General features: G+C 35.6%; 2 protein-coding genes across 7 annotated transcripts; one reads left to right on the top strand and one right to left on the bottom strand.

Annotated features, from left to right (window-relative positions):
• Positions 1–66,068: 66,068 nt before the first annotated feature.
• Positions 66,069–214,278, bottom strand: METTL15 (methyltransferase 15, mitochondrial 12S rRNA N4-cytidine). 4 transcript variants are annotated; one of them, XM_084893629.1, is made up of 7 exons: positions 212,005–212,249; positions 211,465–211,750; positions 206,963–207,249; positions 145,741–145,877; positions 95,776–95,967; positions 91,643–91,821; positions 66,069–68,788 (listed from the first exon to the last, which is right to left on the bottom strand). In XM_084893629.1, exons 3-7 carry the CDS (start codon positions 207,230–207,232, stop codon positions 68,343–68,345), a joined length of 1,224 nt encoding a protein of 407 aa, XP_084749755.1. In that variant the 5' UTR covers positions 207,233–207,249; positions 211,465–211,750; positions 212,005–212,249; the 3' UTR covers positions 66,069–68,342. The 4 variants fall into 4 exon arrangements, with proteins under 4 accessions (XP_084749755.1, XP_084749754.1, XP_084749753.1 ...); XM_084893628.1 differs by lacking the exons at positions 211,465–211,750; positions 212,005–212,249 and adding an exon at positions 214,179–214,278; XM_084893627.1 differs by lacking the exons at positions 211,465–211,750; positions 212,005–212,249 and adding an exon at positions 214,152–214,267.
• A 107-nt stretch (positions 214,279–214,385) lies between these two features.
• Positions 214,386–286,268, top strand: KIF18A (kinesin family member 18A). Of its 3 annotated transcripts, none has more exons than XM_084893625.1 (18): positions 214,386–214,566; positions 214,985–215,083; positions 224,337–224,705; positions 226,945–227,102; positions 229,628–229,732; positions 230,175–230,285; positions 232,604–232,801; positions 235,056–235,232; positions 237,161–237,235; positions 237,445–237,557; positions 241,662–241,824; positions 245,060–245,224; positions 250,399–250,520; positions 253,763–253,998; positions 277,022–277,463; positions 278,111–278,218; positions 283,325–283,431; positions 284,875–286,268. In XM_084893625.1, the coding sequence occupies exons 3-18, from the start codon at positions 224,381–224,383 to the stop codon at positions 284,955–284,957; spliced, it is 2,688 nt and encodes an 895-aa protein (XP_084749751.1). In that variant the 5' UTR covers positions 214,386–214,566; positions 214,985–215,083; positions 224,337–224,380; the 3' UTR covers positions 284,958–286,268. The 3 variants fall into 3 exon arrangements, with proteins under 3 accessions (XP_084749751.1, XP_084749749.1, XP_084749750.1); XM_084893623.1 differs by having other exon boundaries at positions 214,976–215,083; XM_084893624.1 differs by lacking the exon at positions 214,985–215,083.
• The last annotated feature ends 2,090 nt before the right edge of the window (positions 286,269–288,358 follow it).

Below are 288,358 nucleotides of genomic sequence, written 5' to 3'. Positions count from 1 at the left end.
CCTCCTCAGCTCCCTCCCACCTCCCCCCCTGCCAATACCACATGAGCCCATCATATTCAGAGGAAGAACTCTGGAAAGGTAACACGAGTCCAGCCATATTTCAGCTTCTCCATGGTGCCTCCGCCATCTGCATGAAATAACCAATAAACAACTGGTGCTAACAATCATTAAAAAAAAAAAAAAACATATATATATATAATTGAATTTTTACAGAGAGGAAGAGAGATAGAAAGCTAGAAACATCGATGAGAGAGAAACATCCATCAGCTGCCTCTTGCACACCCCCTACTGGGGATGTACCCGCAACCAAGGTACATGCCGTTGCCTGGAATCGAACCCGGAACCTTTCAGTCCACAGGCCGACGCTCTATCCACTGAGTCAAACCAGTTTCGGCAAGATGCTAACAATCATTTAGAGTTATCTAGGGAGATCCTTTAAGGCAGCATACCAGAGTCTGTGAAAGGGACATTTTAGCCCAGGCCACCAGGAAAGAAATTCACACATAATTTTCCCCAAAAAAAGGACTTAAATTTTATAAACCTCCCTAAGGCAGGAAGTATGTTTGTTATGGTTGTTTTCTGCACCCTGTCCTCCCCAGCAGGTTAAAGGCTCCCTGTATCTTGCCTAAACATAAGCCTCAACGTTGTCAGTACTCAAATGCCTAAGCTCAGAAACTTCTGTGTTACTACCTCTAACTGCAGGCAGTCTTTACACCAGCTCCTAAAAAAATAAACCAAACCTGTAGCAGAACAGAAGCAACAATTTACAAATAGCAGTGGGCAAATGAGGTTCTGGAATTGTTGCAAATATCTAGAAACTGTACAAATTTACAGAGCGAACCACATCACCTTAGCCAAATAGAAAGAGTGAGAATGGAATTGAGACTGGCTTAGGAACACAAAATAACCTAGTTACTGGGAAGAGGGAGGTAACCACCCTTTAAGACTTTCTTTCCTATTCTGGGAATCACACTAATATACCCCACACATTGGAGGAAACAGGCTAAAGTCAAGCATAAAGCAACCCCCAAATTAAACTGGTTTATATAACACCAAATTGGCTGGAGTTCTGCTCTAAGTCTTCTCAGTCAGGGACCTAGACTAACAGAGTCTCTGACCACCTGGAGTATGACAGTTGCCTTGAGAGACAGAAGGGTATGGCACAACACACCACAGCTCTTAAGGGTTTCTGCATAGATGTGACACAATACTCTGCTCATTTTTCATTGGTCAAAATAAGTCACATGATCACAACATACTTCATGATGGTGGGAATGTGCAATCCAACCACGTTTGCAAATGATGGAGAATGAAAGCATTTGTGAATAGCCTTCGTAATACCCATTAGCCACCTAAGTTAACACTACAGGAACTTCTTTTAGGAAGTAATATTCTAGCTGAAAGCTCTGAGTAAAATAGGAATTAACCAGGTGCAGAATGGGAGGGGGTAATTCCAGGCATAGTGTTGAGAAAACTGGCAAGCCAGAGTCTAAAAGTGAGGTGGCAAGAGATTAGGTTGAGAGGTTGTCTGGCCAGATTGTGGAAGAGCTAGCTCATATCTGCCATAAAATTGTATATTAAATTTGCCTTTTAGAAGATGATTTCGGTTGTAGGATGAATTAAGATGACAAGACAGGAGGTGGGATACCAATGAGAACCTTGTTGTGATACAGGATGAACCAGGGGAGAATGATGTGAGACAAGAAAGGCACTCTCAGTGGTGCCAGAGATAACAAGGACACTTGCCAGGTTTTCTGATTTGAAAACCAGTCAATGATAGTGCCATTCACTAAAGGAAAAATATAGGGTGGAAGGAAAGATGAAGGGTTTAGCTTCAGAGAGATTAAATATGGGGGATTTGAAGTTATCCAAGTGGAGATATGTTGTAAGAAGTTCATTTATAGGTGTGGCATTCAGAGGAAAGGCTTGAGTAAGAGAAATAGATTTGGGAGTCACCAGGATACCAAAGTTAACTGAAGATAGAGATAATAATGTTGTTCAGAAGTATGTACAAAGGAGAGAGAGAGAGAGAGAGAGGAGAGAGAGAGAGAGAGAGAGAGAGAGAGAGAGAGAGAGAGAGAGAGAGAGAGAGAGAGAGAGAGAGAATATGTAGGACAGCTTAAATCACACTAATATTTAAAGGGCAAGAAGAAGAAGAGGATCTCAGCAAGGAAACTGAGGAAGATGACTAGAATAAAGAAGAAAACACAGGAAAGTGTGGTATCAAGGAAGTAAAAGGAAGAGAGTCTATCAGAAGGGAGTGGTCATTAGTGTCAATGCTGCTGAAGGACTTTGATAAGAAAATAGCAAAAAAGGCATTTCTGATAAGAACATGCCAACTGGAAATTGGCAAGAAAGAGTTCCCTGGCAATGATGTCAAGAGCAGCGTTAGTGTAATGTTGAAGGTGGGAGGCAGATGACATTAAGAAGATGAATAAGCGGGAAGAAGGAAAGCATGCCAGTGTGGCCAGATCTTTTCTAGAAGTGTGGCTGTGATTAGAAAGAAGGTTAAAAAGCATCTATTTTGTATAAGGTAGTGAAATGCAATGCAGGATATTGTGCTTGCCTCTGAGGAACTTAAAATTCAATAGGAAATAGAGGAGACAGCTACAGAGAAGAACACTAAGGCAAAGAGACACTGAGCTGGACAGTTTAGAGTTCAGAGTTCTTATTGATGATCAAATCCTTAAGGGAAAACCTCAAAGAGGTGGTAGAATTTGATCTGGTCTCCAAAAAGGGAGTTGAAATGGACTTAGAAGAAGAGGACATTCCTAGGAGGGGAAATCCTATATAATCAAAGGGTAATATGTAAATTGACTCTAACAGTGGAATGAGCAGAACGACCACCCGACCAAGCACTATGAGGCACACTGACCACCTCTTGGCCCCTTCACCCAGCCGGCAAACCCCAATTGCCTGATGGCAAATGGGGAACCAGGGGTGGGTGGTGGAGGATGATGAGAGTGGCACCAGGCTGGTCATGCCACACAGAGAGATCTCCTGCAGTGGGGGCAGGGCCAGCAAGCAGATAGAATGGCTGACCTCTGGGCCCCTCCTCCACAGCCACAGGCTTCGATCTCCTGATGGTGAATGGGGAACTGGGGGTGGGTGGTGGCAGGGGTGGGCCAGTTGCTGGCAGCCAGAGAAGATGGCCCTGATCACAGGCCAGGCCTAGGGACCTTACCTGCACATGAATTTCATGCACCAGGGCTCTAGTAATGTAGATAAAAGCACAGGCAAGCAACAGCCAAACCTTTTGAGGAATATAAAATAGTCCAATCTGGCTGGAGTATGATCAATATAGAAATAATCCACATTTTATACTTTTCAAAGGGTTCCCTGCAGAACCCTAGCATTTCCACAGAGATCCACAGTAAATTTTCTAGATTACAGGATGATAAACTATGGCTTGTGGGTTAAATCCAGCCTGCCAACTATTTTCATAAGTTACATTTTATTGGAACCCACCCATTTGTTCATAGATTGTCTACAGCTGTTCTCACATGGCAAGGGCAGAATGGAGTAGCGGAGACAGAGACTGTAGGAGTGTCCCACAAAGCTATAAACATTTACTATCTGGCCCTTTTGAGAAAAACATTTGCCAATTTCTGCACTAGGTAAAGAAAGTCTTTCATTTTCATCATGAGTGTAGAAACCTTTGTAAAATACTTTAAATGATCTTGCACAGATAAATGATGACATTCTTACATGAACTGAGTCGTTCTGCTCCTTTGCAGAAATGAAATATTGACTTATATTCTTTGTTTTCTTCTGAAGTAAAATATAGTCAAGCATGATTGAATTTTGCTGAGATAACTCCAGCATTGTTGTAAACTTAAATGATCACACTAGGTGATAGTACAGGAATGATTGTGGGAAATCTCTCTAGGCTCACTCATATCTGGTTTCTCTCTCCTTCTGGTATGAGGGAGGATTACACTCGCCTGCTCCCTTTGCCCTTTGACATGTGTTTAGTTCAACCCAGTGGTAGATGTGTGTGTGTGTGTCACTTTCGGGCAAAGCAGTGTATGGCCAGGAGGGAGGTCCTCCAGGACAATTTTCCCCTGCCGTGTTAGTCAGGGATAAGTATGTGGCAAGTGGGGTATTGTGTGGGCAGTAGCCTAAATTAATGAGACACCATGTGGAGATTAGCAGCGGGAGAGCCACCCAGACAGGAAGTAGTCTTTGTGAAGGAATCATCTTTTGTGGTACTCAGTCCTGGAGTTTTGTTAGTGTTGTATAACCTATCCTATACTGACTAATACAATGGAAATGGATTATTTACCAGCATCAAAATGCTTTCCTCCATGCTATATAGTCTTAGATTCATTTTTTCAGAGCATTTCAATATTTGAAACTTTGTATTTCCTCTTTCTTCAATATCAGACTATCTTTCAAGCAGTTATCAGTATTTCTCATGTTCACATTCACTTTTAATTTGTTGCTCATAATCTCCTATTGACTAAGAAGGCAGATACTTAGAATCATTATAATAATTTCTAATGTGAGATTAATTATCTCTGAGAGAAGTCCCTAAGGGAATTTATCATTAAAATGTTTTAGTAGCATTGGTATTATAACATCTATTTTGACTATTCAAAATTCTTTTAAAAATTATTTCCTTGTTTTGGATGGTTTTCTAGATCAGTGAGACCAACAGTCAGTAATTATTGGAAAAGACATGAATGGAATACCACATGTTTAATAAAACTGTATGCAATTGTTCTGGAAAATTTTCAAATTTATCATACATAGGTCTGACATATAAATTTTAAAATTATTTTTCCACATTCATGGTATGGCTCCAACTTATGTTCTGTCAGTCATATAAAAATAAATTTTTCAACTCCTTTAAGACCTATTTCAATAACAGTTTTAATTCTCCATGAATTCATCTGAGGCAAAACTCTGCTGTCTTCTTTGATTCCTCCCTTTTCAAGTCCCCAAAAGACAATGGTCTATGAATCCTCATTGACTCTATCTCTAAAATATGCTTCAGAAGTCTCAGCTGACATTCAAGACCCTTCCAAAATTGGGCCAATCTTACAATTAATGAACATTTGTCATTAATGAACATGTTTCAATCCATTTGGGTAAAAGCAACCAAATAGATTAGAGAATCTACTTTCCCCCATTAGTACAGCTTGATAGGACTCTCCCTCATGGGGCCCTGCTCTCTTCAAGCTAAGAGGTGCATAAGTTGTCACAACTGGATGTTATCTGACTGAACTCTGATGTTTAAGGGATAACACTGAAAATGATTCACCCCTTAAGGTTGCCTGAAGAGAATACCATTAGTTCCTGGTGCCCCAGTTCCAGTCTATCCTGAATCCTGGCTTTCAGTATTTCTTATGATTCAGTGAGTCATACTATATACTTCCAATAAAGTGTGTGTTTGCGGGGGGTGGGGGGGACGGGACAGTGAGTGTATACGTTTGGTATGAGTTATTCCTATCAGTTTCTATTCCTTATAACCAAAGAATTCTAACTGATATTCTACTTCTACTTTTCAGCCTCCTCCCAAACCTCTCTTCACACATCCTAGAGTCCAGGATTATAAGAAATTAAGCAATTTCCAGAGCATGGTATAAACTTCTATTCTTCAATCTTTTCCCCCTATTGTTCCTTCTTCCCACATGCATCTTCTTCATTCCTGGGAAAGTCCAGTTCATCTTTCAAGTGTTAGTCTAAAAGTGGAATGAAGCACTTCTACGCCAAATCCTTCCCCAGTCCTAATAGGCAAATGTAAGTGTCCTTGCCTTTGTGTATCCATAGCAATTTATACATCTTTCTCACAACAGAGTATCATAGCGAGTGATTCACATGTCCAATCCTGAAATGTTCAAGGACAAGCAGGCGAAGTTCAACAAATATTTGTTGAATTGAATGGACTGAGTCACATCTAAAGAGGTTTTTTTTGTTACGTGTTGTTTTGTTTTGCTTTTTAAAAGCTGTCTCTCACTTTATTTTTTGTTTATGTTTTTCTAACTTCATCTTTATTGTTGAACGTATTACAGATTTCCTGTGTTTTTAAATTTCTAATCCTGTTCCCTTTTGAAAATTCTCTTTGAAAAAAAATCCCATTAACACTTTATAGAGTTTAGAATTAATAACTGATGAGATGTAGAAAGCAAAAATAGTTGTCCCACTTCTCTTCCCTCTGAGATTCTCTACCTCTCTCTTTTCCACTGACACATCACATTTCAATGCCACTTTTTGTTTTCTTCCAAGTTCCCTTGGCCTCTGTCTTTGCAGAAATATGCAATGACCCATTATGCAATGAGTTACATTGTATAACAAACAGGATTTCCCTTCTCTCCTGAGACCCTATGAGAAAAGAAGAAAAAAGTCCAAACCCATGGAATCCTTCATAAGGCTGCTAATGTGAATGAGGCCAAGGATGCAATCCGTTAGGAAATTCTGGAAATGGATACAGTTGGGGTTCTTTTGGCAAATGAATAGAGAATTATTTAATAAATAATTAGAAGAAAACATAAAGAAGAAAATTCCTGGGGTTCCTGTCTGCCTTATGGGAAAGATTGATCCAAAGCCCCACTTTACAATTGTTCAAATGAATTAACTTTAATCAGAGAAGCTAAATGCTAATCAAGCTGGGGTGGTGATGATAGAGGGAATTGCTTCTCTCTTTGTAGCATTTAATAGTGCCTGCACTATCTCACCCACTGCCAGTCTTTATTGACCAGAGTTAGTAAAGATTTCTTTGGTATTCTATGTCCCCACTCCTGAAGGAAAAAGGAAAATGATTTCTCTCTCTTGAAATCTTGAGCTTCTTCATTGTAACCCCTTTGGCTACAAAATGAATTCTAAATTCTCAGCTTTAGTACACAAGGCCCTCATTGTTTTCATCTCACCCCAAATTGCCTCCTCTTCCATTATTGCTACCTTTTTACTCCAAAAGCCAGTTGCTCTGAACTTTTTCAGTTTGTCTAAATACTTTGTTGATGTTGTTACTTTCAAGCCTGCTGCATCCTTTAATTGGGAAGCCTATTTCCCTTCATCTAGCAGGGAAGTCCTCTCTATCCCTATTTACTCATTTTAAAGACTTGGCCTGCTGGAAAACAAGTCAGTTTCACTAAAAAAGAATGTTGACAGGAAGCCAGGAAGGCTGGTCAACAACCTTAATTGCTCTAACTTTTAGTTGAGATATTGTTAGCTGAAGCAGAATCTACCTTGTTTGTCCCGTGAAAGTTTCTGTTATTTCCTGCCTAATGGCTACATGTAAATTTCTATTTATGTTGCCTAAGATGTTTTCCCCAAAGCCTCAATAAAAGGGGATGGCAGGGCCAGAGCAAGGAGTAGTTCTCCCAGTAGAGTTGGACTACAGCGTGGCCCCCCATATCACCAAGTTGAATTTCTTCAAGTCTCAAGTCTCTTCATTTGTGTGCGGCCCTTCTCCAGAACCTGAACTCCTTCCACGCAGGCCATGAAAGAGATTCCTACGTTGGCCCTTCTGAGTCCACACAGAAGGGCCAATGTCACCTTTTTACCCATTCCCCCTTACTTGACTTTGAGAGTTGAAAGTTCTCAATTCTTACCAATCACAGTTCTTAATATATATTAGATACTCCAATACTTGTTGAATAAATTAATGACTACTCGCTTCCAAAATAAAGCCATGGAAAGTTGTTGTTGAGAGCTCAAGAAGTAATAGTAAATGGCCATTTAATTGCACACATACTAACAAGGAGCTTAAACTGTGCTTATTGAAACCTTTCTTATTATGGGAAAATAAACCTGCCATTTCTAAGGCCCACTGAAAAATACTTCAAGACACATATATAAATGGGCATCACAGTGTCAGGGAGAATTTCATTTGGTCTTTGTTGTGTCCATTAGCAATCATGGTATCTAGAAATTAACACCAACAGAAACCAAAGGCAGTTTCTCTATACATACACAAGGGCATAAAACAGCTAATCTGTAAAATCGTTAAGAACACCAACAATAAACAACAAAGGATAAGCATATACTTATCTCCAACTGGTTATGTTTAAGAGAAGGAGAAAAACGAGGTCAATGACTTCATTCAAAAAAGCTATTCTAGGTTAAGCCTTTCTAACATGAGCATAGATAGAAATTGGTTATTTCAGTCCAGATTCCAACAGCTTTAAAGAGCTTTTCTCTTTAGAGGGTAACGTTCATTTAAGAGATCTTTCAAATTTCCAAATCTTAAAATTGATCATAGGAGCAACTTGATTCCAAAGGAAGATAGCACTTCAATAATGGTGGTGGGATAAAAAATAAAAAAAAATTACTACAAAACTATTTTACTGGCTCCAAACTTCAAAGCACTATGGCGCTGTGGGAAATGCAGAAGCCTTAGAGAAACACGGGTCCTGGTCTTGGCTGTGACTCTTCCTGGCTGTCACTTTCTGCCTTTGGGAACCTGAGTAAGATTTCTAACCCAGTGGATATCAGCTTCCTCATGTGTGGAAGTGAGATTTTTAAAAAGCCCACATCATAAAGATTTGTGAATATTGAAGATGATATTGAAAGGGAACTTGCCTGATACTTAAGACATAATGACATATTAAATAATACCTATAACTTTACATGTATCACTTTATATCTCAAAATGGATTAAAGACTTACATATAAGACCCTCAACCATAAAACCCTTAGAAGAAAGCATAGGCAGTAAACTCTTTGGCACTGCTTTCAGTAGTATTTTTTTATATGTCTCCTTGGGCAAGGGGGGAAAATATAAACAAATGGGACTACATCAAACTAAAAAGTTTTACATAGCAAAAAGAGCCATCAACAAAACAAAGAGACAACCTATCGAATGGAAGAAGATATTCACCAGTGATACATCTGATAAGTGGTTAATATAAAAAATATATAAAGAACTCTTACAACTTAACACCAAAACATATAAACAATGTGTTTAAAAAGTGGGCAGAGGAGCTGAATATGTATTTCTCTAAAGAAGACATACAGTTGGCCAATAGACATGTGAAAAGATGCTCACCCTCACTAACCATCAGAGAGATGAAAATCAAAACCACAATGAGATAACACCTTACACCTGTCAGAATGGCTATTATCAGTAAATAAATAAACAAGTGAAGAAATGAAAAAAAGGGAATCCTCCTGGACTGTTGGTGGACTTGCAAACTGGGGCAGCCACTATGGAAAACATTATAGTTTCCTCAAAAAATTAAAAGTAGAACTTTCATATAATGCAGCAATCCCACTTCTAGGTATCTATTCAATGAGATCCAAAAACACTAATTTGAAAAGATATATACAGCCCTATGTTCATTGCAGTGTTATTTACAATAGCCAAGATAGGGAAACAATCTAAGTATCCACTGATAGATTGGAGAAAGAAAATGTGATACAAATATACAAGGGAATATTACTTGGTCATAAAAGAAAATTAAAATCTTACCATTTTTAGCAACATCGATGGACCTAGAAGGTATTGTACTAAGTGCAACAAGTCAAAGAAAGAAAAATACCATGATTCCACTTATATGTGCAATCTAAAAAACAAAATAAATGAACAAACAAAACAGAAACAAACTCTTATCTATGGAGAATAAACTGATGGTTACCATATGTGGGGGGTGGGAGGAGTTGAGGCTAGGTGAAAAAGGTGAAGGAATCAAAAAGTACAAGTTTGAAGTTACAAAATAGTCATGAGGATGTAAAGTACAGACTAGGGAATATAGTCAATAATTTTGTGATGATCATATATGATGCAAAGTGAACCTTATCAGAAAGATTACTTCGTAAATTACATAAATGTCTAAACACTATGCTGTACAGCTGAAACTAATATAATATAAACTGTAATTGAAAAGATAAAAACTTATTTAATCATGGGGGGAAATGTAGACTAATTACTTAATTAAAATTAATTTAATTATTTAATTACCTCTTTGGACTCTGAGTACTAAAGTTGTGGTAGGCATTTCCATTGTTAATAATGTTTAGTAAAGACACAGAAGAAAAAGTTAAGGCTGAAGAGCTAAGATAAAGAACAAGACAGAAAGGGAACAGGATAAGAATAAAAGTAGGAACATCCACTTGACTTCTCACTCCATTAATGGTCATCTTTCCTTCCTTCGACAATATTCCTCCAAAATGCCCTGCAGCTATAGAGGTGTAAAATCAAGTGATATACTTTTCTAGCCACAGATGGATAGATGTAGGCTACATAGTGTTTTGAATAACATCAAAGAAACAGCATAGACAATCAATTTATGGATCCAAGAAAGGTAGCATTCCAGGATTTCCATGTGGTGATGTGTTATTTTTTTTTTTTTTTTTTTTTTTTTTTTTTTTGCTTTTTTTCTTTTCCTGCTGCAAAACAGGCAATTGAGGAACAACAGTTCCAACAACAAAACACTTCGCACCATGAACTCTCCTATTATTTTGACTTGAAATGGTGCAGAATCTTCTCTCTGAACAGAGGTGTGCAAAGCTTCAGGCTTTGGAGGGAAAAAAGATGAGGTTCAAATCTTCCTAAAATAAGTTGGGAGGAATGATTTTGACTATCATTTCAAGAAAATTTGTGAGTACCAATATCTTCTCTACGCATTTCCTTGTTGCTTAAGGCAGAATAATTAGTTATTTTAGTTTGCAAGTAAGAACTCTGAAACCCATGGTAGAGTGTAAAAACCTTTGGAACCAGAGAGAAATGCATTGAAATGCTAAGCCCATCATTTACTGAACTAAGATAAGTCACTTAATCTCCTTGAGCCTCAGTTTTTAATCTGTAATGGGAATTAAAGTCACCTCCACAAGGGATTATGGAGATTAAATTAGTTTGTGTAAAAGTACTGACCAGGGTGGTTGACACCTAGAAGTGTTTGATATACCACAGTTGCCTTTATTCTCTAGGTCAGTGGTTCTTTACCTCCAAGGATCACTAACACCTTTGAAAATCTAATGAAAGCACTGTGACTATAATTCCCCAAAATAATGTACGTATACATATCCACACAACACCTTGCATGCAATTTAAGAAGTTCATTGGATCCACTGATGTCCAATATATGGTCCACCAAAAGGAAATGAATAACTCCTGCTGTAGGTAGTCACTGATCACATACCCATATTTTTATTTGGGTGTTAAATGCCTTCTTTGTTGCTGAACTCTTCTGCTACTGCTATTACCATCAAGGCTCAATAAAAGTTTTTACTGCCCCAGCTGACTTGGTTCAGTGGATAGAGTGTCAACCTGCAGACTGAAGGGTCCTGAGTTCGATTCCAGTCAAGGCACATGCCAGGATTGTTGGCAACTGCAGGCAGGGAAGGGAGGCCCTGGCCAGCAGCTGGCAGCCACTAGGGACCTTACTCTTGCATGAATTTCATGCACTGGACTTCTAGTTATATATAATAGTCTATTGTAAAAATTAAGTTACAACATTTTTATTAAAATGTTTCTTACATACTATTTTATTGGCTGGGCTGCAAAAATATTCTTTGTGGGCCACATGCAGCCTGCAGACTGTGAGTTTGACATGCTTGCTTTACACAGTGCCTAAAACATGGTAGGTGCTCAGTGTATTAGAAATAAATGAATGAAAAATGTAAAAAGAGGGCTGTCATTTTTTTAAAAAGATGACAATAACTTGAGGCTAAATCAGCACAAAGCTAAAACTCTATTTGAACTTCCTTGTGGAATTAACCCAGAGTTATCAGCAATATAATGAACTCTTGGTAAATGTTGGTGGATGAACAGGTGGATAAATAGATGAATGAATAAATCTTCAATTCTAACAAGTGAACCCTGAATTTTAATAAAATGTTTAATTTTGCTTTTTATCTATTACTGTCCCAAACTTAGTGGCATAAAACAATCATTGTGTGTTTGTGTGTGTGTGTGTGTGTGTGTGTGTGTGTGTGTGTGTGTGTGTAGGTGTGTGTAACAGGAATTTTGGTAAGGGTTCAGCTGGCTGGTTTATTTCTAAGTCAGATGGCTTCAGCTGTGGTGACTAGGATGGGAGATCCATTTCCAAGCTGACTTTTTCACTTCCTTGCCTCAGCCTTGGCAGGAACAGCTGAAGGCGGTCTCAGCTGGGATTTCCTCCCTCTACCTTCAGTGTGGAGCCTCTCCTCTTTGTCAGTCTAACAGGGTAGTCAGGCTTCTTACAAAGCAGCACAGGGCTCCCAGGTGAGGAAGCAAACTCTGGAGGCCACTTAACTGATGGTTAGAAGCCAGGCAGCAGCATCTCTATTGTATCCCAATGGTCAAACCAGTCCTAGACCTATGCTTCAAGGGGGTGGGGAAGTAGGTCTCATGTCTTCATGGGAAGATTAACAAACAGTGTGAAGCTACTTAACCAAGTTAGAAGCTCACACACATTCAGTTATGGAGTTGCTCTTGTTGCCACTTCGATCAGACACTCCTCATGGAATAACTTTCATTTCCCAAATATCAGTAAATAATTCTACAAAACCTTAGATTAAAATTCAATGACGCTCAGATGCATATCTGAATTAATTTCCATGCTTCAGTGTGCATGTCTCAGGGGTAACATAGAAACGTCTGTGTTCTAGTTATTTAAGGTAATTTAAACTTCCCCAAATCTGGTGGGATCAAGCAGCCCAAAATATCATTACAGCTAAAAATTTACTCTACAGTAAAGTGTCATTACAAATCAACCCTGGGCTATCACCTCCTGGGTATGCAAAAAAAAATTCAGCACTGCCACTTTCAGGATATTTTAGCATCTCGACAGGGAGTATGGCTAAGTAAGAGCTAAAATACCACAGTGGTCCAGAAACCACATAGAAGAAAGGAAATACAAATAGCACAAACAAGCACAGGGCATCTTGGACAATCCCAGAGAGAGTTAAAGTTTATTCTCAACACTAGTGTCTAGAGGCTCCATATTTTTGGCAGTTTTACTTCTAAAGGTTTTAACTACCCCCATTCCCACAAATTCAAATTATTATTAACACAGGCACAAGGATTATTTTTTCTCATGTTGACATGATCTTGATCTCTGCCTGTTCTAACCATTTATATTACACATTTATTTTCAATGATCCAGGGCTTCTTCAGTCTAGTAACTGACCAGAAAAGAACTGGTTGGTTTTATTTGATGCAAATGCTCACTTTGGCTCATCAAAACTGTTATCAGTGGCTACGTTTGGGGAATGTGATTGAGAGTAAGGAGGAAAAAGGAGAGAAATGTCACCTCTTTTAAAAATTCTTTTGAATTTTTTATTTTATTATAAATGCATTATTTTACAATATAAAAAATACAGACGATTAGAAAACACATCCTAAAGTGTTCCCTTGATAGTCAGGCCCTTGGAAAATAAATCCAAGGATAAATTTAAGTGTTTTATTGCTATAATAAAGAAACTTAACCTATACAAATGTGTTGTTATCACCATACTTTACATTAGTATAGGTTATTCCTTTTTTTAGGTTAGACTAAAGAAAATAAACCCGAGGGACAAGCGATAAAATATAGTTTTCTAGACACAATGAAGGCATATGACTTACCTGTGAGTAGTTCCTGAAAATAGGATGAGAAAAAAAGCTTAAGACCTGCTCCTCGAGGAAGTTAGCTGAGTTACAGGGAAGACTTCACACAGGGAGAGTGAGTGGCACCAGTGTGGGTTAGCAAAAAGCATGCACAGAATGACTTACCCTGGAACGTTGTGGAAATTGGCTGTGTATCTCAGTGAGTGGAAATGTGTAAACTGCTGAAGGCCAAGCAGATGGCCTTGGTCACTCCTCAAGATCCCTGCTGGTCCTGTGAGTTGAGCCTACAGCCCTTGCTCAGGCACAAGAGCTCCACCCACCGGAACAGTCTCACCTGTGTTCATTGACTGCTTGTTCTCTGTTGGCTGCAGATGCTCCCTTGACTTACTACTCCGAGAGAATCCTTGAGCGCAGTCCCATTCGAACAGGGAGCCTAATGTAGCAATCTCTAGCAAGAAGAGCATTGTTTAGGAGCAAATTCAAAACACGAAGTCTACAAAACTGAAACTAAAAACACATGCTATAAAATGACTGCCTTATACTTTTCTAAAATGTCAATGTCATTTGTAAAATAAAGTAAGACTGAGACACAGTCCAGGTTAAAGGGTACCAAAGGGACATAGACATTAAATGCAGTACATGAGCTTGCCCTGGATCAGGTAAAGGGAGAAAATACTATAAAAGACATTATTGTGCCAATATATGAAGTTGGAATATATTGTATCAATGTTCAACTTCCTGAATTTGATAAATATACTATGGTTGCATGAGAGAAAAATCCTAGTTCTGAAGAAATAGACTAGACTGAAGAAGCCCTGGATCATTGAAAAATCCTAGTTCTGAAGAAATAGTTACTAGACTGAAAAAGCCCTGGATCATTGAAAATAAATGTGTAATATAAATGGTTAGAACAGGCAGAGATCAAGATCATGTCAACATGAGAAAAAATAATCCTTGTGCCTGTGTTAATAATAATTTGAATTTGTGGGAATGGGGGTAGTTAAAACCTTTAGAAGTAAAACTGCCAAAAATATGGAGAGTAAGGAGGAAAACTAACTTGTTAAAAAGCAAAGAGATGGATAGATACACACAAATGATAACACAAATATGACAAAATGTTCAAAATTAGTGAATCTGAAAAAGGGGTCTACTGAAGTACTATGTGCTCATCTTACAATTTTTCTTAGTTTAAAAATTATTTCAACAAAAAAGGTTTTCAGAAGTGGGCTCTAATGTTGGTACCATGACTTCCAAATTTCACTTCCAGGATTCCTGACTCCTCATCTGTTTTTAACCACTAAGAACCACATCCATCTTGGCCAACCTCACACACCTACTTCTCACTTGGTCCTCCTCTATGGGACCAGCAGTTTTGCCCCCCCGCTTGCCTCCCCTGTTCAGCCCTTCATGTCTCCAACCCCATCCCTTCAGGATCAGAACTCAGGCCAGTGCCTCAGTCCCCATCTCCACATGGCAATCCCCACCTGAGGCTGCTCACATCCTGACATGACATGTCTACCTTGTCCTGAGCAAACTCAAGCATTCCTGGCTTGTCCGCTCCCTTATGGTCATAGCAGTTTAGCGTGCCTGGTTCACAGTTTAGTCCCTTGGTCAGCAAACTGTGGCTCACGAGCCACATGTGGCTCTTTGGCCCCTTGATTGTGGCTCTTCCACAAAATACCATGACCTAGGCAAGTCTATTTTGAAGAAGTGGCGTTAGAAGAAGTTTAAGTTTAAAAAAATTGGCTCTCAAAAGAAATTTCAATCATTGTACTGTTGATATTTGGCTCTGCTGACTGAGTTTGCCGACCATTGGTTTAGTCCATGTATATATGCTAGGGTGGATACCTTAACCTGGAAAAGTAATTGCTTTGGAAGGTAGGATAGGGTAGGATATGAGTGCCACCCTCATGCTAAGTGACTTGTGTCCATTATCTCATTTAATCTTTACAAAGCAGATATTGTTATACCTATTTCATACATGAAAACATTGTTGCTTAAAGATGTTAAGCAACTTGTCCAAATTCATGGTTGCTAAGTGATTAAGCCATTAATCAAACCCATGTCTTTTTTAAAAATTGATTTGAGAGAGAGAGAGAGAGAGAGAGAGAGAGAGAGAGAGAGAGAGAGAGGGAGAGAGGGAGAGAGAGAAACATTGACTGAGGGTAGAACCTCAGGTATGTGTCCTGACTAGGGAATCAAATCCATTACCTTCTGGTACATGGGATGATGCTCCAAACAACTGCCAGAGCTCAAACTCATGTCATTATGTTTCCAAGGCTCATTTGAATGATTTCACTACATAGCAACAAATAAACTATGAGCTGATTTACATAAGCTATTTTGTTAAACTCCAATAAATATAAATACTTTATATTGATTTTTTACATCTTCTATAAATTTGTTAATAAAATTCAATCTATGTAGGGAAAATATCTTCATTGTTAATGCTACTGGTGGGAGTATATACTGGTTAATTCCTTTGGATAAGCAACTTGACAATATGTAGCTACAGCCTCAAAATATTTATACCCTTTAACCTTACAATTCCTGGATAGCTACACAGTCCTGTATCAGTTTAAATATCCAATGATAAGGGGATGATAAGTAAATCAGCATCCTGTATATCCCCATATAATAAAAATGCAGCCATTGAAAATTATATTTATAGAGTATTTATAACATGAACAAATTCTATATCATGGTATTGAGTGAAAAAAAAGCAAAGCAAAATTAAACATAAAGAATGTTTAACATAAAGTGTTGCAGCTTGAGAGAAAAACTCTATATTTTAAAAGTGTGTATATACCTGCTATTTAGGGTGAGAGGTCAACTATTTATGAAATTACTGCATTGGTGCAGGGGAGTAGTGATGGAAGTGGATGGGATTTGGGTGTTAGTGTGAGAAGTGGGAAGGATCTGTCAGATTTTCTTATATACTCTGAAGTAGAGCTGACAGGATTTCCTAAAGGATTTGCTATATGGTCTGGAAGAAAGGGTGGAGTATGAATGCCCTCCAGCCTTTTGGCTCAATCAACCTGAGTTCCATTTTCTGAGATGAAGATCCAAAGGAGATTGGAAAGTGCTCATGAAAACTTAGCTTTGGGGTAGGGTACCTTCTGAGAGGCTGTTTAGAAATTCATGTGAGAATATTTCAGGCTGTTGGATATAGGATTCAAGTTCAAGAGAGGTCAGGGCTATAGAAATTTGGGGATTGTCTACTTAGAAACAGCTCTGAAAGCCATGAGATTTGATGAGACCACTAGGAAGAGTATGCATTTTGGGAACAGAAGAGAGCCAAGTGCTGATCCTGCTCAATTAGAGATTAGGACGATGTGAACTGAGCAAAGAAGACCTGAAAGTAGCAACCGGGCAGGTGAGAGAAATAATGAGAGAGTACCATGCCTCAAAAGTCAAGCCAAGGTGTGGGGTATTACAAAAGAAATGATCAATAGTGTCAAAAGCTGCTCGTAGGTTAAGCAGTGATTGTTGATGAGTGGTGAATTTGAGTTTTGTTTTGTTTTGTTTTGAATCCTGCCTTCCTGGTATAAATCGGAACAGATGTGGCATAGAGTGGGGAAGGGAGGCCACTTGGATAGATAAAAGGGGATATCAACAAGCTTCCTGGTGATGAAGTGTTTTACATTTTGACTGGGGTGTGGGTCACACAAATGTGAACACTTTTCAAAACTCAACTGTACACTTGAGATGTGCGCATTTAAGTATGGACATGTTATACTTCAATAAAAAAATCTACCTTTTACATTTTTGCATTTTCCAATATTAGTATAATGAACATTCATTACTTTTAAAATAAAAAATAAACATTTAGAAATGAAGGCTGGATTACTGCATATGTCAAACTTCTTTGAATTGTAAAAGTAAGAATTAGCAGGATATTATTTTTATCTCACCCAAAAACCAGTGTAAATAATAATTGAATAGTGTACATAATGAAAAATTTACCATGAATTTCCCAGGGGAAACTCACCTCTGCAAGTGAAAAAACAAATTCTTAGAGATAAACCAGGAAACATCTACTTCTTTACAGGTCAAGACTGGACAGTTCAAGTGACGTGTGATTTTTGCTTTTTACAAATGGAAAGCAATGAAAACTAATATCAATATGTAGTCTGGTGTCCTTGAGTTAGTCAGCTAAATTCTGTGCCCAGGAATTCTTCAAAATGTCAATTGTCTGCCATATGTCATTCTCATAGTGTGGAGACAATTCCGTGAGCTGATGACCATGAAAGCTATTTGGAAATAATAAAGAAATCCACAAATTCAAAGGCCTGGAAACTATTAATACTATCTGAGGCCATGGACAGTCCCATTTATCTCAGGAATCTTTCAGGGAACATGCCCTTTGGAGGTAGACCTTAAAATCTTCTTTCCTGCAAAAGTAGCCCAGAACAAATGCTCAAATTAAGTGAATCTGATGTGTTATCTTCCTATGTCAGTGCATTTTCAAAGTACATTGAAAAACCCATATCTTGAGAAATTGTCAAATGGCACCCCCATTCTCTTCTTCTAGACCTCCTCCCCAACTCAATTCCCATTAGAATGAAAGCCTCTTGTCTTCTTGTAAGTTAGTTGAAATGGAAAGTTTAATTTATCTAAAGGCATATATATCAACTCCCTTATGCCCCAAAACGAAATATCTTCCTCCCCTCTCCCTGCCAACTTGCAAAACCTACTCTCTTTCCTGTGTCCAAGGCACCTTCACACATTTCTGCCATCCCCAGAAGTTCTATTTGAAGGATAGAGAGATTAGTTAGGACTCTCTAGAATAGAAAGCTAGACCAGAAAGTGAGAGAGAAGACCAAAATAATGCCAAACTAAATGGTGGGCAAATGGGGCCATTGAAAGTTTTTCAAAAAAGAAATATGATATAACTTTTAAAAAATAAATGGTGTTTTAGCAGATGAATCTTTAGCAGATTGAAAGAAGCCGAGTCATAGAAAAGCCTCCAGGTGAAAGTCGACTGACATGATTCAGGCCAATAGAGGTGAAGTCATGAGGGTAGTGAGAACAGAATAGAGCAAAGTCAGAAGTAGATATGGCCATAATGGGAATATGTCCCTTCTTGGTTTGGCTAAGTGGATAGATCATTGGTCTGTGAACTGAAAGGTCCCAGGTTGGATTCCAGTCAGGGGGTGTGCAGGTGGCAGCCAATCAATGTTTCTCTCTCTCCTTCTCCCTTACTCTCCAAAATAAATAAAAATATATTTCTTTAAAAACGAGGCTATGGTTAAAGGGGCCAGTAGGATGCAAACAAGAATGTCAGTCACATATAACTGAAAGTACAGGACTATGAATTAGAAGACCAGCTTCAAACACATTTACTTTAGGAAGAGCATGCTATTTAATGTGGTCATAGAAAATCTGTATAGTTGTCTTTGCCAAAAGAGTGTAATGAATAACATATTTTAAAATATTCTTTTTGTTAATCCCCACCCAAGGATTTCCATTGATTTTTAGAGAGAGTGGAAGGGAGGGAGAGAGACAGAGAGAACATCGAAGTGAGAGAGACACATCAATTGGTTGCCTCCTACAGGAGCCCCAAAAGGGGATCAGATTCAACCTGCAACTGAGGTATGTGCCCTTGACTGGAATCAAACCCAGGATCCTCCAGTCCACAGACTGACATTCGAGCTACTAAGCCAGGGCTTCAATAACATATTTAACATAACGTGTCAGAAATATTTGTCAGCATGTAAACACATTAAAACTTACTGAGATACTTTGTTGTTGTTTTTTCATACTCTTCAAAATCTATTTTCCATAGTCTTCAAAAATTCAATGTGGAATTTACACTTAAAGGATATCTCAATTGGGACTAGCCATATCTCGAGTGTTCAATGGCTACCTGAGTATGGGGAGTGACTACCATACCAGACAGAGAAATTCTAGAAGGTACCGTCCCACTCCTTACAGCTTCGCTTTAGTAGCAGGAGGTTGTATGTGGGGAAAGAAAAAACTGATTACCAATATGAAAAATGTGAGAAGTTACATAAGAGTGTGTTTGTTTGTGTGCCTATCTGTGTACTTGTAGTAACATTTATCAATATTATATACCAGGGAATGAATGTAGCATTTTAGATATATTAATATGTTAAATACCTGAAACAACTCTGTGGAATAAGTACTATGAATATTATTCCATTTTGTAAATTAAAAAATAGTCTTCAGAGGATTAAGTAACTTTTTTTTCAAAACTATGTAACACTTAAATAACTTTGAAAAGGTTACCTAACTTCTTTAAAACAGACCAGTTTCATCCCAGAATCCTTGCCCTTAATTTATATTAAGATTTGTGGGCATAATTTTATTGACTTTCTCTTCTAGCAAGGAATTAAATGCCAGATATATTATTATCTAATAATCTATCGTGAGCAATTTTTCATATTATAAAGTCATATTCAAAACCATGATTGTAATGGCTGTGCACTAATGGCATACATATATACAATTTATTTACTAATTTCTCCTTCTCTCAACCTTAGTTTCATCCTCAGAACTGGGGCTTTGTATTTAGAAATACAAATAATTGGCTCACTGGCTTGATTGGGTATGCAAAGATATACAATGAAATAAATATTAAAGACTAGATGGATTATAATTCAGTTCCCAAGCCCGGCTTTCCATGGGCACCAGCAATCACCCTCTCTTCCCATCACACACTAAATTGCCACAGTCAGGGTCTCAGCCTGGCTGTTTTAGAGACTTGGCACAGCCTCCATCTCTGCCAGCATAGGTGCAGTAGGCTAAGACAGAGCCCCAGGAGCAGCCCTGAAGACAGATATGCCCACTACATGCCAACAATGCTGCCAAGTCAGAACATTCTCTTGTATCTGTCAACTCCCCAGGTGGGCAATGAACTGACATGCTCTGCTAACACGTGGCAAGTTTCCAAACCCAAGGATTCTCTTCCAATTGAGAACCAATTAGGCAGAAAGTATTTAATGATTAAATCCCTCCCCTTGGTATGTCCACAGTCCTATAAAATCCAACAGATAATTGCAGAGGAGTAAAAGAGATCAAACTTAACAGTGCTTATAAAGCATATAGCCAGCAACCCGAGGCTATATGATGTTAGTTGGATTATTGAGTACTCAACTGAGCATCTTTCTTCCTCTGCCTCCCATTGGTCCTACCCACAGGGATAATGGAGCTCTCTGTGAAGCGCTGCGCCATCAAGTTCAGGTTTAGGCACATGAGTAGATATGATATCCTAATAGACGAAATCCAGTTATTCTAAATGCATTAACTGCTTGGCTTTGCAAATGAACCCTTCTGAGATTTCACGGAGCAAATCAGTTCCATGTAACCCCACCATCTCTGCTGTCCACAGCCTGGGTACATGCCCAGTGTAGTAAGCTTTTATTATTATTTTCCTGCTAGCAGCAAGGTTACTGGGAGAATTCTCAGAAATATGTGATACACGATGCACACTCTCCTGGGATTTCCTAGGAAAGAAGCAGCTTTAACAAAAATGCCAAACTCCTTGCATGCCTTAGTCCTTTCAAGGCTTCAATTGTTCCCTCCATGGACCATGAAAATGTTACAAATTATTGCAAAAAAGAAAATGCTTACCCAGCCAATACTGAATAAGGCAAGGGTCCAGACACTTATAGTAGAGGAGACAACTTCTTCTTTTCTGCCCCCGCTGAATTCTACACAGGCATCTATCACAGCACCTAAGGTCCTTTTTAAAATTTATTTTGCATGCTGTATGTGCATGCGCGCCCGCACCCACACACACACACACACACACACACACACACACACACACACACACACTTAGTGTTTCTAAAAGTGTAGTCTAAGAACTACCAGTATCAGAATCATGGGAGTGTCATGACTAATAAAATAGTTTTCTGGGACCAACCAGGCTGACTAAATTAGAATGATTGAAGAGTATAAAGTGAGATTCAGTCAGACAATAAAGTCTGACATCTACGTCCTTGAACCCTAAATCTCTCAAGTGCAAGGAATAAGTTTCAGCAGGAGAAAAGGTTTGGGGGCCAAAGGAAGGGGTTTTGAGATCTACCCGGTCATCCCACCAGGATACAGGCACTGGTCCTTTCTGCCTGGAAGGATAAGACTAGCCCCACGTGGCCTCAAAAGACTCCAACCTCCTATTTGTCTTGTTAGAAATTCTGAAATATTTCACTTTGAAAATGAAGCTCCTGGTGAGCACAGTGCCCAATTTCTCATTCTCGCTGTTGGGAAAAAGGTCTTTGAGCAAGCATGAAAACTGGGATAATAATAGAATTTTAGCTCCTGGGCTGTTTGAAGGGTTTACTATTAAAACGAATCACAAAAGAATTCCCTAATATTATGTAGAATGGAACTTCTTAAAATGGAAATAACAGATCTGGATTTGCTTGTTTTCCACTCATTCATTAATTCCTTTACTTATTCATCTTTAATTCAATAAACACTTATTAAGCACCTCCTATGTGCCAGGCACTGATATAATGGCTGAGGATAAATAACAGATAAAGCTTCTGTCTTCATGTGGTATAACCTTGGTTCATTTATTCACTCATTTATTTATTCATCAATTTTACCACATGCATTATTTGGAAGAAACTGGGATGGATACTGTGAAAGATGTGTAGATAAATTTTGCACAGGCCTGTGTGTTTATTTATTTGTTTATTATGAAATTTGTTGGGGTGACATCACAGGCTATGATTTTCAGCAGCTTTCATCTAGCTGGACGTCAGAGACCTAAGTGATTCACTCTAGTTCTAGGAGAAATGAATACTTAGCATGTAGTAAAACGAATACTAAGCACAAGAATGAGATTGCTTCTGACTAAAACTCACCAAGGAGGAGAGTTTAAAGAAAGCCATAAATTGAAACAAATTTCATAATGCAAATATGAGAATATTCATCATTGAAATGCCAGGGAGAAAAGCAACTCTGCCCTAGCTATTTGAAGAAAGGTATAACAGGATGAGTGTTTTATAGGGTAGATTTTAAAAACTGGAAAGGAAAACATCTGAACATATTAAAGAATACATGCCTAAAGATTCAGCTGGCCCTAGCCAGTTTGGCTCAGTGCTAAAGTATCAGCCTGCAGACCAAAGGGTTCCAGGTTCGATTCAGTCAAGGGCAAATACCTCAGTTGCAGGTTCCATCCCAGGTCCTGGTCTGGTCCCATGGAAGAGGCAACCAATCAATGTTTCTCTCTCTCTGTCTCTCCCCATTCCTTCCACTCTAAAAATCAATGGAAAAAAAATATCCTCATGTGAGGATTGACAAAACAAAAATGATTTACCCAATGTTGCATGCTTGTTTTAGCAGCTTCTTTCCATTTATTTACCCAACTACTCTTTCAAAATAGTAATTGACATGTAATATGCATCAGGTATCATAGTAGGTTGGTATATATATATAAGTGAAAATTTATCTACACCTCTAAAGACCTCAGGACCAAGAAAAAAGTAGTAAATACATAGCACATGTGGCCCCTCTATTCCTCTCACCCATCACTGAAATTACTACTTAACACAGCACCCTGTCCTGATGAGCCCATGCACGGTCTCTGAATGCTTTGAAGCATAGTATTGCATGCAGGCATTTCAAAAAAAAATCGAATTCAGCATAAGAGATATATGGAGAAGGACTTAGACTTCTCAACCAAGGCCAATATGAATCACAGATATAAAAACACAGATTCACTGAACTTAGCCCAGGTCTGCAAATCCTTTAACAATCCATTGACTTGTGAGAAGTAATATGTGTTTGTTGTCTTTTTAATTGGATTTCTTAGGGTGACATTAGTTAATAAATTGATATAGGTCTCAAGGCTATAATTCTATAATATACCATCTGTATATTGTATAGTGTTCACCACCCCAAGTCAAGCCTCCTTCCATCACCATTTATCCTCCCTTTACCCTCTTTTCCCTCTTTCCACCCTCCTTTCCCTCAGGTAGTTATCTTAGGCCACTAAGTTTTGGAGTGGTTTGTGATACACAATAGCAAACTGACAAAGGATTTGGTATTGCACTTAGGTTCTGTCATAACTGAAACATATTGTATGTGTCTGGCTTTAAATATGTGATTGTCTAACTACTATGTTGTACACCTGAAACTAATACAAAATAATATTGAATGTAAACTGTAATTGAAAAAAAAGGTTTTTTTAAAAAAAGAAGCAGATGTTCTAAAGAAAAAAAAAACTAGCTAGATTATTAGCAGAACATAGAGGAAATATAGAAGGTTCGTGATTTTCTGGCAGGGAACATAAAAGTGTTTTTCATCTCTAGCCGTCTGGGGAACAGAAAACCTCTCAAAATAAAATACAGCTTAAGGACAAAAGATCAAATCACAGGTGTGGCTATAAGGCCCTTTGTAAAGACCTGTGGAAACATTAAGGCGAGGCCAGGAGAACTTCTCTACTACACTGAAAGGTTTACAGGGGTATTAAAGGTGTGGCTTTCAGCTCAAAGAGTAGAATCACATCCCATTCAAAGGAAACCCACAATGTTGTTAATTCAGCTGGACTAAAAGAAATTGAGATCAGAAAAAGAAATGTCTCAAAATTGTAAGAAAGAGCTTTGTGCCCCCAATTCTCTAAAGGCAGGAGGCAGGATTTTTTTTTTCCCAATACCCTCTTCAGAAGTGGCCCAAGAGGGTGGAAAAGAAATGACAAAGCCAGGAGCCATAGAGAACAATGGACTGGGAGCCATTCTGAGGGAGTAGAACGAAAGTCTAATCAAAGAACAGTGCCCATCTCCAGAGGAGAGGAAATTGACAGCATCAGTCCAGGAGTTCAAAATTGCTTATGGAACAGTGACTGCTATATTCTTCCTATTCTTCCTTTTTCCAAATGGGAATATTTATATAGGTATCCTGTTCTCATTACATCACCATATGGTGGGTATGTACAGGGCAGATGACTTTTGTTTATTAGTGTTTTCTTGTTGTTTTTTTTTTTTTGTTTGTTTGTTTGGGTTTTTTTGCTAGTATATAACTTCCTGGGTCAAGAGGAACCTCAAGTGAACCTGGTGTTGATCACAATACACTAGGCTTCAAGCATGATGCCATGACTTGAGATTTGGGATGGTTAGAGTTTGGCTGGAATGGGAATGAATATGTTTTGCATGTGACAGTATATTAATAATTGTGGCCAGAAAGCCTAAGAGCATAGCCCCAGATTTTCATGCTTCCCAAATCCATGTGTTCTGGTCATGCTTTTTCACTCTAAGTCTGGGCTTGACCATGTGACTTGTTTTGGCCAATGGGGGAAATCTGACACCAGCAGAGTCTTGCAAACATTCTTGTGCATTTCTGCCTGCTCTTTGTCAATCCTGGACACTGGCGTGGCCTCCTGGAGGGAATGAGAGACGTGAAGAAGGAGCCAAGTTGTTCTGTCTGAACCTACAGCAGATCAAACCCTCCCAGTCAACTTGCCAGCTGACTGTACATGCCTGAGAGAGCTTAGCCAAAATGAGTTGAGCCTGGTACAGACCAGCAGAACCAACTTGCAGACTCATGAAAAGTCACGGCCACTAAGTTTCAGAGTACATTACACAGCAAGAACTAATTGATACAGACAATATGTGAGATGGGAGCTCTTTGCCATGTCAGTATTAAAAGTTACCTTTGAAGAAGTTTAATTAAGGCAAATTTGAGTAATATTCCCTGGTTAACAGATTAATCTTTTAATAATGTCCATAAAACCTTTAAATTTAAGAACACATAAAAAGTATAGCGGAAAGACTATTACCAATATAAGAATTCCACAAGTCCATGTCTGAATTACTGAAAATAGCCATGGTCAGAGATGTGATTACTCCATCACAGCCTAACTCAGCCTCCTCACTGCAGGATGGTGCCAAAGAGACCACCCATTTATTAGAAATATGACTAATTATATTTGGTAATCCTATATTATAAAGGGGTAATGTGCAAATTGACCATCATGCCATCACAAGATGGCAGTGCCCACAGTGGGGGAAGGGCCATCTGCTCTACCAGCCTGCTGCTGGTATCCCCTCAGCCCCACTTGGGGCCTCAGGTCCTCCTGCACCCTCCACTGACTGAGGCTCAGGCAAGCAGTGCCAGCTAAGATGCAGGCAAGCTTCATATGGCAGCTGCTTAACTGCCCAAGGCTGGCCCAAGGTGTAGGAAAGCCTCAGAAGGCAGCTGCCCAGCTGCCCAGGGATGGCCTGAGGTGCAGGCAAGCCCCCAATGGCAGCTTCCCAGCTGCCCAGGGCTGGGCCAAGGCTCAGGTAACCAGGGCCAGCCAAGACTTGCCCTGCCAGCAGTGGCAGCAGCAGAAGTGTGATGGGGTGTTTCCTTCCCCTGATTGCTTGGTTGCCTCCTGCCCCTAAGGGCTCCTGGACTATGAGAGGAGGCAGGCTTGGCTGAGGGCACCCTCTGCAGTGCATGAATTTTCATGCACCGGGCCTCTAGTCCTATATAATAAAAGTGTAATATGCTAATTAGACTAGATGACCTTTCAGACAAAGTTGAGGTGGCAAGGGAAGCCGGGTTCCTGGGCACCAGAGGGAAGTTAGTGCAGCAGCCAGGGGAAGGAAGGCTTACTCTTGCACAAATTTTGTGCACTGGGCCTCTAGTACTTTAATAAAAACTACATTCAGGATTGGATTCTTAGAGGAACTAGAGAAGGAAGGATTGATCTATAAACACAATCAAAGGAGAAACTGACTAGTCCCATGGTCTGGCAGTGGATGGGGAAATGTGAAAAATAAGGCATCAAAGGAGATCATGACCTAATCACTAATTTTCTGAAAAATCTTGAGTGGCTCCTTGGGAACTTAAGTGATTCCCTTACTGAAGTCTAATCTCCATGAAGAACTAAGTCATTAAAAATCCTCATTATTACCCTCACAAAGCTAACATCTATTGAGTGCATATGATTGTTACATGCCATGCAGTGTATTAAGGACTTCATTTTCATTCATTGTCTTGTTTAATCTTTACAATAACCCTGAAAATAAACACTGATATTGCCTTCATTTTGTAGATGAGAAACTGAGATCCAGGGATCTTTAAGTGACCTGCCCAATGTCAGCCAGTAAGTCTGGGTTTAAATGAAGGTCTCCCTCTGAGTTCCAAGACTTCCTCTTAAACACTACCTTATTCTTCCTCCCTTATTGGTACACTTAGTAATCCCTTAATTACAACGCAGTTTAGTATGTAGATACAATTCATATTTAATGAGTAAATAAAAGAGGAAAAATAAATGAATAAAAGGACAAATGAATGAACAAATGAATAAGAGAATGAGAGCAACAATGACAAAAAACTGAGAGAAGCACTTTGAGGGGATAAGAACACTGGACTTAGTTATGCTAGTAGAAAATAACTTCTCCATGTGTTCAGGAAGCAATTAACAGGATATAATTTGAGAAAGAAATTAAATGAGCATTGGTTTTTGGCACTGTCTATATAAAGGCAACTTGGTTATTTACATAGATAACAATGACCTTTGCATACTGGAGGCAGATGGTAAAAAAAAAAAAAAAAAAAAAAAATATGGAAGGGGAAACGGTTACCAAAATGAGCCAGTGGACAAGCTCTGGGAGTATTTGCTAAGAATGAACATTTCACCAACTCATATTCAAGTACAGCCATATTGTAAAGCACTCTTCCCAGATGTACCTGCTTCCATGAGCACTGACCCTAATTAGAAACAATAGCTGAGAATTCATATATTGTGTCCCTACAAGTACTAAGTACTGGCCAGACCTTCATATGTATTCCAGAAATGAATCCTCAGAACAACATTCTGAGAACAATATAATTCCTTCAGTTTTATGAATGAGGTTCAGTGAGAGAAAGATCAATCATATCAGCACAACTCACCATAGCTAAGATTTTGAAACAGCCCAAGTGCCCATCAGCAGATGAGTGGATTAAAAAACTGTGGTACATCTACACAATGGAATACTATGCTGTGGTAAAAAAAGAAGTTCTTACCATTTGCAACAACATGGATGGAGCTAGAGAGCATTATGCCAAGTGAAATAAGCCAGGCAGAGAAAGATAAATATCATGTGATCTCACTCATTTATGGAATATAATGAACAACATAAACTGATGAACAAAAACAGATCCAGAGACAGAGAAAGATTGATATGAACATCAAACCTCAGGGAAGGTAGGGGAGAGAGGGGGTAAAAGGGAGAGATCAACCAAATGACTTATATGCATGCATATAAGCCTAACCAATGGACACAGACAACAGGGGGGTAAAGGCATGAATGGGGAGGTTGGGGAGGTAATGGGGAAATAAGGATACATATGTAATCCCTTAATAAAAAAATTTTAAAAAATAATAATTATGTATAATAGAAAAAAAGATCAATCAGTCAGAATATGATAGAAGAATTCAAATTTAGATTTAACACAAAAACCCTTATTTTCTTCTATCATGGAAACAAAACTGCCAGACCACTTTCTAAAAGAGAAAAATCCCCCCTTTTGCCTTCAAGGGACAATGTTGAAGAAGGAACATTTTCTCCCCTCCAACACATTTCAATGAAAAAAAAGAATAATAAACATAATTGGCCACTTCTGGTCAGTTAAATATGTATATAATTCATTATTGGCCCTTATATTTAATACCTTAAAAAGAAAGAGATTCAGCCAACTTTGATTACACTGCCACAACATTATGCAGGCAGAGAAATAAAACAGCAGCAGGTTTTCTTTCCCAGCTCAGGGTCTTTATTCTTTTCTATCTTCAATGGCTATCCAAACCACTTATTTTGTTCATGTCAGTCTGTAATGTTTGAGTAAGAATTTGGTCTTCCCAATTATTATCCCTGGGATGGCACAAAAGGACATTCTCCATGACATGGGTGCCAAGTTTTGCAGTGGAAAGTTGGAGTCTTTCCTGCACCCTTAGTTACATACTTTTAATGGAAGAATTTCTCCCTCCATAATAAGAACTGGGAGAGAGTCAAGAATCCTATGATGGGCACCCTCTGGAGACACTGTTTGTCTGTTGTCCAATAAGTTGTTACCCTGGAGTGTTGGTATAGAGACATAAATGTCCTCATTCTCCTTTTAATTTTAAAACATTTTTTTATAAGCAGACAACTTCAACCAATGTTTTAAGGCACCTCTAACTTTCAACCTCCTTTAAATGTCACTTAAGAACATGCATTCTGTTCCCTAGTTTTATTTGTTTGTTTGTTTTTCAATTCTAATCCAAGGAAATTTTTCCATTGATTTTTAAAGAGAGTGGAAGAGAGAGAGAAGGACAGAGTGAAATAGATGTGAAAGAAACACATCAATTGGTTGCCTCCTGCACAGCTAGCCTGGGAGCCTGCAACTGAGGTACAAAACCTTTCAACTGAGTAATTGAAACTGGGACCCTTCACTCCACAGGCCCACACTCGGTTTTTTTGGGGGGCCAGACTCTTTAAACAGAGTTTGGATGATGGAAAATAGAACTGAGAGGAGAGTCTCAGGCTGAGGGACTTATTATACAGATTAGGGTAAGGTAAGCAACAGGAAGCAGATCCACCTATATTCCTGACAGGCCAGAAATGGTGGGAATCCTGGACTGCAGGTAGGCAGCATCAGAGGAGCTAAAAAGTCAGGCATTCCAGAGGAGCATTCCAGATAAAGGTATTATGATTAGGTGGTCAGCATCAAAGAGATAGCATGGCCCCAACAGAACCTGAACTTTAGAAATAGAACTCTTTGCCATCAGGAGAGGAGAAAGGGTGTGTTGGTGACAAATGCAGGCCCCATTCTCAGAAGCACCGGAGTCCTGGGGGAAAATAAAGACTCAAGGAAACAGAACAGAAATACTATGATTTGAACTCATGAATAGAGAGGAGTTAGGCTTGTTGAAAAGACCATGCCAGGGCAGCGTGGAGAACGTGTTCTGAGCCCCTGGGCCAGATTTCTCCCAGATGTTGCTCCCAGAGTCGGGATTGATACTCAGCTTGCCTCATAGAGCAACTATAAGGTTTAGAAAAAATTAAGCCAGTCCCTGTAGTGGTTTTAGATTATATAACTTTCTATTCTACCACTGGTTCAAGTCCAGAGCCCTGAGTATGTAGAAGATACTTAATGATAACAATATATAACCTAGTGCAATCTCTGTGCTGTACACTAGTGCACATGGCATGACATGTGTTACCTCATTTAACCAGATCCTAAGAATTACATACTCTTGCTGAAACCACTTTAGCCTGCAGACTGAAAGTTCCCAGATTCAATTCCGGTCAAGGGCATGTACCTTGGATGTGGGCACATCCCCAGTAGGAGGTGTGCAGGAGGCAGCTGATGGGTGTTTCTCTCTCATTGATGTTTCTAACTCGCTATCTCTCTCTCTTCCTCTCTGTAAAAAATCAATAAAATATATTTTAAAAAAAGGATTACATACTCTTATTTCTATTTAGAAATAAGAAAACCAAGGCACAGACCAATAGAGTAAATTGTCTGAAATCATACATTTCATAAATCATGATGCTGGAATACATATGCAAATAGCTTGACCAAGAACCCCAATCTTTATACTGTATAGCCAATCTTGGTCATACATTTTTATACAACTATTTTCTAAATTCTTATTAAGTGTCAGACTCTATGCTAAGTATTATAGGTGCCATCTATTTCCTTAAGGAGCTTAGAATATAGTAGAAAGATTGATGCATTAAAGATAGTAACACTCATGGGCTCTGATGGGAGACTAGAGGGTCCTATGAGAGCACTCAGTGCTGGGGCCCAATAGTGGCCAAGGAAGTAAAGGCTGGAGAGGAAAGAAAAAAACAAAAACAAAAAACAAAAAAACACTCACTCAAAACCCTAAAGGCAGTAAAAGGCATGATTTCTTTCAAGTGGCTGAGAAGTCTGTCCGACAAGAGTGTAGAGACTATAAAGAAATGGGAAGAGGGATAGGAGATATCACCAGAAAAGAAGGCAGAGCCCCATTATGCAGAACCAGGAAGGCTACATTCGAGAGTCTGGACTTCACCTGATGAAAAAGAGAGGGTAGGATTTAAGGACAGTCACATGATCAGAGGAGTGGATGGGTAGATGGATGGATGAATGGATGGATGGAAGGATTGGTAGATGGAAAACCAATTTTTTCTCTTCCTACTCCATGAGACAGACCTAGTGGCTTTAATTGCTCCTTTAGTTCATCAGCTCCTCAATCTTCCGTTAGGGCCTGGAGCCCAGACAACAGTCCCAGAAGCCAAGTCTACCAGCAGAAATGCTATCATGTGGAAACATTGACTGGTTTTCATTTAGTGGTGGTTTCTTTTCATGCTCTGCATGGCTGCTGATGTTCTTCTCCCAGCCATGCAAACTCCATGGCCAGCTTTTATAGCTCTGACAAGTTGTCTATAACCCTCCACCACTACTTTGGTAAATGTAAACACATGTTTTCTGCTCTCCCACATCCCTGCAATGAAGCCACAGGTTGTAGCTCAAGGCAAAGAAGACACACAGAAGAGGCCTAAAATGTTTGGTGTGATCCCAGCCACACAAAAGGTCTTGACCTCATGTGATAAATCAAACCTTTCACATCTGTCAGTGGAAGAGTTTAAAAGAGCACATCGCCTCTTTGGTATGTAGCCAAATCATTTTCTCCCAGCACTAAACAAGCCCATTGGAGGCATACATTGGCAGGGGTCAAATCCTTCACTATCACACACGTTTTAACAATCCAGGTGCTCATGGAATAAAGTGTTCTGTAACTGACAAGAAAGATACAGCTTTCAAGAGCCTTTGTTAAAAATTCTCTAAAAAATTATATTTGTTGCATTGCTTTATACCCCTCTTTGCATTCCTACTACCTTTTTGTCATATTTGGTGCCTCTCTGTACTTTTACCCCATCTTGTCCTCCATGCAGAGAATCAAATGGGAGAGAGGGGCCTCTAGTACTTACCCACCTTGGATGCTTGTAGGCAAAACAAGAGGTTTTTTCACAATACAATGCAGCCTAGAAAAAGAAAGTGCAAATGTTTAAAAGGAATAAAACAAGCAACAGGTTAAACATTTTTTACTTCTCTGTCAGATTACATAAAGACAAACTTATTAGCAAGGTCAGTTTAAGACAACTTTATAACCACTATGACTACAAAATGACACAGATGCAAATCACAGTAGGGCGAACATTCTCAACAGTATAAAGGGTTCTTAAAAATGAAAATCATTGCCTGGCTGCCATGGCTCAGTGGTCGAGAGTCGACCTATGAATCTGGAGATTATGGGTTCAATTCCTAGTCAGGACATATGCCTGGGTTGCGAGCTCGATCCCCAGTGTGGGGCATGAAGGAAGCAGCCGATCAATGGTTCTCTCTCATCACTGATGTTTCTAGCTCTTTCTCCCTCTCCCTTACTGTCTGGAATAAACTCAATAAAAATATTTTTTTTTAAAGAAAAGCATTGCCAAGCCAGTGTGGATCAGTGGTTGAGCAATGACCCATGAACCAGGAGGTCATAGTTTGATTCCCCATCAGGGAATATACCTGGGTTTCCAGCTCAATCCCTAGTAGAGGGTTTGCAGGAAGAATCCAATGGATGATTCTTTATAATCGATGTTTCTCTCTCCCCTTCTCTCTTCTTTCTCTCTGAAATAAATAAAAACATATCTTAAAACAATGAAAAGTATTTTTGGTAGGGTTTCATTAATCCCAGGTAACTATGATATCCTACCTCTAGACAATATTCTATTATCTAGGTTCAAACTAGACCTGATGAAAAGAAACACTTTACTTGACATGAAGCTGATTAATGAAGCAACCTTACCTTCCTGAGATGAAGAGGAATGAAGAAGGGAAGGAAAGAAGGGCCACTGATCAGGCAAAGGCAATGTAATAAAGCACATGCAGTTTATTCACATAGGAATGTCCCTGGGGCTCACATTTGGAATCGATTTGCTTATATTTTAGGCACAAATTTAATGAGCATGATTGTCTAGTGTCCCAGTTCAAGGGAGCAAGTCACCAGGGAGGCACACCAGCAGCATCAAAGAGAGACAGCTGGCAGCCTGAGAGTTGATGAAGACAGAAAAACTCCGAAAAGTTAATACAGAGAACTCCAACCTGGATCCCCCAGAGGTTCAAACACAGAGCCCTGCACTCAACAGGCTCTATTATAGCCCTTTAGAATAATTTATGATTGAGTCATCAGGACAAGATCAAGTTAGAATGTTCTATTTAATAAAGCAGGGAAGTCTATATACATTTTCAAAGATGTTCACAAAAATAGTTTAAATGAACCTATTTTTATACCTATGAACTTTGTAACCAGAACAGCACATTTCCTTAATGTTCTAGATAGATAGTTGACATTTTACTGAACATTGGTTATGTCCCAGTTTTAATTCCAGCCACCTGCCCCTCCTACCCATCACTGACCAGGAAGCCACGCTCAGGAAACATAAAGTCATTATGTTAATGCTGCACTAAGTTTAACAAAATTAGGTAGAGAAATTTGCTACCATTTCCAAAAATAAAATCCAATCCTACCCCAGCCCCAAATATATGACTCCAGAATTATTTATTATGCTGCCTTCTGCCAATCAAATTAATTTATATTAATATATGTTTGTGTATGTGCTGACTACGTTTAAAGCCTATATTAACAAACCAATTAAGAAGGCATCCTTCTAACAGTCTGAGGTTTTGTGATTTATCTTTGAATGCCTCGAGCCAAATTCTCAAGAAAACAAATGATTGTCACCCAGTAGAACTAAACTCTTGAACCTAGAAGAGAAAAACAACAGATTGACTGGGACCTAGAAGATGGAGCAAACACCTTACTTGAGTGATATTTTGCATGATTCTTTTCACATATATTAACAATGGAAAAGACCAGGATTTGCTCATCAAAAAGAAAGCAAACTTGAGATAAGATAACTGCTGTACAACTGGTCAAGGTTTCTATACACTGTCAATACCTGACATAAGAATAAAAAAGAAATTAAAGAAGGCAAAGGGTAACTGTAAAAAAACAAACAAACCCAAAACAAAGAGGAATCACCATTCATTTGTGGGTAGGATGCCAACATTTTTAGCAAAATGCCAAGGAAGAAGTTACACCTGGAAACAAGCTTGGCAAAGCCATTCATAAAAAGTAATACTCTTCTAGCGAATCTAGTAATACATTCACGGTCAGTGTTACAAGTTGCAGTAAAGGAGAAATATCAGTCAGGATAATGCTATAGTGATGACACACCCCAAAATGGCAAAGCTTAGCACAACAAAGGCTTCTTTCTCTCTCATGCTGCGTGTCCACTGCAGGTCAGCTAGAATAGTATTACCTTAACTACTGTTAGGGAAAATGGGGGAAAATCAAGAGAAATTTGACCCTCCATTCAATATTTCTCATTTTTCTTGCCATCGGTTAAATGAGAATCCTCTTCTGCCTCTTTAATTTCCACAAATGTCACCCTTTTTGGTCTACCTTTTTTATATCTATTTTTTTCTCTCTCTGTTGGTAACAGGTAAAGTTAAATGGATTAGAATTATAAAGTAGAAAAATACAGAATCATTTTAATTCCTGCCTAAGGTTGTAGCTATAATTCATTCATTTAACAAAACTTTACTCAGTGCCTACTTACTTGTGTCTAAAATGTAGTCCTGCATCCCAAAATGGCATGTGCTTCAAAACTCTGGTCCCTCCCATAACCACAGCATATATTGAAAATCAGGAAAAGTGCTTTTTTAATCACTGAGTTCAGAGAAAGCCCTGGAATCCTTTATGGCAGAGTGCTCCAGATAGTCATTTGCAATAAACCCATAATGGTGGTTTTACCCTAAAAAAAGCTTCATGTATACAAGTTATTTCTATTTCTATCTCAATAAAGGGCTGTTTCCCAAAATGTTACATAGAGGTTTGGTCACCCGTAGTCACTCACTTCAATCCACTTCTAATATGTTTTCCTGGTTAATAATGGCTCTATAGACCACAGCTAAGTTTCTAGCCTGATTTAGGCTCCATTAGGAAGATATGCCTGCACAATACTTGAAATGAAGAAATCAACATTGTGAGATGGTAGCCTTATGGGAAAAGATTGCAGCTCCTGGCAAGCACAACTGCATAAGCGTTTGGTTCTCCTGAGGTAGCTGTGAGGAAGGTGCATTGAAGGTACAGAACAGCAGGTGTCTGGAGCAGTTGGGTTTCCCTTAACAAGTCCCTTGGTGTGGTTGTGCAGTTCATCAGGCTGCAATGCTAATGACCAAGCAAAACCTAGACTTGGTTCCACATTTACATCCAGGCAAGAGGGGCTCCTGTTCTGGAACCAGCACATTAGAATCTCTTGCCCTGGCTCTCCTCTGTTTACACTGATTCAGAAGTATGTGGGGCCAATGGGACATACTTAACTGGCCCTAGACAGCACCCTGAAAACCTCTGGCCCCAGACAGCACCCTGAAAACCATGGATTCCTTACCCAAACAACCCAGAGCTTCCTTCCAGGATCTATGGGGGCTGCATTCCTGGAGCCATTCTCTTGACGGCTATTCCATCAGAGTGGATACTTTTAGGTCTGAGGGTGACTACAGGGCAGCTCGTTGCCAGGAGTCATGGATAGAGCTGTAGTGTCTACACACATGCAAATGAGCGTAACTGGAGGCACAGAATGGAGCCAAAGAGGTGAAAAGAAGTGCTGGAAACCTGGGTTTGGGGTTGGGGTCATGTTTTCCCCGAGCCACTAAACTTGGATGAGGAACTGAAAGGAGTTTGAGAACTTGAAAGTCAATCTGGACCTTCCACGTTATTTTAGATATGCATTTCTCAAGGGGTGAATACAGCACATATTTCATTTAACAGTTTTAAACTGTTTTAACTTTTTATTTAGTATTTAGACATATTATGTGAGTCTCTACTTGTACTCTTGTCGTAGACTTAATTTTAGTAGCAGGACTACTTAGTACTCTAGTTTCTCATACTTCCTATATGCTAACTCCAGCTCTATAATAAAACCCTTTCTTCTCAGAGTGGTATATTTTGTTCTTTCTAAAGCCATGAACTCTGGCTGTTAGTTTCCTAATGTTTAGAAAGGGATGGTCTTTTCCTTTTCTTGTAGATAAGTCCACATCAATGCCAAGAACATGGAACTCCTCCAATATCAACGATAACTTCTATTTCCTAGAGTGACTATTGCTGACCCCAAGGCTCTGTGCTATGGTGGAAAGAGCATTGAAGGTTGAATGAGAGCCTGGCTTGGAGACTCAGCTTTAACATTTACCAGCTGAGTTCTTAGAACAAGCAACAAACCCCTGAATCCTGGTTTCTTAGCTGAGGATTAAATAAGATAACATGTTTACATACACTTCATTGACTAGCACTATGCAGAGGTACCCTTGCCATTTCTAATGATGGAACCAAAAGAGAGAGTTAATAATAGCAGATTCCTTAGGTGTATTCCCTTGGTGTATTCTCAGATGCCTTTTCTTTTCTTTTTTCTTTTCTTATTTCTGAAACCTCTGCTCCAATCACTTACCTCTGGAAAACCAATTCTACTGTCCTAATGTATGACTCCATTAGGAAATACTTCTAGAAAGTCATTGCAATGTTTCCATTTGACAACTCTATTTTGGTACTTTAAGTTCTAACTCCTTAAACTGCAGGAAACCATTTTCTCCCTTGCTTATGATTTAAAGTCTTCAAGCACTTGTCAAGCATTATTATGTCATACTCATCCCTTTCAGGGATTTAATCACACACTCCATCCACTTCAACACATATTCATTTTCTGGAGTGTCCAATGGCATGGTCCCCAACAGAAGAGACAAGGATTCAAGCATTTAGTTCCTCTTGGGTCTTCTTGATTTTTGGAATCTTAAGGAATCTTTTAGAGTTAGTCCTATAGCACCTTTCAAATAGCTTTCACAACATGATGTATTTTCTTTTCATTATGTTTTTCAGATTAAGATCCTACTACAACAGTTCTCAATTCTAGCAGGAAGATAAGCTTTCTGCTGCTCATAAACTTGGCAAATGGGACATTTCAAAAGTCATATTATTGGCCATATTTCCATCAAATGCTGAAAAAAATCTATGATGATGTGAGCATGAACTGCATTGAGTAGTTTCTATTTTTATTTTTTTAAAATATATTTTATTGATTTTTTTTTTTTTACAGAGAGGAAGGGAGAGAGATAGAGAGTGGAAAACATTGATGAGAGAAACATTGATCACCTGCCTCCTGCACACCTCCCACTGGGGTTGTGCCTTCAACCCTTGACTGGAATTGAACCTGGGACCCTTCAGTCCACGGGCCAATGCTCTATCCACAGAGCCAAACCATTTAGGGTGGTAGTTTCTGTTTTTAAAAGATCCTTCTAGTTTCCAATGGTCTCCATCAGATGGCTCTACGAAGTTTATAAAAATAAAAAGTAAACAGTTGGAACTGTGGGATCTTTGAGACAAGGCAGAACCTCAGAGAAAATGCTTTGGAAACAATTAGTATTCCTATCGGTACTGTAGTTGGAAGCTTGGGTAAGTTGGCTCCATTCCTTGTCCCTGCATTCTGTATTTCCAAATTTCCCAGATCGGCTGTCTTCTAGCTGAATTTTGACAAGTAAGACACTGCCAGGAGATTTGAGAGATTGGGAGAGAGAGGCCAGAGATGTCTTCTCCTGCTTTTCTACCTTAGACAGCTTCTCAGTAATAGCTTCTCTTCTATAGCTCCAGATCCTTGTTTTCACTGTTTGATGGAGTTTGTCTTAGTTCCAACATCTTCTGATGACCTCCTGGGCAGTAACTCTGTGGCATGTTTCAATCTTTCCAGCCTACAGATGGTAGTGCTTTCCTGCTGTTTAATTTTGAATTACCTTACCACACCCTCTATGGGTCTCAGAGACTCCATCACCTGTGCAATAATTTCCCTTAATTAAATTCACTCTGTTGAAAGTCATAAAGTGGTTGTGCTATCCTGGTGAGACTCTGATTGATAATATAATGCATTGAATTTTGAAGCAATGAGCATAACTATTGATGCACCATTAGGAATGTTAGAAAACTGGATACAATAAGTCACCTTCTAAATTACTCAGGGAATTACAAAAAAGAAAACATAAATTATGGAAAAACTGTCCCAGTAAGAAAACTAAATGAGGAACCAATAGAATCTGGGGACTTGATTGTCCTTTTCTCATTTTCTCAAAGTGAAACAATACCTAAGTGAATATTGAATGCAACAACAGTCACTAACCTCTTTAAAATTCTGATCTTGGTCTAGTAAGTTTATCATTTAGTACAAGCTGCATTATGATGTTCATTAGAACAGCTAGGGGAGCACTAAAAACATTATTTCTGGCTTGTTAACAACATCAAATACCAAATATATAAACCAACACAATGGAAACATTTGCCTTCATTTTGATCTCATTCTTTCGTTTACTTTCTTTTTTTAAAATATATTTTTTATTGATTTTTTTTTTTTTTTTTTTTTTTTTTTGCAGAGAGGAAGGGAGAGAGATAGAGAGCTAGAAATGTCGATGAGAGAGAAACATCGACCAGCTGCTTACTGCACACCCCCCACCGGGGATGTGCCTGCAACCAACATACATGCCCTTGACCGGAATCGAACCTGGGACCTTTCAGTCCGTAGACCGACACTCTACCACTGAGCCAAACCGACTTTGGCATCATTCTTTCATTTACTTTCATTTACTCATTGGATACCTCTGTGTGCCAAGACCTACTCTTCTAGGTCCTATATATTTGTCCTTAAAAAGAGAAGAAAAAATATCTCCTACTTATGTGGAGCATATCGTCTGAAGGGGGTTGAGACAGTATTTGGAGCAATATCAACCAAAGGCTAAAAAACTTCATAGAAAAAAAAAAAAACAGCCAATCTACACAAAGTTTTTTTTCCTTCTAAGTAAAAAGCCATCTTATGTCCTAAAAAGAAGAGTGAAATGGTCTTCTTACTTTCTAAAATGGAGTCGTATATATTGTAGGATATTGGAAATGAAGATTGTCAAGTTTTGATTTGAGTTCAGGTTTTGTTACTTTTCTTATTGTTTAAATTATCATGTTCAAGACTCACTCATACAGGCTCCCTGAAGTAATTTTAAAAATAGAGAATTGTGAATAGAGATATTTAAGTTTGGCAAACTAAAATTAGTGAATAGGTCTGACTCATTTTTTTATTTTATTTTCAGCAATTCACCATGATGTACTTATGAATTTGTTGGTGCTGTTTTTTTATCAAATTTGGGAGATTTTAAGTCATTAATTTTCCAGATATATTTTTCTGCCTTATTCAATCTCTCCACTTCTGACTCCAATTACACTGTTATTAGAACAACTTATATGATCCCATTAGAACAACTTATATGATCACTAAGAATGTGTTCTTTTTTAAAACAGTATTTCTACCTTCTTTTCTTTGGATTTACTATTACTATTCTTTTTATCATGAAGTTCACTAACTTTTTATTTTCCAGTTTCTAATCTAATGTTAATTTGATCTAATAAATTTTTAAACTTCATAGTGTACTTGTTAGTTGTAGAATTTCATTTGGTCCTTTTTAAAGTTACCTTTTTTTTCTGACGTGATTTCCCACTGTACATTTCCTATTTACATCTTTTCTTTTAAATTCTTAAGTATAAAATCTGTACCTGCTAATTCTAACATCTGAATTATATGGTATCTGTTTTTCTTGGTTACTTTATTTCATGATTATTGGTTACATTTTTCTATTTCTTCATATATATAGTAACTTTTCATTTTATACAAGATATTTTAGATAATACATTATAGTGAGTCTGATTATATAATCTTCCATTAAAAGTTATTCAGTTTTGTTCTGAAAGGCATTAAAATTCTTCCTTCATTGAGAAAAATAGCGTGCTTTTTTGGTCTCACAACCTCCTAGTCTTTAAATACATAAGACAAGCTATCTCTTCCATAAAAAATATCATGCCTATATTAAGGAAAAGGAGGTCATACAAATACTCAGCAATCCAGCAGTCATGAGTATTAGAATTTGAGATCCTTTCATCCTTTTATTTCAAAAGTGTTTCAATGTGGAGGACCCATTGTACAGTTTTCATATATATTATCTTGTATTATCTAAAATATCTTGTAGCAAACTAGTATAATTTATTTTTAAGTATAGTCTTTCCAAAATCAGTTTATAAAAACATATTTATTTAAAAGCTAAGTTTACTGCAAGCAAAGGAAACAATTAGCAAAATGAAAAGATAACTTATTGAATGTGAAAAGATATTTGCAAATGATAAGGGATTGATATTCAAAATATATAAGGAACCTACATAGCTTGACATAAAAAAAAACAACACCCAAAATGATCCAATGGAAAAAAACAAACAAACAAACAAACAAAAAAAAACTGGTTAGAAAACATGATTTGACATTTCTCCAAGGACATACAGATGGCCAACAAACATATGAAAAGATGCTCAACATCACTAGTCATGAGGGAAATGCAAATCAAAACCACAGTGAGATATTACCTCATACCTGTTAAAATGGCTATCATCAGTAAATCAATAAATAAAGAAACCAAGATGGTGGCATAAAGTATACACCTATAGATGCTGCCTTTCACAAGCACACCAAAACTACAACTAAAAGATAAAATGACTATCACCCCAAACCATGGGAAAGCTGGCTGAGTAGAAGTTCTACAACTAAAGAAAAGAAAAAAGCGCATTGAAACTGGGTAGGAGGTTCTGAGGCATGGAAAAGCCGAGGTACGGAGGTGCACAAATAGGACTGGCAACTGGGTGTGCTGTTTTTTATAGAGGCTGAAATTAGAGAAATTGATAACAATAATTTGGAAGTAAAGCAAACAAAAATTACTTGGCAATCTTTGTTTGCCAAAATATGTATAAGGACTAAATGAGCTCATATTTAAACAGGTATCTTTTTTCAGTTTGACCCAAAGATAGCCCATTTAATTAATGGTAATTTTTGTTTGTTTCAAAAAACAAACCATATTTGTTGTAAATTTTTCGAATACTTTAAAATATAAAGAAAAAAATGTTAATATTCTCAAAGATAAATACTTGAACATATTAAGATGTTTCCTTTAAGTTTCTATATGTATGTATATATATGTATGTGTGTGTTGTGAAAAAGTCATATATATAAAACAAAATTGGAATGATCTCTAAGTATAATGTTGTATCTTATATAAGTTACTTTGTATTATATAAGATACACATCATTAAATTGTCTTTAAAAATGTAATTTTTGATAGCTCTATAAATTTTATTATATGGATAACTTATTTATCCAGCCCTCTATTATAAGAGATTATGTTTTCCCAATCTTCTATTTTCAAGTAAATTAAATAATTATTATACCTTATATAATTATTTTTTTACAATATATTTCTGAAATGGAAATGGTGAAGTAATCTTATTCTCTATTTAAGTTCCACAGCATTTTTAATAAGGATGCTATACCATAAACATAAAAACATAAATCAAGGGGAAGACAGATAGTTACTCAACTTCTATCAACAATTCAAAAATAAATACATTTCTGTTCTGCCTTTTGCATAAACAGACATTTGTGCTAGGGATCAGGGACCTTGCTCACCTACATTTTCTGCATTATCTCTGTAGTTTCAGGTTGGCCAATGATTTATTTGTCCTTATAATAGAGATGTTTAACCTGGAGTTCCTAAGCTTCAAGTGTCCTTGAACCCCGGGAAATTGTGTATAACATTTTCTCTTTATGTGGAAGTATTCTTTTTCTTTTTTTTTTCCCCTGGGGACATACTCCATAGCTTTCAGTAGATTTTCAAGTGGCATTTCCAACCCCTCAAAAAAATTAATAAATATTGCTTACAGATTTCTTATGGTTTTTAGAAGGGGTACATGAAAAAGAAAACAAGGCACAGATTACTACTCTAATTCAAAACACTGGTCTAAGTTATTGCTATAGTAATTTACCCATCATCTGAAAGTGTGGGAGTGAAAACCTCAGGATACAGAAATCAGCATGATGGCAAAAAGAATTTTAAAAAAGCTATTTAGAAGCATTTTCTCCTCCTCTTTGTTTCCTCAGGCCCAGACCACTACATGGGGAAAAAAAGAATAAAAAGTGTCTTAATGATACGTAATTAGTACCAGATAGAAGTGCCATTCTTGGTGAAAAAAAAAAAAGTGATAATGTTTACCATTTATGAGGCATGTTTAGAGATATTTGGATAGGATTATTCCATCATCAGATGGCCTTTGAAAGAGTCCACTCTGATTGGTCATTACAAAGAGGGTTTCTAAGAGATTATACCTGTAGGATAATTTGGCAATCTTTAGCCAAATTCTGATTAATTTTTTTCTAATATATTTTATTGATTTTTTTACAGAGAGGAAGGGAGGGGGATAAGAGCTAGAAACATCAATGAGAAATATAGACCAGCTGCCTCCTGCCCCCCCCCCCCCCCCCCGGGATATTCCCGCAACCAAAGTACATGCCCCTGGCTGGAATAGAACCCTTCAGTCCACAGACCAACACTCTTTCCACTGAGCCAAACTGGTTTTGGCGAATTCTGATTAATTTTGATGATATATTTTTTTTCTGCATGCTCTAGGGCTTACCAATTTATTAACCCATTTCTAGATTACAATCACACATATATCTCTGAACATCATTGTGCGACAATGATGATTATCAAAATGTGGACAATGATGATGATAGTTAATCTTTTGTTTTGAGCTTTAATGTCTGTTCTAATTTATTTGTTACTCTTAGAAAATCTCATTTTTTACTGGACTCAAACTTAGAGGTAGAAGCTCTTAGAAAGGATAGCCTACATCTCTTGGCAGTCTGTTCCTGGCATCTTTCTTTGGCTTCCTTCATTCTCTTAGCCAAAAGCTTAGCATATTATGGGGCCTCTTGGAGAAAGTACCATTTAAATAGACTCTTGAATGATGAGTTGGAGGTAGCCAGGCAATGAGCAAGAGGAACGTGTTAGACAGGAGCAAATTTGGGGAACTCCAAGTAATTGTCACCAAATTTTAAGGTGGGGGTGGTAGTGAATGATGAGAATGGAGAGGAGTAATAGGGTTTGGATCTGGAAAAGGCTGGGATGACATTTAAGTATTTAGACTTTATCCTTAAATCAGAGGAGCATTGGGGACTATAAATTGGAGGGGTTGCATACCAATATTTATATTTAATTAGTATATCTCTGGCTGCAGAGAGAAGAAAGAAGAAGAAGGAGCCGAGGCTGAAAGACAGCAAGGGAACAGTTAGGGGACTGATTTTGCAATTGAGACTGAGAGAAGGAAATGCTTTGAAGAGACATTTAGGAGGCATACTCCATGGACTGAATTGACTTGCTGCAGTGAGGGAAAGGGAGGATGTGACATAAATGGTATTCCAGGTTCTTGCTTAGGTAGCTATTAGATAATGCTGACATTCCCTAAAATAGTGACCAGAGGAGGGGGGAAAGTCTCTTCACAATTTGGTTGACCTAGAATCTGGCATACTTTGTCCAAGTTCTAGAAACTACCAAAGCAATCTCAGGGAGGCTTTGGAAGGTTGCATGCAAATAAGTTGATGCTGCGTGACTTAGGTGAAAGGTATACATTATTTTACATTCACTACCAAGGAAACAAAGGAACCTTACCTTACTTCCTTGTTCAAAGTTATAATTTTTTTCAGAGATATTGAATCAAACTGAAAGATAAAGTTGTTACAGCAGTAACTTCTCTGAGCTATCCTTGAAGTATCTTACTATAAGATTTTATGAATTACAAGGGAGCATTTTTAGTCTCTTAGCCAGCCAAGATGGGATTGAGATCTACATCAGAGCCACAAGAGAGCTTCCCTTTGGGGTTTAGGAAGGTCAAGTGCAGGTCTGCAGAGCACTCCAAACTCATTCAGCTGTTTATTCCCAACTGTGGCATTGGCTGCCTTGAATGCATTTCACTGGTGCTGCTGTTTACAATCCTCATGGCAAAGACAAAGTTTGGAAAATGATGTTAAACAAATCAGAAGGCCATCATCAATAGGATTACTCAATAAAAGAGCAGAGATAAAAACAGTATGATCAACAAAGAGAAGAAAAACCATATAAATAAGACAAAACATGAGAGAGGACCAGGAAATTCTCTTCTCTAAATTTGGGAAAATGAAAATTATTTTTAAAAAAATTCTGAATGATAATTAACTAAAAAAGTAGATGAAGGTATTACCTCTTAAGGGAGATCTTAAGTGTGAAGGTAAAGGCCTTCAAATGGATTACCCCAGGCAGATAATCTTAGGTAGAAAGCCATAGTGTGCTGATTCTTCTTCCAGGCTAGTAATAAAAATACCTAGGAAAATAATTGATTCCTAACTTAGGCATTTCATTAAATTGAAACCACAAAAAAAGGCAGTCTCAAATCCACCTAAAGTCAGTAAACTTTTGTTAAAATTTAAAGGACAGCACACACCACTGGGCACATCATGTATTGGTGGGGGGTGAGGGGATTACATCAAATAAGAACCTACTGCTTGCTGTAATGAAAACTTGTTGGCTATTTTAAAAATGGGGATTGGTAATTACTTCCTCTTGACAGCTGTTCACACGCATAATTATTGCTCCCCCTGGTCCAGTGGAAATCTTGCCATTAAAAAAAAAAAGACTTCAAATAAGATGCTGCTCTCCAGTGTTTTCAGTTCTGTCTAATTCAATGGTGAGCAAAGCTGGTTTTGGGGGGAATACTTGTCTTTCCAAATTCAGTATTCCAAAAACACGTTGTTGTGGTTAGTGAGCATTACATGGCCCGTCCATATTTAGCAAACATTTTCGTCCCTTTGCCCCAGCCCACCCACAACAGTGGGTGGAACTTTGATTTCATCCACACTCATCTGGGTAATGTAAACCCCTCGGGTTCTGCAAAGCCTGCTGAGCAAGCAAGCTGAATGCAGAAATGTCAGAAAAATATGTAACCTTTGGACCGCAAGAGGGGTGGAGGGTGGGGAAACTCAGCCTCTGCTGACTGTTTCAAGTTGCTCTTTTACACTGTTTCTCACCTTATCCACATCAGATCTCTTTTGTTTGCCCAGAGAGCACCTGGAAAGATGCCTAATTAGGGAAGACAGCTTGCTGTTTATCTGAGGAGCTGGACCTCCGCACTCACCATGGCTCACCTCTGAGTTGCAGGTCAGTCTGAAACGTCATAGCTCCCTCCATGTGGATGACTTCGAGGGCAGTCCTGCTTCCTTAAAGACTTAAAATGGGGCTTGGGCTGCTGAGGTTGAAGAGAAGCAGCCTTATATGGTACAGGTCTGCTGCAGAGAAGGGGAAACCTGCTTTACACAAAGCTATACTTAGTAGGGTAGCAATATATAGTGGTTGAATAAATAAACCATAGCAATGTCTAAGCCAAAGGCCAAATCTATAATACTGAATCAAATCTGCATGGCAATTTTTCTCAGAATTTAATACTGATGTGCAGCAAACAACGCGAGAAGGAAGGGGGGAAAGCATAATCTAAGATTAGGAAAACTAGTTCATGGTAGGGATTTCTTTGAACTCATGGCCTATCGTAAAAGTTCATGTAAATTTTACACGCTGTACTGCACTATATAAATATTCATCATATGGCTTCAGCTATCATGTTGTCAAATGGTTTTAAGAACATGGCAATCTCATTCTCTCTGATCATGTTAACCAAGGATATGTTTAACAAAAGCCTGAGGGAATGATTTACACTTATCTTGAGTTTATATACCTCAATGTTTTGTACAAATTACCTGTAATTTTTAAAATTTTATTTCCGGCACTTCATTATCAACCAGTAGATGCATTTTGGTGTTTTAAAATGATTAGAAAGATTTTTATGCCTTACTTATTAAATTCTGTATTAGGGGAGTAAAGTATGCAACAAATAAAGTGGGTAATCTTGTATTAGTCACTTGGTGTATATCGGTCACTACTAGAGTAGAGAATTAGATATTGCAAAAATAGCTCACTACTATTTCAATAAATGTGCTATTAAGATAAATGATTATTAAAACCTCTTGAAATCTGTACACATTGCTTTATTAAAAAGTTTTCTTCAGAGAGATGAAAGTAGAGTTTTATTTCCCCTTTCTTATTTTAGCTGCTACAGGTAAAAGAGAATGAAATTCTCTGAGTTCTAACCCACTGAAAATAATCCACACTTACACCACAAGTACTGAGGTCTAAACCTGATAATACCTTCAATTCAAAGTTTTACTTCTGAGTTTTAGGCAAGTGTGAGAAATACTAACACAAGCAAATTAGATTTCTATTGTTCAGTTAGAATTTTAATTATGTTACCTCAAATTCTTGACTAAAGCTACTTTCCTCCCATAAAATACATAGTCTTTGAAACAAGGTATTATACTGATATAATTTTCATGGGGTATCCCATAACATTACTCTAAGTATAGAGATTTTTATAGGCCATGTTCACCAGGAAGCAGACAATGGGATTTATGGGGGAGTACGCTTAAGGTCAATGCATGAGGGAATGAAGGAAGGAGAATGGGGCAGAGGGAGACGTCAAACTGCCAAGTGGTCATATCAGAGGCCCAGTTGGTCCTACTGTGAGCTCTACAGCAGGCATGGCCCTGCACAGTAGTCTCAAATCAGTGTCAGGGGCAGGCTTTTATACCTTCCTATTGACCAGGGGACACCTTAGGAGAGACCTCTCCCTTCAAGCATGAGCTATCAGCTGCCAGTATGCGGTACACAGGGGGATTTGCAATTCAGCCCTAAAACAGGTGGCATGGGGAGTCATGCCAACACACTGCAGTGACCTCTAGGGTAACCTCTGTCCAGTCTCTAAGGCATTGAAGAGGGACCCTGCTAATTTCTCTTAGAAGGCAGACCTGGTATCAATTTCTGCCTTTATACAGCATGTGAAACCTAGGAAATGAAGGCCAGACTTGGGCTTGTGCTTCACCTGACACTGAACTCAAAAGACAAGACATCTTGGGCCCCCAAATTCTAAAGGCAGAATCAGGTCCTTTCTGAAGAAGAGGGACCTGTGGGCAGAGCCTAATTACCAGATGATGCCAAAGAATGCTGTATATGCAATGTACACTCTCTAAAGTTGATTTAATTATATTTTATTTTCACGATGGCTGATGAATAAGGATCAACTTATTGTTTCTGCAGATTTCAATTAAGTGGTTATGTTTGATGGGGAGGAATCTGCCCAGGTGAAATCTTAAATAGGATTGTTTTGAATAAGAGATATAATTCAGGTTATACTTAAGGTGTATGTACTTGTCTCAGGTAGCATGGTGTGTACATAAATATAAATACCACATGACTCCTTTGTAGCTCTAGGGAGAGACTAGCACAGACCAATGATTACAGGGAATCAAGGTAAGAATTTTGTCGGCAAAGCCGAAGAAGCCACTTCTAGTATAGGTAGCAGTGGTGTCATTAAAAAGATGAAGCATTATTAATATCTTTATGTGTACAACTTCCTTTCCGTGGAGAATCTTATAATAAGAAAAAAAAAATCTAATATATTTAGTCCTGTGGATATCCCAGCATTGGGAGATTAGAACTGAAAGAATCCAGGAAACATTCTAGGAATTTTGTAGTCCTGGAACTTTTGCCCTTTGCCATCTCCAGGATCATACTCCTTTTTGTAATTTCCTTCTCCCTGTTTACAAGCCAGAGTATGTCAGTGAAATATCAAAATGAGAACCGAAAAGAAAATTGGAGCCAAATATGACTGCACATGATTGTCAGAGCTGTGCAAATAGAGTAATGCCAGAGTTCACATACATTCCTTAACATTTGTGTTGTTGTCGATTGAAGCTCTTCTGACTCTCCCTGCTCTTTGCCAGCTGCCCCTGAGAAGATATTATTCTTTGTTAACCATCTGCTAATTAACAGAAATGGAACTCTTATGTGTCATAGAGCCCTGAGACAACCAAATCTAATTACTCACAACTGCTCCTTTCTTCCTTTACTTCCCTGTCTTCTTCCCTCCCCCTTTGAAATTTGTGCATGGGGCGGGGGGGGGGGGAAGTGTCCCTCAGGCCAGCCTACACCCTCTCCCTCTCACAATCCAGGACTGCTCACCTCCCTGCCTCCCTGCCTTCCTGATCGCCCCTAACTGCTTCTGCCTGATCACCCCCTAACCACTCCCCTACAAGCCTGATTGATGCTTAATTGCTCCCCTGCCAGCCTGATTTCTCCTAACTGCCCTCCATGCATGCCTGGTCACCCCCAACTTCTCTCCCCTGTAGGCCTGGGTTCCCCCAACTGCCCTTCCCTGCAGGCCCAGTGGCTCCCAACTTCCCTTCTTTGCCAGCCTGGTCACCTGTAACTGCTTGCCCCTGCAGGCTTGATTACTGTCAACTGCCCTTCCCTTCTGGCCTGATTTCTCCCAACTGCTCTCTCCTGCTGGCCATCTTGTGGCAGCCATCTTGTGTCCACATGGGGGCAGCCATCTTTGACCACATGAGGGCAGCCATATTGTGTGTGGAGTGATGGTCAATTTGCATATTAATATTTTATTAATAGGATGATATATATCAACATATGTATAAAATCTATATGTGTATGCATACACATAATGCATATATGCTATATGTATACACCTACACACACACACACACACACACACACACACACAGGAGTAAAATATAATCATTCTAACCTAGTAGTTCCAAAAGTCTTACTTTATTCCAGCATCAACTCAAAAGTCTAAAATCCAAAGTCTAATCTAAATATCATCTGAATCAGAAGTGGAGGAGACTCAAGGTACAATTCACCCTGAGGCAAATTCCTCTTCAACTGTGAACCTTTGAGACCATAACACAACTGTAGGACAAGCATAGAATATATACTTCCATTCCAAAAGGGAGAAATAGGAAAGAAGAAAGGAGTGACAGGTCTCTAGTCAGTCCAAAACCAAATAGGGCAAATTCCAGTAGACTTTAAGGCTGAAGAATAATCTCTGGCTCTCTGCTCTGAATCTCAAGCCTATGGGGGTGCCCACAGTTGTGCCCACAGGAGCTGCATCTGTCTGCTAGGACCCACCCAATTTATTCTCTTAGGAGGGGTTGAAAGTCTACCCTTTGAGGCAGTTCCATCCTTTGAGACCTAGGTGGATGTAGCTACACCTGGTCCCTTGTACTCTGCAGATGGCAGAGATGGCACCACACAGATGCTGCCAAAATATGCTGCCTACACTATACCAGGGTCCAGCAGAGCAGCACTTGGAGTGGCTGAGAAACTCGGCACTAGGGAGCAGAGCCCTCTATGAGGTAGCACCTGATAGCATATGTCAAGGTCTTGCAAGGACAGCCATTTCTCCATTGAGGCTGCTCTGCCTGGCCATGGCTCTCCAGGCCTGTGCTGGGAGTAGTCCAGCTGAAGATCTCTGAATTATCTTTGGGATCATTCTTCCACAGTCTTAGAAAACAGTTCCTGGCTTCTGTTGTGATGGCTGGTATATTCTTACTTACATAAACTGTTGCTCAGCCACATTCTTAGTGTTTCAATTTTGGCAGTATGGATAGGCTGAGGATTTTTAAAATCTTTTAAGTTCTACTCCCCCCTTTTTTTTAGGTTTATGTAGAAGTGTTTTAATGACATTTTTATTCTTTTAATAATCTTTCAATGACTTCCCATGGTTCTTAGAAGTTTTACTTCCTCTTTGCTTAACAACTGTCTTTAATCCACTTCTCTTTTCTCTTCTCATATTTTACTATAAGCATCCAGGAGGTGCCAAGCCACACCTTCAAAGCTTTACTTAAAAAGACCTTCAGCTAAATATTCTAATTCATTGTTTAAAAGTTCCTCCTTCCACAAAACACTAGAACAAGAACACAATCCAGTCAAGTTTTAGCCACTTTATAATAAGGATGACCTTTCCTCTAGTTTCCGATAACATGTTCTTCATTTCCGCCTGAGACCTCATCGGAAAGACTATTTCTGTCCATATTTCTACACACATTCTATTCAGGATGCTTAGGTATTTTCTGAAAAAATTAAAGGTTTTATAGCTCTCCTGTTTTCTTTCTGGGCTCTCATGAGAATCACCCTTATTGATCTATAGGCCTTTTTCTGGCATGTACTTCCAAACTCTTTCAGCCTTTACCCATTATCCAGTTCTACTTCCACAGTTTTAGGTATTTGTTACAGCAGCATCCCACTGCTCAGTGCCAATTTCTTAGTCTATTCGGACTATTGTAACAGGATACCATAAACTAGTTATAAACAACAGAAATGTATTTCTCACTTTTGGAGGCTGGGAAGTCTGTGATCAAGGTGCCAGCAGGTTCAGTGTCTGGTGAAGGCCAGTTCCCTGGTTTATGGATGGCTGTCTTCTCACTGTGACCATACAGGGTGGAAGGGGCAAGGAAGCTTTCTAGGGTTTCTTTGATAAGAACACTAATCTTATGCAGAGGACTCCACCCTCATGACCTCATAATCTACCACCGGTCCCACCTCCAAATATCATCACATTGGGAATTTGGGTACAACATATGAGTTTGGGAGGACACATTCAGTCTATAGCAAGGTGTTTAATCCATTTTTAGTTAATTAAACTTCATTATTTTGTATGTGGGTAGCTTCCCCAACACCATTTGTTGAAGAAACTATCCTTGTTGGCACCCTTGTTAAAGATCATTTGACCATGTACATTAGAATATATTTCGGGGCTCTCTACTCTGTTCCATTGGTCAATATATCTGCTTTTATGCCAGTAATATACTGTTTGATTACTATAACTTTGTTATATGTTTTGAAATCAGGAAGTATGTGGCCTCTGCCTTTGTTCTTTCTCAAGATTGCTTTGGCTATTTTGGGTCCTTTGAAATTCCATGTGATTTGTAAGATACTTTTTCTATTTCTGAAAAAAAAAAAAAAAAAAAAAAGCCATTAGAATTTTGGAAGGCATTACACTAAACCTGTAGATGATTTGGGTGATCTTCAAATATGTAAGTTCCCTGTCAGAACCAGTCCTTCAGTTAGCCACCCTGAAAGCCACAGTGTGGGACACGCATTCCATATTTCTTTCCCTTTACAGGGAGAAGTGGTGAGTTGGGCATTTTCTCCCAATCGCACTGAGCTTCGCCAGCTAGGGAAAAAGGCGTTCATGGGTGCGATGGCTTTTCTTACCCATTTCAATGCTTGTGTTCTTGGCTTTGTACTAGCCTGGAGTTCTGTGACTTCTTAACTGGAAGATCGATTTCTCATAAAGCCTCTGAACTGTATGTTTTTGTTAAGTCTAAGTCAGTGTGTCTGTGGAGGAACTTGTCTGGGGCTTCCCATTTTGCCATTGTGCTCTGGCATAGTGGTTTTGGAAAATCTGTATTTGAAGACAGATTGGCAGAACATGTAGCTCCAATTTAGCTCTACTCTTTATCCTCGTCCTGTCTTACATAAACTTTGAATGATACAGAATTCTTCTCCAGGCTCTTCCAGACACTGTATATCCATATATTTTCCAATCTTGGAAACCAGTATCAAAATATCACTTGCAGGAAAGCCTCCCTAAATGGGCTTCACTTTCTCCAGGTATAGAGGGCTCACTGCCTCATGAATGAACTCATTTAATTGATAGATAGTTCTAGGTTTTAGAAATTAATTTTTTCTCTTTTTTACACTAACTTATAATCTACTTCTGTATTATTTCTACACGTTGTTCCTATTTCTACCCTAAGGAGAAAATAGATCTGAGGTTTCCTTTTTTTCCTTTTTTAAAATTACATAGGACAGTCCTTTATTTACAGATGGATATAATGACTCACTCAAATCTGGTTCTGAATAAAAATCTCCAGGCAATTTTGCCATATGGATCCAAGGCCTTCTCTCTATCTTCATACCCTCCATAGAGTCCAATTTGCTTTGTCCTTCTTAAAGTTTTCTTTAAAAGACCCAAGACTTGAGCACAAGATTCCAGATGGTGTCTGACTAGTGCAAAGCACGGAAGATCAATTATTACCAACCCTGGACTTATTGTTCTACTGACAATAGGATCATTCTTTTAATATGTTTTAAAAGACCTAGCTCATATTAAATTTCTGCTTCTTAAAAAACTCTGCATATATTGTTTACATACAGTGATGCCAATTCAAGTCCTCCATATTTTGCACTTGTGAAAGGAATGCCACAATTTCCAGACTCAGAGTCTTAGTTGAGAAACTTGGTTAACACAGAGAACAATATGTTTTATTGCCTCACTGAGACCCAACATACTCTGATATTTAATCTTCCCCATTTGACCTTCACTCAACTTTTTTTCTTGCATTTTTCTTAATATCACAATTGTGATTCTTTGCTCAATGATTTTTTGATGGACCCAATCTTTTGTATAATATATTTGTTTCATGTGATTTCTATTAGCCTCTGGTGAAGCTGAACTTTATCTTGTTCTCTGCTATACCAGTGGTGCTTGGCCATCATTGATGGTCCATACATATTTACTGAATAGAAGAAAGTGCTCCCTCCCTTTCTCTTTGAGCGCCATTTTTTATTGGTCTTCTGGAAAACTGACATTGAGATAAAATTAGGCGTATAAGCAACTTATTGGAGTACACCTGTGAAAGATAACAGCAAGAGGAAAAGGTTGGGCAGAGGGAGCCTGCAACAGTCTTGGCCAAGCCAATGAGGAACTCTGGAGCAAAGATGGCTCATCAGAGGAGTTAATAATTACCACCTTTTAAAATATTTAAAAAAAAAAAACCCACAAAGTGTACTTTATTTTTTAAATAGTGCACAAGCTCCTTGTGGACAGTGATCAGGGAATAACTGAATTGGTTGACAGGATCACTTTGTTTCCATCTTTGTGTTTTTATACAAAGCGCTAACTGCAGTACAAACTGAATTCCCCATTTTTGGTCAGTTTTGGACAATAAAAAGATATAAATGCAAAAATCAGAAGAGCAAAAGGAGTGTATTACCATTTAGCTCCTACCCATAAATTTTCAATGCAATGTAATTATATTACTATGAGAGGAACAATTGTTTTTGTGCACTTGGATTGACGCAGTGTTTAATATGCTTAAGTTGCAGAGCATGGGTGGCCTGTTTATTTTGCTAATGCCAGATATAATCTAGTAATAAAACAATTTTTATTTATTAAAAACCATATGCAAATTCTGCAAAAAGAACTTTACTCTCTTTGCTCTTACTCTTTTTTCTCATGTCTTTCAAGTGCCTTTAAAATTGTCCTCTTGCAAATTAGTAGATTTGTGCATATTGACCTTCAATCATGAGGTAGGAACGAGAATTTGTGGCCAGATTTGTAAACAATTCCATGAATGAAGATAAGTTGATCGTATCTAATTTGAATACTGTAGTTGTTTCTTATTTATCTATAGCCCCTGGATATATAACACATAGTAGGTATATACTAGATGCTTCGAAGATGATTACCTATGGAAGTAGAGAGGGAAGGCTAGAGCACATATCAATAACTTGGCTAGCCCAGCCAGTGTAGCTCAATGGTTGAGTTTGATTCATGTACCAAGAGGTTGCTGGCTTAATTCCAGGGCAGGGCACATGCCCATGTTACAGGCTCAATCCCCTGCAGAAGGAAGCCAATTGATGTTGATGTTTCTCTCTCATCAATGTTTCCATCTCTCTCTCCCTCTCCCTGTCCCTTTCAAATCAATAAAAACATATTTTGAAAAATAGCTGACTAACATTTCTGGCTATCTCCATTGCAGCAACAGCATTTCTAAGGGTAAGAGAGCAACTCTGCAGAATGTCCACGAAACAAACAAACCGTTGTGCCCAAACTCCCATCAGTTGTGCAACAACTTTGGTGCTATTCTATACTCCTTACATTATCTTTACCATTTTTATCTTATTTAATTTATGATTAAGACTTTTTTGCATAAAAATACTAACAAAAGAAGCAAAACCAATTCTGATATAAATCAGAAGACTAGATGCCTAAAGAGGGTAGAGAATGACTGGATCCTCTAGGGATATATAGTATATATAGTTGTTAAAACTCATTAAATTGTGTGTTAAGTACTGTGCCAATTAAAATATGTAACTTTTTCCTCCATTAAAAATATATTTAAAGAAAAATAGATCAAGTAACTTTAAAATGAAATCAGGTAACTTTACAATGAAAGTGAATAGTGTTATTAAATTCTAGATAGATACTATTCCTTATAGAAAACCTACATTCTTTTTTAAACTAATGTTAGTGTTTGAGAAAAATACTATATAGAATACTAGTAGCTATGTCTCTTTCTCCAGACTCCTCCCTTGTCTCTTTCCTTAAGAAGTATTTATTAGCATCCTTTGTCCATTGTCAAATAGCCATGAGTCAGACCTGACAAGGGATACTATAGGCCTGTGCAGAGGAAGCAACCCCAGCCCATGGGAGGTCCATTTGCAAAGAGGGTGGTGACTCAATAATATCAGAAGTTTGCCTACATCCAAGGAGATTGAGCAAATAAATAAATACATCAAGAACAATAGAGTCAGGCTTATCACTATTGGAAATGGAGTTACTGTACAAATATGGAAAAAGATAAAGCTAAAATAAATCCAGCTGGCATTTGATTAGAATTGGCTGTACCAGGATGAGCTAACAGGTTTGACTATCGAACTAAATATGTATGCAAATGTGTATAGTTTCTACCAATCTGAGGAAAGGGCCTGGGAGGAGTAGCATCCCAGTAGTAATGAGCATGGAGTGCTCCTATTTCTATTTCAAATACTAAGGTGAACTGTGCTCCTTGAAGAAATGACTGAGGTCCAGGGCTGGGCTGGGAAATAACATGATGAACCTGGAACATCATTGTTAACATAAAGTAAGGAAATGCTTAAAGAAAGATGAGGGTATATCAAAATAACAGATAAATAAGCTTGAGGGTGTTCCAGCTGGCCAAATAAAGGGCAACTGAAGCATTAAAATAAATGACATTATAGCAAATTATAACTCACTGAATAAACTAGTATTCTATGATATAAATAAACAAATGACTATATAGATGGGGAAAAGAGAAAGTTCTTCCATATAGAAGGCCATCAATGAAATGTAGAATAATGATTATAGCAATTCAACATTTGGCAATAAGTATGTTAATAATTCTGGTGAGAAATCTCAATGGATATTAAAACTCGCAGATGAAAATGAGGTAAGGAATGAGACTTTTATATAGTTTCAAAGTAACTCCCTATAAAATATTTGTTAATTACAAGGGGAACAAAAGTAGAGAAACCTGGTAGACACCATGTTGATCAGGTGAGCCAAATGAACAACTCTAGTAATAGACATCATGTACAACAAATAGGATTTAATGAATATAGTGTGGTACTCACACCAAATATGCATAACCTATGTATAATTTTGAGAAAACATTTGACAGATCTACATTAAAAGATATTCTAGCCGAAACTGGTTTGGCTCAGTGGATAGAGCATCGGTCTGTGGACTGAAAAGTTCCCAGGTCAAATTCCAGTCAAGGGCATGTACATAGGTTGCAGGCACATCCCCTGTAGGGGGTGTGCAGGAGGCAGCTGGTCGATGTTTCTCTCTCATAGATGTTTCTAGCTTTCTATCCCTCTCCTGTGTCTCCCAGAATTGGGTCCTCATTAGTATGCCTACCTCACTCAGTTATTGTGGAATCAGCCCTTGGCAGGCATGGCCTCAGTGCAAGAGCAGAGACCAATTTCAGAGTGCAGCGGTGTGGACCCTTAGTCAGTTGTGCTCCCTCTAATATGGGCAGCATTGTCATAACCACATTTGAGTTTTGGATGATGAAAAGAGGTGAAGGATATCCGGGGGAGACGTGTGAAGGAGCTTAAACTCAAACATTTAGTACCTCACCTTTTTTTTTTTTTTTTTTTTTTTTTGTCTTGTATTTACAAAGGAATCAAGCATTTTTTAAACTGAGCTGTGAACACATTTATCAATCTGCAGTTAACAAACATGGCCACTTAATCCTGGAGAGTCTAGCAACTTGCTTTGGCTTCTTGATGTAGTTAAGTCTTCTGTTTTTTGTTTTTGGTCCATGTGTGGAAGCCAACTTAAATTTAACATAACTGTCTTTTCTCTGGGATTTTATTGGTCCATCATGGTAATACAAGATGTTTTATATTAACAAGAAGCTGGTTAGTTATTGTATACGCCTTTCACTAATAAAATAGGAAAATAAATTTTCTTTATATTTGGTAGAAAATACAGTGTTTGTTTTTTTAAATATAAGGTTCCTGTTATGCAGAGAACTGGTCATGAAGGAACAAAATAATAGTGAAATGGATGGATCCTCGATTTTGAAAAGATTGGAAACAATTGAAATCAACTAACCCTGTTGAGGACCTGTTGAGTTGAAAGACTATGTATGAATCCATAACACAATTTCAAGTTGCTTTAGCCTATTCTTCATTGCAAATTTCCTAAACTCTAGTAAAGGAGGAAAATGGTCTTTTTCATTTGATCAAGTTTGAGTCCCCCTCATTCTTCAAGTGCCTGAAAAATTCTCCAAATTGCGGAAGTGCCAACTATAAAATATGACTCATTGAGAGATCAATTAACACTGTAATATTGTAACCACTCTTTAAAAAAAAATCCTTACTAACATTTATTAATTGCTAGCATGGAGATTTTGTAAGATTAAGGTGCCCATAAATAGTCTTTAACAAATTGAGCATTCCCTCAAAGAATGATGTTCTGGTCCACACAAATGATGACATTTAGACACACACACACACACACACACACACACACCACACAAAATAAAATAAAAACACAACAGCACACTTGACTAGGTTAAAAAAATGCCTGGAAGAATTTGGGGGAAATTTTTCATGAAGGGCAAGAAAATTGTTTTTCCAAAAAATTAAATGCACATAAGAAATAACTGAAGAATCATGCAAAAGGTATCTGTAAAATAGCTGCTTCATATGAGCTATAGTGTCAGAATTGGTCAAGACTACTCAGGTTAATGCAGCCACTGTGGAGAACAGTATGGAGTTTCCTCAAAAATTAAAAATGGAACTCCCATTTGATCCACTAATCCCTTTCCTAGGAATATATCCTAAGAAACTAGAAATACCAATCAGAAAGGATAGATGCACCCCTATGTTCATAGCAGCACAATTTATAATAGCTAAGATTTGGAAATAGCCTAAGTGTCCATCAGTAGATGAGTGATTAAAAAACTGTGGTACATCTACATAACGGAATAGTATGCTACTATAAAAAGGAACTCCTACCACTTGCAACAACATAGATGGAGCTGAAGAGCATTATGCTAAATAAAGTAAGTAAGTCGGCAAAAGATAAATATCATATATTCCCACTTATTTTTGGAAGATAATGAACAACATAAACTGATGAACAAAAACAGATCTAGAGACAGAGAAGCATCGATCAGATGCTCAAACCTCAGAGAGGAAGTAGGGGAGGGTGGGGGTAAGGAGGACAGATTAACCAAAGGACTTGTATGCTTGCATATAAGCATAACCAATGGATGCAGACAACAGGGGGGTGAAGGCATGAACATGAGTCGGGGAAGGGGGGACAATAGAGGGATAAGGATGCACATGTAATACCTTAATCAATAAAGAAAGAAAGAAAGAAAGAAAAAAAGGTAAAAGCTGGTCTTGCTATAACAAAGCCAGATATATAGGAAGTTTGGTATCCATTCTGGATTTAAAACTGTGCTGTCCGATGAGAGCCAGTAGATATTGGTAGCTACTGAGTTCCGGAAATGTCACTAGTCCACAGGGAGATGTGTCATAAGTGCAAAATACACACCCAATTTCAAAGGCTTAAGTACAAAAGAGAAATGTAAAACATTTTGTTATATTTGGTATTGATTACATGTTTAACTACACTGGATATATCAGTTTAATACATAAATTGTACTGTTAAAATTAATTTCACCTTTCTTAATGTGGCTTCTCAAAATTTACAACTACAATGTGGTTCTAATGGGTGGCCTCCATTATATTTCTATTGGACGGCACTGGTCTGACCTACTCAGGTCCTCAGAAATCATTTCCTCCCTCCTATGCTTTGCACCTAGCACAAAACTTCTATAGGGCTCTGACCAGATTGGCTGATGTCAAGACTGGAATGCTCTAAAATAGTATGTGAAGCTTGAATCATTCAGGAATAAAGGAACGAGGGGGGCCAGAAAGATAGAAATTGTCAGCCTGTGTCCTTTGACATATCATAGGATCGGATCTGGGAATGGTGGCGTGAACTGAAATGTTCTCTAGTGCAGAACTGATTGAACCGCAGCGCATGATAGACATGAGGGTGTATATAAGCCCCTTGATATTATACAAAGTTTTGTATATGTGGCTTTTCGTCTTGGGAGGTTCTAATTTTAATCAGGTTTTCAAAGGAGACCACGGCTTCGAAAATATCAAGACTCCTAATTCCAGAATGAAAAGGATCATTTGGATAGCCTGTTTCACTATTACTGTTAGGTGGTCACCTATGTCTATGAATATTAGTTTTAATGTGAATGTGTGCATATATATATATATATATATATATATATATATATATATATATATCCTGGAAATCAAAGTATATAAAGCTCAGAAAACAAGAATAAGTGTGAAACAGGAAGACTACTGTTGGCATTACAAGGAAAGGCCACCTGATGTTGATTATGTCCCAGGATATTAACCTATTGATAATTCAGAATTCCTATTGCTCTCACACTAAAAGGGTGATAAATCCCGTTCTGCTTGGAGGATCATTCATTTATTCATTCCTTTGTACTTATAGTATTTTAACCTCTATAATAAAACCTAACCTGTTACATTCTAACTTTTCAGAATTCATCTAGCTGTCTGTTATTATAACACTAGAGGCCCGGTACACAAAATTCGGCCTGGCCGGCATTGAAGCATGAGTGTCTGGTGTGGAAGGGCAGGTCCTAGCTGACTTCTGGGCCCTGGGTAGCACTTGGGCCCCTGGGCCCCCAGGAGTCCCCCTTGGAAGATGCAGTGAGCATGGCCGGATGCCACGGGCAGAGGTGCAGTGTTGGCTTTTGGGCTACCCAATGGTGCCACATGGAACCCAGGTGGGCAGCTTGCTCTCTCTTGGCTGGCCCCTGTGGTCCCAGCAGCTGCTGCCTGGCTCACTCAGAAGAGGCCATGTGGGTGCAGGGCAGGCTCCTTGCAGGTACCTAGCACCTAAGCATGAGCCTTCCCAAACATGTGAGCCCTGGTGTCTCAGGGAAGGGTAGTAGGGGGAGTGAGAGGGAGGTTGGCAGACACTCTGCATTCTCACTGCACCTCTGTCCCCATCACCCCCAACCCCAGGTACCTGGCTAGAGGTTGCAGCCCCCTTTCCTGGGCACTGTGAGTGGTTGGTTGCTGCCACCCACCCCTAGTTCCCCATCCCAGTCCGAGGCCTGGCCTGCTGGTCTCTGGTTGCTGTCTGCAGGGCGATTGATGAGGCCAGGACGCTCTGACCAGCTCCTTCAGTGACTGGGAGCTAGGCGATGGCCCTGCCTCCCACCACTGCCCCTGGTCACTGCTTTCTTCAGGGCAATTAGGCCCCCATAGCATCCAACTTGGCCTGGTGCTGCCTGCTCAACTGCTCCACCATCCTGTGACAGTCCCATTCTTGTTGGGGCCCATCAGGGCCTGCTGCCAGCACTGAATTGCCGACATTTGCCATATTCCCCCCAGCCCCTTGGTGATCATGTTATAGTTAGGGGTCGAACTCTGGTAGAATGATTTGCATATTAGGTTTTTATTATAGGGTGGCTCTTCAGAAATAAGAGGCACATCTTTCCTTATTACTCTTTTAGCCCCAGAACATAAACAGCCAATAGATGGTGTCAAGCTAAATGATGAATTAATGGTTGCCTGATTTCTACACACCTCAGAAAAAACAATAATCTATGGAACAGATACAGCTTTATAGATTCAAATTTAATGGGGGGATAAATAAAAGGTTCGAGCTGTGCCATTTAAGCCTAATCGACCAGAATGAGCAAGTGACCCTGTTCAGTGTTCACAAATTGATCTAATCTGAAGAAAGATTGTACACAGATTGTAGCTGCGACTCACTCCTCCCAGGCCCGCAGTGCTGATTCATTCACCACAGTTCCTTTGGAAACAAACTTCTAAGTTAGAGGAATATAAGCAGTCTTAGATCTGGGAGTCATTAGGAAATGTTTGATACTTTAAAGAACTGACTGAGAGCTAAACAGGTTACCGTGACATTTCAAAGGGATTTTGAAATTCAATACCTTTCTCTAGCAGCTGATGTTTATTCTCTGGTCATAAGGCAAATGTTGAAATTCTTCAAAGGAATAATGATAAATTCTAGAAGAACTAGATGGGTTCAACATTCACCCTCTTCCTGAACCCTCCCCATCCCATGGAAAATATATGCACACAATAGGAAATGGGAAAACCATCTGGCTGGCTCAGAAACATGGCTTGTTTCATCATCAAAGGGGTTTCTGTGTGAAAACAATAATTTTGTAGATTCAGAAGTATTATGGTCCATTAAAAAGAGAAAAGCAGAATCATAAAGAATATATGTAAATCCAGGAAGAGGACATAACTGTTCTTTTTCTTACCACATCAGCACTGTGCAAGAATATAAGATGCTTCTTTGAATTAAATGAGTTGGATAGTCTCTCTCACATGTACATTTTTAAATCCAACTAGAACTAATGACAAAGACATGCCACAGATATGACAGAAGCACATTTTATTGCTTAGTAACTTATATGCGAATTGTACAACTGTGCATGTAAAACAATTTCATAAAGGTTTATTGAGGTCATGAAAATCACGTTTAGGTGAACCAGTAAGTGAGGAAAGTTAAAGAACATACTTGAAGGAATGAATCAACATTCAGGTGAGAGAATTCTTAAAAGTCATATATTCTAAACCGGTATTGGTTTAGTTGTAAATAAAAGGAATCCAACCTGAAGCGATTTCATTAAAAAAAGAAAAAGAAAAGAGGAAGAAAAGGAGAAGGGAAGGAATTTAGCAGCTTATAGGGTTGAAGAATGGATTCCGCACCCAAACCATGGACAGGCCTGAATATAGCTAGGCTCTCAGAGCAGCTGGGGCAGGGCTGTGAGTGCTCCCAGGAGCGCCTCTCCAATTTCTGCCTTTTTATTTTCTCTCTGCAAAATAGTCACTTTTTTAAATGGTGGAAATGTGTGCCCCTGAGTTCTTAAGGTTTACATCTTTCAGACAGTGAAGAGGGACCAAAGGATTTCCTTTTTACATTGAATAAAAAAAAAGTTTAGAAAAGAATGCACTGGTGCAGGTTGGACAGGTCACCAGTAGCCAAGATTAGCAGTTTGCGTCACAGTTCTCCCCTGGGACAGTGAACTGTAACAAGAGTGGAGCAAGAAGTAGTCTGGAATAACATGGTACTGTAAAGTGGCCATGTAGACAGGAACAAGCTCTGGGAGAAGTGGAGGGATCACTGGAATGCCCAAAATAAAAACATGATCACTTTATAGATAAGTAAAGAGATGAGTTGGTTTGTTTTAGCTGATATGTCAAAGTAGTAAAACAGCCAGAGCTTAACAAATAAACATCCAAAAGAAGATGGATATTGATTGCTTTCAGCATGAACTGTATTGTTTTATATAATATATGTACTTATATACAATACTAGAGGCTCAGTGCACAAAATTCATGCATAAGTAGAGAACCTAGCAGCTGCCAGTTGAGGCCTTCCTTCCTTCTGTACTACCCTCTGGTGGTTGGCACACATCATAGTTAATTATCGAACTCCCAGTGGGTCAAACTCCCAATGAGACACTTTGCATATTAGGCTTTTATATATATATAGATAACCACCTCATTTTTCAGATAAACAAACTGAGAATCAGAGATCAAGGAAATTTGCTAAGGCTACATTGCTACTTAGTGTCAGAGCCAGGATTTATACATAGGTTTGTTCAATTCCAAACCTGTGCTCCTTGAAAACAATAATATTAATAGTAACTCGATGGTCTTTATAAAATGGATATATGCTCATTATAAACATTTACATAACATAGAAAAATATTTGTTATGTTTAACACAGAATGAGTAAACACCCCAATTGCCTCCACCTAGAATTGAACATTATTGACAAAGAATAATATCACTAAAAACATATCCCTAAGAAAAAAGCAATTTTTAAATAAAAATGGTACATCTGATCATGTATCTTATCTTTAAATAAAATCATATAACATTTAATTTTACTTGAATTTTTAAAAAATATTTTTTTATTGATTTCAGAGAGGGAGAGGGAGAGTTAGAAATATCAATGAGGACAGAGAATCACTAATTGGCTGCCTCCTACAAGGGGTCCAGCCAGCAACCCAGGCATGTGCCCTTGCTTAGAATCAAACCCAGGATTCTTTAGTCCACAGGTCAATGTTCTATTCACTGAGCCAAACCAGCTAGGGCTAATTTTACTTGAATATAACGGAAAAAAAATTAAAGAATTGCTGAACCTAGATTTTTCTTACTACAAGAATATTCTTAATCTTACAAACAGTTATGAAATGTAGGGAAAAAAAGGGAATCACTTTTTAAATAAACTATGTTTCAAAATTTGATAGTATTGCCTCCTGCTCTAAAAATAAATATGGTGCACTTATAAAGTTATAATTTTGATGAGTTCTATTAATATTATATTTTCAAGACTTACATTTGTATCTGTTTGTAGCCATAATTTCCATGGTTTACTCTTAAATTCTATTACTTACATGTATTTCAAGCTTATCAAAGTATCTCTTACCAAACTTCTCCCTTACTGACTTTCGGCTTCATATCTTGGTTTGCTGGAGTTCATTATTGAATAAATCCTCTTTCCCCAAGAAATATGTAAGACAGAATGTCTGTTGCCCTTTGATTTTGGTTTCTAGCAGATTTTAAGAGCCATTCCTAGGAAGTTTGGAGGCACCTTGAATCTGTAGCTTAAAGACTTTCATCAGTTTTGGAAAATTCTCAGTCATCTCTCTCCAAATATAACTTCTGCTCCATTTTTTTTTTCTTTTCTCCAATTGGATTCTAATTATACACGAATAAGAATTATTGTAAGTATTATGTCTCTTTATACTCTGTGTGCTTTCTTTTTGTCTCTCCATTTCTTTCTAAAATATCTTCTAGTTCACCATCTTTAACTGTGTATAATCTGCTCTTAATTCACTGAGTTTTTAATTTGGGTACTATGTCTTTTAGTTCCAGAATTTTTGTTTTATTCTTTATAGTTTTCAGTTCTTTTTTAATTTCTTGAACATATTTACAGTATTTTTCTAAATATTGCATAGGTATTTTTTTATGATGTGTATTTTTTTATTTAAAAAATTATGCCTAATCGCTTCATGACTGGTTATTTGCTGATTTATTTGATTATATAGCAATAGGAGGAGAAAAGTACCAACAATGTCCTCATTTTAAAGTGAAATAAAAACTCATTAAAAAGCATGCTCAAGTTCATATATTCAGCTAATATATGTAGACCTGGAATCAAACTTGTTTCTTTCTTTTTCTAATTCCAAACCAGTAATGTTATTTACATTGCTATACAACCTCCTCCTCAGTGTAACACCCGCAAGAGTTGCATGACCATACTTTTCCTGTGACAGAATGACTCATACCATGCGTGTTTTGCAATACAAATCCTCACCCTGTGCAAGGCAGACAAGTATTATTGGCCAAAGCCTAAAGATGGAGTTTAATGAACAGAAGCTATTACTTGAGAATCATAAATGGAACATGTCCTCTTGTTCAATTTCAGTTTTATATTCTAGTGTCTGGGCAGTGATATAGTTAATAAGTCATATGCTAACATTTATTTTATTTTATTTTATTTTATTTTTTAAGATAAAGAATTGCCTAAAAAGTGGTGACATTACCAAAGAAGCAACTTTCTACTTTGCATATCAGAACATTAAATTTTATTTTTTTTCCTTTGTTTTCTAAAAATTTTAATAGATTGAGAAAAGAATCAGTGGCCAAAAAGTCTGTGAAGAATTTTAAGGTCCACCTAAATGATAGGTATAATAAAGTGCAACCATTGCACCTTGCATAATTAATTCTATTGAACTTTTAATCTTTATGTAACCAGAATTAAAAAAAAATTATTTCTAGTAAACTTTATTTTAGTATTCCTGCAGATTGTGTTATGTGTTATCAAACATTAGTTGGAAATAGTATCTATAAACAGATGAAATTTGAGAATATAATATAAAAATAGTTATTCTTATTATACAATCCAGCCTCTTTAGAATATGATGCTGATTTTTACAAAACATGCTTCATTCAACATGGGACATATGGCATTGTGGTTCTGAGGGAAATATATCTCCAATCACAATTTCTATCATTAACTTTATATTTATCCAGCACCTTACAAATACCTTTTACATTTTAATGTTTATGCATTCTATTATAGACTGTTGTTTATACAAAAGTATCTATTAGAATACTGCAGCAATCACAGAAACTAAATAGAAAAAATTACATTAAAATAAATATATAGAAACAATTTTCAGTTATTATTATCAATTGCAAAGATTCTAATATGGATCTCAACATGCTAAGATCCATATTAGAATCTTAGTAATGAGAGTAGCTGCTAATATTGTCTAATATTTTTGTCCAGAGTAAATTAGAATTATAAATGAAGGTCACATACAAGAAATTCACATACCAATGTGAACACAAAGGAAAAATGAGGAGTATAAAAAGGAGAGATGATTTTTATTTCTTCCAAATGGTCTGCTTTAATATATGCTTATGGAATGAATAAATACATATATTTTACCAAATGAAAGTATTGATACAAATTTTGTATTTGTTGTATATTTTGAATTTAACATTAAGAACTGTTTCATAATTTTTGGATGAGTGTTTCAAATGAAATTAAAATTACTTTTAAAAGTCCGAAATATAGATTCATCATTTTAAAAATTACTTTTAAAAGTCCGAAATATACCTTCTTATTCTTTAAAAAATTAAAAAAAAAATTTTATAAACCTTTACTCTGCAAAGACTATGACTTTCAAATAATATTTGAAATATGTAAATTTTTGATAGTATTAAATTTCAAAAATCTAATTAGGCAAAATATATTATAAACTATCGGTTGTAACTTAAATGAATTTAAGCACAAATCATATATCACATATTACATAAAATATATTGGGTCGGCAGCTAAGTAATTGCGGATTTTTTAAAGAAAATCAAAGACAATTTTTTCATGGAACTAAATAACTTTATTCTTTAATGTATTGCCCATTTTGATCAATGACCTTTTGCCATCTTTCAGGCAGCATCATAATCCCACGTTCAAAAAACTTCTGGTTTTTATTAGCAAAAAACTGAATCAGGTACGATTTGACATCATCATCATTATTGAAATTTTTACCATTCAAGGAGTTTTGTAAAGATCGAAACAAAAAGTAATCAGATGGTGCAAGGTCAGGACTATATGGTGGATGTGGCAAAACATCCCAACCAAGCTCCATTAATTTTTGCCGAGTGACCAAAGATGTGTGTGGCCTTGCATTGTCATGATGGAATACAACACCTTTTCGATTTGTCAATTCGGGCCACTTTTCTTCAACTGCATTGTTTAATTTCGTTAGTTGTTCAATGTAGACATCAGAATTGATCGTTCGGTTGGGTGGTAAGAGTTCAAAGTAGACAATTCCTTTGTAATCCCACCAAACTGATAACAAAACCTTCTTTTGATGAATATCAGCTTTTGATGTTGTTTGAGTTGGTTCACCTGGCCTGCTCCACGATCTTTTCCGCTTGATATTGTTGTAAACAACCCATTTTTCATCGCCAGTTATCAGTCGTTTTAAAAATGGATCATTTTCATTACGTTTCTTTAGCAAATCGCAGCTGCTAATGCGTTGCGTTAACTGTGATTCTTTCAGTTCGTGAGGAACCGATGTATCGAGTTTTTGAACATAGCCAAGTTGTTTTAAGTGATTTTCAATGCATGTATGTGATACATGAAGCTTCTCTGCAATCTCACGTGTTGTACTGTGACAGTCCGAATTGATTATTGCTTTGATTAGGGCGTCATCAACTTCAACTGGACGACCAGAGCGTCTTTCATCTTTGAGTGAAAAATTACCAGAACAAAATTTGGCAAACCAATTTTGACACTGCCGTTCTTTTAAGGCTTCGTCACCATAAACAGCACATAACTTTTTATGAGCTTGTGATGCGTTTTTCCCTTGCGGAAATAAAAAAGCAAAATATGACGAAAATGTTCCTTTTGATTTTCCATTTTTTAACGAACGCCAAACAAAAACTACAAAACAGATCAAAAAACTTTTTTTACTGATTAACAGCTGAATAGCCAACTATCAAATACAAAATGTGTTTTACATTTGTACTACGTCTGCAAACCTAAAAATTCAACTGAAGCCATATATGTGTGAAACCCGCAATTACTTAGTTGCCGACCCAATATGTAGATGTGATTACTATCTCAGAAAATAAAACTCTAGAAACTTCAAAGAGATCATATAGTAACATATACAATTATAAAAAAGAATATATAAAATGAGGATATCAACTATAAATTATGTGAAGTTATTAAATTTTATTTATTAATAAGCAATGATCTAAAACTTGATAAGAATCGATGTGCTACATAATATCATCAATGCTGCATTAAAATGATTGGTAGAAGCAGTTGATAAAGAGATTCAGAAATGTCAAACAATTGCTGGTTTTATATTCTTTATATTTTATTAGAAAAGCAATTCATATTCATGCTAACAATCATATTCATGCTAACAATCAGTTTTTATTTTCCATAAATATTGCTTGAATTTCCCAAAAACATTCTCCAGAATTAACCATTTAAAACTCATTCATATTAAAAAAATAAGCAGAGAACCTGAGTAGACATTTCTCCAAAGAGGACATCCAATGGCCAACAGACATAAGAAAATATGCTAAACATCACTTTTCCTTAGGGAAATGCAAATTAAAATTATAATGAAATATCAGCTCACTCTTTTAACAAAGGTTATCATTTAAAAATCAACAAATAACAAGTGATATGAAGAAAATGGAACCTTCACTCAATTTGGTAGGTTGTAAATTGGTACTGCCACTATGGAAAACAGTACGGAGATTCCTCAAAAAATTAAAAATAGAGTTGCCATATGACCCAGCAATACTCTTTATGGATATTTATCTGAAGAAAACAAAAACATGAATTCAAAAAGACATGTAGCTTTAGGTCACTGCAGCATGACTGACAACAGCAATGATATGAAAGCAGCTTAGATATTCATCAGTAAGTGAGTAGATAAAGAAGAGGTGGTACCTACATACAATGGAATATTAATTTGTAAAAACAGGAATAAAATCTTACTATTTGGGACAAAATGGATGGTCCTAGAGGGTATTCTGCTAAAGTGAAATAAATAAGAGAAAGACAAATACTGTAGGATTTTACCTATGTGTGAAGTCTAAAAAACCAACCTACAAAACAAAACAAAGGAACAAAACAAAACAAACAGATCTACAGGTACAGAGAAAAAGCTGATGGGTTGCCAAAGGATAGTAGTAGGGTGGGGAAATAGGTGAAAATGTTGAGTGCATTGCACTTGAGATTGATTCTTTATTTCTCTACTCCCAAGCCTCATTCATATATTTTATTTTATAGAGCTAAAAAGTAAGCAAGAATGATTGTGGTAAACAGTCTAATTACATAAAGTAGCTAATATATTTTTACACTACAACAATTTGAAAGCAATTTTTTTGTTTATTGAAGAAACCTTCTTGTCATGAAACTTATTCAAGATTTTTTGCTGTCAGAGTTTTAGTTTCCTAGGGCTGCTGTAACAAATTGGGTGGCTTACAATAGCAGAAATTTATTCTCTGACTGTTGTGGAGGCTGGAAGTCTGAAATCAAGGTGTCAGCACAGCTGGCTCCTCCTGAAGACTCTGATGGAGAATCTATTTCATGCTTCTTTCCTAGCTTTTGATGGTTGCCAGCAGCCCTTGGCTTCCCTTGGTTTGCAGATGTATCGCTCCAATCTCTGCTTCCATCTTCATGCGTTTTCCCTCTGCCCCTGTCTCTTCCCAGCTTCTTACAAGGACACCAGACACATTTGATAAAGGGCTTGCACTGCTCCATATTGTCCTAACTACTAGTACTTCATCAGCAATGACCATATTTTCAAATAAGGTTACATTTGAAAGGTTCCGTGAAGGACATGGATTTTAGAAGGACACTATCCAACCCAGGGCTGTCAGTTTCATTAATATTAATGAAAAAAATTCCCATAGTATATAGATCTAAAAATAATTGATGAAACAGATGAAACACTGTTGAATATAAGAGTGTGATCTTTTGTGTGTTGATCAGGTATTTGGATAGGAACTTACCTTTGAGAATCTCTCTCACTAATAAATATGACTTCATGCAAAAAAGAAACATTTTTCTAGGTGCATTTTTTGTTTCTAATTTGAGCACATTGTTCCCTAGAATATTTTCTATTTCTGATTTCAATAAAAAATTGTTCAGATTTGAATAAAGCCTATAGAGTAGAAGCAGTCAATAAGCTTTGAAACTAAAGTTACATATTACAAAGGTAGATAAAATCAGTCAAAAGTGAACTTAAGTATTTAATTCTTATCTTTTGTACATGTAATTATATAGCTATTTTATTCACTTATAATCACCAATTTATAATATATAACCATAATTGATAAGATGCATTTTCCTGAATAATGCCAAGATAAATCCATTTGTCCAATTTTGAGATGCTGCTGCTCCTTGAGTTGAATTTTCTGTGCCATATTAATATTACCTACATTTTCTCTGTGAGGAAAAAAAATGCTAAAAATTTTCAATGTCCACACATATGACCAGATACTTATTTAAATATATATCCCCATAATTTCTTGTGTTAATCTGTCCAGGTGAGACACTGTGAGGGAACACGTGAAGGATCAGATGATTGTGACTTTCTCATAATTTGATAGCTGCTCTAAGCTTGGCTGAGCGCCCTCTGGGATTATCCTGTACATCCTGATCTTCTGGGGTAAGCACCTTCTTATGTATCAATTCCCACATTAAAGGGGCCCTTCCTAGAGAGACTCCTTCCTTGTTTTCATTCCTTGAAGCCAATTGTGATGTTTGTGCCACCTTCTGTCTTACACTTAGATTAAATCTTTCTGTCATGCTTATCCCAAGCAAGAATCGTTTGACAATGCGATCCTCTAGGGAATGGAAGGAGAGTGCAACAAGACGACCACCAGGTCTCAGAAACTTCTGAGCTGTCTTCAGTCCAGCGTAAAGTTCATTGAGTTCATTGTTCACAAATATGCGGAAAGCTTGGAAAGTCTTGGTAGCAATATGGGTAGATCGTTGTAGCAAGTCTTTTCGTGCATAAATAGCAGCAGGAGGAAATGCACCTATAAACAGATTTTGTGAAAATAGGAAAAGAGGACAGGTAACATTAATATTTTCTACTGTAAATGTACTGGGTTGTGCATATATTTAAGGCATTAAATTTCCTTTGAAAATTGTAGCATTTAATCAGTACTTTCCCATTTTATTTCAAGCATTTTAACAAAGCTTAAAACCTATTTCATAAATCATAAAAAGATACTAGAGTCAAATAGGAGCAGAAAAGCTCTCAACTACAAGATGTTCAATGATGCCCCAAAATAGAATAAACAGAGGAAATTGCACCTAGCACATTATAATCAAACCCTACTAGAAGCAAAAGAAAAATCTTGACTACAACAAAGTAAAACAATACATTAAACAAAGGAGAACAAAAATGTGATTAACAGCTAATTTCCCATTAGGACAATAGAGGGTATAAGGCACTGGGATGATATTTAAATAGCTAAGGGGAAAAAAATCTGTCTTCCAATAAAAGGCTATTCTAAAATTATTCTTTAAAATTAAAGGTTCAAAGACATTTTCAAATAAATTGAAAATAATTCACAAAATACTGTTTAACATAAAAGTAGATAAAAGAAAAGAACAGGATGAGACAAAGAGAAGATAACTAGCAAAGGGATAAACAATAATTCTAAATACATATAGGAGGACTCACACAGATTTCAAAACTTACTACAAAACAACAGTAATTGACATAGTCTGATACTAACACAGCAATAGACATAGAGATCAATGAAATTTAATTGGAAACCTAGAAATAAAACCATATAATTATGATCAACTGATTTTTGACAATAGTGCCAAGAGCATTCAATGGGGAAAGATTAATCTTTTGACAAATGGTACTGGGATAACCAGATAGCTACATAAAAAGAATGAAGTTGAACCCTTAAATCATACACAAAAATTAACTCAAAATAGATCAAAGACTTACATGTGAGAACAATAACTGTAAAACTCTTAAGTGAAAACACAGAGATAAATCTTCATGACTTAGAATTTGGCAAATGCTCTTATTTAAAACACACTAAACTCATAAGTAACAAAGAAAAAATAAAGTAGACTTCATCAAAATTAAAAACCTTTGTCCTTCAAAGGACACCACCAAGAAAGTAAAAAGACAGTCCAAAGAAATTGGGAAAATTTTGCAAGTTATATATCTGATAATAAATTTATATCTAGCATATATAAAAGGCAAAATAAAAAAGTAACACATATGATACTACTTTATATAATATTTTAAGTCATGCAGATCAGTCACGCTGCATCTAATTTTCAAGATAAACATAAAAATGCTAATTTTAAACAAATCAATAAATATAATTTCCTTAGACTTACACCCATTGGCATACAAATGATATTAAAGTATAACGTTCAATGAATTTATACAGGTGTCCTTATTTGATTTAGGCGCCAATTCCTAGAGAATACTGTCCCACAGAGAAATCTTTCCAGTCCAGATTTCCTACAAATGAAGATCTGAAAGCATGACTGCAATCCTGAAATTTGAGTATCTATAGTAGGCTGGAACCTCTGTTCACATTGTAGTCATCTATAGTAAATGCATCCCAAGTACACTAATACACATGTGATTATTCTTCTCAGGGAGCTGGATCAGAGAAGGGAAGAAACAATGTACCCAGGAGCTGAGAACCTGGTATCTAACTAACTACATCAGTGTTCTACGTTCACTCCTTTCCTACAAAAACTACCTTGCTAAAAGGCTAGAAAACGGTAGACATCAGGGAATTTATCTTCCAACAACCATGTCTCTCAGAAACAAAATCTCAAAGTCAAAGCTGGAGGGGGAGGTCAGCTTCTTGCCATTTGCTATTTAATTTCATCATTTTCCAGGGAAAGAGTTTTGGTCACCAAGGGAGGTGATTCAAAACATTTTAAGGATCTGAACAAACATGCAACTCCATACTTTAGAGCTTGAATTTAGAGGACACTTGAGGAAGGTTGCCTTCCTTAAGACCTTGCATGATTCAATTCTTCCATAATTCAAAACAAATTTTCTCAAAGGAGAAATGTAATATAAAATACATTTTAATGTGCATGGATAAAGTAAAATAGGAGGTAAACATTCATGAAACAAAAGGATTAACAAATACTGTGGGATATTTTTGCTTTAATTATTTGAAAAAATTTTTCTTAACATTGTCCTTAGCATTTTGTAAAAAAATAAAAGTATAGCTCAACGTGGTAATTGCCTAGCTCCCTTGATATTTTATCACATTTCAAACATATATAGGGGTTAGCAAAAATAGGTTTACAGTTGTGAATACATGAAACATTGTATTATTTTCCATAAACCTCCTTTTGCCTATTCCTGTATATTTGAGGGTGTGGTTTTTAACATAGCAATGAATTAGCTATGCCTGGGAATGTGTTAACAAAACTGATGAAATGAAAGAAAGGCAGATAGCTTAATGAATACTTCCTTGATATTGTTATTAAATATACAGGGTGTCCCCCCAAAATGTATACACACTGAGTGACTATAAAGCCAGTGTTGATTAGCATACAGTTCATTTTCAAAATTTAAAGGAATTTACAGAAATGAATAATTATTTTTGTTAATGCCTATTTTCAAACTGACGACTATTCTAGTCCAGACATTAGAAGCAATGGAATTGCAAATATCAAGAATCATTTCGTTCGGCATTTGTGCGCCCTCAATTTGTCAACTGTTGCTGGTTTTATACCATAAATATTATCTTTTATGTATTTCCATAAAAAAAAAGTTTAGTGGCACTTAAGGGTAAATTTTCTTTGCTCAAGTTTGGCCTCACCCATTATTTCAAATCAGTTAAACCTAAAAAGCAGTGAAAATTAAGTGAGCTAGCAGATATTAAAGTATGTACACATTTTTTAGGACATCCTATATTTTTGAAAACTAATGAAAATAGGAAATGTTAAAATAACCAAATAATGTATGAAATCACTAGAAAAGTTCTAATATAAACAACAACATTGTTTCAATTGACATGACACAGTATGGTAGGCATTTCTGATTACCAGCTAAAATGACATTTTCTTATGGCAGAATTATAGTTTATAATTCAGTCAGCCAGCTAGATGTGAAACTATGATGTTGCTGACTGGTTCTTCTAGTGAGTAAATCTGTTTTATTTTGAAGTATTCAGATAAAGTGAGGCTTTATTAATATTTTATATTATGTAGCTTCAAGTTTATGTTATTTATAGTCACACTTAAACACATCCACAACTGTATATGAATCCCTAAGCTAATAGTGTAATACCACTGTAATGACAAGCTTTTCTTTATAAGATCTCATTAGCCCCTGCCAATACCATATTATGGAGAAAGAAAATAAAAGCTTTCACTTATGCTAAAGGAATGGATGGTCGTGAAGATAACAAAATAACTCCAATCCAAGAAACTTTTCTTCTGAGGCTTTCTTACTTTTGTTTAGGGAACTCTTATCTGGACTATGTTCACTGGCTTTCTTGAAAATAATTTCTAGGTGTGATCCTGTCAACTTCCTGAAGTCCCATATTTAGGGACCAGGAGATGATAAGGGCAACATGCTTTGTGGACCTTTTTATGCAGCTCTCCCCAGAGGCACACATCCTCCCTTATTTTAGATAGGTTCCATTACTAGGGCTCCCTTCCTTTATACAGGCCCTTTTGCATTTGAAATTCATAGGGGGAAAAAAGGTTGATAATGCAGACTGTGAAAAATGAAATAAAAGAGAAACAAAAGAATATAAAACAGCCTATCAAAATGTAAATTAAAGTAATAAAAAAAAACACCCATAAACTGGCAATGGTACAAACACTCAAGAAGACAACAAAAGACCTAATACAAAAAATTAAGCAAGTTTATTTGTTTAAATTAGATAGTTTAAAAATGCCTGGCTGAAGTGGTTCAGTGGTTGAGCATCGAACTATGAACCAGGAGATTAAGGTTTGATTTTCTGACAGGACTCATGCCTGGATTGTGGGTTCGATCCCCAGTGTGGGGTATGCATAGTCAATGATCAATGATTTCCTCTCCTTTCCTCTCTGAAATCAACAAAAATATATATTAAAAAAAAAGAAGAAAGAAAATGTAAAGATATTTCAGCAAATGACCTGTGGCTCTCAAGTAGCAAATGTGTTTCCTTGTGAAATTCACTGGTCAGAGTGTAAGGGACAGCACTCTCTCAGATATACACAGTGTAGGTAGGGGCATCTGCGTAGTAAGCATGAAAAAATAAAATTCAAAACTACACCAGATCCAATGCCTACCCATGTGCTGGATTCTGAATCAGGCCCATGGAAGGAAATATTAATGAGGCCTGGTCCCTGCCCTTGAAGAGCATACTGCTTTGCAATCCTTCGTCACCTCTTTCTCATCTCCCATATCCTGCTATCAAAAATAGAAACTGGTCTCTGCTTTTCAATTTCCTGAGTTTAATTACAGAATCTTGTATGGCTAATTCATTTGATTAAGGCATACAGCTAGACAGAAAATATGGATGCAATCACAACATAGGCCATTTGGCTTGGTACAGAGAGAAAAACTTCCTGTGTTTTATGGACTTGGTTGACACTGGGCCGATGTACATCAGATCTAAGTGGGTGGAAGTGTACTAACCCCTAGTCTAACACTTACTACATTTTACCATAATTACTAGTTTACTTGTCTACCTCACTCACTTGACTCTGGTCTCCTTGTGAAGAGAACCTATTCCGTGTTCAATCTTACATCTCTTGCGCTTAACTGAGAAGTTTATGATCCTTAATCCTGAATGCACACCAGGGTCACTCATGGAGATTGGAAAAAATAAAGATGCCTGGCCCCAGTCCAAAACTATTGAATTAGTTTCAGGGGTTTATTACACAGGAATCACTGCTTTAAAAAAGCTTCACAGAAGACTTTGACTTGCAGCCAAGATTAAAAACTACTATAGTAAATACTCAGTAAATGATTGTTGAAAAGATAATGAATAGATAATGATTGAAACACATTAAGGGATAAATGAATAATCTAGAAACATTACTATAAACTGTTTCATTCATATCATTGGAGTGAAAAGTATAATATTTAGTAACATAAATAAGTGACTAAATGAAAAGTATAATATTTTTAGTTACAGAAAACATTATGACTAGAATGTAAAATTAATGTCACAAAATAGGCCCTATCCTATATCCTACATTTTGGCCAAATGTGACTGTGGATAAAAAATTATCATTTTAATGGGGCAATTGACCTCCCAAATTTGCCAATCATTTCACTCTCTCAATACAACTGTTTGCATGTACTTAATGATACTGCTTTGGAATTTCCTTAATGAATCAATTATCTGACATGCAATAGTGAACATGCAAATGATTTCAACTTTAAGAAATGCTTGTTTGCAAGTCCTTATTATCTGAAATGAGCAAATGTGCAAGGTGAACTTTAGTTTTGCATATTTCTTCAAAAGAATAAAATAAGACATGAGAATGTAATGGTAAAATTTGATAAGTTATGTTTTAAAAAATCTCATCAAGTTCTTCAGTGATTTAAGTGCATTTCCCCCCCAAGATTAATGTACAATATTATTGAGATTTTATGTAAGCTTTAGTTCACTTAATGCCTATAAAATCCTAAATCAAAATTTTTATCAGTTCATCAAAATAACAAAACTGTTTTCCTCCTACCAAAGAATGTATATGTATAATGCATTATTCATGGACACAGCCAATAGGGCGGTAAAGGAATAGGGCAGAGTGGGATCTCGGTGGATGGGAGCAATGGGGGGAATAAAAGGAGGAAATCTGTAATAGTCTCAACAAGACATATTTTTAAAATGTATATTAGCTTTTGGTTTCCTACTATCATCAGTTTTACTGATATAATCTTGCTATTTTAAAGAGAAAAAAATATAAAATATATGAAAAATAATAGTGGCAATAAATATATCTCTTCCTAACCCTTCCCCCCTTTCCTCTGAGATTCATCAATCTGTTCCATATTTCCATTTTTCCGTTTCTGTGTTAGTCTTCAGTTTATTTTGTTCTTTGTTTATTTTAATTTTTAGATTCAATTATTGATAAATATGTATTTACTGTCATTTTATTGTTTATATTTTCAATATTTTCCCCCCTCTTCTTCTTAAAGAAGACTCTAACATTTCATGTAATATTGGTTTGGCTCCATGCAGCTATCATTTAGAATTGAAGGTCAAATATCGCTAATAAACATTAATAGCAAGATGTTTTCAAGTTAAGTATACTTTTAAAAAAAAAGTACATTATTAAAGTGAATGTCCATTACAAGTGGAAGATTATATCATATACATGGGCTGGTAGAATTAATATTAAAATGTCCATACTACCCAAAGCAATCTATAGATTCAATATGTTCTTCATTAAGAGTGTAAGAGTTGTCTTCACCTAAATTATGCTCAGGCTCTTTGTAAGTACTAATAATGCATATATATTTTAATCATCATATGGAAAAGCATAAAAAAAAGACAATACTTATATTAAGACAACATGGTAAAAGAAATGGAACCCAAATTTAGAAATAAAGAAACTAGGCTCATAGATCAGATCTTTTATATTTTTCTGGTTGTTTAATATGAGGCAATAACAATTCTGAGTTTGTTTCCTCACTGGAAGATAAAATAACTCTTCTCAGAGAATTACGGTGAAGATCAAATAAAGAAAACAGGAACACCTAGCCCAATGCACGAAATGAATAGGCACTCCTAGGCTTAGCTTAGAAGGACGTCTGGTCTAATTAGCATATTATGCTTTTATTATTATAGATACTTGGCATAAAGTAGTCACTTTAAGAAATGTCATTCACACATTTACTTACTATTCTCAGCTGTAAAATGGTAGGGATTTGATGTGATGATTTGAAGTCAAGGCCAAACTAATTATACTGTCATCCTGGACTAACAGAGTAGGTGGGATAGAGGGCTATGAAACCCCTGAAGCATCTGAGTAATTAATGTATATTGAATGTGGGCATCAGACTAAAATGTCTCAGCATCCAAAATGAAGTATAAAATTTTCCTTACATACAAAATAAAAGTGCTCTTCTAAGTTTATAAAGTGGTATATAGGCCTTAAAAGTATGAAGATCTAGCATGGCATAGGAATGAGATTTTTTAGTTTGGCCTTAATTATTTTTAATAACTGATGGTAACAATTGTAAGAACCATCATTTCATTAACCTAAAACTTCCAGATTGCATTCCCATGGCCAGGAGATTATTTTCCATAATTAAACTTCCAGATTTCTGTTGCCACCCAAGTATACAACTTCTATTGTGACTTTTTAATCACACCATTTTTTCTTATTCCTTTGCTGTAGTCTTAATAAAGCACTTTTCTATACCCGCTTTCTTTTGTAAGCTAGTTCCACAAGGATAAGATGTATTTGTGAGTCATTTTAAACTATACCCTTTCTGTTCACAGGTTTGAAAACCCAGAATATTTAGTCCACTTATTAAATAAACAAAATCTGAGGCTACTAGAAATTTAGATAAAAATTGACACCAATAATATTCAGTAAACATCAGTAATTACATCCTGAATAATAATACAAAATTCGTTCATTTGGCCAGTATTCATTATACACAATGTATTAAACAAGGGGATTAAAATGTTTCTGAAGAGGTAGTGCTTGTTCTCAAGAAAACTCACATCCATTGAGGAGAATGATATGTAAATATTGGGGAAAGGCTGTAAAATAGGCTCCCAACCCCAAGTGTCTGTTGTCAAGTAATATAATAAATGCAGCATGCTACACCTGCCTTTGGGAGATCCACATTGCCCATTAGTATGGTGGAGCTCCAAAGGTAACTATTAACTTTGTTTACCTAGCATTTCTAAACTCTCTGAAGGAGATACTTTTAATTTTTAATAACAACTATCTATTCCATAGAATTTATTTTCTGGTTTATACATCTGGGAAAATACTGAAAGTAGGTTTTATGTTCATCATCTTTCACATATCTTAATTTTCTCATTAAATCCCTATGAGTTCAGAGAGGTAAGAAGTAAATATCCTTATTTCCATGTAAAGGTGAAAAACCGAGGGGTTAAATGACTCTTCTCAAGTTAACAGGAGTCAAATGGAAACTCAGCTCTTTTTAACACGAAGTCGACCCCCACATGTCCCTTTTTTTGTACTACAGAGTGAATCTAACTTTCCCAGAAGAAAGACATGGCATTTCTGGCTAGTTCACCAGAGAAACACACCCTGGAAGCCCAGATCAGCATACGAACAAATAAACATATTACTAGTTTGTATTTTTCAGTTTCCTGAGAACGTTCTTGAGTTTTCTTGTCTTTAAGTGTGCCCAAAACAAGGCAGCCACGTTAAGATGGTATGCTCACCAAACCATATCATCTCCTTTTTCCTGATTAGAATTTAAGGAAGTTAAGATGAAATCACATGGTTTAGAGTGATTTCCAGAAGCTCTGATTCCACGTCTGGTGTTTTATATAACAATCTCATTTTCTGGGAGAAAATGAGTGTGGAATCTTTACTCTAAGACTGAATAGCCTTTTACTGAGAGATGCTGTAATGGAACCCAAATCACTTTGCATCAAGTTGCAGGAGTTTAGCTTTCTCTCCCCATTTCCCTGGGGGACATGGGTATTGTCAGCCTGGAGACTGCACATCTGGTGAAGGCAGCCATTGCCCTGGTCTTTTACCATGGGAACTGTAATGAATACCTTCGGCTTTTGTCCTTTTCATTCTATTGAAAATAACGTATTGTTAGCTCAGGTTATTAGACTGTGCATATGTCTCTCTTTTTCATCAGTTTTCTTGATAGTGGATTTAAAAAGAAACAGTTGCTATTGGTGCCATTATCAAAAGACTTTTGGGCAAGTACCGATTACCATGTTTTTGATTAAGACTGTGGACTCATCCAATGTAGTATTTTCTGGGCTTTTCCTGACTCACTTGTTACATTTGCTTTTATGTTCTAAAAAATGAATGCTTAATATTCTCCAGCTAAACAAAATGAGGGAACAAACTTGTGTACAATTAGGAATAAGGGTCTTAGGTGGCAAAACCCAGCTCCTTTTATTTTTTTCTTTAAAGTGTCTTGAGAAATGTTGAGAGAAGACCAAAAGATTTTCCATACATTTGTTATTACGTGTTTCTTGTAAACACCCAATTTTAGTAATGACAGAGTGGTGCTCCTTGCTTTTATTCTTAGTCTAGAATGCTTCGTTCTCTACCTACTAATCCTTAAAACTCGCTAAGGTGCCATCTAAATAAATTTTTGTATATATTCCATCAAACAAGTTACCACTCTATACTATTTATATATGAATCTCTACTAGGCTATAAAAAGTTCAAGTCTTATTTTCCTTTATCACCACTCCCATGTCTAGGGTCTCATGCACAGCAGGTGGCAGAGGGGAAAATCCACTCAATCCACTAAGAGATACTCTTCTAGTTTCAGACAAAGATCAAGATGTACCATTCACAGGATTTTGAATGTGGAAATTATGAACTCCCTGAAAACTTTGTAAAATGCTCTGTGTAAGTGCAGTCTTATATAGAGATATTCTAGGGCTTCTATCAAATTCTCAAATATACCAGGGACTTCAGAATAGGTTAATTCCTGGTGAAAACATCAAGTTCCATGAGGTTTCAGCTTACACATATGACCTTTAATGATACCATCGCATAAGCCTCTGTGTTCATTTGGTTATGTTTTACTGTCTTTTTCTTTAACTCCAGGAGTACCATCACCACTTAGCACCATCGGAATATAGACTGAGAACCCCCTTCATTCATGACAGCAGAAGTTGGAAACTGGATTAGTGAGCATTCAATTTTCCTCTGACTCACAAGGGATTTCATATTAAAAGTAAGAGAAAACCTTGCTTAGGAACAGCCTGCACTGCATATAATAATAGAACACAATTTGTATGTGGAAGTGGTAAGATAGATTTCATTCATAAAAAAACACCATGCTTCTGGTTAGACAAATGACTAGAAGTCCCAGAGAGAAATTATCATATTTTTAGTCCTGGGACACCCTTATGCTACTTACAATTTTAAAAATTTAATACATTCACATATTCAAATGTATTGAGGTTTTTAAGCTTGTGAATGAAATTAACAACGTGCTGTGGCTGTCAACATGATGCATTGCAATTCCCCCTGAGTGGTAGGGTTTAAAAATTAATTCAGCTCTCGCACCTGTTTGCCAGCATTCGTTTGCTGAATTTCCATCACATTTAATAAGTCTATGTGACGCAACTCATGTCCTTTTGCCTGGGCTCCTTTAATACAGTGTTAAATTCTCATCCATCTGAAATGGAAGCAATATTACAAATTTCAAACTGTTAATTAAAATCTGTGAACTCAAATCGTTCTGGATAAAATTGGCTTTACTCAGTGAGGTTCTTTGTAAACTTCTTTGGAGTCTCATCTAATCCCCAACTCCTACCAGGTTAAGACTGATGACAACATGATCTCACTATGGGTGGCAGAGGTTTACAAATGCTCCTACATTAGGGAAAAAATAAAGTTGTAGGCTTGAGCAGAAAAGGTAACAAGGAACATTACCTGTTGAGATGAGATAAAAAACATGCTCAGAATTAAAAGAAAGAATGGGTATTCTTCATATATTATTTGAAAATAATTCTATGCTGCCTATGTGTTAAAATGCTTAGTATAGATAAGACGGCCTACACGGAATCATGATTCCTATTACCTATTTAGTGATCAATATTAAATTTAATTATGAGATCCTTAGGAAGGTACTGGGGCTTATTTGCCAGATATTGTGAACAAAAAGCAAAATTGTAAGTAAAAGATATAGCATAGTTATGACCCATAATAAGATGCTTTATTTGAATCTTTAAGAATAGTGCATAGGGCATACAGGACTGCTCTCAGCATTGGGCCATTGATACTTTCCAGAGTTAAAAGGTGTTTAACAGTGCTCCCCTTTTTCTTGTGAGTTCAGCACACACTCATAATTAATCCACATGCTCCAAGGTACAGTTGCCAATGTTACACTTTTCAACTCTACTACATTGATTTAAAAAGTATATATTTATCTCTTACACTGAAATAGAAACTTCCAGAAGGCAGGAATGGTATGTTACTTCCAAAAAGCAAGACTATGCTATCATTTTTCTCCTAACAGGCTTGTTGAAAGATTGATACTATCTAAATTAATTAAAGAATAAATGTTCAATTTCTCCAAGGGTCAATTAGCATATAGGTTTTAATTAAATCAGAGATTATAAATATCTCCCTTTTTTTCAACCATAATCAAGTCTAACAATGACCTGGTCACTCCCACCTTTTATTTTTCTACGTGTTCTAGCCTCCTAATTGTTTATGAACAGTGATTAAGATCATGCCCAGTGAAAGATTTTGATTTCTAAAAAGCGGTATATCCATTTTGAAAAACAATATTTCATTAATTTCACTTAGAGAATTTAGCCTAGAAAGTAAGTATGCCCCCTCAAAAACCCCTATATATATATATGCACAATGATATTTATCATATGGCTTTTTAATAATAGGCTCCATTAGAAGGAAAGCTAAAAATCTAATAATGAGGTTATTAGCATATGATTAATATACATTATGTATTTCTTACTGTTATGTAGTATACTGACATAAAAATTAAGTAACATGATAAAATATCAACTTAAAAAAATAAAAAAAATTATGTACATTCAAACAAAAAATGTGAGAATAGATACAGAGATAAAGGGAATATGCAAACATAACATTTGTGTTATGGTGGTAGAGTGGTATTACAGATTTTTTAAATTTCCAATTCTTAACAATGTTGTATGACTAATAAATGAAAATGCTTCTTTTATAATAGAAAACAATCTATTATTTTCTATATAATCATGAATTTTAATTATTTTGCATGCTTGTATAGTACAATAGATTCTATCTAAGATAAATTCTCCATTTCTTTCATTTTTTGTCAAACATTTGCCTAGCACATGTTTACCACTAGGATAGGTAGCTTAAAAATGTAATTTCTAATCATCAATCACATTAATCATATAAATTAGGAACCATTATGCCTATCTTAGAGAGAATTAGGACAGCTATGTAACCTCTCCAAGTTCAAACAGGTGGGCTGAAATTTGAGTCCTAGTTTTTGTATAATTCCAAAATTAATTTCTTTTTCCATTACTCAATGACACAGTAGAATGCAGAGACATAAACCCGGATGACTAATGCAAAGGTAATGAGAAAGTAAGACAAACAAACATACAAACAAAAAATGACCAGCAAAGAAAAATGGTAAGCAATATAGCAATGTAGCATGTTGGCTTAATAAATTGAATATGTCATCAAAATCCACTTTGTATCTAATGAGTACAGAGATGAAGTCAACAACTTATAAATCCTACCTGTGAAATTATCAGAGATAGCACCCAACTTGGGAGATCAGGGAAGAAATCATAAAAAATAGAAAGTGGCATTTAAGCTGGGCCTTAAAGGTGAAGATGTTTTCAACCAGTAGATATGAAAGGAGAGTTTTCTTTTTTCCCAGGTAGAAGATAGAGCATAGTCAAAGATATATGCAAGTTAACTTAAGATAACAGTTTATTCAAGAAGACTTGAATTATAGGGCACATTTTGTTTACACAGGTAGATGAAATTTAAAAAAAAATAAAATAAAATTACTACTAGTTATAGCCAATTTCAAGAATTACTTCTTCTTTGAAGCATTATTTAAATAATTGCAATGCTAAGGAGGAATCTATCAAATGAGCAGGACTGTCCAAGGCAGTTCCTTAAGCTCTGGTCACCATGCTATCACCACGCAAAGACCTATGAGCCAATGCATACATTTAAAATGGAGCAAATGCAAAACTCTGCCAAACAAGAAAAACTATGGATAAATAAGGCCAAATGAGATCCTTTATCTTAGGGAGCTTGAATCACAAGGTAAGAAGAAAAAAAAAGGGGGGGGGTAGAGAGAGAAAGAAAGAGAGAGAGAGGTGAAAGGAGGGAGCAAGATAGAAGCAATTGACAAAATAAGCAAAAACCAAAAGAAATAATAAAAGCAATATAAATAGATGTCAGGAGACAGTCAAAATAATAATAATAATAAAAAAGATCTGAGTAAGCAGTGACCTAGGAACCCTAGAAAAAAGTTAACTGTAGAAGCTAGACATAGAGTAGCCAAACCAAAATAATAGTAATTGACCAAAACAAGGAACCAACAATGTTTCCTGCAACATAATATCAATAGTTTAGTGGGGAAATTGTGTAGTACCCTGAATTGTGTTGTCCAGTCTTTCAGAAACCTGGCTATGTAGCTTAAATAACTGTTTTCTCTATTAGTAGTATGACTAGCTTTATAACAATTCCTTCCTACTATCATGTATAGCTAACAATAATCTTTTATTACTTAAGTTTGCCTAAATGTGTCTTTGACTTCTGCAACCGAAAGTGCCTTACATGACACATTTGCGTGGCTGGTAGATGATTAGATTGGAAACAGGAAGAGAAGAAAGGAAAAAGCAAGTATTAAACCACATGTAGATTTCCAAAAAAGGATATGTTTGTATAACCCACTGAAGACACACTCGCTAGATACACTGTCTGTGTGTGTTTATATATAATCAGATTAAATAAATAGGAAGAATTGGAGATAATATAAAAAATGAGCACAAATAGAAAATAACTATTCCTGCTACATTAAAAATAATCAATACAAACTATAATAAAAGAATTAGAACAAGCGTATTTAAAAACAATAGAATTTTTAGGAATGACAAGTGGATTTAGAAATTCAACAAGTGGTTTAAACAGATTAGATATATTTTAAGAGAAATTTAGTGAATTAGAAAAGGATCTTACCTGGATTGTAACACACAGATACAAAGACATGAGAAATATGAGAACATGGTGAGTAACTATTGGACAGAACTCAAGAGAATAGAAGAAAGATATGGAAAGCAATAATTTCTTATATTTCCAGGAATGAAGAAATGTTAAAGAAGCTCATTGTTTCATTAATAAAGAAAAAAAATAGTCACAACCCAGCATATCACAATCAAATATCAAAGATAGAAAAATCTTAATGATAGTTAGAAAAAGAAAAAGACCAAGTATGAAATAATGACAATTAGATCTTTCATCAATCATAGAAATGCCAAGAGACAATGAAATCATACCTCAAAGCGCTGAATAAAATTAATTATAGACCTTGTATCTCTATACCCAACTAAGTTATCATTCAAAAGTTAGGTCACAATAAAGATACATTTAGACAAAGTATAAGAATGGAGCCTCATTAAAAATGTCTCTAAATATGTACTTGGATAAGAAGGAGAATGATCCAAGAAAGAAGTGGTAATTTTAAGCTAAGAAAGAAAAAAAAAGTAAACATGTCGATATATGCAAAAGGCACCAACTGTGAAGACTACTAACTAGTAAAAATCTCTTTTTTTGTTAATTTTGAGGTGAAAGCTTTGCCTTAGTCACTTACATTCCTTTATTAGTGCCTAGCACAAAGTGGACTCAGTAAATACTTGATGATTAAATGACTATGGAATATGTATATGAAATAAGTATCACACCTCAATATTGGGTCAAATTCCCTGCTTTGCTAATGAGGAAATTGAAAATACAGAAGACTAACAGTATTGTATGGCATACTGAGCCTGATTTACCCCTAGAGAACAGGAAAGATATTACAAGTGTCAGGAAAATTATTATAGTTTCTCTTATTATTGTACGTCTGAGTCTACAGACCAATAGAAAGAACCCATATACTGAAGAAATTGGTTGTTTATAAGATTTTTCTCTATTAGTTTTCCCAAACCCCACCCCCCTTCATTTTCTAAACATCACAAAATTATAAACTGGACATTTACTTTTCATTCAAAATATAATTAATTAAACAATTTTATAAGCTTAATTCTATATCAGGTTTTAAGAATGTAGCAATGAAGAAGACATGTCTAATTCTTGCTTTCATACAGTTTATAGTCCAGCTGATAAGAAAGTCATTAAATAAGTTATTATACATTAGCAAAATGTAGAAAGTCAGCAAATGTAACCTATTGTTTATTGTGCCCTACATGCTATTATATGAAACACATAAAAAATATGACCTGTGCTCCAGTTTATAATAATATGTGATTCTAAGTGATTAAAAATATGTGAGGCAATATAATGATGTAATGATTACAGGGATAAAAGAAATCAAAGCATTTGGGAAATACTAGTGAAATTGTTAATACGCTAGACAAAAATAGAGAAGGGTACGGTAAGACATAAAAAGTGAATGTAGATTTCTCTATTTTAAATTGAGAAAAATGTTTTCTAGATATTCTATAATTTTTCAATTCAGCACAAAGCAAAAGATGATAGAAAATAATTTGAAAGTATTACTCTTAATTTTTAGTTATGATTAAAGTTTGGACATCAAACTTTTTTTTTATCTATTATTCCCGCCTCCCAGCACTAGAAATATATTTGATTTTTGACAAACTAGTAACATTTGTGGTTCTCTTCCTTTGACATTCTTTTGGCATGATTTGAACATTTTATACTTTGAAAATAAAAACAGACGCTTTCTTCAAAGAACATTCCCAACATGCAAAAATAATAGTAAATGACTACTTTTAGGAATAGTACCGCACACTGTTGATCCTCTCAGTACTTTTTTGGGTGAAAGAAACCCATGTCATTATACCTACCATCTAGACAAAATCTAAATCATGTCAATTAAAAACAAAACAAAACACAAGTTGGTAGTACAATTAATATATAAAACTACTTGATCTTGGTTCTCAAATGGAGAGCTCTTGCAAATATCTACCACCAAATTCTTAAAACTTCTGAGTAATAGTTACAGGAACAAATTATCTTTCTTCTTTGTTAAATCAATAAAGAGAAGAACAAAATGACCAGGCTATTCGTACAGATCTTTACAAAATTAATACCAATGTGAAAACTACTAATGTGCAGAACATACAATGCCAGATCACTTTAATTTTCACTTGCAGAAGCACACAAAGTATAAAGTAATAAGAAGTGGAATAAAGAGGTAAAGGGATGCATTTTCTTTTTTTATGCCATACATAAAATTTGAAATGCAGCCAGAATCAGGAAGTTCTAGAGGATTTGGTTATATTGAATTTCTAATTTATTAAGAAATCAGACCCAACTAAAGGTCACATTGAGGACAAAAGATCCCAAGATAATGAGGGAATTCCAGGCATTTAGAAATGTATTGGGTCCTGGGATTGGACGATGTAGTGTCTGTCTTTTATTCTCTTCAACTGGCTGACATACTAGCTGATTATTTTTTGTTCACTCATCTTTTCATTTCTGCACTTGATGAGTTTCTATGGATGTTAGAGACTTTTCTTTAAATAACCATCACTTCTCCCCCTAAAAGGCTCTACTCAATGTCTGTTACTTCTACCCAATCTCTCTCTTTAATAACTCAAACCCTTTTACCACATCAAAATCAACTGTTCCCTTTTTTGCTTCTCATACTTTTTTATTCATGATTCTATTATATACAGCACTAATCTCAGGACAATAGAAGAAGTTGCTTGTATGACTGCGTCCAACATGAGTATGTGAGATCCCGGAAGACAGAGCTGTCAGCATTCTTCAGCAACAGTTTACGCTATATCATTTTAAAAAATATATACTTTTATTGATTTCATAGAGGAAGGGAGAGGGAGAGATAGAAACATCAGTGATGAGAGAGAATCATTGATCACCTGCCTGTTGCACCCCTCCTCCCCACAGGGGATAGAACCTGTAATCCTGCATATGCCCACACTAGGAATCAAACTGTGACCTCCTGCTTCATAGGTCAAAGCTGAACCACTGAGCAATGCTGGCCGGGAAGTTTATGCTGTTTCCTAATCATAAGTAAGAGATCTAGATATGGGTTACAAATAGGAGCACAAAGCTAGTGAGATTACTAGCTTTCAATTCCAGCTCTACTTGACAAGAGACAAATTACCTAGCCTCTTTGTGCTTCATCTGCAAAACAAGGATAAAATCTACCTGCCTGATGGATTGTTGTTCTTATTAAATGAGTTAATACATGAAAATAATTTAGGATAGTTCTACGATTCACTAAGTATTAGCTAACATGATTTATTATTATATTACCATTATAATTATTAAATTAGGCATGGCCACGTCATTTGGGATTGAAACATTCCCAGATCCGTACTTGGCACTTTCAACTGAGAATAGCCAAATTTCTTTTAGGAGAAAGAAAGATTTTCATGTTTTTGGTTTTTGTCCCTCCCCCCAGCCCCCCATATTTCATTCTCTTATGAGTTGGATTCGTTGTACGAAATGTCTCTTGGAAAGATTACTTATTAAAATAAGAAATAAGCTTACTTAATGAAATGTCACTTGATAATTTAGTTGGCATGAAGTTACCATGCTAACACGCACTGTGTATAGCAGATTGAACTCAAGAGATTCAAAGTGACAGAAGAATAAGTGCAGTAGCAAAGGCAGTGGCAGTGGGGACTGTGACTCACTGGCAAGCCTTCTAAACTCGACAGTAGGTGTGACCATACCATTTTCCACCACAGCGACAGCCGAGCTCTCTGACATCATCATTATTTCTTAATCATGGCAATGCTAATACAAAGAGTGCTTTATGAAGAAGGTGGAGGAGGTAATATGTAGATTATTGAAATAAAGGGATGGTAATCTAGTCTGATTAATTTCATCAGGAAAAAAGTTTATGTTCCACTAAAGTAGGATAGCAATGTCTACTGATGAATGTTTTCTTTTATTTTTTCTTTTGAAGGCTGTTGAAAATTGCTGAAAAAAGACAATGATTTCAGATACAAGTTGAGGCATGAGCCTCCAATGTAACTGCAAAAGATACTCCTTACGTGTACCACTGCAGAAAATGATTATTACTCTCTTTGCTGAAAATCCCACTACTCCTATAGGAAGAACAGCTTGGAATGGAAGTATCAGCTTATCACATATCACAATGTGTGGCTACGGACAGGTATTCCTGGGGAAAAAGCCACACTCAGGGGTCTGTCTGGTGCACCTGATTGAGCTTTAGTTCTGGATAAGAAAGAACGCAATGTGTACAGTGTATTTGCCCTTTAAGATTCACAGAGAACTTTCCAATAAATGGTCAAAGCAAGAATTGGCTGTCCCTATTTTCCAAATGAGTAAATGAGATTCAGAGGACATAAGTGACTTACTCAAGTTCGCAAAGCATATGAAATAAATAGAATGTGAGGATTTTTGAGTCCGTGTCTTGGGGAATCTCACTTATTCCTCAAGCAATTTTAATTTATACAGGACTTTGATGCTCAGGGTCTCCCTCCTCTTCAAAGTGAAGAGCAGAATATATTTGATTCTCAGTAACAACGAACAACTTAGATTTCCTTTCCCTTTTTCTCATTTTACTTTGGCTGGGAATGTGCACATCTTTTTTATTGATTTATTTGTTCAACAAGCATTCATTAAGCTCTAGCCATGTACCTTATTCATGAGTCAGAATAAAAGTTGCATGAAAGTTTCAGGCAGAGAACAATAAGTATGCACATTGTAATCAACAATAATTAAATATATCTAAAAAGCTTCCCAATCTTTTTTCCCACTCAAAAATCTACACTAATAAAAGAGAAATATGCAAATTAACCACCACTCTGCTGCACCAACCCATGCCCACCAACCAATCAGGAGCAAGTATGCAAATTAACCCAACCAAGATGGCAGCAGCCACAGAGCTGGAGCAAGCAGGAGGCTTGGGTTGCCATGGCAATGGAGGTAGCCAAGCTTCCTGGACAGCCCTGGCCTCTGTTCAAGGCTACAAGTTTCAATTATAGAAGACAAATAAATCCTAGATACTTGCTTCAAACTGGCCCTGGCCTCCAATCAAGAAGGCACTGAAAAAAAAAAAAAAGAAAGAAAGAAAAAGAAAAAGAAAAAAGGAGGGGCTGGAACCTTGGGTCACTGGAGGTGATCAGGCCAGAATGGGATGGCAGGAGCCATTGGGGTAAGCAGAACAGCAGGGGGGGGGCAATTGTGGGGGAGCAGGCTGTCAGTGGGGTTAAGTTGGAGGTGATTAGGACAGTGGGGGGGCAGTTTGGAGTGAGCAGGCCAGCAGGAGGGCAATTGGGTGTGGGCAGGCCAGTGGGGAGGGGAACTGGGGGCAAGCAGGCCAGCAGGGGAGCCGTTGGGGTTAATCAGGCTTCTGGAGGGGGATTTTGGGGGCAAGCAAGCAGGCAGTGGGGAGCAGTTGGGAGCTAGCAGGCCAGCAGGCAAAGTGGTTAGAGGCAATCAGGTAGGCAGGCAGGCAGGTGAGCGGTTAGGAGCCAGCAGTCCCAGATTGTGAGAGGGATGTCCAACTGCTGGTTTAGGGTGATCCCTGTAAATCAGCAGTAGGACATCCTTTGAGGGGTCCCAGATTGGAGAGGGTTCAGGTCAGGCTGAGGAACATCCCCATCCCGTGTATGAATTTCATGCACTGGGTTTCTAGTTGATATTATAAGCCTCCTGTCATTTTTTTGTCGTCAGTGAATTAATTATCTATTTTGTGAATTTGAATCTAAACCCAATGAAAAGAAAAGTGATTGGTATATTTGATTTTGGCATCAGATTAGAAACTGTGAGTGAATATCAATATTATTTTAAGAAAAAAATAATTGGTAGAGTTATGTTTGCTAAACAAAAATAACAATGATCATCATCATAAGTATTATTCACTTCCACTTCAAGATGAAGCTCTGTTCACATATCCACAGAAAGTAAATTGTGGACCAAATGTTAAACTAATATATTTTATTAAACTAGATTTAATTTAACAATTAAGATTAAATGGTGATTTCTTTGATGTATTGACAGAATGGAAAGAGCAATGGAATGCAGATTAGCTCTTACATTGAATATGGACAGCTTATTGAGGAAAATAAATCAGACTTCTTACTCAAAGAGATGTCTAGCATCAATCCTGTTTTTAAGGCTACACAAATCAAATATAGATTAATTCTGCAAAGTCTAGACCGCAGCTATTTTTTCAAAATTAAGTGCATAAGTCTTTTTTTTATTTCTGAAGAGCTTGAGAGTTTTTATATGTAGTTTCCCATTTCTTAAGATATTTAATTAATAAAAATATTTCATCAGAGTTTTACTTTTATTCACAGCATCCCTGAAGAATGAGGGAGGAAATAGATACTATTTCACTTTGAAGATGAATAAATTAAAGTACTGGGAAGGCAATGTGTTTTTCTAATTTATTTTAGTGTTGATATTGGACCATATTGGTATGGGAGAGACATGGTTCATGAGACCAAGCATCAACTTTTTACTAACACTGATGTTATTTCACTGACTACAAACTTTATAAAAGCAGCACCTTTCTGATCTATGTGCATTTTATTTATTTTATACATTAACCTTGAAAAAGTAGTTACTAAATGCCTTCCCAGGTAGGAAACTGTGAGAAGCACTGTGGGCTCAATCATGAGTAAGGAAGTCACAGTAGTGGCCTCACAATACTCATCATATAGAGCAGTGCATCTAATAAAACTATGATCCACATGTTATCTTCTATAGCAACGTTAAAAAACAAACAAGTATAGTATAGTTGATTTTAATACTGTATTTAACACAAAAATATTGAAAACATTACCATTTCAAGGTACAGTGAACATGCAAAAATTTTTAGATATATTAATTTCTCATACTAAGACTATATGTATATATCTATCTACATTATATAATTCTACATTTGCATCAGCTTTTTCTACTTGCCACACAATCATAACTTCAGATTACAATAAATAAGGTTTTTCATTACAATTAGAGGCTTCTTAAACCACGTTGTTATTCAATCACTTACTACTGTATAAGCTTCATGAACACAGAGGCTCTGATTCTCTCTCCAATCTATTCTTAGTACTCAGTATAATGCCCTGGTATATAGCAGCCTCTCCCGAATTACTTTTTTAAATAAATGAACTTTAAAATGTAATTTCATTGTTCTATTTTCTCTTTATTAAAGAATTCTATCATCATCAATAAAATTTTATTAGAGACTGATATGAGCCATAAAGATACTCATTAGAGAGAACTCAAATCTTTTAGTGGCATTTACTAAAATGAAGTTTTATATACACATATATGAATATTATCACTTTTACTATATAATTTGTCATAGCCCATGTATATGTTTTTCACATCATATCTTCCTGAAAAGACTTACATTGTTTCTATTCTACATCTTCATGTAACTTCTATCTAAACAGTGTTATTTCCCCAAGTTTGCTGTGGAGGAACCTAAGACAGATGTTATTTTCTTAAAAGGCAGATTCCCAATTATGCATCAAATTTGCGAGCTTCCAAACTCTAGCTTAGTACTGATGTTGCCATTACTTAGGCTGTACCTTTGAATAAACTGTTGGCACTCTCTGTGCCTCAATTTTTTCAGATGCCAGATAAGGTTTTTTTCAAAACTGGATGACCTCTAGAATACCCTCTAGTCCCAAGTCCTCATTTTCAGCACCAGAAAATTCTGGAATTTCATGAATAATAATAATAATTTTTTAAAAAAAGTGACTTTTCACTGCTCTTCTTTCCAATATGAGAGACAGAACTAGTTAATGTCTGACGGGAAAGATAAGGTGCAAACATGTGAGTATGGAGTGGGAAAAATGAAAGGGGGACGAGATCAGGGTGAATTTAATGTTAGCCTGCTAGTATAAACTCTTTTATGGGGAAAATTATCATGAAATATTTTATGTTGACACAACCTACTAGAATTTTGCAATTAGTTGCCTTAAGGAAGTTGCTCAATGTTAAATTTCAAGGGCCTTGAGGTATGCTACCTAAAAAATTGAAGACTTAGTCAACTTTTTATATTTTATTAGCATAACTAAAAAGAATAAAGTTTTATGAAATTATGTCATAAGACAACTGCCATATGATCTTTAAATCTTGATCTGAATAAGTACATAATTTTTATTCCTTAAACTATGGATAATATTAAGATAGAGGTAACCAAAAACTAGGAGCTTGCTATAAGCTTTTTCCTATGTCTTTAGCTATTTAATTAACTTAAGAGAAACTATTAAAAATAAATCTTAATACATTTGGTAAATAAAAAGATGTATGGCTTCAGGAGTCCAAAAAGACAATTTACCACTGGAAATCTGTTCAATAACAACTGTAGAAGTTGTACTTTTGTCTAGGGAAACTTTCATCATGGAATACAGCTGTGAGACAACTTTGGCTTCAAACAAAAAGGCTATAATAAAGCGCCTCCTAGCCAGACTTAGGTTCAAGAGGTTTATGGTGGCTAACAGCAAAAAAAGATGAAATGCTTCAATAAGCCCCTCAGGCTGATTTAGTTTAGCATTCACCAAGTGGAATAACCTATACATCACATACCCTTTGTTAGCCCGTTGTTTAGAATAGATGTGTGAGTCACTGGATTTTATTTTAGCAGTTGGGCAATGCAATTCTCCTTTCACCCAAAATATTAAAATGCAGAAATGTGAAACTGAAAGGTAATGTCAGATCTTATGCAGGATGCTTATCAAGCACTGCGATGAATCAAGAAATTTTTCTGCTCTTGTCATTCCACGTTTCACCTTGGTAGGCACAAATGATAAATGATCTCATGTAAAAAAAAATACATATTATTAAACTAATCAGCAAACTGCAGTATATTTTAAAATTGTGTGTGGGGGAGAGGTTTTGGGGTTAAGGAGGAAGCTTGCAAAACCAAAGATTTTAAGCAAGATTCACTCCTGCATGATTTTAAGTATAAATGAAACCCTTTGGTAGTTTGGGGGATTAATCTATATGTATATTCTTTTTTTTCCTCCCTCTCAGACACTGTTCAGAATTAATGAGGGTACCTGCGACGATGCTGGCAAGCTGCTGGGTTCTGGTGATGGGGTAGATGCTGCGTGCCTGAACAATCGCTGAAGCGATTTTCTTAGCATGCCTCTCCTCCCCGTATGTTCTCAGGATGGATGCAAGTGCCTGTTGATCTAAAGCGTTCACAACATCAGCTGCGGTGGGCATGTCAGGGTACCTACGCACAAGAAGAACCAATTAGTTCATTGACGTCAGTTTCATTGACCAGAGGTGAATCTTCAGAGTACTGAGACATAAAGTCAGGCATACAAACATAGGCTAAGAGAGCTTCTGAGGTTTATAAAGTCAGAGACTGAAATCTTACAGGAATAAAATAAGCTTTCCATCATTAGGGCAAATGAAAACTCTGTGTGTGAGGTTCGTCAAGGTCAAGGGCAGCAGGAAATTAAAAGTTTACTAACTTAATTCACAAAGAAGTGACTGCTCATGCAGATTTCCCCTAAACTAAAATAGCAGAAATATATGGATTTAGTTTGTTCAAAACTTAAATTGTTGCTTGAGTGTTTTTTTTCTGTATAGGAGAAACAAGGGTAATGCTTTTACTTAAATGAGCCTTAATTTCAGGAACGTAAATAAACCCGAGACTGTCCAGTAACCGACTACTTACATTATTGGAGAACAAACTGACTTAGAAAATCATTACAGAAAAGAAAATCATTACAGGAGTCCCACCTTATCCCAGGGAATACATCCAAGACCCCAGCAGAAACTTGAAAACCACAATAGAACTGAGTCCTATACATAACTATGCTTTTTTCTAAACATACATACATACATACATCCATACATCATACCTACACTCTATTGCACCTCTTTGGTGTATGCAAATTACCAGCCTTACTACTCTTGCACTTTGGGGTCATTATTAAGTAAAATAAAGATTACTTGAACACAAGCACTGTGATACCACTATAGTTGATCTGATAACCAAAATGGCTACTAAGCAATTAATGAGTGGTTAGCATATATAGTTTAGATATGCTGGACAAAGGAACGATTCACATCCCAGGCAAGATAATGTTGGATTCCACAAGATTTCATCTTGCTCTGCAGAATGGTGCGCAGTTTAAAGCTTATGAATTGTTTATTTCTGGTGTTTTCCAATTAATAGTTTCAGGCTATGGTTGACCTCAGGTAACTGAAAGGGAAGAAAGTGAAATCAGGGATAAGGAGAACTACTGTACAAGAAGATACCGCTGGTCAGCTTTCCTCACAAAAACTAGAATATTTTTAATGATAATAATGTGTATTATTTCAAATGTTTAACAATATTGGCTTCTACCTCCATGACAAAGGACATCATGAGATAACACATGGTAATCAACAAACAGTACTAAACAAGCCTAGATGGTAATTTCAGGTGAAGAAGACAAAGAAATATCAAACTGTGACCAATAAATCATAGTAGCAGGAAACAGAATTCACTTTGTCAGACCATGCCAGCTTAACTTACCTTAGAAAAATGGATCCAGGAATTCTAAGTGATGCATTAACCAAGACCTTACTTATTAGAAAGAGCTTTGCTAATAGTATAGTTATTACTCCTGTAGTTAATACATTGGATTGATTGTTGGTACCAATTGTGAGAAATTTAAATAACAAGGATATGGCATCTTTAAGATCTGAGGATCAGATCAGATTTAAGAAACACTTAAATACTTCCTTAAATATACTTCATTGCACCTCATTAGAATGCCTAGGTCTTCCAGGAGAAAATTATGTCCTTGGCTTGTACCCTATTTTGCCATAACCTTTATCCCTCTCCCTCCCCCTCCCCCTCCCCCTCCCCCTCCCTCTCCCTCTCCCTCTCCCTCTCCCTCTCCCCCTCCCCCTCCCCCTCCCTCTCCCTCTCCCTCTCCCTCTCCCTCTCTCCCTCTCCCTCTCCCTCTCCCTCTCTCTCTTTCTCTCTCAAATCTTGTTTTTGTTTTTTTCCTGCCTGTCATGGCATCCCCTGACCAATGAACATCCTATAAAGTAGTCTGGTTTCCATCTCAATAGGCATTGCTTTGTTAATAATAACTTTAAGGATAAAGATTTGGTCTTTAGAGTCAAATTGACCTAGTTTAGAATCCAGGCTTTACTATTCAGTAAACTTGTTAATATAGTGGAACCTCAATTTCTTTAATTTCTTACCTGTGAATGAAAGTAACAATGCTTACCTCATAGAATTGTTGAGAGAGTTAGGGTGCATATAATCATAAAACACATAGTATAATAGCCCATAGGGAAGCTCAATACCTATCCAGGTCCCTCAGATTTTTCCCCTTCTTGGATTTGCCAATCATTATTTTTGGCATAATCAACAAAATCCCTGCTAGATCTTACCTAGTTGTGAATTCAACTGCCCAAACCACTAAGTATTAGAATGAACCTTGTGAATGATGATAAACTCAGACTCCATAGTATGGATTTCACCTCAAATTGGACAGTTCTAAAATTAGTATGGATGTATTTAGCAATTTTTGATAATACCTTTCCACTTTCAAGTATGAAAGTAAAAAAATACCTTGCTCAAATATAGTTCAGTGGAAATAGGCATAATTTTATTTTATCTAATGTTAGTGCTACAAGGCCAAACTGGGAACAAACTGAAAGTCAGAGGGCTTCTAGGAGGCTTCAGAATAGGCATTTATGTGGTATAGAAGTCAAGATACAGCCCTAGCTAGTTTGACTCAGTGGATAAAGTATGGGCCTAAGGGTCCCTGGACCAAAGGTTAAGGACACATGCCTTGGTTACAGGCTCCTGCAGGAAGCAACCAATTGATATGTTACTTTCACATCGATGTTTCTCTCTGTCTTTCCCTCTCTCTTCAACTCTCGCTAAAAAACAATGGGAAAATATCCTCAAGTGAGGAGTAACAAAAAGTCAAGATATAAAATCTGTCCCCCACCCCAACTTAATAGGTTAAGGAATTTCATCGGTATTCCGGAGATCAGGGACTTACAAAGGAAATATTAACCTAAGTGTGAATTTATTTATTTCCTTATAGTGAAGACCACCTGACAACCCAGATATACCCACAGGTCCTTAAACTGTGAATTTCTTTCTGCTACATGAAACATTATTATAGTCTAAAAGCTGTTGTTGAATTTGGGCTATGCTGTAAGATTCTAATGTTCAATGGCAACAGGTTAAGAAAGCCTGTTGTATCCACATTCAACACAGGGACATATCAGCCTCCATGATTTGACTGATCACTTTCCCTCTCCCATAACACCACTTGGATTAGCAACGCACTTGGTTACATCTCTGACTCTTCTTTTTCTATAAATTCATGTGAACCAACTCCCACTTCCCGAATGGCACATACTTTCTTCCGATCTGTTAATATCTGTGGCTAAGTTACAGTCTATGCTATCTCAATAGAAACCTACCAGCTTTTTAAGATATTTTCTCAACTCTAATCTCATCCATTACATATTAAGAGTTTAATTCACAAAGGCAATCTAATTTTCATGTTCTTAGGGGAGCATCTCAAGAATCCTGACTCTCACACTAAAATTTGCTGACAAATTTTTACGTTAACAATATGAGGGTTTACTACTATTAACTAGAAGCTTTGTTCACTGTATTTCAGAAGGCATCCTCTTAGCAAGACATCAAGAACAACCAAAATTTGCTTGAGATTTTACTACCTCTGCTAAACCTAAATCTCCAAACATGAAAAAATATTTGACCTTCACTATTAGTCACTGGTTTTTGGAAGATTTTTATTATTTTCTTTTATGATCACATCCTTCATTCTATGAATGCCAACTTGAGCAAAAGAAGGTTTAAGACTGAGAACAAAAAGATTCTGACAAGTATGGGTCACAATCTCTGTTAAAAGGTCATATCAAAGCACGATTATCCATAAAAAAGATAATCAGTGTGAAAGTTATCCTCCTCACTAGTTTGTGTAGACAGCAATGGTTTTTCTTTCAGAATCCCAAAACTAGAGAAACATTAAAAACTTTAATGAGTATCAAACAAAACTGATTTATTATATATGGATAGTATTGGGTGTGGGCGTGTAATGGGAATTCTGCAGTCTTAAAGGGAAATTAAATTCAGAGTGCCTTTGAGAAATCGATTTCTTGTTGTGTGGAGAAATGCTTTATTGATACTCACCTGTCACCATCCATTCTCATGTCCAAAGGGCCATCATTCCGAAGGGAAAAACCTCTTTCAGGAGCATCAAATTGCATGGAGGAACATCCAAGATCGAAAAGAACTCCATCCAACGTCCCTGGCTGCACTCCAGCTTTCATTAATAAGCCTTCGGCCTGGCTGAACTGGCCTAGCATAGCTCGGATCTGTTTACTGTGGACAAACCCAGGAGATGGAGAAAACACTGCTGTTACACAAAAGTCTTTTCTAAGGTCTATGGTCAATGGAAGCAGCACATCCTATTATTAAATGATTTAATCAATACATATTTACTAAGTGCCAACTGCACGCTTAATACTATATAAAGAAAGATAGGTATGGAAACTCTGCATCTATGGTTCTAACACCAGAGTTGATTTAATGTAATTTTATTCTTGCTAATGAACACAATTTGTTTTATACCTTTGTGAAGGTATACAATAAGTTGATAAATTAAAAAATCTTCTTCATCAGACCAGGTATTTCATTCTTTTCTTTAAAAAAAAAAATTAAATCTATGTGTCAAGAAAAGAAGTATATATAAATCTATAAAAAGAAATATATATAAATCTATAAAAAGATAACAAATCCTGGTAAGGATGTGGAGAAAAGAAAACCCTTGTGTACTGTTATGTGAATGTAAACTAATATAGCCAATGGAGAGGTTCCTAAAAAAAAATAAAATTAGACCTACCATGTGATTCAGCAATTCCACTTATAAGAATATAACCAAAGGAAATGAAAACACCATTGTGAACAGTTATCTGCATCCCTCCACATGTTTATAACAGCATTATTTACAATAGTCATGACATGGAAACAACTTAAGTGTCCATCAGTGAATGAATGGATAAAGAAGTTACGAACTATTATTCTGCCATAAAAAAATAAGAAAATCATGACATTTGCAACAACATGGATGAAATAATGCTAAATAAAATAGTTAAGAAAGACAAATTATTTATGATCATATTTAAATGTGGAGTCTAAAAAAAGAGAGAGGAACCCAAATTCACAGAAAAAGAGATCAGATTCATGGTTATTAGAGGCAAGGGATGGGATAGAAAATTTGGATGAAGCTGGTCAAAAGGTATAAATTTCAGTTAAGTAAGTACTGGGGATGTTTGTACAACTGATTACTACTGGCAGTTTACACTGATGTATGGCATATATGAAAGCTGTTAGGAAAGTAACTCCTGCCCTGGCCGATGTGGCTCAGTTGGTTGGAGCGTCATCCCATGCACCTAAAGGTCACAGGTTCAATTCCTGGTCAGGGCACATACCTGGGTTGTGGGGTCAGGCATAAATGGAAGGCAGACAATAGATTTTTCTCTTTCACATCAGTGTTTTTATTTCTCTCTCTTTGAAAAAGTCAATAAACGTGTCTTCAGGTGAGGATTAAAAAGAAAGTAACTCCTAAGAACTCTCATTCCAAGGTACAGTATATATAAGTCAAATAATTATACTGTACAACTTAAACTTATACAGTGATGTATGCCAATTATAATCTCATAAATTTAATGAGTAAGCCAATTTAAATACAATATCTAATAAAACAGAAATCACCAGAAAAAGATGTCAAACATCTTTAAACCAACCATGTTAACTTTCTCCACATTTTCCCTATAATTTACAATATCAATGCTATGAAGCTGCACATCTGAAGAACGAAAGTGTACCTAAAATAAATGCCTTCTTGCAGAAGCAATGTTTCAGCTCTTAGCAGGGAATCTGGAATGAATGATCATTCAAAATCAACAGATTGGCAAGAAGTTGGGATCACCTTGCAGCTATACTAGTTCTCCTTCCTACAGAAAGTAAAATGCTGTCTTCAGGGATCTTCTGAAGCCTTAGGGCAACTGGCATGCATTCGGAAAGGGAATGAGAAGAGAAAAATTGGGCAACATTCCCAAGACCTCATTCTCTCCATCTATAGGTGAATGGGTGAGTGTGGATTTTGGCAGTGTTGGGGAATCATAATTATGTTTTATGTATATACAGGGTATCCCAAAAAATGTATATATACTTTAACAGCTGATAGCTCAATTCTGAAAATGAAATGTATTTTAATAAACACTGCCTTTATAACTATTCAAAGTGTGTATATACATTTTGGGGGGGACACCCTGTATTATGTCATTTAAGAAGAAATTCACAGATCATTGTGTGTGTGTGTGTGTGTGTGTGTGTGTGTGTGTGCATGTTTTAAATTTTAATGCAGCCAGCAATTTTCAGATTCATTCACCAATTATTTGGAGGTATATAAAGATTAATAAAATGATTAAAAAGGCATGACATTCTGAGCTATGAGCTGAAAGGAAGAAATGAATAAATAGTATGCATAACGATCTGATAGGTGATAACTAACAGTGGACAGATAAACAAATTGCTACGTCTGTATAAGCATACTCGTTTTATTGCACCTTGTTTACTGTGCTTTGCAGATACTGTTTTTTTGTTTGTTTTTTTAATTCAAGTTTTCTGGCAACCTGGCATCCAGCAAACATAGCAGTGCCATTTTTCCAATAGCATGTGCCAATTTGGTGTCTGTGTCACTACATTTTGATAATTTTTGTAATATTTTAAACTTTTTTGTTATTATTATATTTTTACAGTAATCTGTGATCAGTGATGTCTGATGTTACTATTGTACTAGTAATTGTTTTAGGATGCCACAAATCATACCAATGTGAGATGGTGAACTTTATTAATAAATATGTGTGTTCTGACTGCTCCATTGACAAGCCATTCTCCCATCTCATATTCTTTCATTGACACACAACAATATTGAAATTATGCAGCCAATTAATTACCCTACAATGTTCCCTGAGTGTTCAAGGGAAAGGAGGAATTATTCATCTCTCACTTTAAGTGAGAAGCTATATATGATTAAGCTTACTGAGGAAGGAATGTCAATACTGAAATAGTGCTTAAGGTAGGCCTCTTGTATCAGTTAGCCAAGTTGTAAATTCAAAGGAAAAGTTCTTGAAAAAATTAAAAATGCTACTCCAGTGGAACACACAAATTAGAAGAAATTAAAACAGCCTGATAGATGATGTGGAGAAAGTTTTAGTGGTCTAGATTAGCGGTCACCAACCAGTGGTCCGTAAACCACTGGTGGTCTGTGAGGTCTAAAATGTTGGCAACTGCTGGTCTAGCCACAACATTCCCTTAAGCCAAAACCTAATCTAGAGCAAGGCCCTATCTCAATTCAATTCCATAAAGGCTGAGAGAGGAGAGGAAACTGAAAAAGAAAAGTTTGAATCTACCAGAGGTTGGTTCACGAAGTTTATGGGAAAAAGCCATCTCCATAACACAAAAGTGCAAGGTGTAGCAGCATATTATCCAGATCTTGTTAACATAATTAATAAAGGTGGCTAGACTAAGCAACAGATTTTCAATGGAGGAGGAACAACTGATGGCTCTTTGGATGTTAACAGCTAGAAAGGAAAAGTCAATGCCTGGCTTCAAAGCTTCAAAGGACAGGCTGACTCTCTAGTTAGGGGCAAATGCACCTGGTCAGTGTGAGATGAAGCCAATGTTCATTTACCATTCCAAGAATCATAGGGCCCTTAAGAATTATGCTAAATCTTCTCTGCCTGTGCTCTAAAAAGAAAACAAAGCCTGGGTGATAGCACATCTGCTTACAATATGGTTCACTGAATATTTTAAGCTCACTGTTGAGACAAACTGCTTAGAAAAAAAAATTCCCTATCAAATATTAGTGTTCACTGACAATTTGCCTGGTCACCTAAGAGCTCTGATGGGATGTATAAGGAGATTAATTCTGTCGTCATACCTGCTAACACAACAACCATTCTGCAGTCCATGGGTCAAAGAGTAATTCTGAATTTCAAGTTTTATTAAGGAATACATTTTGTGAGCTGCCATAGACAGTGATTCCTCTGGTGGATCTGGGCAAGGTAAATAGAAAACCTTCTAAAAAGGATTCACCATTTTAGATGTCATTGAGAACACCTATGATTCATAGGAAGAGATCAAAATATCATCATTATCAGGAGTCTGGAAGTTTATTCCAACCCTCATGGATGACTTTGAGGGGTTTAATACTTCAGTGGAGGAAGTAACTGTAGATGTCATAGAAATAGCAAGAGAACTAGAATAAGAAGTGGAGCCTAAAGATGTGACTGAATTGCTGCAATCTCATTATAACACTTTAATAGATGAGCTGCTTTCTTTTAGATGAGCAAAGTGGTTTGTTAAGAAGGAATCTACTTCTGGTGAAGATATTGTGAAGACTATTAAAACGATAATACAGGATTTAAAATATTACATAAACTTAGATGATAAAGCAGCAGCGGGGTTTGGAGGATTGACTACAAATTTTAAAGAAGTTCTATTGTGGGTTAAATGCTACCAACAAGATAGTATGCTATGAAGAAATTGTTTGTGAAAGAAAGAGTCTATCAATGCATCAAACTTCACTGTAGTCGTATTTTAAGAAAATGCCCCACCTCAACATTCAGCAATCACCACTTGACCAGATCAGTCAGCAGCCATTGATAATAAGGCAAGACCCTCCACCAGTAAAAGGATCCCAAATTGCTGAAGACTCAGATCATGATAAGCATTTTGCTTTATCAGAAATGTATTTTTAAATTATAATATGTAGATTTTTAGACATAATACTATTGTACATGTAATAGACTACAGTATAAACTGGGAAACCAAAAAATTTACAGTATATGCAATGGGAAACAAATAAATTCATGTGACTCACTTAAGATATTCATTTTATTGCAGTGATCTGGAAGCAAACTTGCATCTTTCTGAGGTATGCCTGTATTTGGAAAGTATGGATTGAATGCTAATACTAGCATTAGAAAGAGAAATAAATGAATCTTGGGGTTGGGGGGGAAATCCACAAATCATTCATTCCAATTATTTAAATGATGTTGAATATTTTCTCTCTCCACCATCGCTGCTAGGTAGGGAGAGAAAAGTCATTGTTTTAATCACCTCCCATTCACTTCAATGGTGAGGGAGGGATTCCCACTCTAGGATTATGGAAATGGCCAAATACAGGGCACCTGACACTGCACAGATAAGATGGACATGAGTCTATTAATCTCATATACTCATAGCCCAGGAGAGGAAAATACCACATGCTATACATAGCTAAATGGAGGTTACACGCAGGAACAGAGTAGACAACCAGAGGCTGTGTGAAGCAGGTTTTTTAGTATCAAGAGAGTGGGGTCTCCTTGGTTCTCATGGGATGATGTGATTCACTTTATTGAATAATTTGATGGCTGGCAGGGTACTGACACCTGCTATTCAGGAATAAGCAGATATTGTGCTTGATCCCTTTGATAAGGAGGGTTATTTGATTATGAAAGCTTGTAGGTAGGAGTAGAGTGGGAAGAACTTACGGCTAGGCTATTCCAGGGTCTCACAGTTCTCCCAAGATCAAGAACACATATTTGGCTTTAATTTTAGACCTCATAGCACAGAATGCATGAAAACCCAGTAATAAGAATTCACTAGTTTTGTGTGTTGTTTTTTAAAGCCAATTCTCTTTTATTTAACAGCTGTCTCCTTGCTAGTTCTATTGTCCCTGATATCAGTCCATGTAAAACAACTGAAAGCCTATAATCCAAGGCAGCCTTTCACACATATCCCTTAGCTACTATAAGGGATATTTGTTACCTTCCTCTTAGTTGCCAATCTTTTTGTTTCAACAGGATCTCAAAACTTCAGCCATGTATTTTGTGAGAGACTGAGCATATCTATGATATTTACCTCATATTGGATATGCTCAAATATTCAATCAAACACACATCTAAAGATTGATGTCATGTATTTTGTAGATATGTTTAATATTAAGTAAAATACATTATCTTCAGTAATGTGGGTGTGAATCATCCAATTAGCTGAAAGAACTTAAGAGCAAAAACTGAGGTTTCCCACAGGAAGAAGACATTCTTCCTCACGACTACAATCCCAGACCATGTCAGTTTCCAGCCTGCTGGCCTGCCCTACCAATTTCAGACTTGCCAGTCCCCACAACTGTGTGAGCCAAATCCTTGAAATAAACCTCTTTATAAATGTATATATATGCACACACACATGTCTGTGTGTGGGTATATGTGTGTATATCGTATTGATTTTTTTTTTCTTAAGAATTCTGATATACTATCTCAATTGAAAAAGGTTTCTGGTAAGCTAAGCTAATTTGCACACACTAGGTCCAAAGCCTCTGCAATTTGTTCAGAGACTAGCATGTGTGACAACTCTGGCTGATGAGATACAAGAGATATCTGCTAGGAATTGGAAGGAAAAATTCTTTCTCCCAATGAATTACTCGAAAAACAAAGTTTTTCAGAATTTCACTGATATGAAAGAAGCACACAGCCCTGATTATCACCAGCAGAGATGATGACCCAAGGAAGGAAAAGGGTGGCAGTAGTTTTAGCCAAAACTTAAAAGACAAAGTAGAGAGAAAGAATTACCAGGCCACTACATTGAACCTCACCTAAAATCCAACTTGTTTCTGAACTTCTGAGTTATATGAACCCATAAATTACCTTGATTATCAAAACACACTTGACTTGGTTTTTCTTTAACCTTCTATGAAAAACATCATAACTATTATAGCTATCATGGTCCTCAAGTCTTCTTTTCTCTAAATAAAACAACTCATTTCTTCTGCTATTCTGCATACAAAAAGTCTTTCACTGTGCTAGTTGCTCTTTTTTGAATGTGTTCCAGTTTGATGATGTCCCTAAATCTAAATGCCACAATGATCAGTATAGAATAAAGTAAATTCTTGCCCCTCTTGTTCTAGTTATTATATTGATACAGCGCAAGATCAAAACAGTTTTAAAGCTTATTTCACAATGTTGACTTATACTGTCTAATACCCTGGATTCTCTTTCATGTACACCACTGCTAAGCCTGTTTCCTCTACAACTGTACTAGCACAATTTTATTTCATTTAACTGTTTCAGACCTAAGTACAATTTGTACCCTATATATTTTCTATAGTCCTTTTAGAATCAAGATATTACCTTTAACCATAGAAATCTTTACACTGCAGCAAAACTCTCCGATAAAGTATAGCTACTATCCTGCATGACACTAATATACTTGTAAAATAAAAATAATATTTTATGAGATATTTGCATTCTTGAGTGCCCTCAAACATAACTGTTTAATACACAATACTCATATCGTTTTTTGCCTCACTATGAGTAAATAACAAAAATGTAATCTTTGTGGTACAAAACTCAGCATAATGACATATAAGTATGAGATTATCATATGGAAGAAAAGTAACATGAGGCCACACTATAAAGTAAACCATGTGTTTAAGGCAGAGTTTTCTGATGCTACATCACTCATATGTTTCTAGACAGTTCTCAGAGAAAAGAAATCATTTACAAAATTTACTGACCAATCTGTTAAAAACTTAGCCTTAACTTCAGAACCTAGAGAATTATTTTATACTAGAGGCCCGATGCACGAAAATCGTGTAAGAGTGGGCCCTCACGGCCGTGGCTGCCTTGTGGCCTTCCCTGGCCCTCCCTCTGCCCCCACTGGTCATTAGAGAAGGTCATCTGGAAGGTCATTTCACCTTCTGGTCTAATTAGCATATAACTAGCCAGGAAGGATCATGGTGGTCACAAAAATAGAGCCAAACCAGGATATGTAGCCATAACTACTAGGACACAATTTGTTCAGATCACTGTCATCATCCTTTGTCATTACCCTTGGCTCCCCTGGTTGAAAGTAGAATGCAGCTTATGATTCAGAGCACATGCTGTAAGAGAATGGTTCTGCAACCCAACCCCAAGCAAAGTCAAGGTGCTTAGCAATAGATTACCAGTAATACCTTAGTTTTTGGAGGCCATTTTCTTTTTTCTTTTTCTTTTTGGTTCTTTGACTATGATTAGTATTAATATTGACTCTGACAAGTCAACTGCACTTGGAGTACATGTTATGGATCTATTTTATTATGAAGGACTAATGTTTTCTAGAATGTATTGGGACTTATGATGTAAGAGTAGCTACTATGCATTGTGTATATTTGATTTAGGATTGACATGGAACTTCATCATTCTTCTAACTGCATATAGTCTAATGGTAGGGGTTAAGGATAAATTACCCCCAAAATTATAAACTAGATCCAACTCACAGGTTGAACATTTTGTAGTCAAGGAGGGTACTTATCCATCTTAACCTTAGAAACATCAAATTCCACAGCTTACAAAAAGCTATATGTAAAAAGGCACTTTTTGTTGCCCTGGGATAAATAATTTTGTTTCATAGGGAGAAGAGTTATTTGTGTAGAATCAGATTTACACACACACACACACACACACACACACACACACACACACACTTGGGCTGTTGAATAAAACAAGTTTAAAAATGTAAAGTTTGGACATAACTTTTCACAAAAAAACTCTGCATTTGGAGACTAACTCTAAGATAAACTAGGGAAGGAAAACATCACTATTATTTTTATTCTCGTAAGATTTAACACTCCTTTATCTTAACCCAAAATATTAAATAAACACTTTACATCATGATATACCTTTAATCTCAAGTACAGTAATTTACCTTGCCATAATGCACAACTGACAAAAACATACAAATGGTCCACAAAAATGACTAATAATGGTCTTATTTCTCTCTGAATCATTTAACTGTTGCTGTGTGACAAATTATCCCAAAAGTTAATAGCTTAAAACAACAACACTTTTTTAGCTCATATTCTGTGAGTTGGCAATTTGGGTTGGGCTCAGCTGGTGATTATTTTTATAGTGAGTTGATTAAGGCTCAGTCTCACATGAACTCACTTACATGTTGAGAAGTTGGCTGGGATAAAGAAGATAACTGAACCATGTGTCTCCAGATATTAGTCGGCTAGCCCAGGTTTCCTGAGTGGTCTAGATCCAAAAGTAGCAAAGTGGGACAACCCCAATTCACAAGCACTTTTGTCCCATATTCTATTATCCCATTAGTCAAAGCGAGTCATATCTCAGTTCATATTCCAAGACTATGAAAATAGACTTCACCACTTGATGAAAAGAGGAAACATTACAAAAGAATACATACAGAGAAGAGAGAAATTACAGTGGGTATTTTTGCAAATAATATACCATACTCTTTGTACTTAGGAGTGAAATTAAAAGTAGTAAGGAGAAAATAAAAAGTTTTCTCCCCTAATTTTCTAGATTCTCCTCTGCTGATTGAGTTCTTTAAAGCATAGCTTCCTCTTAAAATCATCACAGGAAACATTCAGTGTGGCTGGTGGTTGATGCTATAATTCAGAAGTAGACTAAGGTGCTAGGTTCTGGTGCCAGAATACAAATCTGGGCAGAGGCCAGCAGGAGTCTGTGGCGCAGAGGTCTGGAGAGGACTAGTGCATGATAATCAGGGAGTCAATTATTAAGTGTTGGAATTAGAATGCAAACCCAGTCAGTCTGGCTCCATAGTGTATGTTCTTGAACACTACACTGTAATGCCTCATGAGTTTCCATTTATTTAGTACCATTTCAGAACTCTAACTCTTCACTATTATGACCTCATCATGATCCACAAATTTGTCTATATTTTTAAAATGCTTTAACTGTTTCAAATGTTGTGTCACCTCTTCATACCTATAGGTCTGCAGATTCAACACTCAAATATTTGCTGAATAAGGATTATCTACCAGGTATTGAACACAGGAATGTAAAAATGGATAAGAGCACACAATACAGAAAGGTACACGTACAATGTACATAAATCACCAAGCAAATGTTTTATTTTTTCCTAAAACAACAGTGGTATAGTGGAAAGGGGAAATAGCATCACCAAGCTTACCTTTAAATCGTAACTGCTACTAATTACCCCTGTGTATTTGGATAAGTTATTTCATGTCCCTCAGTTTCAGCTCCCTATATCTCGTGGTATTTAAGTCTTTCCCCTCTGAGGCAGTTTGGTGTAGTATAAATATTTCAACAAGTTCCGAAGTCAGATTGAATCAGACTATTAACTTTCTAATTATTTATTCCCTCAAGACTCAGAATCCTCATTTGCACTATGCAGACAACAGAGCAACTTCAATCTCACAGAGCTTCTGTAAAGAGTAATATTAATTAATGTGCATGAGAATATCTACGAAAATGCCTAGGCATAGGAAGGCCCTCAATAAATGTTACCTCTCTCCCTCTGCTCCAAGCTGCTTTTCTTCCCTTAGATACATTGGTTATCATCTGATAACTGCTAGTTGGGATTTGGAAGCAATGGCAAGGATTTGCACAAACATATTAAATGCAGGGCATACAGGCTGTGACCTTTTAACTACAAAGAATTTTTCTCCAACTTCTTTTATGTGCCCATAGTGGGCTATATTTCCCATTTCACTGTGCCCCTGTTATAGTTTGAGAACTATTCACATTTTGATATGTTAATGTTTACCATACCACACACAGCTCTTTGAAGACATAGTTTATATATATCTCCAAGCTGTTTTAACTTTCATATTAATTATGATCACTTTTAAAGATCATTAAAAGATATCCTTGCTCAAAATCTTTAATAGAATATTCTTTACTGGCCATTTTCTTTCCCTTCAGGAAATACTTTTTAAAAATTGGTTTAGTCATTGATTCACAACTCACACCTTGAATAAAATACATTTCAGAAATGATAAAATGCAGCTGTATTTCTATCAGTAATCCTTTCAAAATTTATTCAGTAGAGTCATCTTCCCCTGTTCTGGAAAGCCTCATAACTTTTCTACTCACTAATTGGTAACAGATAATCTTATGGCTAACGTGAGTTATAAAAATAGCTCAGAAATTCATATCTAGTGCTCAACTACAAAAAAAGAACAAATGAATACCTACTGAACAAATGTTAAATGTCAGGCACTGTTCTAGACACCTATGATACAAACAAAACAGACAAAATCCCAATGATTACTGAGTTTATTGACCAAGGGACAATCAAAATCAATATATTCAAAGACTTCTAATTCTGTCTATAGCAGACAGAAAACATCTCACTAAAAACATTTATATCCTTAGTGTTTAAATCCCATTCCTCCCACCCCCAATTAATATTCATTTTATTTGTTCTCTTCCTGTCCATCTCCCTTCCTCTGTCATATAAATACTGTACTGTTAAATGCTTGGTGATAATTTCTTCTTCTAGACTGCTATATAGCTTACTGATTCATTTGGCACATACTCCGGGCTGCTTTTTAATATTATTTATCTTTTTATGTAGGTATCCTGATACCTCTGAAACAAAAACCTAAGTTTCTTTAGGATCATATGGATCCCGTTATACTTTTTTTATGTGTAGCTCCTAAAAAAACTACAAGTGTGCAACAAACTTTTTCTTGGATAAAGATAGTGATGATTTTGGGAAACTTTAATATATGTTTAAGGCATCAAAATGAGAACACTTAGTAATAACTCAATGTTTTTTCCATCATACATAAATGTAATCAAAATGCTAAGGAAGAAATGTAAGATACATAGACAGGCTTTAGAGGAAGAAATGATTATGTAGTGTGTATCCTATAAGTTTAATTTTATATAATTGTTATGAGGACATAAATTTTAGACATGAGTTTTTTCACATTTCCAAGAGTTATGACAAGTTTCCTGGATCCACCTTATAACCACAGCCAATTAATTTAAAAAAAGGTGTATTTTAAGTTTATGATACCTTGCCACCCACAATATCATGGAGGTACTTAAAAAAGAAAAAAAATGCTATCATGTTCTATTAAGACAGAAAATAAAACTCACAATTTATACCAATCAAATCTAGGGAACTCAGTTATGGTCGATATTTAATTCACTAAAGAAGACAACCTTAAAGGACTTTACTCTGAAGGGTGGTATTACAATCACAATACAAATTAATATTTTTATTTATTTTAGAGAGGAAGGGAGATGGTAAAAGAAACATCCATGTGAGAATGAAACATCAATCAGCTGCTTGCATGTGCCCTGGCTGGTGTGGTTCAGTTCGGTGAGCATTGTCCCATGCACCAAAGGGTCACCAGTCCAATTTTAGTCACAATACTATTTAAACAAAATTCCATTTTGGAGTATTCTTCAAAATGTCTGAGAAAAAGGGCATTTTATTTTGTGCACAGAAAGATTTCTTTTATGTACAGTCTGTGTTTTTCTAGGAAACAATTATATTGCAATTGCAAAATGCCTTTAAGATGCTCCTTCCTTGATTTATAATATGTTTGGCTCCTGTATAGTGGATAACTTCACTCCATTCTATCTTCTTACCTAATTTTCTAGAAAGCTGAGTGTGACAACTGGAATAATAAGTGTCTATCTTTCTGGGCAGCACTTTCTAAAACTTACATCTTCTGAAAGTAATTTAGATGAATTCAGTTTCTAAATAATTGCCATGCATATACACTGCCAAAATATACCATTGATTCTATTGGTTATTCAGGAAATTCTATCACGACTTCGACATTGTTTTAAATGTTTGGCATTGTCAATTCAGGGTGTTTAGATGACTGCCTTTATCTAGATCTGAAGGGGCCAAATCACTTAATCAAGAGGTATCTAATTAAGAGTGAATATCACAATCATCTGGAATTATGGGTGTTTAATTACCAATTTTAAACATCAATATGTATGCTACATGTGAGGGATTTTCCTGAATGCTTCTCATTCATAGCACTTTCTAAGGAGCAATGATTAGATACAGCCAAAAATAAAAGAGGTTTAAGCATTTGTACACAGACTATGAGGAATGGTAAACTCTTGATGCTGATGATAGTTTTGATAAATTAAACTAGAGGCCCAGTGCACAAAATTCAGGCACGTGGTGGTGGGGGCAAAGGGGTTCCTCAGCCCAGCCCATGCCCTCTCACAGTCTGGGAGCCCTCGAGGAATGTCCTACTGATGTCAGCCAGCAGGCAAACATCCCTTTAGGGGTCCTTAGTACTGCCGCAGAGTCCGGATTCTGGCTAAGTGGTGCTCCCCCTGTGGGAACGCACTAACTACCAGGGGGCAGGTCCTGGGTTGAGTGTCTGTCCTCTGGTGGTCAGTAAGCATCATAGTGACCAGTTGTTCCATTGTTCGGTAGATTTGCATGTTAGCCTTTTATTATATAGTATATAAACAACAAGCATAAAGTATATGAGTAAGAAAAATTAAATGCTTACTATTATGGTAAAGGATAATGGTTTCACATAAGGTGAGAGATGAAAGCTACTAGGAACACTGAAACTTAGGAAGTAGGTGTGTATGCTTCTCCCTCCCAGAGAGAAGAGAGAAATTCCAGCAGCCAGGTCACCAGCACAAAGTGGTGTGGTGGTACTAATCTGTCACAAAATAACTGTCCTAACTCCAAGTGTGTACATCTACAATGACCAAATCACCTTCGTCTCTTTTGATAGATAAAATGGCACCTTAAATTAAGTTTTAAATAAAGAAATAAAATCACTCAATACAACCAAGTATTGTATTTAAAAACAAAGGGAAGCCCGCTGGTGTGGTTCAATGGTTGAATGTTGACTTATGAACCAGGAGGTCACAGTTCAATGATTGATCGGGGCACATAACCAGGTTGCAGGCTTGATCCCCTCTGTGGGGCATGCAGGAGGCAGTCAATCAATATTTCTCTCTTCTCATTGATGTTTCTATCTTTATCTCCCTCTCTCAAATCAAAAAAAGTATATATTAAAATGTAAATAAATAAAGAGAAAATGTCTGATGGAAGTCAGCAGTGGTTTTCAAATAAAAAGAGCAACCATTAGCTCAAAATTCAGACCATTAAATCTGACATTTGATTTTTTTAATTAATGTGCATTTTAACTAATCTGATATATGTGCTTTTATTTTCATATAAAATAATATTTAATTATAAAACAATGTTGACCTTAACCAGTCAAATTGATGCCTTAGGAAGACATACCAAATTTTCTAGCAGAATTGAGTGCTCACTAGCATATTCAAGTGGAGCATCAGAGAAGGAAAAGGCATGTGGATCTTTCTCCGGGTGGCAGTTCTCATTAGCTTCAAGCCTCAGTGTGGTCATTATGTAATATGACAAGAAGATTATGGCAAAAAGCTAATGGTTTTATTCTAAGGAAAAGAAAACATGACCTTTCTGACCTCTTGAAAAATGTTCATTAAAACTTAAAATGGATAGTGTGAGATTTTAGTGGAATTTCATTGCTTTTTTTTTTTTTTTAAAGTTCATAGGGAGTAAGAAAAATTCATTGCCTCTGTAAATGCAAATTACTTAGCTGAGTGTGTGTCAGAAGAAAATTTCTTTTAGCCATACTATTTTCCAGTAACCTGTCTCCAAAAGGGCTCTTCTGGACTTTTCAGTTGCTAAGTTTTATTCCTTTGACTACTGAGTATCATCTCTCATTTTAAAAGAATGTTGGGAGGTAATCTCCTAAACCAAGCATGAATTTAGTTTATGTATATCTGGAACACTGTTACTTTTCAAAAGGGTGATCAGGTGCAAGGCTGGAAGTACAAAGTAAGGATAATCTCTAGAATTTGATTTTTGGGGTCACATTACTGTTGTTCAATACTGATATGTTTTGGTTTACAATATTTCTAATATTTCACTTCCTACATTTTTTAAAACATTTTATTGATTTCACAGAAGAGGGAGAGAGGTGTAGAAACATCAATAATGAGAATCACTGATTAGCTGCCTTCTGCATGGCCCCTACCTGGGATCGAACCTGCAACCAGGCATGTGCTCTGACTGGGAAATGAACTATGACCTCCAGCTCAACCACTGAGCAACACAGGTTAGACTTACTTCCTACATTTTTTTCCCACCCCAGGGTTAATCTTTTTTTTTTTTTTTTTATCTTTATTGTTGAGCATATTATAGATGTTCCTCTTTTCTTTTCTCATTGCCTCCCTCCACCTGATTCCTGCCCTGCCCTAAGTCTTCACCACCCAATTGTCTGGGTTCATAGGTAATGCATATATGCATACAAGATCTTTATTTTATCTCTTTCTGTCCCCCTTCCCTGAGAGAATCGTAAGTCTGTTCCATTTCCATGCCTCTGATTCTATTTTATTCCCCAGCTTATTCTGTTCATTAGATTTCTCATTTGTTTATTTTGATTTTTTAGATTCAATTGTTGATAGCTATGTATTTGTTGCCATTTTATTGTTCATATTTTTAATCTTTTTTTCTTATTCTTTCTCTTCTTAAAGAATACCGTTCAACATTTCTTATAATACTAGTTTGGTGGTGATGGACTCCTTTAGCTTTTTCTTATTTGTGAAGCTCTTTATCTGACCTTCAATTTTAAATGATAGCTTTGCTGGGTAGAGTAATCTTAGTTGTAGGACCTTTCTATTCATCACTTTTAGTATTTCTTGCCACTCCCTTCTGGCCTGCATAGTTTCTGTTGAGAAATCAGCTGACAATTGGATGGGCATTTGCTTATAGGTAACTAACTGCTTTTCTCATTACTTTTAAGATTCTCTCTTTGTCTTTAGTCCTTGGCATTTTAATTATGATGTGTCTTGGTGTGATCCTCTTTGGTTCCTCTTGTTTGTGACTCTCTGTGCTTCTTGAACTTATAAGTCTATTTCTTTCACCAGATAGGAGAAGTTTTCTGTCATTATTTCTTCAAATAAGTTTTTCAATATCTTGAGCTCTCTCTTCTTCTGGCACCCCCATAATGCAAATAGTGATATGCTTGAAGTTGTCCCAGAGACTCCTTACAATATCTTTTTTCTTTTTGCTCTTTTGGTTGGGTATTTTTTGCTTCCTCGTGTTTCAAATTGTTTGATTTAATTCTCAGAATCCTCTACTCTACTGTTGAATCCCTGTGTATTGGTAATATTCTTTATTTCAGTCAGTGTATGCTTAGTTTCTGACTGGTCCTTTTCCATTTTTTGGCATTCTCACTAAGATCCTTGAAGATCTCACTAAGTCCCTTGGAGGTTTCTAAAAGATTCTTAAGTAACTTCATAACTTGTTTTGAACTCTATATCCTGTAGTTTGCTTTCTTCCATTTCTTTCATTTGTGGCATGTTCCTTTGTCTCCACATTTTGGATGCTTCCCTGTGTTTGTTTCTATTTATTGGGTAGAGCTGCTATTTCTCCTTGAGTTGACAGAATGGCTTTGTATAGTAGGTGTCCTATAAGGGCTCAGCCTCCCCAGTCACCTGAGCTTGGCACTCTAGGTCAATCCCTTTGTGGGCTGTGAGCACAGTCTTATTTCTTACAATCTTAACTTGAAATACAAAGCATGAAAGATTTTAGATGTGGTCTAGTGTGCTAAAGTTTATACTTCTAATCTATTTAATAACATTAATAAGCATATACTGATGAAATAATTAAAAATATTTTAAGGACTTAAATACTATGCCAATTACATTTTATTATTCAAAGATTATTAAAGTTTAGAAAAATATATATATATATTCGGCCACTAAATATATCTATATATGACATATTAAATTATTTTAAAACCCAGAGACTAATTGTGGCAATGGCTCCATAAAAATAATACTAGTTCTTGGTCATAATAGATTTAATCAATTTTATAATTTCTTTTCATTTAAACCCGATATTACATTGCAGAAAGTAGGACCTCCTGATAACACTGCAAATATAAATACAGGCAGTCCTCTGGTTACATAGATGTATGTCCTCAGGAAGGGACCCTGGGCTTGGCCTGTGCCCTCTTGCAATCCGGGACCCCTCAGGGGATGTCAGAGAGCCAGTATCACCCTGATCCCACAGACCAGGCCGAGGGACCCCACTCGTGCACATATTCATGCACCAGGCCTCTAGTTTTTAAGAAAATAAGTCTGCTTTAGACATTTTCTGAACATTTCTGTGTATTGGGTACTATGTTAAATATTAGGCCAACAAAAGAAACACCTAGTCCCTGCTTTCAAATACCTCACAGTAGATAATAGTGCCCAACTTAATGATTCACAAAATATTTTTACCTTAGGTGATCACATTTTAACCTTCATCACAATCTTATAAATGATATAATAATGTAAACACCTTTATCCTCCATATATAATTATTAAAACTTAGAAGATATTTTTTATACATCTTTTTATGTGATTACCTAGCACCATAATAGGAATAGAATGGGCACTCAATAAGTATTTAATGAGTCAATTGCTCAAGGTTACACAGCTATGGTGGTAACACTAAGAATTAAACTCAGGTCAACCCCAAGACCAAGATGTCAAAGTATTACTATAGATAGCTTGGAGAGGTTGATTCAGGGCATCTATTTGTTCATCTCTGTGATGAAACTGATTCAACAACTTCTTAATATAGTAATCCTTGAGCTATGTATACACTTTAAAAAAAAAATAGAATGGCATGCAGGAGAAAAGTCTATTCATTGCTCTAGTTTTAGCATCCACCCCTGAGAAGGAGGAGGCAGTAAAGAAATGGAATTAGAGATATCTATGTCACCAATGTGAATGGTTAGGTCACTACAGGTATCATGAGACTGAGATTATCTGCTTGATGAAAAATTTATTATATGCATGAGAACAGGAACAATCCAAATATTAATCCTGAATCAGAAATACCTCAACCCATCACAACTTTAAAATAATCCAACAACAAAACTGAAATAACATGATTGTGCAAAAAGTACTTAAAAAATTATTAAGATTTTGGTGTCAATTATTTGAGTTACATGAGTTTACAATAAATATTTACTGAAAGGCTATTGGAAAGATAACTGGGCTACATACCAAAATGTCCAAAAATGCTGTGTGTCTTCATGTAAACCATTTCTAGCTGGGTCTGTTTAGTCATTATGAAATGTCAGGGATGAACTTAAAATGCCTCTAAAATACTGGGACGTTCAGATTTAGCAATTTTTGTATAATAATAACTAACATTTATTGAACCCATTCTATATGTCAGACACTGTTCCAAGTACCTTTCATATATTAAAGCATATAAGCAAAACATCTAAGATAGGTCCTATTAGATTCCCTCCTATTACACATAGGGGGACACTGAGGCAGCAGAGTTAAGATTAAAGGTTATATAGCTCGTAAATAGTAGAGATCGGATACTAACCCAGGACTAAAGTGCAGGTTTTAAAGCCTGTGTTATTAGACACTATTCCATATTCCCCCTACAGAAAAGAGTGACCAGGTCCAATAGCATAAATGATAGTCACCATTTATGGAGTTATACTATGTGCCAGACATTGAGTTAAGGACTTTATAGTTGTTATTTCATGTAATCCTTACAAAACAAAAAACTTTGAGAAAGTTATTACTATTCCTATTTTATAGGTCAGTAAACTGACTCAGAATTTTGAAATAATCTATTTGTTGTCAGAGGTAGTGGCAGCCTGACTCTGTTTGCTCTGTTTCCACCTCCACTTTTAACCAATGTGCAATACTATAATACTTTGTAAGAAATATAGTACTTTGGAACTCATCCTACACATTTTTCATCCCAAAAGAGTCTGTGTGTATATATAATATACATGTGCTTTATATTCCAAGGATGCATGATGCATATTTAAATATGATTTTTACATATGTATATACTAACATTATCCATATAAAGCCTGCTTAAAGTTTAAAATCAAAAGCCATGTATTGTGGTTTTATTTTTCTTAATTTCAGAAGAAAAGAGGTACCAATATGGAGCTCTCCTGTTAGGTTTATATATAAGACTTTCAATTTTCCTAGGGGAAACAATCAATTCAATAATATGTGAGAGTTGATAAGTAGGTAATACATTACATAACTGTAATAATTATTGTTGAATTTAAGGTCTCACACTGAAGTTTAAGAGAATTATTTTCCCTCAGATTAAGTGGACAGGCATATCCTTAAATGACACAAAGGAGTTATTTTACAAACACAACCCTGGTATTGTGTTATGCAGGGTTTTATGCAGCTGGGTCACAAAATAAAAAAAAATAACAACCCAGAAATCTTTTCCTCTTAATTCCAAATAGTGGTCCCATCAGATCAATTTGAAATGCACTGGCAGAGCTCAGCATGCAGGCTGGGACCTGGCTAGCTCAGGAGTCCAGGGACTTGAACTCCATGCATGGGTAGACAGTGCATAGTTTAGTAGCTTCAGGAGGAAAAAAAAGTTAAGAAGGAGGAAAACTTGACTGTATTGATTATACTACATTTATATAAAATGATATTGCTCCAACACTTCCAAAGAAAGTATTTGTTGGAAGAAAGCAATTATATGTGAAAGAATCCTCTTAAAGTAAGACTGACAGCAACAATGCCAGCAAACATGGTGGAACCATGCAGCTAGTCATATCGACAACTCTGGTAATAAACAACCATAATAATATGAAGCTAAGCCCCTCCCATAAAATAGGAATAAGTCTTGAAGTTAAAAAAAAATTAAACTGTAACACTTGGCTTTTCATTAGATGCTTTATAAAGGCTTTAAATCGATGTTAGTGTGTGTGTGTGTGTGTGTAAATATATATATATACACACACATACATATATATATACATATATATATATATATATATATATATATATATATATATATATATATTACACATCTTAGGAATATAAAGCATAAGTTTATTATATATATACACATGGACATATATTTATGGATTATATATAATTTCTTAGTCCTAAGAGGGAAAGAAATTTAATTGGTCAAAATCAGTCATAAAATTTTAACCATGTTTCTGCAAAAAACAGCAGTGCCAAAGGGTAATGCATCGCTAATGGTTTCCAGTGGAATAAATAGCTACTCTGACGTCAAAACTTTGTTACACTCCAATAACTGGCTCACTTGGGGTTTCAGGTACAGCAAGTTACATGTCAGTTTTAAATAAAGTTATAAAAATAGAATGCCTGGTGAACCATATTGTCGCTATGCAACCTGATATGTTATGATTTATACCCAATAAAATGTCAACAAAGGTGTTAGATTATACCAAAATAGTATCTGGTAGTTTAAGATGCCCTGCTCCTTAAATTTCAGATTTAAAAATGTTGTATTTTACTTTGTCTAGTCCTAAAGTATACAAGTTGTCAAATCAGAAATATTTACATATCTCAAAGACGAAGTGATTCATACACTACCAAGGTATATCTCTTTTGATAGCAATAATATTCTTACCAATAAGAATAATATATATTCAGAATGCAAAAATTGCTTTATGTTATGAATATCAGTAATTTTTCAGAAAGGATAGTCCTTAAAAATAGGATTTTACAATCAAAATAGAGTAATTGTACTGTCTCATCCTAGAATTAAACTGTAAAGGTGAAAATCCTTGAAAAATGCCTCAATTGTATATTATAATAAACTAGAAGCCTGGATCATGAAATTTGTGCATGGGAGGAGTCCCTCAGTCCAGCCTGTACCCTTTTGCAATCCTGGACTGCTGGCTCCTAACTGCTTCCCTGCCTGCCTGATCGCCCCTAACCATCTCTGCCTGACTGCCCCTAACCATCTCTGCCTGATTGCCTGATCATCCCTAAGTACCTCTGTCTGCCAGCCTGATTGCCCCTAACTGCTCTCCTGTCTGCCTGATCGCCCCTAACAGCCTAAAAGCCTCTGCCTCGGCTTCTGCCACTGTGACTTTGTGAAGTACGTCCAGAAGGATGTCCAAAAGCTGTCCAATCTAATTAGCATATTATCCTTTTATTAGTATAAATAACATATATGCCCTTAAGAAGTGATATTATTTTACATGCTTTAAGTTATACAGTACATATTCAACCTCTTCTACCCTTTTTTTTTTTTAAAAAAAAATATATATCTTATTGATTCTTTTTTACGAAGAGAAATAGAGAATTAGAAACATTGATGAGAGAGAAGCATCAATCAGCTGCCTCCTGCACACCACCAACTGGGGATGTGCCCGTAATCAATATACATGCCCTTGACCAGAATCGAACCCGGGACCTTTCAGTCTGCAGACCGAGGCTAAACCTTTCTTGTCATGCTGGAAAAGCGGAACCAGAGACTTCTGGCAGCACCAAGCTTCTGGATAGAGCAAGGTTCCCGGCGCTAGAACTTCGAACACTGGAAGTGCTGCAGTCTCTCCCTCTCCAGAGCTGCTATCATCGCAGAGGTTATAGGGCTGCCTCGGAAGTCCTCTGTGAGCCACCGTTCTGTGGCAAACATGGCAGTGAACTCAGCAATGGAACTACTATTTTTAGATACTTTTAAACACCCCAGCACTGAGGTAAGGCTTAGCTTCTTGATTCTGACTTTGCTTCTCAACTGTGGGACATGTACAAAAAAATATCTAGGCATGCCTTGACTTTCCCTCCTGCCAGTGGCCTTAAATTCTGCACATATACACCCACTATGTCTGGGCACCATGTCTGCAGGAGACCATCTGTTACCAGGATATTTTTCTGCATTATCTTAGGCTCCTGTGTCTTTGGTTGAGTTGGCTATTCTGCTTGCTTTGCTCCCCTGCCCCTTTACCCCCATCAACTTTGGGCCTTGAAAATTATCTTGGTTCTCAGGTTTAACTCAGGTGGTGTTTGGGAGGGACTCAGACAGCCTGTGTTTGACAGCAGTTCTGGAGACCAAGCAGGTCACGATGGCTTCGTGATTCCTAAATCTCTCCTCCCAGGTCATTTTTCTAATGGAAATTAGGTTGCCCAGGTGTGACACTCATTCAGTTTATGATTCACACATTAGGAATGACATATTTGCACGGAATGGCTATTGCATAGAGGATACCTGCTAGGAGGGGAATCGGCGGTGAAAGGAACCAATGGCAGATTTGGAACCCCCAGACAAGGAACCTTGCTTACTCCTCGCAGTCTCCCCACTGCATTCTCTGCATGTCTCCCTCGGCAGCCCACCCGGATATGCGGAGGCTGGAAGCCAAGCCTCTTGCCTACTTTGTCGGCTCCGTAGCTCCAGCTGGCACTGCCATCTTTGTGGCTATTGGCATAGCTATATTTGTCGCAGAATGATGGTTAGTTTGCATATTACCCTTTTATTAGGATAGATAATAAGATGCTACTTGATAGAGTCAATTTTATTTTAAAGCAAATGCAAGTAAGATCTTATATGGCTTGAATAATCATCAAGCAGAAGTACAATAAGAAATTTACTGTTGAGAGGGTTATGTTGAAGAGTGAAACAAAATTTTAACCAAAGTAGGAAGTTTCTAATTTAGCAACAGTGGGCCGGGCAAAAAAAATGATCTTTTTTTTTCACCCCTTTGCTAGAAAGTAGTAAATAGTGTGGTGGGACCATGGTAAGAGAAGGAAAGGGAGTAATTTTGCTATCTCTTTGAAATTTACTTCAACTATTCCTTTTAATAGTACTAAAACTTGAGATATACTCTGTTGAGTATAATATCCCTTGAAAGGTTAGAAAGTCACAGTGTTAAAGAACAAGGTATATTTCAGGTGTGTCTGAAGAAAGGCTTTGTTAACAGGATGGAAAAAAAAAATCCAGATTTGCCTGATTTGAGTCAAGACTGTTTTGAGTCAAGAATCGCCCTTTCCCAAAATATCTGCAGAAATCCCTGAAACTCCTCTCATATACCCCAACCACAAATAATGCAAGTAGAATAGGAAAGTGATGAGCTAAAATTGACAAGGTGGTTGACCTGATACATTTTATTAGTGATGCAGAAATAACAATGTTTTGAATGCTACTGATAAGTCAAAGGTCACTGATAACAAGAGAGGAGATACTTTTTTCTGGCAGGTGAAAACAGAATTGAAGGTGATATCCTAGACAAGAAAACTAACTAAGAGAAGGTTGCTTTGGCCTTTAAATCAATAACTAGTTTCACTGAATCAGCCATGCATACTGCCCAGAAAGTTACATAGTTAGGCTCCTGTGCCCCTACTTTTATGTGCAAGAAGTAGATGTATGAGAAACATTTTTTTTTTTTTTTTTTTTTTTTTTTTTTTTAATTTTCAAAATTTTTAATTTAATGATAGACAAAATTTTAATTTTCCCCTCCAGACATAAGATTCTACACATGTTGACTAAGAACCCACCATTTACTAAGAACATGGAGTCCCCCTTATGCAATGAAGCCCTGGTAGATCAACTTTGGAAACTTATGAATTCGGGTAAGAAAACAGTAACTTTAAAAAAACAAAATTATGACTGGATTATTTTCATTTTGTAACATGTTTTCAATATTTAAAGAACTGGTTTACTTTTTTTTTTTTAAAGTAGGCTACTTAACACATCTACCTTCACAGTGGTGGATGTGATAACATTTGCTAAGGATATATTCACTCACTTTGCCCCAAAGGGTAATTGAAGAAACAAAAATATTAATTTATGTGAGGGTCTCAGATAGTGAAAGGGCTTTAAATATTAACCTGCAAAGTATTATTGTTGGAGAAACATTTTTTTTAAAGAAAACAAATTATAAAATGTCTCCTTAGTGTACACTAAATTAGCACAATATCACATAATAGCATCATTTGTTTAATAGCAGAAAGAATCGAAATTACACAACACAATAATGTACATAATGAATGAGTGTTACCTGTTAAATGGTATATAAAAATGACCTATCCATTAATGAATAGTTACTAAATCCCTTACAAAATGAAAAGCAACAAGGATATATCAAGATTTGAGAGGCATAAATTCTCCCTTTACAGAATATAAAACCTAATTTAGAAAATGATATATTTACATGTTATAATATAGTATTAGGTGGAGCACCAGAGGGGCATTTAAATTTTTAGCTAAGTACCTAATGATGTGAAGTAGAAATAGCAATTCTGATTTTTATTATCTAATAACATGACTTCAAAATACATGGAGCAAAACCTGGTAGAATTGAAAAAAGAAAAAGATAAATCCATAATTATAGGCAGAGATTTTAACATCCAACAAACAAAGAAAACAAACATCCACTCCTAGAAAAGACTATCACAAACATACAGACTTTAAAAGATGGTGATTCTGAGTGAATTTTGTGTACTTTTTTCAAATGTTTTCTATAAGTTTATATTACTTTTTACAAAAGAAAAATAACCTGTAATTAGAAAATTATATTAGTTTCTCAGAGTACAGTGTCATACTTTGAATCTAAAATCATCTGCAGTTGTTCCATTCCAAAATGAAATGTTTTATTTCCCAATGTATTCATTGTCACATATCTATCAGATCCTTTTATACCACTATTTTAAACAAAAAAAAATTGGGGAAAAATCCTTATATCAACATATTCACATGTAGAAGAGACAAACACGTAAGAGTGCTATAATATAATAAACTAGAGGCTCGCTTAGTATTCGTGCAAAGAAATTCATGCGGTGGTGGTGAGGGGGGGGGGGGTCCCTTAGCCCGGCCTGCACCCTCTCCAATCTGAGACCCATCAGGGGATGTCTGACTGCCGGTTTAGGCCCAGCATCCCTTTTATAATCTGGGACCATTGGCTCCTAATCACTCACCTGCCTGGTTGCCCACAACTGCTTCTGCCTGCCAGCCTGATCACCCCATAACTACTCCCCGGCCAGCCTGATTGACACCTAACTTCTCCCCTGACACCCACAATTGCCCTCCACTGCTGGCCTGATCATACACAACTGCCTCTCCTGCTGGCCTGATTGCCCACAAGTATCCTCCTGCCAGTCTGATCACCCACAACTGCAATAAACTACTGGCCCAATCACCCACAATTTCCCTCCCCTGCTGGCCCAATCACCCCCAACTGCCCTCCCCTGCTAGCCTGATTGCCCTCAATTACCCTCTCCTGCCGCGACACACCTCCTCCGCCAGGCCTCACATCTACTATGCATGTGGCCATCTTGTGACAGCCATCTTGTGATGACATTAGGACATGATGGGTGAGGGCATGAAGACCACCTAGGCCATTATTAGTATCCTATATAATAAAGAGATAACATCCAAATTGACCATCATGCCCTCACAAGATGGCTGTCTACAACCAGGCTGGAAGGGAGTTAGTGAGGGACAACCAAATGAGTGAACGATTAGGCTGCATGGGGCAACCAGGCTGGCAGAGGGCTATTGAGGGATGACTGAACAGCAGGCTGTGTAGAGTTACCAGGCCGGCAGGGGGGACAATTGGGGGTGACCAGCCTGGTGGGGGGTGGGGGGGAGCAGTTAGGAGCAACCAGGCCAGTAGGGGGAGGGTCAGTTGGAAACAATTAAGCCAGAAAAAGGGGGAGGGGGGATGTGAGGGGTGACTAGGCTGGCGGTAGGAGGGAAGTTGGGGGTGACCAGGCTGGCGAGGAGGGGGCAGTTAGGTGTGATCAGGCCAGCATGCTGAGGCAGTCAGGGGTGATAAGGCCAGCATGGGGGACAGTCAGGAGTGACTAGGCAGGCAGGCAGGTGAGCAATTAGAAGCCAGTGGTCCAGGATTGTGAGAGGGATGTCTGACAGCCATCTGCAGTCGGACATCTCCCAAGGGGTCCCAGATTGGAGAGAATACAGGCTGGGCTGGGGGGACCCCCCCCCCCCCCCAAGCACGAATTACATGCACTGGACCTCTAGTAGATTCTATGATAAAGATAAGATGTAGATGTTAAGGAACATAAAGAAGATACCTGACCTGGACCTGGGAAGCCAACCAAGGCTTGCTAGAGTAGTAGGAGTTTATCAGGTGAAGGAGTCAGAAAGGTGGTACAGATACAAGGAACAGAAGAAATTGCAGATTGAAATAAAAAAAGGATAGGTGATAGGGATGTAGGGGTAGACAGAGACTATCTCATATGTGGCTTTCGACCTCTGACAAAAGGATGTTGAATTTCATTCTTAAAAGATGAGAAACCACTAGAGGTTTTTCAACTAGTGAGTAAACTGATGAGATTTGCAAAATAAATCTACAATGTTCTCTTTCAAATACTCTCATTGCTGTCTTCAACTAAATATAAATTACCAAGAATTTGATAGAAGCTATTGTCAAACTCAAAAATATAATTTTGAACAAGTTTTAAAATTTTGAAATTATTATTATAGTTATCCTACTTTAATTTATTTTAACCAGCCATTGTTGGTTAAAATAAACTTCTTAACAGCTGTCCTTGAATTTTATTTTTCTGGTTCATTTCAACCCCTGGATGACTTGTTAGTAAATGATTTAAAAATAAAAAGTGACGCAAAAACCTTATTAATTGTTAACTCACTTTACCTTTCAGCCACCTTGCTGTACCTCTAAAAGTTGATTATGGAACAAAGACGTCAGCAACCCAATAAGGAGAGAATACGTTTTTAGTTCCGGATTTACAGCAAAGTATTTTCTTCCCCCCCAGGAAGCTCTGTTCCAATTATCAATCAATCTGAGAATGTTCTCAGGTTCTGCCTTATATAAGCTTTGATTTGTGGGACAAATTATAAAAGAGCCTAACATTGATGTTTATAACATAAAAGTATGAGCCAATTAAGTTCATAAAACAGTGAAAGGGGTACATAAATTAACATACTTTTTTGAAAAGTTCCTTTTCTTGAACAAATTTAATGACCTAGAAAATTAAGAAAATAAGTCACAGAACAAAATTAAAAATGTCATTAAAAATTGTGCAATTGTGGCAATATTTACCACAATTCAAAATAAGTATTTTTAATTCACATATTACATTTTCAATAATTTTTCCTCCTGAAAAATTATAAGCATGTATAAAGTTATATGGATAAATATATCCATCATTGATATCTTAATAAGCATAAAAACTTATACTGAGATCTTTTACATTCTTTCTCTATACTTTGAAATCAGTGTGTATTTTACATTTATAGAACATCTCAATTCAAATGCCAAAGTTTCATCATTTCATCAGAAATACTTGATCTGCATTTAGATTTCTTAAAACTTACAGTTGAAAGAATAGATTCACATGCACAAGTTATTCTAAAAATAGGTACAATGTTTCAATAATTAAAGCAAGTATTGATTTTTTTTAAACTTAAACTCATTACAATTAAGAAATTTGGTTCTTTAAAAGTGCTCAATGAGCTTCTATCATATATATTGGACAATACAATTATCTTTTTTTTAAACTAAATTTATTGGTATGACACTGGTTGACCAAATTATACAGATTTTATGTGCACAATTCTACAGCACATCATCTGTATAGTACATTGTGCGTTCACCAACCCAAGTCACCTCTCCATTCATCACCATTTATCCCCCTAATACCGCCCTCCTCCTCCCCCATTCCCCATACTCTTGTCCCTGTCCAAGAGTTCTTTCTCTTCTTTTTTTTCTTCTCCCTCAATCTCTCCATCCCTCTATCCCTCACCAACTTTCAGTTTCTTTCTATGAATCTGTTGGACAGTACAATTCTCAAAGATGCCATCATCCTAACTCACAGAGACCACTCATGTGCAGCACTAACATATCTTAGTAGGAGACATGATGTGAAATCCTGAAAGAAGTTCCATAACCATACCACTAAAGCCTCAGGTCACTTTTCTTTGGTTCTCATGGTAATAGTAGTAATAGTAGCTAGAGTTGTAATTCTACTGATCATGTATTTTGGTCTGTAATATGTACACACATTAGCACATATTACTTGCTAGGCCAGTAATATGTGCTAATTATATTAGTCAACAGAGCCAAATATCAATGGTACAACGATTGAAATTTCTTTTGAGAGCCAAATTTTTTAAACTTAAACTTCTTCTAATGCCACTTCTTCAAAATAGACTCACCCAGGCTGTGGTATTTTGTGGAAGAGCCACACTCAAGGGGCCAAAGAGCCGCATGTTGCTCGAGATAATTACAATTACTTGCTAAAGTATGCCTTTTTAAAAAAGGAACAGCTTTTGAAAAATTTTGGGATCAGAGTGAATAGCATTAACCTGACTTACTGTTTCATAATGATTTTCACATGGTATCTGTTTTGTTTTTAATCAAAACAACCACTGGAAATCGAGCTTTGTAAAGATATGACATCATTGAAAGAAATAATGCATGACACATTGTTAAAACTGAACTAGTATCTGGCTGTATACTATAGGTGTTAAATATCAATGTTTCCCTTGCAAATTTGAAAAGTCTTTTGTGGCCAAATGAGTTGGGGCACAGTTTCAGAAGTGGAGAGGCAGTGAATTATCTCCATCATTTTACACACAGTGAAACAGACATGGAAATTACATACTTTTCCCAAAGTCTCGGAATGAGTAAGAGTAGAGCTGGGTTTTGAACACAAGATGTATGAGTTCATCATCTGATTTTTAACATTCACATTTAAGATTTCTAAATATACCCAAAAATATGACAAGCCAAATCAAGTAAGAACACTTAATTGATATCCAACCACTCATTTAGGTGCAATCCCACCTATACGGGCTGTCAGACATCCCTCAAGGGGTCCCAGATCGGAGAGGGTGCAGGCTGGGCTGAGGGACACCCCCCACCCCCATGAATTAATTTCATGCATCGGGCCTCTAGTTGATAAATAAGTGCATGCTAATAACATGCAAAAATATGTACAGTTTTTATCAAACACCTGGTTCTAAAATTCTCAAAATCGTAAACACAGTTTTATTGATATTATTTTAATAGGCTGCCTCACCCAACCCTAGCTAGCTTCTCTGCTTCTGACCTTGGTCCCTTGAGAGTGCTCTCAAAATAACAGCCAGAGTGACTTTTTAAAAATCTGTCAGAGGATATCTTTCATTCTTCTCAAAAAGCAGCAAAAACCCAAATCTTTGTCAATGGACTATATTCTGTTTTCTGAACACCACTACCTTCCCTCCTACCCATTAGCTTTCTGACAAAACCTGTTACTGTCATTTGTACATTATTTACTCCCCACATGGGGCTTCCTTGTTATAGCAGGCATGTCTGGTACAACCTACATGTCTTCACCATGCCCTAGCTGCTCCTCTGTCTCAATATTTGTTTGTTTTTTAAATTAAATTTATTGGGGTGATGTCAGTTGATAAAATTATATAGATTTTATGTGTATAATTAATTCTATAACGTATCATCTCAACGTTGTGTTTACTACCAAAGTCAAATATCCTTCCATCATCATATATTTGACCCTTGTCCTTTACTACGTCCTTTACTACCTCCTCCCCACCCTCCTTTCTCACCTGTCTCTCCTTACTATCGTCTATGTCTGTGAGTTTCTTTGTTTATTGGTTGCTTTCAGTTTTATATCCCTCTGCCTCAATGTTGATCCTCTCAAAACCATCCCATGTTAATTCCTCACCTACTTCCAGTCTTTGCTCAATGTCCTATTCTTAATGAGAGCCCATTTACCCCACTGAAAATTGCAACCAGCTTTGTCTGAATTCCCCTATATTTTCAATCCCATTTGCCCTGTTCTGGCGGTTTCCCAGAATATTTATTATTTATTCATATACTATATAATTTACTTACTATATTTATCAAGGGTTCTACCCTGCTAGAATGAACTCCAGGGAGGCAGGGCTCTTCATCTGCTTTTGTTCACAGATTTCACCCAAGCACTGAGAAATGAGCCTAGCACACTGTAGGTTTCAATAAATATATATTGAGTAAATGAAAAATGATCATGTTTCTAGAATAACACATTTCAAGAAACTGTTTTAGAGTATTTTGCAATTTTGAGAAATTTTATAAGCTTTTTAAAAATACAACTTTCATTTTTCTGACTATCATGCTAAATAATTCCATTTGTCTGTTCCCACATCAAGTTTGGAACACACCAACAGATAAAGAGGGTCTGTAATATCCAGTTTCTCACTCAGGTATATTTTCATTCATTTCTCTTCAACTGTTCCAAATCTTAAATTATATATATATATATATATATATATATATATATATATATATATATATATATATATAGCAAGAAAGTTGGGAGCCTAGTTTGGAAGGAATGCAGTAAAATGGAAGAAGACAAGAGCAGAGGAGTGACATAATTTGTTTTGAAAAAGGATAATGTCTTGGCACTGCGAACTGAGGACAAAAATGTCATAATGGCAGAAGCATGGAGACCAGTTAGGAGGCAAAAATCCAGGTAGGAGATGATGGTGGCCTGGTCCAGGGTGGTAATTGCTAAGGTAGTAAATAGGGGTCAGATTGTGTACATATTTTAAAGGTACAGAAGATAGGATACCCAGACAAAATTATACTACCAATCTTTTTTTTAATAAAAAATCATTTTATTTGCCTGAGCAAATGGGAAAAAAATAAAATTGGCCTTAACAGATCATGAGATTAATAGTGAAGCTGGATTTAAGAGAAAGATCAAGATCTTTCCTTGGATCTGTTAGACTGATGATTTCTATTAGAGAGCCCAAAAGAAATGGTAACTAGGCAGGCACTTAGATGTACATGTGTAGAGGTAAAATTAAGAGAATCATCGATGGGTAGTTTTTAAAGCTCTAAGACTGGATAAGATTACGGAGGGAGTGAGTTTTAATATGGTGGTGGTGGGGGAAAGGTCAGTAGAATGAGCAGAGAAGCACAAGTATGAGAGGATGATAAGGAGAAATTTGTTAAGGAAGTTGAGAAGAAGCTAACAGTTTGAAGAGGAGGAAAATCAAAGAACCCAAATATTGTAAAATAGCTTAAAGAAGGGGGAAATAGTCACATACATCACATGAGGCAGATGGTTAAGTAAGATGAGAAATGAGATTTAACCACTGAATTTGGTAATCTGGATAGCACTGGTGTCTTTGATAGGAATTTTTGGTGGAGTTGGGAGGTTGGGCAGTTGAAAACCTTACTCAGTGAAAGAATGAATGGAACAAAAGGAATTCAAAACAGTGAGTCAGTCAGATGATGAAATAATTACAAAAGAGAAGTGAATACACCACTCATGTATTTGTATTGGAATAGTAGCTGGGTGACTGATTCCAAATTAATAACAGAAAAAGCAACTGCTATGGTAACAACAATTAACAGTTATTTCAATAATTAAACATATTTTCTCACTTAAAATACTCCCTCATTCATCATGAAGAAGGTAAGGTAACTGATACATAGAGTAACTTGCCAAAGTCAGATAGTTAATGAGGAGAATGTTGAGGGCAGTCTTGTGTTTCAAAGACTTTTTAATTCTTACAAAAACATCAATCTGCCATGCTTATTTGAATGCCACAAAGAAGAAGAAGAAAAAAGACTATGGTTCAGATGGATAAAAATATTTAATACCAAGATTTGATTATTTATACAAGCAAAGTTATTTTAAAAATAAGCTTTCTTATTCTCCATAATATAGTTATTTTGCCTGTTTTAAAAAAATTCTACCAGTTTTACTTACTATTCAAAATTTTAGTCTTAATTTAATGTTTACTCTCTATATTATTTAACCAGAAAGGTAACTACTTTTAGTCCTAATCTACAACAGTCAAACTCAGAAGCAGAAAATAGAATGGTAATTGCAGGTGCTAGTGGATGGGGGAAATTAATCAGAGGGTAAACAGTTTCAGTTACACAAGGCTAATAAATCCTAAAGATTTCCTATACCACATGGAACCTATAGTTAACAATATTGTATCATACACTTTAAGATATGCTAAGAGGATAGATTTTTCAGTATGTCTGATCACACACACAAAAATAATAAAGAGGTAGGAATAAACTTATGAAGGTACTATATATGGCATAGACTGTGATGATGGTTCATAGATGCAAACTTATCTCCAAATTCATCAAGTTGTATACATTAAATGCAAACAGATCTTTGTATATCAATCATCCTCAACAAAGTGATTTTTAATATGCTTAAAAAACAAACAAAACAAACAAACAAACATAAAAAAAATATCCCACAATGCTTTATATCCTAAAAATGAGGTATAAAGGAGTATTCTTGAATTATAATGTACTCCATTTTTGGTATTTACATTCACTACATTTGATAATGCAAATATAAATTTTAAGCCACTCAAAATAAAATTAAATTCATGATATCAGATGTGATTTTCTTTATATGATAAATTTAGATTATCAGGGGCATATTAAGAAATAAAGACTAATGTTGATTTCCACTTCAATTCCTTGCAGACAGGTAGTTAACTTTTTAAAATTCCAAGCTTAGACTAGCTCTTATTCTATTTTTCGCCATGATGCATACGCTGCTACCTTAATAAGGGGAAAAATGGGTCAAGTCCTGTTAGATATTCAGAGTGTGGGTGGAAATCCTTTGACGAGCTTTCTGGGGATGCCTCTAACATGGGAATTGCTGTTGAGATTCCAGGAGAAAAAGATAAAATTCTGTCAGTAGTAGTATCTCTTACAAATAAACCCTTTCACACCCACTAAAAAGAAGGTTAGAAAGGTGCCTGAAATCCTGCAATTAACCAATATCATTGCAAAGTTTTAATGCAGAAAATCCTACACTAAGCCTACACACTATACACAATATGTTCCTTGCTGATATGAAAAATAATTATCCATGATAGAAAATAAGTAAGGATGTTAATATAAAAAAATACTTTCTAAGTTATTCTCTGTATCCTGGTATCTTTAATTATTACATGATAACTTACTGTTATACAGAATTGGCATTTTTTTCTTTAAAATAAATTATTCATTTTACCTATAGGAGAGGACCGGCTGAACATAAATTTTTGTTTCAGTGAAAGGAAAATGGACTAGCATTATTGGAGAATCGAATGCAGTGTTTCTTATAACATACGGTATTTAAATACCTTTTTGTAATGAGAATATTATATTGGCACATAGGTTCCCTTGACACACAGGATCTCAAGTGGAAACAAATGATAACTGGTCTCTCTATAATACAAGCTAGTTATGAGAACTTTGTGCTCATTGGAAGGAATACTATATCTAATCAGAGTTTATCTTCTAATATTTTTAATAAATATTTATTGAGGAGTTAAATCTGCAGTTAGTCTTTTAATTCTCTTTAGAACCCAGATCTAGACAAACAGTATTATTTCAAATAGTGGTCTAGAGATTTAGAAGGATTATACTTATAATACATTGTGAAATGGAAAGCAAGATAAACTCATCAAATTACATCTAATTTCTTCTCCTATATATTTGATAGTTAATGGAAATGGAAAGTTCCAGAAAATGGAAAGTCAATGTCCATTTATCTATCTATATGACATTAATCAAATATCTATTACAGAATTTAGAACATATAAAGTTAGGTAAGACACATTCATACTTTAAGGAGCATATGAATATTGAAGTAAAGCAACAGAAGCTGGTGCTAGGAGCTTGGATAAAGGCTGCACAGGGTATGCCAGGAACAGAGGAGGCATAGTAAGTCAAACTGGGAGAGTCACTGATGACTGCCCAGAAGAAGGTAAATATCACTCCAAGTAAATTAAAAGCACAATGATATAGGGAGCAGTATGACACTATATGATGAACTTATGTAAAAGTAGTTCAGTATTTCATGGAGGGTAGGAGGAAGCTGGTGTGGAGTAATAGGGGATGAATCTGGAAAAAAGACAAAGGTCAAACCCTCAAAAGTCTCCTGTGGTAAGCCAAAAATTTATCATTATCTGTATATCTATGCTTCATCAGGGAAAGAGTATAAGAATTTTACCATGCAATTTTACCAAGCTTCTATATATAAGTATTACTTTGAATAGCTTATTAAACATGACCAGTAATAACTTGTTATTACAGACATTTTACTTGTCCTATGAAGTGTCCATAATATGTCTTTGAACAAGCACTCTTCCCTTTTGTAAATATTTGTAGCAATGGTATTTTATTTACATAACATATAGACAACCCTTCCATGCTATAAAAACTTATTTCCCTAATACCTAATGCATTTGGATCCTGGTACTCATACTCTTTATTGTAAATATCTGTTTAATACCTGTCTTTCCTCACAAAGTAGGAAAGAATTATAGTGCTCTTTTTATCCAGCTATCTTCCAAAAAATGTGGTTTTATATCTGCAACAAAATAGAGTTCCTCAAATTGAATTAAATGAATAACAAACAACACTGACAGGAAAAATAAGAATAAATGTCCCCCAAATAACTTATTTGGGGTTTAGAATACATTCGGGATTTTTCCTACCAGATTTACCTACCTGATCTCGTTAGCGGTTTACCTGTCTATGTATTAGATAATGAGCTCTCTGCTGCTGTACAGAGACCTTACCTTGAGCTTCTGAGCATTCCCCATGCCAAGCCTAATTCCCCATACACAGCAGGCAGTAAAATGAATGTTGAATTGTGCATTAAATTTAGCCTGTATTCTCTCAGAAAACAAGAATAAAATGCTAAAGTATATAATCCAATTTAGCGGCTGTTTGTCTCAGTTTTACTTTAAATATCAGTCAAAAAGTGGGGGTGTAGAGAACAGTAGGATTATACATTGTAATTAGAGCAACCTTATTTTGACTTAATTAGCTTATGATGTTAGAGAGAAAATACAACTATTGTTTTCACCCTTTTAATAACTCAGAAGCCCAAACGTAAAGGGTTTTACTACAATTTTCTCATACATAATAAAATGTCTCTAAATATTTATTGTTTACCCAAGAAAAAATAAAATGAAGCCTTTCTAGGTATAGTCATACTTATACTGAACAAGTTACTATTCTTATCCTGGTACTATTATACAATGGTATATTCAAATGTTGTAGGCAATAAAAATGGTTTATCTTAAGTCTGTGAAGAGATCATTTATTTTTTCAGTTATCATAATATGAAATATCATTTGCATTCCAAATATACATGTTGACTTCCATGAACCAATTTTTTTTAAACTTTTAAGTCAAATCTCCTGAGTGAAGAAATTACAACACCACTTGGGAATATATTTAAAGGTGTTAATTATATAGGTCTATAGTTAAATTTGTATTGTCAGAAAACAAAAACCAAGGAGTTTATTTGAAATAATTACTAGTAGACTCTGTCTCCTCATGACAGTAATAAGTTCAATAACTAATAAGAACTTAAATGTATAGGTAATGAACACAACTTAGGAGTCAACTTTCTAGAATTTCCAGGTTTCAAAACAAGAAGGGGCTAAAAATTAAACCTTCGAAAATGTTCAACCTTCTTCATTGAGGAAAATGTAGCTTCTTGAAAGTAGCATCTATATAATAAAAGCCTAAGCGACCGTTATGGTGGAACAACCGGTTGCTATGATGTGCACTGACCACCAGGGGGAAGACACTCAATGCAGGAACTGCTCCCTGGTGATCAGTGTGCTTCCACAGAGGGAGCGTCGCTCAGCCAGAAGCTGGGCTCACAGCTAGCAAGTGCAGTGGCAGTGGTGGGTGCCTCTCCCATTTCCACAGCAATGCTAGGGAGCAGCGAGCAGGTGGGCAGTAAAAAGCAAGGACTCCCGGACTGTGAGCGGGAAGGCAGGAGGGCACAGGCCAGGCTGAGGGACTCCCTGCCCCCAATGCATGAATTTTGTGCACCAGGCCTCTAATATGAATATAAAAGAAGATCCAAAGAAGAGGAGACACATAGGGAGAAATCTTCTGTTTGGTTTTTGACATTTAAAGCTACAGGGGGAGAAGAAGCCTACAAACAATGATGATTGAAGGGCAATGTGGCCACTGCTAACATGCACTCTGACCTCACTTTCCTCTGCCATCTGATTTCCTGCCAGGGCTTCCCATTCACTGAACCCAACCAGAAGCCTTAAATAAATCACAGAAGTATATTTCTGAGGATCGGGGTGAATGAGGTTGGAGAGAGAATCTAGGGGCAAATGGAGACTACCCAGCACATCTGGTCAGAGTTCAGACAAATAAGAGTTGCCTTTAAAAACTGATGAAAGTTTATTAGTTCATTTTGTTCATTAGACTCAACATATGTGTTGTAGAATTGTGCATCTGAAACTTGCAACTTGTTTGTTACAACTGTCACCCCAATAAATTCAATAAAAAGGAGGAGAAGAAAACTGAGAAAAGCAGTATTTGGCAAACGTGGAATAAGGTACCTTTCTGAGACTGTTCATCATCCCTTCTCCAAGATATAGATGCTCCGTGACTTATGATGGGGTATGCCCCAATAACTCCATTGTAAGTTGAAAATATTGTAAGTTATAAAAGCATTTAATGCAGCTAACTTATTGAATATAATAGCTTAGCCTAGCCTACCTGAAATTTGCTCAAAATACTTACATTAACCTATAGTTGGGAATTATCTTGAGTTTCATCTGGAGTAATTGCCTTTTCTCTTCTTATCACCAGAAGCAGTAGATAAAATAGGCATTTTGTAGACACAATGGGATGTGAAAACACAAAACATAATGTGAAAAAGATGCTGGCAGCACAGTGCACTATAGAGTATGGGTTATCTACCCTTGTGATTATGTGGCTGACTAGAGTTGCAGTCACTGTCACTGCCCAGCATTGCAAGAGAGTATTGGACAATATGTAACTAGCCCAGGAAAAGACCAAAACTCATTTTCTACTGAATGTGTTATGGGTTGTACACTATCATAAAGTTGAAAAATCACAAGCCAAACCATCATAAATTGGGAGATTATCTGTATTATTATAATCCTAAATCAGGAGAAAAATTCATTCCTTTTCTATGACACACTGTAAATATTTTGATTTTAGACATTTTGCCTTTATCTCTTACTTTAAAATTCTATTCTACTCCCCAACTAAGTATCCTTTCTTCATGGTAGGTGTCTATATATTTCTGATTCTATCTCATTCACTCCAAGAAAGTTAGGAAAAGTACAAGTTAAGGGATGGTAGTTTTTAGAGGGTTCTAATTATCTAGATAAACTAGTGTTTCCAAGAAAGTTTAACTGTCATCCACACCATTGGTTTCTGTTTTGTTTGGACCATGAACATCTGCTAACATCCATATAATATTTCAAGCACAGATCTAGGCCCTAGAAATATGGAAATGCATTAGACAAAGTTCTTATTATTGTTTCAATGATATACATTTAATATATCATATGAACAAATATGTAGAATGTAGCCTTATGGTATGGTAGTTTTCTAAACATTGTTCAGTAAAATAATCAGAAATGTGGTTTATCTTCAATCCCACATACAAAAACACAATATATGTGTGTATATCTGAATACATATATATTATTTCATAGGAAGCAATATTTAATTTAACTTCATGTGATATACAATGAAATTTCATAATTTATCCCATTCCATAAAATGCTGATATAGACCCAATAAAATTATTTCATGACACACTAAAAGCATATACTAAACAGTCTTTAAGGTCCAATCCTCACAACATTCCTGGAGGTAGGTACTATTATTAGCCTATCTTAAAGATAGTAAAATTGAGGAATAGAGAGGCTAATTTATTTCAAATTTTACAGTGAGTAAATTGCAGAGCTAGGATTTAAAAAAACAAAATCAAAAACAAAAAAATACCAAAAACAAAAAATAAAAGAAGTTTGGCTCCAGAATTGCATGGTGAAGAAGAAAAGGAGAGGTCAAATATTAAAGCTGCCTAGACTTGAAGTGGAACTGAAAGACCCTTACTGCTGATTATACCCAAGGGGTTAGGGAGACATAGTTAAGTGAGACCAGTGCCCAGGGTCATTACCCAAAGAATGAATGTGTTTTTCCTAGGTTACCATTCCCCCAGAGAGGGAAAACAAGAGGTGGAGTAGCTTCTGGAGGAAATATATTCACCAAAAATCTTCTATGAGAATGCAGGATCCTGGAGGACTTGAGAATGTGCAGGATTTGATCTACTTATTTACTCCTTGTCTTATTGGCCAAGTCAGATAAGTGGAAATTCCTTAAAGTTTTCAATATTAAATTCTTTAATGTCACAATATTAATTTTAGTTTTATCTATAAATATGTAACATAATTTTATTTTGAAACAAATTATTTTATTCTTTTTGAATCTTATTAAAATGGGAAGCCAGAGACTATTAAAGCAAAGTACAATTTCTACTATGATAACCAGGAAAAAAAATTCTTCAAGAACCCAACACCATCAGAGTGGCAATTTCTAGCCTTTTCATTGATTTAATTGAATCTTTTCCAAATTTAGCCTTCTCTAACCCTTCTTCAGAGAATAGGTGGACTAATTTGTTAAAAAAATGTAAATATGTCCGAAACCGGTTTGGCTCAGCGGTAGAGCGTCGGCCTGTGGACTGAAAGGTCCCAGGTTCGATTCCGGTCAAGGGCATGTACATTGGTTGCGGGCACATCCCTGGTGGGGGGTATGCAAGAGGCAGCTGGTAGATGCTTCTCTCTCATCGACGTTTCTAGCTCTCTATCTCTCTCCCTTCCTCTCTGTAAAAAATCAATAAAATATATATTTTTAAAAATGTAAATATGATCATGTCAATTTCCTATTTCAAACAGTGCGGTGCCTTCCCAACTGCTAAGGTAAAATTCAAACTCCTTAACAAGGTCCTACATGATCAGGCCCTAACTTAAAATCTAGCCACTCCTCTTCTCTCTGCCATCCATTCCCACTGCTCATTTTATAGTTCCTTCAATATGGCAGTCTCTTTCCTGCTAAAGATCTTTGAGTATTCAGTTGTCACTACTATAAATGCTGACTATCTCACTCCATCATCGCTCCCTCTTTACACCTAACAGTCATTAATACTTCAGGTCCTGGGCTGAATTCACATACTCAGGCAATTGTTCCAGATGTTCTAGACTAGATTAGAACATATTGCTCTTAATATACACTGCACTCATATAAGACATATGGTACTCATTCTTAACCATAACCACAATATTTAATTGTGAAATTATCTGATTCCTATTTTTTGCTTACATCATAAGCCCCATGAAGGCATGGACATTATGTCCTAATCCCCTTGGAACCTCTAGACCTGTGAGACTGCCTGAAAACTACTTAGTACAATACATGTTTTCTCAAGTCTTGGAACTAAATGTTTAGAAAACCAAAGAGTATTTTTACCTCCTGAAACACCTTCATCTTGCAAGACTGATATCTCTTGGGCAAAGGTTATATTTAATAGTATTCAGTGGTGCAAAATACAACATCCTGTTTCAGTTATATTTGTGTTACCAAAAATAGTAAAAAGGTGACAGACCATCAATAGTTCAAAATGGTCTGGTTAGTTTTCCCAAGTTGTGTTTTTCATGCTTATTTATGTTTATAAAAATTCTTTAACTTTGATGGTGCATAGAAGAATTGACCTCCTATGGTTAATAAGATTAATAACAGCTGTGTCTCATATCTTATCCTGGCAGTCTAAATTTTATGCAGATAGGACTCTTTAAGACAGTGTATTCCTTTGCATTACTTTTACACTGGTCCTGGAGACAAAATGCCTGGGTTTGAGTCTGGGCTCTGCTAGAGAATGTGACTAAATTGCTTCTACTAAATTCTTTGTGTTAGGAAGAACACAAGCAACAAACCCGAAGCCATGAGGTCTAGACTTGCCTTTGGCCTGGCTGTCTGCATGAATGTAACCACATTTTTTAAAACAGGTGGTTTAAAAGGAAGAGAAGGTTAATGGTAGCCTTCAAGTGCTAGAGAACAGACTACACAACTTAGAATAGATCATATAGCTAACTTTAAATAGATATATCACATAGGTAAATATACTTCTAACTCTCCAATGTAATGACCATGGAACAAACTTTAAAAGAAAAGATGGAGGTTAATTATTGATTTTTTTTAAATAAACAAAACTATGGAAATTCAAATTGTTTTAATAACTAAAAACATTCTTTAAGGATGTGGCAGCATACTGGAAAAATATCTCTTTTACCAAAGGTAAGACTCAAGACCATGCAGTCAGTTTAAAGGTTACAAATGTCCCATTCCACTCATTGCCTCAGAGAGACTAGAGTCCCTCAAGGAATCATTTAAAGTGTATAGACAGGAGTATTCAGAGGCTTCTAAAGCCATTTTACCCCACCACCTCCTCATATCCAGCCACCAATACTTTATTACTACATTCGTTTAGGAATTCTAATTTATATAATACAATAATACCATGGGAAGAAATGGATAGGTGCTATCAAAATGTGCTTAGATATGGACAATCTCTCCAGAACAGCAATTTTCAACAGTCTTCCATTTCATGGCACACCAAAAAATATATTTTTTGCTGATCTGACAAAAAAAATAAGTATATTTTTTATTTATTCACCCAGACAGCTATTTTTGTGTTGGTTGTTGTCATTTTTTAAAATTTGACAATTTAAAGGAAAAGAGGTCAGTGCCCCGACTAAATAGTCAGGTATTGCATGTTTTAAAATTTCTTGTGGCACACTTGTTGGAAAACACTGCTCTAAAATCTCCATAGAATTGGAAGGCTGGAAGAGCCACAGAAATAATACAAAAGAGTAGTAGCTTTTATGAAGTGCATTCTCTATTAAAAAGAAAAAGAAAACTAGAACCCTTCTATTGGAAGATTATAAAAAAGAATTTTCAAATGCTAAGATTTTTTGCAATAAGAGATTGTGTATCTCAACTATCTAGCTTAAAATCTGAAGTGAAGTTTCAGCCCCACATGACTGAACAATGAGCACGTAAGAGGAGAATCTATCCAAATAATAAAGGCTAACACATAAATACACAGCCAAGATAGGGCCTATGAAAAGATCCTGAAGGAGAAACAAAAAAGGGAGAACTCTGACCTCAAGATATAGAGTAAAACCATACTTTTTAAAAAGATTTATTACCAAAAAAAAGAGAAAAAAACGGAGAAAAGTTTATAATACATATACTTTAGATACCATAAGTTTCAAGAAAACTGACTATGAGATAAAGTATAAAAATGAAATGATGGAACAAAAGGAAATAAAAAGATACTGGCAGAAAAGAACAGGTCAATGAATCAAATAAGATTGCTAGGAAAGATAACTCCCAATAGCAGAAATAAAACTTAAACAAGACAGTAAACTTAATGAATAAAGTTTAAGCAAAATTGTAAAAACCAAATATGTAATATAGAATAACCTTGAAGAGATTTTCTGGAATCCTGAGGCAAAGTAAAAAGCAGCAGAAAGCACTAAGAGAGAAAATGAAGGACATACGCCATAGATAATACCAACTTCAACCACCAAATAAGTGCTAATAGGATAGAAAACAGAAAAAGGGTGGGAATAACTAACACAAAAACTCCTTTGTAGAGAAAAGACCTGACCTCCTGTTCACGGAGAACATGAAAATTTAATGGCAAGAGACTAACTAGTAATATTTCTTACTGAAATTTGTGAATATCAAAAATGTTCAAAGAAGCAGTCTGGTGGGAAAACAGATTACCCAAAAAAGGAAAAATAAACTGGTTGCCTCAGGCTTCTCCACAAAACTACATGTAAAAAGAAAAAGAGGAATAGTTATAAAATTCCCAAAATGCTATGCTAAATCAAGTTGATGCTCAGGTCAGAAAGCATAAGAAACACAGTTTCAGGTAGATAAAGGCAGAGATAGTTCCCTTTTGTATATGCATAGAAAAACTACTTACAGATGTAATCAATAGACATAAAAACTCAAAATGGGATTTGTCCTATATAATAAAAGGATAATATGCAAATAGACCGAATGGCAGAACAACCAATCAATCAAAGTGTAATATGCTAATGATATGCTAAGGCTGCTCAACCTCTCACTATGATGTGTACTGACCAACAGGGTGCATACAGTCAACTGGTCAACCAGTTGGTATGACATGCATTGACCACCAGGGGGCAGATGCTCCGACCAGTAGATTAGCTTGTTCCTAGGGTCTGGACCCATCGAACTGAGCAAGATGGGCCGGACACACCCTGGAGCCCTAATGTGGTCCTTCCATGGCCTAATCATGCACCGGTGGGGTCCTTCAGGCTGGCCTGCGCCCTCTCGCAATCCAGGACCCTTCAGAGGATGTGTGAGAGCTGGTTTTAGCCTGATCCCGCAGGCCACTCCCCTTGGGAGGGCATCAGATACAGGGCTCATGGCTGCCTGCTACTCTGGCAGCAAGAGCCTCTCCTGATTGGGACTGATTGGGCGTGAGCCCGCAGCAGGCACAATGGGGCTGGGATGATCGGGAGCAGCAGGTAGGAGCTGCAAGCAGTGTTGGACTGCGGGTTTGGCCCAATCCCTTCAGGCCACCCAGAGGGACCCTACCTGTGCATGAATTCATGCAATGGGCTTCTACTAGTATTATAAAAAGACTAGTGGGGCCGAAACAGGTTTGGCTCAGTGATAGAGCGTCGGTCTGTGGACTGAAAGGTCCTGAGTTCAATTTCGGTCAAGGGCATGTACCTTGGTTGCGAGCACATCCCCGGTGGGGGGTGTGCAAGAGGCAGCTGGTCGATTTTTCTCTCTCATCGATGTTTCTAGCTCTCTATCTCTCTCCCTTCCTCTCTGTGAAAAATCAATAAAATATATTAAAAAAAAAATAAGACTAGTGGTATCGAAATTATTTAAATGTAAGTAATTATTTTAGGTTATGACTGCTAACCAATGCAATTGCTAATTAAAAATTATCACAATTATAGATATTAATTTTAAAATTCAAAATAATAGTTTAAAAGCCAAGAAATAGGGCAAAAAAAAAATAGTGTTAATTTCTTTCCTTTCCTGGGGGTGGTTAATGAAAAATATTATCTTATTCTGCATATATAACAATAAAAACTGTTTAAATACGTTTAACCTTAAAAAATGATAACTTACCTAATAGTAAATTAAAAAATAAAAGGTATATAACATCAAAAGTGTTAAAGAAAAGGAAAAAACCAAATATTTATACATGTATAATAGATAAAATTTTTAAAGTCAAAGAAAATTTTATGAAATACTAAAATAGAAAATATGAAACAAGGTGACATAGAAAGAGCAAACATATCCAGATTTCATTACTCTTTTACAGAAAACATACTCAGATTTGTTTATACAAAGTACATCTGGTATTTGTTGTTTATAGGAAGTACATCTAATAATATAGCATAGGAAGATTTGAAAGAGAGTAACATGAACATGGATAAGACTGTGCTAGAATTAGAATTCTAATAAATTTATAATTACATAAAGGAAATACTCTACAACCAAGAAAATTATTCTTTTACATAATTTAATGAAATATGAAGGTGCTCATGATGTATACATTGAATTAATTTTTGGGAAAATATATATGCATGAGTGCATATACATATATAACTAAAATGATTAGAAGAAAATATATACCAAACTGTTAATATTGGTGGTATGATAATCAAATATTTTAATCTTTTCTCAGTACTTGTCTGTATTTTGTTATTTTAATTAAAAATATTAATAATACATAATACTGTAATAAATGAAAAGACATATATGCTTCTGAATTGGGATCAAGAATGAAGATGCCAATTTTTTCTAAATTAATTATATGTTTAATTCAATTGATCAAAATGGTTTCTTAAAGTTGGCCTAGATATTCTAACATTTTAGACATATAAAAAGAAAAAATATACAAGAAAGTTTAAATAAGAAAGAGTATCTATATATAAGTATCTATATATAAAAAGCGAGAGTCCATAACATCTAAAATGACAAAACGGATGACCGAACACCGGAAGTCAGTCCTGCAGTAACTGACTGCCGCTGCTGCAGGCATGGCAACACAGCAGTGACTGCCGAAGAGGCTGTGGATGAGGCCCAGAGAGAAGCCCAGAAAGAGAAACAGGGTCTGATCTGCAGCCTCCATTGCAGCTGGTAATCTGCCCTTGTCTCTCTTTCTCTCCAGGCCTCACCAGCAGTTTCAGGGACTGCTGAACAGCCTCACCTCTCTGATCAGGTCCTGAGATAGGCTTTGGGATACTGATTGGTATAGAAACTGACCAATCAGAACTAAATCTGGGTGAATTGCAAAGGCAGAGCCTAAGGTGGGGGCTGAGGAGGGGTTTTAAGGGCAACTGCTGTTTGTTGTAAGGTATAAGAAAGCGGTTCAATTTTTTAATGACCAGTTTGGCAGTATAGTGCATATGGCTGGCTATCAGTCCAGATATAGAGATTATGTATTTTTGTCTTTCAAGAGCGTCTCCTCTTGCTAAAAACTGACCCACCTCCATTTAAGCAATCCTATCATATATAATCTATCTATACTAATAAAAGGGTAATATGCTAATTAGATCGGGTTGACTGGCCATCTTCTGGACGTCCTACTTCCAGACAAAGCCATGGTGGTGGGGGCTGTCGCAGAGGCAGTTAGAGCTGATCAGGCTGGGCGAGGAGGGCAGTTGGGGGCAAGATCAGGTCAGCAGGGGAAGGCATTTAGGGGCAAGATCAGGCTGGCAGGAGAGGGCAGTTGAGAGCGAGATCAGGCTGGCAGCAGAGGGCAGTTAGTGATGAGTAAGGCCAGCAGGGGAGAGCAGTTAGGGGTGAAATCAGGCTGGCAGGGGAGGGCAGTAAGGGGCGATTAGGCAGGCAGACAGAGGGGTTAGGGACGATCAGGTGGGCAGGCAGAGGCAGTTAGAAACCATAAGGCAGGCAGACAGGCGGGCAGGTGAGCAGTTAGGAGCCAGTGGTTCCAGATTTCGAGAGTGATGTCCAATTGGAGAGGGTGCAGGCTGGGCTGAGGGAACCCCACCCTATGCATGAATTTCGTGCCCTGGGCCACGAGTGTGTGTGTGTATGCCTAAGCAATCATTATGACCCGCTGACTGGCTAGTAGCTATGACACACACTGACCACCAGGGGGCTGAAGCTCAATGCAGGAGCTGCACCTGGTGGTCAGTGTGCTCCCACGGCCAACCTCCTGTGGCCGGCCAACATCCCGTGATCCCTATCTGTGGCCGACCCCCATCGGTTCCAACCACCAGCCAGGCCGAGGGACCCCACCCATGAATGAATTCATGTACCGGGTCTCTAGTATACAGTATAATGAAATATTGACAGTTAAGAAGATAGAATTAAATACATTAAATCATTACTACTGATGAAGTTGGTGAAATCATGAGTTCAATATTTTTCTAGATATTAGAAAATTGCCCCAATGAATATATCTACTTTATAAAGTATTGAAAATAATAGCTTATTACATTTTTATAATCTGCTTAAAATTATAGTCAAATGATGGAATTATGACTTTTTTTCTTCATACATGGCTATATTCTCTAATTTCACTAAACATATATTATTTCTTAATTTAGGAGAAACATTGTTTTTTAAAAATTGTCTTCTAACATCCATTTTCCACAGCGGTAAAAGTCAGCCAACACCCCACTGCTCCAATTTAAACGTGTTTCCTCTTGTACATTCTTCAGAGGCAATGGGGAGAAGTTTCCATTTTTAAACAACAGGTGATCTGACATGTCATCTTTTCTGAAAGAGCTAAAATGGGTTAGCCTAAAATTCAGCCTTCCTATGAACTGCTTAGTTTTCTGTGAAAATGTTAGTTTCTATTTTTGACTTAAGTTTTGACAGAGTAAAGAACATAAGATTTTTCTGGAGAAGAATAAGTTCTTCCTTGACAACAGCAAAATAAATAAATGAAATAAAGAAATTACTATATTTCCTCAAAAGATGTTCACATTGAAATGACAAAATATTTCCTTTATTGTGTACTTTACTACAGGTTGTAATTACATATGAATTTTTCCAACCAACCAACCAACCAACCATCTATCCATCCAATATCCCTAGAAATTATCCCTGGCCTAAATTTGTGTTTTTCTTTTCCAGGCATATTTTTATACCATAACTACATATGCAGGTATTCATAAATAATATATAGCATTGCTTGGAATTTTCTACTTCACACATATATCAAATATGTGATCATACCCTATCTAGGTTTGATTTTTGTAACCATTGTTTTCTCCTCCACACTCCCCCTACCACAAATTCTTTCTTTTTCAACTTCTCCATGATCATATATACAAGCAATGCATATACAGAGTCTGTAATAAGTTTAAGGATTTTTTTCTTAGATATTGATTCTTTTACTTATATGGAATAGATTCTAAGCAGATTATGCATTTTATTTTTATTTTAAAAGATGTGAACAAAGAATGGATGTGTATTCTTTTCCACATATTCTTACTTTCAAAATTATGTCCTTCCAGTCTGAGAAGTATATTTTTATATACCATTATTTTTTATTTCATTTCCCTCATCATTGCTACTGATGTGGAGAATCCTTTTATACCATATCTTCTGTGAGTGACCCTTCTATATTTTTTGTCCATTTTTTCCAATTGAATTTTGTTGTCTTTTCAATTTTGAAAGAATTCTTATATAATAATATTGATGGGGTTCAGGATACACTACATCAAAATATGGCATCTTGGCACACTGAATATATTAAACTGAAGGAATTTGAGAAACAGCACATACAGGAGGAATTTTATACCTTTCCCTGAAATAGGTGAACCACCATGTGAGAGACGCCCTCCCTATACCCAGAGAAAAGAAGTCTCCTTATCTCTGAAGATGAAGGGATGGAAAGAAATCTGAATTAATGTGGCTTGCTATATTTCCCTAAGTGTACTACACACTTAGCATGTACCTTTTGTCCTGCATAATTTTCCATAACTTCCCACTCTTCATCAAACCTAATATTATAAATGCTGAAGTTTAAACATGTCTTGCAATCTTCATTTCTTTATGAAGGCTCTCTTGTCAGGTGCAACTCTTTAAATAACTTAAAATGCTATTCTCATCTTAATCTGTCTTTTGTTGTAGAGTATAGGAAAACTATATTATTCCTCTCCTACATTATCTATCCCCTAAATCAAGAATGTCAAACTCAAAGGCTAACATGGGCCAAACAAACAAGGTTTAAGTTTATGTGGGCTGCAAAAAAACAAAAGTCTCTATTTTCACAGAAACATAAGTTTATTTTGATAGGGACATGCTGAATACAAAGGGCTGAAATAAGTGAGTAATCATTAACATAATATAACATTTTAATAAAAATATATTTTCTTGAATATTAACTTATAAGACACTGAATAACTGCACACATTCATAAGCATAATGCAAACAAATCTATTTTTCTTTATCTCCAAAAATCACATACTTCCTATTGCACACACCAAACAAGTCAGTCCAAGATTAATGATTTGGCAATCTCCTCCTAAAATATTTGTTCTAGTACTAGCGGAGAGAAATGTGTGCGTGTCCTTAAGGCACGTAAGGGAAATGAATGCAACATGATTATAGTAATCAGTCATCAGCAAACATTATAGTTCATTCTTAATAATTATGCATAATAGGATATTGTAAAAGTTAAGTTATGAAATTTTTATTAAAACATTTCTTACATACAGTTATTTTGGCTGGGCCGCAAAAAAATATTTGTTTTGGGCTGCAAGTTTGACATGCTTTTCTAAATGCCAAATATTTGTTTTCCTAATTACTAGTATCTGATTGATATTTTGCAATATTACTTTTGCCATATTTTTAAAATATTATATAGTTAAATATTTTATTTATTTTCACATATTTATAATTTCTAATATTGATTTAAAGTTTCTTACTCTCAGATTGTATATAGAACCTAATCAATTTTCTTTGGGGCTTTTATTTTCATTTTTTAAAATATATTTTGACTCTATCTGAAAATTACTTTTTACTTTTTTCATTTAAAATTTTTAATATTATCTTATATTAGTTTCAGGTGTACAATAAGTGGTTAGACAATTATATAATTTACAAAGTGATCATACCAGTAATTCAAGTACCCATCTGACACAACATATAGTTAGTTATAACAATACTAAAGGCCCGGTGCACCGATTTATGCACCAGTGAGGTTCCTCGGCTTGGCTACAGGGATCGGGCTGAAACCGGCTCTCCAATATCCCCAGAGAGGTCACAGATTGCGAGAGGGTGCAGGCCAGGCTGAGGAACCTCATCAGTGCATGATCAGGGGAGGGGAGGGACTTTGGGATAAATAAAAATTCTTTTTATCTATGATAGTGAAATACAATGGAGAGCTACACTCATTTCTTAATTCAGAAATAATAAATGCATGATATCATTATTTTAAATGTCCGGTCCATCTAGCCCAGTTCCTATCAGCCAGACCCCAGCAGCAAACTAACCTACCAGTCAGAGATTCTGCCCCCTATAATGGTCAGTGTGTGTCATAGTGACTGGTCAAACAGTCGAACAGTCAGACACTTAGCATCTTAGGCTTTTATTATATAGGATTTGACTATATTCCCCCTATGCTATACTTTATCAATAACTTACTCAACCGGACTAGGAATCATTGCCTTTAGAAACAATATGTAAGAAAATTCTATTCATTTATGATAGTGAAATACAATGGAGAGTTACACTTATTCTATAAATGTTAGTGTCATAATCAAGTGGACTCGCAGATATTTCACAAACATGAATGCCCTACTATAAGATAGTCTTAAAGAAGGTGAATCTTCCCTAACCAGTTTGGCTCAGTGGATAGAGCGTCAGCCTGTGGACAGAAGGGTCCCAGGTTCCAGTCAAGGGCATGTACGTTGGTTGCGGGCACATCCCCAGTAGGGGATGTGCAAGAGGCAGCTGATCGATGATTCTCTCTCATAGATGTTTCTATCGCTCTGTCCTTCTCTCTTCCTCTCTGTAAAAAATCAATAAAATATATATACTTTTTTAAAAGAAAGAAAATAAAAAGCACCATGCCATTAAACCACTTCCTCATCTGTTTCTTAGAAGAAAATAACCTGAGATTAAAATAACCAGATGTGATCTTGCAAACAAAAAATGTACATATTTTACATATTAATTGGGAGAATAAATCACACTAATAGACTTCCAAAGTGTTTGAGACCTGAAAAAGGTTGAAAAGATTATTCTAAAATAATAAGCTAATTTTTACCCTTAGTCTGTGATTAAGCTTTCCATGCTCATACTTATGCTCTTTCACCAGAGACCTGGTGAAAGAGCATAAGTATGAGCATGGAAAGCTTAATTGTTCAGAGCTACAACTCCTAAAAACTCTAGTTTACATCAGGTCAATGTAGTTCATTGTTCAGAGCTACAACTCCTAAAAACTCTAGTTTACATCAGGTCAAAACTTACCTTTGATATCCTCATCAATTTTCTTCTTTATCTTTCTTTCTTTTTATTAATCTTTATCGTTGAAAATATTACATATGTCCCCTTTTTCCCTCCATTGACCTCTTCCAGCCACAATACCCTCCCACTCCAGGCTTTCACCGCCCTATTGTCTGTATCCATGGGCTATGCATAGAAGTTCATTGGTTGATCTCTTCCCACCCACCCGCCCCTGCATTTCCTCTGAGGTTTCATAGTCTGTTTGATGATTCCATTTCTCTTTACTCCAATCTCTAGAGCATGAGACAATAGAACAATTCCCTATTCCTGATAATGGTCCTTTAGATAGTATTTGGAGATGGTCATTTTAACTCCAAGATAGTTTTGTTTTTCAGGTTGGTGGCCTTTAAACAGCATAGCATAAGTACATAACACTAATTCTAAATTTTGTTCTAAAGGAAAATGGTTTCACCACTCATGAACAATATTTTATATTTTTAAAAAATTCTATAGTGAAAACTCACTAATTCTGACAGAGTAACAGAAAACTCTAAAATTACTTATGAATTTCAAATTGCATTCAGAAAAACAATTGCATTATATTAATGTATGTAGCCTAATGAATTTTGCAGAATTATCACATGCTTATTATACCACTAAATTCTTAGAAATTGTAACTCATAAAATTACTTTTTAAACTATGGGTTGTCAAAATATTATTCATGGAAGGATTTCAAAATATAATCAAATTTTATCCAAAAGTTACTGTTGTATTTATTCTTATTAATTCAGAAATAAGTGCATAATATCATTATTTTAAGTGTTACTAGAAACATAATTTACATTAATTCTTTGGGGGAATAAAGGAAATACTACAGAGGTGGAGAACCTTTTTCCTGCCAATGGCCATTTGAATATTTATAACATCCTTGTTATACTTAAAAAGCATTGTCAACTTAAAAATTAGCCTTCTATATTTGGTCAAACATTCATTTAACTTGCCCCTAATGCCTTGGCAGGGCCAGTCTAAATGATAAGGCTTGTGGGCCTGATGTTCCCCATCCTTGACTTAGTGGGATGAAGTATAACATAATACAAGGGAGAAGAAATGCCAAGGTGGTAAACCAAGCTCTGTAAACCTTAGCTCTCAAATTAAATAATCATACAAGAGTAATACTTACGGATACAATTCTGAAAGTTGCTCAGCTATTGCATAAGCTGTCGGGTCTCTGTCTAAAGCATACAGAGTAATATCTGGCTCTTTCTGCAGAATGGCTCTTGTGTGTCCTCCTGAACCAAATGTCATATCTAGAAAAATCTAACCAACACAGAAAAAGAAAATTTACTACTTAGCTTGAGTAAAATGTATTCTTGTTAGCTACCTTAATTTCTAGCAGCATATAACAATTTTCAGAATTGATAGCAAATACAAACACAATTATAATTTTTGCCCAGAGTGAACTTTGTTATACAAGAGATCTGGATCAAACGTGAGTGATCAGTCCAAAAGAACTGGTCAGAGGATCAGTAAAATGATAATCTCTGGCGCAGGCTGGCCGATTCATGACAAATTTACATTTCACTCCATAAGGTCAAACTGGCCAGTGCTGTGTGCTGCCAGCTTACTGCTTTCCAACACCTGGCCGGTAATGATATTTCCAACACTTTCTCATCATTTGGAGATTCCCTACAATTAGTGTGGTCCACTTTTTCTTAATTTCTCTAAATGTCTTATATTAAACATAAAGATATTCAATAATACAGTAAGAGTATGAGTATAGGACAAATATTTAAAAATCTAACCTGTAAAATTGAGAAATTAACAAATATGATTTGGAAAAAACCCCAAAGCTTAAGTCAAAATGCTTGGGGTAAATTCTAGGTTTGCCACTGAGCAGCTATATATATATTTGCAGTGCCTTTAGATTTCCCCAGGAATTAGAAAGAAAGGGGTTTAGATAAAAGATATCAGCAATATCTAACTCATTTGTAAGGTGACACACAATTTCTCTTCTAAACAAAGATTTTTTTGAGGCTGAAAGACATGCCAGTAATAATTTTCTCAGGACAGTAGGACATAAAGTATGGAGTGCTAGGATCATTCTAGTTACAAAATAAAGTTAATTGGATCTGAATCTACTCCTTGACTATTTTACTTGACATGGCCATAAAGAATATGGGTCAGTCTGGCCAGCGCAGCTCAGTGGTTGAGCATCGACCCATGAACCAGGAGGTCATTGTTCGAGATTCCTGGTCAGGCCACATGCCTGGGTTGCAGGCTTGATCCCCAGTGCAGGGCATGCAGGAGGCAGCTGATCAATTATTCTCTCTAATCATTGATGTTTCTATCTCTCTCTCCCTTCCTCTCTGAAATCAATAAAAATATATTATTAAAAAATTAAAGAAAATGGGTCAGAGGTAAGTAAAAACAAGACCTGAACCATAAGAAACATATGAATGAACAAGTTAGTTGGATATGGCTGATTTGGAAGTAAAGACACCGTCAGCACATCCCCTCAAAGTTATACTCTCAGATTAACGTGCCTTTTCAATAAGCTTCACTGATATTGTGAAAATAAAAACAATGACAAATACAGACACTATAAACCAGACTGGTAAAAATATTTAAAACATATAACTTTTTTAAAGTCCAAGAAGAGAAATTCTTGTAATAGATTTGAGTATTTCCCTGCCCTGAATGCTGTAACTTATTTTAGGGAGAGTGGCAGAAACAAGGAATAAGGAACAATTAGGCTTTGAATTTTTGATACTAGCTACCATGCTGAGTCCCAGCCTCTGATCAAATCCTCAGAAAAGTTATAGACTTCTATTTGAAGAATAATGTGGAAGAAATCTTCTGATCAAAATTGAGAAGAGGAGGGATGTAAAATAAGTGATGTTCATGTGGTAAAAATGTACAAGCACTGCCTTTTAACATAAATGTGTTAATGTAACAACCTTGCACTTCTATTACCGTGAGCACAAAAGTCACGGTGACACCCATTTTCATCATCTTAAAAAGTAACTTTAAGCCAATCCTAAGTCTTATTATTTATATGGTTGTTAGGATTACACATTTAAATATAAAAATCAAATAATTTCCCTTCCCATTTTGTATACTTGCTTTATGCATCTAAAAGTAGATAAAAATCTCCCACCATACTTTATCCCACTTGTAAATTTGGTAGGGGTTTAGTATAAATTAAATAAATAACTTCCCAGGCAAAACTGCGAACTATTTTCTTGCTATGGCCCAATATCAAGTCTTGCTTTAAGTCTGGATTTAAGCTAAGAGTATATCAAATAAAATAATTTGCATATGATTTCTTTATCTCAAGCCAGGAAAAATCCCAATCAATATTTAAAAGGGAAAATCCTCATCATTAAGAATTTTCTGGAAAAATGTGAGATGATTATAATTTACATGATTATTTTTAATATATCATGATTATGCCCTTGGAGATGTACTAACAATCAAGGATGTTTCTGTAGGGAAAAAAAATCTATTATTTCCAGACAAGTGTAACACAAAACAAAAAGTGGGAGACAAATGGGGATTTATGAAACTACAAGTGAACCCCATCATATGCCTTGGGTTAACAGGTGACTGGAGCCAACAATTTTCATTTTAAAAATTGTAATATACATTGTTCATTGTATATACACTCAGCACTACAACTGAAAGGGGAGCCAGTTTGTTTTCTCTTTTTTTGGTCATTAACTTGACACAAGACTATTTTTTTTTAAAAAAAATCTGTACAAGTTGATAATAAAATAAGAAGACTGGGCAAATTATTTTTCATAATAATTTTTCATAATAAATTTGAATGTTTCAAAATAATTCTCTGTGTCTCATCTATACATATGTTTAGATGCATATCTTATGTGCCAAACACATATAAAACTCCTTATTTGAAATTACCTGATATAATTTAGCTAAAAAGCCAAACCCATATTTGATACCAACAGTTTACTCTGGTAATTTCACTTATCACCTGTATGACCCTGATCAAATTATTTTAACTCTCTGAGTTTCAATTGCTTCATCTAAGAAATGGGGATAAAATGTACCCTGTTTAAGCAGCTGGCTGGATAATGAATTGAGTGAGTATGGACCCAGTATTACCAGAGATTTCCATGACCCTTTTTGATCCCATAGGATCTGCAAAGGTTAGAACAAAAGGCATCTTAGGGAAAACTAAGGATGGTAATTGGCTAGTGACAAGATACAGGGCTTCTGCATCGTTCTGGATGGTGTGTGTGTGTGTGTGTGTGTGTGTGTGTGAAGGGGGAGAGAAGAAATAATTGAAACTGATGTTTGATGAAACAAATCGAAACTTGTTTGGCTCAGTGGATAGAGCGTTGGTCTGTGGACTGAAAGGTCCCAGGTTTGATTCTGGTTAAGGGCATGTACATTGGTTGCGGGCACATCCCCAGTAGGGGGTGTGCAAGAGGCAGCGGGTCGATGTTTCTCTCTCATTGATGTTTCTAGCTCTCTATCCTTCTCCCCTCCTCTCTGCAAAAAATCAATAAAATATTAAAAAAAAAAAACCTGATGGTATCTCAGCACAGATAGTTGAGGCTCAGAATAGAAATGAAGATGATTTTTAAAAAAATAAACTAGCATTTAAAAGAGTGGATTCATAACTATAATTCTCTAATTCTGCCACCAATTAAATACAGTAGATTCAGTGTACTATAGTAGGTGCCTGATATATACATACATACATATATATATATATATATATATATATATATATATATATATATATATATTTTTTTTTTTTTTTTAACAGAGAGGAAGGGAGAGAGATAGAGAGAAACATCGATGAGAGAGAACTATCCATCAGCTGCCTCCTGCACATCCCCAACTGGGGATGTGCCTGCAACCAAGGTACATGCCCTTGGCCGGAATCGAAACTGGGACCTTTCAGTCCACAGGCCGACGCTCTATCCACTGAGCCAAACCGGTTTTGGCAGTGCTTGGTATATATTTAGTGAAGATATATGGAAAAAACAATCAGCCTCCACGGTAATTATGATAAACATAGCAACACTCATTTGTGCTTATTAATTCAGATATGTTCTTCAAGATATAAAACTTATTACCATAGAACCATGTAAAACAACTGCAATGTGTCCAATTTTTGAGTCATCTAACATCAATGTAGTCCTAATATTACAAATTCATTAATGAAGAGAACTTTTCCAGAACACTAATAGTGATCTGTAATTAATAGTGTCATATAACTAACTCTATAGTATCACATTTTTATTTGTTGATCAGCTCTCCTTTACATTTGAAATGGGAAAATGGACATTTATTATTTCAGGTTAGCTCTTTTAAGCAAATACAATTAAATGACATTTTATTCCCAATGGTCTTCTAAATACCACAGAAACGACTGGGTTCTACCAGGATGAGTCACACTTGCATAGTTGAGCTATAGTTGTGGATCTGATATGGACAAGGTACAGACAGAATTTTCAGAGCTCAAAAAGATATAACAGACTATTTATTCCACCCCCTCATCTTACTTATGAGGAGACCATGGCCCGAGGAGGGTAGCTGATAGCTAGTTGAGGGCAAAGCTAATACTAAAACCTACCTCCTGTGCTCTTCCTACTTCATCTCATAATACTCCCCCACTGAAATTATATAATTGCACTGAAATAAAAAATATATATATATTCTTTGAAAAATATTTTTTCTTAGTATGAAGATAGATATGAGAACTTTGCATCATTTTTAAAAACATTTTTCAATTATAGTTGAGATATATTATACGAGTTTCAGGTGTACAACATATTGATTAGACATTTATATACCTTATGAAGTGATCAACCCATACAAAAAATCCTAGTTTAATTCTATTATTATACATTGCTGTCTTTCTACAATATACCTAGTACCACACTTTCATGCCTCTCCTACGTGACAGACTTTAAGACTTAACTAAGTTTGGTCCTAAAAGCAGAGATTGACAGAAATCAAGCGATTTGCCCAAGATCATCCTGCACAGAATAGATAATTAGATGATATTTTTTTCCAATCCAACAATTCTAATCACTGAAACTTTTACACTGAAATAACACTGCTACAATTGGACACAAAAACATTTTTAGCCATGAATAATACGAGGGCAGATCTTCAAATTTCATTTTCCTAATGTTGATTAGTCATTTCCAATCTGTGTGAGATTTTTAATAGTAAGTTCTCATCTGAATTTGGAAACAATATGGTCTGATTTCACTTTAAAATTTCTTCCAATGAATCTTTTCTGGCAATCATTCATTTTGATTTTTAGGATTAAAGTACTTTGGAAAATTTTAAAATTTCACCTGTATGCAACTACTAGGTTCATTTTGAAATATAAAAATGTCTCAACTATATACTTAACCTAGATTTTTTTCCCTGGGGTAATAAAATGTATGACATTAATTAATACTCTATATTTACTGACCATTCAGTACAGCTTAGGATATGGGAGTAAAACAAAGATATTATGTTAGGGGCCTTCCCAGTTTGGTGAGGAAATTTAGACATGCACATAAATAACTACCAGTAAAAATAAATCAATAATATAAGAAAGGCATATATGACATTTTATAAGACTAAAAAATAGGTATTTAACGAGTAGTGAGATGAATAAATTAAAGTAGGTTATAATTCAGCTGGGCCTTGCAGGCTGGGCAGAACTCGGGACTCATCCTTTCATTTTACTCTCCATATCCAGTTTCCAAGTACTGTTGATTTTACCATATAAATAGGTCTTAAGTCTTTCCAATCTCATTTTTAATTCAGGCCCCCACATTCTGTGCTTTACCATTGCAATAGGCTCACAGCTCATGTCCATGCCTGTAATCTCACTTCTAATTCTTCTTGCTATCCTGCTAACAGTATATCCTTTCTAAAATAAAATTGTAGCATGGGACAATCCTATTTAAACTCCCTCATAGGCTTTTCAAAGCTACATGACAGAGTCCAAACTTGTAGGCATAATGGATAATATTCTTCATATTCTAGCTACATCTCTTTCCATCATCATCTCTCACTACTCTCAGACATAAGTTTTACCACATTTTCTCTAGCCACACAGAAGTATGTGCAATTATCAAACATGCCAATCTGCCTTGTGCCTGTCCTTTTGTGCAACATTCTATCTTCCTCAAACATTATTCTCAAATAATTGTGAGATTCCTACTCTGTTTATTGCTCTAAGAGTTGGAAATAGTAAGCCAAAATAGACATGGCCCCTATTTTCATTTCAGTCTGGAGGTCTTAGGATCTTTAATGCACAGCTCTTTCTTTCTAAGAACAGTGGTTCTCAACCTTTCTAATGTTTTGGCCCTATAATAGTTACTCATGTTTTGGTGACCTCTAACCATAAAATTATTTTCATTGCTACTTCGTAACTGTCATTTTGCTACTGTTATGAATTGTAATGTAAATATCTGTGTTTTCCGATGGTCTTAGGTGACTCACAGATTGAGAACCGCTGCTGTAGAGCCTAAGATCATCAGAAAACACAGATATTTACATTACGATTCATTAACAATAGCAAAATTATAGTTATGAAGTAGCAATAAAGATAAGTTTATGGTTGGGGGTCACCACAACATGAGGAACTGTATTAAAGGGTCACAGCATTAGAAAGGTTAAGAACCACTACTCTAGAAGATGCCCTAAACATCTGTGTCCCTGCTGGCAAAAAAATACATGACACATAGAATGTGGTCAATAAGTAGCTGGTGAATAAATAAATAAATAAAAGCAGACTTAAATCTTAGCCAAGGCATAGAAATAGGAAAGGGTATGTCATGTATAGGGAGAGTCAGTTGGACTGAAATCCAGGATTAATTTAAATAAGACAGTGGAAAGGAGAAAAGACAAACAGGGAGAAATTAACAATTTTCGACATGCCAGATATTGTGCTATTTCTTGTGATATGCTCCCTATTTTAATCCTCATCGTAGCCCTGTGAGATAGACAAACCAGGAAATAATGCTGGAATGATAGTGTGAAGTCCAATTGTAGCAGTCCTAAAAGGCCAGGATGAGTAATTGGCAGCCTATTTGCTAGATATTATACAGCTTCTAGGACTTTTGTTCTTTAAGTACAAAAATAATTTAACCGCCCACAGTGTTAGACGGATGGTAGGGTGTGAAAACACAGAGGTGACCTGATGTAGAGCACTCAAGTAAGAGGACACAAAGGCCTGAACTGGCAACCTGAATGGCGAGCAATGACAATAACAATGTAGGATACATTTACTGAATGCTTATTTCACATATAACATAATGCTAACATTTTATCTGCATCATTCATTCATTTTATGAACAGTAATAAACACACACACATATTCATGCACATACGTGTGCACAAACAGTTAATTGAATGTGATTCTCAAAACCACACTCTGAGGTTCGTTACTATTTTATTACTGCTTTACAGAGGAGAAAGAGTAGGTTTAGAGAGGATTAGAAAAATTATCGGAAGCACAGCTAATAAATGGTAGAGGTAGACTTTAACAACAATTCTGTCTTCTGAATATGTACTACCTTGTTTTTTCTTATAGAGGTAGAAGAGACTAATTAAATGTGTTGAGTGGAGAAGTGAGAGAAATAAAAAATAATCACAAAGCATGCTAACTGGGTGACGAAAAAGATACCATTTTTGTGCAATTATTATATTATGTGCCAGCACACTATCCTATATAATAAAAGGGTAATATGCAAATTCACCGAATGGCAGAATGACCAGAATGCCCGCATACCCTTGCCTTGGCCGGTCCACCCCTGACTACCGCCATCAGGCAGGCCGGCTGGACCCCACCAGTCCACAAATTTGTGCACTGGGCCTCTAGTAACACATATAATAGCCTGTATGATAGATAAAATAATACCATTTTACAGATGAGTATATTCAAGCCATTTATTTAGGAAAGCAAGAATTGGTGGTAAAATTCGAGATCAAGGTATAAATAAAATAGGCATTTCTTTTCTCTCTCTTTTGGACTGCCCTGCCAACCCACTCACCTCTCCCACATCCCAGATAGTGTTAGAAGGGACAAGAAACAACTTCTTATTCCAGAAGAGGGAAAACTAAAAGTATGAGAAGACACAGGCAGCTTGATTGGGAGAGCAAGAGGTTGAAAATTTTCATGTGGGAATAAAATAACTCTTTGTAGTAAACCTAAAACAGTGAAGTGAGGGACATTATTGAGCAAAGATTTTAAAAATAATACTTAAAAAAAATTGAAATCCATAAATGTTATGCCATTAATCTACAGTGAAAGCAAAAAGTTTGGATTCCAAAAATGTTTAAAGAACATTAAGTTCTAATTTTGTGTTTAAAATCTCATATTAATAAAAAACACTGTTATATAATAAGGACTAAGATAAATGATATATATTATATTATGCCACCTTTGAGATTATTGTGCCCCAAATACTATGAACCTGGTACACATTTACCAAAGGCGGGGGTGAGGAGTGTTAAAGGGGCCTTTAATTGCAGAGGCAAATGTTAGCAGAGGCAGATAGTTATTCAAACATGATATGATATATATGATGATGATATGATAAAATGAATGTTTTTGACAAAAAGTTTACTAGAGATATCTGTTTTATAATCACTGAAATGTTTATAATGCTAAGGCAAGTTATTGTTCTATCACTGTGCATTGAATCACTCAGGACTAACTTCTCTCAGGCTTTATTTATCTTTTCTGCCTAATCTATTGACAAGGAGACATTTGTCACACTGATGCATTTGTAGACCTGAAATAAATTAGAACATATAACTGTGAACATAGAAAGTCATCAACCTTATAGTCAGCTAACATCCTGAGCAAACATTTTAATCTACGAAACCCATTTATTACTCCCTTGTCAAGGTCTGTTGAGTATCTGCCTTACATACGTATTTTGCTTAATCTGTAACTATTACATGGGTTTATGTAAAAGGGGAAAAAATCTAAAATGAGCATAAAGTTATATCGCAAACAAAACAATGCATTGCAATAAATTTATCTCTTTTCCCATTTTATCAAGAGTATGATGTTACTGACTCATTCTCCTAAATTCTGCAAACATTTCATCTTATAGCTTAAATTCTATCCTATTTACAAAAGAAATCTTTACTTGTCATAACAGAACTCATTTTTAATCTTCTTTATAAAATATGTCCTTCAATTATATTGAATTAAATGATTGTAGCAGTCATCCTTCTTGGCGATGAGTAACTTTTATCTCTACCACAGGATGAATTTCAATCAGAAGTCCCAGCCATGTACAATGGGCTGACATTTGATCAGCTTGCAGATGCAATGGATGAATTAACATAAATAGCTAAAAATAATATGGCATGGCTGATCTCAACAAGCTTAATTTCACAGAGATCTCTTGTGAGATAATGCCAATATGTCAACATATCTTTAAATAAGAAAATTAGTTTTTATCTACACCATCAAGGAATTAGTACAATATATTCTGCACATATTTTCCCATGAACACATTATATAACTACTGAAAATGCAAAGTAGGTATTTTCTTCTAAAAATTATTAAACATATAGTTTACAGTAGTGGAAAAAGAATGTGAAAAGAATGCAACACCAAGCTCTTTAATCAATGTGTTCAGCAAATGTTCTTTGCAAAAAATAATTGGGGGGAGGAGAGATGTATGGCACAAATCGTTTTGCTAATGTCAGTCTCAACATGGTTCTAATGTTAAATTCTTATCAGCAATAAAACCAATGATGGTAAATTTTTCTATTACTTGGCCTTCAAATAACATCATGTCTACACAAATCATGAATATTATGTGCATACAAAAGCAGGCGAGTAAGAATTTCCATATTTTTTACCTTGTTTGAACATGTAATTCAAGTTTGGACAAGTTTCAGTATCAGAATAGGAAACACTAACACTACACCACCATAAAACCTTTGTGTGAAAATGTTAGAAAGTAAAATTTAAGAAGGAAGAGTTTCCTAGGCAAGTAAGAAGAAAAATAATTAAAGAAAGTGTCTTTAAAATTATTCAAACTAACTAGAAGAGGCAGGTTCCAGTGAAATAACTAAATATTTTTAAACAAACTGCCTTGTGACTTTCAAGTATTATATAAAGTAAAAGACAAGATACAAATGATGCAGCAGGGTGTAAAAGAAAGAGAATGAGGTCAAAATCTCTGCTTTCTGGTCCAGAATTTATTACTTAATTGCCATAAAAGTTGAGTAAGTTACTTGAGTACTCTGAGTCTCAATTTCTCATGTATAAGTAAAGACAAAAACACGGTTCTAATCCATAGCACCAGGTTAGAAGGATATGAAAAATAAGACAATATGCAGGAAGAAAAATAAAGAGTGGTCTACAAATATTACTAATAAAACTCAGTTAAATTAATAGATAATTTTTATAAAACACCTAAATTTCATAATAATTTAGACTAGACACAAAAGTATTTATCATATAAAAATGTTCAGGGCTTATAAACTTGAAGAAAGACTAACAAAACCTTTATAAAAGGAGCCTCAAAATCACGTGACACTTCTACAGGGAGAAATTTCACATAATTTCAAATGCAATAAAAATCATCAATGATATATCTGAAATAAGACAATTCCATAATTAGTCTGACTTTGCTATATCTTAAAACTAAGAAAATATCTTTGAATTATCTTTTAATTCAGCCCAAATTGGAAAAAAAAAGTGTAACTTACAACATGACCTCTTAAATATTCTTTAAATATTATTACTTTTCTTTTTGCAATTGTAACAACTTTAAAGATTATTTCCCTTTAAATTTTTATCACCCTACTAATAATGTTTTCAAGTATGTAAACAACTCCACATAGGAACTATGAAGTTGACAGTAGGACTAACTTAACTACATTGTTATTCTGCCATATTATTAGGAACAACGCTTCTATAATTTTACAAGTTTCAACTGACTAGGAAGACCTTATACAATTTTCAAAGAGGTAGTGACTCAAAGGAAGAATTATTCATACTAACATCAATTAACTAATCATCTTGACAGTAATATAAAAATTATACATTTTTATAAATTCTGTATGGAGAACACAATTGTGGAATATTAATTCTGTATGGATTTAGTTTCCTAATGGAAACTTGGAAAGTCTATTTGGAGAGAGCAAACATACATAAAAAAATGATAAAATAACAAAGTAAGAAACTCCAAACATGCCAAATGCCAGTGTATAACTGCAAGATAGTGTTAGTAATGAGTAAACTGTTTTATGGAAGAAAATAATATTCTATTCAGGTATTGTCCGAGAAGTCTCTTTTATCAAACAAAACAACACTGAGTGAAATCTTGACTGTAACTAATTACAAAAAGAGGAAATAAATCTAAAGGCAAAGAAATTTATTCTTAAATCATTAACTGATTTAACTGGTCTTAGTTATAAAATGGAATAAAAAACACTGGCTTTACAGAGTTATAATGAGGATTAAATGAATTTGTGGTACAAAGTTCTTAGAATACTTTCTTTTATGTAATGAGTATAATAAAACAAAAAACAAAATGAAACTACCTACTACTTCCGCTGACAAGAAGTAGGAGAATGAATGACAGCCCATAACTCAAAGGATTTGTACTGGAGTAATGACAGATAGGAAAGGAAAGGTCCTTATGAGACAGATGACAGAAGGAAGGCTACCATAAAGTACTCTAATAACTAACATTTAGTTTAGATACAAGCAATAAACTTGGAAGGAATGTTAAAGTTGTCACAAACAGCCTGTAGACTGAAGGGTCCCAGATTTGATTCCCTTTAAGGGCACAGGCTCTGGTTATAGGCTTGATCCCCAATAGCGGGTGTGCAGGAAGCAGACAATCGGTTCTTTTATGTGGATGTTTCAATCATCATTGATGTTTCTATCTCCCTCCCTCTCCCTCTCCCTTCTCTGAAAGCAATAAAAATAAATTTAAAAAAACAACAACTCTTAATGTATCTAACATGTTGATTCTGTTTTTCTGAAGAAAACTATTACAAATATTGTCTAAATGGCTGAAATAATAGGTAGGGCAAAGCACATAACAGGTGATAAACATTTGTTAAGTATAGATGAACAAATATGTGGCTTATTTACAGAAAAGGGAAGAGAGGATCACTATAAAATCCTTAAAGAAAACATTATCAGGAAAAGCTATTTAAATAAAATTTAGATTGGTATTAAAAAAGAATGTTATTTAATTTTTATAGTGTTACCAAATTCATTGAAAGTAAATGGAATTAGAATTAATAATTTTATTTGATTTTGATCTTATATTCAATATTGGCATATTTTAAGTGTTCTTTGACATGATGTATAATTTTTCATACAATTACTTCAATAGAGTCCTAATACAGTGTTGTTAAGACCACATGGGTGCACTCAAGAACACTGAAAATGGAGTTAGCAAAGGGGGTTGATTTAGAAGAGGATCTCTACATGACCTTGGAAAAATAATTTAAAAGGTGAGTCAATACTTAATAGTGTTGTGTGAAATAACGAGATAATTCATATGAAAATAACTTATACACTATAGATCACTACACAAATATTATTTTGCCATTAAATATTTTATAGTGACAATAATAGCATGACATCAAATTCTATGGCAAATATGTTGAGAAATATTATCTTTCAAAAACCAGAAAAGAAGTCAGGCAGTCTAGATCAAGGTCCTGATTCTTAAACAGTTCATGAAACCTATGTTGTGTGTCTCCTGTTCTTCCTACATTTATGACCACCCTACAACTATTCAAAAGTAAGGTTGGAGTACTTGAAGCAATAATTGAAAAATACTAGTATTTCAGAGTTACAATGGTATTTAAGCACCTAATAGGAGCATTATTGTGGGAACCACTTCAATTTCTAAATAGTAAGTGTAACATGCAAACTACTATTAAATATATTTTTAAGCACAAGGAGTATATTAGGACATAAAGGGAATGACTTCTTAAAATAAAACCAAAACCTATAAATTGCTATATCAAAGGGAATCTAATATTCCCTATATACTTGCTTTCTTCTTTTAAAGTAGTTCTTCTGAGTTATTTCTATTTATTATAAAGCAACCAAAAAGTTCAATATTTTCAATTCATTCTAAATTAGATAATCATAAATCATTTAAGGAGGAAACAATATTAAGTTAGGCAAAATATCAATTTTTCTAATCATTCTTTCAACCTCACCTAAAATTAAACTCCTACCCTCAATTTTCTATTGCCAATTCTAGAAGTATGTTGCAATAAAAATGACTCCAATTAAGTTGATAATCACTTAAAGCCTGGAAGTCTTTTAATTATGCTAAGTTGTATATTCCAGAAGATGTTATATCTTATTTTCAGTCAATATCATTTCTATGTCTACATAGACCTAGCCTATTTATCTGATATAGTGTTTAGAAAAGATAATACAAGATAGATAAGATATAATCTTTGGATACCTGATCCTGAAAAGATATACAAATAAGCAAAGTTTAGTTGCCTTGTCTATTTTAAGAAAAACGTAATACCCCAAATAACTTCCAATGATCTGGGTCATCATTATGAAAAAGGGTTTAAATATATAAACAATGACATATCAAAAAGGTCAAGAGCACGCTAATAAAAAATAATATTGAAAATTTAGCCAAGATCAAGAAAATTCTTACTCTTGCTAGGAGCAGAAAATTAGGCAGAAACAATCAGTATTTCTGTTAATTAGTAAAGATATTAGTCAGAACACAGTGCTAAGCTATATTTTCTGACTTATTTCTCACAATAGTCTTAAAAATAAATCAACCTTTACTTTCAGGAGCTTATCTAATTTCAGACATGCAATTGTTGTTACTTCTTAAAATATTCTGTGTCATAAGAACTCTTCTATATGCCACCACTTGCTTTTTATGTACTTGAAATTGATAATTAAACAGTAGAGTATTACCCACAAAACCTGAAATATAGCACATAGATTTTAAAAGTTTTTTTAAGTTCTAAAAAAGAATAATGACTAACTGTGCTAGTAAAAATATTTTTGATAAAAAGATACAGCATTTAAAGGTAAACTTATGATAACATAAAGCATAAATAAAATTTAATCTTTTCCAGGTTTTTCTCTAAGTCCCCCAATTTTAATTAATTATTGAATTCTCAAGAATATCCCATATAGTACTATATATAACAAAAATAGGAGAGGAGCAATTTGAATTGCCCAGATCCACAAACTAAAGACATTCTAAGAAAACTTACACAAATTTTATCAACTTATATAGATTAAATGTTTGCTTTAAAACTTTACAAGCACTATCACCAATTTTAAATAATACTTAAGGCAAGTGTACCAGCATTCATGCTGGTTCAGTTCTATAAGCAATTTATAACTTCAGAGGTAACTGTAAAAGATAAACCTTATTATGATCCTATATAATAAAGATGTAATATGCAAATGGTTGTTACACTACGAAGCTTAACTACTGACCAGGTAACGACCAGATCACAGAACAGCAGGAGCACGAGACAGCAAGCTACAAGCAGACAGTGGAGAGCTACAGGAAGGTGAAGGGCAGCAAGCTATGAAGAGGTGGCAGGGGTGGGGGGCACAGAGGGAGCAAGAGGAGGGTGGGGCACTGAGCGGAGAGTTACAGGAAGGTGACAGCAAGCTATTGGAGAGCTACTGGTGCATGAATTTGTGCGCAGGGCTACTAGTAATATAAAAGAAGCATCACTTGCCTACTCTGAGATATACAGTGCCTATCTGCTGTCAAAGTTATTATTAGTAGGATTGGTGTTATAACTTAATCATGTAGTATAATGTAAATAAAATATAATGCTCATTAGAGCCAGTCTACATCTATGACTTTGGTTGAACAAATTGTAACTAAAGCAAATTAGCTGTATGTATAGCAACCATTGCCTTAATCCATCATTACAAATGTTAAAAGTTCGCTTAATTTTGTTAATATTTCTCTTTGTATTAATTCACATTATAAGACTATCTAAAATAAACACTGATTCTTTTTCTTCTGTCATCATATTTATTCAGGTACCAAAATATATGTAATTCAATAGATAATTACTAAACTCTTCCTGTATATGCATCATGCTAAGCTATTTATATAAAAATGTGGCTACATGATGACTTCAGGTAAGTCACTTTACCATGTAGGTCTTAATTTTCTCAGTGATAAAGGAAGGAATTTTTTTAAATCTCTTTAAGGTCAAATATTCTGTAACTCTAGAAGTAAGATCTAAACATACTTGACTATAAATTTTTAAAAAAATCTTTGAATTTTTAATAAAGTTGAATAGGCTTGAAATAACTATTACAATAAACAACATAACATGAAGTGAGGTGAAAATTTAAATCCTAAGAGTAAGTAATGATCTTAAAGACTGGTAGTTGTTTGAAATATTGATTTTTCCAATTTCTGAAAAAAAAGTTGATTTTTCATAATAATTTATGAAAGTATAAATTATCTTGGTTATTGTTAGCCATGGGGGAGGAGGGGGAAGGTTCATGTGAGAAAGAAATTTTATCCATGTTCTAGGATAAACACAAAAAGAAGTCATCTACTTCCCTTTTTCAAATAAAAGGTTACTGTCACAGTAAGAGAACTATTAAGGGGAATTAGAAGCTAGAGATTTCTCTTTATGAGAAGTAATCTTAAAATCATCAGTAATAAACAGCATCAGTCAACTTTTGAATAACTATTGATCTAAGAAAATTAAAGCAGTCAATAAAGTATAATCAACATTTAAGAGCAGATCAATTGCATGAACTCAAAATACAGAGCACTGACGTGGGCTCTAGCAGGAATCTTGAAAAGAAAAATTGTAAATCAATAGCATTGCAAATATATATAAAATCTGTCTCAAAGAACTCTATAGTAATGGCTTTATAAACTAAATGCTGTTGCAATGAAAACAGCTGTTTGTGATCAATTGGGGAGTCTTTCATTTTATTGAAATTTCCATTAAAATGTTATTTAAACAAAGTGTAAAAAACTATTATATGGCATCCTTGTGATATTCTATAAAATGTGAGTTTTAATGTACTGGCTAGCTAATCGCTACAGGGAACCATCAAATGAAAATGATTCACCCATGGAAGTTTTCTTCTATACACGTTTACCAGTTGTATACTTCAACGGATGGAATCAGGATGTTTTTAAAGTGATCTCTTTCATTTACTACCATTTGTTCTATGGTTGAGACATTTATTTTTTTTTTAAATAAGAGACCAACAAATAGATATAAGGAGTTTATAAACAATATAAAATAATTCAAAGTAGAGCTTTAGGAAAAATCTTTGGAGTTACTCCATGGTGTCTTTTTCCACAAATAATATTTTCTATTGACTTTAGACATAATCCTATTTTTCCCTATTATGACATTTTGTAGGCTTTGTTTCTTTCTTTGGAAATTAAAAAAATGAAGAGACACAGGATATAATGCCATTAAATTAAACACACAAAAACCTTATTTGGTTGTTCAAGATATTAATGACTTTGCAACATACTTCATATCCCCGTATTGCAAAACAGTATGTTAAAGAAAAAAATGAAATTTGGAATTAGTGAATCGACACAAAAGTATTTAACATTTTTTGTGGGCTGCTGAAAGAAATGAAAATTCAACAATATATTTACTGGTACAGTATTTCAGACAGTTTATAATATCACCTGTATGCTATATTTTATTACAAGCTAAAATGTGCTCTAGGAAATAAAACAACACTAAAATAACCTATGTACCTAAATTACACATTGAGAAAAACATGGTACGTGATATTTAATAAATTTAAATATTAAAAATAAACTAAGATGAATGAGTTACTAAGAAACAAGTTTACATATTTTATGCTATCATTTATGTGAACAGTTCCCAATCAGCAAACACTATTATTTTAAACCAAGAGAAGTTAGTGATGACATTTCTCAATATAAAAAGAGAAAGTAAAAGAGAATAGGTATCAATAATTATATCATTTACATTCAGGGAAATTACAATAATAACCATACTTCAAAGATATTCTAAAAGATATGGCTCAGCCAAAAGAGTATATGAGCAGCAGCAAGACTCTGAAACTAGGCAGCTGAACACAAATTCAGGCGAGTCCTAATATCAGCTGTTACTGCTTATTATGTATCACTTTTTATAAAAACACTTCATACCTTTCTGTTTCTTTTGTACTTTTATTCAATAATTGTTTATTGTTATAAATATCATAAACTAAGAAGTTAACATTTAGGCATGAGTCAGATTTTTTTAAAAGAGTTGTTTGACATTATTACATCATTAGAGGCCCAGTGCATGAAATTAGTTCATAGGGGGGTGGGTTCCCCCTCAGCCCAGCCTGCACACTCTCCAATCCAGGACCTCTTGGGGGATGTCTTACTGCCAGGTTAGGCCCGATCCAGGTTTCCTCTTACTGCCCCCCCTGCTGGCCTGGTCAACCCCAACTGCCCCCACCCCCCTGCCAGCCTAGTCGCCCCATTCAGCTTGCTTGTTCAGTTGTTTGGTCGTCCCTCACTAATATCCTTGCTGCCTGGTCATAGGCAGCCATTTTGTGAGGGTGTGAAGGTCAATTTGCATATTACCGCTTTGTTATATAGGATTAACTTTTAATTCACAGTAAATGAATTCCAATAAATATCTGACTTGATATTTTTCATCCTTAAATGAAACAAAATATCAACTTTCATTAATACATTTTATGATTTTTTTAAAATCACAATAAATTAAATACCACATATCCCTTGGTTTAAGACTTTGTCGTCAGAATATTAAAATATCTTTCCAATGATATACTTGAATTTATGTTCAAAAAACTTATGTGATTCATATATTGCCTGATAAACCATGTGACAGAAATAAGCTGAATCAAACATGATATGTCCCAAAATGTCTTTCTATTTAAAAAGTTAACTGCATACAATTTTGTGATATGGTATTCATTTTTATTTTCAAATGTCATGAGTACTAGTGTAAGAAAAAAATATACTTAATTGGTAAAGTGGTTTATTTCCAAAAATATGCAATTAAATATTAACTAATATGAGTATGTCTTATTCCAACACCTTAATCTATCCAAGCAATCTCCTTGCTTTTGATATATATCCTCTTCCTAAAAAGAAATTTTAAATGTTATATGACTGTGGTGATGGGTAAAATTAAGACACTAAAGGCAACTTTTAAAGATAAATGCATACACTAAACTTATTAAAAATTATACATAGAATTATTATCAAATTAAATATTACCAACCTTGAAGGATTTAAAATTTTTCTACATTGTAAACTATGATATCTCTACCTACTGTAGAGGTACTATGCATTATGGTATTTAATGAAAAACTAGGCAATTATGGTTATTTATAATTAATTATAGTAGGCTTTGTCAAACATGTTTTCATATCAAGGGGACAAGCAATAAAACAATTTTTATTACACATATAAAATCCAAACTCATAAAATTACCCTTCCCATAAATCAATTAGTAATAACACTGAAAAGATTATTAAGATGTATACAAAGAAAACTTAAGCATATACTAGTAAACATTTTAAAAAATCAATTATTCTCTTTGTTGACTGTAAAGTATTTCACAATTAGTGACAAAAATACAGAATTTTGTGATATAGTTACCTATAATTGCTGTCCCTTTAGCAATCTCTCTTCAACCCACTCCAAACATGTTTTTAATCCAAATCACTTCCCCACAGCATCTCTTCACAAAATCACCAATGATCCTCTATCTCTGCAAAACTCAGTTCTTACTTGACCACTGCATGTCACATGGTAGATGATTCCTTCCTCGAGCTACTGTCTTCCCTGCTCATGGCTTTAAATACTTTCTATTCATTCTCTAGCTCTAAAAACCAAATGCCATATTTGTCATTTCCACTAGGCATCTAAAATTTAACATGGCTAAAACAAAATTCTTGACTCTACTATATATTTTAGAAATATATGTGCATACATAAATATATAACATGTTGTATATAAATGTGTACAGATTATACATAAATGTGCATATATTTAAGTGTTTCTTTGATTATGTATTAATTATGTCTTCCCCAGTTGGACATAAATTCATGAAAATTTGGATGGTTTCTCTTAGCAGTTATGTCCTAAGGGCTGTGAACTCTACCTGAAACATAATTAGAACTCTATAAATATTTATTACGTGAATGAATAAGTAATATACAAAACTAGAATGATTCTTCACTTTGCTTTTGCTTTAGGGTTTTAAATAATATGTAAAATTGTTTTAAACCAAAAAACATTAGAGGGTAATAATAGATGAATAATTTTATTTCTAAGTGCATTACTGAACAATGGATTTCTTTTAACAGTAGAGTCAAATTGATCCTGAACTATCAAAGATAGAAAGATGATGATGATGATAGCTACTAACTGGTCAATGGCTATTATGTGCTACTCACATTTCAAAATGCTTTGTATGTATGTAATCCTAATAATGATTATAAAATGTAGGTATTATCATCCTTGCAAATGCAAAAAATGATAGGTAGAAACTAAGGCTCAAGATTAAGTAACTTTCCCAGATTTTTAAAAATGGGATTGGGATTTGAGACCAAATCAGTCTGACTCAAAACTCAATGCTCTTGAAAGAATATGTATTCCAGCTGCTTTAAAAATAAAATAAAATAAAATTCTAGTGTTTTAAATTGAACTCAATTTAATCAAAAGAACTACCAGTCAATGTCTAACACACTGAAGGACAGTACTCAAATATAAACTCTGGCCCTATTATATATAGTTTAAAAAACCAATATAGATAAATTTCAAATTGGAAATTATTTTTAAGAATATACTACACTTGATCTTAGCCAAAAGGCCGAGAAGCGATTATTTTAAGAATATAAAAAGCAGTTATTTTATGCTTTTGAAGATGTAATATTCCCTCTTATTATAACACCTAATTTAAATTAAACACATTAAGTAAAACGTGGATAGTAGGACTATCATTAAAAACAAACTTGCAATATCTTTTATCCAGAGACTCTCTCAAGTTTTTCTCTGAGTCACATTAAGTAAATGACGGTTTTCACATGTTATGCATACTCCCGGTTGCCTACTCTGTAGGAAAGGTAGAATAGACTTGTTAGTTTAATTCCTAACTAGTTCCTATTATTAACCCTTGCACCCCTTATAAGAAATTACCTGTAAATTATTAAGTGACACATTACCATAACATTAACTTGAATCAGCTATCATTCTAAAAACTTAAAAGTAAAATATTGCAAAAGTTTGCTAGTAATGATGAGAAGATGCTAATTGAGAATTTAAGCTAACCACTAGACTAAGTATTTAAATGTATTATCTTTAAATATTATTAGTAACAAATGACTTAAAATTGATTATGACTCATCGGTGTCTCTTTACACATATGTTTGAGACCATATTTTTATATAACTTATTAGTGACTCATACCTCTGGGCATGAATATTTCTATATTATTTATTTTGTCTTTTGGCCATTTTCTAGTTCCACAAGACAAACAGGAAAGAAGGGAAAATAAACTTGTATCAATCAATGTTGTTACCTCCAGTAGCTATTGTCAGAGTTGAGAGGAAGGGAACTAAACCTAGTGGAAAAATATGCAAGATTCAGTGTAAATTTCATTTATTTTACTTATACTTGCTTTAGCAACAATTAAAGAAAATTGGTAACAAACACTCAATAGCAATTTATCAGAATTCATTTTTCTTCCTTCTCAAGTCTTACAGAGCACCAATAAAAGGACCAAGAAATTTAAATAAAGTACAGTACTAAGGAACTGGGGAAAGTACTACTCAAAATGTTATTTTCATGTTTATTGTTCATAAAAATCATCTTGTTTCTACCTTGCTTAAAAAAAAAGTACTGAATTTACTGAGGTAGCATTGGTTGATAAAATTATATAGGTTTCAAGTGTACAATCCTATAATCTCATCTGTATATTGTTCTGTGTGTTCACCAAAGTCAAGTCTCCTTCCATTTCCATTTATTGACCCTTTACCCTCTTCTATTTACAACCAACCCCCTTTCCCTCTGGTAATCACCATAATGATATCTAAGACTATGAGTTTGTTGGTTTTTTTTTCCTGCTCAATCCCTTCCACCTTTTTCACTCCGCCCCGCAATGCCCCTCCTCTCTGAAAGCTGTCATTCTGATATCTATCTGTGAGTCTGCTTCTGCTTCTATTTTATCTGTTTACTTTGTCCATTAGATTCCACATATAAGTGAAATCATATGGTATTTGTCTTTCTCTTACTGGCTTATTTCACTTAGCATAATACTCTCCAGGTTCATCCATATACTGTTACAAAAGGTTATATTCCCTTCTTTTCTTACTTTGTTTTTTGTCAGCCTTAGGAAACTTAAAAAAAAAAAAAAAAAAAAAAAAAAAAAAAAAAAAAAAAAAAAAAAAAGCACACTAATTCTCTAGTAGGAAGGAGATAAACAAAGAGAGGACTACCACAACTCATGTTATTACACCTTTAATAAACACTAGCATCCTTGAATGGCAGAGGTCCCAGGCCCTTCTTGGTCATTAAAAAGCAACCCTCACTGACTGGCCCAAACCAGTAAAAACTAAACAGAAAGCAGAAAACTAATCACAGTTTCAAATTAATTTTTACTAAATAGAATATTTTTAGAGCACTTTTGGGTTTACAACAAAATTGGCCAGATTACTTTAAAGTCAGTTTTGCTGAACTCAGAATCATGGAAAGATTAATGTAACAACAGTGATATCAGAAAAGAAACAAGATTTTATTTTTTTAAAAAGTTTGAGATACAATTCTCAATACGCATCAATTTAAAATTAAAAATGTGGAGGAGTCAGATTAATTTACTCATTTATTTATACAGCAATGAAAAAATAATTTGTAGTCTTATAGATTATAATCTATCATAGGATTGCTATATAGTCATAGTATACTATACTACAATTTAAAAAAAAATGAACTACTAGTGTATAGCACTATCACTAACATGATGAATGCAAAGAAAACAGTCATACTATACTATCTACACTAATAAAAGAGAAACATGCAAATTAATAATCACTCCGCTATGCCCACCAGCCGATCAGGAGGGAATATGAAAATTAGAAGGCTAAAGATGGCAGCTACCCAGCTGCTCCAGGTGCAAGTGGCCAGGCAGGACAGGACACCTGCTATGAGAGGGAGGGGAGGGGGGGAGAAGGGATCTACAGGAGGGGCACTCAGGCCACAGCAAAGACGAAGACTGCAGACTCCAGCCAGAGTTTGCAACGAAGACGAAGGCAACAGACAAAGAAGGCAGACTCCAGCAGGTACACATGTAGGGTGCAAAAATGTTCTACATATTCATCTAGGTAGTGATTACAAATATACAGTATAATCATTTATTAAAATTCATGGAACATACACATAAAGTGTCTGTATTTTGGTATATATGATATCTATCTGTGAGTCTGCTTCTGTTTTATCTGTTTACTTTGTTCATTAGATTCCACATATAAGTGAAATTATATGATATCTGGCATATATATATATATATATATATATATATGCCAAAATTCACTTAAAATATTATAGAAAAAATATATCATCACAAATTAACAAGGGAAAATAGTAATATATATGTAAGCCATCCAATTAGAAAAAAGATTACAGATTTCTACCACATCTATCTGTGATTATATAAAAAGGAACTAAATACTCCAGTTAAAGTATTTCTAGATTGGATTTTAAATGCATATAAAAAGGGTTTTCTTTTATCCTATACTATATAAAAATAAATTATTGTTAGCTTATAAAATTAGTATTAAAAAATAAAACTTTACAAGAACAAAAAGAATTGTGAATATCAATATAAACCTAGAATGGGGAAAGTCTATCCTACTGCGCGCATACACACACACACACACACACACACACACACACACAAAAAAAAAAAAAGGTGGCACAAAACACTTGTCAAATGAATAAAAAACAGATTGTTTCATAAAAAGTTAAAATTTCTGAGACACATTCAGAAAAAAACCTATAAAAACATTATACATATACATTTTTAATGGGATAAATATTTGCAATGAATAATTGAAAATATTAATGTCAATAATACTGTGTTTTATCTGAACCAATAAAAAATAACACCCAAATTGTTTTTTAATGGGCACATTTTAAATAGGGTATGTAGATAAAGATTAAATGTTAAACTTTACATATGAGAATATAATTAAATAGAAATAAATTTCTTAAAAAAACACAACACAAAACACTAATATTTGGTTTTGTAGGAAATGAGCACCAATAATTGTGCTGGTAGAATTTCAATGGGTAGATATTTTCTGGAGGGTATTTGGTTTTATGTAACAACAGTACCTAACCTTTGTTCTACATCAAGCAATTAATACCAATAATAGCAAAACTGAAACAAAGGGAATTTCTAATAGCAAGGAATTATTTAAATATTTGTGATATATTTTTATAGCAGAATAGTATGCAGTAAACATAGTATATGTTTATTTGTATTTGCTAGTATTAAAAATGTTAATGATAAATTGCCATGTAAAAATGCTGAGTTAAGAGTGGTGAACATGTACATGGGTTTTCACAATGGCATAATCCTGAAGAAGTAACCACACTGTTAGAATGTTTAGGCAGGCTAAGGATATAGAAGCAAATCAAGCAGTCAAGCATCAAATCACTTCTACCTTTATGGAAAGTGAAAAGAAAATAACTTGGTAAAATAATTCTTCTCCAAAAATCAAAAGACTTAAGTCCCAAATCAGTGTGAAATATAGTAAAAGTTAGTCTTAAATTGTAGTAATGTTTTAAATTTTGTCCACATGCGTAAAATAAACTAATTGTCCAATTGTTTTTTAAAAAATTCATCTATCCATCTGTGCATTCAGCCATTGAAGCAATTGAAACTAAAACCTCTGTTCAGAGACCTGGCCTGTGTGGCTCAGTGGTTGAGCTATGAACCAGGAGGTCATGGTTCAAATCCTGGTCAGGGCACATACCCAGGTTGTGGGCTTGATCCGCAGTAGGGGGGTGCAGAGGCAGACTATTAATAATTTTCTCTCTCATCACTGATGTTTCTGTTTCTCTCTTTCCCTCTCCTTTTCTCTCTGAAATCAATAAAAATATACCTAAAAAAAATCTCTTTTTAGTCTTTCATATTAAATGCTCCTTCTAAGGACACAGAAGAATTCTAAGAGATCTAAATTCCAATAGACTCTTCTTACATCAGACAAGAAAACCAATACCAAGAAAAACCATGAACATTAATAAAGTAAACAATGAAAGCATTCAAAACTTCAAGTGTTGTCCTAATTTAATTCAACAAGTGAGTAATTGTGCAGTTCTCAGAGTTCTGTGTTGATTTTCACTTTTTCTTGCCTAGTCCATACTGACCAAATGTTGTGCCTACATGGCCATATTACATATTAAATACAATTTTATGAGTGTATGGAAAACATTTTAGTTGAAGTCTTCACACAACCTAAAATACTTGTCTCAAATAAAAACATCTGCTTTGCCAGCAATGTTTCAAATTTGAAGATATTTGTTTCAATCATCTTTGTAGAAATCAGCATTTTTCTTGATTTGAGGCCAAGAACTAAAATAAAGTTAACTGAACTGTATACTTTCAATGGAGAGCCCTTGTTCACCAGTAGAAATCTGCACAATGACATGTTAGGTGTTAATTCTTTGCAGATAATACATTTCATTTTACTACTTTAGCAAAATTTATATAAATTATTTTCAAATTTTTATACGTATTTTTAGACATAATAAAAATATATTTCTCATAAAAAAGAATATCTTAAATTAACAATGCAGAAGTTTAATAAATAACAACAATGTGGATCAGCTTTACTTATAGAGAACTTTTTTTCCTACTATCTAAGAATTATATTTGTGAAAAAAAGAAGTTTATCAAATTTGTGCCTTCTCAATTTGAAAAACATTATTTTAAAAATTAGGCTTTTGATCCCTTTAATGCAGCTATTCTACTTAAACAATTACTGAGTGGACATTCTGTACCTGGCAATTCTCTGAGTTGGTGTTTTATATGAGTGCTTTGGTTTTCTGTTTTTGTTTTTTTTTTTTCGTGTGTGTATGTGTGTGTGTTTTCCAATATACTTTACTGATTTTTTACAGAGAAAAAGGGAGAGGGATAGAGTTAGAAATATCATCAATGAGAGAGAAACATCAATCAGCTGCCTCCTGCACATATCCTACTGGGGATGTGCCCGCAACCAGGATACATACCCTTGACCGGAATCGAACCTGGGACCCCTCAGTCTGCAGGCCAACACACTTTCCACGGAGCCAAACCAGTTAGGGCTGTGTTGGTTTGATTTTAACAAAAACCCTAAACAGCAGTATCATAACCTCATTTTACAAACAAGGTAACAGTCTCACAGAAGTAAGGTCAATGGTTCAAGTTCACATACGTAATAACTGACAGCACTAGCCAGGTTTACTTGGCTACAAAGACTACACACTAATACTATCTCCTAAGAATGGATAGCATGATGCAATAGTATACAGTCAATATAAATTGAAAGTGTAGAATAGTAGATAATAATAATAATAGGAATAACTTCTTTAGAACTTATTAGGTATAAGGCAGTCGTCTAAATATTTTTCAAATATTAGCTGATTTAACCCTTACTATAGCCATTCTAGAAGCCTGGTACACGGATTCGTGCACTGGTGTGGGGCATGGCCTTTGGGGATTGGCCAACTGTGGGAGCACTCTCATCCTGATCAGCAGAGTGGTGTTCCCACTGTGGGAGTGCACTGACCACCAGGGGGCAGCTCTTGTGTTGAGCATTTGCCTCTGGTGGTCAGTACACATCACAGTGACTGGTCAACCAGTCAGTCTGGCTGTTCCACCATTCAGATGCTGGGCTTACACACACACACACACACACACACACACACACACACACACACAATAGAGGCTCAGTGCACAAATTTGTAGAGGGTGTGTGCGTGGCCCAGCCCAGCCTACACCCTCTCCAATCCAGGACCCCTCAGGGGATATCCGACTTCTGGTTTATGCCCAATCCTAAACTGGCAGTTGGACATTCCCTAAGGGGTCCTGGATTGGACCTAAACTGGCCCGATCCTAAACCAGCAGTCGTATATCCCTCTCACAATCCGGGACCACTGGCTCCTAACTGCTCACCTGCTTGCCTGCCTGATAGCTCCTAACTGCCCCCACTTGCCAGCGATGAACATTACTTTGAATAAAGCACTTTTGATGTTTCTTTTGAAATTATCATGTTTGCTTTCATTACAAAAACAGCTATTATTAACAGGTAGACGTGGTAAATACAAATAGATTTATGCAAATGTATTAACAATTATCCCAAATTACAGGGGCTATTTTTGGTTGAGTTCTAACTTATCTATATTTTTATTCTTCTATAATTAATATATATTTCTTTTGAGGAAACACAAGTTAGTAACATATACCACTAGACTTAGAAAACACTGAAATGATGTTAACTAGTTTTTCAAAGTAAAAGAAAATCGTGTAACAATCTTGGAGAGGGGACAACTATAAACTATGCACAATGTCTGTTTTACTCATTTAAACAGAAACATACCTTGTATTTTCAGATAAAGACATTCTTCCACACCAATATTATAATTAAAATGGTGGTTACTAAGTAATTAAAGACAATGGAATTGAAGAAAATATTGCAGTATTTCTTGTTTTATGATCCCAGGAGAATGATCAATCAGGATAAAAACACTATCTAATATGCCTTTTATTTTAAAATCAAACTGTTTCACAGATAAAGTTTGTAAAATGCTTGTTTTAGTTTTAGACCAGTAAAGTAAGATATAATAGTGAGTAATAAATTAAATATCAAAATAAAGTTACCAAGGAAACTGATTTCAGTTTTGCAATGATTAATACCCAAGGGTAATTAGTGTTTTTTTAAATTTTAATTAAATTTATTAGGGTGCATTGATTAATAAAATTTGTAGGTTTCAAGTGTACAATTCTGTAATACATAATCTGTTGATTGCACTGGTGTGTTTACCACCCAACCAAAGTCTAATCTCTTTCCATCACCATATATTTGATCCTCTACCTTTTGCTACCTCCTCACATGAATTTAAACAATCCTATCCTATATAATCTGTCTATACTACTAAAAGGGTAATATGCTAATTAGATGGGGTTTGCTAGCCATCTTCCAGTTGCTCAACTTCCTTCCAGAAAAAGTCTTGGTGATGGGGGCTGAGGCAGAGGCAGTTGCGGGAGAGATCAGGCAGGGAGGGGAGGGCAGTTGGAGCAACCAGGCTGGCAGGGGAGGGCAGTCGGGGCAAGATCAAGCTGGAAGAAGAGGGCAATTAGGGGTGATGAGACAAGCAAAGGCAGTTAGGGGCGATCAGGCCAGCAGGGGAAGGCAGATAGGGGTGATATCAGGCCAGCAGGGGAGGGCCATTGGGGGCAATAACAGGCTGGCAGGGGAGGGAACTTGGGGGCAAGATCAGTCTGGGAGGGGAGGGCAGTTAGGGGTAATCAGGCAGGCAGGCAGAGGCAGTTAGGGGCAATTAGGCAGGCAGGCAGGGAGAGGTTAGAAGCCAGCAGTCACAGATTGCATGAGGGATGCCTGACCACTGGGTTAGGCCCAATTCCATAAGGGGTCCCCAACTGGAGAGGGTGCAGACTGGGCTGAAGGGCCCCCCATTCTCGTGCACTAATTTCGTGCACCAGGCCCCTAGTAAATATATAATTTTTCTAATAAAAGAAAGGATATATGTTGTGGCAAGTTTACAAATTGAGATTCCTACTGTAATAGAAAAGGAAAAGGTTTCTAGATAACAGAAAGAAAAAAGCAGTGAAGAATTAACAACAACAGCTTACTAAAATTTAAATACAACTAAATTCCCAGGGAATAAATAAACCATTTTGGGTCAGATAATTGTGAAAAAAAAATTATATAAACAAAATTATTTTACTTAAGTCACAAAAGGTGGCTGTGTATGATGTGTGTATAATTTATGTATAGTTTTCATATACATATAGTTTTATACATAGTGGTATGAGAAAGAGCATCCTGTTAAAATTAGATAACCACGTGTGGAGAGAGTTATGAGAAGAAAACTCTGGAACAGATTTCAAATGAAAGCAAAAGCAGTGCTGCTGTAGAAAGAAGTTCTGGCATTAAGTGCAGAAAGACAGGCACATGGGAAGGCAGCCATGAAACCTGACATAAAATAATAATATTTAGAATCTAAGCCATACTTTTCTTTTTCTTCAAGCATTTTACACACAACAACTAATTAATCATCAAAACACCCACATAAATATTTCCCCCCTCATTATCGCACCCAAGAAAGATGAGTTGCTTCTTCTTGACTACAGAGTACAAACCAAACTTAAAATTTTTCACTTTTCACACTAACCTTTTCTACAATATTTGCCTTTTCATCTAGAACTAATTTAGTCATTGCTTTTGGTATTTTCAACAGATTCTATTGCCCCCAACAAATCCAAAATTAGATTGCTTATTTCTGATACATTTCCTTTGTGAATGACATCAGGATTTATTAAAGGAATGGCTACAGCACAGATGCTAAGGCTCAAATTCAATCTGGACAGAGTTCAGAATAAGTATTGGATAAATAGAATATTAAAAATATCTAGAAAACATGCTTGGGTAATTTTCTTGGGCTTTATAACATTACTGAATGACTATTTCCCAAGTTCTTACTAATCACCAAATCCAATGGCCTTTCCTTTAATGCTCTGAATCCTTTAACATTTGCTACCATACTTTTGTCCTTGGCTTTCCATGACAATGTACACTTTAATTCACTCACTTCAGAAACTGCTATTTCTTTCTTGTTATGGTTGCCTCCAAAATGAATGAGCTCCTCAAGAATCTTTCATTGGAAGTGGGTGCTATATTTCCTGAGTTTGATTTCAACCTCTGCCACTTATTAGTCATATGAACTAAGGCAACCTCTCGGTGTGTTAGACAGTCATTTAATTTGTAAAAAGGAGATACTGGTAATAACTGCCTTTTATAGGGGTTTTGTGAAACTATGTGAAAAAATATGTCAAATAGGTGCACAGTGGATGGCACATAAAAATAGTAATGATGATGACGTTAATTTTTTAGTATTATCATTTTTGTTTGTAATATCACCTAATCTTATGGCTACAATAATTTCTGCTTTGTGAAATTCAAAACTAAATCTTGCTGATGCAACCTTTTTCTGGATATAACCTTCTGGAACTCTAATTCTCATTTTCAACTACCTGTTGAATATCTCCATTATAGTACACTGACAATAGCACAAATTCAATAGATCCAAACTTAAACTTGTTACCACCCAAAATTATTGTTCCTTTCTGCTCCTTTTTCTAGATGTAGTAAAATTTCAAAATACAAGTCATTATTTTCTACTTCATTGCTATACCAACCTATGTCACAAACTAGACCAGTATTTTCATATTACCTTTAAAATAAGGCCCAAGTCATATTCTCCTATTTAATATTATATAATTCGACTAAGAATTTAATGAAAGTTATTATTTTGCTTAAATCAACTAGTAAATGCAGTGTGCATTACTTACCCCAACATCACTTTTGATTCTACATAAGCTCTATCAATTTCCAATCTTTTATGAATGATGTATCTTCTAAATCTCTTAACTCCAAATATTCATTGTAATGTTGCTTTCTAGCATTTACATGTTGTAATACTTAGTATTTATTATGATTTATTTCCTTTTTATTTCTTTCAGTTACGCTAGTACATTACATTGACTTTTTTTAAATAATGTTTTTATGATTTTAGAGAGGAAAAGAGAAGAATAGGGCAATGATAATTCTTATCATTATTATTCTATTTTACAGAGGCATAGAGTATATAATTATTACAAAATCAAACCATGTTGATTTTATATGTATAAATTCTATGCCAGAATTAAGTATATCAACTCCAATATTTTAAAAAGTTTTTTAAAAGTAACAAGGGTTAACTTTAAGAAAACAGGGTCACACTAAGAATAAATTCAGCAGGTCAACGTATAACCATATACTTACATTTATAAAAGACATCAAAGAAACCATATTTGCCTTAACCCATTTGGCTCAGTGGATAGAGCGTCGGCCTATCCAAGTTTGATTCCGGTAAAGGGCATGTACCTTGGTTGCGGGCACATCCCCAGTAGGAGATGTGCAGGAGGCAGCTGATTGACATTTCTCTCTCATCTATGTCTCTAAGTTTCAAACTCTCTAAGACTCTCTCTTCCTCTCTGTAAAAAAATCAATAATATATATATATATATATATATATATATATATATATATATATATATATTTTTTTTTTTTTTTTAAAGAAACCATACTTGATCAGATTAAATTATACACAAATCCAAAATCTAAAACTTAAACCAGGACATTAATTATAGACTCCTATTGTCTAACAAATGCAATTTTAAAAGTAGTAGAGCAGCCTGATATTAAAAGAAAGATGTCATTATTTCCTCCTTGCTCATTTCTTACCAATATACGCCCATAGGTAAGAACCATGAAACCTTCTATAAAATAATAAGTGTTTATACTTCCAGGAACAAAGGCTAACTATAATTTCTTATATCTTTCACAGATTAAATAACTATGTTTTCAGAAATAATTTAAAGTGTTTGTCTTTTAAAAATTTTTATGTCAAGGATATTTTGTGTGTGAAGGTAATTACCTTCTGGATGGAGGCATCTAATTTGCTGGTTAAAGTTTTAAGAGAATAAAACAATTGTCTAGCCTATCATTTATAAGTTTTCTCTGCAAATAAACATAATTTTATAACATAGGAGGCGAACAAATTTGTTTACAAACAAGTTTGACAAGTCATAAAAATTCTTTGGAGTATTATTTTAAAAAGCAACCTTGTACAAATATTTGTTGATTGCATTATCCCCTCCCCCAGCCTGGGAATAAAGCACTGGCAAATTTCAGCTCTTTGGAAGAAAAATAAGATTGACTTAAAGCATCTACAAAGTGATGACATAAATGTTTATCAGCAAAAATATGTATCTATTTGAAAAGGTCATTTTAAACGGCTTCAAAGATTCTGGTAAAGAAGAATTACAGCATTTTGAACTGAAGATTCACATTTCTAATATATTGAAATCTATTAATGTTAAATCTCAAAAACATGAAATACATTTATGACATGAATAGAAAGATGCATTTCTAACCATTCTTGCTACTTTAAAGATAATGTTTCTAAGAAATACTAATAGAAGTTTCAGATCTTCATCTCTTCCTTCTTCTTTCACTGGGTACCTTTCTAGGATCATGTCTCCTATTAAGTACAAGTGATGAATGAGATTTTCTCTGTGTACCTTCCAAATCTAATTTCCTATCCTAGGGAACACTTTAAACCCTGAGGAGTATGAGTAATAACACACTCAACACACATGGGAACATACAAATTTTTCCAAGCAAAATTAACATTTTTAAAGAGGAAATGCTTACAAAGACCCATACACAATCTTCAACTTCAGGCATACCAGTTTCTAGTAATTCACATTTATCACAAAATGAATTCCATGCTATTAATTACTACACTATTCTCAAATGGCATACAAATGAATTTACATAGATTAATCAATCTGCTTCCTGATATAATCCTAGTAAGATTCTTTATAATAACCTTTAAAATAATCATTGCTAATACTAGCAAGCATTATTTAATGCCTATCAAACACTGTCTTAAGATAATTACCAAACATATAATCTCATTAATAGAGTGCTATACGGGTTTTATCCTCATTCAACTAGAGAAAATCGAGGCACAGAAAGAAGACCAGATTCAAATTCAGGCTGTTTTTGTCAAAGTCCCACCCTCTTAGCCTCTTCTCTGTTTTCCCCTTCCTTCCTTGGCCTTTTGTAAAATCTCCAACTCCTAGATTCAATATGGTCTCCTTACCCCTCCACCTCACTCATTCCTGCTAAGAGGATCTATAGGATATTAATTCAAGCAATTTTTACGGAATTCTGGCAGAGGAAGGATGGGAAAAAAACAGAGTAAATTGTAAGAAAGTTAAAAGAGAAGAGGGAGACTGCATTGCTTACAGTGTAAAGCAGTGAGACCTACATGTTTTGATAGATCAAGAATTGGCTCAAAGGCAGTTTTGATGGAATAAAGATAAGACTCCCTAAAACTGATTACTTTGCACTGTGCTGGACAATTAAGAACCATAACATTTTAGTATTAGAAGACATTTAAATCATCTAGTCCAATCACTTTAATGTCCCCCTCTCTCCATTTCCAAAGCAGAAAGGCTAAAACTTATAAAAGTTAAGTGGTTTTTTTCAAGGCCTTAAAAAGCTAGAGGCAAAACCAACTAAAGAACCAATGTCGTATTCCTATTGGAAAGCAATACATTCTACAAATCCTTATTTTGGGGAGTTACTGAATCAGTATAAAACTGAGGCACAGAGAGACCTCAACAAAATGAAGGAATTAGAAGGGAAGAACTGGGACTGGGACTAGGAGTAGGAATGGTCCTACCAGAGTAATTAGCAATGGGAGGTGTATCTTCCTTTTGCAGCTCCTTAATTTTCAATACCTTAATATGGCTCTACCTTCCACAAAGGACTAGATGAAACTTGCCCAGCCTTGACTCACAAATTCACTGGCAACCCACAATTCACTTAAGTCATATGCTAAAATCAACCCATGTTAAATCTGACACAAATTCAAATGCACAAATTAGAATGAAGTTCCTTTCAGAGGGAGTTAAGGGCAATGGCATTTTTGAATATTTATTATATATCAGGGATTATAATTGGCATTTTACACATTATTTAATAAAATAAACATAATACTCCAATAAGATAGCTCTTTTTATTAACCCCTTTCATACGTAATACTGAAGCTTAAAGAAACCAACTTGACCAAAACTAAGTCACAGACCTCTGCAATCAGAAACCTGTTTTATTAAAATACTTATCTAATATCAATATCTATATATTTTCATATACATTTTCATATAATAAACTGCTAATTTCTATTTCATCCTATCAAAATTAATTCTAGAACCAAAATGGAACCTGGCTTTTATCTAGTCCCTCATCCTATATAATAAAAGGCTAATATGCAAATCGACTGAACAGTGGAACGACCTGTCATTATGACACACACTGACCCTCAGGGGGCAGACACTCAACACAAAAGTGCCCCCTAATGGTCAGTGTGCTCCCACATGGGGAGCGTTGCTCAGCCAGAAGCCATAGCTGGTGAGAGCAGTGGTGGTGGTGGGAGGCTTTCCCACCTGTGACAGCGCTAAGGATGTCTAAGTGCCTGAGTGTCCCTAAGCCATCAGTCAGACATCCCCCCAGGGCTCCCAGACTTGCAAAAGGGCACAGGCCAGGCTGAGGAACCCCCCTTCCCCGAGTGGATGAATTTCATGCACCAGTATCTAGTATAAATAAATAAAATAAACAAAGCCTAAGGATATAAACTTATCTAAGATTATATAACAAGTTAAGGGGCAAAACCTGCAATTTTTAAATATTTATAGTGAACCTATCAACCTCTTATGAAGGTTTTATTACTACCCAATTTTTAGAAATGAGAAAACTGAAACAAAGGGAAGGTAAGTGGCATAAAATAATAAAGCAAGTAATAAGTAAGATTAGGGATAGAGATTTGTCTTTAAACAGGCTGGCTCCTCAGACTGCATTCTTTACTATGGTTGAACCTGCCTTTGAATTACAATTTGGATCTCCTAATTTCCAGCTCCCTTTACTGGAGACTCAATAAATAAAAATGGCTGCCTGAAATTAAGATAAACTTTGCACTTATGAGTTGTACATAAAAGAATCAATAACAGAAACATCAGATAAAAACCCTAGTTTGAAAATTCTAACAGCTCCATTTTTTATACAATGAGTCAATTTGTGGAGATTAACAGAGGTTCAAATTTTAAACCAGAACTTCCCCAGCACTACTGATTTCTGCCTTAGCTCATTCTTCCAACTGTACCACATGGATGTTTGTTAAACGAGCTGAACAATTAGAGCCTCTGTCCAGAATCATTCTAAATTGGAGCTTTAATTGTTTCTGTTTCATGAGTCAGTGGGAGTAATATTTTATCTGTTGGTTTTTCTAAATGCCAGTTCCATCATGTTCTGAGCACACTCTTTTGCCCACTCAGTAGACTGGGTCACCAAGACAAAACTTTGGGATAACAGGAAAATGAAGTTTTTTAATTCTTTAATTCTTCTATAACCAACCAACAGACTGATATTTTCATGGGCTCCTCTCTCCCACACTGATCTTTCTTGTTCTCTCCCCAAATACCCCATTTACCAAGTCCAACTGTATAAATCACACATTGGAATATTTCTTCTTAAACATTATTTTTAAAAACATAATGTCCCCAAAAGGCTGTGAATAAAAAATAAAATTTGACATAATTTCTTTCCCTTTTTCTCTCTATGAACTGTCAAATTGTAAAAAGAATGTGGTGACCACCATATGGCTCTCACTAAATATATAAACATCTTTCTCCAAAATTGACTGAAAAGAAGATTTTTGTATCCTAGTTCCCACTTGCCTCCTTCAATCCAATTGGAAATGAGAAATGAATTCAAGAGGGGAAGGTTACAAGCCGATTTTAGAGAGCAGCTTAGGCATACAGCTTATGAGCCAGAAGAGAACCAGCGGAGGGGTGCAGCAAAACAAACAAACAAACAGCCATACAAACATAGGTTTTTCTATATCACTTCCTTGCTCTGTGATGTTGGGCAACTCATTTCACTTCTCTAAATCTATATTCACTTGTCTAGAATGTGCACATAGTAGTTGGTGTGGCCAGGGTGATAGAACGAAAGTCTGAAGGTCTTGGGAAATAAAAGCAGAAATACAGACACACTAAACAAAGCTATCTAGTGTACATAAGGCAGCCATTCGTGCCAGATACTGACCATCTCTATGTGGTTTAATGACATCTGAATTTAAAAGAAAGGGGAGGGGGATCAATAATTTGAAATTAAGGATTTCTTTTCAGGTGAAATCTCAAGAAATGTGTGTTTTAAAAGACAGCTATAAATAAGCTTACTTGGGATCCTAAACCTTGTTTAGCAGAAAAATTTATCAGATGCAGGAAAAAAAAAAAGGTAATAATTCAACAAACAGTTATTGAGTGAGTCACTGGGCTAAAGGTTGGGAAAATATACAGTAGGCATAATCCCTCCAGTTTTAAAAAGAAAACCGGTAAATTAATAGATAATTACAAAGAGCATCATAAACGCCATCCTGGAAGAAAGAACAAATGGTGTTTGTTCTTAAATAGTGCAATAAATGTCATGATGGAAAAAAGAACAGAAGCATATGCACAGTAACAGAGACCTGAAAGAACATCATAGGTTTGATGTGGGAGGCAAGTGGGGCATGTGGCAGAAGAGGAGATTGAAGAGATAGAATGAAGCTGGTGGTAAAGGAACTTTTACATTTGCCAGGAATTTATAGGCCATTAAACTGAAAAGTGATATGATCAGATATAAAGTTATATCCATTTAATAGCAATGAAGAAGATCTATAGAAAATAAGTGACCAATTAAGAGGCTCTTGCAGTCATGCTGGTAAGAGGTGAGTAGGTGGTGATGTGAAGTTTTAAAGTGCAAGAGGGGTGAGATATTAAGCAATCAAGAATACCTATTGGGTTCTGAATTCAAGTACCAATCAAAACAAGTAAATTTATATAGTATAAAATTTAGATCTGTATGTTTGCTTTTAATTTAGGTCCAAATATTTGTTTTGAACATAAGGTCCAAATACTTGTCATGTGAAAACAAACAACACCTTCCATTGAAAAGCTTATATCCACAAAAAGCACATCTCAAATAGAGAAATCTTTTCTTATTACCTATTTTTTTTTTTTTTTTTATCGCTGTTCTTTTGTGTGAACAGATGGGGAATTCTTTCTCTATATCCAAGAGAGGGCAGAAATTCCAAGTGGTAAGAACTTTCTGGCATGGGTTTACAAACAGTGCTTAAATCTATTCCAACAACATAATGTGGGAGTATTTCAGCACAGGTTGGAACAGTTTCAGGTTCATCATTACCTCCTGAGAATACCTTTGATAAATAAAACCTTCTAAGGAAGTAAAGCTAAAGTCTCCATTCTCTTGAATAAACAGCAATTATTGTTTTGTTTTTAACATTCTAATCCTTATGGGCACGATTCCCACACTGATGATTATAAGTGATAGCAACATTTTCCCCATTCTGTGGAATAAAATTATATAAATGTTAGGACTTTTTGTTTAGTTTCTAACCCCCAGCCCCCTTAGGGATGTGTATGTATGTATATATAGGGGAGATGGTTTTTAAAAATCATCTCCACTTCAAATTTAATATAGCCATTCTTAAATCCCCTCCCCAATTCAATATCCTCACTTTCTCTGCTTTTATTTTTCTCCTTATTGTCTCACGCTCCCTTTCTATGTCCAAAGTAATAGATATTATTTTGTGTGTTTACTTGGAAGAAGTTAACAAGAAAATAGTGGTCCAATCCCCCTGCTCCCATAATATCTTACACAAAACCACTGCAATGTCATGGTCCAAATAAAGAGAAGTAAGAAAATTAAAAGTAAAATTAATAAATAAAAGGAACAGGGAAACAGGCAAGAACAGGAAATGAAGGGGCAAAAAAAAATCAACAATAAAACATGATCAGGATGAAAGATGCAATATAGTTATCGAATGGGAAGGTATCTTAAAATCTTCTAGTTCAACTATGTTAACAATTTGACACAAAGAGCATTATAGGAGACTGGGTGGTGTGGGGAGAAGAGAGAGCGATTAAGCCTTTCCAACCTAATCTGACTAGGTGTTTTAAACTGCTTGCCCAAGAGATTTAGATTTGTTGAAATAATGTCAGGCCTGTATATCTAAAATTTGAAGAGGTAACGTTGGCCGTTGGTGTAGAAGAAGTGATAAAGTATCAGCTATTACCTAACTTCTTTTTCTAAATTCCCCAGTTGCTCTAAGGGTGGTTTCCAATGGCAGGGATGTCTCCTTGTCTCAGAATTTTATTTATTGACTCTTAATTTGAAAAGTGCAAATGTAGGCCGAAACCGGGTTGGCTCAGTGGACAGAGTATCAGCCTGCAGATTGGAAGTTCCCAGGTTCCATTCCGGTCAAGGGCATGTGCTTGATTGCGGGCACATCCCCGGTAGGGGGTGTGCAAGAGGCAGCTGATCGATGATTCTCTCTCATTGATGTTTCTAACTCTCTATCCCTCTCTCTTCCTCTCTGTAAAAAATCAATAAAATATATTTTAAAAAAATAAATAAATGAAAGTGCAAATGTATTTTAGATGCATTTTACACACTAATTTGCTATAGTGCTTTTTTGCATAGATCCTTTTTGTTATAAAAATAATTTTCTTATTGGAAGCAGATGAATCCTGAACAGTCAGTCATTCACCAGTTTGCTTTGGCTAATCCATCAGAAATAGTGTAATGAAATAAAAGAGATAGCCCTACTCTCATGTTCTCCTTAGGCCATCCTCAATCACTATTTGCCTAACCACCCCGCTCCCCCCGAAAAAAGAAATCCAGTATTTTAAATCTGGAATCATATCTTTTAATAACTACCCAATCCAAATAAATTATCTATAAAGGCACAGTGGCCTAGAAGGGAAGATGAGCTACGGAGCAATGGAGTTGGTTGGGATCAGAAGCCAGACCTCCACATTACCAGTCTAGAAAATGCAAGCTGCAACAACAGCCCTGGAGTGGCATACCTGCCACCTAGCTAAGCTTGCTGGACTAGAACAGATTGGGTAGTTTCACTGCCCTCTCCCGCATACACCTCAGCTACATCCATATTCTAGTACTTTTTGTCATCAGATTATTGTCCTCTCTATATGTAGCAAGCACTGTTTGTTAAAGCTTTAAGAACAGTGTTAATTTAGTCATCAGGAAATCCTATGGCATAGGTTCTTCAAAGTAGAAAAGGCCAAAAAAATCAGAAAAGAGACCAGAGCCAAGATGTGCTGGTAATAGAGCATCAAGCTACTTGAAACAAATTCAAGATTTTAGGCTAAATACATAGCAGACTATGAAATATGAAGCATATTATTACCCAGCTCAAGAGCTGCCTTAGTGTAGCATTGTCTTAGCCTGGCAATCAAATCTCAAAACAGTCACACACTAGTCCACATTTCTAACCCCATTTCCCACACCTTTTAATGCTTCTTTGGGTTTCCTTTCATATGCTATGATTGTGGTAATTATGAATTAATGGTTTTCCTCACTAAGAGTATCAGGTGCTTAAATGCATAAAATGTTTAAACTTCATGATGGCCACTACAATTCTAGTAATATAACACAGCTCAAGAATAATTACTGATAGGAATGACAATAAGCATAACTACAAATATCATAGATAAGAAAAAAATTGGGAAATGTTGCAATAAAGTCAGTATACTGAAATGTCCTGGTGACTGCAGAAACTTGATGATATATTGGCCAATAGGAAGATTGATAAGAAGAAACTAGTTTATAGCTCAGGAATAAAAAGCCAAAGCTCTTTTGTAGAGAGGTGGTAAGAATGGGGATCCAAAGCAACATTATAAAAAGTGAAGGATATAACTGGGGATCAGAGTGAGGAAATATTACATGATTTCAAATATCAAAGAGAGAAAAGAGGGAAGATTTTAGACGAAAGAAGGGGAAGCCTTAGAAGTAAGAAAGAAAAATAGCAGGAAATAGATTTTTCTCCTCCTTAGTAAGTCCCTGAAATGGAAAAATATCTTAGTTATGAAGAGATCAGAATAAGATATTATAATGAAGTTCAAATAACTTACTGACCTTTAGGCTAAATGAATTTTTCCCATTAAATATATACATTTCCAATAATTTTCTGGCTGTTTAGAATCTTTAATAAAACTTCCAACACCCAACTAATAAGGAAATGGTGATGTGGTATGAGCAATCCATGAACAAAAAAATAAAATAAAATAAATAAGGTTGGGTAAGAAAGCTAAAAACAAACAAACAAACAAACAAAACTGTTGACCCTCAGAAGGGTTAGACTCTAATGAGGAGATCCTATGTAATAAAAGGCTATGCAAATCAACTGAACAGCAGAACGAACAGTTGCTATGACATGCACAGAACACCAGAGGGCATCCACTCAATGTAGGGGCTACCCCCTGGTGGTCAGTGTGCCAAAAGCCAGGCTCATGGCGGATGAACACAGTGGTGGTGGTGGGAGCCTCTCCCGCCTCCATGGCAGCACTAAGGTTGTCTGATGTGGCTTAGGCTCCTCAATTGGACATCTGCCAAGAGCTTCCGGACTGTGAGAGGGCGCAGGCTGGGGTGAGGGACCCCCCCCCCAAGTGCACGAATTTAATGCACCATGCCTTTTATATAATAAAAGCATAATATGCTAATTAGACCAGGGAAGCCCAGGTCCCAGATACCTGTTGGTGGCAGCTAGAGGTATGCTAGAGAGAAGCTGAGGGAAGCTGCTGCTGGCAGCCATGGGAAGGCCTACTCTTACATGAATTTCATGCATCGGGCCTCTAGTGAGGAGATAAAAGAGAGAGCTAAGCAGTTAGTCAGGAATAGGACCATGGGGGCTAGGGGAAGCTGAATGCTACAGACCTGAGCAGACTGCATTACAGAGATAAACAAAAGGACCTAGAACTAAACCCAGCTAGTTGGGGGTTGGAGAAAACTAAATCCTGCTAGGTAGAAACAGTGATGTCACCTGGACCTGATGTGGCAGTCCTAAATCAGGCCCTCCTGCTATGGGAACTTGAGCTTTGAAATAATTGGATATTGCGCAGAATTCTTTAAAAGGCCCAAACAGAAGCCAGCAGAACACTTACCTACCCCTAGACAAAGAAGCTGGAGGGGTAGCCCTCTTTGGGCTCCCTTTCTGCTGCCTCCTACAGCAGAATTCCATCTATCCTTCAATAAACTTCGCTTCCACTAATGGTTTTTGTCCATGAATCCATTCTTCGGTTTTGCAAGTCAGAAACAATGAACTCTGACCCGGCCACTACATTTTGGTTTCGCTACCTGGTGATATTCTTAGACAAGAGAGTATATAATCCAGAACTTCCCAAAATTACTTATGAAAAGCATAAAATTTTTCAAGCATACTTACAATGTTCTTTGCAAAACAGATAATGGGGGGAGGCAGGCTGGGGCTGGGGGAATCCTTTGGTCAAATAAGCTTGTGCAACAGTGAGTTAAACAAAGTTAAAAACATTTTGCTTTTTTGCTAGAATTCTTATATCCCAATTTTCAATGAGACTGCATAAGAGAAGGCTGGGTTATGCTATGTTTCTAAAATTTAGTTCGCATATAATTTTTTCAACACCATAAAATAAACTTAGGGGAAAATAAGTGAAAACTAAAAGATTAGATGATTGCCTTTGTATTTAAACATTTGTAAGAAGTGAGAAGAACAAAGACTACATATTGTATTTCAACAAACCTAAAGTTATACTAATTATAAGCACAAATTTTATTTACCCGGAAAAAAAGATCCTACCAATTAAATTTTGACATGTTATCACTTGAAAATGTGTCCCAATTTTAATCAAATAACTTCAAAAGGATTATTTAAGATGAATGATTAAAAGATGTTGTATCCCTTTATTGTCATACTAGAGGCTCAGTGCAGGAAATTCGTGCATGGGTAGGGTCACTAGGCCTGGCTGGCGATCAGAGCTGATCTGTGGGGCAACTGGCAGAACTATCAGGGGGGCCCCTGCTGGCAGCCACCTTGGTCAGCCTGGCGCGACCAGCTTTCTGGCCAGCACCGCGCCCCATTTCCTACTGCCACCACTTGCCGGACAGCCCCAACCCCCGCCACTGGCACTAGTCACCTCCCTCTGCAGAACAACCAGCAGCACAACTGGGGTGTCCCCGCTGGAACCCATCTTGGCTGGCATGGGGCCTGCTGGCTGGGGGAAGCTCCTGTGTTGAGCGTCTGCCCCCGGGTGGTCAGTGTGCATCACAGAGACTGGTCATTCCACCTTTGGGTCTATCTGCATATTATATACTATAGCTTGTCTCTCATATAAAAAGATCAAATACTTTCCAACATTTTCCGTTGGCATAATACCCAAATCTGGTACACTGAAGTGCTGCTGCCATAGATTGCCTAATGTGTTTAGTATACAAATATTGTTAAGGACTTTGAATGTTATTAACTAGCTGGGCTTCAAGTTCCACTTTTGATTATGGGTAAATAATTTCCATCTCACAGAGAAGTTAAGAGGATTAAGAGAAATAATATATGTAAAGTGCCTGGAAATTAGAAGGCACTTAATATGTAAATTCTCTCCCCCTTTTTTTCTTTTTCTATTTTCTCAGTAATTCACCCAAGCATTTTATCATCTTGCCAGGTATTTGATCTCTTCAGCCAAAATATCTTCCTGGTCTTGATTTCTTGTTTAATTTTCTGTAAACATAAAGAACGCCTAATCAATCCCTCCTTGCAAAATTCTTCATACAAATGAAAGTACTTTCAAACAAATCTGAGCAAAATGAAGAAACAGAATCTTTCAAAAGCATGTCATTTCTAATGAATATATTAAGGTCAAATTAATACAATGTAAAGGAACCTAAGCAAGACAATTGGTTCTTATTAAGTAAAATACATAGTGCTGATTGGAGAGCAGGCTCTTATTTGAAAAATCAATATACTACCATTGTATGAACTAGTTTCTATGGCGCATAAAAGTTCTCTCTTGCACTGATAAATTAACAATCTAAAAAGAAAGTTTTATTAAATAATTTTTAAGGGGAAAAAGGCATCAGGAAAGAGATGTGGTTAAACACAAATGACACTGAGTTCATGAAAGGGCTTATAAAAAAATCAACAAGGTAACTATAGTTCTATTCAACAGATTGAAAAAATGTTAAAGCAAAACAAAAACCTAAATACCAAAGAACAATTAAGCAAGTTGCCAAAAGACAAAATACTTTGGTAGGATGTCAATCAGTAACACTAAGCTGACAACTGTGCCTTAATTAATTTTAAAACTGTTTCCAATTAATTAGTATAGAACACTAGAGGCTTCATGCTGCCTGTGACTCAGTGCACTGACTCATCCACCAAAACTTTTCTTACAGAAGAAATATCCAAGCACCCGCCAGGATGCAAGATCAAAAGGAAAGAAGGTTCACCAACCTTCTTACTTAAAGGCCTGTGATAAATTTAGATGACCGGAAGGATATGAAACAACTTTCCAAAAAGGCTTAATAGTCAGAAATAGCTTGAGAGTTTGATTTGTTAACAAAGCAATGAAAATGTATTACTTTAAAATATTTTATAAATATATCTATAAAGAATGCCAGTTTTTAAAAGTCTGATATAAATAATATAACCAATATTAGTACTTAATTAAAATTCACCTATTCGTCATATATAAATATCTCACATTTCCTAACTCCTTACCCAAAATTTAGACATAAACTAAAACCTAAAATTATCATATACATTTAGCCCATAGAAACTTTCTTACTTTTTTTTTTCAGATTTATTTTATACTTTGTGTGATCTAAGTTGATCTCTCTAGAATTAATATATATGTCTTAAATGGGTCTTTAAAAAATAAACTACAAAATATGATATAACAAGAAAGTAATTAGATTTATTTGCTTTTATTATAAAATTGACCTCTATCTCACTAAATATTTTATTAAACCACAGAGTTATAATATAGGCAACTATTTTTAAAATAGTTTAGAAATGCTTTTGGGTTACAAAGAAGAACCATTACTCAGGAAATAGAATCTGGAAAAGATGGTGCTTCACAGACCACAGCCAAACTCAATATCCTGAAGAGCCTAGAGGATCCATTGAAAAAAATTAAAGTTAATACCAAGTCAGTTTCCAAACAAATTGGCAATAAGAGATCCATTATGCTACAGCTGTCCATATATAAATTTTAATACCCTATTGCTAAAAAAACAAAAACAACAAAAAAAAACAAAAAAAAAAAACTAGATGATTTACAAAGATAAATTAGTACAGAAAGTAGAAAAGCAAAGTAAAAATGGAGACAGAAAACATTTTCGAGTATAATTAAAATCAGTAGTAAGACTATTACTCAAAACATAGGACATAAAATGTTTATATTCTTTAATAAAGGCAGGCCACCAAATGTATGTGAGTTTCCTAGAAGCCACTGCAAAGAGAGAAACCTACAGTTATATCATTTTACATGTCCACAAAAATATTAAACACGCACAAACACACACACACTCTAATCCTTCAAAAGCACCTTGATAAAATAATTTATCAGTCCTCAAAGAAATCACAGTAAACAACCTCTTCCTCCATCTTCAAGAATAAACACAAGTTTCAGAGATGTTACTTTTAATATTCCTCAATATAAGTTGAGATAAAAGTGAAGCATGATTCAGTAAAACTAATTCTAATAGAATGTGAGAGAAATATGGTCCACACATAAATTTTATTTTCCCCCAAACTTTTTATAGGTATTTGGTGACAGACAGTTCAAAGCCATAATCTAAGACAAGAACCTAAAGTATGGCTATTTCATGTTGTGTTCTAAAGAGTAGGTCTATATATTTTGACAGTAAGCCCAACAGGAAATGCAGTTGACATACACATATGAAATCTAAGAATTCTAATGAGAAAGCTGCCTGAATTAATTAAACAACTGCCTAATGATAAAAGATAGATGGTACTTAGTGGGAAAACAATGGTGAACTTGTCCCATCCTCCCAGTGGTTATAGTACAGAGGATCTCATGTAATTGAATAAATAATTAAATAAATAATTACAGGAATGTTAAGAACAATAATAGGGTTGACTGCCCACTGGAGAAGCACCTCACCTGAAAATGAAATGTCAATAAAGACTTCCCAAAGAAACCATTTTCTAAGCCAAGACCTGAAGCAGGAGTTAGCTCAGAGGTTCCAGTCAACAGTGATCATAGATGCCAATCAGTACTCCTCTAAGATCACCTTCCTTACTCCAATCATTAAATGACAGAGCTACTTAAGGATCAGGATACTCTTTCAATTACTCAAGGACAAGGCAAAATAGTCCAAGCCTATGGCTTCGGTTTTTACTTACTTAATGACATGACAAAAATCACTAATTCATCACTATTCAGAAGTATTTCCTGACTTTCCTCTTCCAAAGCCTTCAAAAAAACATCTGTCTTTGTGCTCCCAGTTTCATTCATAGTTTTGAGAAATGCGTAACAAATTTGCATTACTTTAAAATAATTGTCATTTTACCGAAACCAGTTTAGCTCAGTGGATAGAGTTTCAGCCTGCGGACTGAAAGGTCCCAGGTTCAATTCTGGTCAAGGCCATGTACGTTGGTTGCAGGCACATCCCCAGTAGGGGGTGTGCAGGAGGCAGTTGATCTATGTTTCTCTCGCATTGATGTTTCTAACTCTCTATTCCTCTTCCTTCCTCTCTGTAAAAAAATCAATAAATACATTTTAAAAAATAAATAAAATAAAATAATTGTCATTTTAATGGACTGTGTTCTTTTGACCACAATAGTTATCAGATCTGAAGTAAATCTGACAAATTTTTGTCTGATACTCAGACCTCTCCTCTAAGCTCCTGAATGCTATATCTAACTAACTATTGAAACTCCATTTTGGAGATCTTAAAGGCATCAAAAACATGTCCAAAACAAAATATAATAAAAGCTTTATATGACAAACCTCTAGGCAACATCATACTCAATGGGCAAAAACTAAAACCATTTCCCCTAAGAACAGGAACAAGACAAGGATGCCCACTCTCACAACTCCTGTTCAACATAGTAATGGAACATAGTAATAGCCACTGCAATCAGACAAAAAGAAGAAATAAAAGGCATCCAAATTGGAAAAGAAAACTGTCCTTATTCGCAGATGACATGATACTGTACCTAGAAAACCCTAAAGACTCCATCAAAAAACTATTAGACTTAATAAATGAATTTGACAAGGTAGCAGGATACAAAATTAATGCCAAGAAATCTATGGCATTTCTATACACCAATAGTGAACTTACAGAAAGAGAGACTAAAGAAGCAATCCCACTTATCATTGCACTAAAAAAATTAAGATACCTAGGAATAAACTTAACTAAGGAGGCAAAAGACCTATTTGAGGAAAACTACAGAACAATGAAAGATGTAGAGGAAGACATAAACAGATGAAAGAATAAACTGTGTTCATGGATTGATAGAATCAACATCATTAAAATGTCCATACTACCCAAAGCAATCTATAGATGCAATAGACCCCCACTAAAATACTAATAGCATATTTCACAGACCTAGAATCAACTCTGGAATAAAAAAAGACCCCAAATAGCCACAGCAATCCTGAGAAAAAGGAACAAAGTAGGAAGGATCTCAGTACCAGATTTCAAGCTGTATTACGAAGCCTGTAATACAAACAGCTTGGTCCTGGCACAAGAACAGACATATAGACCAATGGAATAGAATAGAGAACCCAGAAATTGACCCAAGCAACTATGCTCAATTAATATTCGACAAAGGAGGCATGAACATACAATAGAGTCAAAACAGTCTCTTCAATAAATGGTGTTGGAAAAATTAGACAGATACATGCAAAAAAAATGAAACTAGACCACCAACTTACACCATACACAAAAAATAAACTCAAAATGGATAAAGGACTTAAACGTAAGATGGGAAACCATAAAAATACTAGGGGAATCCACAGGCAGCAAAATATCACACATATGCCAAAGCAATTTCTTCACTGATACTGCTCCTAGTGCAATGGAAACTAAAGAAAAAAAATAAACAAATGGGATGACATCAAAATAAAAAGCTTTTGCACAGCAAAAGAAACCATCAACAAAACAACAAGCCCACAGCATGTGAGAACATATTTGCCAGTGTTATCACCTACAAGGGCTTAATATCCAACATTTTCAGGGAACTCATATAACTTAACAAAAAGAAGATAAACAACCCAATCAAAAAATGGGCAATGGACCTAAATAAATACTTTTTGAAAGAAGACAGAAGGAAGGCCAAGAAGCATATGAAAACATGCTCACAGTCACTAATCATCCAAGAGATGCAAATCAAAACAACAATGAGGTACCATCTCACACCTGTAGACTGGTGCAGCTACTGTGGAGAACAGTATGGGGTTTCCTCACAAAAAAAAAAAAAAAAAAAAAAAAAGGAACTCCTATTTGATCCAGTAATTCCACTTCTAGGAATATATCCCAAGAAACTAGAAACACCAATTAGAAAGGATATATGCACCTCTATGTTCATAGCAGCACAATTTATAATAGCTAATATTTGGAAACAGCCTAAGTGCCCGTCAGCAGAAGAATTGATTAAAAAACTGTGGTACATCTATACAATGGAATACTATGCTGTGGTAAAAAAGAAAGCGTTCTTACCATTTGCAACAGCATGGATGGAACTGAGAAAAATAAATATCACATGATCTCACTCACTTATGGAATATAATGAACCACATAAACTGATGAACAAAATAGATCCAGAGACAGAGAAACATAGATCAGGCCATTAAACCTCAGAGGGAAGGTAGGGAAAGGTAGCGGTATTGGGGGGGGGGGGGGGGAATCAATCAAAGGACTTGTATGCATGCATATAAGCCTAACCAATAGATACAAACAACAGAGGGGTGAGGGCATGAGTGGGGGATAGGTAAGGTAATGGGCAAATAAGGACACATATGTAACAACTTAATCAATAAAGAAATTTAAAAAAAAAAATCTTCTTCAAAAAATGAGTTTTTATCCAATAACCAGGTCAAGCCATCTATCTTAACAGCTCCCTCTCTATTCACCTCATATTTAACTCCTCACTACATTTTGTTTATTTTAAATACAAAACCTTTCAAATCTGCCCACCCCTTTCCTTCTAAACTGCTACCTCTAGTCCAAACTATAAACACCTCTTTAGATAAATTCAATTGTTTTCTAATTGGTCTCCTTCTATCCACCATGTACAACCTATTCTCAGCCTACCACCTCTAATATATTTTCCATAAGAAAATCTAAATGTTCTTTATAAAATATATATGTAATCTAGTTATACCCCATGCTCTCATGCCCTGCTGAACACTTTTCAATGGATTCCCATTGCTATTAAATTAAAACCAAAATCTTTAGTATGGCCCTCAGGCCCAACATTTTCTTCTCTCTACCTTCATCCCTTTCCATCTCTTCTTTATCCATACATTTAATCATGCTGGTCTTCTTTAGGTTTCTCAAAAGTGCCCTGTTGTCTCCCACAACAGCATTTCATGTCAGAAATGTTCTTTCCTATTCTTTAGATCTAAGCTAATAAGCCTTTCCCAAGCCCCTATACTAAATCAGAAGCCTGTTACCCACATAGGAGTGCAAATTTCTTTATGACAACTACCACAATTGAAACTCTGATCTCATCTGTATATATTACTTCTCTTGCGGCTTAACAAATAACCATAAATTTAGGGGCTTAAAACAATAAACACTTATGTCACAGTTTCTATAGGTCAGAAATACAAAAACAGTTAAAAACACAAGTAGTTCTGGCTTGGAGTCTCTCATAAGCTTGGGATCTCTCATAAGGTTGTAGCATAGCATCAGCGAGGGCTGCATTCATCTGAAGGCTTGTTGAGGTTGGAGGATATGCTTCCAAGATGGCTCACTCACCTGGAGTTGGGTTTTGGCAACAGAACTCAATTCTACCCTATGTAGACCTTGCCATGTTCTGATTAAGCATTCTAATGCCATGGTAATGGCCTCCAGAGCAAGCAATCCAAGAAATGGTGACAAAGATGCCACAATTTCTTTTCTGACCTAGCCTCAGAACTCATCTTCCATCATTTCTGTAATATCTCATTGGCTACATTGGTCAACCAAATTTGCTGTGGAAGGAATTACAAAAGATCAGAAATACAGGAAGTGAAGATCAATGGAAGCCATCCTGTAGACTGGCTATCATAGGTGTTAACTGATCTTTTTTTTAAAATCTTCCCTAATACATTAACTCCAGGACCTAGACTGAAATGACTACAGCAAGGCTGAAACTACCTTGAAGTCTCATGATTAATCTGAGTCACAATTCCCATCCCCAAGATATCTTATTTCCTGCCATATTCAAAAAAAAATCTGCCTTAATGCACCGTACACCTTCCTTTCACCCTTCAGCCACTATTTCTAACCCAATTACTCCAAAAGGCATTTTAAAGGTGATGTTTCCAAAGAAAAACTTACAAAACTCTACAAAATTTACATACCCTAAGATCCCCCTTTGTCTTTTTCTTACATCAAATTACTCTCAAGTAATACTTCCTGAACAAAAAGGATTTTGTTCTTTGCAACATATTTTAAGTATCACATAAAACTTTCTATTTTATAAGATTTAGAAGCTGCAATTAATTTCCTTGTGCATCATTATTCCAGTAGGTCTGTGGACTTCCAAATTTTAGGAAATTAAAATGGAAAGTTACAAAATGCACCTTCCCTTCTATCATATCCAACTTGTATTGTTTTTGGAATGCAAATTAATTCAATATTCTGTTCAAATAAAACATTCTAAGGTTATAATATAATGCAGTGGGAAAATAAGAGAAGTTTTTGAAATTTGATTTTCACAAAACTTTTCAGGAAGTTGTCTGTGGTGACAAAAAACAAACAAGTAAAAAACAAAAAAAAAAGATTGCATTGTGTTTCAAAGATAAAGAAATAATTCACCACATGCCACACCAAAGTAAATTTTGAAGGAGAGATAACTGAAAAACTCACAATTTAGGGTAAATATAAATTCAATTACAGCTTATGAAAATCTCATGGGGTAAACCCCGACAGGGTGAACTGAGAAGCAGCTGAAATTAATTTGTTAATTGATATAATTCATGTTTAAGATTATTAAAAGTTCACGATAAAATAAAAAAAAGACATTGAGAAAAGATTATTTCCCACCAGCTTAAATATAATTTAAATAATGTATTAAGGTTAAGGAACAAGACAAATTGGATTTTAGGAAAAACCTAATTTTTCCTCATATGAAGATGATATATATTTTAATATAGAGGAAATGTAACTTAATAAGAGATGCCACCCATGCATGTAATTGTGATATAATTACATAGTGCCATTTAAATCAGCTGTGGCCATTACAGTGCTCCAACTCAAGACCATATCTGTTGCTATGACCTTTATAAGGCAAACAAAAATATTTCATTTTTACAACTCTGACTTCACTGCACGATTCCCAAGGAGCAGAATAATTAATAACTAATCATAATGATTTTCATGGCATCTACAATTCCCCCAGGAAAGACTGAAAGTGAAAATATATTTCACAAAGCATGTATTCGTCAGGAACTACTTCTAATTTTTACTGTCAAAGATACTAATAGGGTTTTACTTTATAAGTAAAGCTGAAAACCTTATCAAATCTCATTTAATTATTTAGGTATTCATTTTTCATCATCCTAAATTTTTATTTAAAATGAAAAATATTATTCCATATTACAAATGTCACCTAATTTTAAACAAGCACTATATTAAAATAGCAGTTCACTGGACTTCAAATGTTAATGATTTAAAGGCATTACTTCAGATTGATTAGAATCACCAGAAGTCAACTGCTGCAAATAAGATGATTTTTCCAAAAGAACAAAAACTGATAATATCAAATGATGGAGACTCTATGAAAACTTTATCAGATGAAACTGCAGTGATTCCACTGCATTTAGTGCCTTTGGATATGTCTCAAGAAAACACAGAAGTTCAATTATTACATTTTCATTCAACACACTCACTGATAGTCAGAAAAAAATAGGTAGAAGTAAACATTTAAATGGGAAGGAACGGGCATTTGTACCTGTCTTCATGTGGGAAAGGAATGCTAGGAAATATAGTAGAAAGGAAAATGCTTACATAGTTGAAAGAAAAATTACGCTGAAATTATACTTTTCACCAAATCCAATCAAGAATTATTACTGTACCAAACTACCAACTGTTAACATAACCTGGCTACCAAGCTATATCAGCATTGGAATGGGTTGCGGGGTGGGAGTGGGGTAAAGTTAATACGGACAGGAGACTGAGATGGTGAAAAACAAAAAAACCCATGACTTTATTTTCTTGAAACACTACAGCTTTACATCAGGATTATGCCTGAAATTTTGTTGCCAGTTAATTCCCTTCCTAACAGCTCCAGGTTTTAGGTCACTGTGTAAAACAGGACCCTTTGTCCTTGGGTCTAATTACTCCACATCCTACTCTGTGAATCCTTTCCCCTAACCCAGTGGTGCTCAATAGGAGCATTTGAAACTGTGTTTAGACTGAACAAAGAATTGGAGGATACTGCCAGTATTTAATGGATGAAGTACAGGAATGCTGGATGACCTTCCTGAAATGCACAGCAGGATGTTGCAAAATAACCCAAATTCTACATGGCATACAGTTCATCAAAGGGAAAGGAGAGAAGGAGAAAAATTATCTAGTAAGTCTGAAACCAAACTTTATTTTACATATCACTCAGTACTTACACAAGGACTGAATTTTCTAGGAATGCAACTACTGTGTAAATTGAGAGAAACTTTACCAAAAATAGCTGTGCATTCAGAAAATAAAGTCACAGTTTGGCAATGCCATTTTTTATATTTAAGTGGTCAGTACAACACCCATTTGTCAGTCCACATGTGCAGATGTTGCATTCAGTCATTCTGTTTATAAGTACAAACATCTGATGTGTTACAATATGTCCATCTCAAATCCAGTGACCTTCAACTCTCAGTCAGTTGCTGCACCTTTCATCAGCTCAACATATGCTGATAGAAATTTTCAATTCAGATGCTCTACCTACAACTACACTAGTTCCTACATATGCACATCTACTTATGTCCTATTTCTCTCTCTCCCTCCCCTAACAAATCTACTTGTTCACTATTTTATCCCTCATGCTGCAAATATTAAAATAACCAGAACTACCCTATATAATAAAAGGCTAATATGCAAATTGTCCCCTCGACTAAAAGTTTGACTAGGAATTCAACCTGGATTTCAACCAGGGGGTGGTCCTGCCCCTTGCCACTCAGGCCCCATCACCCAATTGGGGTAAGCTGGCTGGACTCCACCTGTGCACGAATTCATGCACCAGACCTCTAGTCCTACCTAATAATAGAGTGATATGCAAATTAACCATCACTCCGCTACACCCACAAGCCCATCAGATCAAGTATGCAAATTAACCCAACAAAGATGGCAGTTAATTTGTATAAGCAGAGGGAGGGTGGAGTGAAGACTGAAGACAGCATAGAAGGAAGAGGGAGGGAAAGTAGAAAGCAAGGCAGCGGTGGAAGAGGTGGGGGGTGGGAGAGGTGGCAGTGGCGGGAAGGAAGTCCACCAGAAGTCTTGCAGGAATATACCTGCAACAGGTCCCTAGTAATTTATAAAATGTTTACTAGGTGCCAGACACACTTTACATGTAAACATTTATTAACAAGTGTTGTGGAGTTTAGAATAAAATATTATTACTTATAGCAAAAGATGACTTAATCCTAAATACAAGTAAAATATGTCCAGTTATTGAAGGTATTAGTATAAATAATTTTCACCTTTTACTTGATCTATTCAAAATAACCTTCTTCTTTAAGTCCTGGGACAATAGTTCCAGAGTAATCCAGTGGTCGGCAACTGGTGGTCTGCGGACCACTTGTGGTCCGTGAGTTCTGAAAGGTTGGCGACTGCTGGATTAGACTATGCAGCCATTCATATTCTTACTTATTTAACATATGTACCAAATTTTCATTTCCTTTCTTTTTTTACCTCCCAAATTTTTATTGCTTTGATATTCAATGTACATGTTATCCAAGGTGTACTTTCTACCTTGACAATCACATCTAGTATCAAGCGTTTAAATATAATCTTTGAAGTATATTCAACCTCCATATCTAGTTCCTACCTCTAGCCTCTCATTTCTGTTAGTGGACATTTCAAATAAAAGCCCCGTATATTCCAACCCAACTGCCCATCTTTCCATTTTATCCCCAAATGAGCTTCAACTCCAGATAGTCAATGCCAAATCTGAGGGCATGAGAGAGAGAAAAGTATCAAAGCTTCCCATCTCCAAAAAGACAAATTCCATATCCTTAGCCTGCCTTAGACATCGTTCATGTGAGCTTCAGCAAGTGTTGCTTTTTTATACCTTTTTGCCTCTGCACAAATTATTCTCCATGCCTAGAACTCTTTTTCTCTCCTTATTCACTTAAAAAAATTCCTCTTTACTTCTGAAAATGCATATTAGCCTTCATCTCCTCTATGAAACCTCAGGTAGAATGAATTGTTTCCTTACTATCACCCCAGAGCAATATATAGTATCGTATATATATATACCATGCCTTTAAGGAATTTTTTGTTTCTGCAATCTCTTCTACTGTTTCTTTCTTGTATCCTCAGTATCTAAACCAGTGTCTGACAGAGAAATTATGTTTAATAAACGTTGGCTCTGTTCTATGCTTTTTACCTCTGAAATAACTTTAAAATCTGTCCATTCCTCTTCAACTAATTGTCTGACAAATCCTCGCTCAATAGTTTAGACAGAACAATCTTTTAAAAAGGTAAACCAAAATCTGACCTCCACCTCTTTATCCAGCTTCACCTTTCACCATTTCCCCTTTTTTATTATTTTTTTGGCACACTCAGTGGCTAGCTTCCAATCCTTCATTCTTCCATTGCTCTCACCCAACAGCAAATCTTTACACATGTTCTCTTCTTTCTGAAGTACTCTTTGCTCTATTTAGTAATTCTTGAGGTTTTGGTTTGTGGTTACTTCCCCTTCAGGCAAGCCTCACCAGACCTCCTCCACCAGCTTAAATCCTCCTGTTTAGTGATCACAGAGTACTATACATGATCTTGAATGGCAGTGGAAATTTTACTTAAATGATTATTTGATACTAGAGGCCCAGTGCACGAATTCGTGCATGGGTGGGGTCCCTCAAGGTGGCTTGCTGAGATCAGACCCCAGCTCGTGCCCCCAGACCCACAGCCCCACCTGGCACTGCCCCCTCACCTGTCCACCATCTCTCCGCAGTCCCACTTTCATCGGAGCCCATCAGGGCTGGCAGCACCTCCATTGCTGCCCATTGCTAGCGCAGCATTGCTGATACCCGCTACTTCCCGTGCTGCCCCCTGGAGGTCAGTGCACATCACAGCCAGCAGCCAAACTCCTGGTAGAACAACCACCCAAGGGAACAATTTGCATATTAGGCTTTAATTATTTAGGATATGTCTGTCTTCCCCACTAACCCAAAAGCTCCTTTAGAGCAAAGATCATGTCTATTGTTTATAAGTACCCAGTCTGTGGTATTTTGTTATAGCAGCCCAAATGGACTGAAACATACTCAGTGGGTGGTAAATATTAAATTAGCCATGAACAAAAAACATTTTTTATTTTTATGGTTACAACTTCAAAAAGAATATTTCTGATAAAATTAAAGCATTAATAATTTATAAAAACAATTTTTAGATTTTCCCATAGGTAACTAAAAAACCAAGTGTGTCAAGTGAGATTTCTTAAAAATAAAAAAATAAAAAATGATAATTAGAACACACTGAAAACAAAAATAAAACGAACAAACAAAAATTTCAGAATTTTAGATGGATACTATTTATCTTTATCAAACTGCAAAAGGCTTAGAAATTCCACTTGAATGATTATTTGATAAATATCTGTCTCCCCCAATAAATTGTAAGCTAATTATATATTCAGGATATTTGAACCAGAATGGTGTCAATCTAGATATAGAAGACTTTACAGGAAATGGAAAATTTGACACTAACATCTCTTCTCATTCCTGGCTTTCAGAAGGCCTAGTCACATTAAACAGAAATGATTGAATGTCCTTGATATGTTTCTCAAATAACTCATAATGCTTACTTTGCATAAATCCTGAAATAATTTTTTAATTGTATATTACCTATTATGCCTTTAAGCTAATGGCTCTTCTAGGGAAAACTTAATTGTAGAAAAATATGGGCAGTTTCTATTACTACTAGCATGATGTTACAAAAATAAATATTAAAACAAGAAAACATCATAAAACATTCCATTCTCCCCTTTCTAAAACAACTCTCACTTTGCATTTAAATTCTAAAGTAGTTGCTAGGAAGAGAGGTTGGTTTCATATTCATTCATTAAAGTAGTTCAATATTTTGATCATTTTAAACGGAGCAAAATTAAGGCTTCCTATTTAAGAATGTTGGTTTCACATATATTGCTGAAAGAAAAAATCATCTGGGTGACGATATCCTGTACTGGTGAAAGTTAGTCTTCATAGAATCATAGTGAAGATCATTTGAAAAGGGAGAGGATGACTAAATTTGTTTTAATTCTCTCATGATTTCTGCTACACAGGAGAAGTCAAAGCAAAACTATAGAGAACAGACACAGAGCAACGAGTTGCTGGAGAAAGACAGGAATCATACAGAGAAGATGGAAGATTGTTTCCCTTTATAGTATTAACATTGTTCCTTCAAAGCATCCTTCTACAATTCCCTTCCCTTGACACCACCCTTTCCCTCTATCTTCCTTCCTAAGCCTCAGTCATTTAATGGCCGTACCCAATTTATCCTATACTTTCCTATGAGCAATTTATCTCCCTATCCTGTCATATCTATAAGGTCTTCTTGACATGGTGAACAATCAATCTAGGAATAAGCTCTGAAAAACCCAGTGAGCTGGCCAATGAGTTGAGATTTGAGATGTGATGGCAAAGGCAGCATAATGTACTCTAGATCAGTGTTTTTCAACCTTTTTTGGGCAAAGGCACACTTGTTTCATGAAAAAAATCATGAGGCACACCACCATTAGAAAATGTTAAAAAATTTAACTCTGTGCCTATATTGACTATATATAAAGTAATTCTATTGAATAGGAATCAAATAAACACAAAGAAAGTATTTTATAATTACTTTATTATGAAATATTAAGTAAACAAAATAGTGAAAAATTATAAAATTCTTGTCTTGTCTGCACCTACGGCACACCAGGCAACATCTCGCGGCACACTAGTGTGCCGTGGAACAGCGGTTGAAAAACGCTGCTCTAGATGTCTGAGCACTGAACTAGTAGTCCCTAGTGTCCTGTGGAGGCTAGTGATCTCTAAGGACAAAACCCAACTGGCTAACTTATGGAATTAAGGGGCCTAGTACAGGTTCTGAAGATCTTGTAGGCCAACACTACACACATAAGAACTAACACTAATAGTCTAGGGGTAAAGCACACCTTGTAATCGGATTAATAGCTAGAAGCATTTTATTCTAACCCATAGCATTTATTATTACATGGTTCCATTAGAACAGAAACACTGGAAATATTTCCTGTCCTTCCTACAGGTAACATAATACTTTGAACAAAACACTACTGAGATTAGTACTAATGAAAAGCACAGATAATAATATATAAAAGTGCTCTGCAAACAGTAAAATCTTATGTAACTCTATATTGTTATTATTAATAATATTCTTCCCAGCATACATTGGCCTCATGTGGAAAATCCTCCATCTTTATGAATACATTCAATATTCAGAGTTAATTTCTTTTACTTTACAGAAAGAAAGAAAAATAAAACAAAAGAAAAAATTAGGCTCTTTATAGAAATTTAATTATAAACATAGAAGAAATGCTGTATGACACAAAGAGAAAATAAATATGACAAAGAGAAAATATATGCTTAAATTAATATATGTAGTGATATAATATCTCATATGTGAAAGACCCAAAAGCCAAGTATTTAAAGTTTATAAAGAACAAGGAAGAGAAAATAAGTTACTAAAAAAATGTACATAAACACTTTCTAAGACAACACTCATCAGAGTAAATAAAATCTTTAAATGCATATTACCTCCTGGTAAATGGTATTTGTTTTACCCAAAGGAGATAAAAAGAGCACACGAAAAGAAAAAGTAAAAGAGAATTCACAGAAGATTACAAGATGATTCACCATAAAGCTTTGAAACTTGGTTTATTATAAAATAACATTTTAAGTATGCTACCTACAGCTCAGTAGTTTAGTATATGAGAAGGTATTGGAAGAACAGTAAAATAAAATGTTATGAGAACTCACAAGGTCAAGGTACACTTCCTACCTCTCTTAACAAAAAATAATATGGAACTTAGAAAAACAATTGAAGAGACAGAACCACTGGACCTAGCCTCTTGCAGTAACTACGATTAGACTATTGATCAGGGACTAGTGCTGACCTAAATAAAGAGTAAGCAGTACCCAGATGACTCATGCGAATGTGCTTTGTGAACAATAACCCTCACTTGTATGAGCTTCCCTCACAAAATGGACCTGTTTTCTTCTTGGATCTCTATTTAATGTATTAGGAAAACAGCTCTTAAATAAATTTAAAAATTTAGTATATATGTCTGACTTTTAGACATAAAAGATCATTTTTCTTAACTATGGAGCCACATTTAATTGAGTTGTATTTGGGTCAGTGATTTTTAAAACTATATATTTTGTAAGTTAAAATTTTTAAAAATTAATAAAATCTTATACTACTCTATATTGTTATTATTAATTAGAGGCCTGGTGCACGAAATTCATGCATGCGGAGTGCGTCACTCAGCCCAGCCTGCACCCTCTCCAATCTGGGACCCCTTGAGGGATGTCCAACTGCCCTATGGGGATCAGGCCTAAACAGGCAGTTGGACATCCCTCTCACAATCCAGGACTACTGGCTCCCAACTGCTCACCTACCTGCCTTCCTGATTGCCCCTAATTGCTTCTGCCTGCCAGCCTGATCACCACCTAACTACTTCCCTGCCAGCCTGATTGATGCCTAACTGTTCCCCTGCTAGCCTGATTGTCCACTGAACAAATAATCTCATAAAAATTACAAATTATCATAAGTGCTATGAAAGAAAAGTATATGACTCCATAAATGTGTAGCAGAGAGACCCACTTTCTCTGGAAACTCAGAAAAAGTTTCCCTGAGAAAATTAAATCTGACTCAAGACCTAAGGGATGGTGAGGAGGAGAGTTCCAAGCAGAGAAAGGAATACTTTTCCACTTCCAAACATGTTGGCTCCTTCTTTGATGAAATTTTTATTTCTATATTTGCTGTCTCTTGGCATTTTTCTCTTGAATTTTATTGTATTAGCTATCAATCCTGACCTTCTATTCCCATAATAATAATAACAGCAAATGTTTATGGAGCACATACTACCTGGAAGATACCACTCTAAGCAATTTACATACACAAACTCATCTAATCTTCACAGTGACCATACTGAGGTAGGTTATATTTCCCCATTTTATAGATGAGGAATCTGAGGTACAACCATGGTACTTGTCTAAAATTACAAAGCTGCTGGTACTAATCTTGCATGTTCCCTATCTCCTTCATAACTTATCACTCCAAGCTACCAAGGTAAATTAGCACTACTAATGGGAAAGAATACAAAATCTCCTATATCCTCCAAACTGCCACCATCTTCAATTATGATCGATCATGCTTATTTTCTCTAGTTTTCAGAAATTAGAAATAAAAAATTGACCAAGGTAGCCTACATTCAAACATCTCCAGGAGCAAGAAAAATGTTCTTAGAAAAAGTGATACATTCTTACCAAGTGATTGGTTCAGAAAATGAAATATAAAAACTGGTCAAAGAGAAAGAATTATAATTTATTTAATTCCTTCTGTACCTCTCAAGAGAGATAAAGATAAGAATTTTTTTCTTTTAAATCAAACTCATAAATGTTTTGCATGTATTTGCCAAGCTAAAATAATATATAGTATATTGGCTACAATGCAGAAGAAACTCCCAAAATCAATTCTTTTCTTTAGGTAAGCATCTTTTTAAAAATTTTTTTAAAGGAAAGAAATTACTATTAGATGACCAAGGCCTCACTCAAAACTATATCTAGATATTTTTTTAAGTTCCTGTTATGACCAAAACTTTAATTTACAATTCTCCATTGAAGGTGATGTGAAAAACAGTAATTAAGTGGGCGATGGATACAAGTAAGTGTGTGACTCATCATTTGCAAAGGAAAATGATTTGGGGGAAAAGGCTCAGGAAGAGAAAAAGCAAATAATGGATTCTGCAAGAAATGCAGACCTTTCCTGTCCAAGGACTGTCACCAGTTCTTTATTACTTGAAGATTAAGGGAATACTGAATAAAGCTGTCTGCCAGACAGCAGGAAAGGTAAGAAATAACACTGTCTCTAAATGTACCTCATAAGAAAGCACTCAGAAATGCATTCATAAAATTAAACTTTTTATATGAAGTTACTAGAAAACCCAACTCAAATCTGAACAATGGAAATGTCAAAATAAAACAACATTACATTTGTCAGGAACTTGAACAGAATGAAACAGCATGGTAGGTCAAGTTGTAGACTGTCTATAATTTTATTCCACTTTGTTTTAGAAAAACCACAGATCCAATACTGATTTAGTAGGAGACTTGGTGGCGTTTGCATTTGGTTGCTTTTCTACTTCATGGGTCAGTGTAAAAAAAATTTGTTTTTACTATTAGGTTTCACCAAATTTAGACAATTTGTTTCTCATTACACATGTCAAATACAAGCCATTTAATTGAGTTTTACTTCTTTACTAATTGCCCCATCCTAGTCATATGTATCTCGAATATATACTTTATAAAAAATACATTTTAATAAAAATATTATCTTTGCATTATGAACCTTAAAGACAATGAAGAGAATTTCATTTTGATGAAGTCATATTTAATAGGTTTTATCCAACTTAATTTTTTAACTTAATTCTTAATTTACGTTTTCATGTGCATTGTAGAGTCCCTACTATGCAACAGCATTGAGCTAGATGTCTAATATATATTATCTATTTAAGAATACTAGGTTTATTTTGTTATATACTGCCTGAAGATAAGGAAACAGAGAATTGTTATAAAGCGATCTAAGTCATATCACTGATGGGCTTATATATCCAGCCATTCTAGCATAACTTATGCATATAGCTTAGAACTTTACTCATGAAAACTGTGCGATCTAATTTGAAGAAGTCTCAAAAAACATTAACAGCTCTGTGTATGCATGATCACACATGCATGTTAGACAACAGATTCAAACTTGGGCAGTTCAATTAAAGAAGGTATGACTTTTTAAATGAAAATGACTGATTCAGTTAATAACAGTAGTTTCTAGAAAAGGAGGTCATGTTTCTGAAGTCAACAAGATAAAAATTATCAGCTTTAATTGTAAATAACATTTGAAAATAATTTACTATAATAAAGATTTTTTTCCCATTTGTAAATATGCTTAATTTTCAGGAGGTTTCTTTTTGTTTTTGGCTATCATATCACCTAATATTTTTGTGATCTCTTTATAGATATTAAAGCATTTTCATATTTTAGACCTTATGTAATCCTGTCAGCAATGGTATAAATAACTCAAGTGTGATTAATATTATGTATTAATATTAATACTATGGGTGATATTAATACCAGATAGTCAAACATTTTTCTGGATTTTTTCTGTGAAACTGTTTTTCTGTTTTTGTTTTTTAATGAGATTAACACTTACAATTATTGGATTGGGTAAAGCAGATTATCCTCCATAATATGGATGGGCCTTATCTAATTTAATTGAAAGCTTTGATAGAGCAAAGACTGACTCCTGGAACAAAAAGGAATTCCGCCAGCAAACTGCCTTTGGACTCAAACTGCAACTCTTATTTGAGTCTCTAGCCTGCCAGCCTACTGTGCAGATTTTGGACTTATTAACCCTCTATAATCATGTGAATTAATTCCTTAAACATAAATCAATCATCCTCCCTTTGTCTCTTCCTCTGTCCCCCCCCCCCCTCTCTCTCTCTACACACACACACACACACACACTTTCTCTAAGAAAACAGAGAACAGGAATTCAGATCTTTACCTTTGTCTACAGTCATTCCTGAAAAGATGCTAAAATTCTCAAGGAGATGAAAAGTAGAATTCAGTTTCCATGCCCTACCACTTAGCCAGTCTAATGTTCTTTTTCTTTTAAAATACTTATCTGACAAAACTAATCAGCTCTGGAAAACAGTTTGGCAGATGCTCAAAAAGTTAAGCATAGAGTTGTCATCTATTTCACGCCTAGGTATATACTCAAGAGAATTGAAAACATATTGTCCACACAAAAAGCTGTACATGAATGTTCATAGCAGCATTATTTATAGTAGCCAAAATGCGGAAACATAAATGTCATAAGTTGAAGAATAGATTTTTTTTAAAAAGTGGTACATCCATACAACTAAATGATTCAGGGATAAAATGCTACAACGTAGATGAATCTTGAAAACATGCTGAGTAAAAAAAGGCAGACGAAAAAGGCTACATATTGTATAAATCCACTTATATCAAACTAGAGGCCCCTCAACCTAGCCTGCGCCATCTCGCAATCCAGGACCTGTAGGGGGATGTCATGCTGCCAGTTTCGGCGTGATCCCCGCAGTTGGATCAAAACTGGCAGTCCCACATCCCACAAGGGATGAAACAGTGCTCAAAGCAGCAGGTAGCTGGGGAGGAGCCCGTCATGGCAGATGCAGTGCAGCTCCAGCTCATCCTGGCCCTGCTGTGCTTGCCACTGTTTGGTAGCACTGCCATGGAGGTGGGAGAGGCTCACATCACCGCAGCTGTGCTTGCCAGCCATGAGACCAGCTTCTGGCTGAGCAGAGCTACCACTGTGGGAGCACACTAACCACCTGGGGGCAGCTCTTGTATTGAGCGTCTGCCCCCTAGTGGTCAGTGTGCATCACAGCTACTGGTCAAGCGGTTGACCAGTCCAGTGGTTGACCACTCACGTAGGCTTTTATATATATAGATGTCAATGACAGGCAAATTCATAGACAAAAAAAATAAATTAGTGGTTGACAGAAGCAAAAAAAAAAGGGGGGTGGGGGGTAGACAACAGCCCAGCCTGCATAGCTCAGTGGTTGAGTGTTGACTTATGAACCAGGAAGTCAAGATTCTATTCCGAATCAGGGCACATGCCCTAGTTGCAGGGCTCAATCCCCAGTGTGAGGCATGCAGGAGGCAGCCTATCAATGATTTTCTCTCATCACTGGTGTTTCTATCTCTCTCTTCCTCTCTGAAATGAATTAAAAAAACAAACAAAAAAAAAACGTTAAAATATATATATATATTTTTTTAAAGGGAGACATTAGAGAGTGAATAATTTCAGGTATGGAGTTTCATAATAGAGTGATGAAAACATTCCTGAATTAGGCAGTGGTGATCAATGCAAAATATTGTGAATATACTAAAACCCACTGAGTCACACAATTTAAAATTACTAAGATAAGTAAGTTATATCTCAATTGAAAAATAAAAGCAAATCAACTTACCTGCCCTTTTTGTGGTGCCAAACAACGAACAACTTCATCCACCATTACTGGGATATGTAGTTTACTCATAGCTTCAGAATCTCTGTCTTGAGATCTGTGAAACTCATGAGATCCAGCTTGATTTGTTTGCTCCCAGGCTTCAAATTCATCACATCGTTCTGATGTAGCATGTATCCATTTTGGGCAGACACCTAAATTAAATATGCCAGCTTCCAACCAACATGAAAGAAATTCTTTATAGGTTCTACAAAAGTGTGGATAGCGAAGCATTCTGAATGTCAACAAATCTAGAAAAGAAAATTTAAATATCATGATTGTTGGATTTTTTAAAAGGATGTTATAATACTTGGGGAAAAGCAAATTAATATATAATATGTATCACACAAAAATGTGTCAGATTCATCATCTCAAACAAGTGTGAGTGACTAATCTCCTTATACAAAGCAAGGAACATAAAACAATTTAAAAAACAATCTGAAAATGTAATTTTTAGAAAAACATATATTTTATTGATTTTTTACAAAGAGGGAGAGAGATAGAGAGCTAGAAACATCGATGAGAGAGAAACATCGACCAGCTGCCTCTTGCACACCTCCTACTGGGGATGTGCCCGCAACTAAAGTACATGCCCTTGACCAGAATCGAACCTGGGACCTTTCAGTCTGCAGACCAATGCTCTACCACTGAGTCAAACCAGTTCTGGCTGAAAATGTAATTTTTAATGTAGCCTAATTAACCCAAGACCATTTATGTTTTAACCATAAGAAATGTGAAAATTAATTACTTAATGGTCATTTTTCTGAAATATACTTTTTTGAATTTTAATAGTCTAAAGAACAAGTTCAATGCATTAGAACTATTTATTTGAAAAAGTTATCAGGATGACCGAAGGGATTATAAATATTATCCTATGTTAGGTATAAGTGATCTTTTATTTCAAGCTCTTCTATTTGTTTATCTCATAATACCAAGACTTCATCTTCAATTTAACTTTGAGAAAGCATTTCTGGAAAAAGACTATGAATGTACATCCAAAAATAAAGGGAGGTGTTCACTGTCCCAGAAAAGTAAAAATCTCACAATTTTGCTGTGGATACTCTCTGAGACCATGTCACCATGACCTATTTCATGAAATACTTTTCAATCTGAACTATAACTTTATAAACACTAAGCTGAGCATATTTGCCATTTCATAAACACCACTGCTTTATCAGTTCCTTGCCCTAAAAAAATAAATAAAAGTGAAAAGTTGATATATCCTTCACTTTTTCATACTTGCTCTATTTTATTCTATAATAGGTAACTCTTTAAAACACAGAAGGAATGTAAATATATTAATAGAAGATCTTTTGAAAACATTTTGCCTTTTTGCTCAACTGGTTGTAAACAACACTTTTGATGTGACATACTTCAGTAAGTAACAAATTAACACAACTCTCCAGTGAAATATGAGTCATATAAGAGAAAAACCCACACCTTTATATCGACAAAATTAGATGTGCACTAGGTGCTTAATGTTTTCTGAAAAGAAAATAAATGGATAAATTCCAGATCCTACAGAATTAACATTTTTATCAAGGTTTGTTTTAGAAAATTTCACTTCTCTGATCAACCTTACAAAAACTTTCTCAAAATACTTTAAAAAAAAAAAAAAAACCACATAAATCCCATTTAAACATGCATTCCTTCAGTTTTGCAATAGAAAATGAAGAATAATGTTGAAAAGCTAACACATGTAATGACTATAGAAGAGATGCAAATATATTTATCTCTACATATTCAATATTATGTAAATATAATATCAACAAGATATCCTTGAGGATAACATGTCAACTTTACCAAATTCATAATAGCTGTACCAGTTAATAATGCGGATTTTATAATCAAAGAAAACATAATAATTTTAAGAGAAACATCAAAAGTGCTTTATTCAAAGTAATGTCCATTACTAGATACACATTTCCCCATCTTTAGGTAATTTGTGGATACCATCCCAATAGAACTTTTCTTGTTTTGAGACAAACCATTCAGAGACCCAATTTTCCACTTCTTCGTACATTTTGAAGTCCTGCTCAGAAAGAGCATGCACCATCAATCAACAAGTGGTAATCTGAAGGAGCAAGGTCTGGTGAATATAGCGGGTGGGTTAATACTTCCCAGGCAAGATCTTTTAACATGTCTTTAACTGGTTTTGAAGTTTGGAATGGTGCATCATCATGAAGCAAAATTACTTTGCCTGTCTTCTGACACATACTGGTTGTTTCACAATCAAAGCATGGTTCAAATTGATTTTTTGTTGTCCATAGCGATCAGTATTAACTTTTTCACCTGGTTTTAGAAACTCATAATACACCACACCTTCCTGATTCCACCAAATGCGGAGCAATGTCTTCTTTCCAAAGAGATTTGGTCTTGCAGTTGACGTTGATGGTTGACCTGGATGGATCAACCCATGATTTTGTGCGTTTGGGATTCTCAAAATAAATCCACTTTTTATCACCAGTCACAATTCGATGCACAAAGGACTTCCTTTCGTGCCATTGAATCAACATTCTACTGATTACTTTTTGGTTTTCCATTTGTCTTTCATTTAGTTGATGTGGTACCCATTTTCCTTTCTTGAAAATCTTCCCCATTGCTTGTAAATTATCAGAAATTGTTTGCTGAGCAACATTTAATCTTTCTGCAAGTTGTTTTTGAGTTTGACACACATCTTCATTCAATAGTGGTTGTAATTGTTGGTCTTCAAACTTTTTTGGTTGACCTGGACGTTCTTTGTCATTCACATTGAAATCATCACTTTTAAAGCCTTTAAATCAGCATTCACAAGTATCCTGGGATGAAGCATGTTCACCATAAGCTTCCCGAAGTATTCAGCAGCACTTTTCTTCAAAATAAAGTAATGAATTAAAACTTTCCACAAATGCTCTTTTTGGTTGGCACGAAATTCGACACATTTAAGCATAAAAATATCTATGATGTTAACACCTTCAGAAAATTTGACATATGAAGTTTTGAAGCTTGCTGTCAATACAACAAAATAGCATACATATCAAATTGCATATATATCAACATATGTGTACCTCCATCTATTGAAAAAAAAAATCCGCATTATTAACTGGTCCACCTAGTACACAGAATTATGTGGCAAAGGAAATATATGGCAAAAACAAAATTTTATATATATATATAAAATGCTCATTTCCTACTATATATATATATATATATATATATATATATATATATATATATAGTAGGAAATGAGCATTTTAAATAAAACTAGATTGTTCAGCAGTAACAAATTAGCCAAATGAATAATTATGCTTTATGTTTGCTAGAAAGTGTATATAAATAAACTCAACTATCTTTTAACTTAGTATTTCTAACATTTTTTACAAAATAAAAGCGTACATTTATTAAGCACTTACTAAGTACCATAATAATTGTAATAAACACACACGTACTAAGTCATTCAATCCTTACTGCTTTTAGAGGTAGGAACTATTATTTCCATTGTAAAGACGAGGAAAACAAATAAACACTGTGTGAAAAGGTCAGATAGCTCTAGAGCACATATGTCAAACACAAGGCCCGCGGGCCAAATCCAGCCCGCCAGGCCTTGCAATGTGGCCCGCACCACGCTGTCATCACTGCACTCCGCTGTCAGTTTATGACATTGTCAGTTTATGACTGTTCAGTAAACCATTCGGCCCGCGATTTAGGCTGGATTTTAGATTTTGGCCCCTTCTCTGATTGAGTTCGACACCCCTACTCTAGAGCCATAAAGCAAGAAGTGTAACTCCAGCATTCCATCCCCAGAGCATGTAATTTTAACCTCTATGCTATAAACATAGAGACAACTGGCTCTATTTAATACACGTATGTAGCTGAAGAGCACTTTAGTTATACTGACTATGTATTGTAGTACCTCATAAATTATATTCTTTTTTTTTTATTTTAAGAAACCAATATCCTACCTATTGCTTGGTCCTACTCTACCTAGGAATATAATATACTATGGGGTACCCAACAGAGGTCATACATTATATAGGTCTAAATAGTGCAATCTGAAGTATTTAAACAATCTAAATTGTGTGTCCAGACTCTGATAATGTTTAAAACACAAAACATCAATTCCAATATAGTAATCAGAACCACCTGGGACAAAGCAAGGAGGGTAGGGGGAAAAAATGCTGCCTTTGCCAGCAATTAATTCTTTTCTTCTATATTCAATTTCTATTTACTTAACTACGTTCAAAATACAAAGCCTGAAGATTTTATTATGAAGCAATTGGCTACTACTAGTCAAATGGGTTAACGTGGAGTAAGGGCCACAATAATTTTCTTCTTTGGGTGTTCCCTTGAATACCTTGCAAGGAGGTAAACTACAAAGTTCCTTCTCTGTCCTCTGCTGCCCAATCTCCTACCAGAAACCCAAAAGTACTCCTGCAATCCTCCAGGAACCAGCCACCCTACGTGATGTAAGCAGGCAATATATGTACCCTCTGGTCACAGCAGGGAAGCAGGGGGTCAGGAAACCTAGCCCAATCCGTGGCTTCCTAAGTCACTGAACTTTCCTTTGCACCAAAGTCCGGTTTAGCTGTTGAGACCACGGAATCGGGCAGGTTACTCTTTTAACTGTCGAAGCACAAACGTGAGCGATACAACTTCCTCAGTGGGACAAACCATTGCCATCATTGCAAGTCCGTTTTCTCCGCAGAGAAAACTTTTGAGAACTTAATTCCTGAACCCGGAGACTGGCGCCGGAACTCAGAGAATGTGAACGTTCTAAAGAGAGAAAAAAAAAAAAAGGGGGGGGGGCGGGGAGGAGGAAGGGGAGAAGACATCCTTTGGCCTAAGAATTCTCCTAAGTCGACATAAAACTGTAGAAAGTTCTGAACTCAGGATGAATGAGCGGGGAGGAGGGGAAGCGGGCGGTGGGGGCAGGGGCGCTGTCTCCTTTGTCCGGGGGACCTGGGGGCCTCCAGAAGGTCCCCCCAGAAGCCGGGGGAGCTCCCGGGACTGGGCCGCCGTCTCCTCACCTGAAGAACCAAGATGTCTCAGCTGGCCTCTAACCGGGGCCACCGACTGCCACTAAGGGGAACTGAACTTGTGGCACGCCTCCGTCCCAGCCCGGGGGAAACTTGAAAAGACGGACAGACCGGGCCTGCGTCCCGCCCACAACCCGGCACCTGCGCTTTTGGTTCCGCGCTTCCAGCCCCTCTGCCCAGGGCCTTGCAGGCGCTGGAGTCTCCAAAAGGTGCTCCTTGGTGGGGAGAGGGGAGTTGGTAAATAAGACCCTAGCCATGTTAGGGTTTAGTTCACTTTTACTTTTTCTTTTTAAATGTCAGATGCAACTTTAAATCTAACTTTCCATTTTATACTTGCCTCCACTCTTCATTTTACTAGTATGTTAAATTTCTGTGTTCTAATTAAGATAGAAGTTAACTGTACACCAGTTAATGTGTCTCCTTAGCACTGTATGATTCTAAAGTTTTGGTTCTTTTCTTCTTCATTTCCATACAAAATAAGTTCGTCTCTTACGCCTTCAGTTGTAATCCCTAACGTCTTGCCAAACTAAAGAGAGCTGGCACAGTCGTGGCATTGGTTACAATGTTAAAATTGGTCTGTTTTAACTAAGTATACATTCCTTAAAAATGCGGAGCTCATCTGAATACTGCTTAATGGCAGTGTAAGGCAACATTTTAAATTAAATTAAAATAAGTACTTGGATTAGGCGTGGAAACACCTGTTAGAATGAGAAGCTAACAATGTGTGTCAAAAACGACGAAATTTAAGATATCTACTTTCTCAGTCACCAGTGACCAATGCAATTTTACAAGAAAGTGGTAAAACACCTGTTTAACTTTCTATTAAGATAGCATCTTTTTACCTTTTTTCTTTTTTTTAATAGCATCTTAATATCCCTCAATCTGGAAAGTATTTCGAGACAAATTACTCAATTCTGAATTTGATGGTTTGTACAGTTCAAACAAATTTTTCCTTTAGGGATTTCCTGAAAACTGCAGTTTTCACTTCAATAAAATAAATACTACCCACATCTCATGGGCTGTTTTGAGAATTAAATTACATAACATATGTAAAGTCAATAAAATGCCTGGGACATCAAAGATAAAGAACTGTAGAGTGAGGTGTATATGTGAATTTTTAAAAAATATTTGTTAGTTTTATTATTAAACTCAGCATCCCTCACACACACACACTATTGCATTTGCTAATATATATGTAATGCAGCCAGTAATTTATAACCTTATTGATGCTCTATCCTCTATTCAAAATCAATCATATAACATACATGTATCATATACAATGCACAGTACTTCTGATTTTCTTCCATAAGAAGTAAGTGTCCATTTTATAAGGGTTTTTCAGACACTGTTTTACTTATAAAACTCTGCAGTAGTGTTGTGCCATCCCACTTATATGGTGATATTGAATCACCAAAATATAAGCTCCAAGAGGGTAGGGATATTGACACAACTGTACACTATTATGCTCCTAAAATCTACAATCAACAATTGCTCAATAAACAGATACAATAATGGTAATAATGTAAAAAACAGCAATGGAATTAAGATCATACTATTAAAAATTTCCTGGCGACAAATTATCTTAGCAAACATATTTCGCATTTTATCCTGGCATTTTTTTTTTCCTTTTAAAGTGTACGTTCTGAAATCATACATAAAACCTAGTGATTAAAAAAAAAGCCCACAGCTTCCAATAATGAATAGGCCAATAAATTTAAACGAATTTATTTTGAAATGCCATCATTAGAAATGTAAAAAACAGTCAAACACTCAATGGATTCACAGTCAGCACCAAAGAAAGTAGGCCTGGCAGTCCAGAAAGATAAAGCCTATTAGGGCCTCAAACCTAAAGTCCTGGACTTTTAATTAATTGAGGCTTATTGATCACTGTTCGGTCCAAGAGAGGCCTGGGACCTGTGCCTTTGGAGGCCTCGCTGGTCAATGGAGAAAAGGAGAAAACAAACACCCAGAATCTATTCATCCACACCCAACAGACTCTGCCTCTCCCTCTAGCAGAGGACATGCATACATCCACCCAGGCCCACCCCCTTCTCACATACACCCTGCACCCCTGGACACCGCATGGCGCCCAGGCCTCCTAAAGCAGCCTCTTGAGACTCCCAGGTGGCTCATCCCACCTGCGGCTCCGGCCTAGCCCCGCCCACCTCGGCCACGGCCTCCGGAAACAGCCGCCGCGTGCGTTGCCAAGGAGACCCGAGTCAAGGCCGCTTCCGCTGAGTCGCGCGGCGGAGACTTTCGGGGCCGGGCCGCAGCGCGCCGCTTCTGCGCGCCGCGGCAACGTCCGACGTGATGACGTCACGAAGGCGGCAGCCAATGAGACGGGGCGCTGGGGAAGCTGGCTTGGGTTTGAATCTTCTGGTTGAGTTTGAGCCGCCGGGAGGCTGCTATGGAAGCGGAGAGCCGCGGTGTCCTCTTTTGGGCCTGATGCAAGGGGAGAGGAAGCCCAGGGGAAGCGGTTCTCGGGAAGCCGTCTTGGATGACCTGTCTGGCTGGAAGCGGAAGGGTCCCGCCGCCTCACACGTGGAAGAGCAGGTGGGCTGGTTTAGGAACAAGCAGGAAAGCGTTGAATGGAGGGTGGGGGTGAGGGTTTGGGTGAGGGTGGAGGTGGTTAGGATCCCCGGGGAGAAAGCTAAAGGGAGAGGAAACTGGAGAACCCCCAAGCGCCTGGCTCTGTGTGATCTGAAGCCCACCACTGCTCCGCAGGAAGGGAGGAAGGGCTGGGATCCCCTTCGGAGGAAGTGGAAGTTTTAAAGGGCACCCTGGCCCCTTTCCCAGGCTTCGGCAGAGCACTTTCTGCCCAGCACTTGATCATGTAAAGTGACCTCCGCACCCCAAATTCAGAGTGTTTTGGTCCAGACACAGATGTATCAGTGACTGGGCATCACTGTCAAATGAGGCACCCTGGTTCACCAATTTATAAACTTTTTTTCCCCCCCGTGAGGTTCTGCAGTTAGACTGGCAGAAGTCAATGGAGAACCTGCCTTCAAGGCCTGAGCGTCAAGATTAGACCTGCCAGCACTGCCTTACGGATTGCTGAGGATCAGAGGAGGTATGCAAGAAATCAGACTGCTTGGCAAGTTGCAAATGAAAGGGACATGAAGCTGGGAGAATCGGTCCTTCTAACGTCTGTTCTTAGTTTCTGCAAGACTCCTGTAGGCACTCGGGTACACAGAGGTCAAAGCTGACCGCCGCTTATGAGATTTAACCAGTCACGAATAATTTTGCTGCATAATACGTAATTTAGGTTAACTATTAACAGTCAGGTAGAATGTGTTGGGCATTCTACAGGTTTTAGTTGGTCGTGTTATTCCACCACCTTGAGTTTTGGAAGGTATAAATGAACTTTGGTGCTAGAGAATATGAGATTCAAAGACTACCTATGGCTTGTTATTTAAGTTTCTGTTATTTTGTAATAATTGTATTTCAGTACAAAGATTATTTGCCTTTAACTGTAGTGGTTAATGTCTCTTCTGTTGTTGAGCAAGTACTTAAAAGTGCATGAAATTTTCATTTTTAAAAAGTGCTTCTTGTCCCACTAAAAATATACCCTGAGTCGATAAAGGTACACATAAAATTGCTTTTATGCCATCAACTCTATAAAAACTAGGAGGGAAAAAATAGCCCAGATGTCAGTGCCATCCTTCCCTGCGTGTGAAATTCGTTCCTTGATGTTTGTAAGTTAGTAGAAGCAAAGGTTCTAACAGTAAAGTTATTTCCAAAAAAAGTTGCCTAGAGACAATAAATGATAGTGTGGAGGATAATTCCTGGTCCTAAAAACAGTTTGTTGGATCTGAATCTAATCAGATTTGAGTTTGTATTTAACTCTATCACTCCACATTCAAGATGATTTGTGCAACATTTCTGTTTCGTTGTTTGAAAGCATTCTGTTCTGATTCCAGGTCAGAGCATTAACTTTGGAGTTGGACGTGGATCCACATTCTGACTCCTCTCTTACTAGCTATGTCAGCTTGGCAGAATTAGTTATTCTAAAACTAGGTCTCTGGTTTTTATAAAATGGAGACAATAATAGAATCTACCTTATATATGATTATTTTAAGGATGGAATGAGATAGGGAATGTCAAATGTTTACCATAATGCCTGGCATATAGAGTGTTTTCAAATGATGGTCATTGTTGTTTATGATTATTGAATATAATGGTATATTTGGAGAGAATAGAAACTGTGATAATCAAACATAAACTTTGTTTTAAACTTCTGTAAGAAAGTTTCTGAGTACTATGTATTGTTACCAGGAAGAATGGCAATTAAATTCTTTGAGTTTCAGATTTAGTTAGTATGTGTTCAAAGCCCTTGTCTTGTGCTTCCAATAGTGTGACTTTAGCCACTTAACACAATTTCTCCCTAACTGGTTTTTTTCCTGTATAAGATTGGTATGTTAATGATACACCTATATCATAGGATTGTTGTAGGGATTAAATGAGGAGCATGCAAATTGCTTAGAATGTCTGTCTGTAAAATAAGAGCTCAATAGAAAGTATTTCATAAATAAAACTTGTTATCAAATGATAGTTGTCTTTGAGGTAAATTTAATAATTTTTGTTTTGTTTTTGAAATTTTGCATTTAAAATTCAAACAGCAAAAAAAAGAATATAAAGTAGAAAGCAAACCTGCCTGTCACCCAGACTTTTATATTTCCTCACCATGGGAGAACTGGCATTATCAATTTCTGTGTTCTCTCCCTCAGAGTCCATGCACAAATAGTATGTATCTTTTAAACATACAAATAATTGTGTGCTGAGTCCACTATTCTGCACTTGTTTTTTGGCACATGCATCATTAAAAAACTGCATTAGTTTATCATTTATTCAATAAGTGTGTATTGAATCCTAAATATTTGACAAGCCCTGTTCTAGGTTCTGGGGTACAGAGGAAGACCATACTCTCACGGTGCTGACACTCTAGAGGGGAAACAATAAGTATTTAACCAAATCATACATATATTTTCCAGATAGTCTGGATGCTAAGAAGATAAATAAAGCAGGTAAGAGATTGATGAGGCAAGGGCAGAAATTCTATTTTGAATGGATCTTTAGGGAAAGCTTCTGTGAAGTGCCATTTGAATAGAGAGAGATCTAAATGATGAACTGAGGGATTAAGATTTGCAAATATGCGAAGGTAGAGCCGTGAAGGCAATGAGGACATGATAAGACTGGAATATTTTAGGGACACTAAGAACAGTGTGATTGAAGCATAATAACCAAGGAAAAGAACATTTGAAGAAATGGCTGAAGTAGACAGGTGTAGAGCCTATAGGACATGCTAAAGAGTACATTTTATTCTTATGTTGGGAAGTCATTGAAGAATTTAGAGCAGGGGGAATGGCATAAGATTCATAAAATCATCTTACTGCTTTTGAAGAAGGCATCAGTATATACAATCAATGAACTAAAAATATATTGTTTATTTACGTATAATTGGGGGTGAATCTTTTAACTTAACTGGCTTATATTTTACGTAGAGTGAATGATAGTTAGATAAAGTTAATGATTGCCTGCTCAACCCAGTTTATATTATCTTGAAATTATTGAAGAGAATTAGGCTTTAAATTCATTAAATATAGCAGAGCAATGAGCTGTTCCATGTAAGTGAAACTCCCAGAAAATTGAATGTTATCCTTGTTAAGTGACATTTTAAGCTCTCTCACTGATTAGCATGAAACATCATCTCATTTTCCTGATTTTGTATGAAAAGAAATTGGGCACATTGTTTTTTAATTTGTGCCTCAGGGTCCTCGTTGAAATTACCTGTTATTGCATATCATTGTACTCTACTGTAATATGTTCATTCTGTTAGAGAAGTCCATTGTATGTTTGTCTCTCCTCTAAGGTAAATTGCTTTCTTAGATTCTGTGTCTATTTATTAATCAAATATTTGAGAACTTACTATGTACTAGGTTTAATACAAGAAGTTAGGGATATAAAGGTTAAACTACAGCTTCATTAGCTGTTATATCTTGTCATATGCAATAATTATAAAATTTTAGAGCTAGAAAAAGGACCTTAGTTATCATATAGTGCAACCTTATCATTTTTATAGATTGGCAACAAAAAGCCCCTTCATTAGCTTCTTTGTTACTCTTTCTTTTATATTCTATTCTCTCTAAACTAGACAGATACCTTTCTTCTATATGAACAAGGTGTTCGAAGTGTTTCTCCTTAATGTTTTAGTTCCAACAATGAAATCTCATCAGCTTGCTCTTTTTTTATTCTATTCAATCAATACTACTTAGTAAATATGACAAAATTGAACTGTCATTTGAAAAGTATTTTGGAATCAACACATTATTGACACATAACAATATTTAGTCTTTCCTTTTGCCAATTAGTCAACATGGTTAAGGAATTTGCTTTCCAGGTGCCTTTTTCAGAATCAACTAGATGTTCACTTCTTAGCCATGTTAGAATAGAAAGCAAGCATCATGTATAACTATAAGAACAACTTCTTCAATCTCTGAAGACATCAGTATATTTAAACATAGACAAACTTTTATGTTTTGGTGATTTTGTTGATTTTAGGTTGTTAATTTCTTCTAACTTGTTAAGTGACATTTTAAGCTCTCTCACTAATTAGAAACATTAAGGTATTTTTTCTTATGAAAATTATATTCACTCATTTGTTTTCACAAAGTAGAATAAATATGATACTTTAAAAATTAAGATGATGTCTTTCTTAAAGACTATAGCAAGTATAAAACAAGTTTGCATTTGCCATAGTACTTCTTAAAGTATCCTTTAGGTAATTGTCAAAATTTCTCCTTGCAATGTTACTTGAATAAGCTCGGTTGCTTTCTAAAATATCTTCAATAATTCTTACTTAAATTTTTCATCAAATCTAAGTTATAACCTTGCATTTAAGATCTTCTCAATCTGACCCCACCTTAATCCAGTTTTATCTTTGAATGCAATTTTCTCCCTTCTCTTTCGCTGCATCAGTACTGAGCAAAGGTAAATTGAGCATTTCTTTAGATGCTGTAGAAAAAGTTACAATTACCTAAAATTAAACTAGAAGAAACAAGATTTAAGCAAATTGACCATGCAGCCAATTGTGTCCATTGCACAAGAGCTTATGTTTTCTGCCATAAGCTCTTGAACCTGCTGCCTGAAATATTTTTTCTATAGGCACTTACTTTCTCAATCATTATTCAGTTTCGGTAAAGTCACCCACTAGATAAGCTTTTTTCAAACTGCCCTATCCTAAAATAGGAGCCCACACATACGTTCCTGACCCTCTTTACCATAGGACTCAGAGCAATGCCTAGCACATAGAAGGCATTCAATAAATATTTACTGAATGCATAATTAGTTTTCCTTCTTGAAATTTTTTTTAACCTAGTTAATAATTATCCATCCTTCAGCTCTCAACTCATCACTTCCTCTAGGAAGCTTTCTAATTATATCAGTACCCCATTATAGTCTTACATAGCATTTTTCACTTTTACTTTAAAACACTTGTCACAGTTAAAGCTTTACCTTTTGTGTCACTATTTTGTTAATATCTGTTTCCCCCACTGCACTGTATATTATAATAATATTAGAGGCCTGGTGCACAAAATTTGTGCATGGTGGCAGGGCACGAGGCCCTCAGCTTGCCTTGCCCATTCTCACAATCCGGGACTACTGGCTCCTAACTGCTCACCTGCCTGCCTGCCCAATTGCCCCTAACCGCCTCTGCCTCTGCCCCCGCTGCAGCGGCTTCATCTGGAATGACATACGGAAGGTCGTTTGGCTGTCTGGTCTAACATATTATGCTTTTATTGTTATAGATATAGATTGTTAATAGCAAATATTTGTAGTGGTATACTCTGTGTCAGACATTAAGTGCTTAATCCTCAACAACTCTGTGAAGTAGATAATACTATTAATCCCACATTAGTGGCAAACATTTGTAGTCTATACTTTGTGTAGGCTTTACTCTTAAGTGCTTAATCCTCACAACAATTCTATGAAGTTGGTATTATTATTAGTCCCATTTTACAGATAAGGAAACTGAGCCATAAGGCATTTATTAACTTGCCCACAATTAGGGCCAGTAAGTAGTAGAGCTGGAATTTTAAACTAGTCTGTTTGGCTCCAACTTCTAAAAATTAACTTATTTTAATTAATTTAGTTAATTAGCAAGATTTACCTTCCATCTTTGAGGTTCTAAGGTCTGTTTTGAAATAATCACCTAATGTCTTATATGCTTAGTTAACCATTTCATATATTACATATTATTTGTTATTTTTAAAAAGTTTATCACTTAAAGTCAAAGCATTGTTGAATACTTTTAAAAGATTTAGAAATGTGTATGGAGGTTAGTTTTTGGTATCATAAGAATTGTGGGATTCTAGCCCTTAACAGGTAGAGGTAGAGATGCTAAACATCCTCTAAATACATGGGGCAGTTCCAAAGAAGGAAGAATTATCCTACCCAAAGTGCCAGTCATAAGCCTATTGGGAAACATTAAAAAGATGGACCAGTCAGTATCTTTGGGAACAAGAGGCATGAGTGGGGACAGAGAGTGAAGAGAACTGACATTTATTGAATGCCTTAATAACCTGTTTTGTCCTTTAACCTTTATAACAGTATTATGACGTATTCTCTCTTTTACACAAATGAGAAACCTGAAACTCAGTGAGTTTAAGTAACTTGACCAAGGTCATAGAAGTGAGCTATAGGTGCTTTGTGGGACTTGGCGAGACAGAAGGAGCAGGGTAGTAATTCACTTGGGACCTGACTGTTAGAATCCAAATGACCATCTTTCGTCTTCAGCATTCTATTTTTGGAGAAGGACAAGAGTCCTAAAAAGGAAGTGCTGTGTCCACTGTCTTCTGCTTTTACATTGCTTTTGGTCTTATTTGAATACTTTCCAAAAGTATATGGTTTTATGACATATTTTAGCTATCTCATTGCTGTTATTTTTCCATTTAAAAAAAAAAACAAAACACGGATGAAATTTCTTCTTTTAACCCTTCTTCACTCTCCACCCACACCATTTCTTTGCTCACTTTTGCAATAGTAGTTTCTTGATTCACTCAGAATCTTCTCCCATTCAGTCTTTTGTCCCACCATTCCCCCAAAAACATTCTTCTCATTGGCCTCTGTTTTTCTAAATTCCATGGTTACTTCTTATACTAGAGGCCTGGTGCACCAAATTCGTGCAAGGGTATGGTCCCTGGGCCTGGCCAGCAAGCCAAGTGCAAATTTCTGGCGTGGAAGGGCAAGTCCTGGGCCCCTGGGCTTCCATGCACCCCCCTCCACCTGAGTCATCAGCCCCCGCCCAGCTCTCTCAGTACCTGGGAGCTGGGCTTCTGCCCCAACCCTCCATCACTGTTGATCACTGTCTGCAGCGTGATCAGCTGGGCAGTTGGGCCTGCTCACACCCTCCTTGGCGTGGCGCTGCCTGCTCACTTGCTCCACCATCTGCCAGCACCATGTTGCCGACATCTGCCATGTTTTGCACTGCACCCTGGTGGTTAGTGTATATCATAGCGAGCGAGCTGTTGAACTCCTGGTTGAGGGGACAATTTACATATTAGGCTTTTATTATATAGGATTGAACATATTAGCAGTATTTAACATAATGGATCATTCCTTCCTCCTTGATTTAAAGGTCTCTCCCAAATCTTAATGCCATTTGAAGCTTTAAAAACGTCTAAAAGTGTCAAATGGCATTAAGAGTCAGAGGACAGCTTTACTTACTTAATTTGGCTTCCAATTGCATCAACATTTCTACCTATTAGCATTTTCAGATTTAAAATATCTTGAACTGAACTTCTGCTCCAAAACCTGCTCTACCCTCCATTATTATCATCTCAGTTAATGGCTATTCCATTTATTCCCAACACCATGGCCAAGAACTTTGGAGTTATTCTTGAATCCTGTTTTCTTCCCATACCCAACATCTGTCAGGGAATTCTATTGTCTTGACCTATAGAATACATCCAGAACCTGAACATCACCCTGTTCTGAGTTGACAACATCATCTCTTGTCTATATTACTACAATGACCTAGCTAATCTCTATTTCCTATAGTATTTTATCTCCACAGCGGGGAGAGTGATTAGATTATGTCACAATGCCAACAAATGGCCTGTATGTGTGAAACCATAATAAATCTGTTTACCTGAAATATATTAGTCAGATCCTGCCTTCACACTTGTATATGGTTTTAAACACTTCAGCTAAACCATGTACAATCATTGGGAAGCTACCCAGAAATCTAGCTTTGATTTTTTTTTTTTCACAAGGACTCCAGCACTATTTTAGTTTGGGTCATGGGAATGAACAGGGAAGGATCTCTCAGAATTATATCAAGGTAATGAAGGAAGAGCCTTGGCTTGTGAGGTATTTTTAGTAAATGTGATCTTGGCTGCAAGCTTCTGGGCAGTGGGAATTGAAACAACTAGGTTGGTCTCTACCTGTGTCTCAGAGACCCATTGTGTTAAAAATAATTCCAAGGATGTATTAATTAGCAAGCCCAGATATGATGGTGATGGAGATGGTGCATAACCATGGTTTATTCAGGGATCCTAGCTCTGAATATAGATCCTGCTCTATAATGATGTGAATTTAGGGTACATTAATGATAGCATGAATAAAAGTTATGTTCTGGCTACATGACTGCCTCACAATAATAAGAATAAAGAAAAACTAACAAAGCTCAATAATGTGGGAGCCTCCATAATCCAGAAAATGATCTTAAAGTTAAGACCAAGAAAAGCCTTTTAGCATTCACTAATTTGTTCATCAAATACAGAGTGTCTATCATGTAACAGGCATTGTTTTATGCTCTTGGAACACATAATATGCAAAACATTTTTTTAAATGCATGCTAATAAAGTGCTTCTAGTTTAACTGGAAGAGGAAAAAATAACACATAAATACATTTTAAAAAACATACACAGTCTACTAGGAGATACTAAGTGCTTTGGAAAAAAATAAAGCAGGATAAGAGTGATTAGGGAGTGGGTTGGCAATTTTAATGAAGTTAGGAGAGCAGCAATAGAGCAAGGACTTAAAAGAAGTGAAAGAATTAGTTATGTACTTGGCAAAAGAGAGAATGAATAGGAAAATCCTATTCCAGTGCTTGATGTGTTAGCTGGCATAGAGTGAGCAATAAAGGTGAAAAATGTAGGTCATTAATGAACTTAATTTGTACTCTGAATAAGATGAAGAACTATTGGAAGATTTTGAACCAGGGAGTTAGATAAACAAACAAACAAATGTGTACATACATGCACAAACATACACTTGACCATTGAACAAAGCAGAGGTTTGGAGCAGTATCTTCTTCCCCTCTCCCACCCCATACCTTTCAAAATTTGCATGTAACTTTTTTCCTTTTTAAAATTAAATTTATTGGGGTAACTTGGTAAATAAGTTTATATAGGCTTCAAGTGTACAATTCTGAGACACATGATCCTTATATTGCATTGTGTGCCCACCTCCCAAAGTCAAATCTGTCACTATAAATTTGACCCCCTTTACCTTTTATTTTACCCAGCCCACTGCCGTCCCTCTAGTAACCACCATATTGTTGTCTGTGAGTTTTTCTTGTTTGTTCATTGGTTGCTTTCAGTTTTATGTTCCATATACTAGTGGAGTCACATGGTTCCTAACTTCTGTCTGACTTATTTTGCACGTAACTTTTGACTTTCCCAAAACTTTACTAATAGACCACTGTTGACTAGAAGTCTTACCAATAATATAAATGGTAAATTAACACATATTTTTATATACATCATGTACTATATTCTTAAAGTAAGATAAAAAATGTTATTAAGAAAATCATAAGGAAGAGAAAATGCATTTACAGTATTTATTTTAAAACAAACAAACAAAAAAAAAAAAACAGCCGAAACCGGTTTGGCTCAGTGGTAGAGCGTCGGTCTGCGAACTGAAAGGTCCCAGGTTCGATTCTGGTCAAGGGCATGTACATTGGTTGCAGGCACGTCTCCGGTAGGGGGTGTGCAAGAGGCAGCTGGTCGATGTTTCTCTCTCATCGATATTTCTAGCTCTCTATCCCTCTCTCCTACTCTCTGTAAAAAATCAATAAAATATATTAAAAAATAATAATAATAATAATAGAAAAAATAAAAATAAAATAAAAAACCACAAAGAAGTAAACCCATGTTGTTCAACAGGCAACTCTATATTATATATATATATATATATTTCCAATAACATTTACCAGGTGAGTGGAACAGAATTAATATCTATTTTCAATGAATACTACATGCCAGTCATTTTGCAGGCATGTAGAACTAATATTAATGCTTTATTTTTCTTTTTAATTTTAGATATTTAGGTGTTCATATAAATAAAGGAATCAAGATAACCAAGCATGTCTGTCACAGAGGAAGACCTGTGTCACCACATGAAAGTAGTTGTTCGTGTGCGTCCTGAGAACACAAAGGAAAAGGCAACTGGATTCCATAAAGTGGCCCATGTTGTGGATAAGCATATTCTAGTTTTTGATCCCAAACAACAAGAAATCAGTTTTTTCCGTGGAAAGAAATCTGGAAATCGAGATATTACAAAGAAACAAAATAAGGATCTTAAGTTTGTATTTGATGCTGTTTTTGATGAAACTTCAACTCAATTAGAAGTTTTTGAACACACTACTAAGCCAATTCTTCGGAGTTTTTTGAATGGGTATAATTGCACAGGTAATTACTTCAGTTGGGGTTTAATTTTTTTGTCTGATTTTAGTTTTTATGTTAGAAGAAATATCTACTTGGTTTTTTCTTCTTAAATATCAATTTTAAGGTGCATGTTTGCTAAAATTATTGAATTCAGTAGACTTTCATTGTAAATGCAAACTTTATTTGAAATTTAGTATATGTAACATATAATTTGTGAAACTTTCTCTTTCACGGTCTTGCTATCGTCCCTATAGACAATCAGCCTTTCAATTTGTTATTTAACCACACACGTATAATTTATGCCAGATTTCTCACAGTTTGTGTTTATAATATATTGTTCTACTGCTTACCCTTATAACTATCTATCCCTGTGGACTAGTCAGACATTTTTTGAACACTTGGCATTTTCTTTATAGCTCCTTTTTTTTTTTTTTTTTTTTTACACTATCTTGAAATAAAAATGTTAAAAGACCATGTTAATTGTATTTCAAGTGCTTTGTTAGTATATCTTCAACCAAAAATTAATTTCTAGTGCCCTTGATAGACCTATAATAATTTTCCTTTTAAAACGGCCATCTTGATTTCCTAGAAAGAAATATGTCCAAAAGGCGGGCTATTTCTCTGTGCTTATAAGGCACTTAATACCACTATTCATATCTTACTTTTGGAATTACTACAATTTATGGCATTTTCTTTAAGATGCCCAAAACTATAATATATTTTACTGTCTGTCACTGACTCATTGAGTTTTATTACAGAAGACTTATCCTCTGGGTATAGTAAGAAAGGAATGTGGTTTATTGATTATATCTGCTATGATTCTGAATTTTAGCATATATTCTTTTCCTCATTCATGGAATTCCATATTGTCTCTAGAGATTTTTAATTTTTTTTTTTTTTTTTACATCAAATAAACAAAAATCTACCAACTGAATCATTGGTTTCTTCTTGGCTTTGATTTTATATTCTTATCTAGCTGTCTTAAAATTTCTTGATGTATTATGGTCTTACATAAAATAGAACAAAATGAAACATACATCAGCTTAATTCATTCTTGTGAAAAGTATTCTTATAGTTGGTTAACATTTAGCTCAGCACAGAGATTTAACTTATAAAAATATTCTCACTGGTAATAATGTGAAGAATTATTGCCTTAACTCAATCTTGTGGTGGGTATTTGCCTTTTTTTTTTTTTTTTTTTTTGCATTAATATTGTGATGGGTATTTGTCATGTGTGGACTTTTTCTTGCATCTGAAAAAAAAAATTACTTTTATGTGTTACTGGATAGAATCTTGAAAACCAAGGAATTTGCATAAGACAACATCATTTTTTGTTTTAAATTTTAAAATGAATTTTATAAATGGTTTCTATCTAGAATTCACTCACTCAGCAAACTTGTATTGAGTACCTGCTTTGTGCCAGATGGTTTGTTCGGTGTGAAGGATATCTGGCCTGTGCATTGGCAGAGCTCAGAGTTGGAAATACACTGTGATATGTGCTGGAATAGAAAGTTGTGGCATATACTGAGGGCTCAAATAAGGGAGTAGACGTTTCTGCCTAAGACTTTAAGGAAGGCACAGGAAAGTGACATTTGTGCTGAATATTTAGAATAGATAGAAGTTTTCTAGTTGGATTAAATAGAGGAACTTTCCAGGACAAAAGCAGTGGAGTAGAAAGAGAGCAGCACTTGAGGAGAACTTCAAATAATCTAGTGTACTTAGACCACAGCAAAGGATAAATAGGCTGGAGCGATAACCAGACACCCTCTCTTAGAATGCCTAATAATATTCCAAGGTGAGGAATTTGAATTTCCTTCTGTAGGACTGTGGAACTATTACACAACTTTAGCATATTCAAATTTTATTTTTCATAAAAGTAACGGTACAAATTCTATGGGATGGAAGAAGATTGAGACTAATAGGGAGACATAATTGATTACTTAATATGTGTAAGGTTTCTGTAGAAGATTGGAAATAGGTGTTGGAGTCGGGGAGAGGGGAGCCAGGCGGGTGGATGATGGTACCATTAATCAGAATAGAGAATATAGAAGTAAGAGTCGATTTTTGCGAACATTGCAGGTTTTAAGAATAAGACACTAAATTAATTTTGAATCTATTTGTTGAGTTGAAAGTTACTGTTGAGCATATCCAGATGGAACTATCCACTAGATAGGAGCTATAGTAATGGTATAACAGAGAGCTTTGATCCCTTTTCATAAAATGTCATAACAGAGAGCTTTGATCCCTTTTCATAAAAACCCAGTACTTGCATATGGTGCCACTGGAGCTGGGAAGACCCACACGATGCTAGGATCAGCTACTGAACCTGGTGTGATGTATCTAACCTTGTTAGACCTTTACAAATCCATGGATGAGATTAAAGAAGAGAAAATATGTAGTACCGCAGTTTCTTATCTGGAGGTAAGTTGACAATAGCATTCTTTATATTAATCAATAGTATTGAGAACTCCTTTAAGAAGTTCCATGGTCCATTTAAATTATTCTGTCATATAGGAATTTTCTCATGAATATATAACACCATTTTTAATTACCTATGATGCATCTTTCTCTTTTTCTGGTATTTTATTTTGCATATCTGACTTGCATAAAAGTAGCAAGATTAGTACAAAGAACTTCGGGAATACTTCACCCAGATTTCCCATATTGTTAGCATTTGACTACCTTTACTTTCTATTGTATCTCTTTATGTGGGCGTAGCTGTTTCTTTTTTCTAAAATGCTGAAGTTACAGACTTTTAGAAGTTTCCTAAAATAACCAAAAAGTTATCAGGAAATGAACAGTGATACACTGTTACCTAATCCATAGACCTTACTGAGAGTTTGCTATTGATTCTAATAATGCCCTTTATTAGAAAAGAAAACCTAAGATCCTAAGTTGTACTCAGTTGTCATAACTCTTTAGTCTCCTTAATCTGGATTCCTTTTTCTTTATGTTTTATGACTTTAATCCACTAATGATACATGCTTGAATCAATTATGATGGTAGGTGATTGTGATTTTTAAATTCATTTCTTCTACATTTATTCATTGGCTGTCTACTGTAAAGAGAGCTTCTCTTTCCTTTATTGTATCAGTGTGGACACATCAAATTGTTAACATAATTCAATAGTTTATAATCTCTTTCTGTAATTATTTATTTATATGCTTAAATTGTGCAAATCGAGGCTCTTTTGTGCTGTCTCCTAAGTCCTTCTGACATGCCCCATCATTTCTGTAGGCCTCCTACCCTTTTACTAACAGCTGACATTCAAACATTATAACTAAATGCTAGGCATTCTAACTCTGAATTTAGATAGTGTTTCAGAAACCAGTACAGAAATATAAATTTCTGATTTTACTGCCTATTCATTTGTGGTGTCAGAGAAAAAATTCTACCAGTTACAGCTCTTTTATTGATATCTTATAGTTAAGCGAACATTTCAAAAATTCATTAAGATTATGTATGTTGCTAAAAATTTTCATTTTAGTCTATAGGACTTGAAGATAAAAGAAGTAAAACTTACTTTCTATAGTTAGGTGTGGCAAACAATTATTCTGAACATAATTAGAAAAGAGCATGGCAGTATTCGTTATTTCTTTTTCAGATCCCTTCATAAATGGGAGAATTTTAAAGTTTTTTTTTATATAATTTTTTAAATCTTTTTTCCTTTCTTTTAATCTACTTCCATTTTATTATTGGTAAGGCAATGTCTAATCTAATGATTTTCCTCTTGGGCTGTGCACCAGAATTGGCTATGGAGGTTTTTAAAAATAGACATGCCTGGACCTCACCCCCTGGACATTTTAATTTAATAGGTCTGGATTGTGGCCGAGGCATCTATGTTTTTAAAAAGCTCCCAGGTGGTTCTGAAGCATAGACTAGCTTGAGAATGATTGTTCTAATTGCGTTTTTTGTATGATTTAAGTGGGTAAGGGAAAGCACTAGAAAAGTGACTGCTACTTCAGAAAAATAAGAGCCAAATTGTAACTCTTGAATATTTTACTACTTTAAAGAGTTTATTACATTTAAAAATGGTTATCATTCATTGTTAAAATTTTTACTAGCAATGAATTGGCACTATGGGCTATTTATTAGAATATAGAAATATGAGTGGTAGTTGTCATTTATATAAGAACTAGAAAACTTAGTACCTTTAGTAAATTCATACAATTACCTCAATAAAATTATGTATATGCATTACTTAAAAAAATAAAAATTACTAAAAAAAAAAAATGCCAGAGACATAAAGTACAGATGTGTATTCAATGCCATGTAGTAGAGTGAGGATATTTGGCCTTCAATCTCCTCTGCTGTTACTTTCATGGCCGTGGACAAATCGCTTAACCTTTTAGGGCCCTAGTTTCTTCATTATTCAAATGGGGGATGGGGTTCCAGTATGGAATTTGACATAAGAATTACATGTTAAGTTAATATAATTGAAGGATAAATGGAATAAAATACTATCCATTCTTGAGTATGAGCTTTCTTTCACTTTTGAGCTATATAATGTTTAAAAGTTTGGTCTACTTGGGCATCATGAAATAATAAATGTCTTCTACAGTGAAAAGCATGCCACCTCCACATAATTTATATTTCAGATCCACTAGAATTTCCCAAGACCACGTGACCTGTGTATTTCCAGGAAATAGGCAAAGGCAATTCCATCTATTTTATTTCTGTTTTACTGAAATCATCAAGTGAGGGTATAATGACTCCACCTTTAAATTTAAATTTCAAACCTATGTAATTAAACTCTTCTGTTTGCTCAGATGGTAGAAAATTAATGGCAACATGAGCTAGAAGGAATGAGATGAAATAAATGAACTATTTGTCTTCAAGATAAAATTCGAATATAAACTTAAATCAGCAATGTATGCCTGTTTGCGATGTTATCACTATTGCTTTAAGATCAATGCTAAAGCAGTTGTTTTTATTTTCATCTTAAGGTCTATAATGAACAGATTCGTGACCTCTTAGTAAATTCAGGGCCACTTGCTGTCCGGGAAGATGCCCAAAAAGGGGTGGTCGTTCAGGGGTTGACTTTACATCAGGTATGTTTATAAACTTTTACCCTTGTTCAAATAGCAAGTTTGGTTGTCTAGCCATTTACTTATTCTTCATTGTACTTGAGAAAGAAGGAAAATAATGAAGTGCAAACTTAAAATAAACATAGTATATCTTAGTTTTATTTTGTTTTCCTTGAAATAATTAAATGAGCTTTTCTTTAAAAAAAAATACTCCTGAACATTTCACATATTATTCCATTCAATATGTTTATATTTTATCTGCTCAGAGACATGGCTTTCTCTTTTATTCCTCATGCAAGACCAACTTACAAAGCAAAGGATATACAGTCAATATTTAATAGGATTTAAATTATAGAAAGCATTTTTTCACCTTTTCTTTTATCTTTAAAATTCTTGCTTATTGAAAGTGTATTAAAAAAATTAAACTCATATAGCTAATGTGTATATATTTTTTAAACTTCTCTAGCCCAAGTCCTCAGAGGAAATTTTACACTTATTGGATAATGGGAACAAAAACAGGACACAACATCCTACTGATATGAATGCCACATCTTCTCGTTCTCATGCTGTTTTTCAGGTAACAAGGCACTAGACTATTGCTCTTTAAGTTGAATTTAAAACAAATGAAGCCAAATTCATGGATAGTAATTTTCAAACATACAAAAAAAATTTTCATCTGTGAACTTTCCTACTTCTAAGCTCTTTCTTTACTTTGCAGCTTTGAAAAGATTCTATCAAGAATATTTAGAAATGAGATAATGTAAATCAGAAATTAAATTTTACCTGGTTAAAGATGTAGGATAAAAAAAAGTGGAAGTGTTGGAGAAGTTTTTCTATTTTTTCTTTAAATTGGTGAAAGTATTTAATATTTCCAAAGCATGAACCTGTATTCAGAGCAAACTTTATAGATCTAGATTTACAAAACTAAGGAATTGGGGAGATACTGATTCACTTTTTAAAAGATTTCATGATAGTGACCATAAAAAGTAGTTGCATTATTTAAGAAAGTGCAATTCAGTTGATACAGTACTTTTAAGAATTCTAAATGCATAGGTTAAATATTATTTCTTACAGCTTCTAGTCTTCTTAAAACCAAATGATTATGTAGCTTTATTATGGACTAGAAGACCAGTGCACAAAATTTGTGTGTGTGTGTGGGGGGGGGGGAGATGTCCCTCAGCCCAGCCTGTGCCCTCACTCCTTACTACCTGCCTGCTTGCTCACTGCTCCTTACCATTCGGCTTGCTGCTCCTTTGCACTGCTACGGAGGCAGGAGAGGCTCCTGCCACTGCCATTGGCTTGCCAGCCGTGATCCTGGTTCTGGCTGAGCAGCGCTCCCCCTGTGGGAGCACACTGACCACAAGGGGGAAGTTTCTGCATTGAGCATCAGCCCCTGGTGGTCAGCGTGCATCATAGAAACTGGTTGTTAGGGTCATTCCAACGTAATGGTAGCTTAGGCTTTTATTATATAGACCAGTTTAGACTTTTATTATATAGCCATGCACAGGTGGGGTCCATCTGGTCTGCCCCCAATAGGGACCAGATCAGGGCCAGGCTGGTTAAAGGGAGGGTCTGTGGGCAATTGGCTGGGGGGTGGAGGAGGGCTGCCCCCGATTGGGGTGGAGGGTGAGCTGTTGGGGGCGGGGCCAACCTTGGAGAAGGGCTGTGGGCCAAAAGAGGTGGGGAGCCGATGGGGGGTCCAGCAGCCTGTGGGAGGGGCCAACCGGCTAGCCGGCTCTGCCCCTGATCAGAGTTGGGGGGCCCTTCGGGGATGGGGATGGTCAGCTCTGCCCCTGATTAGGGAGGAGAGCCAATGGTATCGGGGAAGGGGCTGCAGGAGGTTGGCCAGCTGGCCTTGCCCCCTATTGGGGTAGAGAGTGGGCGAACAGAGGCAGGGCCAGCCCGGGGGAGGGGCAGTGGGACAATCGGGGTGGTAGGGGCCCATCGAGGGCAGGGCCGGTCTGTGGAAAAGGGGGTAGGGAGGTTGGCCAGCCAGCCCCGCTCCCAGATCTGGCCAGTTTGCTGGCCACAGTGGGCATTATAGCAACCTGTCATTCTGGCGTTATGGTCACTATCTTCTTATATATATATAGATTATGCTTTGTAGAGCTCATTTTATAAAAATTGTTATAGTTGAAATAATTCATATCTGAGGCAATTAAATCATTCAGAAATTCTCCAGCATACAAAATTGTGTTAATCTTTTCTATTCTTACCACTGACTTCATTTATCAGTAGTCTTGAGAGAAATATTTATCTATGACATGGAGTTTTCCAAAATGTCTTAGACCCTGTTTTGTAAGAAAATTTAACAGAAGGGTTTTATAATGGAAAACTATCTTTCCCATATCTTTTAAATTTGCCACCAAATTTATATTGGTTAAATGATAAAGTAGCTTAAAATAGTTGGATAAGTTGTTCTTTACTCTTAATAGGCTATTGAACATGACTAGTATTCTTTAATATACTATTTTTTATATGTTTCATTTTTTAAACTATAATTACACACAACAATTTGGAGAATTGGGGTAAATTTACTCTTCGAATTGGGTCAACGTTCAAATTCAGCTTTCCTTTGGGAACAATCCCTGCAGACATGCAAAGCATTCTGCCTTTGATTTTCTCTTAGGAACATTATTTCTAAAGGACCTGTGCCCTCCTACCATCTCTGATAATCCTGTGTTTTGATTCAAGGATTACCAGAAACAAATAGTGGTTGTTTTGATCTTAGTCCAGCCAACACTTAATTGTCCTCTGGACACATTTTATTTTCCAATTTTTCTCAATTTTGGTAGTTACTTCTGGTGTTCTTGGATATCAGCCAAAATAAACTGTACATCTCCCTTTTAATTCTATTATATCTTCTCATTTTCCCTATTCTGTAATTTCAAAAAGATTTATTTGCGGCAACAAGACAAAACAGCAAGTATTGATCAAAATGTCCGAATTGCCAAGATGTCCCTCATTGACCTGGCTGGGTCTGAGAGAGCCAGTGCTACCAGTTCTAAAGGGACCCGGTTCAGAGAAGGTACAAATATTAATCGATCACTTCTCGCTCTTGGGAATGTCATCAATGCTTTAGCAGATACAAAGGTTGGTACCATATGTTTATTTGTCTAAACATTTTGAAATATTGAAGTATGTATAATTTCTAGAGAGATAATTATTTAATATAATTTTGTTTTAAACATCTAGTCAAATTTCAAGAGTACATTAATAATTTTTATATACAGAGCAAAGACTTCAGAAGGCCCAGTATATCAAATAAAGCTATGTTTCTGTATTTTTTTATTTTATTTATTTTATATATTTATTTTTAAAATATATTTTATTGATTTTTCACAGAGAGGAAGGGAGCAGGAGAGAGAGTTAGAAACATCGATGAGAGAGAATCATTGATCAGCTGCCTCTTACACACCCCCTACTGGAGATGTGCCCACAACCAAGGTACATGCCCTTGACCGGAATTGAACCCGGGACCTTTCAGTCTTCAGGCCGACGCTCTATCCATTGAGCCAAACCGGTCCTGGCTGTTTCTGTATTTTTTTAATTTCTAGTTTTGTAACCAGAATTTGTTTAATGAAAAGTATTAACTATAAGATTGATAGTTAATATTTTATGGCACTTTCTCATTACTTATTTTGAACTTGATTTTTAAAGTTAGTATTTAATGATTCCTACACAGCAAGCATGATAATTGAATTGGCATGAAAACACAAAACACATCTTATAAAAATTAAAGCCTATTCTGGTTAGTATTTTTCTATACTGTAAAATTAGGTTAAATATTAAAGAGTGTTGATTTAGAGAGTAAGAGGAACTTAAGATATAAAATGTAATTAAATTACCTAATAGGTTAGTGTTTATTGGATGCCTTTGGGATATTTAAAATATTTTACACCTAATATATGCCAGACGTGCTTACTAGAGTACAGCATATTTTACAGTTTCTGAATTTGTAAAAGTGACTTTTTTAAAAGTTAAAATGCAGTCATTTAATTTAATTTCAATCAGCCTCATGAGTTTTAGGAAAAATATGGTAAAGTCTTTAAAATGTTGCATTTTGATTTAGTATGAAGTATTTTAAAATAATTTGAGGACCCTTTTTATAATATATAGTTACTGAAATCCCATGAAGATTGCAAAAGCAAGATGACTTTCATATTCTAACTTAAACCTTTAAACATGTAAGCAGACAGCATGGTAAAGAGACTGATTTTCTAAGTTTTAAACTGGCATGTTTTTTTTCATACTTAATTTTTAATAATTGACTCCCATAGAGTCATTTGTGAGACAGTGTTTAATGCATGTGTTGTACATGTGAAATCATTTCAATCACCAGCAATACACCTTCTACAGGTTGAAAAACTGGGAGTTGGGAGACCTAGAGCCCATTTCTAGGTCTGGATTACAAGCCATTTGCCCGGAACCACGTCATGTTGCTTTTCACTTAGTACAAATTTTCCTCTTCTGTAATATGAAAGATATCCATTGGATAGCATAAGTGTGCTTTTAGCTTAACATTATAATGCTCTGTTTTTATATAGTAGTCGTATGTCTTGTGTAATTTTTATGATAAAGTCAGTACTGAATCTTTTAAGTAAAAGAAAACCTAGAAAAATTACATTCTTATCACTTTGTTATGCTTTTAGATAAAGTATCTGTAAAAGAGTAAATACCATTTCAGATAGAGAAAACTGCTCTATGCCACACAGAATTCGTACTATTCTTCTAGTATATTTATTTAGGGCATATATCAATTTTGTATTTTAATTTCTTTTAAAAATGAATGGAAAATTCTTAAATAGGCATTTTGTTTTTGAATTGGTTTAGATACAGAAAAGTAGCTGAATAATACTAAATTTTCCTTAAGTATACTCCACACTCATTTCCCCTTGTTGTTAACATCTCCATTAATGAAATATACTTATTACAACTAATGAGCCAATATTGATATTTTATTATCTAAAGTTTATATTCAGATAGATATAAAATCTTTAAATAGGATATTTGTTTTATGTATTCATTGCATCCTCCTATATAATAAAAGCATAGTATGCCAATTGTCCCCTCAACCTAGAGGTTCTTCTGGGAATTCGACCAGGGGTGGGGTCAGCCAGGGGCAGGGAGGAAGTACTGGCCAGCAGCCAGTAAATACCCTACCTCTACTTGTTCCATAAAATTCATTATCATCATTTAGCTCCCCATTTATATCATAACTCTGGGCAAAGCTGGGAAGTTGCTTATATTCTTAAAGTGAAGTGGTAGCAGGTTTGCATTTAAATGTGGGAAATGACATAATAATTCTTTGTGTGTGTGTGTGTGTGTTTTGTTTTATTTTTTTCAGAGAAAGAATCAGCATATTCCTTACAGAAATAGTAAGCTCACTCGCTTGTTGAAGGATTCTCTTGGAGGCAACTGTCAAACTATAATGATAGCTGCTATTAGTCCTTCCTCAATGAGCTACGATGATACATATAACACTCTTAAGTATGCTAACCGTGCAAAGGACATTAAATCTTCTGTAAGTATGTTTACTCTGATTGTGTTATAAGGGTAATAGGTGACATTATTTTTACAATTCTAACAAAATATTAATTTAGAGTTGCATTTTTACTGAGTTAGAAAATAGTGTTAGAAATATCTTTATACTTAGGATGAATTGGACATTAAATTAAATAATTAAGCCCTGACCGGTTTGGCTCAGTGGATAGAGCGGTGGCCTGTGGACTGAAGGGTCCCAGGTTCGATTTCAGTCAAGGGCATGTACCTTGGTTGCAAGCACATCTCCAGTAGCGGGTGTGCAGGAGGCAGCTGATCTATGTTTCTCTCTCATTGATACTTTTAACTCTCTATCCCTCTCCCTCCATCTCTGTAAAAAAAAAAAATCAATAAAATGTATTTTTTAATTAAATAATTAAACCACTAAGCATCTTGATTACATGTATCATAGATAATTATTATTCAGTCTTTTGGCAGCTAAGGGGGTTTAGTGCCTTTTTTCTTTTTCTTTTTCTTTTTCTTTTTTTAATCCTCACCCAAGGATATTTTTTTATTGATGATTAGAAAGAGTGGAAGGGACAGGAAGAGAAAGAGAGAGAGAGAAAAAAAAACAAAACACTTTGTGAGAGAGACACATTGATTGGTTGCCTTCCACACAAGCTCAGACCAGAGCTGGGGATCAAGCCTGCATCCGAGATACCTGCCTTTGGCGGGAATCAAATCCAGGACCCTTTAGTCTGAGGCCTGATGCTCTATCCACTGAACCAAACCAGCTTTAGTACCTTTTCCCCCAACCTTTTCTACATTATGGCACATGATTTTTTCATGACACCCTGGAGTAATTGGTGAAAGCTTTAGCATATTGTGGCAGCTGGGAATGAACCTGTTTTAGCTTAGCACCAACACTTTCTACCTGACATCCTTGGGCAGGTTAGCTCATTTCTCTAAGATTCGATTATTTCATCTGTGAAATAGTTATATCTGCCGTGGTTTATAAAGTAAATCGCTTTTTAAAAATCGTTTACTTTTATGTTTATGATACTGACATAACCAATCTCTAGCTCCAGCAATATAATGATTGGTGAGGTCAGTATTTTTGCAAATAATTTGGGGTAATTAAAAAATATGTAAGTCAAACATAATATATGTTTAAAATCACAGGACCTCAGGGTTTGAAGAGACCTACAGTTAAACTAATGTGATAACATCTCTGCCTGCTTAACCTTCTGCTACTCTCATTGAATGAACATGAACACGTTACTGTTTTCCTTAGAGAAATGTTCAGATACTATTTATATAATTAGTTGCTAAAAGCTGTAGAATATGGGTATACAAAGTTTTTTTACACATTTTTCATGTAATCCTTCCACTAACTCATTGTGGACGGCATTTTTAGCTCTACAGTGGAGGATTTCCATGCTTAGAGTTTATAAATACTAACTTGCACATCATTTAGCTGAGAGGTGAGCAGGGCCTCAAAATTAGGTATTTGGACTTGTATGTTTAATGTTCTCTCCACTATTCCATAGCTGCCAAAGGGCCCATACTTTTATATAACGGATAAAATGTAATAACTCATTATACCTAGTTGAACTTACAACTGTCTCAGTCTTAAAATTATTTCTGAATTTCTTAGAAATCAGAGGAAAAAGAAAATGGGTAATTTTTATCATATTGAGAATGAGTGCTTCATAAGTTCTTAAAAATACCTTTTTTAGATAGTAAAGCAATCTATCATTTCATTTACATTATTAATATGGTCAGCATATCCTCTTGTCATAGATTTTAAATCTGAATATAATTAATCATGATTGTCTCATGGTTGTACTTGCCACTAATTCTGAATTCATGGAACTGAATTAATGAACATATAATGTCATTTTGCTTGTATATTCAACTATGTGATAATGATTATCTTTATATATACTCATAATTTCTGTATTTTAACAGTTGAAGAGCAATGTTCTGCACCTTGACAATCATATAACTCAGTATGTGAAGATCTGTAATGAGCAGAAGAAAGAGGTGTGTCTACTTTTTACATATACTAATCTCCCTCACTTCCTCACTCATGGGATTTTACAATCTTAATTGTCTAAAAATTTGACATGTTTTCTATTACATATGAAATCTGGCTTGTTCAATTATTTTTCATGGCTAAAATTTTTCTGTGGCCATGTATAATAGAGACAGATAATTTATTTTGTATTTTAACTAGTGTATCTCTCTACTAGATTTTAATGTTAAAAGAAAAATTAAAAGCCTATGAAGAACAGAAGGCCATTACTGAGGAAAATAACCAAGCGCAGTTAATGATTTCAAACCCTCAAAAAAAAGAAATTGAAAGGTAAAATTGATAATCAATATTTCATTTTGATGTCTTATTATTTTGAAATTTCATCAAATATTTTGTTATCATCTGTTGTATAAGTATGTTTATATACTCAACTGAATTCAGAAAGTCACTGATTGGTGTTTATATTTTAACACTTTTGAAATCCATTATTGTAATTGTGATTATATAAATAGTAAGGAGAACCAGGACTTAGGTACTCTTCAGAGAAGGTAAAGCCAATGATATCACTTATGGAATTAGTTTTTAGTGCATTTCTTACTTTCCTTCCCAGTTGTTTTAGTCTATTCAAGCTGCTTTAACAAAATACCACAGACTGGGTGGTTTTTTTTTTGTTTTGTTTTTGTTTTTTTTTTAACAAATATATATATATATTTTTTAAGGCTGGAAGTCCAAGATCAGGGTACCAGTATAGTTGGATAGTTGAGTGCTGGCCTTGTTACATGTTGTAGACTTCTTGAATCCTCACATGGCCAAAGGAGAGAGAGGCCTCTCTGCAATCTCTTCTATAAGGATACTAATCCTATCTATAGGTGCTCAGCCCTCATGACCTAATCACATCCCAAGAGCCCCTCTTCCTTGAGTGCTGAATTTCAACATGAATTTCAGGGGACACATTTAGGTGTGGTTGCATCTAGCATTATCGTTATTTGTATAGATTACGTAAATTATATCTACCTTTTCTTGGCTATATATAACTCATAATCAATGAGTTTAGGTTCTTAACTATTTGAAAGAACATCTTTCAATGGTATAAGTCAATAGAGAATTTTGATAGGTTCACACTAAGCTTCTTAGCAGGTATATTTAAAAAAAAAAAAAAAATGAGAGCTGTTAATAATGCAATACTCAAAAGTCCTTTCCCCTAAGCAATTAAGACAAATTGCCTAGATAGTTCAAAGGCTATGCATCTTGAGTAACTCTAAGAAGACAGTAAGGAATTCCTAGATTGAACAAGTTTGGAAATTAGTACTAAAGGAATCTAAAAGATTTTCAAAGTAGATCAACATATTGAAGGTTCTGAGAAGCCCTGTAGTAAGGGAATCTGTTAACTTTTGTTAAAGTCCAGTAAAGTTAAACTTATTTGACATTGCCCAGAGCCAATTTTACCTTATCATTAGTGTGAGAAACCAGCCACAACTTAAATCATTGGTTATTCACGCTATTTTGGAACACTAGAGTATATAGAAGGTGTCTTGATGTACATAAGAAAAACTAGCCAACAATGACCTCAACTTAATTTCAGTTACAACACCTTTTTAAAAATTTGATTTGCGTATTAATTTATATAAAGTATCTTTGATTTGGCAGAAAATGATATATATAAAAAGATATAGAAAATAATATATATAAAAAGATATATAGAAAATAATATATATAAAAAGATATATATTATTTTCTACCTCAATTGACCCCAGGTGTTAAGATAACTACTTATAATAATAACAAATAGCACTTTGTTTTTATAGATGGCTATAATTTTTAATGAATTTTAAGACCATATTAATTTTAGCTGATCATTACAACAACCCTTGCAAATTTGAAATGGCATAGTGTCTCATTGATAGATAAGAGCAATAACTATAAAAATCATCTCTTTCAGGTCTTAATTCTTTTGTTCCCAGCCTGTGCTATTTCACAAATATAAGAATTAAAGTTATTTTTATCAATAGAATAAGTCAGTTTTTTATTTAGCAAAAAGTTAGCGTATATAATATTGTAGTATCAGAGCTCTGTAGATACAAGAAATTTTCTAGTGTTTAAATTATGTTCTGTTAATGCAGATAACCCATTGTAAAAATAAAATTGTTATATTTTCTTAGTCTTATGATACTTTTGTAATATCACATCAATTTTATAATATCTTAAAAAATATCAAGTAAAAGTAATTTCTCATTTATTCATTTTTATCAAAAAGAGCTTTTAACTGATATATTTTTAGTAGTTTCCTTATTATTTTACTTGTGAAATGTATGATTGGTCCCCAGGCAACTAGTTATCTCTTTATTGATATCTTAAAAATTAAGTCATCAGCTGTTTAGATTTGTAGTCATTGCTTAAATGCAATTGCTCAGACCTACTTAACCAGATCTGGTTTTCAATTACCACCTTACAAATAGTAGACTTCTAGAGCTGATGGCTTTTAATTGTTGAACTCTTCTGGTAAAATGATTCGGGAGGGAGATGGTCTGAACTATGAAATAAGCAATTATTTGGGTATTTTTCACATTTCAACCTGACTTTACCAACAATAAAAACTTAGGGTTATAAGTCATGCAACATGCTAAATAATTTATTTATACTTATAAAGAAGCTAATCATAGAATGGTATATCTTTGTCATTTTCCCTTAAAATTAACTGTCTTCTGATAGAAATGTGTGAAATAGCTTTCATCACATCAATCACACTGTTATGAAAAACTTTTTTAATGTCTTTAATTTGAAAAGTGTCTGTGTAAAAAAAAAGTAAACATGTATATGAAGTTTAAATACATAAAGAATATGCAGTATTTGATATCTGTCAAAGTTATTTGGAAAGATAATATTCAAGAAGAAAATGCAATTGTTCTTTATATATAGCTATAAAACTTCTTTTGCGGCTATATCAAGAAAATGGTGTAAGAATTTAATATTCCTCATATATCATCTAAAGTTATTAAAGATTTTTGTTTTCTAGTTACTTTAATGTATTAAATAATTAGAAAATAGATATTTGTCAGTCTCTTAAAACACTTTCTGTTTTAAAATGATAGTTGCCTTGTTTTGTTTTGTTTTGTGGGTTTTTTTAGTTTGTTTTTGTTGTTTTTTTAAGGAGCTTTCTAGCAACCTTCCTCTCATCGTAAACACCACTAATTGAAATAAGTCTGCACCACAAAATTGACAAATATTTAACTATGTCCTTGGGTAAAATGTTAAAGAAAAACTAAAAAATTATCAGTTCATTTACTGGCATTAGTGTTGTTGTAATATAATACAATAAAATTGCAATGTCCGTATATACTTTCTATGAAATATTTATCAGTTGGACAAAATTGCAGTAAAGTCGATGTATTTTGTTTTATATTCATTCCCAGTAGAGTTTCATTAGGAACTACTGACGTAAATTGGCAGTGTTTTTACCACAGATCTTTACAAGTATATCAAAAATTTGGTCAAAGAACATTTATTTTTAAGTGCTTATATTGTTACAGTTTTAAAGGTGTCACAGTTAATTTTTCTTTGAGAGCTTTGCCTATATGTGACTGTTTATACTACGCATACTGCTGCTATAGATAAGAACTGATCTATGACTTAAAAGTGGGAATATATTTTTATAAACTTATAATGTTGCTGTAATAAATATTCTGTCGACGCAGAGGACACTGGATTGCAGGGTCACTGTTCGGCTTTCAGAGGAGTTTTTCAGCTTGAGGTCTTTATGCTTATGGAGGAGATATAAGTCAAATTCCCAAACTTTGATTCTCTAAATCTATATTTCCCTTTTGAGGAAACACACAACAGTGGCTTTTCTGGTTTACCACATTGTAAACCTGTATGTTTTGGGTCATGGCCAGTATCACTGACTCATAACCAGGCTGTAGGGGGTCCCTGACCTTATGGTGTGTTTTCACTCTAACAAGTTCTGATGCAAAAAACTGGCCATCTCACTTTCCCTAGGAGGCAATGGAGGCACCATATGATTACACCACCCACTGCTTATTTCTTCACAGTGAGCCAAAACCGAAACAATAAGCTAAGTACTGTGTTGCTTTGAGGGCCTTGTGAATTGGGATAGTACAGGTTCAGATTATCATCTATTTCCTACAAATAAATATTTTATTTTTGCTAAGCAAAATGCAGTCTAATAACAAAGGCCCTATAATACTTACATTTTTAATAACATGATTTTTATTGAAGGAGAGAAGACCAAAATAGTAAAAATAGTTATTAACCATTTTCAAATATTTTTGTAACTTAAGGAACAGTCACTTGAACCAATCTGCTGTTTATTATTGAGTCTTATTCTGAATTTATATTTTTTGTTCATGCATTTCATTAAGTAAGCTCTATCATATATCACAGAATTAGTGACTTTTTCATGTGTTTATTTTTTTGTAGATATCAAGAAATTCTGAACTGCTTGTTCCAGAATCGAGAAGAAATTAGGAAAGAATATCTGAAGCTAGAAATGTTACTTAAAGAAAATGAACTTAAGTCATTCTATCAACAGCAGTGCCATAAACAGATAGAAATGATGTGTTCTGAAGACAAAGTAGAAAAGGTATTTAACAACTTTTTAATTAAATTTTAGAAAATATAAACCATGGGAACTTGCCACTCTAGAAATTTGAAAGGCAGTGTTACGTAGTCACCTGTTCTCAACAGCCACCCGGCAGTTCTGAAGGAAATGTAGTAAGCATTGTTATAAAGGCATAGTTTATCGTACAAGAAAGAAAGTCAGTGGCAGCTTACTTCTGTGAGGGTTGTTGAAATGTCTAACGTGAATAAAGCTAACACACTCAAGAAGAGTAGAGTACCAAAGGTGGGGCAGGGGGAGCAGTCTACACCAGATGTGGGCAACTTAGACCAATGGCAATTTTTTCCCTAGGTAAGAATATTTTATCACTGACATTATTAGAATTTCCATAGCATGGTGCTAAGAAAAGCAGATGAACGTTGAGTTGGTTTTATTTAGTGTAGGGGTGTTGAACTCAATCAGAAAAGGGGCCAAAATCTAAAATCCAGCCTAAATCGCGGGCCGAATGGTTTACTGAACAGTCATAAACTGACAATGTCATAAACTGACAGCGGAGTGCAGTGATGACAGCGCGGTGCGGGCCACATTGCAAGGCCTGGCGGGCTGGATTTGGCCCGCGGGCCTTGTGTTTGACACATGTGATTTAGTGCAATAGTACACTGCCCTCCCTTTCCACACACACAAAACATTCTTATTTCTTTGCTTTAGATGTACACCACTGTTTAGGTAATGGACCCAAGGGAGGCAGGGGGTTAGGAATGACAGCCACCATATAAAGCTGGGAACCTCAGAGGCCTGCATCCTTCGTATTGGGAGTGCACCAGGAAAAAATACCTTAACAACTAGCCCAAGTGATAAGGAAAAATGTCTCATTGGAAGACTTTCGTTATAGACATTCTTTTCACAGGATTTAAGGTTTGAATTTTTATAATATTGTGTTTTGTTTAGCAAATTTCTAACATGAGAAATTAACATAGAAAATGGTATCAGACCAGTGATAATTTATGGAGACCTGGGCAGAAGCAATGCAAAATGAGCCTAGTAAAATAGACCCTCAATTTAAACCACCATTGAGAACTTACTATCCAAAATTCAAAAAATGTGGTGGAACAGTTCATCATAAACAAATCAACAGTTTAACAAATATGACATAATACCCAAAACTTTAGCTAATAGAGCAATCTGATAAAAAGTTTAAAAATGAATAAAGTCATCAAAATGAATTAACAATAAATGAATCAAAGATAAAAGAACATCCATATCTGAGAGGGGGAAAAAAAGAAATATCCAGAAATTAAAGTTTAGTTACTGAATTAAAAAATTTGCTTTATAGATATGATACTAGGCAATGTTTTAAGTATTTTATGTATATCAACTCGTTCAGTTCTCAGAAAACTGTATGAAATATATTATTATCCTCAATAGAGGCATGTTGCACGAAGATTTGTGCAAGAATGGGCCTTCCTTCCCTTGGCTTCGCTCCTGGGCCACCTGGGAACCTGAGAGTCCTCACTCCCAGCTGGAGCACCACTCCTATAGCTCCCTCTAGCCCCCCACCCCCCCAGCAGGCTTTCCGCCCTGCCCAGCTGCTCTGCATCTGCATATTAACCCAACCTGTCATCTTTGTCAGGTTAATTTGCATACGCACTCCTGAATGGGCATAGTGGAGGTATGGTCAATTTACATGTTTACCTATTATAAGATAATTAAGGTGAAGACACAAGGCACATATAATTCTTTTTGCCCAAGTCACAGAGCTCATAGGTGTCAAAGCTGTGATCAGAACTCAAGAAAGCTGATTCCTGAGCCTGTCCTCTTATCACTATGCTTTTTGCATATTAGATATAGCTGAAGAGAGAATTAAGGAACTGGGAGGTCTGAAGAAGTTACAGGATAAAAAGATGGGAAATGTGAACAAATGGGTAGCCTCAAAATTCATGCATTTGTCTAATAGAAGATGTATTAGGGCAAAAGGTAAAGTATGCACAATTTAAGGTTAGGCATGTTTTAAGACTAGTAAGATGTAAAGTCAAGAAGCATGAGTTCTAAGCATCCTAAAATAAAAAGCTAATATGCAAATTGTACCCTTGACCAGTAGTTCAACAGGGAGTTCAACCAGAAGTTTGACCAGAGGGCGGGGCCGGCTCATCAACCACCATTGGTCCCTCCCCCCATCTGGCAGGACTGATGGGCCCCTATCAGGGCAGGCCAGCCAGACCCCACCCTTTTACAAATTCATGCACCAAAGAGTAGAGAAGTAAACATTCTGAAAAGACTGGATAACTATTTGCCTCAGTTTTGGTATTCATTGAGGATCAGGTTAATTTTATTTTTATGTATTTATGTAATTTAATTACATGGGTATTGCATGAGATACATTCATTCATATATTATTTATTTATTTAAAAAGCTTACCTACTCTTATTACTTCCAAGTCCTCTTAGACCACCACCTCAGATGTATTTTCATGTAGCTTTCTACTTCCAAAATCATGTGCAGGAACATATTTTAATTCATAGGGATCTATTGACTCAGGTCCAGCCATCATAATGGATGATCATCAAGTTCAGTGTCTTTTTGGCAAATAGCCCAGACAGGTCAAGCTGCTCTAGACCACAGATTCTATGAAAGTGTGCAAGACCCTTTGCTTGGGGTAAGAAGCCAAAAGGCCAGTTTTGATCTCATTTCAGGCCTTGGTTAAAACACCAAAAATGTTTGGAATATCCATTATTTATCAAGCAAGATCAGATATTTATGACCATTCTGATATAAGCTCTATTTTCTGTTATTTACATGAGCCAACTAAAGGCCTTAAAGGTAAAACCAGAACAATAAAACACTATTTCTTCACATCTTTCAAATTGGGGTGAGGAAAAGAATAGGACATGCATCTTTTTTAATTTTTAGTAAGAAAATCATGGGACTTACCAGACAATATATGGACTTTTCAAATGAAACATTTAAAGGAATGTATTTTAACACACTCATACATGAAAGTTATTTATAGTCTTCAATTTGGCCATTCTGTTCCTGAAAGCCATAAGCTCTCAACATGTAATTTTATAAAATGACTCACAACTCAGTTTTTATTTTCCTGTAAGCAAGTAGTATTGTGAGATTTTAGAGAAGATACAGCTTTAAGTGTGAAAGTGTAGCCTTACTTAATAGACTGTAGTTGCACACTTATAAGAAAATATACTATTTTACTAATATCACATGCATCAGTTCTCCTAATTAACTTAATTGCATTGTTTTTCAGGCCACTTGCAAACGAGATCATAGACTTGCAATGTTGAAAACACGTCGCTGCTACTTACAGAAGAAAAGGGAAGAAGAATTGAAGCAATTTGATGAGAATACTAATTGGCTCCATCGTGTCGAAACCGAAATGAGACTCTTAGGTCAAAATGGTGATATTCCAAAGGTACAAAAGTGTATACCTCAGAGACATTGTGGGTTCATTTTCAAACCATTACAATTAAGCAAATATCGCAATAAAGCCAGTAATTTTCCCCAGGAAATATAAATACTATGTTGATACTATATGATAGTCCTTGTATGCAATAGCATAATATATAATAAAATGTTTATACCTTAATTTAAAAATATTACTTGAAAAAAAATGCTAGCCCTTATCTGAGCCCTCATTGAGTCATAATTTTCTTGCTGGTGGGAGAGTATTGCCTCAATGTTGATGAAAGCTCAGTATCTCCAGCGCACAATAAAACAAAGTGTGCCTGTATGTTCAGATTTATTTTGTAAGAACTGAGCTCTTTGAACTCATTGTCTTTGTTCTTGAGTAGATATTTTTCATAAGGAAACTATTGCTCCATTTCTCTGAGATTTAATTGACGAATTTTATGTTTTTAACTGCACATATCACCTGCATCACTAATTGCCTACTAGATTCACCTTTACTTTCAGAAGAGTAAAGTTACTTTCAAATGTTATTCTGTTTTGCTGTTGTTAATTCTCACCTGAGGATATGTTTTCATCGATTTTTAGAGAGAATAGAAGGGAGAGAGAGAAAGAGAAGCATCAATGTGAGAGAGACATATCAACTGTTTGCCTCCCTCACGTGCCCTGACCAGAGCCCAGGATTGAACCTGCAACCAAAGTCTATGCCCTTGACTGGGGATCCAACCCATGACCCTTTGGTCAGTGGGCCAGTGTTCTAACCACTGAACAAACGGGCCAGGACCAAAGGAACTGATTTTTATTCAAATACCTGATACTTTAAAAGAACTCTTTACACGATTTTTTTCTTTATCCTCACCTGAGGATATGTTTATTGATTTTAGAGAGAGGGAGGATGTGGGTGGGGAGGGGGAGAGAGAGAGAGACATTGGTTGGTTGCCTCACATACTAGTACATGCCCCAACCAGGATCAAACCTGCAACCTTTTGGTGTATGGGTCAACTCTCCAGCCAAGTCACTAGGCCAGGACCTTGACTATTTTTTTTTTTAAAGGAGGAGCGACTGTACTTTGATGTTGCTCTTCTGAAATTTTGTACTATGTATCAGCTAATTTTGGTATCTAATCCAAGACTTTTAATTTCAAGAAAAGCAGTAGACTGGAAATGTAACTTTTGAAATTCCATGCTAGGCTTGAGGCATCTAAAATTATAGAGGCTCATCATAAAATGCAGCAGTCTCCATCAGCATACCCAAGCCAAAGTTTCAGAGAAAAGAGCTGATATGTCTGGCCAAAGGAGTGTTTCTCATTCAGTGTTTCTCATTCTCATCATGCAAGCACTGATTCTCTTGGAAAATTAACAGATGTTGAATGTTTATCGTAGCTTTTGGTTTTACTTATTTATAATGCATTTCATTTATTTGCTAAAGATCATGTATATCTAAAGCAGTCTTAATCTCAAGACAATCGCTGTCTAAATGACATGAAACTCAGTGTTTTTATAAGAATTAATTTTTTTTTCTTTTTTTTTCTTTTTTTTTAATATATTTTATTGATTTTGTACAGAGAGGAAGGGAGAGAGATAGAAAGCTAGAAACATCGATGAGAGAGAGTCATCGATCAGCTGCCTCTTGCACACCCCCCACTGGGGATATGCCTGCAACCAAGGTACATGCCCTTGACCAGAATCGAACCCAGGCCCCTTCAGTCCCCAAGTCGACGCTCTATCCACTGAGCCAAACCGGTCTCGGCAAGAATTAAATTTTTTTCATTTGTTTTACAATGACTACTAGATCCTTCAGTTTTCTTTATTACTATTACTTATACTAATGAATTTCTAATAGAATATTTAGCTCTTCGAGTGAGCAAAAGCTTTTTCATGTAGAGCTAAAAAATTGTGTGCATGTAGTAAAATGTAACATAAAAATTTATCATTTTAATCATTAGTGTATGGTTAAGTGGAATTAGTATATTCATTAAAAAATTAATATAGGTAGTTTTTAAATGTTATTACTAGAGTATTTTCATCACAATGGCCTTATCTACTTTATATTATACTCATAATATATTTGCCTGTATAATCAACATTGTAATTTATGACACAGGAAAGTACTTAAAAACTTATTTAGTATTAAAGAGGGGAAAATATTGACAAAATTACCTAGTTTGCCTTTGTTTTCTCATATTTATCATAAACTCCCAATTTAAAAAATGGTAGGGCATACTTTCTAGCATTATTATTACTAATTTGTTTTTGCCTTTTGCTCTACTTAGTAGTGTTTTTGAAGTTAAAATTGTTTAGATTTATTTCAGTAAATTAAAAAATTTTAATATAGTCAAGTAGAATTTTAGTAGCAATCTGTCTTTTAAAACTCTGTTAAGCAGAACTTTGAATATGAACCTGGATCTGGTTTAAGTCCTTGTGTTTTGAAGTATGATTATAATTTGGAAAAATTAGACTGTTTTCAATCTTGCCACCCTAATTCTACTCTCGGTTCTTTTTCCTATGGCTATTTTTACTTCTAAAGTATCTATTTATAAGCCATTATTCCCTATGTAAGAAAATTGAGATATAACTTTGTAAAAAGACTTATCCACAGTCATACAACCCTGGACACAGACCTACACTGTGACTTTCAAAGGGGTACTCTTTTTTTTTTTTTTTCCTGTACCCTCCTGTATTATCTACCTCTTCACGTCTCCAATCTGTTCACTTCTATCTCCCATTGCTTCCTACCTAAGTCAGACTCCTGCTTCCATTAGTGGACTGCTGCATTTGGTCTTACTGACTTCATTCATATTACACTGCAATTCATTTTCTCAACTGCAACTGAAATGAGCTTTGTAAATGTAACTCTGATCATATCACACTGTTCAGTGCTTTTTCTCTCTAATACAATCTCTCTATTATGATTTCCTAGGCCTAGCATGACACCTGAATACCTCAATTTTTATATATCATCTCTCATTATATTTTTCACTTCAGCCATTACTAACCTACTTGTAGTTCTTCGAATAGGCAATGCTTTTTAATCAGTAGTATATCAAGAAGAAAAAGACTCAAGTTGTAAACTTGGTTTTTTTTTAAAGATGACAGGCTAACCAAGGCCCATTATTTTCTAATATAATTATACAATCAACGCTTGCCTCTTTAGAAGAAAAGTGTTTTAAAATAAAGGAATAACATTAACAGGGGAAGCATTTTTTTGTGTGTCTGTGTGGTTAAAGAGAAAAGATGGAGTATTTTAGCAAATATGTTTGCACTGTCAGGATCATTGAATTTTCTAACTGGAAGACACTAAAGAGATCATGTTGTCAAGTTCTTAATTTTAGTCAGATAAATTCATCTCCATAAAGACCTTAATTTTAAGACCTTAAGGTTGCATTTGTTGTTATGGCTGAGCCCATCTCTAAAATCACCTGACATAGGCCAGTGCTCTAATCATATCATAACTGACTCCTAAAAAGAGTTTTCTCTAAAATATTGGTTGTATGTGTTCACATATAATGATGAGTCATGTAAATAAGCCCCAACTTTAATATACCTAGGACACACTAAATGACATTGTTTTCCTGCCGTGGTGCCTACTACAGGCAAAGAAAGTATTTGTTTTAAAAGAAATGAAAAAACAACTTTAAGCTTCTAGAGAATTAATGGTTACTTGCAGATTGGGAGGAACATTGAAAAGCTAAAATGGATTATGGGAATTGTCCCCAGGAGGATGTCTCCAGGCACATCTCCCTTACTTTATGGGGTTGTTGTCTCAGCCCCCTACTTCTTTTTACTCTATTGACTAAAATTTTCCCAATTAAAGATTTCAAGAATGCTATTGTATTTTTACCCGTATTTCAGTGTAACCACTTAGCTAATATTTTTCATACTGGAGGTTTAGTAAGCCTGAGGAAAGATAAGTAGTTTTAGGGGGTAGGTTAGATAACACTTGAGTTTACACACATGAAGCTCAGGAAAATGCGAGCCTACAGAAGACTTTTCCACATTTTTTCTGTAGGGTGATGCTTATACCAAGATCTGGTTAAAGCAAGAAATTGTTATTACATGCAACTGTAATCTGGGGCAGTAACACTGAACTAGTTTGACACAGCCCCTGTTCTGCCGCTGAACCTTAAAGTCTAGTACAGACAGAAACTACATGAACAGTCATGGATCAATCCTATGACAAAGACTAGTGGGGATGGAGAGTATCCATCTTTAAATATGATGCTCAAGGAAACCGCCATAAAAAAAGTGACATTTAAGGAAAAACTGGTCATAGTCATGTATTTTCACAGTCTAATGAACAAGTTGGATAAACTAAGAAACTGTGACCATAATAAAATTGATTGTGAATTTCTGACCTGTTTCTGAGGAAATTTGCAATTTATCTTATTTATCTATACTAATAAAAGGGTAGTAGGCTGATTAGACTGGGAAACCTTTCTGAGGTCCATAGTGGCAGGGCTGAGGAAGAGACGATTAGGGGCGATCAGGCCAGGAGGGAAGGGCAGTTGGGGTGATCAGGCTGGCAGGGGGTTTCAGTTGGGGACCAGCAGGCCAGAAGTGGGGTCAGTTGGGGGCGATATGGCCAGCACAGGGCAGCAGTTGGGGACAAGCAGGCGGGGGGGGGGGGTGAGGGGGGTGGGCAGTTGGGGGCGAACAGGCTGGCAGGCAGAGTGGATAGGGGCGATCAGGCAGGCAGGTGAGCAGTAGGAGCCAGGGGTCCCAGATTTTGAGAGGAATATCTTGTGGCAGTCGGACATCCCCTGAGAGTTCACAGATTGGAGAGGGTGCAGGCTGGGCTGAGGGATATTCCCCTTACCTCACCCCTGTGCACGAATTGTGTGCACCGGGCCACTGTTAAGTTATAAATACCTGTACCAGAATGCTTATTTTTCAAACTGTGTCCAAGGATACAAAACTTAAATCTGTTGGCCTTGGTTGGAGAATCATCCTGTACACCAAGGGATGGTGGGTTACATTCCTAGTCAGGGCATATATGCAGGTTTTGGATTTCAACCTCAGCCCTCCCACCATTCCTCCTTACCTCTCTCTCTGAAATTAATTTTTAAAAATCATTTAAAGAATTAAAACTATCAATATCAATATAAACTAAGGTTTATTAAAATTGATTTAACTTTTACATTCTTAAAGGAATCTGATGTATAGTTTACATTGTTTTCCTTAGGAACTCAGTAAAGATCTTCATTGTCATCATTTGCGCCTCCAGAACAACGATTTGAAAGCACAAATTAAACATGTGATGGATCTAGCTAGTCTTCAGGAGCAGCAACATAGGCAGACTGAGGCGTGAGTATATGTGTTAACCTATGGTATAGACCCAAGGAACCTGAAACATAGAAGTTCACTTTTCCAAGCCAGAAAACTGAGTTTTATCTGGGACAGGATACATTATTTTTAAGTGTCTACCAGCATCAGAAAGCATAGACAGGAAACATTGAGAAAGTATAATAGGTGTGATTCTTCTCCAGCTAATTTTTTTATAGTGCTTTATAGTTTTGAAAGCATTTTTAATTAATTATTTTATGTAACATATGCCATGTGCTATTGAAAAGGATACCTATATTGTGAAAAGGAATCTGTCTCTACCTTTCTACTAGCTATCCATTTCCCTCTTAGAGGCACTCACTATTAATGCTAACTAAATATTTAAGCAGGCAGTTTTTAAGCATTTTGAACTCCAGAATAATATTGTTCTGTCATTAAAGTGAAGTTCTAAAAGTGTATATATTTTACATCAAGTATCCAGGAATGTGATGGTACACTATCTCTTACGTGCTCTCTCTACTAGCTCCCTAGTAACATCATTTGAGTCTGTAATAACATTATAGTAAAAAAGTAAAACAAATCTTTATTTTTGTTACTTTGGATATGTTCGTTAGGTGTCACTTACATGCTCTAGAAAAATGAGAAATTTACTTCTCTTAGGGCTTCCTGCTGGAGGTCTAGTAGTTTTCTTAAATAACTGGAAATTAACTTTTCATACTTATGATCTAAGAGAAATCATAGTAAGAGAGTTATTTTTAAAAAGAAGAAAAGGGAAAGGAAAAAATTTATGGAGCTGTTCTTCTGTGAATACAAGCTCAACCTAATCTCCCCATACTGTCTATATCTGTAGATTAAGCGGACGTTGAATACTTATTAACTAACTCTTAATCTACCTCCAAGAGCTAGTTATAAAAGAAGCATTAATTAATTTACTTATTACTGTTTTAATCCCCACTAGAGGATATGTCTTTTTCTTTTTTTTCTTTTTAGAGAAAGGAAGGGAGAAAGAGAGAGAGAGAGAGAGAGAAAGAAAACATCTCAATGGGTTGCTTCCCTCACATACCCCAACCAGGTTTCACCTCATAACCTAGGTATCAAACCTGCCCTGACCCGAAATCAAACCTGCAACTTTTTGTTGTTCGGGTCAACATTCCAATCTACTAAGCCACCCAGCCAGGGCAACACATTAATTTATTTTAACCATACTATATTTGCTATGTAAGACAAAGAGATTAGTACACTTAACATAAATTTTTGCCTCAAAATGTACAAAAAGATTTCTAATTCTTATTTAAAAGTTAGGTGACCAAAGCATTACAAACAGGCAGGATGTCATAGTAGAAAAAGAAAGAGTTGTGGAATTGGTCTTGAATTCTAGCTTACATTACCAGTATAACCTTGCCTAAATTAATTTATCTTTATTGTTGAAAGTATTACAGATGTCCCCTTTTTTTTTCCTATTGACGCCTCCCCATAAGTCTTAGAAAACTAAGTGCAATAACTCAGGCAGGAAAATACAAACACCATATGGTCTCATATGTGGAATCTTAGAAAAACAAAACAAAATTCAAGCTCATTGATAAAGAGTACAGATTGCTGGTTGCCTTGCAGAGGCTGAAGGTGGGCATGGGCAGAAGTCATGAAGTGAGTCAGAAAGTACAAACTTCCAGTTACGAAACAAACACATCACTGGTATGTTATGTGCAGCATGGTGACTTTAGTTAATATTACTATATTGTAGATTTGAAAATTACTACAAGAGATCTTAAAAATTCTCATCCCAAGGAAAAAATAAATTCTGTAGCTACTTGTGATGAATGTTAACTAGATTGTGGTGATCATTATGTTTTCAAAATAATAACAAATGAATGTGTACATAGATATATTCATATAAAATGCATAGCTATGTAACATAGGTGTGGTTTCCTATGGCCACCTATGGACTCCCTGTACTTAGTATGTACCAAAAAACAGACTTCCCATGAAGGAAAGCAATTGTTCAGCATGAACCACATTGTTTGTACAAACCGTTTAAGCACAGTGAGACACTCTTATCTGAAAATGATGAGAACCCTGTCAAAATCCAACATTCAGTGTGCCAGCTACAGACCAACTTTGCTAGCAAGCCATTCTAAGAATAACAGGTAACTTCTCTGCACTGTGCCTGATTAGTATAGTATTCAATAAATAATTGCTTTTTATTTAACTTTTCTATAGTTCCCAATTTGGCTTAAATGAAGTACTTCCCATTCTCACCAAAATGAAAAGTATCACGGACTATCTAAATATTTAAGGCTCCCAAGTAATAAAGCAATCACTTCCTTGTGTTAAAATTAATGCCTATTCTTTTTTCACTGACCTATTTATACTTCCAACCGTTCTATTCTTCTGGATGTTATACGTCAACACCAGGACTGAATCATTTCAAGATTACTCATGTTTTTTGATGACATCTTCCTTGATTTAAAAGTTAGGAATCATTGATTGAGTGTATAAATATGTAACTATTTAGCTGTGGCATTTATTCAGTGAGCACTTACGTGGAGGTCTAATACATAAAAAGATGCATTCACTGCTGCTCTGATTAACAGTAGGGAAGACTTTGAATCAGAGCCAAGAATCTATTGTGTCCCATCAATTTCCCCATACCCACCATTCTTGTCCACAACTTATTTCCTTGAATCCCCTTGGAATAGCGTTGGAAGCCATTGCCTTACCTCATGAAGAACTAACTGAAAAGAAAATTGAGCTCTGTTTTTCCATTGTTGTTTTTTAAATGTCATATACCTAAAATGAGTCTCATCATTTGACATAGTATATTAATTTTTCATTTTAATCCCATGATGTTTGGTGACTTACAGTATCTTGGGTTTGTGAATCACATAATGCTTTGCAAAAAGCATTTCTGTGTATTTAATTTATTCAGTTCTCAAAACAATTTTCTGTTATAAGTAATGGCTGTCCAATTGATCCCCAAGTAATAAAGGAGAAACCTCAGTTGTTCCTTATCCAAGATCATATGGAAACAAATGAAGACTAAGAGTATATAGCCTGTTGCTCATAACTCAGATCCAAGATCCCTTCCACTCTGTATTTAACGTATTAAGAATATGTTGAGGTAGTTGACTGAGATATTCTAAAAAAGAACATATATACAGGGAATCATTTAAATTACCTGCTAATACTTTGGATGTTAAATAGAACTATAAAGTGTATTTAAAATTTAGTGTTTATCTCTCCTTCTTGTCACTTTTTCTATATAGAGTATTGAATGCTTTACTTCCAACCCTGAGGAAACAGTACTGTTCGTTAAAAGAAGCTGGCCTAACAAATGCTGCCTTTGAGTCTGACTTCAAAGAGATTGAACACTTGGTGGAGAGGAAAAAAGTGGTTGTTTGGGCTGATCAAACTACTGAACCTGATAAGCAGAGCGATCTACCAGGGGTTTCTATGGTTATGGCCTTTCCACAACTTGCACCAGTTCAGACTACTACTTGTTGTGAGTATGGCTTTTATTTTATTGAGTAAACTAGTTGCCCAGTGCACAAAATTCGTGTGGGGTGTGGATGCGGAGTGGGTGTCCCTCAGCTTGGCCTGCACCCTCTTCCAATCTAGGACCCCCTCGAGGGATGTCCAACTGCCGATCCTGCAGTCAGACTTCCTTCTCGCAATCCAGGACTGCTGGCTTCTAACTACTCACCTGCCTGCCTGCCTGATCTCCCTGACCACTCTGCCTGCCAGCCTTCTCACCCTCAACTGGCCCCCCTGCCGGCCTGATCACCCCCATCTGCCCCCTCTTGCCGGCATACTCGCCCCCATTTGCACCCCCCCGACCCCACCGGCCTAATCACCCCCAACTGCCCACCCCTGCCATCATGCTCACCCCTAACTACCTCTGCCTCAGCCCCGCCACCATGGTTTTGTCTAGAAAGACATCTAGAAGGTCTCCCGGCCTAATTAGCCTATTACCCTTTTATTAGTATAGACAATAACATTTGTAAAATGTAGTAGCCTCCTTAATATATCAATCTACAGAACAATTGAATTTTTAATAGGTTTGGCTATTTTGTGAGAATCAATGGGAATATGAGCTACAGAATTGTTTCAATGAACCAGTATCTCTCACAGGTCTAAGAACAGTATGCTTAATATCCTAAATATCTCCAACAATAAAACCTTTAAGTTATTTCACCCATTTTTTGATGTATTAATTTTACTTCTTTCTTTAAAATTTAACATCTATTAAGGACTAAAGATTATGATTAAGAATATCATATTCTTTAATACATAATAAGCTGTTCTTAATATTTAATAGTATAAAATTTACTCTTTCTGTGGAAGATCACTTGCTATCTACTTCATGAGTGTGCATGGAACATTTTTAAACAAAGTTTTTACTTCACAGGTTTTGATACATATTTTTCATTATTATTTAGTTTAAAATATTTTTGGATTTTGGTTATAATTTCTTCTTTGATCCATGTGGCAAATTCTAGCCTATTTTGGGGTTATTGATTTCTAGCTTCATTGAATTATATTTAGAGAAAATATCTTGTATGATTTTAATCTGTTGGAGTTGCTGGATACTTGTTCTACACCCAGTTAGCTTATAGTCTTCAAATCTTATTCTTTTTTTTTTTTTTTAAATATATTTTATTGATTTTTTACAGAGAGGAAGGGAGAGAGATAGAGAGTTAGAAACGTCGATGAGAGAGAAACATCAACCAGCTGTCTCTTGCACACCCCCTACCGGGGATGTGCCCGCAACCAATGTACATGCCCTTGACCGGAATCGAACCTGGGACCTTTCAGTCCGCAGACCGACACTCTACCACTGAGCCAAACCGGTTTCGGCCAAATCTTATTCTTAATGACTTATGTTTTAATTTATGTTCTATCAAATACTGAGGAAAGCTATTGAAATTCCCTCTATTATTGTGGATTTTTCTATTTTGCATCTGTTTTCTATTGCTGCCCTAACAAATTGGCATGAACATATCAACTATATTACCTCAAAGAGTTCTGAAGGCCAGAAGTCCAGCAGGTTTAATAGGTTAAAGTGCTAGAGCCCGATTCCTACAGGGAGCCTAAGCTGTTAGTCCGACATCTTTAGCACTGCTGTGGAGGCACCACTGCTGTGCTGGCCAGCCATGAGCCAGCTTCTGGCTGAGCAGTGCTCTCCCTGTGGGATCTTACTGACCACCAGGGGCAGGTCCTACACTGAGTATCTGCCCCCTGGTGGTCAGTGCCTATCTTAGCAACCAGTCATTCTGCTGTTCATCGATTTGCATATTAGCCTTTTATTGTATAGGATAGTTGAGCTGTTCATGGTATTTACAAGGAGGGTTTACAAACAACTCTTCTTTGTGGGCCCTAAATTCTAGTTCCAGTCCCCCGAACTACAAAGCTCTCAGTAATATTGCTAAGCATTTCTGCCACCTCTTCTAGCATCAGCAAACAACCTCAAGGGGAAAATAGCCTCCAACTACCTCCTGATGTTTGCCTATAATCCTTCAAAATTCTGTTAGCTCTCCTGTGCCTTAAGCTTATGTTTTGTGTGTGTGTGTGTGTTTTATATTTTGTCCAAATATTTTAGTTACCTTCCATAGAGAGGTTGGTTTGTTTGCCTAGATCTCCATTATTAAATTCCTTATATTTTTATAGTAAGATGATAGAGAAGTTGGATATATGTAATTTTTCTTTTTTAAAGCATTGGAATTTACCTACTTGAGATCATTGGAAAGAAAATAAGGTTTTTTTCATGTTCTTTCATACCTTTTGGGCCTTGATTTTTCCATATAATGTATTCAAGATGTTGAAGAGGAAATATGGTTTTAACACCAAGATTGAGAAAACTGACCACCTGCTATATGACAGTCATTATTCCTCATTTAAAAATCCATATTTCATTTACAATGGAATTGTGTAGACTATACTTGTCAACAGTACAACAAAACATTTATTTGGCTTTTAATTTCTTATAATAGTATTTGAAAGGGAAAGACAATTAGAATGTACATTATATAAAGATGTATTTTCTTTTTAAAAAGTGTATCAGAAGGTGGGTTTTGTTTTGTTTTTTTTAGTTTCATATTTCATTCACATGATTTTATAAATTAACTATTTGCTTAGTATGTTTTGCCTAGTCCATGAATTATCTGTGTTGTCTATATTATAAGTAGAGTCAAAGGTGAATAACAGGGTAGGGGTATAAATTGAGGCCACTTATAAATATTTGTTTTTCTGAGTCTTAGAATATTTAAGTTTCTCATTTTAAAATAGTGCAATGTACATTTGCATTTCTATAGACATGAGGCAATACCCAGATAGCATATATTGCTAAAATTATACTATACTATAAATGATAATCTTAACAAATTTTAGAAGTTAAATTGAAGTTATTTAACTTAAGCAAAACACGGGTCAGATGTGTCTCATTCATCTTAAGCTGACACATGTACCACTGTCTTTTTTCCATACTCGTATAAACAGGTAATGTCAAGTGATTTTGTTGTTAAATTTCAAAAATACTAAATGCTATGGGATTTTTATCCCTCTGCGTTAGGGACTTTAGAGAGTATTTACTAGCTCAACTGAATTCATTGTTTTTAAAACACACACAGTATTTTTAAAAGTCTGATGAGATTAACCATAATAAATTTACTCTGTGCTTTTAGCATTTAGGTTGTTTAATAAATTTTTATTTTTATATTATGCTAATATGTATTTTTATCATGGTGCTCATGTCTAATTATTTCCTTGATAAATTCCTGTAAGTGGAATTTCTGGCTCAAGAAATACGCACATTTTTTTTTTAAAGTTTATAATACATAATGCCAAGTTATACCCCTTGCCTCCATGTGATTGATTATACCAACTTGAATTCCCATTAGCAGTTCTATAGGAAAATATGTTTTTTGTTTGTTTGTTTGTTTAAGAAAATAATTTTCAAACACACTTAGAAGTCAAAAAAATACTATAATGAGCACATGTACTTATCATCTAACTTTAGGAATTCTCTAATGTCTAGTCCTGAAAATACCATCTGCTTTCCTTCACTCCATATATAACAAACACACTGGAATATTTTGAAAGAAATCTCAGATACAATATAATTTCTTCCATGTACATCTTAGTGTCTCTAAAAGAAAACCCAATGCCTTCTTCATACCTAATGTCATCTAATCAGTGTTCACATTTCCCTCACTGTCTCATAAATGATTTCTTCTTACAGTTTTTTTCCTATCAATCTTCAAACAAAGCCCAAACTTTGGTTGATGTATCTATAAAATCTTACTAAATATGGGGGTCTCTCTCCATCTTTTGTCTTTGCTAATTACTCATTGATCCTTTATAGTTTAATAGTCATATTTATTATCTTTTATACTTTTCCTTTGATCACTAATATAGTTCAAATATTTACTTTACTTTTTTTTCCCAGCTATTTAAGGTTCTATTTTGTTTTCTGTGAGGGACTTACCCATTATTTGGGAAAAAAAATTGGCATAATCTTTTGTAAAAGTGGTTAGTTATAAGAGCCTAAGATAGAGGTATTTATTCATTCATTTAATAGGTGTTTGCTTTGTACATTCATGGGATGGTAAGAAAGGTATGTAGCTGATATAAAGGAGAAGAGAATGCAAGTAGACAGTGATGAAATCATAGGGATGAGGAGGAAGGAAGGGAGATCACTTAACTTACAGCCTGGAGAGTCGTTGTTGAACTTCTGAACAAAAAACTGTTCCAGACTGTGACATGATCTGAAAAAATTTCCCTTTGGCTACTGTGTTGCAAATAGATTTCTAAATCTATTCTTATGGCAAGAGCTGAACAGTTACGAGACTACTGCAATAACCCAAGTGAAAGATGGTGGTGGTTCAGACCCGGTTGGCAGCAATAGGAGTGATGAGAAGTAGTTAGATTCTAATATATTTTGAAGGTAAAGCCAACAGAATTTCCTGACAAATTGGATTTGGAATGTGAGAGAAAGAAAGGTCAAGGATGACTAAGATTTTTTAACATAGCAACTGAAAGAATCAAGTCATCTTAAAAGAGATGGGGAAGACTTCGGGTGTAACAAATTTATTGGGTGGGGGTGGTAGAAGATTAGGTGTTCATTTTGAGGCATTTTAATTTTGTCTAAGATTCATCCAGGTGGAGACATCATGTAAGCAGTTGAATAGAAGAACCTGGAGTTCAGGGGAGAAGTCTAAATTGAAATATAAATTTGAGGGTTGTTAACATTTAGATGATATTTAAAGTCATAGGGCAGGATGAGATCATCAGGGATATTAACTCTTTCCTGTAAGATGCATGTTGCAAATGTATTCTTCAAATTTATCATTACTCTTCAAGTTTATCATTCACTCTTACCTTTATTGAGATATCCATTTTAAAAACTTTTATGTAATAAAATTGGTCTTTTTTTTTTTTCTTTCTCTACCATCAAAATTTTTTTCTTCTAATTTATTTTAAAATAACAGGCAAGGCCAAAACTGGTTTGGCTCAGTGGATAGAGCTTCGTCCTTCGGACTCAAGGGTCCTGAATTCGATTCTGGTCGAGGGCATGTACCTTGGTTGCAGGCACATCCCCAGTAGGGGGTGTGCAGGAGGCAGCTGATCGATGTTTCTAACTCTCTATCCCTCTCTTTTCCTCTCTGTAAAAAATCAATAAAATATATTTTAAAAAATAATAACAGGCAAGAATCTAACTTAATTTTTTCTAAAGAGCCTGCCATTCTTTTGTAATATATTGACAATCCATCTTTATGGCACCTTTGTTTTACATATAGTAAGTAGTATATATAATTCTGTTTATTGGATTTCTATCATTGATAATTTATAATTTTTTATATAGCAGTGCTAATTTTCCTTTGTTATTATTTATTTTTAAAATGTTCTTGGCTGTCTCTGACCAAGAAATGAATCTTACAATGATTTTTTTCCAATTCCAAGAAAATAAAACATTTTCAAAAATGTATACATTGATTTTGTTTTCACATTTTTCTATATCAAATATTCTCACTCTAGAGTAGTCTGTCTCTCCATATTCATATCTTTTTGTATGTGCCTCAGAAAAGTTTTACATTTTCTTCACATGTTTAGTATACACTTGTTATTAAATATATCCCACAGTATAATGTTTTATATTTTTACTATGTGGACTGTTTTTACTTTTGGATTTAATAAGCCTATATTCTTAAGTTTTTTAACTTAAGAAACTATTTTACCAATGGTAGTACTTGATTTTGGGATAGAAATTTGACTTGAGATCTTTGCCTACAAACTACATGCCAGTCGACGTGGAGTAAAACATGAACCTATTTTGGGTCTGGAAAACAGAAAGTGCACTCACTCAGTGAGTGCCGTGCAGGATGGGGTGCTGGCAGCAAGATTTATTTATGGAACTGATAAGATTTCTGACATTAAATGAAAAGTCAAGATTTCCTCGTTATCCATCTGGAAACTCACATTTAGTAATATTTCTGTCTCTAACCTTTCCTTTTCCAAAATTTTGCTCCCCATGCCAGTGGTTTTATCTTGAAGTACAATAAAAGAAAAGATACAGGAGAGCTATAGTAAGATGCTCTGACTGAATATAGAGTACTGGCTGAAGTTTAGATTTCCCCTAAAATTACTTGAGTTGAAAGAAATTTCATTTTAAAAAATAGGATACCTCTATTCTAATTCTATAGTATAATAAATATGAAGCCTCAAAAGATGTTAATATAAAGGAAATACTCTATATATTTTCTAATTTACCAACAAAGTGTAATCATTATCAATAACAACAGTATTCATGCTTGTAGCCCTAAATATATTTCATTTGGACCCTTGTTTTCTGCACAAGACTATGTTCAGTTATTTGTCTGTAACTGTAGATGTTACTGTAAATTAAAAGGTTCTTTGCATTGCCTTTTTATATTTATTTTCATCTTAAATAAGCATGAATACTAGGAAAATGAGATTGAGAGGAAAACATGGTATCTGCTGTTTTCCACAGGGATGGGTATCAAAAAAGTTATGGTTGATTTATTACTCAGAGTGCTGGATTAATTTAAAGAACAGTTACATAATTCTTAATACATGGGGAAACATATTCTTTCTATAATATTTTCAAGTAACTGATATTACCTGTATAGGCATTAATGCTACAATAACCACAATAGTGACTTATGAATGCATTATACGATGCATTAATTTGGTTAATTAATACATCTTGAGGTTATATATTTTTTAAATAGTTAAAATTCACTTGTGTCATTTGCAACTATGAATTCCATGAGCCACAAGGCTGTTAAAAAGAATTCAGATTTATGATTAGTACAATAATTGTATCAATCATTTGTAGCCCAGAAGTGTTTATTGAAATGCATATATTAATATTTGATTTCACTTTAGAACTTCGCCAACTAATTTTAATTTAGCATAGTTTCCCAAAATACCTTCTTACGTACATATTAACATGAGTACTAGCAAAAGAAAAATCCTTGCCATTATGTTGTACCAAACCTCAATTAGATCTTATCCCATTCATCATTGTCTTCCTGTCATGAAACCTACTTTGCAGCCTCTGACTCATGTTTGCTAAGTACTGCATTCTGCTTCTTATACTAACATATAGTTCTGTAAATCTTTTAAGTTTTACAGTCTTAAGCTTTTAATAAATTAGTTCCTCTGGGTAAAATCATTCAGAACACATGATATGGGACATCAAAAAGATGACCCCACAAGACCTGGCCATTTTTTTTTTAAGAGGGATTTTTAACTCATTGATGATAAATTATCTAGTCTCTTTATTTAAAGGAACCATCTGTGGAATATTTCAGAAAGCTAAAAAATAAATACAGATCCAATCTACCTAAGAAACCACATGAACTTGCCAGTTAATACTTGTATTTATAGAATGTTTCTTAAATTCAATTTATTTTAATACATATTGAGATAATTTGATGTAAGAAATGAATAACTATGGTGATGTCTAGACTGGTTTCTATTTCTCTTTCCTGTCCTTTAAAAATCTACCCTTCACATTAAAATGATCTCCCTAATAGAGTGCAGACCCGTTACTAAAAAGGCCTTCAAAGGCTTTCCCTGTCCTTTGTCAGGATGCAGACTCATTTCCATATGGCACTCAGTGTCCCCACCTTCTCTTAGACTTGCTTTCTATATCTTGCCTCTGTAGTTTCCAGGCTTTTCCCCTCAGTCTTGAGTGCTGTTTCCTCTAGCTCCATCCACATAGTAGTCCATTTAAAAACCCTAATCCTCATTCATAGTCCAGTTCAGGTACTCTCTCCTTTATGAAATCTTCTTTTTAATGAGTCCTCTCCCCTTTGCCCTCACATACTCTTTTGCATTTCCATTGTAATTTTTTATTCCACTGTTATAGCATACCTCCCCTCGCCCCAACAAAACTAACTTCATTGACTGTTGGGAACATTTTTTTTCAATAATTTGTTCAGTTTATTGCTGCTATCTCTAACGTTTTAACTTTTATCTTAACAATAGATTTCATTTATTATGATTTTTAAAAAGTCATGCCAAAAGAAATTCCTTTCATTTTTATTAATGTTTTATTTTAATAGCTTATTGAACATTTTCTTGCCTAACCATGCATATGTAGTTTGATTTTTTAAAAATTCAGATGCCAAATATATAGCTTTTTTTACTGAACCACTTGATTTTTGTATCATATATGAATTTAACACATTTTAAATAATGTATATTTTATTTAGCCCCCTACTAATGAACACTTAGGGTTTTTTTCACGTTATTGTTATAAGCAGCACTTGAGTAAAGTGTGTATGTGTGTATTTTACAACTTGTCTTAAGTATTTCTTTAGGCCAGTGGTTGGCAAACTCATAGAGCCAAATATCAACAGTACAACGATTGAAATTTCTTTTGAGAGCCGAGAACAGACTTCTGGGCATGGGCTATGAAGTTTCAATCGCACTATATGTACGCACTCGCGTGAGTTATTTTGTGGAAGAGCCACACTCAAGGGGCCAAAGAGCCTCATGTGGCTCGCGAGCTGCAGTTTGCCAACCACTGCTTTATTCTACTAAAAAGTAGAATACCTAGATCAAATAGTATGTACATTTTTAAGGCATTTGGTATGCATTGTCAAACTATTCTTCAGAAGTGCTGTAATTGTACAGTCTGCTACCATTAATGGATGATTATGGTGAACATGTTTTTCTGTGCTTTTGTTCGTTGTAGTTTGCTCTGAATTATTGTAATTACCTGTTCTTTGCTTTTGCTTTAGTTTTCTGGTTTGTTTGGTTGTTTTGGGGTATGGTTTGTGTGTGTGTGTGTGTGTGTTTTGTCTTTATTTTGCAAGAGTTCTTTCCAAATTGATAGATATATGACCACACCCACACAACATGTAGACATAGACATACATATATACACATGCAAGAGCTCTAAATCATTTGCCATATGTGGTATCTTTTTTTTTTCCATGATGGTTAATTTTCTGTAACCCTATTTAAATAATAAGATTATCCATATTTTGTGCATATTTATATTCTCTTTCCAGTAATAGGAGCATTAGCATCTCAGTTTGGGAGAGATGAAAGGGTACATTGCCTTCTATTTATATTTTGGGTCTGTAAAGAAAATTTTATATTTTTAAGTCTTCCAATATAATTATGTGTGTTATTACTTCGTATTACTTGGTTTCTTTGTCTGACCTTCCCTGGTAAATTAACAAGAGACTTCAGTTCTGCCAATGAGTATGATTGATATTATGACTTTAAGCTTGTCATTTTCTTGCTGTGAGCAACAAAATTATAAAAGAAGAAAGTTAAAATTAAATGGCCATTAAGATCATCTAATACTAATTTTGGTTCTGTGACTTTCCTGGTGGTCTGTAATCAGTCAGGAATTAGGACTAACATTTTAAAGTAGGAATTCCGTAAAAAATATGGATTGCTAAAGTAGGGAAGGATTATATTACTTGGGCCTTTCTTTTTTGTTACTGGGAAACATTGATGTTGAAGTTTTCCTCTGTAACAGGCACTTCGTTTAACATTATTTGAATGTGACTTGTTAATAATTTGATTTAAGTCATTTCTTATAATAATTAAAAGAAAATATTTCAAAATAAAAATATGTTGATGTTTCTTAAGACTACCTTTATGAAAATAGACATAAAACCACTTTTTTTTTTCTACTTTCTATTGAGATATGTGCTGCATGACTTATAGCAACCCTCTAATGTTTAATTTCTAAGACTACTGTTTATCTTATCAGGATTGTGTAAGAAGTGGTATATGTGTCATATATTATTACATATATACTTATATTGATGTATATAACATTTAATCTCAGGACCTATTTTAGGATAATTTTTATAATAAATAAAAATGAAAAGTTATTTTTTAGTGTGTATATATATATATATATATATATATATATATATATATATATTTCAGAGAGGAAGGGAGAGGGAGAGAGAAATAGAAACATCAGTGATGAGAGAGATTCATTGATTGGCTGCGACCGGCATGATCGGGGATCAAGCTCGCAGTGCAGGCATATGCCCTGACCTGGAGTCGAACTGTGACCTCCTGGTTTATAGATTGTTGCTCAACCAAGCAAAGTGAAAAATGAAAGTTATTTCTTAAAATATTTTAAAAGTGAGACTATACTGACATTTCTTAAAACTACTTTTAAGACATGAAACAACTTTGTTTTGTTTTTTCCTACTAGAAACATTTCTGAGCCCCTAGGTAAATGTGTGCATTAGACTTCTTGGAGAAATGAATATTTGAAAGTTAGAAAGAATCAAGTAGCTTAGATTGTGCTCCGAGGTGAACTCAAATATCTTAAAGAACAATACAGCCAATGAATGCATTTTAGGTGTTTCTTTTGAGGTACAGGCAGTCAGTTATTCTAATGTGTCCTAACATACTTCTTCCTGATACTCTATTTCATTAATAAAGTCAGAATAGTCAATGCATTACTTCTTTATATTGCTATTAGTTTATCATGTTTCTTAAAAATACCAGAAATTTGGGGAGAAGAGATGGCAAGTGTCATAAATTTTGTTTACTTCATAAAATATTTAGCAAATGTAAGTTAGTGGGCCAGGCAAATTAATTCTAATTTCATTATGCTTTTCACTGTTTTTTGTTTTATTTTTAGCTTATATTAATGTTTCTATTATTAATATAGCACATTTTATTCTACACACTACTACACAAACAACACAAATGTTAATGTACTTACATTGTAATCCAGATAAAATTATGTTAAAAAAAACTTTGGACTTTACTGATGAAAATTTTATTTTTTCCTCCATCTAATCCACAACTTTAGTGCTTGCATTTAGAGTTCATTTTAAAAGTGGTTTTAATACTTAAAAGTCTTTTTGAAAGGCTTCTAAAACTTGGCAGTCTCAACACAATGTTTTTGTCTGACTTCCTTTTTAAGTCTCTCTATGAACTTACAGTAAACAAAACTTTGAAGCGGGAATCTGTAGCCATAATGCAGGAACAGATGAATAGAACACTAACCACTTTATTCTGAAATGCACTTTTTCAGTTGTATATAAGACGCCTTAAAGCACCATATAAATATTTTAAGATGTTTCCTAAACTATTAATGGGTAAGTATTACAAAGACTAAGATTGGGTTCATTAAACAAAACATACTGTTGTGTTTAGAAGAGAGCCTCTTTCAGCAGCCCAAATTCTGAACACTTTAAAAATCCTGGTTTGAATTGTAGCACATAATCATTTTGAAAGTTACGTTATTGGGTCCTATAACCGCAGCTGCCTACCTTCTTCCCTAGATTAGGAGTTTATTCATCCATTTTAGCACTGTATTTTGCTCAATTGTCACTTTTAAGAGAACAGCTTCGTGTTTCTTAAACAGTAATTAGTGCATAGAATTGTTACTACATTAACATGTGCTTTCAACTGTGTGAGATATTAGTAATCCTAAAAAAATCATCTTGAATTTCAGGATAATTATATTAGACCTTTATAAGTAAAGTAATGCCAAAGTTATTATTCATTGAACAGTTTCTCTCCAAGTAGGTCCCCAACTGTTCTTTATATTTGTGTTATTCTGGTTTATTTGAAAATATTATTTTAAAATTATGCTGATTTCTTAAAGTGACATCCTCTCTTGATTAATCCTCTGAATATTTCTCAACAAACCTATGAAGAAATTACAGTATGCATTATCTTCATATGAGATCTAAATGTGAAGTTAAAGATGGGTATAAGAATTATAATGACTAACCCTACATATCTTTAGGACATTTAACATATCAGAAAGCAAACTGATTAAATCCAAATATGTCTTTTATATCTTAGCATTTTTGCTATCCTAAAGTTTATTTTTATTTCTAATATTCTCTATAAATTTTCAGTGTGTCAAAACTACATATGCTAACATTCACATTTTACAAGTGGTTTGTCTATTCCTGGGAGGAATTTTTCTTTACTTGGGGGACTCATAACTTTAAATTCATTTTGCCCATTTTCCACCATATTGGATAATTAATTTCCAGTGCTTGATTGAGTCCCATTTTTATTTGCTCTTTCAGATTTTACTATACATAGATAATTGTCCTGCCTTTCTTTTGCTTATATGCTAGAGAAAACATGAGTAGGGAAGTGAAGTGGTAAGCCAGTGGAAGTGGAACTAAATAAAGAAAAGATTTTTCCCACCTTCCCGAGGCCTAGACTATCTTAGCTCCTCTGAGGGCCTACCTATTTCATTTCATGTTACTTGCTTGCACAAAATGTGCACTGGAAGGATCCCTAGCAGCTACAATTCCACCTTCCCCTGGCCAGCTCCACTCCCTGGTGAAACTCCTGGCAAAGGGGACAATTTGCATACTATACTTTTATTATATAGCACTAGAGGCCCAGTGCACGAAATTTGTGCACAAGGGGTTAGGGGGTATCCCTCAGTCCAGCCTGCATCCTCTCTAACCTGGGACCCCTTAAAGGATGCAGGATCAGGCCTATACGGGCAGTCAAGACATCCCTCTCACAATCCAGGACTGCTGGATCCCAACTGCTCGCCTGCCTGTCTTCCTGATTGCCCCTAACTGCTTCTGCCTGCCAGCCTGATCACCCCTAACCACTCCCTTCCCAGCCTGTTTGCCCCTAACTACCCTCCCCTGCAGGCCTAGTCACCCCTAACTGCCCCCCTCCCCTACAGGCCTGGTTCTCTGCCTCCCCCCCAATTGCTCTCCCCTGCAGGCCTGGGTTCCCCCCAACTGCCCTTCCCTGCAGGCCTGGTAGCTCCCAACTTCCCTCCTTTCCTGGCCTGGTCATCCTAACTGCCCTGCCCTGAAGGCTTGATCACCCCCAACTGCCCTCCTTTGCAGGCCTGGTCCCTTCAAACTACCCTCCGCTGCTGGCCGTCTTGTGTTCACATGGGGCCAGCCATCTTGTGGGTTGGAGTGATGGTCAATTTGCATATTTTATTAGATAGTATAGAGGCCTGGTGCACTGGTGGGGTCAACTGGTTTGCCCTGAAGGGTGTCCTGGATCAGGGTGTGGGTTCCCTTGAGGTGTGGGGTGGCCTGGGCAAGAGGCCTGTGGTGGTTTGCAGGCCGGCAATGCCCCCCGGCGACCCAGCGGAGGTTGTGGTATGTAGGATATATTTATCTTCTATAATTGAAACTTTTTAGCCTTGAGCAGAGCCAACCAAGCCTTCCGCTCGCTTGGTGGCCGTAGCCATTTTTGTTGGGATTTATTTATCTTCTATAATTGAAACTTTATAGCCTTGAATGGAGGCCTGGCCCTTTTAGGGTGTGCAGAAAGCTTGGCATCCTCCATTGTCTGGGAAACCCAAGCCTCCTGATCACTACGTGGCTGCAGCCATCTTGGTTGTGGTTAATTTACATACTTGCTCCTGATTGGCTTGTGGATGTGGCTTGTGGGTGTAACAGAGTGATGGTTAATTTACATATTACTCTCTTATTAGATTGAATTCCTAATTCTTAGTCTCCTTTTAGCTGTTTCTTCTAATTTTTTCTTTAATTTCTTGATTTCAAATTTATACTGCTAATTCTTGTTTGTCTTTTTCCAATTTTAAACACCTTCTTATTTTTACATTGGAAAAGGTTTATTACATTACATATGCATTTCTTGTCTTGCCCCATATTGCCAAAATGTTTTTCATCTTCTTTTTAGTAAATCTCTAGAATTTATTCAAGTGAATATTGTTCCCTATTGAGCTACGAAGTGTTAAAGTCTCTTTCCTGTATAGCTTTACGGTTTCTGTAGGTAGTGTTTGCTTTTGTTCCCATCTTCTTTCTTATTCTGTCTTATTTTCAGAAGTGCATCCTCCAGTAGTTTCTGGAGAATTGGTACATGGGAAGTAAATTTTTTTAAGACAGTACATTTATAGCAGTATCATTATTTTCTGATTATTTGTCCAGGTATAGAATTCTATTTTGGAAGTAATTTTCCTAAGTACTGAGAAAATATAGCTTCATTAACTTCTAGATTCAAGTATTGCTTTTAGTTGTTATGCTGTTTTCATTCATCAGTTAAGAGAGAATATGCATGTGACTTTTTCCTCCCAGAAAGATTTGAGGATCTTTCCTTTATCCTTAGTATTCTGAAATGTCACAATGATATGCCTTTTTGTTGGTCTTTTTTAATTCATTAGAATAGACTAAAATCTGTAGGCCTTGCTCTCTGGAAACCTTTATCTTTTTACTCTGAGAAATTTCCATATATGTATTTATACACATACACATACTTACACAAAAATGCATACATACATATTTTTTCCTTATTTCTATTCTTTTGAACACTTCCTATCTAATAAATGAGGAATATGCAAATTAACCAACATTCCGCTACACCAAAATCCATGCCCACCAGCCATTCAGGAGTGATTATGCAAAATAATCCACCAAGATGGCTACGGCCATGGAGAGAGCAGGATGGAGGCTTGGTTTTCCCCAGCAATGAAGTAAGCCAAGCTTTCCACACACCCTGGCCGGCCCAGGCCTCTGCTTAAGGCTACAAAGTTTCAATTATAGAAGATAAATCCCAAGAAAAATGGCAGCCATGGAGCTGGAGAGAGAAGGCTAGGGTATCCCCTGGCAATGGAGAAAGCCAAGCTTTCCACCTGCCCTGGCTGACCTAGGCCTCCACTCCAGGCTACAAAGTTTCAATTATAGAACGTAAATAAACCCCAACAGAAATGGCTGCCGCCATGAAGCAAGCAAAAGGTTTGGCTCCACTCCAGGCTAAAAAGTTTCAATTGTAGTAGATAAATATATCCCAGATACCAGGGCCTCCGCTTGGGTCGCCAGGGGGCATTGCCGGCCTGCAAACCACCACACGCCCCTTGCCCAGGCCGCCCCATGCCCCAAGGGAACCCCCACCCTGATCCAGGACACCCTTCAGGGCAAACCAGTTGACCCCACCCATGCACCAGGTCTCTATCCTATCTAATAAAAGAGTAATATGCAGATTGACCATCACTCCAACACACAAGATCAAGATCCTGCCCCCATGTGGACACAAGATGGCTAGCAGGGGAAGATGATTGGGAGGGACCAGGCCTACAAGGGAGGCAGCTGGGGGCAATCAAGCCTGCAGGGGAGGGCAGTTTGAGGTGACCAGGCTGGCAGAGGAGGGAAGTTGGGGGCAAACAGGCTAGCAGGGGAGCAGTTAGACATCAATCAGGCTGGCAGGGAAGTGGTTAGGGGGTGATCAGGCTGGCAGGCAGAAGCGGTTAGGGGCAATCAGGAAGGAAGGCAGGTGAGCATTTGGGAGCCAGCAGTTCTGGGTTGTGAGAGGGTTAGAGCAGTCAGACATCTCTCAAGGGGCCACAGACTGGAGAGGGTACAGGCTGGCTGAGAGAGACCCACCCCCTGTGCATGAATTTTGTGCTCTGGGCCTCTATTATTAATATGATATTGGATCTCCTGAATTTATTCTCAACTTCTATTTTCTGTTTTCTGTTATCTCTTTTGTTCTTTCTGGGAGATGAGTCCTCAACTTTATCTTAAAACTTTTATTTTTTTTATTTTTCCCCTTCATATTTTAAATATTTAAGAACATTTATGTTTCCTTTTATTTTTTCCTATGTGTAATTATAAATTCTGCTTATCATATAAAAAGAAATCCCATCAAATATCTAGTAACTCTGTGTTCTAATATATATGGCTCCAAAAAGTAGTCAGTTTAGGGGAAACCTAAAAATGCCTGTCTTTTTTATTGTTATAGTTTATCTAAAAAGAACCCTTTGATTTTCCATTTAGGGGATATATAAGCACAGCTACCAATATTTTAGAGAAGTAGGAGAAAAAAAATCTATATTCATTACTGAGAGGTTACTTAATCCCCCTAGTGTCAGCTATGTGTGTTGGCCACAAGGCAGCCTTTCCAGAGGGTGAAACCTTATGACTTTTAAAAGGGTGATGAAAGAGTAGTCACTTGGAAGTATAGGTGATGATGATGTGGTCAGGGGAACCCAACTACTTTCTTGTATAGATTTTCAACCAATTCTTCAAATTTTGCTCCACCCTGTGCTCTCATAAACCGCCTTATGCCTTCAATTCCTATAAATTTTCTGAGGCTTTAAAAAGCCAGCGGCTTCTTTCCTCCCACCCCAGATATTAAAAGGTTTTTTTTAAGAGAATATAAAATTACTCACACTTTTTTCAACCATAGTTTGTATTTTAATGGATTAATGGATTGTGCCTTATTTACTTCTGCTCTGTTTTCTGTGACGATCGTTCTGTTCCCCCCCCCCTTTTTTTTTAATTTTAATTTTAATTTTTTTTTTTTGCTTGCAGGGTCTGTATGTGTATGCTTTGATTTCTTTTTGGTGCCTTTTTTTTCCCCTTCAAAATTGGCATCATGCTGTATATAAAATGTCTATACTGCTTCATTTAATGAATATTTCTCTCTATCATCAAATAATCTATAAAATATGGCTTGAAATAACAATGTAATTGTGCATGCTCCATGTTTTATTTGACCATTGTCTTAAAATTGATTTAATTCCCCCTATGGTAGGGACTTGACATTGTGTAGTGGTGAAGAATGTGGCATCTGGCTTGTTAGAAATTATAGCCCGAGTCTCTATAACAACTCTGTCATTCTCTTATGTTATCCTTTCATTGATCCAGTGAGTTTACTCTGGGCTGCTTATTAGTATATTTTTGCCTATTACTTGCTGATAATCAAGTCGAAATTAAGATTCAGAAATAGGGGGAAATGTTTTTCTTTTCATTTATCTAACAGTCCAGGGAAAGTAGAAGAGGAACTAAAGCCACAAGTAGTCTCAGCTAGAAACTAACTCTTGGTCCCAAGGTTTTTATTTGTGCGTGGTGTGGCCACAAATGCTAGGAGCAAGGCGCTCAGTATTGGGCACTTTCTTGTTCAGTGTTCCTTTCCACACTGAGACACCTGGGTTGGGACTGAATCTCTGGCCTCTTTGTGTTGCTGCTAATGTTCAGATATTGACTTTTGCTATATCCCATAGCTTTGTCTCCCCCTTTCTCCCCTACTGCACCTACTCCCCATCCCTGTTCCTAATTTAAGGGACTCTAGTAACATTCTGCAGATGTCTTTTACTTAACTCCCACTTACAGGATGAAATGGGGAAATACTGTAAGTTATTCTCCACGCCTTTCTTTTCCCAGTTCTAGGTACACAATACCCTTATAAAGTTGTTGGATATGCAAATGATACTCTTCTCTTATTATCAACGTAAGGGCAGGCTTTCCCCTATAACTACTTATATGGTCATTTTAAAGGGAATCTAGAAGGGGAGCTAGATGTCTCTACTCGGTTACCATCTTGGCTAAAATTGGTTGTCTTTCTCATAGTTTACCTTCATATCCCCTTTGTTTCTAAAGCAAAACAAATAAGATGAAGCCAACCGAATGCTAGTTCTTCTAGTGAGAACTTCTTCAGGTATTCATCCTCTATAAGAAAAAGAAAAGGTTCTAATACTATGTAAATCAAATAGTATTTTATCATCACAGGACCACATTTTGCATTTTCAGGCTTCACTGTATATACATTAAAATGTGTTGAATCCTTTGTAAGGAATTGAATGAAATAATGACATGGTTTTGGGAGTGGAACAGTTTGTGTATATGTAGTCATAGTACGTCTATGATTTGAATGGGAGATGATCTCTTTCAGTTGTTTGAAGATGTCTAGAGATGAATTTGCAGAGAATGTATTAATTTAAACATTCCCCTCCTACTTCTCCTCACAACTTCCTAGAAGCCAAAGTCCATTTTCATGCCTTTTATCTGCCACCCTGGTTCTGGATTATTTTCTACTAGCCCCACTCTTCTTTCCTTTTCCCTGTCCTATCATAGAAATGACACCCAAATAAGAAATCATATTGTGAAACTCCAAATGGTATCTGCTGCCTCAAGTCCATGAGGGAAGAAAGCAAATTCCAAGAAACCTGTATTTACTTAAATCAGAACTTCTCAATAAAGGACAGAACCTCAAGCCTGTTGAGTTGGGGTGGAGAATGGGTTTCATTAACAACAATGCCAGTTTTAAAGAAATGACATTTAGGGCCTTTAGAACTTTTGCAATTATGCATTGTGAAAATGGTTCATGATTTCATGGAAAGTGGTCAATTTCTGTTGTTTATGTTGTGTAAAATTAATAAACACTACTCTTTTGTGTGAACTTCCTTCTTCTTATCTTTGATCCTGATTGTTAGGCCACTACTCACATCTACACTAATAAAAGAGAAAGATGCAAATTGGCCTTACCTTCGCAACACCCACCAGACAGTCAGGAGTGAGTATGCAAATTAACCCAACAAATATGGCAGTTTAATTTGCATACCCAGGTACCAAGCGGCCAGGGGCAGGGTGGCTTCAAGCGGCTTGAGTCCCAAAGTTCCAGGTACAGGCACCATGCCCACAGGCTCCTGGGACCATTGCCATCCCCAGGAGGCAAGGGCAGCTATGCAGTTTGACTGCAGACAGCAGGGCCTGTTTAACCGTAGCCAGAGCAACCCAGGAGCAGGCAAGCGCGGCCCACAGCCAGCACCTAGAAGGGCCTGTTTGGCCATCACCATGGTGTGGAGCAGGCAGGCCCCACAGAGAGTAGAGAATCATGGGGGACTGCCCTGAGCCATCAGTGGGACATTCCCTGAGGGCTCTTGGATTGGAGTGGGTGCAGGTTGGGCTGAGGGACCCACCCCCTGCCTGTGCATAAATTTCGTGCACCAGGCCTCTAGTATGTGTATGTCACTGGATATGTTCTGGATTTACTTTATATACAATAGTTTTTTATTAAAGCACCCTTTCCACCTCTCTCCATTACTTCTGCCTCCCTAGCCCAAGCTCTTGTTAGTTCTTGCCCAAGCTATAGCAATAGCCTTATTACTGATTTCTCTGTTTTCTCTCTTGCCCATTCATAGCCTGTTCCCCACCCAATAAGCAGAGCAATGTTTTTAAAAACATAAATCTGGTTTGGCTCAGTGGATAGAGCGTCAGCCTGCGGACTGAAGGGTCCCAGGTTCAGTCTTTGGTTATGGGCAAATCCCCAGTGGGTGATGTGCAAGAGGCAGCTGATAGATGTTTCTAACTTTCTATCCCTCTTCCTTCCTCTCTGTAAGCCAATAAAATATTTTTTTAAATTAAAAAAAAAAACAACCACAAATTCAAGCCCTCATCTTGTCCACAAACCCTAACACTGCATGCCTGCCTCTCCTTTCTCCTCTCCCTCAAACTCACCGCACCTCATTCACACCAGCCTTCTCTCTTTCCCTGCAGCTCAACAAAGTCATTTTGCACTTTGAGAATAATAGTCATCTCTTGGACTCCCTTGTTCTGAAAGTTGTAACTATGATTTCCTCATTTAAAGGCACTATAATCAGCCTCCAGGTTCCTCCTTTATCGTTTCCACTTTATAGACACAAGAATTACAGAATCTTGTTAGATAATATTTTCCCAGGCTTCATCAAGGGAAACTACAACTGCCCCACGCCTGTTCTTCTGGAAAGTTACTGTATATCCTCTATGGAAAAATACAGCAAGTCTCTTTTATGGACTTTGAGCTAGCATATTAGATGGTTCTCAGTTTATTAAAATGTACAGTGAAATATATAGTGCCCGGCACTCTCCAGCTTGCTATACCCACGTAAAGTGCTCCATTACCAAACTGGCTAGAGGAGAATAATGATTTATTACATTTTATGAATTATATTCAGAGTGAAATATCAGTTGTTGATTGTGTTCTTTTCATTTTCGTGGATAAGTGGAGTCACAGTGGATTTACTGTTCAGTTTGTATTTACATCTTTAAATCTTGTTTGGGCTCTGATTTTCTCCTGAATCTTTCTTAGCAACAGTCAGCCTACCATCCTGATTGATCATCTGTTTTCTGTTCTCTTTTTGTTTCTTTGTTTTTTTATCTATATTAAATATCTTAGAAGATAATAATAAAGGAATTGTCTGGATTTGTATTTTAAACATGCTGTATATCCATAGCATTTTTTTTTCTTCCATGTCCAGTAAAACTAGTATTTGAATCCACATTAACTTCCCATCTTTCTATTTCTCCTTCAAGTTATCTCCTGCCAGGAAAGCAGAATTATAGCTAAAGATATATCTCTGTAGCATTACTGTTGCTCTCACTGACAATTGCTACTCAGCCTGATCATAGCAAAATTTGATATTGGATGTACATTTACATTATCCCAGAGAACAAGTAGATAATTCTTCAGTGTCCCATGACAGAACCCCCATGTTCACGCTTTTTACAAGCAATAGGGAAGAATGGTCTACCGTCATGGAAATGTGCCCAGCGCCACTCCATAGATTCTCCCTCCCTAGATACGTGAAAGCAAACAGTGACTCTTGGGATTTCATGTTCATTGTGTTTGAAGTTAAATACATGTGCCTGCTTTAACAATACCTTTGGTTTATGGTTCAGTTTATCATCAGCCTTGATAAACTGGATACCCGATAAACTCAAAGGGAGACATTATTTTAAATAAGTTTTTAACTGTGGGTTTTAGCTATAGATGGAATACTGGAAAGTCAATGACAACTTTCCCTGTGAAGTAGTAATGCTAACGGTTGAAGCTTGTTTATATTTCTAGAGCCTTTCTTTGAACCCTAAGTATTTTATAGATATTAACTAATCCTAGAAAATTCTCTGTACATAAAAAAGCAGTGTCTCCTTTTTTTAGGGGGGTATTAATGCCCACACCGCTTAAGTGAGTTGCCCAAGGTCACTCAGCGAGTTGTTGGTAAAGCCAGAAATAGAATCCAAGTCTCCTGACTCCCAATTCAGTTCTCTATCCTCACTATAGTTTTCTATCCTCTATATACCCCTGCTGCCTCTCATGGGAAAAGAAGTTAATCTTCCAGCTATTAATAGCCACCAAATTGGTGGTAGCAGCACAGTGGAGAAAAGTAACTGTCTTTATACTGCAGCATTAGTATAAAAATATCTGGTAATGGAAAATTTGACAAATGTCATGTTAAAGGTAGTGGAAAATTATTTTAAGATCTGGATCTCATTTATCTAGTTCTCAGAAAAGTAAAATTTCTTAGTAGAACAGGGATCATATTTTTCTTCCTGTTTTTAAATTGTATTTCCTAGAGGGTAATTGTCAACCTAGCCATAGCAGAGCCTATTGTCAACTAACATAAAAAGAATAATGCATGTACTGTTGGTGATTGCTATAAGTATATTTTCTAACTTGAAAAGTTTGAATTGCTTTATTGAAATACTATATCACACTAATTTTATTCGGCTTTCAATGTTAATGTTATATAATAAAACAAATATAACATCAATTGAGAATTTTATTGCATGATTTGAAAACATGGGCAGAAGTGCACGTTATAGTTTCTTCCCTGGACGGTACACTGCAAAGTTACTTCATGTGACATCATGAAGTTCACCAGAATGAAATAGGCAGAGCAGAAAAAATAGTTAAGAAATGAGATATATAGGCACACTGCAGCTGATCAATTTATTGTTATGTATGAACCAGGTCATTACTCTGATATTAAAAAGAAAAGGTGATTGAGAGATGTTTATGTACCGGTACTTAAATATTAAAACATGTCTAGTATTGTGGAAATTTACACCTGAGTTTAAACAAAACAATTTGTCTCTTAATTTTGGACCAATAAACAAGAACTCTCCTACTAAAAATCTCTGTATATTATATTTCTATTTAAAGATTACTATAAGTGCTTAATTAGAAGAATCACATTGTCAGAATTATGTGTAAGTGTAAGAGATGTGGGATTGGTGGAGATTGGAAAATGCAAGGAAAAGGTTAATATATATATATCTTGTTATTTGAGACCCAGGTAACTGAGAAGGTAGTGGCAAGAGGATAATTACAAATAAGGGAGTATAGAATAAGAAAACTAGAGGGTCAAGTACATATCCCTGGGGAAATGTATACATTTACTGGATGGAGGAAACAGAAAGTAACACATGCTGGAGAAGTAGTAGGGAAATTATTTTGAAAAGCTACAGAAGTTGCAGGATTAGGGCCTAGAAAAGTTTATTAAACTTAATACTTCCTGGCATTTGGGAGGCTTGCTTTTACTGAGTGATAAAGGTCAAATAACAGTACTGTGAACTCTTCAAATTAGATTTATTTATCTTTGGTATTAATCTAATTTTTGCAAGCCTGTGAATTATTATGATACAGGAAATAAGCCACCAGAATGCTTAATTAATTACTGTGTGGTATAGTTTCAGATACAATACATTCATTCACCTTGGACTTCATTGATTATTGTCATTCTCTTTGCTTTAGAGTAGATATTCACTCAATTAGTAATAAACTGGAGATATTTTTACCATAGAACAAGCTATAATATTCAATGCCTAAAAATGTTGTATACGTTATTGTTGTCTTAAACCTAAATCAAACATGAAAGCTGGGAATTGCTTGTGAATTTTATTGAAATTAGTTGGAAATTTGTTTTCATGATTATTCAATATTTCAAGATAGCTATATCTATGAAATAATATTTATATTAGCCATATGTTATTTATTTTCTGTAATAGAATCTCTATAAAGTTATTAGCAATAAATGATTTTTTCCCTTCCCAACTTATTTTCTTTCAAATTTTTATGATTTGGCAGGAAATGTGCTTTATTATCAGTGTTTTGTTTTGTTTTAATCCTCACAAGGATATGTCTTTATTGACAGAAAGAGAGAGAGAGAGAGAGAGTGAGAGTGAGAGAGAGAGAGAGAGAGAGAGAGAGTTAGAGAAACATCTATCAGTTGCCTTCTGTATATGACTTGACTGGAAATCGAACCTATAACCTTTTAGAGTATGGGACAACACTCCAACCATCTGAGCCATCCAGTCAGGGCTTGGTCATATTTTTTTTTAACTAATGAGATTATTGGAAAACTTTACACAATGAAATATACAGATTATATATCGTAGAAACGTACACTTGAAACCTATATAATCTTATTAACCAGTGTCACTTTAATAAATATAATTTAAAAATTGGGCAACATTATTGAGATTCTTTTTAATTTTGTTGAACAGACACATCTTCAAGTGAATCTAATCTTCTTAACAGTCCTTCACAAAAAAGAACTCGAAGAAAACTAATGTCTTCTCCCTTGAAAACAGAACCTACCCAAAAGTCTGCACTCTCTGAAAGTATACAGCTAAATGATTCTTTCAGCCAAGAACTTCAGCCTATTGTGTATACCCCAGAAGGCTGCAGAAAACCTTTGCAAAATCCATCTACAGTGACCTTATTAAAACCATCTTCTTGTACTACAAGTTGTCAGGCCATCGGCTCAAATATATACAGTGAGAATTCTCTGAAAATGTCATGTGAAGTAAATCTCCCGGTCATCAGGAGAAAAGAACATAAACAGGAGGATTTGGACTCTATGTTTACTATATGTGAAGACACCAGGAGATTGAACAGCAAATTACCTGAGCAACAGTCGGTATCAAACAATAACATTGTACAAAGGTATAGAAAAAGAGTACTTGTTGACTTTTTTCCTTTTTGTGGTAGCCTTTAAACTATAGCTTTTTTTCCCCCCTTTAGCTATATTTGAAATGTATTTCATATGTCTATTTTAAAGTCTTTAATTTAATAACTTAAATCAGTGGTCGGCAAACTCATTAGTCACCAGAGCCAAATATCAACAGTACAATGATTGAAATTTCCTTAGAGAGCCAAATTTTTTAAACTTCTTCTAACACCACTTCTTCAAAATAGACTCGCCCGGGCCATGGTATTTTGGGGAAGAGCCCACACTCAAGGGACCAAAGAGCCACATGTGGCTCTCAAGCCGCAGTTTGCCGACCACGGGTCTAAGGTATGGTTGACTACACGTCATCCAAGCACACATACCCTTCTCATTTCATCTGTATTATCACAACTAATCTAAATATGGGGAGAATGACACCTTCACCTTTTCCTGCTGTTCAGAATGCAGAAATCTGTCTATGGTGTAAAAGTGAGACAAGAAAATCCCAGAGTAAGCAAGGGAAATTTTATAGTATAATGTTTTCCTCTTTAAAGTAATAGGAAATGGTATTCCAGTTACATAAGTGGATGGCCCCACTCCGTAGTACAAATCAAATTGCTTTTTATTTTTTGTTGATATACAGGCTTGCCCCTTCCTCATTCTCAGCGAAACATCCTCTGCCTGTACAAAGCATAGTACCATCCTACATGGCCATGACCGCTGCTGCCAAAAGGAAACGGAAATTAGCAAGGTACGATTAAACAGGAGCTGGCTCAGACTTCATATTTACAAAAGATCACCTTTATCCTTTGTTTCCTCCAGTTCTTATTTATTTCTTATAATTAAACCGTTAATTCATATTTAAGTGTGTATATATATATATATATATATATATATATATATATATAAATAAATTTCTCCGAATGCAACACTGGATTTATATTATTAAAGGGAGATCTTAATAAAGCCAAGTATTTCACTTGACATTTGCATAAAGTATTCCGTGTATCAGATTATTAAAAATAAATTTTAAAGTCTCTGGCCTTCAAAAATGTCATTTAATTTTAACTTTTGGTACAATTTTTATTCATTTGGTATTTTTTCTTTTAGACATTACCAAATTTATTATGTTCTGAGATTACATTATTTTAATGGGTTTTAATATATGGCTGAAATATAATGAGTAAAGAGACTTCTGTTTCTGGCTATGACACTGTAGCTTGTATCAATCCAAGATGCCCATCAAAAAAACATTATGAAAGTTGATAAAATACAACCAGTAGCTGCTTCACTGGCACTGAAGAATAACCAAGGCAGCCAGTATTTGAGTGTTTCAGATCCCAGAGAAAAGGAAAATCAGCTGTAGGGAGCCTGACTTTCTCTGCCTCTCTTCCTTTTAGCACTTCACAATTTGTGGCATTATCTGGAGGCCAAGCATAAAATGGGAGCCTGGAGGTAATCAGCCATTTCCCTGCCCTAGAGACACAGAATCTTTGTGTGTAGCTTTGCCCTCCAGATATTTATTTGCCAAGTTCTAAACTCTGTGGAGTATGAGTTCAGGAAACCAAGTTGAAGGTAGCTTCTGAGAGACTAACATATTAAGCAGAGTTTGGACATTCTTAAGAGTCTAGGACACAAGAATTCTTGTTCCAGAATCATCATGGAAAAGGAGCTGTTAGACACTAGTATCTTATTTGAGATCCCTGAAGGTCTGTGGTCCAAGAGTAGGGCAAACTAGAAATAGACCCATTCTTAAAAGCCTAAAACAGACCTTACACCAGCTCAGTCCCTTTTCGGAGTAAGATGATCTATTCTGCCTGCTTGCCAGAAGAAAATTATGGTTTTTCATAATGGTTAGTACTTAAGCAAAAATTACGAAGTATGCCAGGAGACACCAGGACCAAATGACTGAAAATCAAGAGAAGTATTATAAAATTAGAGAGGCAGTGATCCGTAGTGATGCAGATACTGAGATTATCAGATAGGGAACTTTAAAATTTAAACTATGATTAACAAAATGTTGAACAAAATAGATGATAATTTTCCAAAGAACTATATTCTATTAAAAATTAATCAAATGTGTACTCTAGAACTGAATAAATAGAATTATTGAGATTAAGAACTTGGTAAACTGTTTTAACAGATTAGGCACAACAGAAGAGAGTTTATTGAACCATAAGATACACTGATAGAGAAAGAAAAAAAAAAGCCCAATATATGTACAAAAGGATAGAGAATATAGAGAAAACTGGAAGAAATGTGGAGCACAAGGAAAATTTTAGGATACAAGGAAAATAAAATAAGGGACACCTGTTTGTATTTTTTAAGTCCCAGAAAGAAGAAAAAGAATGGTGGAAACTAGTATTTTGAGAATATGTTGACTAATAATTTTCCATAATTGACAAAAGATAATTCACAGATTTAAGAACCATTGCAAACCACAAGCAGCACTCGTATAAAGAAAAATATACCTGTGTACATAGCAGTAAAATAGCTAAAAATCAAAGGCAAAGAAAAAAAATTTTAAATACACTGAGTTATATGAAATGAAGCCCATTTTATATAGTCTTTATATCCTGCAACATTAAATGCAGTGATGAGATAGTTGTATTTTTAAAATGGGTCCGGCTAACTCTCTCCCTTTTATTTTGACATGTGGTTTTGAGGAAAAGAGTGTAAGATCTTAAACTTAAACTCTTTAAGTTTCTTATTTTCCACCATGGACCTAGACTCATCTGGGCTAATGTAAACAGATTTACAAAAAGCCTATTGATTTGTCACCCATAGAGTATCATCTCATTGGTTCATTTAGGATGTACCCTTTTCTTTCCAACCAAAGTACAACAGGCCTTTGGAATATGTGCACTAAAAACTCATGGATTGGTTTTTTCTGAATGTCTATCCATGATGTTTTAAATTTTGTATTTTGCTATGGCACAAATTTAAATTGTGCAGTTTGTCTGGCTCATGTATGGGAATCATTCACCTTATCAGTGACTAATTTGTGTTTTCATCCATCTGATCACTAATTTTCATTGTGTTGATTGTGTTATTTCAATTAATTAATGTTGGTGACTTGTTCTTCACTAGTAGCATCCTCTGTTGTGTTAATTTAGATGTGGTAAAAATTTATAGCTAAGAATATTTTTAAACTGTAAACATAGTCATTATCAAAATCAAAAGTCCAGGTATGTAATGTGTATTTGGAGTGGTTTTAGATGTTACCAGGCTCCCACCTGAGCAACTAATATTGTGAAATAATATTAAAGAACTCATAAAGAAAGTAAGATTTCTCATAGCCTATTAATTGCTCTATTACATTCCCTCTGGTATCAGTAATTAGATCCTGCCATTAATTATGGTTAAAAGAGATTAATGGTAGAAATGTACATAATTACCTTTTTTTTCTTCTTTTTCTCCAATTAAATCTACATGAGCTTGAAAGTAATAAACTCTGGCATTTTCCATTTAGCAGCTTTTATGTACATGTTTAGGTGTGTTTATATTCTAATATGATTTTTGAAGGTGAAAAAGAAAAGGATCCATGTATATAGTTATTTTATTTTTTGAGTATCAGTTTTTCTCTCTGAAAAAAAAAAATATATAGTCCAAAAAACGCAGAATTTTTTTTTTTTAAAAAAAACCTACCAACCTGGATATTTAGTTATTAGTTAAATGAGATTAAATTTTTAACCATTTCAATTTATTTAATATCACAGTAGCAGACTGTTTTAACTAAATCAGTCTACCAAAAACATAAATACAAAACATACATATGTAAAATTTTACTTATAAATTAAATTAGAGTTTTTGTGTTTTGTTTGCTTTGTGTTTCTTTGATTGGTTGTTTTGTTTGTTTGTTTTGCAATCTTTCTCAGCATCCTGAAATGGTCTCACACCTTTCCACACATTTTTGGTTTATTTGGAAAGATGTCTTAATAACATCAACTAGAAATTATCTCAGCTGAAAGAATATGAGATGCTGTAGCATTCTTCCTATGTAAGAGAACAAACAGTTAAATCCTAACTTGTTTATCCTCACCCAAAGACATTTGATTTTTTTTAAAGAGAGGGGAAGGGAGAGAGAGAGAAACATCTATGTGAGAGAGAAACATTGATCAGTTGCCTCCTACATGTACCCTGTAGGGAGGTGGGGTTCAAACCCACAACCTGGGTATATATGTGCACTGACTGGGAATCAAAGGTGCCACCTTTTGGTGCACAGAATGATGCTCCAACCAAACGAGCCGCACTGGCCAGGGCACTAATTTTTATTAATTGTGTGGAAATATATCAGGCACACAGCTAGGAGGATCTTTAGCTTTCTTCTCAATGTAGTCTCTACCATAATTTGAATTTGGAATCATATACTAATTTTAGGTGTGTTTTCTTTTTTAATTTAATGATGTGACATAATTTTATAACATAAATGTTAAACATTTAATCAGTGGACTATTTTATCTAAATCCATTTAATGTTTTAGTAGATTTTACTTATATGTAAATATACAGCTTGTCTTATTAGGCTTTAATTTCATTCTAAATATGAGTTTTATTCAGATAATTTTATTCAAAAGCTTAATTTTTCAAGTAAAAATCTTTAAGTAAATTTCAAAGGTCCTAAAACTAGCCGAAGTGAAGAATCCACAAAATAATAAATTAATTTTAAGATAAGTAAATTGTAAGGAAAAAACAACACTTGTCAAAATTAACCAAAGACGCTGATCTTTATACTTAAAGAAATAAAATCACCAAATGACCAAAACGGAATTTTTGCCTTAGACAAAATGACAGTACGCATATTATCAGAAAACGGTGTTTAGTATATTTTTATGGAATTATATATCCTTAGTTTATTTAACACCAGTTAGGAATATAGTATTTCTACAGCTGATTGGCTTTACTTGTGTAACACTAGTACCTGTTTTTAACCATTCGGGGGAGGTGTCATTTGCATTCTTGAACAGAGTAGGCACAGTCATTCTTAGGAACACTATAATTATCTCTCCTCCAGACTGAATGAGGTACATAGGTTGAGTTATTTTCCCAAGCGTTCAGTGTGTTCATGCCTTTTTTTTTTTTTCCTGTCATATTAAATTTCCATTTCTGACTACTTTAAATGAGCATATAAGGAGCCCATCTTCTGCCTATTCCATAAACATCCAGCCACATCAGTTTACCACATGATTAGGATTGCCAGAAGATTACATTGTTGCCATATCCCCATCATAAGTCCATTGCATTAGTTTTCAAGACAGGAGTTGTCTGTGCCTTACTTATTTGTATATCCTAATACATGAGGCCATGATAGGTGTATAATGTGTCCATTCAAATCAAGTTAGAAATTTAACCCATTAATAATGTGAGATTGATATAAATTTGTGAAGATTAAGCAAATGAAAGTAGGTCCATTCATTTCAGTTTCTATAATTGCTCTAATCAGAGAGACTCAGTCTGATTTTAAAACAAGGTTTCCAGACAATCTTGTTTATATTCCCCAGATTATGATTCTTGCACCAAATTTGTAATATAAGCCTGGTTTTTCACTCCTGTCACTACACTTTGGATAACAGAGCTTGCTGATATTCCATCAGAACCCCTGGAAGTGTTCTGCTAACAGAATTGTTTCATGCACCTATACTCAAAATCTCTGATTCGAATAAAAATTATTAAAATCACACAGCTATATTTCTCCGTGGGCCAAAGATGTATTTAGCACCTCCAATTACTTCTATGGGATTTTACAACTTAATACTCTAGTATTTTACTTTATCTTTAGTCTTTATACATGTAGAATATATATTAAAACTTGGAGACATAAAACATGCTTCACTAAAATAAAAAATTCTTCTCTCAAGTTCTGCAGCAAATACTTTAACAGCTGAGGAAAATTCTGGATTTGCCAAGCGTGTTCGGCAAGATAATTCGAGCGATAAGCACTTACAAGAAAACGGACCGGCAGTGGGTATGTTTGAGCTCTTATTTTGATATTTAATAACATACTTACCTAATACATGTATAGTACTGTGGTGTTTTCATAACAATCTCCTTTTATCTACTCATCACCTTTATTACATGGTAAGTATGACTATCTATGTTGTAAATGAGAAAACTTAAGACACAAAATAGAAAACACTAAGCTAGTACTGCACAGATACTTCATGATAGAGCCAGAACTCAGAACAGTATCTCTAAATCTATAGTCTGCATCTCTCTAGTTTTCTATACTGCTTCACATGGTAGAAGAATTAATAAATAATTGAGCTAATTAATTGAAATTTTTAGCGAAAGGTGTTGTTTAATAGGTTGTGATTAAATATATTTTATAGATGAACTATTATCTACTTGAAATTTTTCCATTACCCTCTTATTCTTGATCATCTGGCCTCAGACTCACTTGTGCAATTACAGCCAGGCTCCAGTACCTAGTTATATTCATGTTGTAACTCCCGTTAGCAGGTTGAAAAAGATGCTGATGTGCTGAATACATCCTCTCAATTACATTTGCGGGTGACAGGAGTCCATGTCAACAGAACCACATCCTCAGTAAAACCAGAAGAGATAGTGCCACTTAGTTTCTCCGCCTTGGAGTCCAGGCTTCTGTTTCCCTAGCATTCCAATTCCTAGACTTCTTCAGGAAGTATGTGTTTACACCCACTATGTGCTAGGTTCTGTGATGGATACAAACATCGTTAAGAACCAGTTTGGTTCTTCTCTAAAGGAACTTAAAATCCTAGCACTTGGAATTTAAAGGGGTTTTATGAGATAAGTGTTTCTAAGAAAACATGAAAACTATTGCTCTTTCATCACAGTAATGTTACATTTCTCAATAGCTTTGCCAAACTGCATTGGTACATCCTTACTTCTTGTGGTAGCCAGTGGCAGTTGTTTACCTTAAGTGGAAATATCTTTTATGCAAATTTAAAACTCAATAAAGTAAAATTTACTGTTTTTATTTGGTTTATCATGCCATATTTAATAATGCTTAGCAGTGTGTACATGTCAGTTGGTGTAGATATGTGCTGCCCCATGGATCCTAAAAAAAAATTCTTCAGGAAGTCATAATTCTGCAACAAAATGATGTTTGTGATAATCGTCAAAGATAAATTGGGTTTTCTAATATGCTTATTTTCTAACAATAGAAAATAATCTATTAGGTTATCAAGTATTTCATGCATAAAAAGAGATGAATTAAAAAATATATGCTATGGAGAAAAAAGTATAGTGCTTGCCAAAGAAAAAAGAAGAGCAAAAGCTAGGTTAAAGAATGATTTGTCATTAAGGATAATTCACTTCAACTTCAGTTTGCAATATGGAGAAATTGATTTCTAAAAGTAGAATGAATGGTGACTATTCTTTTTGAATGATGCTTTTACCATATTTCTAAATTTTTTTATTTCTTCTCTAGAATATAAAAGAAACATCCATAAAGCAAAGCCAAACATGGTCAGAAAGTTTGGAAGAAACATTTCAAAAGGAAATCTAAGATAAATCACTTCAAAATCAACAGACATTAAATGGACAGCTCTGCTTTTAAGAGGGTTTGTTACCAGCACCCTTGCAGAAACGTACTTAAAGTTTTTTAAGAAGACCAGCTTAAAACTAACTTTACCAAAATAGCTTCAGCTAGAAGAAAATGAAATTCCTTCACTTTTGTTCTTTTGTATTCTAAGGAACTAAAAAAATTTAACAAAAAGGGTTGTTTTAAGTTTCTAAAATATTGGCTACCTTTTAAAATCGGTGGTAGCTCATTTTTTCTATTCTGCAGCAGGTTGATTAGGTAATTTTAAGAAAACAATAGTGAGTTAACTATCATTACTGCTTTTTGAAAATCAGGAGAATTTAGTGGTGATAAAATTATGGCCCAGGATATATTTGGTCTTACATTATTTTAATCATATATGTAACTTTTCTTTGCAAACATGTTTTGATGTTCAAATGTACATATATGTTCCCATAAAGACGTTGTAAATATTATTTAAGTAGTCTTTGTGAATAAAATACTAATATTGTTCCATACTACTTAGTATATTAAAGTCATAGTTTTTATAATGTTTGCTTTTGTGTCTCGTAACTACCCCTTACACACTTTGAACTATAGCCTATAAAATGTGAACTTTGTAGATTTGTATTTCAAATTAAATCAAGTATATGGCACTAGAATCAAGGAATAAAAAGAATCCATAGTTTCTTTAATGATAATGAAAAGATGTTTTAATTATTCCTTTTAGTACCATAGGGAGTACATGGAGCTACGGCTTAATTATATCTCCCTGTTCCCCTGCATTGCTTGGCTTATTTATCTCCTCGATACAACAAATATTTGGTTAAATGTACTTTAACTTTATATGGCCTCAGACTGTCCCATCAAAGCAACATTCAAAGGTTTTACTACAGAAATGTCATTACCAGGAGTTGTCCTAAATCCCACTGGTGGTGATAATATGAGACAATACGTGAACTGTGTTGTCTTTCTAAAATAAAAATAAAAATTAATTCTGATCTAGCCATGAGTATTTTATATGATAGTTTATTTTTTTTACTTAGCAATGAAGAAAAAGACTCGGCAAAATTAAGTAATATGCCAAAGATCTCACAACTAGACAGTGGTAGAGTTGGGATTTTGCATTAAGGTTGCTATAAAGAGTCGTTGCTATTCCTATACTATACACTTCCTCCATCTACAGTGGGCTAATACTCTGCATGTGCATAACTATACAAAAAGTATCCCCTATAGAAAGCGAATTCCATCCCCATCGTCACCTGTGATTTGCTAATTTATTTGGAAAAAATTTTAGTCAATGCATTTTAAAATTATGAGTAAATTATATTTAATTCATATTGTTTATATCGAAAAGCAGTTTACATTCTTATTAGTAAAGTATTAATAAAAGTCTTCAGTGTTACTGAAAGTATTTACAATCCTATGGATTGTTTTTTCAAGGACCGTTTTGTGTTTACAATCACAATAACACATTATTTGTTGGATATTTACAACTTGCTCGTAAGTTGTCAATTTAAGTCAAATATAATCTTGTGTTTCAGCAATCAGCACAAGACATTTGTTTGTGAAATACATATGTAGAGTACTAAGTTCTTTCTCTCCTGTAACTTCCCCCAAAAGGCAGTAGTTGACAGATAGTCCATACTTCTCAGAGTGAACATCATTTAACAAACCACTCAAGCTTTGCAAATGGCAAGTTCTGCATAACAGCCACTAAAGGGACTAGTTCATCAAGTTAAAAGCTGTCAGGAAAGGTTAGTTCTAATATATTTCTGTGATGTGTGTGTGTGTGTGTGTGTGTGCCTAAAGCATACTATTATGAGATAAAATAAGCCAGGAGTCATAATTTTCTTTTAAAAAAAAGTTCATTCTCATGCTTTCAAACAGATGGAAGATTAAAAGATGTCTGGTATAATTAAGATTAGTAACATGACAGGAAAACAGTTCTATGAGCAGGACTTTGGGCAAAGATATTATGTCCTAAGCCCCATTTCTTAACCCCATAGAATATTCTTATCCTCTGAAGCTACTTCTCAAATACGAAATGTTAAGAGTACTTTTTATTTAAAATACATTTTTATTGATTTCAGAGAGGAATGGAGAGAGATAGAATCATCAATGATGAGAGAGATCAAGCCTATAACCCAAGCATGTGCCCTTAACCAGAATGGAACCTGGGACCCTTCAGTCCAGACCGACACTCTACCCACTGAGCCAAACAAGCAGGGTATAGCAATACTTTCTAATGCACCGACCTCTGCACACATTCCCTTTCCCATTTTCTTTTCCTGTGGCTATTTCAAAATAACAGTATGTCTTTTATTATTTCCTCCTCTTCTTCCCCATGACAATTATGTACTTTCTTAACTCTGCCAAAGTCATTCATTTGGCTATTGATTTGATAAAGCCATCCTGAGACTTCCCCACTAGAGTAAAATAATTCAAGCAACTGAGCACTATACTACTAAAGGTCCAAGGTCCATCATCTTGCCTTCAAAACCTATAATAAGAGGCTTCCTGTTTGCTTACCTTTTTGTTTGTTTGTTTGTTTTAAAGCCTAATTATTACTTAGTGGCACCCATTCAGCCAAAGATACTCTCTTAAATACTTTAAATACTTTGATGATTTTGACTCTGGGAAGCCTTGAGAACTAATTGAACTAGATAAACTGTGCAGGTGAATTTCAGTGCTTCTTTTAGACCGACACAATACTTTCAATTCCTTAACAGTAATTTTCCCTGGGAGTCTGCTTCCTCATGACTATGAGTTTAAATTTGTAGGAAGTAAAGCCTAATGAACTTTTGGTTTTATTTAGTAGTCATTATAACTCCCTAGATTGACTCATTCTTCCTCCCAAAAAGAGAAATGATGGATAAAAATTCGTGATATTAAACATCTTTTGTAGGTATTGGGTCGGTTTCACCATCTTCCTTTTCCACCATTGGAAATTAATGTTTAACTAAGGGTGGTGGGAAGTGATGGCTGTCAGAATTAGTTGGAACTGATTTCAAAATTCTCCATCTGTCAGTAGTTTAGCATCATTGCCCATAGGCCCAAGATGATACAGTTGATTGCATAGAAATGACATTACCAGGTGAAATCCATTTACAAAATATAAACTAATTCCCAGCAATGACCATACTGACCATTAGAGTAAGTGCCTTATCAGCCAAAAGTGAGCTGCAAAGGGAAGATGAATACCATATACTAGATATAATTTTTTTTTTTTACTTTTTTCCCCAATTCATATAATGCTCATTTAGAAATATACACCCAAAAGGGCTTGATATTTAATTCTTCTATAAACTGTAAACACATCACAGTGGTATTTGGAGATCTTACAGACGTCGTCTGTAAACAGAAGTTGCTTCAAGGCATATTCCAGATA

The sequence above is a fragment of the Pipistrellus hanaki genome, assembly GCF_964339955.1.
Source record: "Pipistrellus hanaki genome assembly, chromosome: 9".
NCBI classification, from domain to species: Eukaryota; Metazoa; Chordata; class Mammalia; order Chiroptera; family Vespertilionidae; genus Pipistrellus; species Pipistrellus hanaki.
The sequence above is the reverse complement of the archived record's forward strand: the minus strand, read 5'-3'. Positions and strand labels throughout refer to the sequence as shown.

Coding starts and splice junctions, on each gene's coding strand:
- KIF18A (XM_084893624.1), top strand. CDS start 224,381: ATGTCTGTCACAGAGGAAGACCTGTGTCACCACATGAAAGTAGTTGTT. Junction 277,464..278,110: donor AACAATAACATTGTACAAAG/GTATAGAAAAAG, acceptor GTTGATATACAG/GCTTGCCCCTTCCTCATTCT. Junction 283,432..284,874: donor AGAAAACGGACCGGCAGTGG/GTATGTTTGAGC, acceptor TTTCTTCTCTAG/AATATAAAAGAAACATCCAT.
- METTL15 (XM_084893628.1), bottom strand. CDS start 207,232: ATGCTTCGCTATCCACACTTTTGTAGAACCTATAAAGAATTTCTTTCA. Junction 91,822..95,775: donor ATGAGAATGGATGGTGACAG/GTGAGTATCAAT, acceptor TCTTGTGCGTAG/GTACCCTGACATGCCCACCG. Junction 68,789..91,642: donor GCTTGCCAGCATCGTCGCAG/GTACCCTCATTA, acceptor ATCTGTTTATAG/GTGCATTTCCTCCTGCTGCT.